Source organism: Pinus tabuliformis, chromosome 6 (genome assembly GCF_031772625.1).
Source record: "Pinus tabuliformis cultivar Carrire ecotype Pingquan chromosome 6, CPIR1, whole genome shotgun sequence".
Classification (NCBI taxonomy): domain Eukaryota; kingdom Viridiplantae; phylum Streptophyta; class Pinopsida; order Pinales; family Pinaceae; genus Pinus; species Pinus tabuliformis.
Genome location: NC_142292.1, coordinates 1,122,006,162 through 1,122,294,519, shown reverse-complemented (window position 1 = coordinate 1,122,294,519; position 288,358 = coordinate 1,122,006,162). Strand labels below are relative to the sequence as shown.

Below are 288,358 nucleotides of genomic sequence, written 5' to 3'. Positions count from 1 at the left end.
ATGAATAGCTAAGTATCTGTATATACTAGAAAATCCAATGATATCTACTCAACTACTTCCCCAGTATTGCTCTCAGTGATTTCTTTTGATGCAGCTCTCTTGGATACAATGTTAAATATAACTGCTAGAGAGATGCTTAACAACTAATGTACTTATGGGATAGGGAGGACACTCATGGAAAGCAAATGTCAGCTACAAGAAAAACAAATTAAACACAAGATCAAGTAGCAAATCGGGCTCACAATGGGAAGGATTGTGAGTTTTGGATGACATAGGTCACTGGCTTACTATGGGAACTGCGCATTGTGTAGTCCCAGTAGTTAGTCATGAAGCTTGATGACTGGAACTGCGCAGTTCAGTCAGGGCCAAGGTTGGGAGAGACTGCACATTGTGTAATCTCAATGCCCAAGCTGTGAGGTTGGCTCCTACAACTGCATAGTTCACAGTTGGAGCCAGCCTAAGCTAAGCTCTGCGCAATTCCAGAAGCTAAGGCAGAGGCCTTGAGCTCCAAGATTTTGCAATACAAGTAGTGAAGTGTGATATCTGGGTAAGGGGAACCATATCTGCCCATGGGGAGTGTGAAAAATAAGCAGATATGGAGGTTCATGTGAAGCTGAGTGTAGATATAACTAAGTGTTTCTCCATGCATGTGAAACAAGTGTAGGAATCAATTAAACTAAAGGAAAACAAAGCATGTGAAGAGAGTCATCGGAACGGTGACTATTGGCCAAAAACGGGAAAATGCATGCGAAACTTGGGAAAGGCAATCTAAAACTTGAAACAACACTTCTACAAGCTAAAACAATTTAAAACACCAGTAGTCGTTCAAAGAAACAGGTGAAATAACACTCACAAGCTAAACAACAAAAGATGAGAAAAGCAAAACTCACCCGGAAAAGCGACGACGATCACACCGAAGGCTCCTTGATCTCCTTGGGAATGCTAGAGATCCAAGATCGAGTGTGCAAATCAGATCAAGCAGCATCGATTAAATAGATTTGGTCAAGTTAGGGTTTATGATGTGCATGCCTAAAATCAAGGAAAAAGCGACACTTGGTGACAATTTCAAAAAATTACTCAAGTGCCTCCTTCAGGTTACTAAAAATAGATCCTTGTTTTTTAGGGATGATTTTTTCTTTTTACCTTTTACTTTTTTGAGAAAAATACCATGCATTGCCTAGAAAGATTGTGTAGTTCTCGGAAGGATTAGGAAACTCTCTAGCTCATGCACTGCGTAGTTTCTGAGCACAGTGAGATTTGCGCAGTTTCTGGGCTCAGTAGCTCTGGGTTGCCTTTCCTCTCTAAGAAATTCCCCAACTCAAGGCTAGCTTCCATTTAGTACTACGCATTTTCTGAGCCCAAGGCTCACTAGCAGTCAAGATTGCGACATTCCCAAGAGCAAGGCTAATTGCCCTCGAGAATTGCACAAATCTCTAAGGCAAGCCCGGAACTGTCAAGAAACCAAGTCATGAGATCATCTTGTGGGTTACAAAAGATCTATGTGAGAAAACACAAGCCAAGATGAAAATAATAAAGCTCATTCAAAGCACAAGTACCTGGATCAGTAGTTGCTCACTTGGCTTGTGGTTTAGAAGGAAGGCTCCAAAATCGAAGCACAGGAAAAAAATTTGGAGGGTTGTTGTAGCCGCTACAACAACTTCCTACTTTTTCCATGTAGCAACAAGAGGTTCAATGGAGGAGGCTATGTTTGACATTTTCTCTGCAAGCTAGTTGTACATTTCATTGCCTGATTATAATCCTCACTATGGTTTCCAATAGAAAATGTGTCTCCAATTTTTCCTCTCTTGACTTCAATAAATGGAAAGTAACTTTCTACTGGATTTTTTTACATATAATTATGTTTAGAATTTGTTTCCATATATTCATTCATTTTAGAAACAACTGGTTCTCTATTAGTTCCTCCAACCTATAAATTCTTGTCAACGCACAATTAGTTGGATATATAATCAAATCAACATGCATAATGCAATGTATAATAATCAGCAAAACAAACATATACTTAAAAACATGTGTTGTTTGGCCACAACGCACCCAAACCCAATAATTGTTGTGGTTTAGAAGGAATGCTCCAAAATTGAAGCATAGGAAAAAATTTGGAGGGTTGTTATAGCCGTTACAACAACTTCCTACTTTTTCCATGCAGCAACAAGAGGTTCAATGGACGAGGCTATGGTTGAAATTTTCTCTGCAACCTAGTTATACATTTCATTGCATGATTATAATCCTCATTATGGTTTCCAACGGAAAATGTGTCTCTAATTTTTCTTCTCTTGACTTCAATAAATGGCAAGTAACTATCTGGATTTTTTGACATATAATGATGTTTAGAATCTGTTGTCATATATTGATTCATTTCACTCAAAACTGGTTCTCTATTAGTTCCCCCTGCCTAGAAATTACTATCAATGCATAATTAGTTGCATATATAATCAAATCAACATGCATAATAAAATGTATAATAATCAACAAAACAAACATATACTTAAAAACATGTGTTGTTTGGCTCACAACGCACCCCAACCCAAAAAGTATCGATCCTTCACAAGATTTCTTTTTTTCTTCGTTCTTGTACTCTTTGCCAAATACTCTTCAACATGCATACTTTCCTTCAAATCTTTCCACCCTTTGGGACTCAAGCTATTATCCCTATCTTTTCCATCCAAGATTAATTTTATGCATTTATGCTTGAAGTTATTCATCAAAATTCTCACTCTACTTGTAATATTTAATAGAAATTATTCCACTAGTCTCAAAAGAATTTTCCATTTATTGGATCACTTGATCAAAATTTATTAGATATTGATCTATAAAGTTGGATTTGGTAACATCCAAATGAGAAGATATTCTTTTTCCCACCTTTGTGGCCTACCTTGAAGCATTTGGTCCAGTAGATTGGCCATATTTTACCTCAACCAAGTAAGCCTTCTTCCCTTTTAATTTTCTTTCTTTGGCTTCCCTTTATGTGGACCTATACAGACCTTGAATATTTTTTCGCATTTTGATGGAAATTTAATGCATGTTTAGAACTAAGATTGGATGATGAAAAATCACTCATACTTGTGGATACATAAAGTGCACTAACTCCTAACGCCTTGCTTGGCGGAGATGGTGTTTTTTCTATGGTAGAAGGTTGAACATTTTGCTATTTTCCACAGCACGTGTGGCACTAGGTGACATAGATATCTCCTTAGATTTGGATTCAAATATTTGCTTTAACTTTAAATAAAGCTCTTGCAAGCCTACTTCTCCAGAATAAACCATGCTTTCATGAACACCTTGCACATGATCATTTGATATATTAGGAATATTATCATTAGTATCATCAACTCCATCTCCATGTATTGGTCTACCAAGGCATTGGCTTCTACGAGTTTGCAGCAACATGTCTTTACTTGCCTTTTGTTTCTTCTCATTTTTTGTCGAATCCAACTTTTCCCTATAAAACAAAAAACTTATCAAATTATAATGAAAATCATATATGGCCTACATCATCAAATATATTAATACAACTTTCTTGAAATATGCATAGAAGTGAAGGGTCATAAGGAGTAAGTACTTAATTATATTCGACATTAGATGACAAATATTCGTCACTTTTTGTGATGTGTTCTTTACGAACACACTCGTATTCTGTCACATTTTCTTCATTGTTAGGGTCACTATTATGTTTCAAGCCCTTGTTCTTCATAACCTTTATGTCCTAAATTTCACATTAAAAAAATATATATATTCAATAAAAAAATATATACTTTGAAGCAACTATTTGCAGAGGCATGAGGTCACCTATAACAAGAAAGGTTGGATATAAAAGAACATGGTGGTAGTATTAAATGTAGAAATTTTCTCAATAGGGGCAACAAAAAACTTAGAATGTAACAACAACAATTGTGAATAGCAAATGTTACCTACAACCATCATCTTCAAGCACAAGCAATAAACATAGATTTCAAGCAGTCATGTAGGTGTTTCAATGACAAATTCTTTCAGCCCTTTCAATAGCAAGATCTCATCAACTCACAAGGCTTCCATGGTAGTTTTGTAGCAGCGATTAGGACCAGCAATATTGTAGGTCCTCCTATAGGTGGATCTAGGCATGATGTATAAAGACTAGACATAAAATACTTTTCTTAAAGGTCTGCAATCAAGAGACATGTCCCAATAAAGAAAAATTATGCTTAATCCTACAAAATGATAGCCATGCTGGTGGAAAATTGATCTTTGTTGATGGAAGAAGTAAATATCGATTCTATGATTAATATGACATCCATAGCAAGAAAAATAGGAAAAGTGTAACTCATTTTCAATCCTAATCCTAACACATGTTCATCGTACATACATGAAATTCAAATATTCATCCTAAAATCTGATAAAACACTCCCAAATTAAATTACATGTAATTAATTTATAAACTACAAGTGGATACATAATTGGTTATTTCAATGGATATTTTTCTCATGATTCCAAAGCTCAAGGGTTTTCAAAAGGTAAATGTCATAGAAAGAAAATAAAATATGTCAATTATGGTGCTCATGATACACCCCAACTGAAGCGTTGTACACCCCTTTTGCAACAAAAAGAAAAGGAAAGAAAAACATGAATGTACTTAAATAACTCACATATCTTCACATTATATAAATTTAGGATCTTAGGTTAATGTTCTATGCATTAATGGTATTTTCTCTTCTATTAATAAAAAATAAGCACCATAATGGAATCCATCTTTCTAAATCAAGTACATAATGTCTTTGAAAGCCCAAAATCATGTTGTATGGACTTCGTAGGGAATCTTACTAGACTTATGTATATGCTTAGGTTCCCACCCCATAAATTGCCTCACCTTCCTCTTACCAACTAATTTGATTGACCTATGTCCATTTTGTTAGAGGATTAAAGGACAATCGCCACTGAACTAGTGTGGCTCAACATTTTGTTCTAAACAACTATACATTCCCAAAATCTCTCAAGTTATACACCAAATGCTTTTATCTTACCACCACAACCATCATGTCCTCATATGGATGCACCAAAAGCTTCCTCATCAATGTCCAAACCATTCCCTCCATGCTATCAACTTCCCTTGAGATAGTGGTACTATTTTATGAGGCTCAAAACATTAGAATCAAGGCATGTTGCATTTTTTTATATTTTAAACAGACATTTGCAATCATGATATCAAATACATATAGGTATAATATTTCCTATCAATGTTCAATACAATGCTACTTTATCCCATGGCCAACACAATAAAATCAATTTCTATCATAAACATTTATTCCATAAATATAAGGTGACAAATCATCGTCGTGATCATTTGCATTGCCACGATCCTGATCACTTATGTATGCATCAGCGTGATTTTCTTCAACGTCCTTGTACAATGCATTGTCTTGGCCATGCATTATATTCTCTATCTTAGTCTATGTATTGCGAATCAAGGTTTCTTCTTCAAAAACTCTATTGTCGTCTTCAAATTCTTCTTCCAATGTTTCTTATAAACTATTAAAATTTCCATCGACCATTATATCAACATATTCCATGAATTTCCTTTTTGAACAAGGGTTTGTTTAAAGGAGATACAACCACCCTGGGCTTGTTACATCATCAATTAAAAATGACTAGATAATTTGAAGATGGTAAACATATGGCTCATTGGTCTTCGATCAAATTTGATGTGTATTTTCACGTAATAATCTATACTTGTCATGTTGTATTGTGGATGGCTTGATCCATTTACATTTTAGTAATATAGGACTAGTTTCACCTTACTCAACTTGAATAATTTCTTGTACGAATCCAACATAAAATTTCTTTTCAATGTTGTGATGAAAATCAACATTAACAATACAATCACAATTTTTCTTTCATGTGTCCCTTTCTTCCACTCTTAAATGATTACCATAGGCCCAGATCCCACAGAAAGAAGAAGCACATATATTTGGAGGTTGTGAAAGCTCAATTTCTTCAATTGTTATATCTTGACCTTGTTGTGCATCATTAATTGCATCAAATATCCAAACATCAAATTTTGGAAAAGAACCATCTCTAATATTCAAATCCTAAAGTGTATGCTTTAGAGACAAATGCATCCTTGTTCAAATCTCTTCTTTGTATTTTCCACATAGAATATGAACATATAAGATAGTAAGAATTATATAATTTAATTGTTAAATGAAACTAAATAAATAAATTATCATGTAAATAACATTTCACCTGTGCCAATTATTGAATGAGGGATGTGTTATGAAGAAAATGGACATGTATCGCAATTCTTTCCTCTTTTGATAGCTTGAAGCAATGACCATTTCCTTCTAATACTTCACCTGCACCTCTCTCATCTTCGTCATCATCCCATACACGTTGATTGACATCACTGAAATCCTTCATATATTCTGAGAAAAATCCTATTGCCTCTTGCATTAAATATCCCTCGCACATGCTACCTTATGCTTTTGCCTTATTACGAAAAAACATTTTTAGAACCTATACATCGTTCTATAAGATACATCCATCTTGTTCATATCAGGCCACAATGCTCTAGTTCATGTTCTAGATGTATAAGAAGATGCATAGAAATATTGAATATTGTTGGTGGAAATTATCGTTCCAATAAGCAAATGACTTCAACAACCTCTCCCCTCATATTATCAATGTTTGAAGGATCTAACACATGCAAACTGATTCTCTTTAATATTAAGCCCAACCTTATAATTTTTAATTTTGGCACGAGGGAAAATTTTAAGGATGGAAATTTATCTTAAAGTTTAGAAACGTCAATGAATCCTACTAGTCCCTAATATGCAAACTACAAAATATTTGGAGATATATTTGTAAAAATATTCAAATTTATATTGATTTTATATACAGTGTCTATAAAATTTAAGCGATCTTTTAGGTAAAATAATTTTATAATACAAAATTTGAGCGAACCATTTTTAGAAAAAATGGAAATTGACGAATCTTTTTTTTGGAAAAAGCATGGAAAATTAGTCAACTTGAGAATATTAGCCCCTAAAGTTTTCCATGCTTGGCACCTTTTACAAACTTGATATGAATATAATAGGTAAAATATCCTCGATCATTACATGATAGTCATGGTTCTTGAGGCCTCTTAAGCTATTTGGCTTCTAATATTACTACTTACATATCCAGTAGGAAACCAAGTCTGGGACATAAACTTTAAGAATTTTGCACATTGTTCCTTTGTCCACACATAAGGAGAAATAGATTCTCCATTTTCTCCATCACCATAGTTTTCAACCCAAACATTTCAAAGAATCTTTAGTTCTTGAAGGTCTAGTCATGCTGACATTGTATCATATGCACCAAAAATAGTTTCTATAATAGCAAAAGTTATGTTTTGCTTGGTATGAATAAAGTCAACATTATGCCTAATGATTATATGCTTAAAGTATGGCAACTTATAGAATATTCACACTCATATTACACCATTACCATTGAGTGGATCATTTTTACTACCACGAATGCCACCATTTTCAATAAATTGCATTTTTTTTTCTCCATTCTCAATAATGTAATCACCTGTTATTGCCAATGGTCCTTCACAATTCTCTTCCTAACCTTTGAAACGTGAATTTTGACAATGTTATGGATGCTCCATTTTAAGGTAAGCATGATTTCCACTATAAATACACTTATGCAAACTACTTGAGTGCCTCACAAAACCATTGAAGATGCAAGCTAGACATCCACGGTATCCATGAACATTGAGACTAGTCAAAGTGCCATATGTAGGAAGATCATGTATCATAAACAATAAAGAAGCTCTTAAAGTAAATTGGATTGAATTATCATCCCTTAAAATTTGAATTCCTTCAATTCCTTTCCATAATTCTAATAGTGAATCAAATAATTGCTCAAAATAAACATCAATTGTATTTGAAGTCACACTTTTTTCCCAGTTATAATCATTGACAACATCAATAAAAATGGTTTGGTTTCTAACCATGGAGGAAAGTCATAATTTATTAAAAACACTGGCCAAGTTGACCATTTACTACTTTGATCTGAGAAAGGGTTCACCCTATCTAGAGCTCAACCCAACCTTATATTACGAGGATCTAGGAAAAATCAAGTGATTTGTTGTCAAATTCCTTCCATATCTTAGAAACAACCACAAATCCTTTATTTCTGTAAATGCTCTTATTTTGGGCATGTCAATGCATGAGCTCAACAATGCCTCAACATCTATAAATTTGAAGCAACTGTGGGATTATTGGAAAGCGGCAATTATGGGATTCCATTGTGGGGTTTTTCCTTGGGTATCGACCCTAAATCTTGGTGTTTTCTTCCTTGTGGTTAGTTACTATATTGTTGAGCATTTTAGCACTTAAAATCTACTTTCAAGATCTGTAACTAATGTTCATTTTCATATGTTAATTATTACTAAGTTCCTAAGCTTCACTGCTATGAATTTATGGGCCATAAACCTTTGTATGTCAACGTGAGCCTCTTCATTTTGGTCGTTGATTTCTGACAGTCATTACAACCTTGTGTCAAGAATAAGACCTGTGGGTATAGGGACTTGTCACTTGAGTGTTGGCTTCCATAATTCCTACAGTCGATTATTTAATACTTCTAGATCTATAACTAGTTGAGGGGTCCATGTTCCTAGTGGTAAATATGCTTTGCTATGACAACAGAAAAAGTGTCTTAAATTCTGAAATTTATTCCTTTAATTATTAATAATAAATATTTGTGAGTATTTGTTACAAAAAATAGGCTGCAGGGACACCCACCTCTAGCACTAAACTTTATGGCATTAAAATCCACAACACTTGACTTAAAACCAATATAACTACCAAATCTAAGCCAAAATTATCATATGCCACTTGGCACAAGAAGAATTTCTAAATTGCCTAAAGACTAAAAATTTAAATATTCCATTATAGCAATGAGAGGAGCAGAATTGTAATGAAATCGATTATAGAACTTTATAGTTGTAGGAGTAGAATACATAATCATAGTTACAAAGGGAGAGATTGTGGTTTGAATGCTAGAAAAGTGAAAGTATGGAAGTATTGAGAACCAAAGTGAAGACACAAGTGCCAAGATGCATAGTGAAAATCCATGGCAAATTTTAGTAAGGAACAAATTGGATCCAAGTTGTGTTTGTAGACATGTGGATCATGGCACCATTGAATAGAAGATCAAAATATTGTTTGGCTTATTTGTACAAAAAAATTTCATGTTTTAAACCATAGCTCTCTCAAATTGATATTCTACATTTTAAAGCCATGGATTTATTTCATATCTATGAGAATTTCCTTTCTTCACAAAAATGTGTACTACTATATTTTTGGACTTGCCCAACTTTTGAATAGTTTTCCCTAGTTGAATCAAATATTTGGGTTCTTTTACCTTAGTGTATTTTTGTTTGGTCACAATGAGATCAACAAATTGAAGAGTGTCAATAGCAGCCTAGTTAGATGATAAAGTAGGGGTGTTTAATACCCCCACCAAGGTTCAAATCCTTACAAAAACACATTTTCCTTCTCAAGGAAACATATCAACTGGTTGGGGCTAGATGCAAGTCCCTAGGGTTACATTAATAGGATAGATATTCCTAAAAAACATTCCTAAAGCCTTTAAGAAGGAAAAATTACAAGCCATGTCCCTTTTCTATAAAGATGGATAAACAAAATTCTAAAATTTCTAAGTGGGCATCAGTTAGTTCTATTATCGGACTTGGCAATTTAGTAGCATGAGAATTCAAAATAGGAAAGATATCTTACAAATAGATGGAAAGATGCAAATTATTTTGAGGGAATACATGTTGATTTTAAGGTTAGAAACATAAAAGCTTGATTAGAGCTATTGATATATGTTTTTCATCAAGCTACTCATATTAAGACACTGATATGGGTTTTGCAAGAAAAGGACATTAGTACATTGTTGGGGTAGGCTAGAAATAGGAAATTGGTAATGTCTCTTCTTGCACCCCCTGGAAATTGGTCCCTCCACCTAGGACCTTCGTTCCAGCCAAACAATCAATCAAGGAGCCTCTATCCAGTTTTTTAACTGGTTCATAGAAGAGATTAGAAGAGTTATAGTTAAAGAGGGGAAAATGCAGAGTGTAACTTGATATTTCACTTCCAAACTTTCAGACGCCTTCAACTGTGAATTTTTCTACCTCTTCAATAGCCTCCAAGTTCTATATAATACTCTTGTATCCATGGAAAAGACTTCCAAATGACCCTATCAAAACCAAAATAATCCTCCCCCTTCTCGCGAAATGCAAAAATTGGCACCCAGGTTTTGAACACAATGGTTAGTCACTATAATGAACCTTGATTTTTCAATCATGAGGAGCTAGTCACTAAAATAAACCTTGATTTTTCAAATGAGCTCACTTCCAGACACAATTAGGTGGTTAGTCGCAATGAACATTGATTTTGTAGTCATGACGAGCAATGATTTGTTATTGTTTTATAAATTATTATTTATGTTGTGGGAAAGTATTGATTTAGGTTGAGGAATTTAGAAATTAATTGTTTTAGTAGTTATTGATTTAGGCATAATTTTTTTTAGTAATTATTGACTTAGGTGGTGGGAAATGCCTTGATTTTTTTTTCCAAAAGGAAAAAACACAATTTTTGTATTAATACTAATGCAAAGGTGTAATTTACATCATCTAACATATACTAAATCTGATTCACATGTAATACATTATATTCTAATATGTGCCACACGCAATGTTTGGGAAAAATCCCCATAGGATTCAGAACAATTTCATAAGATTCTAGTACTACTATGTTCACGATGTACATTCAAACTAAATAAACAACTTGACATCCAAGTTGAAAACTAGTATCCTACGTTCAATTATTGATACGACCCTAATAATACAAAATGTAGATATGCATGAAAAGTTAAGTCTTCAACTAAAGGAAATGTGTCCTCTACTAATTAACCAACACTTCTCCTTGTAGTTATTCTTTGTAATGTATTTGACCCAGTTATAAGCCCACTGCCACTTTGTATAATCTGCTAACCTTTCAATTTAATTCCATGTGAATATTATCAAAATATGTGACCCTAAAGATTCTAATAAGCTCCATAACTCTAATCATTCAATGATTTAATAAAGAAGAGTTTAAGTAAGTATAATATTTCAACCATCTATAACAGACTTTAAATCCCCTATCACTTGTAAGTTTAGATTGTTGAAGTGACACAATTAAAACGACTAACATAAATGACTAGTTTGTATTATTTCAGTACTTGTAGGTAATCGTATTTATGTTCCTAGACTAAATTAGTCATTCACGTTAGTCATTTTTAGTTGTATTACTTATTAGCTAGTCGTATATTTTAACCCGAGACTAAATTATTTGTTTTTGTTAGTTGTTTTTAGTTGAGTCACTTAAGATTGCTCATTTTTATAGTCTTTCACTTGGAAAAGTTGTGGTGAAACTCTTTTAGTCACTTAGTCACTAATTTCTCATTTTCTACTAATGGATGTTCTAAGAAGCATGATTAGCCATGAAAAGTTTACTTCCTCAAAATTTCTAATATCTATAAAACCTAAAAAAAAAAAAATCCTAAGGGGATATATATGACAAAAAATTATTTGGATTAGATCATTATATTGTTTTTCATACATCTCGATGCTTTTAGATTGGAAAGCATATAGGAACGACTCACAAGACCACTTTTACCGACAACCCTAGTTTGGAAACTTTTGGTTTAAAAACTTCATTAGCCACGTTGAGGCCTTAAATGAACACTTTTTATGGTCGTAACCTTATTATGGACCTATATTCCATAATGTACAAGTGTATACCTTTCAAATGGTGCAATAATCGCCTCAATTGGAGCTCATATGAGAAAGTTATGCCTCTGAGAAGTTGACCTATCAAAATTGGCCACCATCATTTGAGCGGATGCCATTTTAGCCCCCATCACTCATGGAAAAGGGGCTAGCCATGTGAAAATGATGAATAATACTCAAGAATATTCTATATTATAACTCTAGCTAAGAGTTGAAGAAGTCAAACCTAACCACAAGTAGTCTAATGGGATATGTTATAACTAGGACACTAGGAGGAAATGGGGTGCCATTCTTTCCTAGGGCATTTTGTTCCATAGACAAGCAGAGTAGCGAAGAGGAATAGGGAGAGAATGCATAGAGAGGATTTGGCAATGTAGTATACTATAAGCCACAAGCCATACTTCTTTGTACTCGTAGCCATTTTCTATTCAGAGAAAGAGAGCAAGGCAGGCTCTCCTTCCATCTGGGTTTTCTCTTGATAGGGAAACTAGGTTATATCTTGTGTCAATCATGGTTTGTGAGTTTTTAATTCATTTTTCTCTATTTTATGAATAATTATAATTTGCATGCATATAAAAATAAACAACAACTTACGTATCTAAAAATATAAAGAGAAATAAACCCTTGTAGTGTAGATTTTAGATTTTTAAGTATAATTTACGGGATCTATTGTGATAAACTATCTAGTGGATATCCACAAAAACTTACATATCATATTGGTAACAGAGTATGTTTCTTTAGGTATATTTTGGATATTTGCAGAGGATTTAGATCGATTAAGCCAAAATTCACTAAACCTTATTCATGGTTGACAAATGTATGAATAACCCTCGTGATCCTACACAGGAGAGGTTTTCATGGACAAAAGCACAAGTTGTAGATATAAACTATAACGTGAATATCCTCATGGTGTCACTAACCAATAAGCTATGGTTATTTGGAGAATATGGGGGTTCTAACACATAGGTCTTATCATAGGGGAGATCAGGATATGGAAAGAAACAAGGAATGATTCGGAGAAATGACCCAAACAATATCAACCCATTTCAAGTGCCATGAACCATTCATTGTCCTTATTAAAAATGGAAGTGAAGGTTGATATGAATCCATATTAATGTGAGTTTGATTCTTTGAAGTTAAATCACTGGTTGTAACAATTAGAATTTCATTTCAATGCTTGTCACATAGAGGAAGAATATAAGACTTTATTTGTGTGGTTGAAATTAGAGGGTCGTGCCCTCACTTGGTGGGAAAGCCACACAGAGACCTTGAGGTTGGAGGGAGATCCTCCAATGTCTAAGTGGGAGGACTTTAAAACCCTCATAAACTCACAATTACCTTATCGGATATGTAGAGGACTATTGGATATAGTGGCACTACTTCAAGAAAAAACAGGGGCAAAGTGTACAAGAATACACCATATAATATAGAAATATGACCATAATGTTGGGTATCTCCCCAAAGAATTTAGATGTACTCCTTGAGTATTTGGGGCATGTACACATCCATCTATGGAAGCAAGTGATGTTTTTCAATCCTATATCAGTGGACGAGGCTTATGTATAGGCACAATACCTTAAGAACATAGGCATGAAGAAGGGGAAATCAAGTGGATCGAAGTAGAAGGAGCACCAAGACGCTTCTATGGAGGGGAAGAAGAAGTGGAAAGGGGGGGAAGAAAGAAGACGATAACCATAGCACACCAGTGAAAAGACCCCAACAACCACTATAACATCGATGGTCATACAAAGGAAGAGATGTTGGAAGTTACATCAAAGCTTAACCCAAAGAAAAGAAAAAATAATGATAATAAGAAGAAGAATCACATGGCTACTAATTTGAGCAACCAAGTTGAAAAGGTAGCTCAGACATGGATGAGAATATCATTTGTACATAAGTGCAGAAGGAGGTGAATAGGAGTAACCTTTAGAATTAAGAACAGAACGAAAAGACCAAGCTCTTCCATATAATATAAAGGTTAAAAAGGCCAAGGTTGATGCTCTGTTTGACTTAGGATCACAAGTGAATTTCATTATAACAGAGCTGGTCAAAAAATTGGAATTGGATGTTTGTTATCATTTAAGTCCATATCTATTGGGTTAGGTAAATAAGCATGTAGAAATAAAGGTAACCAAACAGTGAGAAATTATATTTGCTATCAATGTTTATTTTATTGATGAAGTAAAAGTAGATGTAGTTCCCCATGATATATGTGGAGGGGTGTTCGGAATTCACTACATGTACATGTGGGATGGAATATCCATGCTGAAAGCCAATTAGTATCGTCTCGTTGAGTATGGAAAAATGTTCACCATCAACGCACAAAGGCAAGTCAAAAATATTGGTGGTAAGTACCAACTGAGCGAAGAAATTGATCAATTTTGGCAAGAAGTATATTTTATTATTTTTAAGAGAAAATCAATCTATAAAAGAGTTGGTGAGAGAAAATGCACCCCTGTAGGGGTGTACTAAGAAATAGAAACAACAACTTGAGGAGTTGGAACATACATACAAGGATGTGTTCCAAGAGCTTAAAGGGCTACCACCAAAGAGGGAAGTGGAGCACAAGAACTAGCTATTGCCAGACTCCCCATTTCCAAACATTGGGTTGTAGAGGTAGTATATCATAGAAGCAAGTGAGTTGAATAAACAATTGTAATAATTATTGGAATAGGGTTTCATTCAACCAAGTATGTTACCGTTTGGGTCACCCATCATTATTGTGCCAAAGAAGGATGGGACTTGTAAAATGTGTATAGATTATAGGGAATTGAACAAAATTACACTCAAGAATAGGTACCCCCTACCTATAATAGATGATTTTATTGAATTAGTTGCACCAAGCAAAATACTTCACCAAGTTGGACTTAAAGTTTACATATTACTAGGTTTGAGTCATAGAAGAAGATACCTAGAACACCACCTTTAAAACTAGGCAAGGTTTATATGATTCGTTAGTCATGTTTTTCGGCCTATTCAATGAACCAACGATGTTTATGAGGTTACCGAATGATATACTATGCCCTTTTATAGATTCATTTTCTATTATCTATTTGGATGGCATATCATTATATAGTGCTACTTGGGAGGAGCACATCTCACATTTGACACAAGTGTTGGAGACATTAAAGAAGCACCAATTGCTAGCAAATCTCAAGAAGTGTGAATTTGCACAATAGCCTTTGATGTATCTAGGGTATGTGATAGGCGAATAGGGTTGAAAATAAATCTTCTCAAGATAGATGCCATAATGAAATGGTTGGTGCCTACTAATGTTTTTTAGGTTAGGAGTTTTTTTAGGGTGGCATAATACCTTAGAAAATTTATAGCCTCGTTTTTAGTGGTAGCAACATCACTACATGCCATAAAAACAAGTGGCAAGAGTTTCAAGTAAGGAAATGATCGACATAGCACCTTTTAGGAGCTAAATAAGAAGATCAATCAAGCACTATTTTTGGTATTACAAACTTGCAACAACCCTAGAGTAAGCTACAACATACCGGGCATTACAAGTGGATGGAGTTTCTATAACCGTTTCAGTTAGTGATCAAGTATAAGTAGGGAAACACAAACAAGTTAGCCAACATTCTTTCAGAGATACTGTGGTGAAGTAAAATTCTAAGTGCGAACACAAACAATTCCTCTAGCCCGATAGTGGGTCTAGCCACAAACAATACATTCTATGGAAGATTTCCTTAGGTTATAACCAATTAAGAGGGCCTAACTCTTAGTACGCTTATCCCATTTGATGATGACCTTGCTTTCTCGCTCCAGCTATCTCCCATTTCCTCTTTCGAACACCTGAAACAAGTAAATAAAAGAAAAAAACAACCATGATAATAGACAAATTGTATTCAACCTACTTAACAGGTCAAGAAACATTAGGCCATAAACATGTGAGATGACATATTATGTATGAAATCAATCGATAGTTGCATATATATTAAATCAAGAAGAGATTATAATCGTTGTGTTGATGTTTTTGTTCTCCTCCGACAAATACAGGTTCCCACACACTTTTGTTAACATTCCATGATGGCCTCAATAATGGTAGTTTTAAGGCTCTTCCCTTTAGTCTTCACACTAAACCAAATTCACACTTCTCCCTCACACACAACTAGAGAGCTACAACTGTGAATAACTTGTTGATCACTCCAAACTTAATTAGCACTAGCACACCCAGACTAGCTTGTGCTTGGGAAAAAGGGAGGTTTATATAGCATGAATGGGTGGGAGATGGTTCCTCTTCTCATGGGAGAAGGTCTTATCTCTTGAGGTAGTTCCATCCTAATAGGAGAAATGATCCCAAACTGTCATCCTTGACTCCATGCAGCCCAACCATTTACCAGACTTTTGTTACGAAGCTTCTAGATTTGGAAGCTTCGGCTCCTTATTTAAAAAACTTTCCGAAAGAGGATCGAAACGACTGGAACAAGGCTCAAGCGCTCTAATTGGCACTAGGGACAGTTATAATCCCTACATATCTGCGTGAGGAGGACACGGGTCATTAGCGTCGGTCTTGTAAACTGGGAGAAACAGGAGATTTTTGGGAAATGATGCAAAAGGTAATTATTCTGCTCATGAAGAGGGACATAATGGGAGTTTCTTCGTGAAGAGGAAGCATGTAGGGTTCATTGTAGAAGTCCGCTAGGATCATGGAACAGGGGTTACAGGGACAGTGACAAAATGTTGTGTAACAGATGCCCCTTAAAGCATGAAGGTCGAACTTAAGCGACGGGTGAAATTCTTTATGAATCAGTGCGGGGAACGTGAGTCTGTCGTTGGAAAACCTGCAAACAAGTACAAATACATTTACATAACTGAAAACTCTGTCAAATGATACATGAATCATGGTATGGACACAACCATCTAGAGAAAGATCATGCAAATGGAACTAGGTATGGGCACAACCATCCGATAAAGAGGATCATATCAAAACCAAGGTATGGTCGCAACCATCCAATAATAAGAAGGATCACATATGACAACTCATGGTATGGTCGCAGCCACCCATCTAAAAGAGAAATGTATATCAACGTGATCATGTCACATCACCTTACAACCTGAACTTTTGTAATCTAAGCCCAGGGTCTTGCGCTCCAACACAACCCGATCAAAGTACAAATTCTAACATGTGAATAGATGTGTTGACATTGAACATGCTAGAAAATCGCTTGATTACCAGTCGATGATGTAAATTGTTAACAAGCGCGAGAAAAACCACCAATAATGATAATGGTCCTCAAGGTACTATCATCACAATTCACGGAATGTGAATAAAGGAACTGAAGTCGAACACCGGTGAAATCACCCGATCGAAAGCCAATGACGTGAACTTGTCATTGAGTGCAAAGAATTTTCCATTAGGGCATGCAAGCTCTAAGGTATTGGAAGGGAGTCTCTCGATCAACTTCCTGGATAATGAGCTGAAGTCAGCAGGAAGCGACCATATCGTAGGAGACCCATGATGTATCCCACATCATTGACACAAGACAAAGGGATGAAAAATTATTTTGGATGATACAGAGAATTAGGGGTAAGCGTAACTGCAGAAGGACAACTCTTGAACATATCGGTGACATGACTAGAAGTTTGGCAGCTTTTGGACCCATAGGATCGGTGATCATGATAATGAGGCAAAGATCAAATGGAAGGAAAAAATAAACATCCCAACCCAAGAAGGTCAATGATAAAAAGAGGATATCCCAACCTGACACGAAGCAGAAAGTGTCATGTTCAAGAGTGAGTTACCGACACAACTGATTGAATTTCCAAATTTTACCCCACCATTCCTGGCAAGTACCCAAATTGTTTTTTAATCGTAAACTTGAAGGGGATAGCATATGCTTGCACTATAAGTTCATCCTTTGGACGAATTTGACCTAGTAATTTTAACGAGCCCTAGGAATGAGAAGCTCATGTTCGTCATGGTGACGAATCTAATGTCGTTGTATGTTTTAACAAGTCCGACAAAGGTGCAACTCAGTATCTTTTTCATGTTTAGAGAGTTTGAAAACAGACACGGAAAATAAAACTCCACATGGTCCCTTTTCGTACATTTATGTCTTTCGAGCCCGAAAAGGTATAAAACAATGCTCGAGAGAACCACTTGACCAGTTCATTCAAGGAGTACCTTTTTCATAAATAGTGCATCCCAGCCCGAAAAAGGGGTAAACGCATATTGGGCGCACGATGTTTCGCATCCGTTAACGAGTTCGAAAGGACAAGAGCTTAGAAATATTTTCATGTTTAAAGGGTCGGAAAAGAGCTCGAAAGCGGACCCCCCATTTTATTCTCTTTTACAAGTCAAACAGGAAATACTCAGCAATATTTTCATTTGAGTTTTACAAGTCGAGAAAAGAGCTTAAACGTGACTCAGTACCATCATTGAACATCCATCACCTATCACTACACAAAAAAGGTAAAGTGCGTTATCCAATTCTTGAGGTAAAATAGCTCAAAAATACTTTAAAACCCTAATATTTCATGAAAAACTGAATAAAAGGAGGGAAAAGTAAATATTTTTTACCATTTACCTTGTTGTGAAAAACTTCTCACCCACTTTTGCCCTAATTTTTCTGGAGCAGATTACGGGAGATCTGGGAGGTCATTCGCCAAGCTGCTAGTTGCAGGTAAGAGCCAAGTCCCTAAGATCCATTTCCATACTGTTTATTCCTGTTTTTATCCATTTTTTGGATTTTTGAGGGATGTTTTAGCAAAAAAAAATCGCCCTCGACCGACACGATTTCTGGGTATGGAATCGCGCCGACCGAGGGTGCTAAAACGCCCAACCACGCTGACACTCTGAATAAAGAAAAAAACCATTTTTCTCTCAAATCCATCATTTGAATCCAAATTTTAGTTTCCAAAAATTATTATTGACTTAAATACATGGTTTTTGCATGAAATAATCATCGAAAATGGTAGACTGGAAAGAACATGAGCATGAAGATGTGGACACCCAGGTAATGAATGATCCAAACTAATTGGACGCCTTGAAGAACTGTGGGCTCCTCAAGTTCTTTCTCACACCAGGGTTGCGGGCTCAACCTAAGCTGCTTCGATACCTAATTAGTCTCTAGGACATAAATCGGGAAATATTTATATTTTGGTGACCAGGAGCTGGAGTTGGAAACTTCATACATCTATTTCATCATAGGATTGTCCCAGAGAGGGGAAGAATTCAACCTATATAGGTCACGATCGATTGGGGCAAGCATATCCATGCTACTTGCCGAACATTGCCCAAAATCCCTCAAATCCAAGAGCAGAAAGATTGAGATTGCCACTGTGCGAGATCTGACACTGAGAGTGCTACTGTTGACTATCAATAGAGTGGCTAGGTCCGAAGTAGAGCACGAGACTAACAAGTAAAAATTTCTATATGCTATCGACTGAACAGCACTGACGATCTTCAATTGAGCGGAAACCATGAAGATCAACATGAAACGCCAGCTGTCAAAAGCTAAGGCGGGGAATCTGAAGCAATTTTGCTTTGGATCTGTACTAGTGACCTTCTTCCTGGAGCGGGTTCCGTTGTTCTAGTACCAGCTAACTGAGGTAGATCCATCAATGCCATGAGACCAACAGATGGTTCGTTGGAGTCATTTAATGCCTAGGATCACTGGGGGCCAGTATATGTCCTACAAGCCCACCTTCTTCTCATGGCTATGACAACAGTTGATCGTAGTGGAGGATTGGCCATACAGCAGTACCGACATCAACGGAGATCTAAATATGTTGCTTCTAGATGAGGAGGATTTCGACAATGAAGGTAAAAGATCAATTTTTAAGGGAGCGCCCTACTGGGATGTCCCCGATAACTAGGCACGACGTTCACCAATTTGATGTTGCTCCTTATGAGGAAGGAAGCGACAATGAGGAGGGGATCACGAGGAACCTTGAGGGGTTGACTCGTGGTATCCCAGAGTATGCCCGGGTGGGAGACATCCCACGCCAGTACCAGAGGCATATGGTGGGGGTATCAGATTAGATCCATCGATTGCTAACTCGTGTAGCACGAGCAGTTTTATGTTACCATGATCACCATGTCAATTAGTTCCTAGGTCCAAGGTGCCACGGATATATGAGGCCTGCAAGCCGCAAATGTTATTTGAACACACATATTATTTTTTGGAGTTTTTATGTATTAAACATTATCTCCATATATATATGTTGTATATTCTTGCTTACTATGGTACAAAATGATTTGTTTTTGGTTTTTCACATGTTTCGTAAATGTCTATCTAACACATAATTAGCTAATGCATCTGTTAATGTATTCATGCGTCTAGGAATATGATGATATGTAATGTAATCAAAATTTATTTCCAGTAGATGAATACGTAGATACATTCTCAATATCTGAGAGTTTCTGACGAAAATATTTCCCATTGAGTTGAAGGACAACAAGCTATGAATCCAGGTTGACAACCAATTCCCGAATGTCAAGAGCAATAGCCTCTGACAAAAATTCGATAACTACATTGTATTCGACAATGTTATTAGTTGTGCGACCTAAACAAATACCTTGAAGATCAATCAAATCACCATGAGGGTCATAAATGTCCCATGCTACGGAGGATAGATTTCGGGTACTATGGCAAGCACCATCAGCGAAACTGATGTGAGGAGTCACAGACATCTGCAAAGCAGGGAAAAACATAGTAAACAAGGTAGTTGTTTTAAAACCAACACACCAAACCACACTGCAGAAAAATGAATGACACACTAATGTACACAAGTAACCATGCAAGATTACCTAAGCATAGTACTTTTTGAGGTAAAGCCCATTTTGGGGCTTGTCTAGAGGATTTCCTTCATAATCAATTAGCTCATAGGCCCCTTTTTACAACGCCTGTTTAACAATGTAGGGCCCAGGCCACGTGCGTTCAAACTTACCTGCCCCCAGCTTATCATTAGCTTGATCGTATAGTAAAACCAAATCACCCTCAAAGAACGCGTGAGGGGAGATTGACCGATCGAAACGGGACTTGACTCATTTCTTTTGTGCTTCGATGACCAAAGCAACAAGACAACGAGTCTCATCCAGCCATTCTAAATATAAGAGGCGCTCTTCTTGAGGTGAGGTTTTGGGGAGAAGTTCGACAGCTAACGTGAGTGAAGGAATTTCGCACTCAATCGGTAACGTTGCTTCCAAACTGTAGACTAGCTGGAATGGTGTGAAACCAGTTGCGTCCTTGGTTGAGGTTCAGTAAGCCCACAAAGCTTAAAAGAGCATGAGATGCCAATTGGACTTATGTATCCCAATAGTATGTTGAATCATTGTAACCAAAACTTTGTTCACAACTTCAACTTGACCATTGGCCTGAGGGTAATACGAGTTTGAGCCATCATGGCACAAACCCAACATAGAGGTCAACTCATTGAGGTAGTAGATAACATATTCATTGCCTTCATCATCATCTTGTACCAACACCATAGCAATGGTGTTAGAGGCTGCAACTAGATAAAGGAAGTAATCGCGATGATAATTCGAGGGATGCAGCAAAGGAGCATTTATGAGGATAGCCTTAAGGTCATCAAAAGACTTTTGGGCAATCTCATCCCAGACAAAGGGCGTTCCTTGCTTTAGCAACCGAGTAAATCCTGAAGCTAACCCAGCGTAATTGGGTACAAAACGACGAAGGAAATTTGCATTTCCCTACAGGCTCTGCAATTGGTGCAATGAAGAAGGAGGGGGTAAATTAAGAATGGCCTCGACTTTAAGCGGATCAAGGTGAACGCCTTCCTTAGAAATAATAAAGGCGAGGAATCATCCAGATTGGACGCAGAAAACACATTTATGCGAGTTTAACCGAATGTTGTAGTGTCTACAGCGAAGAAAAATAAGCTGAAGATGGTCAGGGTGATCTTGGCGCTTACGAGAATGAGCGGGAAGGTCATCCAAGTAAGGTTAAATGATGTTCAGAATGTCACGAAACGCGTAGGACATCGCCCTCTAAAATATAGCCCCAACATTTTTTAGGCCAAAAGGGAGCTTTTTGTACATGAAAGTACCCCGCAGATAGATAAAAGTCGTCTTTTCTTAATTGGCCAGTGCAATGTTAATCTAGTTGTAACCAGAAAAAATTGTCCATAAAGGAAAAAATTTTGCTCCCAACACATTCATCAATGATCTGATAAATGAAGGGAGTGGGATAGTTATCCTTAGGACAGGCATGATTGAGATCACGGTAATTGACGCAAACGCAGATCATGCCTTGTTTCTTTGCCACCAGTACAATATTAGACACCCAATCTGTAAGAGGGATCAGATAAATGAATCCAGCTTTGAGAAGTTTTTCAACTTCACCCTTGATAGTTGTTGCTTTCCTAGGGTGCACTGGGCAGAGTCGTTGGCGAATGGGCTTCGTGTGAGGATAAGTTGGTATTTCGTGCACGATGATGCTAGGATCAATGTCAGGCATTTCCCCATATGACCATGCAAAAACATCATAGAATTCTTGAAAAAGACGAGTATAAATATTGATCTCATCTGGAGAACAAGTTACCCCGATATGGACATTTTCGACACTAGGCTTGACAGACATATCAATTGGAATCATTTGGATAATGTTACCCAAATTTCCTTCTGACCATGCTTCATGAGGCATGATCGGCACCTGAAGTGGTAGGGAAAGAAACTAAGAAGAGAACTCTTTGAGACAAGTAGACGCGACTGTTGGGCTAGGCAGGAACGAGGAACGATGATGAGTATCATTCCAAGGTGGTTCCTCTAGAGACATTACTTCCATGATACTCTCATCAGCAAGAAAAGTCCTGGCTAAGGGATCAGGAGATTCTGAAGCACTAAGCCATGGGGATTGAGAATGCGTATCGAAAGAAGTCCTCAAAATAGGAAAATCAAAGGATACGAAACTTGAGGCCGAAATAATTTCCCAGGGATCAGCAAGATTTGATGAAGGTATGACCCAATTTGACTGAGATCATGTTGACAGAGGCAACATGAGGAAGTGGGAGCGGAAAAATTCCCATCAAGGTAGAATCTTTAAAAATTCTTGCCCCCACACTCTCGTAAGGATCACTGGTGTGCTTAACATACGAAACTTTGCCATCCGAGGAGGAAGATGCAAAGAAACACAGTTGGTCGACTGTGACGATCTTCCCTTGATGGGGAAAACGAATGACGTGGAAGATGGAGGAGGCTACAGCATGCATGGCATGGGTCCAGCTCCGTCTAAGTAGAAGATTATAATTGAGATTAGCATCAACAATATCCACCTCGACGTGTACTATATTGCCCTCCAAAGTAATGGCAAGGTTGGGTAAGACACCGAATGGTCACGAATCACGCCCGTCGACAGCTTCCAAAGTGTTAGGGGATTGGTTCAAAGTAAGAGAACCAATTGCCTTCCAGCGAGCGACTGACATGATGCAGGTAGAAGCACCTTCATCAATGACGGTCCTATGAATGGTTTTCTCATTGATAATTACCTAAATGAGAAAGGAGATCTGATGAGGCAGTCGTGAAACATGGTTCTCTAGATCAAAACACATCAAATTGCAATCGGTAGGATCAATACCCCCAATAGCCGACAACAATGATTTCTGCTAAGACAGACAACTTTGGAGTACCTCGAGAGCAAAAATGGTTGATGGCGCCTGATCCAAATCCTCAACAATATTATAGTGTTGAGTGGCTTGAGAGTTGGGATTGTACGAGGACTTTCTTAGTACACCTCGAGAAGGTGGCCGACTGGCAGAATCAGGGTTAGGGTGCTCGATATGAAGAGGGCCAGAACTCGGGGCCGAAGAAGAAGGGGTGGCCTCTTTCTCTTTCCCGGTTGTCGAAGCAAGAGTTTGATAATCTTTTGATCGAGTAGCCACATTAATAGGTGTACTCATCATGAACACTTGAGATCCTGAGGAAGGAGATGATTGAGGCTTATCTACCATTTGAGTCTACTAAGAGTGAAATAGCTCTTTCAGGACAGTTGAGGTCCCTTTGAGAAAACGACTAACTTCGGACCATCGAGGACAATCCTTAGAGTAGTGATCCTCCTCACAAATGAGGCATAACTACTTAGGCTTCCGTTATGAAGAATCACCAACAGATGACTTAGGAGGACCCTGTTTTGGGGCATCGGATTTACCCTTACCTTTGCCTTTCTTCTTACTTTTTGAGGGTTTTTCCATTGTGGTAGACTAGACAGTGTGGACCTTTGAGGTTTTACTAGGGTCAGGTGGATTCTGGGAGGAACTATTGGAAGCAGTGTTCAAGACCGATTTCTGTTTGGTAGAAGGTTTTGCAAGGGTCTAGGACACTGAACCAATTACTCCATCAACATGAGGTGTAGCCTGTGACTTCGATGTCGTTGGATTGGATGATGGCCGCGAAGCATCGGGCAATAACCCATAAAAAGTGCCAGACTGAGAATAAACAAGGTCTAAGTATTGGGCACGAGCAATGGCTTGTTCTTTGGTAACGCATCCACCCATAGCTATATCGTGAGAAATTGGAGCGACGAATGACTTGGTAAACCATTCTGTTAGCAACTGATCAACAATCTCAAATTTGATCAGGTGACATCTACATCTCCATTCATGGATGTGATCGAAGATGTGCATCATAGTATCTTGCTTGAGCAATGTAAGAAAATAGGTTCCAGTTTCATAGCGAACCAACAACTGGAAATGCGTGAGGAAAGCCATGGCTAAAGAGTTGAAGTCGTGGTAAGTACTTTGAGGGATCTCGATGTACCAGTTGGCTGCAACACCTATAAGAGTTTGTTGGAAAATACGGAGATGAGGTAATATGTCATCACATGGGCTTTAGGATCTTCTTTTGCTTTCCCATCGAACTTGGGATAATCGCTCCGGGGCTTGGACGAACCGGAGGCCAGTATGGTGAATGAAGAATTGGATCATTCATGAGTTGAGACACATCTGGCAACTCTACTGTAGCCAAGAACGAAAATTGAGTATTGAAAGGCATTGGAGGTTGATAGGCGGGTCCAACCAGAGGATCTCATCCCTGCTGATAAGGATTTTGTCCTCATAGTGGAGGGTTTTGGCCATATGGCATTTGATTTGGCCCCCACTGTAGGTTACCTTGGCCATAGGGAGGATTTTGACCTTGAACGCCTTGGAATTGTCTTGCCATAGGTTGTTGATAAGCAACATACAAGTTGAAGGGTTGTTGAGCCTATTCACCTTGGACATATGGATATTGCACCTGTTGTCCTTGAACATATGGGTTTTGAACCTGTTGCCCCTGAACAAGAGGATTTTGGACCTTCTATCCTTGGACATAAGGATTATGCACTTGTTGTCCTTGGACATAGGGATTTTGGACCTGCTGCTGCAGGATTTGACCCTGACCTTGTCCCTATAAGGGTTGACCCTGTTGATATGTATATAAGGGTTTTTGTTGCCCAGCTTGGCTCTGCTGTTGTAAGGATTGACCTTGTGGTTGTAAAGGATGTCCCTCCGGCTGCAAAGGTTGGCCTTGCGAAGACATAGGCTGGGAAGTTTGTGGAGCATACTACATGGTTTGTTGAAACTATTGCGAGGGCTTCCCTTGCGGTTGTTGCAGTTTCCCTTGCTGTGGCATCATCTGTCCCTGCTACTGCGCGAACGGCCCTTGCTGCAACAAAGGTTTCCCTTGTTGTTTTAGAGGTTGTCCTTACTGCAACAGAGGTACTTTAATAGTTTGTGGAAAATTTTCGAACTATATCTGGCCATAGCCACCCGAAAAAGTGGATGGACTAGGTTGAACATATTGTTTAGGCTAAAGGACGTAAGGCATATTGACCATTCCTTGAGAACCATATGGAAGATAAGGAGCTTGGTACTAAACCTGACCCTCATAAGGCTGTTGATACTGGAAATTACTTGACCCAGGCGAACCAACGGGATTTTGGACCTATTGGTACTAGACATTTCTCGATCCAGCAGGACCAGCAAGGTTTTGGATAACATCAGAAGAAGGTTGGTTCATCCCAACCATGTGAGTCTGTGAGCTACTCACGTTGGTTATGCCTAACATCATGGAAATACTCAAATTCTACCCCCCAGTTGGTGGCACCGCTGGGCCACTTACTGGAGGGGTCGAAGAACTGACAACAACATGCCTTGAGACCATCGGTTGAACTAGATGGGTGACTTGGACGGTCAAGACAAGAGGGTTCAGAACAGTGGGTTGCACCGGGACTGAGGTAACGGCAAAAAGCATCGCTTGTTGGGAGGTTGGGTTTTGAATGAACGGACCTGTAGTAGGCATGGTGCCAGATGCCCAAACAAGGTTGTGATAAAGTGATGAGGCACTAGGTGTACCTGAGACCAACTGTGCTAAAGTCACATAATTAGGTGCCAAATCCCGATACACACTGATGGGAATGCTTCCTGTGTAGGGGAAACCTTCAAGAGGAAATTGATGTTCTTCCTCTTCGACAGTGTGTGGAGTAGAAACTTCTAATTGATCCGGAGAGGTAACTGGAGCTTCGCCTTCGGGTTCCATAGCTGGGAACAAATGATGACAAACGATCGAAGATGTACGAGGGGATAATTCCAAAGGAACACCTGGCTGATCGTACAAATTGTATGGACATTGTGATGATATCACAATAGGGTCGAACAAAGGATTCAGAGGATATATAACCAGTCCAAGCTGACTGTCAGTAGTCGGTGAACTCTCAGGAGTCTGGATGGGATTGTCCAGAGATTCCAAGCCAATATCAATAGGTGACCTAGTATCTGAAGTAGGTGGAGGATGAGATGACAAAGGTTGAATGCTCAAAATGATTCTGAGTTCAACACCTTGGTCCTTAAGTGACTCTAGTAATTCAGGAAAAGGCTCCTCAGACAATCTTTCAGATGGAGGAGAGGAAGAGGAACTAGGTGAACCAAATGGTTCAGCCATGATGACCTTGTCTTAGTTAACAAGAAAAGAGAGATAAATTTCAAGGCTTTAAAATGTACTTTAAGGAAAACTCACGATTTGGTCTAGAAAAGACTAACAGGATGTTATAAGATCATGGGCAACAATTTTTTAAGACGCATAAATAAACTAGTGCTCTTTCATGTTTTAAGAGTCAAGAAAGAAGCAAAGATGACTCTATCACTTTCGATTGGAAACGAGCTCGAAAGGACAAGCACTCGAATGATATTTTAAGTTTAATGAGTCAAAAAGATCAAATGACTACTCCGGATGATCTAGGTAAAAAGGATTACCAGGAAATTGTGAACTACAGAATACCTCCCAGCGAACTGAGAAGTATGGGCAGGAAATCTCCCCGAATGTTGTGTTCGGTGTATCACATTTTCAAGGCGGAAGACTCGGCTTCCTATGGATAAAGGATTGCAGCCTAGAGGGGTCTCCCTTTATATACTTGACAGTACGGGGAGCACAAGTCCGTACTAGCGTTTTCTAGTGTCGAAGCTAATGACAGCTGCTAGGTTTAAAGACGTTGGAACACGTCTCTAGCCTAGACCTTATAGATATGATCATTAGGTTTCAAATGTGCCTTAGGTTAATTGAGTTCATTTTAAAGTTTATCTTGAATTATGTCTCAGTTTTCAGGCCTTAGCGATGTGACTTAGAAAGTCTTAAATGCAGCTAAATGAGACAAGACCCTTTCAATTTGATGAATTGTCTACAGTACAAAGCATAGAAAACACAATCAAATGCAAACAATCAAGAAACCGAAAGAAAAATTATTTTTCACTACTTCACTTTTTGAAAAAAATAAACTAATGAAAAAATCATTTCAATTCCTAGTTTCCTAGTAAGTACACTACAAACAGTCCTTTCAGAAGTAAAGAGAATTTTTTTTCTTTTCAAATGTAAATGAAATCCTAGTCTTCAATGATGCTAATTAGCGTAACATTTTGATGCAACAAACTAGAATTTTGTACTTTTCATGAAATGAATTTCTCATAAAACACTTCAATGAAAAAGTTTCGAGACAATCGATTCTCAAGCAAATGAAAAACAAAGAGAATTTCCTTCAAACTAATGATGCAATGATTTTACCAAAAACAAGACAAGCAATGTGATCTGTGCCAGAAAAGAGACGCTTAGACAGGCAAACGGAGCTTTTCAAACTTGTGTAATGGAGACCCAAAGCGATGAGAGAACTATAAATGAAATGCAAGGAATAGACGCACCAACAGCTTGACTCACTGAATTCACAATCAATTGAATGGATGACAACCTAGATGCCCTAGGGCCAAAAACCATCCAAGGACCCAAGAAATCAAGTGAAAATAAGGCAAGTCAACAAGCAAATAAACCAAGTGAAAAGAACCTTTCCAGTCAGGGAGAAGACAGTCTAAACAACTTACAAGGCAGAAATCAAGAGAGCAAGACACACCGGCCAAGATTTGGGATGAACCCTAATCTTCACTTACAAGCATCGGCATGACTGCCTAACTAACAACAAGCTCCAGAAGGGGTCGACGAGAATGTTTCTGAGCATATCACGCTAATCGGTGTGACTGTCAGCGAAATAAGCATGCTAAGCGAGGATGCAAAGAAAAAAAATCAAAAATCAAAAATCAAAAGTTGGGACCAGACTTGCTACTGTGAATTTCAAACCTAGAGCAATAAACAAAGAAAAGCAGACAGAACTAAAGGGAAATGGTGAAACTAGAAAAGTTCACACAAAACCATGAAATTCCAAACAAGCAAACAAAAGGATTGGTGTCCCCAGTGAAGTCGCCAATTTGTGGTGAAGTAAAATTCGAAGTTCGGACACAAACAATTCCTCTAGCCCAATAGCATGTCTAGCCACAAACAAGACATTATATGAAATATTTCCTTAGGTTATAACCAATTAAGAGGGCCTACCTCTTAGTACGCTTATATTGTTTGATGACGACCTTGCTTGCTCGCTCCAGCTATCTCTCGTTTCCTTCTTCAAACACCTAAAACAAGTAAACAACAACCATGATAATAGACAAATTGTATTCAACCTACTTAACAGGTCCAGAAAGATTAAGCCATAAACATGTGAGATGACATATTATGTAGGAAATCAATCGATAGTTGCATATATATTAAATCAAGAAGAGATTACAATCGTTGTCTTGACGTTGTTGTTCTCCTCCGACAAATCCGGGTTCCCGCACACTTCTGTTAGCATTCCATGATGGCCTCAATAATGGTCATTTTAGGGCTGTTCCCTTTAGTCTTCACACTAAACCAAATTCATACTTCTCCCTCACACACAACTAGAGAGCTACAACTATGAATAACTTACTGATTACTCCAAACTTAATTAGCACTAGCACACCAACACTAGCTTGTGCTTGGGAAAAAGGAAGGTTTATATAGCATGAATGGATGGGATATGTAGAGTCCCTACTTTACACCTCATCCTCTATCATTACCTACTGCTTTCATCACTTTCCTCTCTCTTTTACCTCATTTTCCACCCAGATCATTACATTAGTTGTCATTAAACATGATCAAGTGAGCTTTGCTAATGGATAATTGTTTTGTTTAGTTTTTGACATACTTGCAGGTATTTCGCAGCTTTCTGCTGATTCCGCAGCCATCTGCTGATTCCGCAGCCATCTACTGATCCCGCAGCCATCTGCTGATTCCGCAGCCATCTACTGATCCCGCAGCCATTTTTTTGTTCTCAAAGATCCACGTGCTATTTTGCAGAATGAGCCACGTGGGCATGTTGGAATATACATGCTCGAGGTTCCTGTGCCATCAGTTCAGCCGGCCACGTCACTTGTACCTTCGGTCAAAGGGGGTCAAGTTTCGGTCAAATAAAGATAGCTCAACGTGGATACGTAAGCTGTTTGATCACGTCGGTGGAAAAGGTGACCTGTCCATGTTTTGAAAGTCGTGGGGGACATGATCTAATGTTAGATTCATTGCCCATATCGACCAAGACCTCCAGCTTGACCACGAAGCCTATGACGTGTTAATTATATCTTTAATACGCATGACAGTTAGTTCATTTTCTGTTTTTATGTTTACGTATTAGGCCATCTTACAGGTGCCTATATATACCTGCGTCTGCGTACGCTAAGGTTACCTTTTTCAGATGCTGTAGTGTATGTATTTGTGAGAATTTTGGCACGTTTTCAAACTCTGTTTTTATAAAGAGCTGTTCCAGCACTTTTGGATTATGTATCTTTGCATATAAAGTAATGGAAACGTCATTTTGAAGTCTTAAGAGCATCTGAGTTTTCTGTGGATAATATGGATGGAGGGCCCCTGTTCGTATTAGCCTTGTAAAGTATTTTCATGTTCATATTTCTGCAATTTCTTTATTTTACAAACATAATTTCTTTTCTTGAGTTATGTACAACTTGATTTCTCTTTGTTGCTGCAGCCTTTATTTTCACTGATCAGGTTTACTTCTTTGCAGGTCCCGGGATTAAGTGTGTTGTGTTTGCTTTAAAATCTAATGGTAGTTGCAGTTGTCTTGTTCATGATGCTGCCCCTTTTGACTCTGCTTTTTTAGATTAGTTTTAGCTTAGTTTTACAAGTTGGATGCTAATTCATTTATGCTCTCTTTATCATGAATGGCTTATATTTCAAGAGAACAAAACACTAATTAATTGCAGCTTGTATTTGAGTAGTCTTGGCTTGTGATACTAATACTTTTTCCACTTGTTACACATAATCACATATGTAGGAAGCAGTATGTTGGAAAAAGCTTAGTAGTGTTACAATTTGTCATTTAGAGTAGATTAGAGTTTTTATCAGTTCTTGGATTTGTTTTCAGCTACCTCCTAATCGTGTTTTACGCAGTACTAAGTGGTAGAAGCAGGGAGTTAGGGGGAGATAATCATTAACATCAATCCTTGAAGTGATTTTCTTGTTTCTTTTATTTGCAGCAGTATGGATAGAGACTAATGCCATTAGAACGTGGTCATTTACTTTCAAGTCATTTTAATTTACTAATTTCTTTCAAGTTCTTTTCTTTACAAATTCAGCAAGTAATTAGAAATCACCTTCACTCACACACACTTTCACTCATCTAGAACTCACTTTTCACACACTTGCACTCATCTGTTTATAACCATCACTCCATCAAAGATAAGTTAACCATAAACAACACCCCCAAAAAAAAAACGACAAAAGCTCTAAGAAAGTTACTTAAGTACATATAGTACACCCTCACTTCATCAGCTTACGAGCCCCAGGTTGACAATTAATGACATCAATTTAGGAACACTAAATTGACTAAACATTTTGGCGTCGTTGCCGGGGAAGTGAAATTAAGTAGCCATACTTAGAGAAAAAAAAAACATAAAAAAAAATTTCAAGGAAAGAAGTTAATAATCTATCCAAGTATGCTCTCCTCTTGCACTTTAAAGTGATCTGGAGGATCAGAAAGGAGAAAGTTATTGATTTAGTAGTCTCTTGAGTATGCTCTCTTCTTGCACCTAGAGTGAACTGGAAGATCAGAAAAAGAACTATTAACTTGACTTGAAGAAAAAATAAAAAATGACATGCATAGAGCTAGAGATTCTAGAGGACGGTTTTTAGCTAGAGCTCGAAGTTCAATTTTTACAAGTCCATCTGCTTCAAGGGATAGACAAGAGACACCCCCCTTATCTCCAACCGAAACTCCTAGTCCTAGAATTCCTGAAATTCAAGAGCCAAGAGTTGACTCTCCTACACCTTCTATTGAGTTTGAACCAGGAGAAGACTCTTCTCTTTCTCCTACAGGAAGACCAATTGTAATTGAGGAATTGGAATCATCTGAAGAAGAAGGAGAAATCCCTTCTCATTCACCTTTTGTAGAGGAACCAGAAGATTTTGAAATCCCTAGGAGAATCATCATGGCAGAGGAAGAAGGAGGAGGTAGAGGTAGGGGTAGAGGAGGAGGAGGAAACAACAATAACCATAACGGAGGTAGAGGTCCCATAGGAGGAGGAAATAGAAATGGGGATAATTCATTTGGGTTTCCCATTGTTAATGAGGATTCCCGAGCTACTATGAAAAACATATCACCATCTGTCCTCCCTAACTTCCATGGATTAAGGACTGAGGACCCTGAAACATTCTTATTTGAGTTTGAAATGGTGTGTCGAACTTATGACTACCTGGATGACTCTCAGAAACTCAAGTTGTTCCCTTCAACACTGAAGGATCAAGCCTTGAAATGGTTTATGGGGTTACTCACTCAATCCATTAGGACTTGGGATGAGATGAAACAGACATTTTTGGATAGGTATTTAGACTATTGCATGCCTACTAATCACAAGGACGAGGTTTTTAAAATGATACAAAAAGAGGATGAAAGTCTAGAAGATTTACTTGAAAGGTTTCAATATAACTTGAAAAGAGCAAAAATGAACACCTTGGATGAAGAGACCTTAAAAGCCCTCTTATTAAAAGCCATCAGGGATGAATGGATAGACATCTTAAACATGATGGGGAAAGGGGATATTTCTCAACTTTCTCTCAATGACATAGCCGAACTTTGTATCCATCTCTCAAGGGGCAAATCAAAAACTCAAAAAGGGCCTAGAGATCCTTCTCTCCTTAGGGCAAAAATATCTGCAACAGGATCAGTGAGTAGGGCTGAAATCGGCAGTATGCTTGATGAGTTTAAAACTGACATCTTAGGGAGTCTTAGTGAACAACTTGATACCCTAAAGATTCACAATAAACAAAAAGCAGAAGCCGAAGCTTTGGCTATATTTTGCCCGAAATGTAGAAAGAAACATGCTTTAAGGGAATGTCCCTTAGATGCACACGTTGTAGAAACATGTGTAATTTGCTCAGAAACTCATGAGACCAAGGATTGTCCTTCCATCCCTGGCCTCAAAGCAGTCTTTCAAGAGGATCCAGATACACTCGAATCTCTCTGTTTTATTGCAAGGAGACCTTGGCAAGGACAACAGAATCAAGGGTTTAACAACTCTGTGAATTCTCAATCCCAACCAAGTTGGAATCCTTGGCAACAACCTTGGCCTCAACCTCAAAATGCTTTCCAAGCATGGATGCAAAGCATGCAAAATCCTTATGGGAGATTTGCACAATTCTATCAATATCCTCCATCATTTCAGAATCAGCAAGCTCCACAACTTCCAAACCAAGGTCAACAACTATCATTGCCATACCCTCAACAACAGCAAACTCCTCCACAAAATCAAAATTCTCAAGTAGCACTTCAATCCCAGCAGAAATCTAACCAACTTCCCTCTCAGCCATTACCGAATCCAAATAATAGGAACCCTCAAAATGCTTATATGATGGAAGGTCAACCATTCCCTACCTACATGGTTGTTCCTCTTAATGAAGTACAACTTAGATCAGGTAGAATCCTAGATCAACCTTCCACAAGTGTTCAACAACCAAGCATTTCTGAGGAAGAATCTCTCAAAGTCAATAAAGGTTCTGAAGTATCACTTCAAACCCAAAATATCCAAAAAGAAAAAGAAAAAGAATCAATCTCTACAACTCCCTTAGTTGAGCAACCTACACCTACAGCTACACCTCCCTTTCCTGAAAGATTGCAAATTGATAAAGAGGTAGAAAAGCAGATATGGGTTCCTGAGTATAACTTCCTAGATGAATTGAAAAATGTATGTATCAAGATTCCCTTGTTACAGGCCATTAAGGAAATTCCCATTCTAGCGAAGACAATAAAGGAGTTGAGTTTGAAGAAAACAGTAAAAAGAACCAAAGATACAAAAAGGATACATCTAGTTAGAAAAATTGCAGACATAATGATGGGTAAGAATACCATGCAAAAGTATGTAGATCCCGGTAGCCCTATTGTCAAAACTCATATTAATGGGGTTGAAATCCCAAATACTCTTATTGACTTAGGGGCCGCGATCAACATCATGAGTAGACAGACCATGGATCAGTTAAAGCTTCCTAACCTTCTCTTTACACCCACTCTACTGCAGCTTGCAGATAGGTCAATCATTAAACCTGACGGTGTATTGGAAGACATTCCAGTCTCTCTAGATTCTTGGGAATATCCTGTTGATTTTATGATTTTAACTCCCAAGAACAATCTAGGAGGACATCCTCTTATTTTAGGAAGACCCTGGCTGGCCACAGCTGATGCTTTCATAAGCTGTAGGTCTGGAGACATGTATATATCAGATGGTAATTCCACCAACAAATTCAACTTGTATCCCCCAGCAAAAGCCATAACAGAAATAGGAGAAGATGAATGGGTAGAGGATGAAGATACTATACAACCAGTTCTCACCATCTCTGAGATCAGTGAGGATAGTCAAATTCTCAATACATTAGAAAATTTTGAAGTATCTTCAGAATATGACTCTGAACATTTTCAGATAGATGCAGACATTGAATATCTCTCCTCTAGACAAATGTCTCTCTTCTCAATGGAAGAGTTTGGTAGTTCTACAGTTGAAATCCTCCCAGGAAAAACATTAAACATTAACAAAAACTTGGGAAGACCACAACGAGAAGAATTAACTAAACTGTTGCAAAAACATTCCACTGCCTTTGCATGGGAATACACTGACATGAAAGAAATCGATCCTAAGACTTGTATTCATCACATCTACATTGAAGAGAATAGCAGACCTATTAGGCAACCACAAAGAAGGATGAATCCAAATCTTAGGGAAATTGTGAAAGAAGAACTGCAGAAATTGCTCAAGGTAAACTTCATTTACCCCATCTCAGATAGCCAATGGGTTTCTCCCTTGGTTATAGTGCCAAAAAGAATGGTAAATGGAGAGTTTGCATTGATTATCGAGAATTGAACAAGGCAACCTTAAAGGATCATTTTCCTTTACCTTTTATTGATCAGGTACTAGACACTTTAGCAGGTAAAAAGTATTTCTCATTCTTGGATGGTTTTAGTGGGTACAATCAAATTCAGGTAGCACCTGAAGATCAAGACAAAACCACATTTACTTGTCCTTGGGGAACTTTTGCCTACCGAGTACTCCCTTTTGGATTGTGCAATGCACCTGCTACATTTCAAAGGGCTGTATTAGGAATCTTTTCAGATCCGATTCATGATTGTGTAAAGGTATACATGGACGATTTCACAGTTTATGGTAATACATTTGAAGAAGCTTTGGAAAATTTGGAAAAAGTACTGGTAAGATGTAAGGAAACAAATCTTTCTTTAAGTCATGAAAATTGTTTTATGATGTTTACTGAAGGGATTGTTTTAGGACATCATATTTCAGGAGATGGGATCAAGGTTGATAAATCCAAAGTTGAAGTCATCTCTAAGTTACCTGTTCCAAATTGCCAAAAGGATGTTAGAAGTTTTCTTGGGTTTACTGGGTATTACAGAAGATTTATTGAAAACTTCACTAGGATAGCATCCCCTCTTTTCAAATTGCTTACCAAGGACTGTGAGTTTAAGTGGGATCCTGAATGTCAATCTGCCTTTGAAGCTTTAAAGTCTAGAATATCTGAAGCACCCATCTTAAGGGGGCCAAATTGGAAACTCCCTTTCCACATCTCTACTGATGCTTCAGATACAGCTCTAGGAGCTGTTTTGGGACAAAAGGATTTGATCCCTTATGCCATTTATTACACAAGTAAGAATTTGACTCCTACTGAGTTAAATTATACTGTTACAGAAAAAGAGTTCTTAGTTGTGGTACATGCAATCAACAAGTTTAGACATTACATAACCGGCTATGAAACCTTTGTCCATACTGATCACTCTGCCATAAGATATTTAATGAACAAACCTGTCACTAATGGTAGAGTTACAAGATGGCTTTTACTCTTGCAAGAATTCAACATTACTGTGTTAGATAGACCTGGAAAGAAAAACACAGTAGCTGATTTCTTGTCTAGAATCCAAAACACTAATGAGGATTCTCCAGTAGAAGATAAGTTCCCAGATGAATACTTGTTTGCAGTGACTACCAAGACACCTTGGTATGCAGATATGGCTAATTATCTTGTTACAAGGAAACTTCCTCTACACTTATTTCCTAATGAGAAAAAGAAAATCATTCGGGAGAGTTCACATTATGCTTCGATTTCTAATGAATTGTTCAAAACAGGGCCAGATTGTATAATCAGAAGATGTGTGCGGGAAGATGAAATGCCTGACATCCTTAAGGCATGTCATGATGAACCATGCGGCGGGCACTTTGCGGACAAGAGGACAGCCTATAAAATCCTTTCTCTAGGATATTATTGGCCTTCTCTCTTTAAAGATGCAAAGCAGTATGTTAAAAGGTGTGACAGCTGCCAAAGAGTTGGGAAACCAACTCCTTCAAATGAAATGCCTCTACAGCCTCAGGTATGCATCGAACCCTTTGAGAAATGGGCTCTAGATTTCGTTGGACCAATTAATCCACCATCAAAGCAAAAGAAATATATACTGGTTTGTACTGATTATGTTACTAAGTGGGTAGAAGCAAAAGCATTGCCTTCTGCCACTGAAAATTCAGTTGTTCAATTTCTTTTTGAGGATATCTTCACTCGTTTTGGTGTCCCAAGGGAAATTGTGACAGATCAAGGCAGCCAGTTTACATCTAATTTGATGGAAAAGCTGATGGAGGAATATAAGATCAAGCACAGAACATCTACTCCCTACCATCCGCAATCTAATGGTCAAGTGGAATCCACCAATAAAGTTCTTGAAGGCATTGTCACCAAGACTGTTCATCTTCATAGTAGAGATTGGGCGGAAAGGCTCCCTGAAGCCTTATGGGCCTATAGGACCACATGGAAGAACACAACAGGACATTCCCCCTATGAACTTGTTTATGGAAAGGAAGTCCTGCTTCCTATTGAGTTCCAAATCAAGACCTTCAAGATGGCAGTCTAATTGGGAATAAGCCTCTCAGAAGCTCAAAGACACAGAATGGACCAGCTAAATGAACTAGATGAAATGAGACAAGATGCAATTCTAAGGACCGATCTAGTTCAGCACCAAAGATCTAAATGGCATGATCGTCATATCAAAGAAAGGAAGTTTCAGAAAGGAGATTGGGCTCTATTGTTTGATTCAAAATTCAAAGACTTCAAAGGAAAGTTTCAAACTCATTGGCTTGGGCCATATGAGATTGATGAAGTCTTTAACAATGGAGCAGTTCGAGTAAAAACTATCGATGAATTCCATACTCCTCTTATTGTGAATGGACACCGCTTGAAAATCTATCAAAAGCCATTCTCAAAAGAAGAGTTTGTCAAATTGTTCAAAGGAGATTCTGCAATCAGGCTGGTGGAGAAGGATTCCTCTCCTCCATCAGCCTAAAGCTTTGGTTTTTGAAAAAAAAAAAAGAAAAAAAAGAATAAATGTATGAGCCTGAAAACCAATCTCTGATTGGCAGTTTCATACAGAAAACTTGAGGTGAAAATCAGGGTCACCTGACACCTCATGTTTTCTAAAGAAAAAATTCCCTTTCTTCCCTTATTTCATTTCATTTCATCATCACCACCATTTCATCCATTTTCCACTCCACCTCATTTGTTTTCACTCATCCATCCACCCACTACACTCCATCTCATCAATAAAGTCATTTTTTTTTACAACTAAAGTGCTTTTGTGCAGTTGGAGGCCACTACTGCAGATTCCGCAGCCATCTGAGGATTTTGCAGCCATCTAATGATTCTGCAGCTCTCTGTACCTGCACAAATAAAAAACACAGTCTGTTTGAAATTTCTCTACAGCAGTAGTCATCAATAATAGTCATGCAAAAATCAGTGAAGGGTTAAGTGGCAAGTTATCAGAGGCAAAACTAAGCGGGGAATCTGAGGTACGTTTCAAATCCTAAGCTAACAGTTATTTCATTATGTAAAGTTCTCTAAATTATGTTTCTTGCCACTAAGTGTAATGATTGCCTAGCCATAAGACCATATATCCACGTATCATCCACGACTATCAGTCCTTAATTACCACGATTTTAAATCTCACTTTCGGCTGCCTCTTCCATTAAGATCTCGTACTTAGGTGACGTAACCTAATGTACTACGTCTCCACTCACGCAGCCAAGTGTAATTTCGAAGCCGAGATCTAAGGACATAGCCGTTGTTTGTTCATTAACCCTTCTACCCTCTTACGCTCATATCATTTCACTCCCATTTTCCACTTGCATGTCTCATTCCATATACGCTGTTACCACACTCTGTTATGTCGTGCTCACTACGCTGCCATTCACCATACTCTGTTTTTCCCTCTCTGTTAATTCGAAACACCAGTAGAGGTCTGTTACGGCTATATTCAAAGTTGAACCCATAATCCTCGAGGCCGTAAATTCACTGTGTAAGGCCATTTTAAAGCCAAGCTCCAAAACAGAGCCGTGAATTCACTTTGTGATACACTTGTTGAAGCTGTGTTCCAGAACAGAGTTGTGAATTTACTGTGTAAAACCCTTGTTGAAGTCGTGTTCTGAAACCAAAGCCGTGAATTGACTATGTGAAGCCGTGTTTCAAATAGAACAGAGCCGTAAAAGCAAATGGGAAAGCTCTTGAGGGCAGAACCGGAAGGTTCAAAGTTTTTGGAAGGTTATCCTCAGGTCAAAGAGGCTCTACAAAAGGCAAATTGGCTACAATGTGTACAGAAGTTCAAAGGCTACCATAAGGAGGTGACAAAGGCCTTTGCAAGGTCCTTCAAAGAAAAAGATGGTCACGTGGAGATAGGAGACTTACAATTCACAGTCAATGAAAGCAGCATAGCTCAAGCTACCTCACTCCCACAGACAGGAGAAAGGTGGTTCAAGAACCGGGCAGTCCAAGATCAGCAGTGGAAACGAATTTTGAAAAACCCAGGTATGGACACAAGTATCTTTACCAAAGGGATTCCGGTTTCATATGTTAAAGAAGAGTGGACCACTTTACTCTTGTTAGTGCAGAAATTTTTCACTTGTGAAGGTAGATTTGGGGTCTTATATGTCTATCATGCAAAGGTTATGATGCATTTTCTAGGTGATGACATTAATCTCCCTTACTTCATCTTTTCAAGTCTTAAGAAAATGTGTGCAATGGTCCAAAAGAACCCTAGAAATGCTGAAGCACATTTATGTCATCACGGTCTTGTGAAATTGTTGGTAGAGGAACAATTAAAATCAAAAAGAGACTCATGGGAGAGGTTTCTCATAAGGAACCATTTTCAAGAATTAGGAGAAACTTCTGGAGGATCCCCTCAAGTGCCAAAAAGAAGTAGAAGGAAAAGAGGAGAGGGGGTTAACCAAGAAACCACTGCCCAAACAGAAACCATTGTTCCTGATACTACTATGCCTGAAACAACTGCCCAAGAGGAAACAGTTCAAGACCAGTTTGATGAGGGAACTGATATATAGCATTCTGAACAGGATATTGATCCTGGATTTGCTGAAGATCATAACCAAGCAGCCCAAGGAATTATCTCTGAAACCCTCTCAGAACTTGCTCAAGAAATTGCTCAGAAAAGGAAAGAAGGGAAGAAGAAACGTAAGCAAGATAAGGGTAAATCTGTAGTCCAAGAAACTTCCCTCATCCCTGAAGATAATAGTGAGGAAGACACTCAACCCTTGGCTCAGAGAATGGCCAAACTTCACAAAACAGAAGCAAAAAGTACCAAGAGAAAAACAGCAGAAGGTACCAAAAGAAAAACAGAGTGCCACCTCTGTAAGAAGGAGCAGCAGATTGCAAAATAGAAAAGTAGGGGCCACAAAGGGTAAACAGTCATTCTTCATTGACTTAAGTTCACCTCAAAAAGGTACTGCAAGTCCTCCACACGCTGAGCACATTGAGACTTCTCCTCCACGTGAGGAAAGTCCGTTTGAACATGAACTTGAGCATGAACATGGATCTGAATTTGATTATGAACCAAGTCCCAAAAAGTCACCTGAAGTAGACCCGAAGCAGCAAAAAGTATATAATTATCTGGAAACATTGGAGCAAGCAGCCGCTGGCCCTAGTAATGTTCAGCCTTTAGAACAACAAGTCCACTCCTTGAAACAGGAACTTTTTGAGATTGAGGTTCTAAATCGACATATCACGCAAGAAAATGAGAAGTTGAAAGAGCAAGCTAAATTGGATAAGATGATTCATGATAACACCATGTTACATTTGGGCCTGTGGCAAAGAAATAACAAGAAGTTAAGGAAGAGATGCAACAAGCTCAACAGAGCCTTGATCAACCTACAGTTCAGATGCCTACTAAAGAAGCCAAGGGTGAATGTGTCTACACAGAGAAAGAAGAGGAGATTGGATGTCTTGGCAGAGGCATCACAGCAGGTTGATTGATCAGTATTTTTGCATGAGGACATGCAATGCCCTCGTAGTGGGGGTATGTAGAGTCCCTACTTTACACCTCATCCTCTATCATTACCTACTGCTTTCATCACTTTCCTCTCTCTTTTACCTCATTTTCCACCCAGATCATTACATTAGTTGTCATTAAACATGATCAAGTGAGCTTTGCTAATGGATAATTGTTTTGTTTAGTTTTTGACATACTTGCAGGTATTCCACAGCTTTCTGCTGATTCCGCAGCCATCTGCTGATTCCGCAGACATCTACTGATCCCGCAGCCATTTTGTTGTTCTCAAAGATCCACGTGCTATTTTGCAGAATGAGCCACGTGGGCATGTTGGAATATACATGCTCGAGGTTCCTGTGCCATCAGTTCAGTCGGCCACGTCACTTGTACCTCTGGTCAAAGGGGGTCAAGTTTCGGTCAAATAAAGACAGCTCAACGTGGATACGTAAGTTGTTTGATCACGTCGGTGGAAAAGGTGACCTGTCCATGTTTTGAAAGCCGTGGGGGACATGATCTAATGTTAGATTCATTGCCCATATCGACCAAGACCTCCAGCTTGACCACGAAGCCTATGACGTGTTAATTATATCTTTAATACGCATGACAGTTAGTTCATTTTCTGTTTTTATGTTTACGTATTAGGCCATCTTACAGGTGCCTATATATACCTGCGTCTGTGTACGCTAAGGTTACCTTTTTCAGATGCTGTAGTGTATGTATTTGTGAGAATTTTGGCACATTTTCAAACTCTGTTTTTATAAAGAGTTGTTCCAGCACTTTTGGATTATGTATCTTTGCATATAAAGTAATGGAAACGATGTTTTGAAGTCTTAGGAGCATCTGAGTTTTATGTGGATAATATGGATGGAGGGCCCCTGTTCGTATTAGCCTTGTAAAGTATTTTCATGTTCATATTTCTGCAATTTCTTTATTTTACAAACAGAATTTCTTTTCTTGAGTTATGTACAGCTTGATTTCTCTGTGTTGCTGTAGCCTTTATTTTCACTGATCAGGTTTACTTCTTTGCAGGTCTCGGGATTAAGTGTGTTGTGTTTGCTTTAAAATCTAATGGTAGTTGCAGTTGTCTTGTTCATGATGCTACCCCTTTTGACTCTGTTTTTTTAGATTAGTTTTAGCTTAGTTTTACAAGTTGGATGCTAATTCATTTATGATTTCTTTATCATGAATGGCTTATATTTCAAGAGAACAAAACACTAATTAATTGCAGCTTGTATTTGAGTAGTCTTGGCTTGTGATACTAATACTTTTTCCACTTGTTACACATAATCACATATGTAGGAAGCAGTATGTTGGAAAAAGCTTAGTAGTGTTACAATTTGTCATTTAGAGTAGATTAGAGTTTTTATCAGTTCTTGGATTTGTTTTCAGCTACCTCCTAATCGTGTTTTACGCAATACTAAGTGGTAGAAGCAGGGAGTTAGGGGGAGATAATCATTAACATCAATCCTTGAAGTGATTTTCTTGTTTCTTTTATTTGCAGCAGTATGGATAGAGACTAATGCCATTAGAACGTGGTCATTTACTTTCAAGTCATTTTAATTTACTCATTTCTTTCAAGTTCTTTTCTTTACAAATTCAGCAAGTAATTAGAAATCACCTTCACTCACACACACTTTCACTCATCTAGAACTCACTTTTCACACACTTGCACTCATCTGTTTATAACCATCACTCCATCAAAGATAAGTTAACCATAAACAACACCCCCAAAAAAAAAACGACAAAAGCTCTAAGAAAGTTACTTAAGTACATATAGTACACCCTCACTTCATCAGCTTACGAGCCCCGGGTTGACAATTAATGACATCAATTTAGGAACACTAAATTGACTAAACAGGATATGGTCCCTCTTCTCATGGGAGAAGGTCTTATCTCTTAAGGTAGTTCCATCCTAATAAGAGAAAGGAGCCCAAACTAACATCCTCGACTCCATCTGTCCCAACCATTTACCAGACTTCCGTTACAAAGATTCTAGAGCTGGAAGCGTCAACTCCTTATTTAAAAACTTTCCAAAAGAGGATCGGCGTGACTAGAACAAGGCTCAGTCGCTCCGGTTGGCGCTAGGTATAGTTATAATCCCTGCATATCGACACTAGGAGGACACGGGTCATTAGCACCGGTCTTGTAAACTGGGAAAAACAGAAGATTTTTGGGAAACGATGCAAAAGGGAATTTTTCTACTCATGAAGAGGGATATAATGGGAGTTTCTTCATGAAGGGGAAGCATGTAGGGTTCACTATAGAGGTCCTCTGGGATCACGGAATGGGGAGTACAGGGACAATGACAAAATGATGTGTAACAGATACCCACATTGAAGATCACATATTTTATAACTTTGATGCACATGGGGCTATTCACCCATGATGCATACAGAGAGGCATATTCAAAGGATGAGGACTTCAAGGAGGTGTTTTAGTAGTTGCAGAGCCAGAGTCATGTGCATGATGGTGAAAACAACATTTACTACCATCTCTACAACAAGTTACTTTATATGCTAGAGAAGTTATGTGTTCTTAAAGGCGAGTGATTGTAGCTTATTACAAAGGCTCGCACCTCCAAGGTTACAAGGCATTTGAGTGTAGGGAAGGTAATGGCAGACTTGAAGAGGTATGTGTATTGGCCCAAGATGCAAGGACATGTACCTAGGTTCATAAGAGGATCCATCCATTGTTGTGCCAACAAGCCTAGTAATAGGAAACGAAGTCTCTATCATCTCTTACTTGTACCCACTTGCCCTTGGGAAATCATTTCCATGGAATTTCCATGGAGGTTTACCACTAATCGGGAAGGGGCATGACTACTTATTCATGGTATTTGATAGGTTCAGCAATATGTGGGTTATGATGCTATGTAAAAATACAATTAGTGGGAAAGAAGCAACTAACTTATTCCTTGGAAAATTTTGGTTGCACTTTGGTATACTTATGAACATCATTTTAGACAGGGACACAAGATTTCTCAGTTCATTATGGACTACATTATGGGAGAAGATAGATATAGAGGTATACAATATTCCATCCACATGCATTTTGCCAAGCAGAAGTAGTGAACGGGACTTTGGTGCAACTTTTGTGGGGTTACAATTATAAGCATCCACATACTTGAGATGAAAATATGGTATATATACAACACCCTTATAACATAGCAGTCCACACTTCTATTGGTAAGTCCCCATTTGAAACTTGTTTTGGATATTTGTCACCTTAACCTTTGGATATTTCATATAGGAAACAAGGAGTGAGGGGGGATCTTTTAGGGGATTCCTTGAGGGTTGAAAAAATTGTTGAGAAGGTCATGAAAATCCATACATAGGTAGATGAGACACTACAAAAGTCGAATGAAAAATATAAGGTTGGGCATGATTAGCATATAATAAAGAAGTTGTTCAAGGTGGGAGCCAAAGTATTGTTACAATTCAACAAGGAGAGGCTACAAGTTCTTGGTAAGAAAATCAATTCTCAATGGTATGGTCTCTTTGAGATACTAGAAAAGTTCGAGATAAACCCTATAGACTCAGGCTACCCCCATACATGTGCATTTCCATAATGGTGAATATGGAGAATATAAAATTTTATGAGCCTTCCATGCTAGATAAAGAAGAGGAACAAGTCCTACCTTCTGTAGAGGATTTGGCAGCATATGTTAGGTGAAGTTGAAAAAGGATATGGTTTTACAAAAATGGTCCAAAACTATGAGATAAGCACAACATGACCTTTGATAGAGTGGGTTGAAAGGAAAACTTCTAGGCAAAGCTTATGGTACACCCGAGAGAAGGTGGAGGAAAAATTTCCTCACCTCATTTAGTATAATCTTTTGGGGGAAAAAGGGCTCCCAAAATGGGAAGGTGTGATATGTATTAGATCATTATATTATTTGTCATCCATATTTATGCTTTTAGAGTATAAAAAACAAAGGAATCAACTCATAAGGCCACTTTATTGATGGCCCTAGTTTGGAAAAATTCAATTCAAAAACTTTAGGAGCCATTTTGAGGAATTAAATGAACACTTTTTGTAGTCTCAACCTTAAGATAGACCTAGATTCCATAAGTTACATGTTGATACCTTTCCAATGACTCAATAATCACCTCAATCAGAGTTTATATGAGAAAGTTATGCCTCTCGGAAGTTGACCCGTCGAAATTGACCACCATAATTCGATAAGATGCCACGTTAACTCCCATTACTCATGGAAAATAAGATATACATGTGATCATGATTAAGAAAACTCTAGAAGATTCAATTTTGTAACTCTAGTTAAGAATTGAAGGATTCAAACCTAACCACTAGGAGGTTATTAGGTTGTGTTATAACTGGGCCACAAGGAGGAAAAGGGGTTCCATTGTTTCTAAGGGAATTTTGTTCCATAGATGAGAAGAGTGGTTGAGAGAGATGGGGAGAGAGCAAATAGAGAGGGTTTTTGCACCACATGCCATAGGCCTTACTTTTTTCTACTCGCAACTATTTTCTATTAAGACAAAGAGAGCAGAGTGAACTCACTGTCCAGTTGGATTTTCTCCCGAAAGGTTTTTCTAGGTTATATGTTCTGTCCATCATGGTTTTTGAGTTTTTATTTCATTCTTCTCTATTTTGTTCATAATTATAATTTGCATGCAGACACAACAAACATTAATTTACATATGCATAAATCTAAATAGAAATAAACCCCCAGATTGTATATTTTTTATTTTTAAGTATAATTTTATCAAATATGTTGTCACAAACTATTGAGTCGAATATCCACAATAGTTTACAAATTAGAAACATTAAAAATATTTGCAAAATTTTCCAAACATGATAATTCATAATGAGGGAGGTGGAGCATTTAAGTCAATATTCTCTAGTTCACCGGAGTTGTTGAATAAAATTTGTTCTTTCACTTGTCGACGAAGGCTTGGAACTTCATATTTAGTTCTCTGTATAGTTGTTCAAAGGTGAATTAACATGTCCACAAATATGGTCACATTGGATAGTATTTGATTTACCCAAATTTGCAAGTTCATGATATCCTTTTAAAGAAATGAGATGTGCTCCTTTAATTGTTTAACCTCATCTTTGAATATACATACTTCCTATCCCAATGCTTTCACAATCCCAATAGTTGTTTAGAAGAGAGCTAAGTGACAAACCCAGTCTTGTACCTACACACTTTTCCTTATATTGAATTTTCAACCAACTCAAATCACTTTTATGATGCTTGTCTTTCCCTGTTGAATATAATGCAGACATCACAAAAATAAAAACAAGCTTAAGATCAATAACCTTCATTGTCCCCACACAAATACTTTGTCTTACAGGATGAGATTTCACAATTTTCACTTAGACTAACAAAATCCATAGCACAACAACCCTGCTCTATTTGGTCCTAATTAAGAAATTTTGAAGCCCAACACAAATCTCTTTCAACCATATCAACCATATATAGGGAGGTGAAGTTATAAGGGAGGTTGCATACTAAATACACAATATATCCTATTCAAATTTCCATGAGAATACTTGTGTGATTGGATGAACTTGGAATTCCTTTTTCCCTAGCTCACAAAAGCCCCAATTTTGTAAATCCACAAACATAACATCACCCCAAAAACTAAATAACTTGACAAGTGTTTCATGTTCTTCAAATTATTGGTCTATCCAAACCCCCTTCATAGCCAAAATACACACTAAACCAATTTCGAGGGTTATCCAGTATAAAATAAATAAATCCTCATTTTCCTTGGGGCTCCCCCTCTCCCTCAGGATCGAAATTAGACTAAATATGGACAATAACACACTCAATATAATCTCCAACATAGATAACCCTTACATAGTCTTCAGGAAATAACCATAACCCCGTATCACCATATTGAAAGTTGAGATAATGCAGGAAATTACCTAGGATAAAACGCCAAGGCCATCCTTACTTTTCCATTCAAAAGAATTTTTAAATTTAAATTTGTACCTTTATCACCATCACCTTGTCCTCTAGAATTTAAATATAACGAGTTTGTATAATATGTCTTCAACCTAATTACTAAGACCTCCTTAATACTTGTCATACATCATGTCAATGACGCATCAACCTGGACTCCTTCACACGAACTTAATATGTTCATTCTGAGCCAAACCTCCTTATTTGTGTTGCCATTAATCTACACGATTACGTTTCCATTATGAATAAACCAACGCACCCCATGAACTTGCAGTTGTTGTGTATCCTCGTGAGAGCATTCATCAATTGAATTATGGAAAGATCTAGTGTCATCACTAAATAATAGTATTCATAATTGAATAGCAATGACACCCACGATTTGGACTTCTCACTTCCATTGAACCCACTACAGTTCATTAAGACCATTGCATGGTTTGTCACCTTTCTGAGCACCATCTGGAACTCCCACCTCTTTTTTAGTTTTTGCATCATAATCTAAGGTAAGGGCCTTAATATTTTGTTATCATTAAACTTTAGTATCCCTCGAGCTAATGAGTTATCACCTTTAGCCGAGGAATCTACTAAGAAGTTATTTTTCCTCAGTATATGGTGGAACTCATAAGCATTAATTTTTTTAAGGATCCTCTAAATCTTCTTAGAAATCACCATTATAGCTAGGTCTTTTGGGACAGTCTCCTTTATTAAAATATGGATGGTAATTTGTGAATCTCCAATGATCAAGATACTAGAAACATGTCTTTCTTAAACAATCATTAAACACTAAAGGAGGGCATGTACTTCTACGTGATTATTTGTTTGATGTCCCAAATTCCAAGAAAATGTTACTTCTATTTTTTCATCGAGGTAGATAATAGCCCCTCCCACTATTTCCACACCTAGATTCCCTTTCAAAACTTTGTCAAAACATATAATATCACAAGTTCTAACACTCAACCATTTCTTAAAGTTTGGTTCGAAAAGCCTTATTTTTCAAACTGCTTTGGAAGTCGATCTGCAATTAAGAGTAACCATTTCCTGATAATCTAAATAAAACACATTATCCATCCATTTTAATTCATCTACATATAGCCTTTGATGAAGAAGGGAATGATCATTTCTTGATTTCATATGTTATGTCATCATAAATAGATCCCTTAATGCTACCTTTAGAGGTTGAGCGGATTTGTTTTGCAAAAATAGAACCATTCTGAGTCAACCATATTTTCCAACATATGAACTTGGACAAAGCCAACCAAACTTGCTTAAAGATATTTTTCACTTGCAAGGATCCATCACAGTTCTTATTCTAGGCTTCGAAAAAAATTGAACAAAGATCGCCCAATTCAACATATAAGCTATCGAATGAAGCGTTATTTTCCACACCTCTTTTAAAAACTTAAAGTCTAGAAAAAGAGGAGTAATATTTTCCTTAGTAGAAAGGCACATGGGTGGCTAGAAGAGCCTTAAATTCCCCTCTTGGATAGATTCACAGCTATGATAATTTTCCAATGGGCGAGTGACCATCGAAAGAATCTAATTTTAGTAATTCCACTCGATTGCCATATGCTTCCTCGCAATCTTGATTTTGGAGGTTCTCCTTGAGGAAATAATAGGGCTAAATATCCTTCCTTGTCAAAGTATTTGAGATTTTACATCCTTGCTCATCTTCTTCCTAAAGATGAAAGGGACCACATCCTGCAAGCATATTCACAAGAACATTTGCAGCCTCAATAAGATGGATAAGGATCTCGAAAAAATTCCACTCCACCCACTTGTTGTTTCGATCCCATATGGAGATATCAGCTAAAGTGAGCTTATTATGTTGCACCAACCATTCACAAAGAGGACATAGAGAAGATAAGTCCTTGAGAGGAGGCCATCCCATAATCATATAGTTACAAAGACTAACTAACTACCTATTACCTAGAATCCAAGAGAGATGCTCCTTTGTCAAGGGAGAGAGCAGTTGAAATAGGCCTCAAAATTGTTGATCGCCCTCGATTGAAAGAGGAGAATCCAAACATGTAAATCCATCACCAAAAAAATATTTATATGTATTCTTTTTTTCCACCATTCGTCCTTTGGAGATATAAGTCGCCAAGCTAGTTTTGCACTAATCGCTATATTCATGAAGGAGAAATCTCTAATTCCCAAGCCTCCATGGAATTTTGGAGTTCGAACAACTGCCTAATTGATTAGATGAAACTTCTTTGAATTTGACTTGCCCCCGTACCATTTAAATTTCCTAATGATTTTAGATAGTTTCTTGAATGAACCCTGTAGGGGTTAATAGTGATGTAAATTGGAATAAAATGAGTGTTTAGTTAACAAAATTGATTAGAATAATCATTCATGTTACATTCAACCAAGTAACTCTCCATTACTTAAATTTCTTTCTTATTTTGGATAAAATTGGACCCCACGAAGGGTGAGGAGAAGGTTTAATGCATATGGGCATTCCTAGGTACTTAATTGATGTCCATTTATTAATCATTTTGAAACCAACACCCTTTTGATTTGACTTTGCCTCAGCCTATTGATTTTCTAAGTGTATATTTTGATTTTGATTTTTCCCAAATTTATCAAGCCTCCCAATGTTACAAAAAAATTGTCCAACACATTTTTAAATTGTTCAAGAATAATTACTAAGGCCCCTCCAAGCAGAAAAGTGTCATTTGCAAATTGTGAGTGATTTATATTTTTCATATCGTTTCCAAATCTTATACCCGAGAGGGATTCCACACACCTTTCAAAATCAAGGTGCTTGCTCAATGAGTTGGCCATAAGAATATACATAAGTTGAGAGAGTAGGAAACCTTTCTGAAGGCCTCTTGAAACTTTGAAAAAATGAGATGAACTATTGTTAACTAAGGGAGCAATCTATGGATTTGATATACAAGAAAATATCCATTTAAGCATTTTTTTATGGAACTCAATCTTATTGAGGACCTAAAAAATAAAGAAATGATTCACTCGGTCAAAGGCATTGGCCATATAAAACTTTATGACCATCCCTTTTTCTTCATGAGCTTTACTAGAGTGGATTGATTCTTGAATTAAGACGATATTATCCAAAAGATGTATGTCCATAACAAACACCCTTGACTATCATAAATGAGTTTACAAAGGAATGGCTTAATTTGAAAAGCTATGATTTTGGAGATTATCTTATAAGAGATATTATAGAGAGAGATGGGGCAGAATTAGGAAAATGAGGTAGGGTTAACTTTCTTGGGGATCAAAACTAAGAAAGAGGAATTGATGACCCATCCTGTATATCCATGTTTGAAGGTGTAATCAATCATTCTATAGAGATTAGCCTTAATAATTTCCTAGCACTTTTGATAAAAACGAGCAGAGAATCCATTCAGTTCTAGGGCTTTCTTTGATCTAAAGGTGTTCAAAAGTCTTGCAAAATTTTTCCTTGGACATTAGCTTAAGCAGAGCCTTGTTTTCCTCTAAATATATTTTCCATGCAATATTTATAATATACTTTGGATTGCCTCCAAATCTCTCTTCTCGTCTCTTGAGTAAAGGGAACTGAAATGTTTGGAAGTTACTTCCTTAATCTTTGCATAATCAAATAGGGTTTGTCCATCCACTGAGATTCAATTTATGTTATTCTTCAATTGTTATATCTTGGTCTGGTTATGGAAGAATTTGGTGTTTTTATCTCTCGCTTTAAGACACAACACCTTAACTTAGTTCTCCACATTTCCTCCTTTTTTTAGTGATATATGGTATAAGATCAAATTCCTTCTTTTCCTCCTACAAAATTTCCTGAGAAACATTGACATGCTCTATAATATTTGGAAAGGTTTCTAGGTTGCATTTGTGTCTACATACTTCCATGCCTCAATCATATTGGCTTGATTTTACCCATGTCTTAAGCGCTAGCTTCATATATTTAATTCTCTTTTCCCATCTATATATTGGAGAGCCCTCTACCCAATGATTACATGCCACAAGGATAACCTCCATTATTCCTTCCTTTTGAAACCAATGGGGATTAAAGTGAAATGGCAGGGAGCCATAGTCTACCTTAGGGATCAAGGAAATAAAAACCGGATATGGTCTAATCCTTCCCAAGCTATTATTAGAAAAAAATGATATTCTCTAGTTCAGAAATTGACTATCCACTAAAAACTTGCCTAGCCATGCTCCAATATGCCCTGGCTCAACTCTTTCATTGCTCCAAGTGGATTTCATATAATTAGGCTTGATATCCACTATCTCAATAGAAGATATTGGGTTCTCCATTGATTCCCTAAATGGATTCTTAACATTAGATCCTCCTTTTTTCTCCCATGGATGTAAAGTAGTATTAAAATCTCCACCACAAATCACTAACTTATTCAATTATGATTCTCTTAGGTTTAACAAGGAATTCCAACATGATTCTTTTTCATGATACAATATAGGCATATAAACATTTACTGTGGAGCATACTTGTTGAATTCGGATATAAGAAGGAAAATTGCAATCAAATGTAGCATTCATTCTATTGAAATAAGGTTGAAGACTAAGTTTCACTATAATGCACAAAGGCCTCCCAAAGCACCTCTGTATAAAAAACCCTTCCTTGTCTACTAAGATAAATATAAGTGTTTTGTTATTATTATTATTATTAATTATTTATATTTTTTCTTTTTTCTTTTTTCAATAGAATGGAAATTTTTGTCCCTAAAAATTACATCCTCTGCTTGAAAATATCAACTTGAATACGCTATTATGTTTGCATAATACTACTCACAAGAACCGCTACAGGGGCATGCTCAGTAATCTTCTTATACTAAGACAAATCAGGAAATAGAAATGGCATATGTTGTTGGCTTCTTATGATTTTAACTCTTTTAATTTGTCTACAACATGTTGATACCTAGATATGGTTAAGGAACAAATCAAAATATCATGCAAGGGGAAGATCTCCCCACAACCATGATTGAAATCGCATCAATACACACAAGCTTGAATCTTGGCATTTTAGTGTATGCATGGCAGAGTGTGCTCTACTAACAAGTCATGTTTAAGGTAGAAGGTGAAATGAAAGCAGCTGGAATGTGTTGATTTCCATATTGACTTGAATCCCACAAAAGTAACAATTCACAATTTTCAAGAGCATACTAATGAAAAAATCTCTAAAGAACCAGAAATAATGGCTTATTGCCATTAGAAATATAGTCCATCTCTTAATGATCTCCATTGTCTTTGAATGTCTTACAATTGCTAGATGCATGGTTGTTCCTCCTTTTCTAGATTCACGGTGAAGAATATTATGCTAAGGATGGGATGATTGACTTCTCGAAACTTACAACTCAATTCATCTAAAGCACTTTCTTTCCAAACGATTGAGCTTGCCTTGATACCAGAGAATTCGACTGCTCACTACTTACTTGTCAAATTATGCAAATGTCCTCTCTTTGTTTTTGATGCCATCAACTTGTTTACTGCTCAATTTGGATTATGAGAATTTACATATTGTTGGGTTGTGGAACTGGACTATAGTGTGAGCCCCATAATGCAGTCTCCTTGTCCTTTATCCTATATTTGTACCATGTTCCTATGTATTATTATCATGTCTATTTTTCAATGCTCTTGTTGACATTTCCCTTCAAAAATTTGGAAAGTCAAGGCTAAGGGAAAGAAAGAGTTGTCTACACTTGCAACACACACAGAAACTATTTCCAAGGGACTTATAATAGCAGAAAATGTCATCCTCGCCAACAAAGTCATCAATAGGTCCATGCCAACATAAAAGGAACTTTGGCAAAGGATCATAGAACCAATATGCTACGAGAGTGTGGCTAGAATGTTATGGAGAAACAGTGCATGAATTGTCTTAGGCTAGGGATCGACTATACAGGATTTTGAAAGCGATTGGAACAACTTCAACCCTTACAATAATTAAATTACTTTGTCCCGAATAAGAATAACTTAACATTGAAGGATAATATGACTTGAGAGTAAAGGAAATCAACAATAAAAGTTCTGGGGGAAAATAGGGCATATAGGTACATCATATTATCTCTGAGATATGTCAAATTCTTGCAAGTAATCTAGAGGCTCTATTTGGTACCTAGAGAATTTCAAAACTATGTGTAGATCTTGGAGGTAACAATTAGTTGATTCACATTGTAGTGAAGATCGTTGGAGCGCATCCATAGAACTCAAAGATATAAAGAATTCAAATACTATTGTAGCCAATGAAGTGTGCATGCAAAACAAGGTACACTACCCCAACACCTTTGAACAACAAAAATAGTTAAGTCCTTGAAGAAAAAGGGATGTTAATATTGGATCTGGAACTACTCAATTTTTCTCACTCCTACTTCTCTCCTTCTAAACTATGTTACAAGAGAATAACCATGCAGCAAATGAACTAATCCATGAATACTTGCCTTTTTCATTAACAAAAAATTCCTATAGAAACACTCAACATGCTACATACCATAGGTACAAACTGTCGCATGGTCTCTAATTGTCAATCCCTAGCTCAAGATACCATTGGATTTCTTGTTCTATAAGTCATTATATGTTGTTCTAATTATTCCTTCTAGTGTTGGATGTGGCTAAGATCTAGAAGCCTTTGATACATTGTTAAAATGGTAAGATGTCAATTCCACTTAAGAGAGCAGTGTTCGGGGTGATGTGTCAGTATGTATAGTGCCCTATTTCAACTAGATCTTAGTTTATAATCATCTTCCTAACCATGTTTATAGCCTTTATGGTGCTCCCCGTGACTATTGAATTTAAAATTGAAAGAGTGGGAGGTATTGGCAACATAAAAGTCCATAATATAAGTTTCTAAGTATTTGTTGGAGATGAATAAATTAATGCTTGATTTTCATCTCACAGAAACTCTTGTTTGAGATATAGAACTATCTATATTTTCATTTTACTATGAACTTGGATTTGCATTGTAATTCCTGAAATAGACCAACAACAGTTCTATCGACGACCAACGATTAATGTTTGATTGTAAGCTCATAGAAGCTGTTATCTGAGATGTCAAACTATCTCCATTTGCATTTTAATTTAAATATGGGTCTACATTATAAATCTCAAAGACCAACTTATAGTGTATCCAATAAAATTGAACCATGGTATTGTCTCTACACTTGGTTATAATTAAGATTCACAAAATTTCAAATCTATCTCTAAAGGCATACTAATGAATTAATTGACTTACACATCCTTGCTTGTAACAATAAATGTGAAATACATTAAAACTAATATGAGTATTACAAAAGATAAGCTACATGCATCAACTTCGATCAAGCTTTGGGAATATCCCTCGTAGGTTTAGCAAATAGGTCATTCAATGAGAATCTTTAACTAGTCCTATAAAAAGAAGTCACAGTGAATGCACTGTACACAATTATGATCAGAGAGTATGCCAACTTATCGATCATGGGGTGTTGATACTTGTGGAGTTCATATAATAATAAAAGCAGGAGATTCGATACTCCAAAAATTCCAAACCCTCATATAACCCAAATCTACTACATGCAACTATTGCAAGTGTCCATTCAATCAAACTGGACTCATCAAAAACATAGAAAACATTCATGAACCTCCTCAGTAAAGAATACAATGGAATCCAGTTAGAATGAGCAAAACCTTTAGATATAATGCAAAATGGGTTGGTTCCACTCCTCTCAATTGTTGTAATATCCCCAGGATATGTCCCAAAATAAATATTCATGATTGTGGTGTGCATATATTAAAACCTCAAAGAGAAGCATCACGTAAAAAACGAATTTTTATTAACAATCAATACCTTACAACCATTAAGGGATATTTTCAATTCATGACAAACACTATCATGATTAATCATTTATCATGCGGTTTTGGAACCTGCATTGGGAATAAGGAAACACAGTCTTCATGGCCCAAGACAGTCTAAACATTGTAATGTATAGACGTTAACCTTACTTGTGGGGAAGGGCTCACGTTCAGAGCTATCAGGGGATCTTGATATATAAAATGGGATGGTTTAGTGTTGAATGTAGCTACAAAATTCCATAGTACACCACTAATAAGTGATCTATTATCACATACCTTGAGGAGCATAAAGTATAGGAAAATACGAGTACACTTTGTCATTGAAATTCATTCATAGTACAAATAGCATAAGAGGTTTACTTGTCTCAAATGTAAATAACAATGGAGTCAGGGATGGAATCTCTCCTCCCAACATTAGGCAGATTACAAACAAACCTCTATCATGCAGTTTCCACCCCCGAGCAAGACTCTAGGGCGTAAAGGGATTGTTGCAAGGAACCAATGTTGCTATCAATAAGACCCAGAATCTCAAAGGCACTACATCTTGGAATCCCATAATCACTACATAACCAGTTGAGATCCTCCCTCCTAGTTGTACCCTTCTCCTTCTTTTTTCTTTTGCATTGCCCTTTTTTCCCTCCTACCTGCACGCTTCCCTCCTCCTTTCTCTTTGTGTTGTCTTAGAAGAAATATCAAGCCTCCCTATGGTTTTCCAACCTGACCAAAATCGTATGAGACTATCAATGTTGTAATTTTCCCTTCTGCACGAGCTTTTTTTGTATTAGTTAGCCTTGTTATTACTGAGTGACTTGTTTTTTGTGTTTTCTTATGCAATCTTTCCAACCAATCACATAGTGCCACTTAGCCTTATGCACCCTTGTTTACCAGTTGTCCCAAGTAACCTGTCCACCTTAGCCCTCTAATCCGTTGTACCAATTTGACTCAGCCCATGTGCATGTTTATATAAAAAAAAATGGTGGAGGCCTTTACAAACCCCTCCCCCTTGGGGGAACACTATCCTCAATGATAAATGACCACACATAATAATATTAAATGCTTAAAAGAATAAGCACAATGGGTATGGAGCTTTATATGTACAACTCATTTCAAATTTTACAATAGGATTTATATGCATAATGGCTCTCCCAACCACTCAATAATCATTAATTTATAAATTTATCCATTTTCCAATGGCCCTTTTTTGTTGTCTTTTGATTCAGCCTAATATTGGATTTGTTCCCTTTCCTTGGAGTGTTCCCTAACTCCAATATCCAATGTTATCCTTGCACTCCTTGTTCCTTCAATGAAATATTCCTAACTCATGTTTTTAAGGCACACACCCAATGTGCTTTTGATTCCAACCAGCTATGCTTAAAGACCAAAATCAACTCTGCTTTCCAGTCCCTCAAGAAATTCGGTCACCCCCCTTTCATGTTTCCTTGCATTGGAGGGGTCTCAAACCAAGGCATATCCCTGCCTTATGGAAATCAGTTAACACCATTGGTGCTAGTGTCCCACAGTGGCCCCATTAATGAAATTTTTGGCTTTTGCACATTGATATTGTTCCATCTCGTGGCCAAGTTTGTTTATCTAAAGTGAATTGTCTTAGGTATATTCCTGCATCGTAGACACAAAAATTCCATGAGGCTCATCACAAAGAGAAAATTTAATAAATGTAAATTATACCTTATTAGCAATCTATCCTTATAGTGAATTTGGAATTTTCCAGAATTCCTACATCAAATTGTGCTAGTGTATAAACCAAGTCATCATAAACTAGAACATATCATCAGGTTAGCTCAATAATCCAATCTATCATAAATCATGCTCATAGTTTAAAAATTCAAAAGATCTATATAGTATTGACACTTATCTTGATTTAATTACTTCTTCTTGTATGCCCATGGGGTCGATTTCCTAACTTGGCAAACACCCGAACAATTGCATGTCCTCCACGACCAAAGTGTCAATCCAAATTGATTGCTCCAATGCTCTAGGAGCCCTCCAGACTATTCATCCAAGTACCAATTCAACATCCATACTACTTAAGGGCTCTAGGTGACTTCCAGGCTGACTGCCCAAGTACCCACCCCACAGTCATGTTGGATCGGGTGCCAAAGTAACTAGGGAATCTGGAGGTTCATCACCACCCTAAATCATTAATGGAATCTATAGGTTTATAACTCCACCCAATGACGATTATATATATATATATAGATATATATATATATATATATATAAGCCCACTTGTGATTAAGGGCACTACCATACCAGGTTGTCTTATGTCGACAAAAATATTGGGAATCCAGAGACTATCCCATCTCCACCCAAAAACAATACCTTTTACATGGGCCTAGACAATTAAAAAACACATATACTTATACACATGGTGCCATACAACATACATGTAACATAGTGCCACATACACATAACACAATACCAATACATATGACACAATACGACATACACATATAGACATGTACAATACACATGCATATACACATGACTCAACACATTACACATCGTAACGTAAAATTGAAAGACCACATTGTCTCTATTTATGTGAACTAGGCCATATTGCCTCTTTTCTTTCTTTCTTTCTTTCTCCATGTTCACAATGCACGAGTCATATCCAAATTCTTCTTTTCATGCCATCCGGAAACAATCATCTTCCTTGCGAATAATCCCTGACAATCATGTCAGACATAATGGAATTTTAACTCATATATCTATACATATATCATCATGTATGAAATAAATAAGTAGATTTGTAATCAAACAAGGGATAATAGGACTCCCTTTTACCATTTTGTTGTCCTTCCTTTCCATGGACACAACCAGCTTGTTTGGTTGTCACCTTGTTATCATGTGGTAATTTTTCCAACTATGTGTGTTTTCCTTGTACTTGTTATCACGTTCATACTCAGTGTGTAATTCATGTATTTCCTCTTTCTTAAAAATCAGTGGCTTCCCTCCTCCTCAGCCAACTTGCTTCAAGACCCCCAAGTATGTAATTAACAGTCAGTTGTAAAAAAAAAATCATTAGGTGATGCAAGAGGCAACAATAAAAGAAAAATCACAAAAGGAAAATAGAATCTATAATCACAACCATAAAAGAAAATACAATCAAAATAGCATGACCATGCATACTCAACAATAAAATAATCGGTCCCAAATTCGAAATTTAAAGGCATAGCATAATGATATCAACAAGTAGTCAAAAATTTACTCCATATCCTGAGTCTAACACTCATGATACTGTCAACCAGCAACCATGCATATGTATACATAACAAAAATAGTTTCTCTTCCTTCTATGCCTATGGGGACAATCTCATTTTATGTGCTCTTCCCCACAAGACCAACACTCGATAAGTTTTCTTTCCTTCTTAGTCTCACGGGGTCTTTTTCTACCATCATCACTTCCCTTCCCTGAGGGTTGAACCTGGCATGTCAATTCCTACAAGTGTTCCTGCAGTTCCTCGTTCCAATTTACTAGTTCTTGGGTTGCTTGTTACGTTTCTTTATCTCTATCTTATAGATCCTAAGCTTAGTTTCCAGAGCAATTTATGGTTCCTCCACTTGCAACCATCACTTGACGCTTTGGTGCTGGTTATAGGAAGCAATTCAATTCCTTGGCTATCTTACAATGAATAAAATTATGGCTATTGCCCGAATTAATCAACACTATTACCTTTTTCTTCTTGATATGTCCTTCTATCTTGATAGTTTGAGGAGTGGTAATTCCAACCAATGCATTACAAGATATGGTCAGATTCATTTCTTCTTTCTCTAGGGTTTTTTCCTGGTGTATATCCTCTTCTTTTGACGTTTCTTGTTCCTTTTCTTCCTCCTCTTCACAATCTATGTAAAATAATTTCTTCTTAGCACACTTATGACTTTTAGTTTATTTGCTATCACAACTGTAACAAATACATTTTGCTATTTTTTCTTCCAATAGTTGTGGTGTCAACCTTGTAGGTTGTGGAAGGCTAGGGGCAACAACACTTCCATCTTTATAGTTATGAGTGGCAGGCTTCCTTGTTGCCATAATTTTGCTTTCCATTTTTCCTACCAACTTGAATACCTTCTCTAATGAATTAGGTTCCCAACGGCAAACCTCATGTTGGATGTTATCCTTTAAAGTCCCTATGAACACATCAATCCTATGCTCCTCTAAAATATATTTTACCCTTATATTCAATTTTTGGAAGTCCTCAATGTGCTCCATCATTGAACCCTTTTGTTTGAGATTTATCAATTGGCTAAAAAAAATGTTGCTTTTTGTATCCTCATAATGTGCTATCATTTCTTCCGTAAAAATTGCCCAAGTGACAATTTGTTTACGAGAGCAAAGCCATCGATACCATACAAACTGAATTGGTTCCAAATATAAAGTTGCAATGCATACCTTTGTGTGTTTTTCACATTATGGAGATTGAAATATTGTTCCATCTGTAGTATCCATGTTACGGGATCCCTGCCATCAAACTTCCTCATATCGATCTTTGGAACATGGTGGGTCTTCAATCCAACTTTAGAGTCTATGAAATCGTGATTAACATTTATTTTGTTCTCATCATGAGTTTCCTTTACAACCCTTTCACCATTAGTAAACATTTCTTGTAGCAACTTTGTCAAATATGTCTTCAAATCTTCCATTTTGCCTTCCATCTTAGCTCCCACGTCTTTCTTTAAACCATCCATCTTAGCTTCCATGCCTTTCTTTAAACCATCCATCTTAGCTTCCACACCTTTCTTTAAACCATCCATCTTAGCTTCTATTACTTTTTGTGAAAGTGTATTTTGTTGCATTTGGTCTCATAATTTTGATATATCATGTTGCATTTCTTCCTCTTCTTCATGAGTCATGCTAGAGCTTTCAAGTTGTTTGCTAGGTGTTTCCATTTGCTTTCTTCGAGGCATCAATTAATGATAATTATGCTTCACTATGCCCTTTTAATTCCTTCAAAATAATTTTTCAAACCAAACTTATGCAACAAAAAAATAAATAAATAAATAAAAACACTTTGTGGGAGCTCGATATTGAATCTGATGTATCTATGAAATTTAGAATCTCCAAGGTCTGAAATTGTGAACTATGGTAGCCCTCTGAGTACTCTTTCCAACGCCACCAGTCTGATCAAAATTGGATTCTCCAATAAAGAGTTATGCCCAATCTCCCAAGATGACCTGAATATACACTTTTTCAGTAGAACGAACTTGTACGAAGTGCCACGTGTCGTTGTTTCAACTTTCAAACCTGAAAATGATGAACATAAAACTATAGTTCATCCTCTTTCTATAAATTCTTACAAAATTTCAATCTCATACTCAAAGAGAAAGTTATGACGATTTTCCCAAGGTCACCTGTTTAGGATGTAATTCGGAAGCCTACAAAAACCCTAACTTCCTTAGATCATATCTCCAAAAAAATAGCAAGACAAGATCTGAAATTTGGACCCGAGGATCATCAAGATTTCGGCTCAAATGGTTTTTTTTTAGCTTTTGAAACGTCACAGAAAACAACGAAAATTCCACAATGACCTGTTTGGAGTAGCGAAACCCTAGAATCCAAAGCTCTGATATCAAATGTTATGAACCAACTCACAAAAAGATAGAAAAGATAGATCAACGACTTCAAAATCAACCTTCGAGGGGGAAACATCCTTTACATTACACAAATGAACAATTCTTGGATGATACAAATGACTAAACCTCCTTTCTATATATAGGAGTCTAAGGAGTCACAATATAATCAAAGGCAACATACCAATAATAATATGAGGGCACAACAATAACAATAGTGGGCTTCTATGGGGCACACTAATAATACTATGGGGACAATAGGGGCACAATAATAACAATAGGGGCTACAATGACAATAGTAATGAGGTAATCACTAGTATTATAGGGACCTAACACCTATTTAGACATTTCATTGTATAATTGGTCAACTTGATCTTTCACTTATTCTTGGCATATATTGGCTAGGAAATGTCTTTTATAATGGAGGGATTTGTGGGACCATAAGAATCAATAGTGGCATACTTGGGATGACCTTACTTGAGCTCAAAAGTTGAATTGTTTATGAAGTCATATGCAGTAAGGTTTCTACCAACATTTTATTTTTATTTTTATTATTATTTGTTGGTCTCTTTAGAACATGAATTTCCTTGTCATCTAGTTGTCACTATTTGTTCCAAGAGTAATATATGTTGAGTCTCTTAGAAGGGCCCATAAAAGCCCCAACAGTAGGGGCCTTTGCACAATACCTCCTCGCTATAACATAGTCGACAAGGCTTTTGGAATAAATGGCCCTCTACTCTAAGTAAGTCATAAATTGAAGTAGTCCCCTAGATTCTAGGGTTACATCTTTAACCTTTCATTCCTTTTGCAATAGATCCCATTAGGTTCGTATGTTGAATCTGAGAGCTCTGATACCACTTGTAATGAACCCTTCCTTATTTTCTCATATTACTAGAGGTGTTTTTATTAAAATTATTATTATTTATATTTTGTTTATTTTTTTTTTTCAATACAAAGACTGGAAATATTTTCCCCTGAAAATTACATCCTCTCCTTGAAAATATCAACTTGAAAATGCTATTATTTCTGCATAATACTACTCACAAAAACCGTTATAGAGGCATACCCAGTAATCTGCTTATACTATGAAAAAACAGGAAACATAAATAGGCAAATGTTGAAGGGTTCTTATGATTTTAACTCTTTTTTGACATTGCAATCAACACACTCCTAAATTTTGCCTACATGTGAATTTTGGAGCCTACCAAGGATCTAACTATCTATACGCTTCATGATTAATGAATGTTATGCTAAGTGTTTAAGTCTTCTTCTTAGTTTATGAGTGTTGAAATCACTTACATACACATGTTCAGTTTGTAACAAGTTCATGAGCGCATTCTTTTACGCAAGTTTGAACATGCATAACAAAATCCACCAAGATAGTGTGTGTATGATGTTCAACCTATGACGACAGCGAGTGCACACTTTCAATTGATGGTCTATCACGTTTGGTTGCAATTGTACTTCTATTTCAATGAGTTTTTCCAACTATCACTTTTGCACACCTTTGCTTTCACAAGTGTTGCTTTCATGCTTATGACTATCGCTTTTGCTTTTTTTCACTTCAATAAGTGTCACTTTCATGTTATTTTTGCTATGGCATGTGCCACTTTCAATGTAGTTTTCAATTTGCAAGTGTTGTTTTCACTTTTATCTTACCATCGTAAATGTCATATTTTGGCATGGGAAGCACTGCATATCGCATAAGCATAGTTATGGTTTGTTTCAAGGGGTAAATCAGGTGCCAATGAGTCCTATTTATCATGTAGACACGTATCACACTTATTTCCAAAGTTTTAAGCATTGTTGCACAAGTGTCATCATTGTTGTCGCAAAGTGTACCTTAAGTGTCGTACTTGGGGGAAGTTGTCACATTGTCGTTGCATTGAGGGGATTATGTTGTTCATGTGTTCTAAGTGATCAATGTTGTGTCGTCGATTGTTTTGAGTGTGTGAACATGTTTAGGTTCTTCCCTTTCCCACTTAGACCTCATTGATCCCGCACTTAGCCAAATTCTGAAAACTTCTTGCCCTAGCAACTTGGCTTCACTTAGACCTCCTGAACCATGCACTGTGTAGTCTCAACCGTCAAGCTTAGACCTTGCCTCTTGGAACTGCGTAATGCACAGTTCTTTCCTTCCATAAATGCGCAGTCTCAATGCTCAACCTTGACCCCTTGAGCTTTGGAACTGTGAAACCCTGCTTTCCAATAAGCTCCTAATGCCCATTAGGTAGTATCAAGCCTCAAGCTTCCATCTTGACTCCTTAAACTTTGCAACTGCACAAATCTAGGCCTCTCTCTTTCTGGAACTGCGCAATGGGCAACCTCAAGCCTCAATCCTCAAGAATACCTCCTTGAGCCCCTCAACTGCGCAATCACCATGCCCTGACCTTCCTGAACTGTGCAATCTCAAGCCTTAATCCTAGCCCTTGACATCTTGAGTTGCACAACTGTGCAATCCCTAAGCCAACCTCTCATTCCAACACAATCTGTGAATCAACCCCTTGGAGGATGAATATAAAGAACATGAAAACTCCATATCAATCAACCCCTTGGAGGATGAATATAAAGAACATGCAAGAACTATCATGAAGATACAAAGAAAGCAACAAAGGAGCAGCTTGGCAATGCGACATCATTTTGAAGTTCCATGTCATCATTATCAAAAGTCCTCTCAAGAGACACATGTGTCATAGTTTCTTGCCACATAATTTGTGGAATGTGATTATGTAATTTTCCAAATTAGCAAATGAAAATATGTGGAAGATCAAATGTTCCACGTGGATTATGAAGAGTCATTATTGAGTTCTAAAGTCTTATAGAAACTCAAAGGTCATGTAAGAATTCAAAAATTCATTGTAAAAGTTCAAGAGTCATGGGGGAGGTCAAGGGTCACCTCATTTGTTATAAATACACCCTCATAGGTCAAGCACACAAACATTTGGGACTTGAAATTTCACCTTGGCTTCTCTAACATTGGCATAGGAGAGAAGAACTCTCTTTGGAGGAGCAAGTGGTGACCTAATGTTCCACTATAGGGCTAGTGTGGCAACATTGTATTTGTATATATTGGCACTTCCACTTAATATATGAAGCTTGATGAGCCAACACATTTTCATGCATAAATTGTAACTATAGTAGGACTATGTTTATTTATTTATTTATTTTATTATTATTATTATTATTTATTTTTTTTTTATTTTTTTGCGGTATATGTTTTGCTCACATGTACTAAGGAAATTGAACTATTTCGATGCCTTTGGTACTTATCTTGTTGAAGGTGTATTGTATTTGGTTTTATGATCGTGATTGTCTCGTGAACTACTTTTCAGACTAACTTGTGATCCTATTATGCTCTTGTTTGTATCTTTTAGGATAATACTATTACTTTTCTTCTGGAGGCCCACTCTCTTTATCCTTGTCATGAAAGTACTTTGTATACATTGCAATTGTATGCCTCATAGTGTCAACTTACTTGTTTGTTCCAAATAATGTTGTATAACCTCTTATGTTAATAATTGCATCCAAGGCAAATCCCCAAGGACAATGACAACTGATCGTGTTTCTTGTTGGGGCTCCTACTCCAAACAGTGTGAGGTCTAGTTGGGACTTCACATCGAGGAGACCCCTTGGTTGAAAAAATTCCAACACTGTCAACACGCTTTTAATTTGTCTACAACATGTTGATATCTGTTGCAGGCTTCATTTTAACTCTTTTAATTTGTGTACAACATGTTGAAATTTGGATATGATTAGGGAACAAATCAAAATATCGTGCAGGGGGAATACCTTCCCAAAACCATGATTGAAATCACATCAATACACATAGGGTTGAATCTTGGCATTTTCATGCATGCATTGCAGAGTGTGATCTACTCATGGGTCATGTTCAAGGTAGAAGGTGCAATGGAAACAACTGGAATGTGTTGATTTCCATATTGACCTTAATCCCACAAAAGTAACAATTCACAATTTTCAAGAGCAGACTAATGAAAACCTCTTTGAAGAGTTAGAAATAATGGCTTATTAGCATCAGAAATATAGTTTAACTCCTGGTGATCTTCATTTTATTTGAATGTCTCACAATTGCTAGCTGGAGGATTGTTCCTCCTTTTCTAGATTCACGGTGAGGAATACTACACAAACGATGGGATGATTGACTTCTCAAAGCTTAGACCTTGATTCATTTAAAGCACTTGTTTTCCAAAGGAATGAACTTACCTTGATACCATAGAATTCGGCTACTCACTACTTACATGTCCAATTGTGAAAATTTCCTCTCTTTGTTTTTTATGTCATCAACTTGTATAATGTTCAATCTGGATTGTGAGAATCTACATATTGTTGGGTTGTGGAACTGGACTATAGAGTGTGCCCCAACCTACAATCCCCTTGTATTTTCTCCTATATTTGTACTTTGTTCCTATGTAATGTTATTGTGTATATTTCACAATGCTCTTGTAGACCTCTTCCTTCAAAAGTTTGGAAAGTCAAGGCTAATGGAAAGAAAGAGTTTCTTACATTTGCAACCCGCGGATCAGCTTTTGCAAGGGGACTTATAATAATAATAAAAAATTCATCCTCACCAACAAAGTGGCCAATAGGTCCATGCCAACATCAAGGGCACTTTGGCAAATGATCATAGAACCAATATTGCCTAGAGTGTGGCTGGAATGTTATGGAGCAACAATACATGAATTGTCTTTAGCTAGGGATCGACTCCACACGCTTTTGAAAGCTACTGGAACAACTTCAACCCTTACACTAATTCAACTCATTTTTCCCAAAGAAGAATAATTGAACATTGAAGGATAATATGATTTGAGAGTAAAGGAAATCGACAATATAAATTCTGGGGGCAAGCAGGGTGTATAGGGACATTATCTTATCTCTGAGATATGCCAAATTCATGCAAAGTAATCCAAAATATGTATCTGGTAACTGAAGAATTTTGAAACTATGTGTAGATCCTGGTGGTTAGAATTAGTGTATTTACATTGCAGTGAAGATCGACGGAGTGCATCCATAGTACTCAAATATATAAACAAATCAAAGTCTATTGTAGCCAATGAAGTGTGCATGCAAAACAAGGTACACTGCCCCAACACCTTTACTACAACAAAAAGAGCTAACTTATTGAAGAAAAAGGGATGTTATTAGTGGATCTACAACTACACAATTTTTCTCACTCCCATTTCTTTCCTTTTCCACTATGCTACAAGAGAAAACCCATGCAACAAGTGAACTAATCCATGAATACCTACCTCTTTGTTTTAACAGAAAATTCCTATTGAAACACACAACATGCTACATACGACAAGTACAAACTGCCAAGTGTGATCTTTAATTGTCAAGCCTTAGCTCAAGCTACCATTGGATTTCCTATCCTATAAATTACTATATGTTGCTCCAATTGTTCCTTCTAATGTTGGATTTGGCTAGGATCAAGAAGCCTTTGATACATTGTTACAACAGTAAGATGTGAATTCCACTTAGGAGGGTAGCATTTAGGGTGATGTGCCAGTATACATAGTGCCCTATTTCAACTGGATCTCAGTTTATAATCATCTTCCTAGCTGTCTTTATAATCTTTATGGTGCTCCCCGTGACTATTGAACTTAAATTTGAAAGAGTGGGAGGGATTGGCAACATAACAATCTACAATATAAGTTACTACGAATTTGTTGGAGGCTAATAAATTAATGTTTGATTGTCATCTCATGGAAACTCTTGCATGAGATCTATAACTATCTCCATTTGCATTTTAATGTGAACATGAATTTACAATGTAATTCCAAAAATAGACCAACAACAGTTCTATCAAAGACCAATGACTAATGTTTGATTGTAAGCTCATAGAAACTCCTATCCAAGATCTCAAACTATCTCCATTCACATTTTATTGTAAATATGGGTATACATTATAAATCTCATAGACCAACTTATAGTGTATCTAGTAAAACTGAACCATGGTATTTGTCTCTACTCTTGGTTATAATTTAAATTCCCAAAATTTCAAATATATCTCTAAAGTTCTACTATTGAATTCCTTGATTAACACAACCTTGCTTGTAACAATAAAGGTGAAAGATATTAAAACTAAGATGAGTATTTCAAAAGACAAGCTACATGCATCAACTCCAAGCAATCTTTAGGAAGAGTTGTTGTAGGTTTAGCAAATAATTCATTCAATGAGACTCTTTAACAAGTCACATCAAAAGAAGTCATAGTGAGTACACTGTACACAATTATGATAAGAGAGTATGCCAACTTACCGAGCATGGGGCATTGATACTTGTGGATTTCGTATTGTAAGGAGAGTCGATACTCCAAAATTTCCAAACCCTCCTATAAGCCAAATATACTACATACAACTATTGCAAGTGTCCTTTGAATCAAACTGGTCTGATCCAAAACATAGAAAACATTCAAAAACCTCCTTAGTAAAGATACTATGGTATCCAACTAGAATGAGTAAACCCTTTGGATATAACACAAATTGGGCTGGTTCCACTCCTCTCAATTGTTGTAACAACCCCATGGCATGGCGCAAAATAAATATGCACTATTGTGATTTGCATATATTAAAACCTCAAAGAGAACCATCACATATGAACATTTTATTATTATTAACAATCAATACCTTACAACGATTAATGGAGATTTTTTATTCATGAAAAACACTATCACGAGTCATCATTTATCACGTGGTTCTGTAACCTGCACAGGGATCAAGGAAACACAGTCCTCATGACCTAAGACAGACTAAACATTGTAATATGTAACTTTTAACCTTACTCATGCGAAAGTGCTTGTTAGTTTTTGTAGCATAGGATGTGTTCTAGCCACCAAATTTGGTGGAGAGGTTAGAATACATGAGATCTCCAAAACCCATAAATTATTTATGAAAATTCCACCTTGAACTATCTCAATTAGATTATTAACTGTTTTTTTAATATTTCCTAAGTCTAAACTTAGGGAATATGGTTAATTAATCAATATTAATTGAGATAAGGTGAGAATAATCTAGAAACTCACACAAATCGACCCAAGATGATCCTAGCCATTGAATAAGTTTTAATCTTGGTTGTTGGTGCTCCAACAATGGATTATAAGAGGAGATCGATGTGGTGATGGAGAATACACTAGTGTAGATACTCAGTTTCTCAGGTAGTTCGATTTTCTCAGTGATAGTAATTCAGTAAAGAAGATAGGGCCATAGGGTGAGTAACAGATGGAAGAGGAGGGTAGCATAATTCCGAGAGGAAGTTTTCCAATTCTAGGAAGAGGTAAAGGAACGAAGGTCAAAATTCCCACAGGGTCTGCATAAGCACTGTGCAAACGGTGACGCAGGAGGCTCAACGCAGAGGCTAGGGAGGTAATTTCAGAGGCATAAATTAGTTGAGGGGTGAGAGAAAATTATCACAATAATTTTTTAAGTATTTTCCTCATATTAGATTGCCAATGGTTTTTAAATATGCAAGGCAACTCTATGAGAAAGAATCTGAGGCAGAGTCCCCCCCTAGGATCAACACAAACTCAAAGCTCTTCACATTACATGAGGTGGAGAATGGAATTAAGAAGCTGAAAACATGAAAGGCAAAGGAATTCGTTGAACTTCAAGTAGAGTATCTAAAATGGGGAATGAACGCTCTTGCATCGCACATCATGGAAATATTCAACAACATCATTCAACAAGGATTCCCAAGAGACTAGACAACTAGCCTAGTAATACCCCTTTTTAAAAGTGGAGACGTTAATAGTCCATCCAACTATAGAACAATTATGATCAATCCTTTGTTTGCAAAGCTTTTTGGTAGCATGGTAGAAGACAAAATTAGTAAGTGGGCAGAAGTAAAAGAAAAGAGGGCAAGAGGACAAGCAGGTTTTAGGCCGAAACATTCTACAGTGGATCATGGCATCACATTGAGACACATTGTTGAAAAGGTTTGGGAGGACAAAGAATAAGTATTTTGCTACTTTATTGACTTCAAAAAAGCATTTGACTCAATCCCTAGGGATAAGTAGTGGCGTAGAATGGACGAACTTGAAATTCTTGTGCATTATAGAGCCGTTGTCCATAGACTTTATGAAGAAGTGAAAATCAAAATTAGAACCTCAGCAGGTATTTCAGAAAGCTTTAGAAGTGACATTGGAGTCAAGCAAGGTTGCCCTCTATCCCCTACTCTTTTTAGTCTATATATTGATAAATTGGAAGAGTGGCTAAATATGCAAGCTGGAGATGGTGTTCGGTTGGGGGAGTTTGTGATAAAGCTTATTTTATATGTTGATGATATTGTATTGATTTCTAAATCGGCCCATGGATTGCAAATGCACTTATATGCCCTTGAGCATTTTTGTAGAGCAGTGGGGATGCAAGTCAATATTAGTTAGCAAGACCAAAATAATGATTTTTTCTAATAAAAGGAAGCAGAGCCAATATACTGTCTTCTTTGAAGACAACATTCTTGAAGAAGTAAATGGGTACAAGTACCTTGGGATTGATTTCAACAACAAACTCAATTGGGAGGACTGTAGAAAGGAGAATTTTAGGAGGGTCGAAAGCATTATATGCTCTTCAAAATAGATGTAGAGAGGCAGAGTTATAAGATTGGAAAACGATTAAAGTGCTTTTTGTACTCCTAGTATGTCTAGTAATTCTATATGGGTGTGAATTGTGGGCTAGCAGTACTCCCGTCTCAAAATGGAAACAAATTGAGAAAATCCAAAAACGCTTAATCATGAGCAAGTTCAAAATAAAAATTTTAGTACCTTATGAGATAATGTTGAGTTAAATAGGAGCAATTCCCATTGAAGCAATTGCTATGGTGCGGCTCATAAGATATCTAAAAAGAATTGAGCAAATGAGAGTAGGTAGATGGCCTAATGTTATCTTCAGTGAAGGCGTGAGTGAAAGAAAGAAAAAATGGATGAAACAAAACTACACATGGATGAAAAAATGGAATATCTAACTCAATGCCTGCCCCACAAATAGCAAGGAGCTAAAGGATTTTGTTATGGAGAAGTTTCGTAAAAAGGTATGGGGAAAAGCATTGGGTAGAAAGAAGAAATATTACATTGAGGAATTCAACCCCACTTGTGATCAACAAAAAGAATTCATTGGAGCTAGCATTTCATGGAGAGCAAAGGTTCTTATTGCTCAATTAAGGACTAACTCACATCAACTTTGGCGTGAAATAGGATAGTGGAAAAGGCCTAAAGAAGTTTGGGAAGAACGGGTGTGTACATTTTGCACGTCTGGGGCTGTGGAATAAAAAAAAACATTTCATTTTGGAATGTGACGCATTCAAAGACATCAGAGAAAGTTATGAGAATATGTTAGCATCAATTTCTTGGCATTGTCTTTTTAGCGAGGGGATTTTTGGAAGGTTGGGCCAACTCATCATCAATTTGAATCGGAAAAGGATTGAATTACAAAAAGTGAAAAACAGGGAACTAATGGTCTCATAGACTATTTTTAGTCTCGTGGACCTTAAAATATCATTTCATTTCATTTCATAGTGGATCATCAAAATTATTGTACTTAGAACTGTTGCTGAAGAATAATAATAAAACCCTCATATGCTGCATCAATTTTCCCACATTGGGTTTTTCTAGGGACAATTGTCCAAAAATAATTGTGTCAAAATTCTTGAGTGTGCACTAGAATTTCTTAGTTTTTAGTATTTTATTTTCCATGATATTTTTATGGTGAAAATTGCAGTTGTGATTTTATTCGTTGTTTGTCGTAGTAAATAAACTGCATAGTTAAATTTACAGTTAGAAGAATAATTTCCAGTTACTGCAATAGATAAAAATTTCAAATGGTATCAGAGCACAATTGATTAGTTGGAGAGCTCATAAATGAAGGAAAGGAATTTGTTATTTAGCAAGGGCAGCAGGCCAAAATTCCCAAGGGCAACACAATCTTTTCGCCAAGAGGGCAAGTTGCTTGAGGAAGTTTATATATATATATATATATATATATATATATATATATATATATATATATATTGAGGAAAGGGCAGAAAAATTTGATTCTTCCAGTTCGAGTGATTCCAGAGGCAGAGGGAGCAACTTAGTTATTTTGTTGGGCAGATCTCTAAGCGAGATGTAGAAGGTTTTGTAGCAGATTGCTAGTGCAGAACCAATGTCAGGTGAAAGAGGAATAACACACTATAAATTCTTCAGCATAACCATGGACAAAAGTGACATTCAGGAGACTTCAGATTTGTCTTCCAGGTTGGAGGACGAATTTTCTTTCTTATCAGGATCAACTTCATAGGGTGTCTGGTATATAGATAGTGGAGCATCAACTCACATGACAGGGGTTAGAGAATATTTCTCTAGCTACAAGGAGGAGCAGATGGACTTCCAAATTACTATGGGAAACATGACGAAATGTACTCTAGTGGGGAGAGGAAGTAAGGAGCAAGCACCAACACTATAGATGTATTGCATGTGCCAGGATTGGGTATGAACTTGATTTCAGTATCCCAGTTACAGGATAAAGGGTATGATATTCACTTAAGAGGAAGTCAGGTGCAAGCACCAACACTACATATGTATTGCATGTGCCAGGATTGGGTATGAACCTGATTTCAGTATCCCAATTACAGGATAAGGGGTATGGTATTCACTTCGTAGGGAAGAAAGTGTATGTCAAACATTCAAGCTGGAAAAAGGTAAGACAAATTAGAGTTCGAAGTAACAAATTGTACCTATTATAGATTAACTCTCCAATGGCATTAATAGGCAGTGAAAGTAGTAGCGGGAAGGATCTGAATGAGTTATGGCATAGGAGAATGGGACATCTACACCATGGAGCACTCGTGTTGTTCAAAGAAATAGTAACATGGGTTCTAGCACTTAGCACAGAACATGATGATGTGTGCAGAAGATGCGTACTTGGGAAGTATGCTAAGGCAACATTTCCAAGAAGCGACAGTAAAGCTTATGACGTGTTAGGACTCATACATTCAGATATTTGCGGCTTGATGTCCACCAGAGATCTCAACAACATCGAATATTTCATCACCTTCATTGATGACCATTCCAGGAAAACCTGGATCTACTTCTTAAAGACCAAAGATGAGGTCTTTGATCATTTCAGAGAGTTTAAACCTCTTGTGGTGAATGCAACAGGGAAGAAGATCAAGGTGCTTCACTCAGATAATGGTGGAGAATATATTGATAAAGACTTCACAAATTTATGTGTGAAGGAAGGCATCAAGAAAGGATGGACAACTCCATATAATCCACAACATAATGGTGTAACGGAGCGGAAAAAAAAATCATTTTCGGAGCCGCAAAAGGTTATGTTATATGACCAAGATTTACCCAAAGTTCTATGGGCAGAGGCATGTAACATGAAAATATATATTTAGAACAAAACTCCTCGTAGAGCATTGGGGAAAAAATGCCAGAAGGAGTCTTCACAAAGAAGAAGCTAGAAGTTGGTCACTTCAAAAATTTTGGCAGTGCTGCTTATTACCATGTGCCAGATGAGAAACGTACCAAACTGGATCAGACTGTAGAGAAGGGGTTCTTCATTGGGTACAACTAAACCTCAAAGGCATACAAGATCTACATTCTTAGCAATAGGAAGATTGTAGTAAGGCGAGATGTGAAGTTCATTGAGGACCAAGCTTTTAGGAGATCTCGTGAGATGCATGCAGGTGATCAAAATCAGTTAGCAAAAGTTCCTTTGGTCTAGCAGAAAAGGAAGCCAGTGGGACAGGCAGGAGGACAATCACAAGGATTGAGAATTGTGACTAGTACTAATATTTCCTTAGGTGTAGGAAATCCGGGGAGTTCTCAGCAGATGGAGCAACAAAGGCAGGATGAGGAGGAGCTGGATGAACCTCCCACGACTAGTGGTTGAGTCAATAGAGAGGTTCGTTAGTTATTGTGAGATGTAAAGGAGTTTATTGGAGCTCCTAGGATGAAAAAAAGATAATGTAGACAACCTAACGGGTACCAAGCATTGGTGGCTCAGGTTACAAAACCTTCAGGCTTTCAAGAGTCTGCACAACATCAAGTATGGGTAGATGTCATGGTAGAAGAGTATAGCTCTATCATGACGAATGATGTTTGGGAGGTAGTGCCAAGGCCGAAAGAGAGATCAATTGTAGGTTCTAGGTGGATTTAGAAGATCAAATATGTTGCAGATGACAATGTGGAAAAACACAAGGCTAGGTTCGTGGCAAAGGGGTATGCATATAAAGAAGGGATATATTATGAGGAGACCTTCACCCTAGTTGCTAGATACACTTTTATCCGGTCAATTATATCCCGAGCAGCTCAAATGGGATGGCAGATTCACTAGATGGACATTAAGACAACCTTATTAAATGAGGTGATAAAGGAAGAAGTGTACATAGAACAACTAGAGTGCTTTGAGACTCGTGAGAGGTGCACTCATGTGTGCAGACTGAAGAAAGCTCTATACAAACTCAAGCAGTCTCCCAAGGCATGGTATGGTAGGATTGACTACAACTTGTAGTGGATGGGATTCGTCAAGAGTGACGCAGATCCCATCCTTTACAATTTGGTGGTAGAGGGTGAGCCACTCTTCCTAGTATTGTATGTGGATGATCTCTTTTTGACATGATCATTAAGGCTCATGGAGGATTGCAAGAGGAATTTGGCAGCAGAGTTCAATATGAAGGATTTGGGGTTGATGCACTATTTCCTAGGATTGGAAGTGTGGCAGAAGGATGGGGAGATCTTCCTTGGGCAAGGGAGATACACTACAAATATTTTGAAGAGGTTTAGAATGTAGGATTGCAAACCTATCTCTACGTTCGTGATCACCAACTGGAAGAAGATAGATGCATCGGATGACAAGGATGTCGACCCCACCTTGTATATACAACTTATTGGATCTCTCATGTATCTAGTCAATACCAGGTTAGATATTTGCTTCATAGTCAATACCCTTAGTCAGTTCATGGTAGAGATGAAAAGGGTACATTGGGCAACAGCGAGGCACATTCTGAGGTATGTGCATGGCACAATCAAGTATGGGTTGAGATATACCCGAGGAGATGATGTCAAATTATGTGGATTCATAGATGAAAATTGGGCAGGCAGTTCAGTGGACAAGAAAAGTACCTTTGGGTATTACTTCTGTGTTGGATTAGGGATGGTTTCTTGGTGTAGTAGGAAGCAGAAGTCAATCACACTGAGCTCTACAGAAGCAAAGTATATGGAAACAAGCACAACTATGTGCGAAGCTATATGGTTTTGGAAGTTGCTAGTGAGCTTGTTTAGGTAGGGGATGGAGGCGACCAATGTCTACTGCAATAATAATAGTTGCATAAAGCTCTCTGAGAATCCAATGTTTCATTGCAGTTCAAAACACATAGATATTCAATGTCATTTCATCAGAGATTGTGTACAACGTGGAGTAGTCCAACTACAGTATGTTCCCACAGAAGTGCAGGTAATAGATATACTCACGCAAGATTTAGGAAGAGCTAAGCTCGTTTATTTCAGAGAACAGATGCGTATGGTGGAGAACCCGTTTCAGTATCATAGGCAGATTACCTTGGATGATTGTCAGTTGTAGCAACAACAAATGAGAGAGAGTTGCAGTGCAGATGTAGTGTTGGCAATAATATGGCAACGTCAACAACAACACAAATGCAGCGTATGTCAGAGTTGCATAGTGGTTGGTGGGCATTATGGCCAGACATCAACAACGTGACAAGAGATGATGCAGAGACAGGGTGTTGTGGCAGGGAGTGCAACACTATAACACATTCTTAGCTAAGAGGGAGTGTTAGTTTTTGTAGCATCAGATGTGTTCTAGCCACAAAATTTGGTGGAGAGGCTAGAATACATGAGATCTCCAAAACCCCAAAATCGTTTATGAAAATTCCACTTAGACGTGTCTTAAATAAATTATTAACCATTTTTTTAAATATTTCCTAAGTCTAAACTTAGGGAATATGATTAATTACGTTGAGAATAATCTAGAAACTCACATAGATAGATCCAAAGATGATCCTAGCCACTGATTAAGTTTTAATCTTGGTTGTTAGTGCTCCAACAATGAATTATAAGAGGAGATCGATGTGGTGATGTAGAATACAACAATGCAGATACTGTCTGGGCAACTGAGTATTTGCACTGGTCTAAGGCTCACTAGGGTTTCACTGGTTTGCAAAGGGATGATAGAAACATACCTGTTAGGTGGTAACCATTTCAAAATGAACAATTTGTTTATTTAGATCATAACGAGTAAAAATGGAAATGTAGAAATGAAGAAGGGAGTTGCATTATGCATTAAGGCAAGGAAAAAGATAAGGTTAAGAGGCTTTCCCTTAATTCAAATATATATCAAGTTCTAGAGTTTATGAGGGTTCACTCTCTCTTTAAAATGTTCAAAATTTTCATCAAATTAAGAATCAATCATTATCAAAAAATGAATCAATTTCAAATAAAGCCAACCTAGATCCATCTTAAATCTGGATTTACCAAAGGGTCAAGAGAGATCATGTCATGAGTTCAGATGGATCTAAGTTGATATTCTTGCATTCCACATTAGATTTCCCCAAGCCTTTAAATATGCTTCATCATTACAAATACTATGTACAAATACCATGGGCTTGTAAGCCACCATCCATAAATCCATCAAATAATTAATTCAAACTTATATATATATATATATATATATATATATATATATATATATATATATATATATATATATATATATATATATATATATATATATATATATATATATATATATATATATATATATATATATATATATACGCCGTAAGACGTTTCCCTCTTAAATGAAATCCCCCAAATGCCTTTCTGTCTTAATCATAGCCGTTAGATCTTTTGTTAGACGATTGAACAAAAATCAGCCATCTAATTTAATAAAAAAATGTTTTAAAATACCATTAAAAAAACTCTGCTTGACATCTGTGCGCTTTTTACGCAGGAGTTCCAGTTAGAGTCCATTTGAATTGGGGATCAATACCCATCTCATAACAAAGAAGACCTTAAACCTTTTGAATCCCTTTAGAGTGAATCCCAATCTACATGAGAATGCTGACCTATCAGGCCCTTTTTTTTTCTTCATAGCATTTGGGCTTTGCCAGCTTCTAGCAGGAAAGCTTCACTTCGGCGTAATTTTGGGCTGGATGACAGTCGCTTCCCTGTTCCTCTATTTTTGTTCAATATGTTGGCAGGGAGAAATGGTAACTTGGATCTGTACAGATGTCTGAGCTTGGTGGGCTACTGTATGTTGCCAATGGTTATTTTCTCGGCATCTGCGCTTTTTATCCCACCTCAAGGACTTGTCATGTTTGTCATGGCGGAATTGACCGTGCTTTGGTGCACAAGAGCTTGCAGCAGTTTATTGATTGTCTTGGCATCTCACGGCGATGAACAACGAGCCTTGGTGGCGTATGCTTGCAGCTTGATTTACATGCTTTTCTCTCTCCTGGTGATTTTCTAAAAGGTATTTGTTTCGGTGGCACAAATCTTTTGTAGTAATTGTTTGGAGTGGGAACAGGCGGAGAAAAATTCAACTGCATTCGTGGGCTTTGGAAACAAATCCATTGTCAAGCTTTTGTAATGTTGTATGGAATATTTTCTTAAAAACGAGGCAAGAAATACCTTAATTTTTTAAAATCTTAACAGAATTTTTGTTGTCTTTATGGTAGTCTTTCTGATCCATCGGCTTAATTTAATTTGATTTGTAGGCATTCTTTATTTTGTTAACATAGATCTGTAATTCTAGACAGACCAGGGGAGAGTTTTCCTCAACAAACTGCTTGCTAGCATCAGATAGATTTGACGTTAGAACTATATTGCTTATATTTCCTTGTCTCTTGTAATATTTCTATGTATGATTATGCCGGATGGTATGTAAGTTTCTTGATGTAGCGTGGCAAAACTACTCTACATTGTAATATTTTGGACTTGTGTGAATGGCACATGGATCTATCGCATTATTTTGCTTTGTCGGGGTGTGTGCTGAAATGTTGAGTATATTGTTCATCTGCAATGTTACTAATGGCACTTAGTTTTCATATGTGTCTATTAAAGTTCCATATTGGTGCGTTTATCAGCTAGGCTTCTCCAAGAAAAAAGTACTAAGATGAATTGGATTACTTAAGCTCAGATTTTCCTAAATATTGCTAACTAACAGGTATCAGAAAATAAAAGTTTGTAACCAGATTCAATCCCGGAGGGAGGAGTCACTGGTGTGGTGCTGGCTTTCCCAGGTTCCAGCTTTCCATCTCCATTGAATCCACAACTTGGTGACTCATCCCCAGAGAACAGTTGATCCCCACCTTGGCCAAAATGTACTGTGTCATAATCCTTGTATCTTCTATGACGAGTTCAATGGACTGGGGCATGGTCTACATTCCCTCGTGGGCTGCTTGTTGTGAAACCCCTCCCCTGTAAGAGCAACTTCGTTAGTCATCTGCATCAACATCAACATTTCTGTTATCATGTCAATCAATAGTCTTCCCTACACCCACCTCCTCACCCAATCAGCTTTCCTTTGCGTTCTCATATCTAAGAAGGAGATGTGATGTTCTAATTAATGTGGCTTCACCTGTCTTGTTGTTATAGGTGGTGTGGCTGCCCCTTGTGGATTGTTGTTTGCACTGCCACCTGTCCTGCCTTTGCTGTCATTAATTGCTCCATCTGGTACATCTCTTTGAGGCCTGCCTGGGGCTGCCTCGTTCTCTGCATGATTGGCTGACCTCCCTCACAAACTCTATAATTGTGTGGTAGTGTTTACATTTCTGTATCTTACACCATGTAGTTTGCAAGTGTTATTCTCCCCAATTGGCCTTGGTGTTGAGGTTATCGAATAACTGTAGAATTTTTCTGATACTTCTAATTCTTATACTTGGGAGGTTGATGAATCTCTATTGTCCATGTTTTAAAGCAACCCTGTTAGGGGAAAGTGATTTTGGAAGTTTCTTGAACAAAGAACTGTTCTGTGAAAGTCAAACTCCTTGTGTTGGAACTTATAAATTGAGCAAATTGTTGGAGGAAGCCAAATTAAGGAACCTTAAGGGTTCAATATCTTTAGAGATTGCATCAACAGTGATTTCAATATATTTACTCCAGGGTCAGATACGTTGTGAGATTAAAATCGCCAAGTCCTAGGTTATGTGCTTGTTGAGGTTTAGTATACTGTTTTCTTTGCCCAACCTCCGAGATGTCTTCCTGGATATGTTTTCCCAACTCCACTTATTCATGCCTTATGCACAAGCTTTTATTTTTTTGCTGCACCAAGAGTAGCGAGGTGCATCTACAGTCCAGTATGATAGAGATGTTGTCACATTTGTCATGTGGGCAATGCTTACATGTTGGCTTCAAAAAAGATATAATATTTATAACAAATAATAGTAAAGACTTAGCCAAATGTATATACAAACATAAATAAAAATCTTTCTCTCCCTCTCTCTCTCTATATATATAAGTGATTTGTTATGTACATCTAATATTAAATGGCTATATAAAGAGATAAAAGAGAGACCCAGATTTACACATAAATAGAAATACTGTAGCTATGATATTTACATAGAAATATTGTGACCCCTTTCTTCATCTGTACTTAGATCCATCTTATGATCCAAAAATTTACATCTCAACAGATTTGATTCCTCTTGGTACTTAATAGATCCTAAGTTAAGATAGGTCTACACTAATATATGAATTTGTTGTGTTTGTTGCAACCTTATTTCATGATTTAACTTTAAAGACCAGCCAGACTATTTGCCATCATCATCCCTTGTATTTGCCTTGTGTCGGCCTTTGTTGGATAGTTTCCTCATGCAACCTTTCATCATAATCCTTTGGTCTACCTTCCATCTCTTTTGAGTTCTTCAAATCTTCTCTTGCTAATTGGTTTTCCATTTTTAGCACTCATTTCAATAAGTAAAAATTTCACTGTAGATTAAACCATCTCTTTGGTGATTTGTTTTCCATTTTAGTGCTCATTTCAGTAAGTCAAAAAATTCATTGTTTATTAAGCTTAAGTGCAAGCTTTTTTTGTTGTGGAGCCCTTCGAACTTGCAACCATCATGATTAAAAAAAGCATGATCTATTCCATATGGTATGAAGTATTCAATTATGCAGGGGAACTCTCCTCCAAGTTTTAGGCGTGCTTTGATGAATTAGGGCTAATTTTGTACTACCCATTATTGCTAGATAATGTCAATTATGTTTTTCTGTACAGATGAAGTAAAATAAATTATAGAAATGTGGTTAAAGTAGGCTGTGACCTACATCAAAGTTTGGGGAATGTCATTTCATTTTTAATTATGCCGTAAGTGTCACACGGAATCAGTCAAATAGTGCGGACACAACCGACCTTCCTAGAAGTCTAAGACATTCTAATGACAAACAAAACAAACTAGAGCTATCCTTCTCTAAACATGCATTATGATATGAGAAATCAAGTGTTTTGTTCTTACCTTTGTCCAAACGCTGTTGTAGAAGTCCAAGCTTTGTTGATCTGGATGAGCTCCTCCTTTTCTCCAAAACCTGCAATCACCAACAGTCAAACCATTAAATAGTACCTGATTATAACATAAAACAAAGCATATTCAACATATAGACCAAGGAGTGCATGAAATAACTCATAAACAACAAGTTATTGAGAAGAATGGACTAATTTGCATTAAAGGTAATCAAAAGGAACCATTACAACCTGAGCCTTGGTGTTGTGCAAGCTCCTTCCAGGGTCCACAAGAGTTCTCCTTTACTTTGACAAAGCTCACCCACTTCCAAATAGAACAAGCAAAGATGGCAATCTCTCCTCACAAGCTTCTAAATGGGAGTCCTAATTCCTGCAGCATTTACCCTTAGAAATGTATAGCTTTCAACCTCCCCTCCTTCTGGCCCAATGCCTGTACTTATAGTGTTCAAGAGGAAGTTAATCAGGTCCACCATCAATGGGATAATCCCCTCTTTGGATGGGATAGCTCCCCTATTGATGGGATAAGTTCCTCTTTGGTAGGAGTGCATGAACCATCTGGAGGCGCTCAATACACGTCGAACAACCTTCTAGAATGCTCTAGAAATGACCACAAGTGACTTTTTAAAGATGAAACTTGCGCATTTTAACCTTTTCAGGGGGACGCACCTGCCCCTTTACATACAGAGCGTCCAAAGACACAGTTTTTGTGAACATTGGGTGCGTCCCCGCAGGTAAGGTTGAGAGAACCTGCGTCCCCAGAGATAAATACATTTAGAAAGACTTTCTCTCTTTTTTGGAGTTTGACATGGAGAGCAGAGGCATAAGACTTGCCTAAGAGGGTAGCATGACTGTTGATAGAGCCATCCTAACTGTAAATAGTCACGGTGACATTTTTTAGTGTAACAGTAAGGCGTTTCCCTCTGAAATGAACTTCCCTTCTTGCTGACGTGTCATCCGTATGCACCCTAAGATTATATGTTAGACGATTGAGAAAAGCTAAACCGTTCGATGACTAGAAAATAGTTATGAATTCGTTGGAACCTAGTATTCGATTCACATAGGTAAAAACCCTGTGAACTCCAGTAGCGAGCTCTTCAATCCAGTTGTCGAAAAGGGGATACTGAAGGAAGAGGAAGCAAGAAAGTCTTTTCAGCAGCTGATTTGCGTGGTCGATTTCTTCCACAGCCGGAGCAGGGGTGTGTGTCACCAAGATTTGAAGCCAGAGAACCTGTTATGAGACGAAAATGGCGATATCAAAGTCACCAACGTAGCCAAGGCCGACATCTGGTCATGCGGAGGCATACTGATCGTTCTCCTGGTGGGCTACCTGTCGTTCCAGGATTTGAATTTGACAATGATGTATAAGAAGATCTACAAGGGATTTCAAATGCATGCCCTGGTTTTCCTCAGAAGTTTGACGTCTGGTTATCCGGCTGCTAGACCCTCACCCTCTCTGAGGAGGATCACCGTTCCGCAGCTCATGGAGGTTTCTTGGTTCCGCTGGGGCTTCAAGCGTACGTAGGCTGACAATGATCTCTGGATTCCCCATGAAGCAAGAAACATTTGCTCGCATCTTAGGGTATTGTGAATAAAATGATATCCACTCTCCAAATGTCACAGTCTTTGAATCACTCGTGTATTCTGCATGGCTCCGTCTTCCTTGCAAGGTTGACGAGAAAACTAGAATGGTTGTTCTAAATTTCTCCCCCTTGCATGCAGTTCTTCAGACTGAAGATCTTTCTTATTAATGAGACTCTGCAAGCATCTTTTACTCACATATTTTTTATGTTACAATAAGTGGATATGTTTGTGACTGAATTCATGGAGCTTGTAGAGCTCACTCCTCTGAGAGATGCCCTTGTAGGGCTTCCTGGAGTGACAGGTCTTTTTACAGAGCAAAGGAAGAGACTTTCCATAGCAGTTGAACTAGTTTCCAACCCTTCTATAATCTTCATGGATGAGCCAACTTCAGGACTAGATGCCCGTGTTGCAGCAATTGTTATGCGTATTGTTCGCAACACAGTCAATACAGGTCAAACTGTTGTTTGTACCATCCATCAGCCCAACATTGATATCTTTGAAGCTTTTGATGAGGTGAATTCAAACACTTTCATGATCAATCTATGCAATGTGAAACAAAAGGTCTGCTCTGTTTCTTTGCTTGGCTTAACAACAAATGAAGGGTTGCAAAGGGCTCGAACAAGTCAGGGAATAATTGCTAAATTTTCAGTTTTATTGGTTTGCTAAACTACAACTCTTTTTATAATCATAAAACTTATTTCCTTCAATTTTGTCTGATTCTTGGTTGTTTGGCCAGGCCGTTCCAGAAATACCACAGATTAGCGAAGGATACAATCCAGCGACATGGGCGCCGGAAGTGAGTTCCATAGCTGTTGAGGAAAAACTTGGTGTTGAGTTTGCTGAGATCTACAGAAAATTAGCACTCTATGAGTATGTCTAACATAATTGTAGGAATTGGTTTCAGAACTTTGAGCTTTTTTTATTGTGCATCTCTAATTTTGTTACCCTATCTTTAGTTACATAATTTCTCCCAAGAAACTGTAATTTTTTTAAAGCCCTATTTGACAGTTATGTTGTTTTCTTTTCAGATGGAATCAAGCCCTTATTCAAGAGCTAAGCACCCCTGCTCTTGGCTCGTAGAATCTAAGTTTTCCAACACAATATGCACGGTCCTTCAAGGTTCAGTGCATGGCATGCCTTTGGAACCAATAATTTCTCCCAAGAAACTGTATTTTTTTAAAAGCCCTATTTGACAATTATGTTGTTCTGTTTTCATATGGAATCAAGCCCTTATTCAAGAGCTAAGCACCCCTGCTTCTGGCTCGCAGGATCTGATTTTTCCAACACAGTATGCACGGTCCTTCAAGGTTCAGTGCGTGGCATGCCTTTGGAAGCAACATTGGTCATATTGGAGGAATCCACACTATAATGTTGAGCGATTTTTCTTCACTACCGTCGTTGCCCTACTGTTTGGGACCATCTTTTGGGACCTTGGAAAAAAGAGGCTGGACACTCTCTTGACAGGCATAGCAGGGCAATTTTGGTTTCAAAGAAAGTAAATTTCCTGTACCGAACAAGTTGTTTAGGAGTGTTCATCAATATGTAAGGGTAAGGTATGAATGGGGAGGTTACAATACAATATGTCACATTGAGGAATTTGTCAAAGTGAAATGCAATTAGGTCGTTCCTTTAATAGACAACGAAGTGAGAAACTTGAATGAACTACACAACTTCTCTGTAACACATTCTCTCAGACAACTGAGTGAGAGACATTAGAAAACCTTTGTGCTCATCTTGAATTAGGCTCAAAAGTACTGTTTTTGGTTTTTCTTGAAAGAAAAGATGAAAAGATTGAACTATAAAGATTGCAATCTATAAAAGTATATAACCTATTCACATCCAAATATTTGAAAGTATATGATAAAACAGGCCCTATTCTTTCATAGATTTAATAATTTTTTCAGTCATGTTTACTTGTTAGAGTGGAGAGATAATCTAACCTCTGAAGACAATTCTACACCTGGTAGAGAATTCAGTGTCACTCATGTCTCGACACAATAGAAGAAAGGAATGATCCTTCCTTTCAGGTCATTGTCGATGGCTTTTGATAACATAAACTATTATGTTAACATGCCACCAATATGTGTATCTATAAATCGTTCAATTGAATTGGTAATCTGTGAGTAGTTTGACATACCTAGGTTCTCTTCAATGGAACATTTGGAAATAATGTTTAGTTTCGTAATAGGAGATGAAAAGTGAAGGGTTGGGTCAAAACAGGCTACAACTCCTTTCCAATGTAAGTGGATCCTTCAGACCAGGGGCACTTAGAGCCTTGATGGGAGTTAGTGGTGCTGGAAAAACTACTCTAATGGATGTCTTAACACTTTCACAGATTCAAATTCTTCCAATGATAGCCTTTTCATTTGAAGACCTTGTTTGAATCTCTTTCTCTCGAAGAGGGAGCAAGTTAGCAGGGAAATGTTGGTTTCAAAGAAAGGCAATTTCCTGTATTGAACAGGTTGGTTAGGATCATTCATCAATATTGCTTCCCCATTGTGGAAGGTCACGTTAGGGTAAGGTAAGGGTAAGGTATATCCCATAATGAAAATATATGTTCTTATATCCTTCCATGTCTTGGTGTCAACCCATACCTTGCCTTACCTTTAATGAGGATATTTTGGAACTTGAATCTGAAAGGAAATCAAGGACACCAGTTGAAATCAAAAAGCTAAATTCAAGAACTTTGTTTAACTACATCAAGATGCCTGCAAATGTTGAAATCATCTGCAGTGATCAATTTGCAAGGGAAAGGAATGCGACCCCAAATTACAATGCACAAACATGGAGAGTAGAAACAAAGATTCCTGAGCAAACAAATGAAGCTATAAACATGAAAGGTGATGCAATCAAGAGAGAAAGGGCACGCCGTAAGAGGGCTATTTCGAAGTTTGAATCACAAATACAACCAAGGAAGATTCCTGAACAATGAAATGAAGCTATAAACATGAACGGTGATGCAATCAAGAGAAAAAGGGCACGTCATAGGAGGGCTACTTCTAAGCTTGAATCTCAAATACAAGCAAGCAAGTCTGCTGAAGCATAAAACAAAAGTTTGGAGATGACATCGAATAAATTAATGGCCATTCTAGACATTATTTACAAGCAGGAATTAATGACAATACAATCTATGTTGCCAAATGCTTCTTTTGAAGCCTCTCTAGAAAATTTTGAACCTGAATTTGGAAGTCATGCGATGGTGGTAGGTAAAATGCCAAAGGCAGATTCAAGGACAATATGTAGAAGCAGTCCAGACATTCTTTATGTGGGGGAGTTAACGGTCACATTGCCAAACATTTCCACTGTAGCCTCTGCAAAAAGCTTTAAGGTGGATATTTTGGAACCTAAACCTGGATGTCAAGAAAGGATGGTAGGTGAAATGGAAAAGGTGGATTTAGGGACTTCATTTAAATGCTTGAAGATGATTGCATATGAAAAAATCAATAGAAGTGGGGAATCTCTAGGGGAAATGAATGACAAAAGGCCTACTCTATGTTTCTTTGCTTGGATTAACAACGAACGAAGGGTTGCAAAGGGCTCGAATAAGTCAGGGAATAATTGCTAACTTTTCAGTTTTATTGGTTTGCTAAACTACAAGTCTTTTTATAATCAAAAAAACTTATTTCGTTCAATTTTGTCTGATTCTTGGTTGTTTGGCCAGGTCATTCCAAAAATACCACAGACTAGCGAAGGATACAATCTAGCGACATGGGCGCCGGAAGTGAGTTCCATAGCTGTTGAGGAAAAACTTGGTGTAGATTTTGCTGAGATCTACAGAAAATTAGCACTCTATGAGTATGTCTAACATAATTGTAGGAATTTGTTTCAGAACTTTGAGCTTCTTTTATTGTGAATCTCTAATTTTGTTACCCTATCTTTAGTTACATATTTTCTCCCAAGAAACTGTACTTTTTTTAAAGCCCTATTTGACAGTTATGTTGTTTTTTTTTCTTCAGATGGAATCAAGCCCTTATTCAAGAGCTAAGGACCCCTTCTCTTGGCTCGTAGAATCTGAGTTTTCCAACACAATATGCACGGTCCTTCAAGGTTCAGTGCGTGGCATGCCTTTGGAACCAATAATTTCTCCCAAGAAACTGTAATTTTTTTAAAGCCCTATTTGACAATTATGTTGTTCTGTTTTCAGATGGAATCAAGCCCTTATTCAAGAGCTAAGCACCCTTGCTCCTGGCTCGCAGGATCTGAGTTTTCCAACATAGCATGCACGGTCCTTCAAGGTTCAGTGCGTGGCATGCCTTTGGAAGCAACATCGTTCATATTGGAGGAATCCACACTATAATGTTGTGTGTTTTTTCTTCACTACAGTCATTGCCCTACTGTTTGGGACCATCTTTTGGGACCTTGGAACAAAGAGGCTGGACACTCTCTTGACAGGCATAGCAGACTTATTTGCAAAACTGGTCCCGCCTCACTTTGACATTTTATTTTTTCTATCATTGATTAGTTTATTGTCAATTACATATTTGAGTCAACAGAGTGACTTAGCATATTGAGAAATCAAAGCATTATATGGGTAATATATCAAAGCATTATATGGGAGAGATAATCTAACCTCTGAAGGCAATTCTACACCTGGTAGAGAATTCAATGTCACTCATGTCTCGACACAATAGAAGAAAGGAATGATCCTTCTTTTTAGGTCATTGTCGATGGCTTTTGAGAACATAAACTATTATGTTAACATGCCACCGATATGTGTATCTATAAATTGTTCAATTGAATTGGTAATCTGTGAGTAGTTTGACATACCTATGTTCTCTTCAATGGAATATCTGGAAATAATGTTTAGTTTCGTAGTAGGAGATGAAAAGTGAAGGGTTGGGTCAAAACAGGCTACAACTCCTTTCCAATGTAATTGGATCCTTTAGACCAGCGGTACTTAGAGCCTTGATGGGAGTTAGTGGTGCTGGAAAAACTACCCTAATGGATGTCTTAGCACTTTCGCAGATTCAAATTCTTCCAAATGATAGCCTTTTCATTTGAAGACCTTGTTTGACTCTCTTTCTCTCGAAGAGGGAGCAAGTTAGCAGGGAAATGTTGGTTTCAAAGAAAGGCAATTTCCTGTACTGAACAGGTTGGTTAGGATCGTTCATCAATATTGCTTCCCCGTTGTGGAAGGTCACGTCAGGGTAAGGTAAGGGTAAGGTATAGCCCATAATGAAAATATATGTTCTTATATCCTTCCATGTCTTGGTGTCAACCCATACCTTGCCTTACCTTTAATGGGGATATTTTGGAACTTGAATCTGAAAGGAAATCAAGGACACCAGTTGAAATCACAAATCTAAACTCAAGAACTTCGTTTAACTACATCAAGATGCCTGCAAGTGATGAAATCATCTGGAGTGATCAATTTGCAAGGGAAAGGAATGTGACCCCAAATTACAACGCACAAACATGGAGAGTAGAAACAAAGAATCCTGAGCAATCAGATGAAGCTATAAACATGAGAGGTGATGCAATCAAGAGAGAAAGGGCACACCGTAATAGGGCTCTTTCGAAGTTTGAATCACAAATACAACCAATGAAGATTCCTTAACAATGAAATGAAGCTATAAACATGAGCAGTGATGCAATCAAGAGAAAAAGGGCACGTCATAAGAGGGCTACTTCTAAGCTTGAATCTCAAATACAAGCAAGCAATTCTGCTGAAGCAGAAAGCACAAGTTTGGAGATGACATCGAATAAATTAATGGCCATTCTAGACATTATTTACAAGCAGAAATTAATGACAATACAATCTGTGTTGCCAAATGCTTCTTCTGAAGCCTCTCTAGAAAATTTTGAACTTGAATTTGGAAGTCATGCGATGGTGGAAGGTAAAATTCCAAAGGCGGATTCAAGGACAATATGTAGAAGCAGTCCAGACATTCTTTATGTGGGGGAGTTAACGGTCACATTGCCAAACATTTCCACTATAGCCTCTCCAGAAAACTTTAAGGTGGATATTTTGGAACCTAAACCTGGATGTCAAGAAAGGATGGTAGGTGAAATGGAAAAGGTGGATTTAGGGACTTCATTTAAATGCTTGAAGATGATTGCATATGAAAAAATCAATAGAAGTGGGGAATCTCCAGGGGAAATGAATGACAAAAGGCCTTCTCTATGTTTCTTTGCTTGGCCTAACAACAAATGAAGGGTTGCAAAGGGCTCGAACAAGTCAGGGAATAATTGCTAAATTTTCAGTTTTATTGGTTTGCTAAACTACAACTCTTTTTATAATCATAAAACTTATTTCATTCAATTTTGTTCGATTCTTGGTTGTTTGGCCAGGCCGTTCCAGAAATACCACAAATTAGCGAAGGATACAATCCAGCGACATGGGCACCGGAAGTGAGTTGCATAGCTGTTGAGGAAAAACATGGTGTAAGAAGCTGCTGAGATCTACAGCAAATTAGCATTCTATGAGTATGTCTAACATAATTGTAGGAATTTGTTTCAGAACTTTGAGCTTTTTTATTGTGCATCTCTAATTTTGTTACCCTATCTTTAGTTACATATTTTCTCCCAAGAAACTGTAATTTTTTAAAGCCCTATTTGACAGTTATGTTGTTCTGTTTTCAGATGGAATCAAGCCCTTATTCAAGAGCTAAGAACCCTTACTCTTGGCCCGTAGAATCTGAGTTTTCCAACACAATATGCACGGTCCTTCACGGTTCAGTGCGTGGCATGCCTTTGGAAGCAATAATTTCTCCCAAGAAACTGTAATTTATTTAAAGCCCTATTTGACAATTATGTTGTTCTGTTTTCAGATGGAATCAAGCCCTTATTCAAGAGCTAAGTACCCCTGCTCCTGGCTCATAGGATCTGAGTTTTCCAACACAATATGCACGGTCCTTCAAGGTTCAGTGTGTGGCATGCCTTTGGAAGCAACATTGGTCATATTGGAGGAATCCACACTATAATGTTGTGCGATTTTTCTTCACTACAGTCATTGCCCTACTGTTTGGGACCTTGGAACAAAGAGGCTAGACACTCTCTTGACAGGCATAGCAGACTTATTTGCAAGACTGGTCCCGCCTCACTTTGACATTTTATTTTCTCTATCATTGTTTAGTTTATTGTCTATTACATATTTGAGTCAACAGAGTGACTTAGCACATTGAGAAATCAAAGCATTATATGGGTAATATATCAAAGCATTATATGGTATGATCGCGTGAGCTTAGATCTGTAATACAAAGAAAAACAATTTACCCATTGTCAATTTGGTCAACTGATTCAAACATTTCGATTTCTGGCACTTCTGCAAATTCACATTCTTCCAAATGATAGCCTTTTCATTTAAAGACCTTGTTTGACTCTCTTTCTCTGGAAGAGCGAGCAGGTTAGCAGGGCAATTTTGGTTTCAAAGAAGGCAATTTCCTGTACCGAACAGGTTGTTTAGGAGTGTTCATCAATATGTAAGGGTAAGGTATGAATGGGGAGGTTACAATACAATATTCCACATTGAGGAATTTTTCAAAGTGAAATGCAATTAGGTCGTTCCTTCAATAGACAATGAAGTGAGAAACTTGAATGAACTACATAACTTCTCTATAACACATTCTCTCTGACAACTGAGTGAGATACATTAGAAAACCTTTGTGCTGATCTTGAATTAGGCTCAAAAGCACTGTTTTTGGTTTTTCTTGAAAGAAAAGATGAACAGATTGAACTATAAATATTGAAATCTATAAAAGTATATAACCTATTCACATCCAAATCTTTGAAAGTATATGATAAAAACAAGCACTATTCTTTCATAGATTTAATAATTTTTTCAGTCATGTTTACTTTTTAGAGAGGAGAGATAATCTAACCTCTGAAGACAATTCTACACCTGGTAGAGAATTCAGTGTCACTCATGTCTCAACACAATAGAAGAAAGGAATGATCCTTCATAAATTAATATGGCTAATAGTTATTAGGTTTATCTTGTTCTTCTTCTTTGACTATCTTATATGGTAGGCATTTTCCAGTGATAAAGCAACATGCAATGTTTTAGGATCATGGTTTACAGTTGGAAAGTGAGAGGGCCGGGGAGGCTATTGATCTTTGAAATTCTCCTCTGGCCGAAATGTTATTGTATTCTTGATCTGTAACATTCTGTACAAATAGATTGAAATGAGGGAAAATGGATGATGTTTTAAGCATTTATTTTTATTCTATATTTTTAGAGTTTGGAGATTGACTTAGAAGGCTGTCGAGGTTATTATTTGGTGCTTGGTGTATCGTAAAATACACTAGTAATATACCACATGAATACCTCATGAAAATGATTTGCAACGTGAAAATGACCAGTGTATGGTCCTTTATGTTGTGGGTCTATGAAATAGCAAAACTTCTTAGCATGAAATGTAACTCTATCCTCTGCATCTCCTAGCTGTGTCTGTGCTTTAGATTATGTCTAATAAATGGCGACTCCATCCTATCTCAAAGCTGCAATTTAAATTTATATTAAATCTAGCATTTCTCTGGAGCTTCAGTAATCCGAGGGTGATGGGCAATTGTTTTGATCTTCTTTCCATATTTGTGTTATATTCATGTCATCTTTATGTGGGTTGTATTCTTCTGTTTATCACTAATAGGATACAAGAGGATTATGGATGGGTTTTACAAATTGTTCCCTGTTACAACGAGTTTCAGTAACAGTCTTATGTACTTCTACTTTATTTTGCAGCATATCAGTTTCCCTAGGGATTCTCAAATTTCAAAGAAACAAGTTTTCAATGAAGACTTGAGTTTGATTTTCTGGTTATTTTGTGTCCTTTATTACATCCAAAATTTCAATGAAGTTTTGAGTTTTATTTTCTGGTTATTTTGCTGTTTATTACGCCAGCATACTTGAGATGGCTTTTTGATCTTTAATGTTTTTTTTTTTCCCAAATAATTCGAGTCTTGATTTGGTCTTCTGCAGCCTTTTCAAATACTAGACCTCTTTAGTCACCAAGACTACATCGTTTGAGGATAGATATTTTTATTTCAAATGTCTATTATATACAGTTTGCCTACATTGTGAGAAAAAAAAAACATACTGATGTAACATGTGTTGGGAGGTTGTCCCTTTTTAGCTCAAAGTTACAGTAAATGGGGATCTGATTCTAGGATTTAAATTGGTTTTATTTACATGAAAATTTGTTTCTTAAATTTAAATTGGTTTCACTTTTATAGTATTAAGTTAAATTGGTTTTATTTTCATATTATTGTGGTATTGTTGAGACTCCGATATGCACATCCATCTTATTTACCACTGTTATCAATAGTGGCCATGTTACCACTGTAATTTTTTTAAAGCCCTATTTGACAATTATGTTGTTCTGTTTTCAGATGGAATCAAGCCCTTATTCAAGAGCTAAGCACCCCTGCTCCTGGCTCACAGGATCTGAGTTTTCCAACACAATATTCACGGTCCTTCAAGGTTCAGTGCGTGGCATGCCTTTGGAAGCAACATTGGTCATATTGGAGGAATCCACACTATAATGTTGTGCGATTTTTCTTCACTACAGTCATTGCCCTATTGTTTGGGACCATCTTTTGGGACCTTGGAACAAAGAGGCTAGACACTCTCTTGACAGGCATAGCAGACTTATTTGCAAGACTGGTCCCGCCTCACTTTGACATTTTATTTTCTCTATCATTGATTAGTTTATTGTCTATTATATATTTGATTCAACAGAGTGACTTAGCATATTGAGAAATCAAAACATTATATGGGTAATATATCAAAGCATTACATGGTATTTGCATTCACATTTTTTATTTGATCGCGTGAGCTTAGATCTGTAATACAAAAAAAAACAATTTACCCATGGTCAATTTGGTCAACTGATTCAAACATTTCGATTTCTGGCACTTCTGCAGATTCACATTCCTCCAAATGATAGCCTTTTCATTTGAAGACCTTGTTTGACTCTCTTTCTCTGGAAGAGCGAGCAGGTTAGCAAGGCAATTTTGGTTTCAAAGAAAGGCAATTTCCTGTACCGAACATGTTGTTTAGGAGTGTTCATCAATATGTAAGGGTAAGGTATGAATGGGGAGGTTACAATACGATATGCCACATTGAGGAATTTGTCAAAGTGAAATGCAATTAGGTTGTTCCTTCAATAGACAACGAAGTGAGAAACTTGAATGAACTACATAAGTTCTCTGTAACACATTCTCTCAGACAACTGAGTGAGACATTAGAGAACCTTTGTGCTGATCTTGAAATAGGCTCAAAAGCACTGTTTTTGGTTTTCTTGAAAGAAAAGATGAAAAGATTGAACTATAAAGATTGCAATCTATAAAAGTATATAACCTATTCACATCCAAATCTTTGAAAGTATATGATAAAAACAGGCCTTATTCTTTCATAGATTTAATAATTTTTTCAGTCATGTTTACTTGTTAGAGAGGAGAGATAATCTAACCTCTGAAGACAATTCTACACCTGGTAGAGAATTTAGTGTCACTCATGTCTCGACACAATAGAAGAAAGGAATGATCCTTCATAAGTTAATATGGCTAATAGTTATTAGGTTTATCTTGTTCTTCTTCTTTGACTATTTTATATGGTGGGTATTTTCCAGTGATAAAGCAACATGCAATGTTTTAGGATCATGGTTTACAGTTGGAAAGTGAGAGGGTCGGGGAGGCTATTGATCTTTGAAATTCTCCTATGGCCGAAATGTTATTGTATTCTTGGTCTGTAACATTCTGTACAAATAGATTGAAATGAGGAAAAATGGATAATGTTTTAAGCATTTATTTTTATTCTATATTTTTAGAGTTTGGAGATTGACTTAGAAGGCTGTCGAGGTTATTATTTGGTGCTTGGTGTATCGTAAACTACACTAGTAATCTACCACATGAAGCCCTCATGAAAATGATTTGCAACGTGAAAATGACCAGTGTATGGTCCTATATGTTGTGGGTCTATGAAACAGCAGAACTTCTGAGCATGAAATGTAACTCTATCCTCTGCATCTCCTAGTTGTCTCTGTGTTTTAGATTATGTCTAATAAATGTCGACTCCATCCTATCTCAAAGCTGCAATTTAAATTTATATTAAATCTAGCATTTCTCTGGAGCTTCAGTAATTCGAGGGTGATGGGAAATTGTTTTGATCTTCTTTCCATATTTGTGTTATATTCATGTCATCTTTATGTGGGTTGTATTCTTTTGTTTGTCACTGATAGGATACAAGAGGATTATGGATGGGTTTTACAAATTGTTCCCTGTTGCAATGAGTTTCAGTAACAGTCTTATGTACTTCTACTTTAATTTGCAGCATATCAGTTTCCCTAGGGATTCTCAAATTTCAAAGAAACAAGTTTTCAATGAAGACTTGAGTTTGATTTTCTGGTTATTTTGTGTCCTTTATTACATTCAAAATTTCAATGAAGTTTTGAGTTTGATTTTCTGGTTATTTTGCTGTTTATTACGTTGGCATACTTGAGATGGCTTTTTGATCTTTAATGTTTTTTTTTTTTCAAATCATTCGAGTCTTGATTTGGTCTTCTGCAACCTGTTCAAATACTAGCCCTCTTTAGTCACCAAGACTGCAACGTTTGAGGATAAATATTTTTATTTCAAATGTCTATTACATATAGTTTGCCTACATTGTGAGAAAAAAAAACATACTGATGTAACACGTGTTGGGAGGTTGTCCCTTTTTAGCTCAAAGTTACAGTAAATGGGGATCTGCTTCTAGGATTTAAATTGGTTTTATTTACAGGAAAATTTGTTTCTTAAATTTAAATTGGTTTCACTTTACAGTATTAAGTTAAATTGGTTTTATTTTCATATTATTGTGGTATTGTTGAGACTCCGATATGCACATCCATCTTATTTACCACTGTTGTCAATAGTGGCCATGTTAACAGAGCAAAATTTGACTATGAATTCCATGATTACAGTATTGGAAACATTTGTATGATTTGAGATCAATTTAATAGTTTGTTGGGAGCCTTGTTTATTAGCCATATATGCCTTTTATTTTTGGTTTAAGCTGAAATACATTTACAGTGAAAATGGGATGAACATAGTTTACTTACCTCCAGATAGGTAGTTTAGAATATAGTTTACTTACCTCCAGATAGGTAGTTTACCCCTCTTCATTTTTGGGTATGATGCTTGTTTATTTACCTGAGTCATTTCGCTTCTTTGAATTTCATAGTTTACTTACCTCCAGATAGGTAGTTTACCCCTCTTCATTTTCAGGTATGATGCTTGTTTATTTACCTGAGTCATTTCACTTCTTTGACTTTCATAGTTTACTTACCTCCAGATAGGTAGTTTACCCCTCTTTATTTTTGGGTATGATGCTTGTTTATTTACCTGAGTCATTTCACTAATTTGAATTTCAAAAGGACCGCAATCGTAGTTGCAATGCTGATCTGTTCAAGAAATGATTTGTCTTTGTATAGCTCCGTCTTCTCCAATGTCTGTATGGCATCCTTTTTAGGTAGGAGTGGAGACTGGACTACTGGATCATTTTATCCATGGAGTAACGGGTAGTAGTGGTTGGTAGATCTTAATTTTTTGTGGTCCTATCAAATAAGACCAACCTGGCATAACATGCCATCGATATGTGTATCTACAAATCGTTCAATTAAATTGGTAATCTGTGAGTAGTTTGACATACCTAGGTTCTCTTCAATGGAATATCTGGAAATAATGTTTAGTTTTGTAACAGGAGATGAAAAGTGAAGGGTTGAGTCAAGATAGGCTACAACTCCTTTCCAATGTAAGTGGATCCTTTAGACCAAGGGTACTTAGAGCCTTGATGTGAGTTAGTGGTGCTGGAAAAACTACCCTAATGCATGTCTTAGCACTTTCGCAGATTCAAATTCTTCCAAATGATAGCCTTTTCATTTGAAGAACTTGTTTGACTCTCTTTCTCTCGAAGAGAGAGCAAGTTAGGAGGGAAATGTTGGTTTCAAAGAAAGGCAATTTCCTGTACTGAACTGGTTGGTTAGGATCGTTCATCAATATTGCTTCCCCGTTGTGGAAGGTCAGGTCAGGGTAAGGTAAGGGTAAGGTATATCCCATAATGAAAATATATGTTCTTATATCCTTCCATGTCTTGGTGTCAACCCATACCTTGCCTTACATTTAAGGAGGATATTTTGGAACTTGAATATGAAAGGAAATCAAGGACACCAGTTGAAATCACAAAGCTAAATTCAAGAACTTCGTTTAACTACATCAAGATGCCTGCAAATGATGAAATCATCTGCAGTGACCAATTTGCAAGGGAAAGGAATGTGACCCCAAATTACAACGCACAAACATGGAGAGTAGAAACAAAGATTCCTGAGCAATCAAATGAAGCTATAAACATGAAAGGTGATGCAATCAAGAGAGAAAGGGCACGTCATAAGTGGGTTATTTCGAAGTTTGAATCACAAATACAACCAAGGAAAATTCCTGAACAATGAAATGAAGCTATAAGCATGAATGGTGATGCAATCAAGAGAAAAAGGGCACATCATAAGAGGGATACTTCTAAGCTTGAATCTCAAATACAAGTAAGAAAGTTTGCTGAAGCAGAAAACACAAGTTTGGATATGACATCGAATAAATTAATGGCCATTCTAGGCATTATTTACGAGTAGGAATTAATGACAATACAATCTGTGTTGCCAAATGCTTCTTCTGAAGCCTCTCTAGAAAATTTTGAACCTGAATTTGGAAGTCATGCGATGGTGGTAGGTAAAATGCCAAAGGCATATTCAAGGACAATATTTAGAAGCAGTCCAGACATTCTTTATGTGGGGGAGTTAACAGTCACATTGCCAAACATTTCCACTGTGGCCTCTGCAGAAAACTTTAAGGTGGATATTTTGGAACCTAAACCTGGATGTCAAGAAAGGATGGTAGGTGAAATGGAAAAGGTGGATTTAGGGACTTCATTTAAATGCTCGAAGATGATTGCATATGAAAAAATCAATAGAAGTGGGGAATCTCCAAGGGAAATGAATTACATGTTCCATCCCAACAGACAAACATGGAGAGTAGAAACAAAATTTGCTGAACAATTATATGAAGCATTAAACTTAGGGGAACTTGCAATTATGGTATTTGCATTCAGATTTTTTATTCCATCATGTGAGCTTAGATGTGCACTACAAAAAGAACAATTTACCCATTGTCAATTTGGTCAACTGATGCAAACATTCCGATTTTTGGCACTTCTACATATTCAAGTTCTTCCAAATGATAGCCTTTTCATTTGAAGACCTTGCTTGACTCTCTTTCTCTGGAAGAGGGCGGTTAGCAAGAAAATTTTGGTTTCAAAGAAAGGCAATTTCCTATACTGAACTCGTTGGTTAAGAGTGTTCATCAATATGATGTAAGGGTAAGGTTTACCAAGGCGCAGGGAACCTCGTGCCCTCATTCCAGGGTGGATTCTTTTCAAACGACCTCGTCCTTCAATGGATCTCTCAGAATCCAGATATCCCCTCGGGCATTCTCCGGATCAGGTTTGAAACCCTACTAGCCTCCTTTGTGAGGCTCAGGATGCCCACCATCATTGCATTCTTTGGGCACGCTACGGCCGAGGGTTTCATGCTAGCCTTGGCGCAAGACTACAGGTTCATGAAAAAAAACCGATTTGTGATCTTCACGTGCGAGCTTGATATCAGTTTGAAGTTTACCAAGGGTTTCATGACTGTCATTCGGAGCAAGCCCATGTCCGGTTCCCTAAGGGATGTGATGTCGGGCACCCACAAGTTTAATGCGCTGATGGCTCTAGAAGGCGGCATCGTGGATTCTGTTTGCGCGAACTCGCCTCAGACGTTGGAGAACGCCATAAAAAAATCTCAGAAATTGGAAGGAAGGGGTTGGATGAAGGAGATTTACAGTGAGCTTAGGGAGAGGGCTTCTGTTGCAATTGGAGACAAGGAAGGCCATCTGTGCCTGGGGGATGTTGATGGTGAGGTGGAAGGAAATGGACTTCTCATGTATCCGCCTCATCCCTCCCCTGTATCAGAAATTGCAACAACACCCTTTTCTGTGGAGAAGATATGCAAAGAAAAGCAAATCTCTGATCTCTCTGCCTCGTTCCAGATCCAGATCGTGCTCCTTTCTAGCAAAACTCTGCTACAATGGGTATGCTCTTCGGATCTAGTACAGGAACTCAAGCAAATCTTGGAATTAAGGTTGGGGATCCCCTGTGCATCTCAACGACTTCTCCACGAAGGTAAACAACTTGAGGATCTTTACCCCCTTTCTTTTTACAGCATTAATAGAAATGCCTCCATCATTTTTACCCTTCGTTTGAGAGGGGGAGCTGTTGGACAGTCATCTTCTGCTGAAGCTTTTTCATACAAAGATGTTATCCATGCTCAGAAGCCTAAGAAAGCAACTCCTCCAACTCAGACTCCCAAACCTTTTTTGGTGGATAAACTGGAGGAAACCCCCTCCATTGAAATATTGCATCCTTCGCTGGATGAGCAATTCCAATTGTATGCAGAGCATGCCATTATTTGCAGGTTCAATGGGCTATGGCTGTGCACAACCAATCTCTACCAATGGATTCAGTCTAACTGGACCAACAACTGCAAGGTTCTTTTCTGCTCAAAGGGCTTCTTCATTGTAGTATTTGTTCTCGATGAAGACTACCAAAAGGCATTAACTGAAGACCCATGGTTTTGGGGCTGAGCAGGTTTATTCCTCACCCCTTGGTTCCCAGATTTTGACCCCTCTTCTGCCATAATTACCAAGCTCCCCATCTGGGTCAGACTTCCTAATCTCCCTGCGCATCTATGGCACTTTGCTGTATTCCAAGGAATAGGCGATTCTCTAGGCCGCTTTCTAGCCACAGACACCTCTAGAGGGGAAAAAGGCATATTCACCTTCGCCAGAATCTGTGCAGAAATAGACATGAGTAAAGGTCTTCCTGATCAGATTAATCTCAAAATTGGAGACTTCCATTGGACTCAGTCCTTGGACTACGAGAACACAGCCTTCCGTTGCCGAAATTGCCATAACACATGGCACCTTCAGAGCTCTTGTCCCACAATGCCAGCCCAAACGAAGAAAGCCAATCCTAAGCCGAAATCAAAAAGCTGGAAACCTCATGATCCTCCTCCCATGGATGATTTTGATTCCAGCTCAGATGAAGAAGAAGGGGATGCGGAAGATATGGAAGCAAAGATGGCACAGGAATCGCCCAAGACTGGTCCTGAGGATTCTGCTGTTCCATCAAACTCATAGAAAAGAACTCATGAATCCTCTCCCTCAGATTCAGACAAGGAAACCCCTCCGTCAGCCCAGCTCAGCCTGCAGATCATGCCAGCACAGCAGAGTCATCTTGATTGGGTCAAAGTTGGTAAAAAGAAAGGGAAAAAATGCCGAATAGTTGATTCTACCCACGCTGGGTAGAATCCTTTGTTCTGTTCCTGTTTCTATGTTCTTCTTGCTTCTTCTTGTTTAGTATTGCTCTCTTCTTGTTCTCTCTTTGGGGCCGAGGTGGATAGTCTATCCTTTCCGGCAGCCTGTTTTCTTGCCTTTATTGCCTGTAACTTCTTACTGTACCATACTTCTTCTTAATAGAATTAGTTTTACCGAGAAAAAAAAAAATGTACTCAATGCTTTGGCCCAAAAAATATTGAAGCAAATCGAGTGCTCAAGGTTCACTTTATCATTCTTACATCCTTCTTCCACATACATTCTTCCACTTTTACACTCACTCCCTAAATCTCCATTCACCATATTCATAAATTACCATCTACGTTTTATCCATACCAACACTTCTACCTATCATCCATTTCCTTCCAAGCCATATTCTTAACTGCTACAGGATCCTACAGAAGTATGCATCTACAGCTCTTCCAAATGAGAATTCCGGTTAGATCTATAGAAGTGTCCACTTCCAACATCGTACAGGAAACTTAGGGGGTTTATCTAACAAATTTTGTTCTAATTATAAATGTCTACTAGAATTTTATGAAGAGACTATATTTGATGGATTAGTTAATGTTTCTCGCAAATTTCAAGTGTGTAACCCTCGGTGATTATTTTTTGTCAAAGTGGCTTTGTTTTTATGAGATTATTTTTTTAGGAACTCTGATTCCTAGTTAAGAGGACATGTATTGGGTGAAGAATTTTGATTACAATGTTTCTTTAGTATTGATAGATTTGGTTAAGAATTTTGATAAATTTGAATAACGTTTTGATAAGATTAAATAAAGTTTTTTTTTAACAATTCTAGGATATAATATACTTAATTGGAGAAAATTTTAGGGTGATCTTATTTACTTTAATGATAGATTTTATTGAATCTACATTATAAGATTTAAGATTTCAATAAAGTTTATAAGAATGATTAGTGTTTTGTTCAACGATGTTTCTACTCATTTGGAAGTTAATGACAAGTTGTTGATAATGTTTACCTTCAAAGTTCAATCAAACAATGTTGTCTTATTATTTTAGTGTTTTGTTTCATATGTTGAAGCTCCACATTATGTCACAAGAGATATATTTTTAGGGCCCAAAGTTTATTCTTACCTAATGAACTATTTTATTTAAAATTGTGTTGTTTTGTTCCAATTTTTTGGGTCTCAACCTTTCTCGAGAAAGGATCCTGGATACTTGTTAGATTGGACATATCACTAGATGAGGTGAACAAATATCTATTTCTTGGGTCAAATGTCGAAGACCTAAGTCATGGTCACTTTGCAGATGATCCCCCTTCCTCACAAGAAAAAGAAGACTTCCTCACAAGAAAAAGGACACTGAGTGTTTAAAAAATGTGATGAAATTCCTAGATATCTTTCATATATCCCTAGGGTCTGAAGATTCCATGGACCAAAACTATGTCATATAAACAATGCTAACGAGATTCTAAATTAATTAATGTAAGTTGGTTGTAGATTCAATTTAGGTATATCTTTAGATTTCTAGGTATCCCTTTCTTTTTAGGCCCCAACGAAAGAGTTGTGGCAAGTTCTATTTCAATGAAAGGAACAAAATGTGACAAAATAGATTATGAAGCATATGTTCCCGGTAGTTAGACATCAAATTTATATGAATGTCCTGGCTATTCCCTATGCTAGTGTTCCAAGGCCTTGATTTATAGTATATTGGAAAAGATTATGAGATATTTTAAAATCTTAAGCCCAATGCATGCCTTGTTATATAACAATCACATTGCACAAGATAATCAACCTCAGATAAATTTTGTATCTTTTGGGTGAATTATGTTAGGGCATGTAGAACTTGTCATTCATAGCTTCTCTTGAAATCTTCTACACACAACCTTAAATAACTAAGCTCGAAATATCGTCTATGTCAGTGTAATATGATCACATGACGTGTCACCATTGGCATACCACCTAACAACACTGCATTATGCAAATTGTTAGCAACACTATACTCAATGCAACCCCTATTACAAATCTTATAAATTTGTTCTGAAGCCAGCTCATAAATTACTGTGAATTGCATAGCCATTATGTTGCTTCATGTCATCTTATAAAATTTTAATATTCTATCAAAGAGGATATATTGGAATTCTAGGAAGATGCTATATTTGGTGGCGTTTTGGTTTTAATAAATATATTCCCAAGCCATATGATGGATTAGTTAATGTTTACAAATTTCAAGTGTGTAACCCTCGGTAATTATTTTTTGTCAAAGTGGCTTTGTTTTTATGAGATTATTCTTTTAGGAACTTTGATTCCTAGTTAAGAGGAAATGTATTAGGTGAAGAATTTTGATTACAATGTTGCTATAGTATTAATAGATTTCGTCAAGAATTTTGATAGATTTTGAATAACGTTTTGATAAGATTAAATAAAGTTGTTTTTTAGCAATGCTAGGATACAATATACTTAATTGGAGAAAGTTTTAGGTTGATCATATTTACTTGGATAGACTTTATTGAATCTAAAATATAAGATTTGAAGAAATTTTATAAGAATGATTAGTGTTTTGTTCAAAGATGTTTCTACTCATTTGGAAAGTTAATGACAAGTTCTTGATAATGTGTATCTTCAGAGTTCAATCAAACAATGATGTCTTCTTATTTTAGTGTTTTGTTTGACGAACCAATTGTGCCACTTGTCATTCACTTCTTAAATGATATTTTCACGAACAAGGATCATGTTGCCAATATCATCATGGTCAAATAAAAATTAGAATGGGGATTTCACAATTGTGAGGAACTAATTGTGCCACTTATCATTGACTTCCTAAATGATATTCTCACGAAAAGGATTATGATGCAAATATCATTATGGTCAAACAACAATTAACATGGAGAATTTCAAAAGTGGGGAGAAATTTTCAAGATTTATATGCCATCATCACATGGTAAAAGCAATACAATTTTTACCCCAACCAATGTACACTACTTTCTACAAAGTGAAATATATTGGTTTTCCACTAACATTTATTAAATCAAATTTATGAAATGCGTTTGAGTCACTATGGAAAGAGAATGATGGGCACCTAGTTGAGGCTTTGGAAATGATTGAGTTAGATAAAATAAGATGGTCCAAAGAGCCAACAAATAATACCATTCTTTTATAGTTTGGACATTTTACACGAGTAAAGTAGGGATAACAAGCAACAACTAACTAAATTAACAACTAACTAAGTTTTCCTCATAAAATTAGACCAATTTCTAATGAACAAAAACTATTATCAATTGCATTGTGAATTAAGGTGACATGAGATTACTTTGTTATAAAATATTTGATTTAAATCATTTACTTATAAAGGTTCCAAAATCTTAATGAAGAGCATTTTCATAAATCCTTCACTTTGACCCTCAAACATAACATATGATTAAAAAGAAACACCAATAAAGAAACAAAATTGCATAAAATTTTGACTTCTTTCTTCTATGCTGTTGTTTCTGATGCCATTGCCTTACGGTGTTTCCTTTGCAACATGTGGTGCAAATGCTAATTTAAATATTTTACAATATCATTGCTATTTTAATTATAATCGAACATTATTAAATTATAAATAATAATTAACTTATTTAACATGCAAGTTCGTTAACCCAAAATAACAATGAGTAGATTTCATCCCAAACCTAACTTCCATGAATTACTTATATAAATTGCCCATTCTTACAATGGAAACTTAAAAAAACCATCTTTATAATCTCCGTTAACAACATTAATATAATTATTTTGAGGGAAACATATTTTAATTTAAAGTTAGATATAAGGTGTCAAGGTTGACACTAATTTCATCAACTCACTGGCGTCGGCGCTAGGAAAACCGTCCAGCCGTGGTAACGGAAGAGTTTACGTTACACATTAACCCTCAAAATGCTTGACTTTTCCATGGCTGGACATGAAAACAAACAACTCATATTTATAAACATCCTTAATCTTTTTCTTCATTTCAATTGCGGGATGCGCTCTCTCTATATATATTATCGATATCTGGGGCTTCTACTCGTGCTCGAGAGTCGGAAGGCGCCGAGAACAGAGTGAACAGCGTAAGCATTCCATTTTTACAGAGGTACGTGTCCATTATCGATCTTGCAATTTCTCAAAGCCAAGTCAAAATTTCAGTGCAAATATCATCATTTTGACTTCCGATTGCTTCGGAGAATCTCAATCCCAGAGCTGGGATGTGGGATTTATTTCTCTAGGTCAGTATTCGGAGAACCCGGTGACAAAGTGGCCGGGTAAACAATTTATAACAGCAAGATAAAAGTATTTTCATTGGAACAAAGTTGTGAAATATACAGACCGGGCTTGCAGGTTATCCTGTGGAGAAACCAATAAGCAAGTTACCGACAAGAACATCATGTATTCGGATCGAGTCACAGCCACGGGCAGGAAGAGGTCTGTCAAGGAGCGGTTGGGTATCAGTGCGGATGATTCTCCCGCGTATGCCGCTCATAGCACTGCCAAACGGTATCAACTTCATCCATAAATGCTATTCATTTTCCCATCTTCCGTTTTATTTTTTTTTGGTTTTAAATTAAATTTCGAGGGTTTACTTTGGCTGGTATGTGTACTTCTATCGTTTTCGGTTGCAGTCCTTTGTCTTTTCAACTCGGATACATTTTCATGTTTTCTGCTTCTAATGGGTCATGTTCAGTTCGGCATTTGGCATCGTTTCGAAATTTAGGGTTTGCTCGTTATGCGTGTCTTCCCTCTTCTTGTCCGAACAACTATTAACAGCTCTTTTGTTCCATTGCTCATCGTAGAATCCAACCTAAAACTAAAATCCGTCGATAAACAACAACTGCACACTATTATGCTTTTAGATAATCTACTCATTTAAAAACACAAAAATGGAGACACAACAACTAAATTAACAGTCTCAACACAGCCGTGTGCGATTTGAAATTTATGCTGAGAAACCAAACCACTGACACAGGCAGCAATGCAATTTATTTATTTCATCTTAACAAGCATGCGCAGACAAACTCCAGACTCCCACAGATGGCTGTGAAATTGCAACAAATCCGATTTAGATATAAAACTCATTTGCTTGCAGGGACTGTGGACATGTCCAACAGAACTCCACAATTTGTAAACATAAAATTTTTGGCTGATCATAATGTGACATGTTGAAATCTTTAATATGAGTGAGCCAGAGTTTAATCCAAAGTGTTATATAAGTTTTATTTGAGAGGGCCACCCAGAAGAAGAGTTTTGTTTTATGTGGTCCCTTTAATTTCCTTATCCTGGACCGCCACCAAACAGTATCCCTTTGTACGTCTGCTAGAAATAGAGAAGAATAGCCTAGCTCAACATTGACGTTATAAGACCGATTCACAAGATTTTTAGATCAGATCACTGAGTCCACTTGGCTTAGTTTGATGGCTTCATCTGTCAATAATGGAGTATAAGACTCGTTACTTTGCCAACTGCCTTATAGAATATATTATATCTGCTCTTATTTTGGTTTTAAAGGATTGGCTTGTGCGCTCCCAACAATAAAAGTTAAAACTATCTTATCTTTAAAATGTTCTTTGCAGAGGGGAAGTTACATCACACAGAAAATGCCCTGTGCCTCCTCAGACCCTCTACTAGTGTGGCTATTGGATTTGCATTTGATGTTGTCTACAAGCAAAGAATATGTTTTTCTAGAGGTTATCATCCTGAAATAATACTTGGGATTTGAGTTCAATTAAAGGATGCAGTGTGAGACATGAAAACTCCCTACTATCAACCTAGATCCATCTCAAACTTGAATCTATCAAGAGTTAACAGTGATGAACTTTCTCAAGGTACAAAATTTTCTCGAGATTTTGTACTCAATAGAAGGTTTGCACTTCAAGGGATTTGATTCTCTTAGGTGCTTGATAGATTCAGGGTTAAGGTTTATATATACGATCTTTTTATTTTTTATTTGATTTTATATATTCTATTAATAATAATATGTTATGCTTCTATATTTTACTATTATTATCTTAATTTATTTTATGTAATATTTTTTGCTGACAGCATATGTCAGCAATATAGATAGACTTGATTGATCTTCCGCATATTTTGTTGTGAAATGTGCATCTTGATCCAACAAAATAGATGCAATTTAATAGAGATATGGGATTGGGGAATAATCAATGCCCTATTTTGGACACCTGTAACGTCGGCTTTGTTGTGTGGATGTGAGATATGGGGTCCAAGTGTCTTGAAAAGCAGGTGGAAGTAGGTAGAGAGAGTGTGCAAGTTCATTGTCTTTTTTCCTTAGATTAACAACAACTCTACAAAATTGTCTTAGCTAAAAATCAATGTTGTACTCATTTGAGTTGAAAGTGACAAGGGGGCAGATTTCATAATGGAAAAGACTCGCTGAAAGAGATAACAAGTGAATACTTGAGAAAATAAAGAAATAAGTTTTGCAGAGAAGGAAAAATACTCAATAATTTAATGCAAGAAATGGTCAGAGAGTTAGGACATAAAAAAGAATATCCAACAGAAAAAGGAAATGGAAAACTACTTACAAATTTGTTACAAAAGAGGTAAATTTAATAGAAACATGCAGGAAAACAACAATATTACATAGACAAGTTTGAGTCCACAAACAAAATCAAGATACAAAATTATTTGAAACTAATATTCCTTGAAAGAGAAGCATTGATTAGCCCAACCAAGGATAAGCTCGCACAGGGTTTGGTGTGGGATAGGCAAATGGCAGAAACCCAAAGAAGAGTGGGGTTGGAAGACTTATCAAGTGTATAGAACAGATGAGGTGAAAACAAACCAACACTTTTTGCTTCATTAGGATGGACAGCTAGATTGCATTGTAAGAAGGGCTTCAGGATTGTGCCATTTAAGGGACAAGTTGACACAGTCAAGTTAGATCAAAGTAGTTGGCCCACCCTAATGGGGTCCTCTAGATAGGCAGTTTGGTGGTGGGCATGCCTTTTGGGGTTATCCTTTATTTCATGTGCCTTTCCTCTCTATTCTTGCATTTTTGTGTAGGCTTCTTTAATTTTGCTAAGGATCAACCTCATAATGCTATACTCTTCTATTCCATGGACCAATTATAATAGTGTATCTTAGCTATACCTATATGTAATAAAGGACAATAAATTCATACAATACAAAAAATAGAAAATTGTGATATTTATCATGACTTGTTATCGGATTTATTCTCTTGATTTGATTTTCAGGATTGAGAGTTTGATGCTGATCTTAATATGAGGAATTCCTTGCTTTGCTAGAATGGCTGAGTTGGATTCCTGATAGAATCATCCTCTCCAATTGTAGAATTTTGTAGTTGTGCACCTTCTTTGTGATTTGTTGTTTTGGATCAATTGACTTTGCATTTTCCATTTTTGATTGCCTCACTAACCACTCACATTCCCACTCACACTTTTTTGTTCCTTTGATTGACTATTGAAACACATCCAAGATTGTCATCAGTTGTTCAACAAAGAGGTACAAAGGTACAAATATCAACAGGTTGCCCAGGGCCTATTTATATTTTGTTCACAACTTCGTTTGTGAACAAGATTCATCAATAATGTTGTTACATATACTGTCATCAATAACCTGACATACTTGACATTATACAAATATCACCACTGTTTCTGGACCGAGCTGAATTGTGAAGCTAATGATGCCATAAATATAATCTGAACTGATATACCAATCAAACCATACCCTAAACTGTTATATCATAGCGGTGCCATACATTTGTAATGCCATCTATAACTGTGATGCCATATATATATATATATATATATATATATATATAACAGTGGTGCCATACATCTATGATGATGCTAGAGATGTCATACATGTGTGCTCGGATCATACATAAACTACAGTGCTGAGATATACTATGTCATAGGACTGATTTCATATCTGAATCAATATAGCTCTGCCATACTAATGTCAATTTATAACAATGCCATATATAATAGTATCTACTATATAGAGATCATGTAGAATGGGCATACATTTGAGACCATATATATACAATTGTTGTGTCGAGAATTTAGCATATGCTACTGTGTCAAGGAACGAGATTATGTGCCAAGGACTTACCATACACTACTGTGCAGAGGTGTCAATGTGACGCTATTCATGTTGACAGAGATGAGATATAGCTTGTGCAAAGGATCCATACAAATAATGCTGAACTAACGCCAACCATATCACAGAGGTGTCCCATATGATGCCAGTCTTATTGCATAAGAGAACAATATGACAACCATTGAATCACAAGATTTATCGAGCCATACAGAGATATGAGATCATTGTTATTCATTACAGTGAGAGATATAGGTGATGTGATATCGTTTCAATATACAAAGAGTGCAATGGCAATTACACACAGAGTGTGGTGCTTGTATAATGATGCCTAGAACTTAAGCGATGAAGATTATATTACTGCAACATTAACGCACACAAGAAATACCATTGAAATCTTGCCGCTTGAGAAATCACGATACCCTATCAATGAGATAAAAGAAAACTTTGTGTGAGACAATGATCCTTTTGCAATTTGAGACCATATTCACTGAAGAGTGATGCCATAACAATCATTATAGCGATGTGGGATTCATGACAATGATCTGAGACTTGAGAGCGATTACAGTGATGTGAGAGACAGAAGCAGACTTCAAATTCTTAACCTTGGTGACTATCATATGTGAGCCCCATAGACCAATGCAATTTTTCCTCCAATCCTGACTGTGTTGAAAAATGTGTAACTAGGTTTGATCTTCATAAATATGAAATGTACTTTTGATTCTTGTATATTGTAAAATAAAAGAAAAATTATTATTGTTATTTTTGAAGCATGGGTTTCATGCTCAAGGTCTTTTATTTTAGAGGTCAAGCACCCATTGAGTTCTTCTAAGGTTTGTCCTAGGGTCAAGAAGTCAAAAGAGTCATTGTCATATGAAGAAGACCCCATCAGGCACATTGTAACTTGTAAAAATAATTATTTTTGTATTTAAAAAGTTTCAAAATACCCTCCAAGACCAAGTTGGTTTGCCAGTTAAGAAGTTGGCCTCTTTAGGGCTTTTCATCCTCCATGGAAGCCTATATATAGGAGGGAACTCGACCTCCTATGGACACACTTCACTCACTCATCAAGTGAAGAAGGAAGAATGAGAAGATAAGTGAAGGAAGAAGAAAGAGAAGTTGAGTTTTTGGGTTGTTTTTCTCTCTATTCCACTCACACGTGCGAAGTCAAGGCTATGGTTTTTGTAGCTTCAAGATTGAACTTCACAAGTTACAAGAGGAAGGACGAAATTGTTGAAAGAAGGGTCTAATAGGTCATCTACTAGCCTTAGAAGAAGAAGCAAGTCAAGCGAAGTTGTTGGGAGGCCTTCGAATACGAAATTTTGCTTACACGTGTGGAAGCAACAACAATTGCAGTGGCCAAAAATTTCAGACTTGCAGTAGAGGCCGAAATTCTATAGTTGGGGTCGAAGTTGTGTAGGTGGAAGAGATTTGACTGGGTTTGACTTGGCCAAAGGAAGCACATCATCAAGAAGGTTGGACTTGGTCTTGGAAGGGTATTCGTCTTGCTCTAGAGGTCCTGGTCTAGAAGAGGAGATTTGTGGGGTTTCCTCTCAAGTGGAGAGGTGTTGGCCCTGACTTGCAACTTATATCCTGTGTACTATTGATCCTCTTGTTTTGGTAGCTATTTGATGATAAGAATAACATAATAAAAAGAGAAGAAGCTAATAAGAAGATCGATTTCGCATTGAGATTAAAGGGGTTCCTTTTATATAGTTAATGAGGAGTCATTTGACATAATCATTTACTCAAGCTGACTTTGAAATGGAGGGAATATTTAAAATTCAATTTATCTTGAAAGATAATATTTTATCTTTCTTTAACAATTGCTTGCCAAATTCCAATATTAAATAATATTTCCTTTTTACCACATTGAGATCTTTCGGGCAATTTGAAATTCTTCTAGACGCTGCCCTAATTTCAACAAGTGGAAACCTCTTTTTGGATAACCTTTCTCGAGAAGTTTTGCCTTTAGATAGGGTCCATTTGAAGTCTTCACTATCTAAAGATAATTTTGTCTAACAAACTTCTTTTCAAGATCAACTCAATTGAAGTTATTGCATAGGACAAAAATGCCTTTATCCGTCTAACTATGATCCAATTTAATGAATTTTCGAAGAGATTTATCCCTAATTACATGGGAATATCTCTTGTCATTGTTGAAACTCATTCTTGTTGTTTTGCAATTTTTGGGAGCTTGGTAATGGGTAGTGAATGTTCCCAATTACTTGGGAATGGTTTCAAGAATTGTGAGCTTGGGAATGTTTTACATGGCATTTTTTGAATGGGGAGGTTATAGAAGCTCCTTGTATGATAGGGAGTTAGAGCTTGTGGGCCCCAAATTGATGCATCTATGCCATTATTTCTCATTGTTTTGGTGCTAGTCTCATGATGCCCACCATCTTCCCCCCCCCCAATAAAAAAATGATTTTCAAAACTCTAATTTCTACCTATGAAATAGCCACGTTGTCATGAAGAATACACATTGTTTGGCATTTGGCATCATGTTGCATTATGAGTTATGTGAGTGAGCAGTGTTGCAATCTTGTGTGAGGAGGATCAAGGTGTACAAGTAGACATGTTTGAGTGAGTGTTGAGGCACATTTAGGAACATTGTGAGCAGTGCATTGTGAGAAATAGTGTGAGGTGTCTTGCTAGCATTTGGTCATCTCAACATTGTGAGCAACAATGTGAGAATTCATGAGTAGTTGCTAACGTTGTTATTTTCTCACACCAATATTTTTTGGGTATACTTGTCCACTAAATTCAACTTTGTGATTTCATGTAGTGTTGTAAGATCTATTGCATGGTTTCCTAAACTCTATTGTGTGGTTTTACTATTTTAATTGCCCATGAAGTTTGCAAAATCCTAATATTAATAGCTTATGACATGACATGTTTGAAGTTTTTTTTCTAGGCTATGGTTATAGAGAATAGTTTTGGTTGAGTTTTATTACTTGTTTTAAAAAAATTAAGGGTAAGGAAGTGTTTCCTAGTGCATTAGCCTTTTTGCCTAGGAAGACACTTTAATTACCTTTTTGGCATGTGACTTTATGGTACAAAAATAGTCATTTAAATTTTTTTAGCATCTAAAGTATTCGCAACATCAGATAAATGCATTGCCACATAAATACGAAAAGAAAGCTTATATATAAGATGTATTAGAAGTCTAGTGCTACATCACATATCAACAGTGAATCAAGCCTTGAATCCTGAGCTCTGACTTAGTCTCAAGATTCAAAATATCAACAAAAAATATAATAAATGTATATCATCATCACGAGTCATCTACATGTCATAAACTAATTATTCACCGAGTTCCTCTACCCCTTTTACGTGAATAGGGAATGGCTTTTCCTTTTCCTCTAGAGGAAGAAGGCCTTGCCCCTGAGGCTACAAATGGACTCTGCCATCCTCCAAAAGCAAAAATAGGAGGTCACTTCTGTCCTTTGCTGCTGCCCATCCTAGATGTTGTGACCTCCTCCTCCTCTTCCTCTACCTCTCTCTCCCCTGTAGCTGCTACCTCCTCTGGCTCCAGTGCCTCCGTATTCACCTCACAAAATTGGTAAATCTCCTCCGCTTGGGCAGTGACAAACACCTCCTCTCTCCACAGGCACTAATCGCAAAGGTTAGAGTGCAAAATGAGTGGAAAAATTGACCTTTTCCTAACTTATACACGTGGTCTGGTACCTCACTCATGAGTTTTTGGATTGAATTTACGATTAAATCCCAAGCTTTAAGATTAAATCCCGAGCTTTTCATTTTTGAAAACATCGTGAAAAACTCGGCCGATAACATCGACGCGTTGAAAAAATTGAAAGTTCTTGATGTTATTGCGATTTTATAGGGAGTCTTTCCACTATGCTTTATATTAATATCACTTAGTCTTAAAGTGATTTTATGAGTAAAAGTACTGAAGTAATTTCTAATATTAAAGTCACTTTATATTTTTAAGGTGACTTTATGTGGAGAAATAGTAATTTCTATCTAATGAAAGACAAAAAGGGAGAAAAGGCAAAAGGCTCTTGTTCGTTCTTCATATGAGCTTTTTGAAGAAGAGAGGGAGCAAGGACAAGAGGAGGAATACAGCTTAAGGACAAGATTTACAGCAGAGAAAACAAGAGAAGCTACAGTGGGTTCGATCTTCCTAGGAGGCCTAGCTTAAGCCCAAGGAGGGAGCAGCCAGAGCCTGTTAGCACACAGTTTGAGTTAAAAACTGAAGTCTGGTTGAGCGATTTTTCTGGCAGAGAAAGGGTACAGGCAGAATGCATTACTAGAGGCTGTCTGCAGTGTCTGCACACAACTTGCTGTCACTCGTGTTGCAGTCAGCGTATTTTTGAGACAGTGTCAGAGGGACAGTCTGCTTGCATTTCAAGGAAAAGACAGCAGGATTTACCCGAGTTTTCAGGCAGTCTAAGTCTATCTTAAGGCCCGGATTTCCAGTGAGAAAGAAGCTGCCAGAGGTCTGTGTTTTTAGGCTTAGAGGGCTGAATGAGCAGCATTGTCAGTTGTTCAGAAATTAAGCGGAAAGTGGACTTCGGTGGCACTCTTCTCAAGGTAGAGATAAATATAAATTTCTTGTTGTATTAATGGCTGTAATAAATTTCCAGAGAAGCAAATAAATCGTCCTTTAAGACTGGTTTTCCCCATTGTGGGGTTTTTCTGGGGTCATATTAGACCAAAAATCACTGTGTAAATTCTGTGTGTGATTGTCATTGTTATTTCTCCTTTATCAGCTGAAAACTAATGGAGTAGAGTAGTCCTGAAGTTTCTCTTAAAATTTGTAAAAGCTTTATATATCAGACTTACTTGTTTGGGGCTGTGGGCACTAAACCTATGCAAAATAAACTGAAACTGGGAGGGCTACAGAGCTAAGGAATTTTCTACCCTTGTAACTTGTTGAACAACCAAATATACTAAAGTCTAATGTACTTTGGTATCTACTATATAGAAATTCCAGCAGAAAGTAGAGGCTGAGTTGCCTCTGATTGGCCTCCAATTTGATTGAAATGGTTTTTTTTATGCTAAATTGAGGCATTGCTAGGATGAAAAACAATTTAGGAATGGTATACATCTTGATTGAAATAAATATTGAAGTCTAGGCATTGTTAGGAGATAGAATATTCCAGTGTTGGCATTATATTACAGTTATTAGTGCTGAATTTAGCTAAATATGTGCGTATTCAATTACAATAAACTGGTGTTGTATATATATCTAACAATTCCCATTATTCCTGTTAGGAACCGTTCACATAATTACATTTATGAATAATGTCATTTATTGCATACAACTAATTTCCACTTTATGATATTAGGTTATTATGCTAATGCATTTATTACTAATGAAATAAACATTAGAATATCTAATAGTTTCTGTATACCCATGAAGAGTTCAAGGGAGCAGAGGCTCAACAAGAATAACCATTGGAGTCTTGTGATGATAAATCCTTTGAAGGGTGAATGCATCAAGAGTAGTGCTTGCCAATAAGTATGTTGTAGACATCTTCGCTTAGCCCTATAAGAATATTGCTTGGGCATTTACTCAAATGACAGGTCAACAAACCAATTCCATACTTTCTGTTACTGTGTCTTTGTAATTCATGGCATTTATAGCAGAGGAACTATTTTCAATTGGGCAAAGGTTATTTTTTCTAGCTTTATCCCGGCAAATTTTAGACTTTAAAACTTCCAAGGCCATGTATGTTGGCTTCTACATTATCTTTTTCCTAGCAAATTGTATTGAGTTTATTGGCTTTCCGCGAAAATGATATAATACTTGCCTACAAGTATTGTTTTGGAGAATTTCACTCACGTTCTTTGGGTTGAACTATCTTCATCCTTGAGATCTAATTTGTAATGCTTTTCAGCCATTGGACACAGCAAGTTTATTTAACTTAGCCAGAATTATGGTTGCACTGCTATCTATGAAGACACTTGTTGCAAGACTAACTAGAAACAACTTAAGCAATTTGAAATGGATCATTTCATAGTCATACAACACAAAAATGAAAACTCATAAGGTATTATAATAATCTTGTAACAACCTAATTAAGGCATGTTACTTATAAATGGAGAAAATGCAACATTATAATGACCGTACCACTTGCAACATGTCTTTGATTGCAAAATTTATACCTATACCTCAAATCGTGCAATGGCTTAAGAATTGGCAAACAATTTGTTAAAATTGGCAACTAGGGCCAACTCCATGTGGGTCATCTTATTAATGGCAGATGATATTTTTCTTGGATCCCTCTCATCGAGAGGTGTAGGATTGATCTAAAGATCATCCGATTCCAATAAGTATTCATGGAGATATGAATTTATTTGTGTTATGGGCAATTCGTCATGGTCGGCCAGCAACCAAATATACCCCACTTGTGCTCAACGTTTTAGTATAAATAAAGGAGGACTTCAAGTTATTTGATATCATCTCTTGTGATCTCACTCTCCACCTGTTTGGGTTTTTAGTGGAAGAGGAGGTCTAGAGGAGATGCCTTCTATGCAGCCCTAAAGAAGGGTCATCGAGGAGAGCCCTAGCTGCAGACTTGTAGGAGATCTGGTCGTAGATCTAAGAGGCCCTAATCCGTAGCTAGAAGAGCCCTAATCTGTAGCCCTAGGGAAAGCAAGGAACCCCAGGTATGAAGAATCAAATGTTGTTTCTGATAAGATAAAGAAGCGCTATCTTGTTTTGGCCCTCTCCTTTAGATTCTTTGGAAATCCGGCTTATCGATTATAGTGCTTCAAGGCACTTCATATAAAAGGGTGCTCTCTCTAATTTGGTAGAGATGGAAACAATCGTGGGATTATACTTGGAGCCGATGCCACCTATCCCGGAAAGGGTGTAGGGAATGTTACCCCGTAATTGAATGAGGGTAACTCATGTAGCAGGTCCACAGGTTTGGAACAACCCGAGGGGTTTGAGATTCATGATAGGGAATCTCATGTATACAAGTGGAAGAAAGCCCTCTATGGCTTGAAGTAAAACACCTCGGGCCTAATATGAGAGGATTGATAGCTGTCTGATGAAGCTGAGATTCACTAAAAGTGACGCTGATACAAACCATTATTTGAAGGTTGTGGATGATAGAACTCTTATACCAGCACCTTCTGAGAAACGACCTATTTCTGACAGGTGCAGACCCTCTCACTTGCAGAAGTAAGAGGGAGTTGGATTCAAGATATGGAATGGTAAACTGCAAGCTCGTGACTACCTCGAGGATCTTAACTTTCACAAGTTATATGGTGGTGATGCCGGGCCAGATTTGGGAAATGTCTCTGAGTTTCATAAACTCATCTGCATTGATGTTCTTGGTGAACTTCCGTCTTTATATATGCTTTGCAGTTAGCATAGTGAGCTCATATTTGGTTGAGCCTCACTACATTGGTGCCAAGAATCTTCTGAGATATCTTTAGGGCACAATCTCTCATGGATTGAGATACACTGCCGGAAATATGAAGCTGCATGATTATTCGAATGCTGACTGGGCAGGTAGTGTGGAGGATCGCTAGAGCACTTCTCAGTGTTGTTTCTCTCTGGATTCTGCTTCGATATCATGGATGAGCAGGAAGCAGAAGTCGGTTGCTATAAGCATCGCCGAGATCGAATACATAGCTACGAGTATGATCTCGATTCTCGTGTGAAGCTGCTTGGTTGTGGAAGCTCTTCACTGCATTGTTTATACACATGATGAATACCACTGTGATTCTTTGTGACAACCAGGGGGGATTCGATTATTGAGGAATCTGTGTTCGATGATTGCTCCAATAGATAGACATCAAATACTACCTTATCTAGGATATGGTAAGTCAATGAGCAAGGAGGCTCCATCGCATTGAGATTGATGTACAAGTCGTAGACACTTTGTCAAAGCCCTGGGGAAAGGTCAAATTTGTGATTTTCCTGAACGACTTGGGGTCGTTGAGAGACCTTCGTATAAGGGTCTTGCATGTTGCATGCATTGAGCTCTGGGAGCTCTTGGGGGCTTGGGTACTTACTGGAGCTACATACGACCACAGGGTGACTCACCCTCCCCTGGTGGTGTGCTATGTACAGGGTGACAGGTTCAACCTTTCCTTGTGATACCTCGTGGCGACTATGGAACATGATGATTAGTTCTCCTGTGGGTCGGGATGATTAGTTCTCTCGTGGCAACTATGGAACATGATGATTAGTTCTCCTGTGGGCCAGGATGATTAGTTCTCTCGTGGCGATTGTGGGACAGGATGATTCATTCTCCTGTGGGCAGGATGATTAGTTCTCCTGTCGAGGCATCATAGTCTGGGACTCATGGGAAGTACCTCTCATCTGATCAATGAGTAGGGAAATGGGGTTAGGGACCATAGTAGTACTATCGATGGACGCATCGTTGTATCTACCATACTCCCTATGCTATGATGACCTCCATTGATCTGGAATCAATGAAACTGATCTGGGATCAGTATGAGTGGTTTGAGACACTCTCCTGTGATATTAATCTGGGATCAATGAAACTGACTTCGGGTCAGTAGAGAATAGTATGAGACATTCTCGATCAATTCTTCTTCTTCATGGTTTAGCAGAGCAGAACTGAGTAGAGCTCAACATAGCAGATTAGAGCAAAGCAAAGTAGTGCAGGGCACTGATAGCAGAGATAATACAGTCGGACATATGGATCAGCGGATGGAGTTCTCCCTAGTTGAGAGGGAGTGTTAAAATTGGCAACTAGGGCCAAGCCGCTAAACTCCATGTGGGTCATCTTATTAATGGCAGCTGATATTTTTCTTGGATCCCTCTCATCGAGAGGTGTAGGATTGATCTAAAGATCATCCGATTTTGATTAGTATTCATGGAGATATGAATTTATTTGTGTTATGGGCAATTCGTCAAGGTCGGCCAACGACCAAATATACCCCACTTGTGCTCAACATTTTAGTATAAATAAAGGAGGACCTCAAGTCATTTGATATCATCTCTTGTGATTTCACTCTCCATTTGTTTGGGTTTTTAGTGGAAGAGGAGGTCTAGAGGAGATACCTTCTACGCAACCCTAAAGAAGGGTCATCTAGGAGAGCCTTAGCTGCAGACTTGTAGGAGATCTGGCCGCAGATCTAAGAGGCCCTAATCCGCAGCTAGAAGAGCCCTAATCTGCAGCCAAAGAGAGCCCTAATCCGCAGCTAAAGGGAGTCCTAATACACAGCAAAGGGAAGGCCCTAGCCAACAACTATAGGAGGCCCTACGCTGCCCTACCTAAGGGTGATATGGGTATACCCTAGCTGCATCAACCTAGAGCCTAGACAGTGTGGGAAAACAGGGATCCGAAGTCTGCTACAGGAGGCCCAGTGGCTGAGGTAAGTGCAGATAGTCTTAGGGCTGGAACTGTGATATAATCAGGGTCCGACTTTACTGTGAAGAGGGCCGAGAAGGCTGACTGTTAAGCCGAGTTCCTAAGGGTCAAACACGTTGCTGTTTGGAAGTTATTTTGGCATATTTTCGGAGGTCTGTTGCTACAACAATCTGTTGTGCTAGGCTGCAGGCCATAGGACACAAGTAGAGGCTGTGTGAGGGCTGTCAAGGGTGGACAGCACCCTAAGCAAGCAGCGTGGGTGAGGAGGAGACCTATGAGGGTATGCCGCAACCCTTAAAGGGTTAGTTTGTTGACTGTGGGATGAAACTAGGTCTGCTGCAAGTACCCTAACCAGGTGTGCAGCAAACAGCTGTGCAAACAAACGACAGCATGGCCTAATTGGACACTTGGCGTGTTGGTGTAGCTGGACATATTATGGGACAGCAGCTAGTACAACATAGTGCTATCAGCATTCAGTGATGGGTAGCAATGCAGCATAATGTAAAAACGGTGCAGCATGACGTGATGCATAGTACAACACTATGTATGATGCAGCTACATGATTGGATGCAGTGATGATGAGTGCAACATAGAGTGCAGATCCGTGATGAGAGCAGCCCAGTGATTGGAGAAGCACAGTGACAGGAGCAGCAGCATGAAGTGCATAGCATGGTCATTAGGTCCAGCACTGTGATGATGAGTGCAGCATGGTGCAGCACATGGACGAGATGCGGCACAATGATAGGTGAAGGAGTCACCTTGGAGAATCAATTGAAGCAGCATGTCTTCAACTGATCTCATGTAGAGATGATCTATTCTCTTATCTAGAAAGTCAAAGTGTTGACTTTTGTTGTAAATGTACTATCTCTCTCTCTCTCTCTGTGCTGAACTATTGAAGAACATAGAAGAAGAATTGATCAAGGGTTTCCCCACATTGGGGTTTGTCCCTGGCTAGCGCCACATCTTGTGTCCTCTTGTCTTGGCTTGTCTTCTGCGATTTATGTTTATGTTCTATCTGCAGTTTACTTTAATGCTGATGTGATTGCTAATCTGGAAAAGATATTGAATAACTGTGAAAATTGAAATAAATTGCTCTAAGCATAGAACATACCTAAACTTAACACAATTGCTCATAACATGTAAGCCTAGATTTTTTTTTCTTTGGTAGATCTACCTGTTGATTCATGATTGTCAATTCTAACATGTGATACGCAAGTCTGCACTCAGATAAGATAAAGATGAGATAATTTTATTAATGTCCAACAAGATGACAACAAATAGTACAATAGTGTGAATACAAAGTGAGTGTGAATCAAGATTGCGAAGTACTGCTCCTATAAAATAAAATAAAAGAATTAAGTAAAAAGCAGATATAAACTAAACTATACTAGAAAAGATTTTTGTATTATTATTATTATTATTTTTTTTTTCAGAGAGAAATCATCATATGGTCGAAGCCTGCAGATTTTTACAATTTATATGGCCGAAGCCAGCAGAATTTTTACGGCATAGCTGTTACAAATATCGTTCAAACATCTCCATAGAGTGGGGGTCATCAAATATGCGCCTCCGCAGGAATCGAACATGGCTGGGGGGTGCGAAAGCCATCCGCCCCAGCCATTACATCATGCACGTCATGTGCAAAAGATTTTTGTATTATAGTACAATGAAATGGAAGAGTTGAGCAGTGATGCAGAAATATGCAAATACTGTTGAAAACAAGAGAATAACCTCAGAGAATTAAAAAATCCTAACAGCAGGACTGAAGTATCTGCCTATCAAAATTTCAGATTTGTACTAACAGAAATTGAAGGATGTAAATTCAAGAGTGCAAACACAGCATGCACAGTCGAATAAAACAGCAAGTATATTAGGCCCACTCTACACAAATCTGCAATCTGAGAATTCAGGATAAAAAGAGCAGGCTCCAGAAACAATTGCATAGGAGCCTTTATTACTCAAAAAGAAGAATGTCACAGCAAGTTGTCATCTCACAAAAGCTCCTAGTACAACCTACAAGCTAACACTCACTATTATTGTCTATATCTACAAATGTCTAACTAGTGTGCCAATCCTTTTCATTTCTAAGTTAAGAGAAGGGGCTGTTAGAAAACAGGCTAATGATAGCCTTGGTGGTGCATCTCCCTTGAGCATGAGTAACTCTGCAATCCAACTCTGCAATCCTGGTGCTGCTCAACTTCCCAAGGCTGAGGTGAGACCAACTCACAGCAACTAGGTAATCTAACACTCCGTCTTTATGATAATTTTTTTCCCAATAACCCAAGATTCTCCCTGAACTCCCCAAACTTCCCCTTTGCTAGGAGCTTTGTCAATGTAACTTTGATTCTCAATGTAACTAGGAAATTGTATTGAATATCAATGTGTTTGAAGTGGTCATGACACAATGGATTGTCATAGAGCTTGATGTAACTTTGATTCTCACAATAGACAATATTGGGCTTCAACAACTGATTAGTTGACTCTACAATCAAGTTGCAAATCTAGATAGCTTCATAATAAGTATATGGAATGCAATTGTTGCTTGCTTCTTGTTGATTTAATAATAAATGATCTATAAACTGATTTATGATGGTTAAAATGAGCCTTATGACAGTCTACTTATATGCATTGATTGGTCATGAGGTGTAGGGGTATGTTTATAACATCATTTCCCTTGAAAGCTTTGTCTTGAAAGCACAGTAATTAGAATTCTCTTTAGTTAAGCACGTTTTTGTGGTGGAATCAAGTTTATCTATCTATACTTTGTAGAGGTTTGACTTTGTTTGTGCTTTGAGTGTTGTTGAGGTTCCTTTGTATTTTTTGCATCATAGTCTAAATTCTTTTGACCTGATTGTTTAACATGAAAGCTTTATGCTACTTGGCAATATATTTCCCTTGCTTTCGCTGTTGTATGTTTGATTTTGTTTCTTGCCCCTTTTTTGTTAACTATAATTGGTTTTCTTGAGAGTGGAATCTTCAACACCATATAATTTATAGTGTTGACCCTTCCAATTAAATTCCATGTATTGTTCTTCAAGGTTTGTGGTATAATTTCCCAACTGCATCAGCCATTCTACACCTAGCACCATATCCATTTCTTAAGTGGTAGAGTGTAGAGCCCTATTTGTAGTTCCATTTCTTGTGTTTGAATTGAGACTTTAACATCTTCCTACTTTTTTGACCATTTGTCCATTAATTATCTATTAAAACAAATTCTAGCACCTTAGTGCAAAGCCTCACTAGGTGACCTAGTCACCTAGAAAATGTGCAACAATGGGAGTGTCACTATTGTCACCTCAACTACCACTCCCCTCATGATAGTATTGTACACAATCCAACGCAGTGCCGACTAAGGGTTCTACAATGATTTATCACCAGTGACCAAAGAATAAGGTTATGGTGGATTTAATTCTTTTTCTAGATTTGAGTTCAAATGTGTTGAAATTTGGTACCGGAGGACAGGTGGTTCCCTTAGGCTTTGATCTTTGGCCTAGGGAAAAGTGTCCAAAAGAATTTAATTTTTCTCCTAAAGTGACTTTATAATTTTATAAAGTTAAATCTAATTTAAAAGTGACTTTAAGTGATAAAGTTATTAAGTCTAATTTTAAAGTGACTTTTATAAAGTCAATGAAAAATTAGAAAGGAAAAGTGACTTTGGAAATAAATGACTAAGTGGGTCTTTATTAAAGTAGGGTGAATTAAAAAATAAAAAGTGAGATTTAAATGAGCATTTAATCTCAGCCATTGATCTAAATCTATTTCAGCCATTGGATTTAGAGATCACCCAAAAGTCACTTGGAGTTATATTAAAGGAGGAAAAGGTCATTCATTCTTTCATGAGCAGATTGGGAGAAGGAGAGCAAGAGAGCAAGAGAGATTTCTGAGCAGGGAGGAGAAGGAGACAGCAGCTTGGCGCACATTCCAAGGCAGCAGTTGAGCAGATTTGTACAACTGATTCAACACATAGTGAAAGGCAGATTTGTGCACAAAAATCGAGGAGCAGTTTGCTGATTTTTTTGCACACAAAACGGAGGCCGTACAACATTTATTGCTGTCCTGTTTGCTGTAATTTCCAGATTGTTGTGAGGCACGGGAAAGGAGATAAGTTGTAAATTTGCTTGCTGATTTTTTGCTGAATAATTCTCACTGTAAAAAGGCAATTTTCAGAAATAAAGAAGAGCTCTCACACTGGTTTTCCCCAAGAGTTGTAGGGGGTTTTTCCAGGGTCAAGTTGACAAAAAATATCAGTGTTTTAATGTGTTTTAATGGCTGTTTTTGATTGCTGATTTTTAATTCTGCAATTTCCAACATTCTGAAAAATTTCCAGAATTTGTGTTTTCAGCAATATTTATTTTTTTCAGTCTGTTAAATGTATGGTTATGGGAATGAGCATTTAACTACATGGGAGAAATAAGGAGAAACTGAAAACCGGGGTGGGAAAACAAAAATTTCTACATGGTATCAGAGGTTGAGTGCTGAAGGGCAGTTTGGGACAGCAAAAGGAAAAATTACAGTTGCTGATTTTTCACTCAGAAAATTCCAGCGAGCTGATTTTTTCATAAACAACAGTTTTATCTTTACTATAGCAGTGCTATTTTTCAGTTTTAGGACAACAAGATGTCATTGGGATTGAGGGTGGAGGATAGGTTGGATGGGCATACAAATTACAGTGTTTGGAAGGAGAGAATGCAGAGTATCTTTGAGGAGGCAGAAGTCTGGGATATCATGGTGCATACCGCACAGAACCCTGTTGTTGTGCCCACTGATGTTACTCAGTTGGCTGAGTATAAAAAGAAGAACAATAAGGGTAAGAGGCTGATTCTAGATGGAATCAAAGACCATTGCATTCCTCATGTGAGAGGAAAGAGCAATGCCCATGAGATGTGGACAACATTGTCCAATCTCTACCAGAGTACCAATGAGAACCGGAAGATGGTCCTGAAGGAGAAGCTGAAGAACATTAAGATGGGGAATGATAGTGCAACTGGATATCTCACAAAGATTACCAATGTGAGAGATGAGTTGGCAGCGATTGGAGAGGCCATTCCATCCACTAAGTTGGTGCGTATTGCAGTGAATGGCCTCCCCCGTTCATGGTTGAACTTTGCTGATGGGGTTTGTGCACGTGAGACCCTTCCCACATGGGAGAGGTTTTGGGATGATTGTATTCAGACAAAGATCAGGAAAGGACAGCTTGGGGCAGCCAAGCCAATTGAGCAGGATGAGGACGTAGCGCTGGTGGCAGGAGGTAAGAAAGGCAAAGGGAAGAAGCAGGCTTCCACAAGCAGTGGTGGGGGCAAAGGCAAAGGTAAAGGTAAACAGGGGAACACACAGAAGGACTATGCCAAGGTGAAGTGCTGGAATTGTCAAAAGATGGGACACTATGCAGTTGTGTGTCCGGAGAAGAAGAAGAAGAAGAAGAAGGGGAAGAACCAGGACGTGGCAGCTTCAACAGAGATTGAGGACTTTGCTGGTCGTTTTGACCGAGAGTTTGCGTTCACTACGTGTGAGTCCTCTAGTGCAGGATCACCTGCCACACAGGTTCAGAGGGAGCATGCTTTTCCCTCGATTAGTGGAGCATCTACAGGTATCTGGTATGTGGACAGTGGGGCTTCACGTCATATGACAGGAGTCCGTGAGTACTTCTCAGAGCTTTCAGAGAGGCACTGATATTGAGGTAGTACTCGGTGATGACAGAGTTGTTAGAGCAGTCGGGGTGGGGACAGTGACATTTCAGAGGGAGTCCAAACCTCCCTTGAAGGTGTCAGAGGTTCTTTATGTGCCAGGGATGAGGAAGAACCTCATATCCGTCTCAGCTTTGGAGGACAGAGGATATGAGGTACTGTTTAGGGGAGGACAGGTGTTGATGTATCCCAAGGGCACTCCAGCTGATTCAGCTAGAGTGATAGGTGTACGCCATGCAAAGGTGTACAAGTTTGCATTTCAGCCCCTTTTGGCATTGAGCAGTAGTACCGACAGCAGAGCTAGCAGTTCTGAGCTGTGTGAGATTTGGCACCGCAGGATGAGACATATGTATCATGGAGCCTTGAGGATATTGCGGGAGATCACTACAGGTGTGCCAGATTTCAGTGCTGATCACTTTGATACTTGTAGAGGTTGTGCGATGGGCAAGTTTGCCAAATCCCCTTTTCCCAGCAGTGACAACAGAGCGATGGGGATACTTGATTTGATTCATTCCGATGTGAGCGGTCGGATGTCTCATGTTTCCTTGAGTGGATATGAGTACTATGTGTTATTCATTGATGATCACTCCAGGAGGACCTGGATTTAATTTTTGAAGACCAAGAGTGAGGTCTTCAAGCGGTTTCAGGAGTTTAGAGCTCTTGTGGAGACACAGACAGGTCGGAAGATCAAGTCCCTGAGGTCGGACAATGGATGAGAGTACACCCTTGGAGAGTTTGTTGACTATTGTGCGGAGGCAGGCATTAGGAGGGAGTTCACTCTTCCTTAGAACCCCCAGCAGAACGAGGTTGCGGAGAGGAAGAACAGATCCATCATAGGGGCTGCCAAAGCCATGTTACATGATCAGGGGTTACCATTGTTCTTGTGGGCAGAGGCCTGCAACACAGCTGTTTACTTGCAGAACAGGAGTCCGCATCGTGCCTTGGGGCACATGCCTCCGGAGGAGGCTTTCTCTGGGAAGAAGCCTGATCTTGGTCATCTTCATATCTTTGGATGCATTACATACTCCTATATACCCAAGGAGAAGAGGACCAAACTAGAGCCCACCGCAGAGAAGGGTATCTTTGTGGGCTACAGTGAGACCTCAAAGGCCTTTCGGATTTACATTCCTGCACAGAGGGGAGTTGTTGTCAGACGGGATGTGAAGTTCGAGGAGGACAGGGCCTTTAGGAGGTCACGGGAGTTAGAGTATCTGGATCAGCCAGACCCTCAGCAGCAGTTGAGTCAGTCGCAGGGATCTAGTGGGCAGGGATCAGAAGGATTAGGAGGTACATTTATGAGGATGTCAGGTCCGTCAGTGAGCAGTGGCTCATCGAGCCAGAGGGGTGGTGCTCCGGGCAGCATGCAGAGCAGTTCACAGAGCAGTTCACCAGGGAGTCCACTGATGGACAGTTCACACGGTACCTCAGCTTCTACAGGTTCAGGTGCAGGCAGGAGGACAACAGACAAACAGTCAGGAGTTCAGGCTACTGATGATGATGAGGAGGAGGAGTTTCATTCTCCGGTGGGAGAAGGGCGCTCAGGGAAGAGGAAGCCCAAGTGGCTTCAGGACACCTTGAGAGATGCCACATCTGTTGTTGAGCCGAAGAGGCCGGTCAGAGAGAGTAGACCACCTGAGAGGTTTTGTAGCTATATGGCGATGGTTACCAGCATCCTTGACTCTGAGCCTTCTAGCTATGAGGAGGCAGCTAGCCAGCAGGTCTGGAGAGAGGCCATGCAGGAGGAGTATTCTTCTATCATGAAGAAATGTTTGGGAGGTGGTGCCGAGGCCTGAGGGCAAATCCGTGGTTACTTCCAGATGGCTTTACAAGGTAAAGCATGCTGCAGATGGCAGCATTGAGAAATTCAAAGCGAGGTTTGTGGCTAGAGGGTTCTCCCAGGTAGAGGGAGTTGATTATGAGGAGACCTTCGCTCCCGTGGCTCGATATACTTCGATCCGCTCCATTATATCGATAGCAGCAGAGATGGGTTGGAAGATCCACCAGATGGATGTGAAGACCGCATTTCTCAATGGCTTCATACAGGAGGAGGTGTACATTGAGCAGCCACAGAGCTTTGAGGTGCATGGGAAGGAGTCCCATTTGTGTAGATTGAAGAAGGCCCTTTATGGCCTGAAGCAAGCTCCCAGAGCTTGGTACTCCAGGATAGATGCATACTTGCAGGGGATGGGTTTCACAAAGAGTGAGGCAGATCCGAACCTTTACTTTATTGTGATTGGTGAGGAGCCTCTCATTCTGGTGCTGTATGTCGATGACTTGATCATTACATATGCAGAGAGACTCATAGAGCACTGCAAGAGAGATCTTGCGGCGGAGTTTGAGATGAAGGACATCGGCTTGATGCATTACTTTTTGGGTTTGGAGGTGTGGCAGGAGGAGGGGCATTTCTTCCTGGGGCAGGGGAAGTATATTGTGGACATCCTTAGCAGATTCCACATGGAGGATTGTAGACCCATGTCGACACCGATGATCACCAACTGGAAGAAGCTTCATGCTTCGGATTCCGAGTTGGTGGATCCCACATTGTACAGGCAGCTGATTGGTTCCTTGATGTATTTGGTCAACACTAGACCAGATATCTGTTTTGCAGTCAACACGATGAGTCAGTTTATGTGTGAGCCTAGGAAGGTTCACTGGGTGGCTGCAAAACACATTTTGCGGTACTTGCAGGGGACAGTGGATTATGGTCTGGACTACAGGCAGGGAGATGGAGTGAGATTGGCAGGGTACAGCAGTAGTGTCATGGTTCAGCCGGAAGCAGCAGTCAGTAGCACTGAGTTCAGCGGAAGCAGAGTATATGGCAGCCAGTCTAGCTAGTTGTGAGGCTATCTGGCTTCGCAAGATGTTGTTTGGCTTATTTGGTCAGCAGTTGAGACCTTCAGTGATTCACTGTGATAATCAGAGTTGCATTAAACTCACAGAGAATCCAGTATTTCATGACAAGTCAAAGCATATCGGGATCAGATATCATTTCATCAGAGACTATGTTCAGAAGGGAGCTGTGAAGCTTGAGTATATTTCTACTGATGAGCAGGTTGCAGATATCCTTACCAAAGCCTTACCACGGGGCAAGCATGTCTACTTCAGAGACAAGATGGGTGTGGTGAGAAACACCTTCCTCGGTAAGAGGGAGTGTGAAATTTGGTACCGGAGGACAGGTGGTTCCTTTAGGCTTTGATCTTTGGCCTAGGGAAAAGTGTCTAAAATAATTTAATTTTTCTCCTAAAGTGACTATAATTTTATAAAGTTAAATCTAATTTAAAAGTGACTTTAAGTGATAAAGTTATTAAGTCTAATTTTAAAGTGACTTTTATAAAGTCAATGAAAAATTAGAAAGGAAAAGTGACATTGGAAATAAATGACTAAGTGGGTCTTTATTAAAGTAGGGTGAATTAAAAAATAGAAAGTGAGATTTAAATGAGCATTTAATCTCAGCCATTGATCTAAATCTATTTTAGCCATTGGATTTAGAGATCACCCAAAAGTCACTTGGATCACCCAAAAGTCACTTGGAGTTATATTAAAGGAGGAAAAGGTCGTTCATTCTTTCATGAACAGATTGGGAGAAGGAGAGCAAGAGAGCAAGAGAGATTTCTGAGCAGGGAGGAGAAGGAGACAGCAGCTTGGCACACATTCCAAGGCAGCAGTTGAGCAGATTTGTACAGCTGATTCAGCACATAGTGAAAGGCAGATTTTTGCACAAAAATTGAGGAGCAGTTTGCTGATTTTTCTGCACACAAAACGGAGGCCGTACAACATTTATTGCTGTCCTGTTTGCTGTAATTTCCAGATTGCTGTGAGGCACGGGAAAGGAGATAAGTTGTAAATTTGCTTGCTGATTTTTTGCTGAATAATTCTCACTGTAAAAAGGCAATTTTCAGAAATAAAGAAGAGCTCTCAAACTGGTTTTCCCCAAGAGTTGTAGGGGGTTTTTCCAGGGTCAAGTTGACCAAAAATATCAGTGTTTTAATGTGTTTTAATGACTGTTTTTGATTGCTGATTTTTAATTCTGCAATTTCCAGCATTCTGAAAAATTTTCAGAATTTGTGTTTTCAGCAATATTTATTTTTTTCAGTCTGTTAAATGTATGGTTATGGGAATGGACATTTAACTACATGGGAGAAATAAGGAGAAACTGAAAACCGGGGTGGGAAAACAGAAATTTCTACAAAATGTTCGTGTGGCTCTTCTAGAGGCTTACATCAACCAATAGAGGCTCAAGTTTGGTTCCCAAACACACCCAATCAAGAAATTACACTTGGTTATCATAAATTAGCTTGAGAAATTAGGAATTGTGGCAATATAATAGTTTATGACAACAACATATTTAGCTCTGGAAGTTATGATAACAAAGTGCAAAATGAGGGCTAAAAGTATGAGGAAACAAGAGACTAAATTACAAAAATTTTCTATGGTTATAAAGGGATATAACAACACTTAAGCCTTAGATGTTAGCGTTAATTTAGTGTTGAAAAATGCACATAGAAGAATACTTTTGTTTTTCCAATGTAATTTAAATAAACCTTGATCCTAGGACGATAACATCCAAGATAATAAATTATGAAAATTCTGTAAGTAAACCCTAGTTTATCCTAGGACAAGTATTAAAATGATTTTAGTGTTTTAAGGATTGACACAAGAGTTATGACTAGTTCTTTTCTCAATCTAGGGACAATGGAATCTAAGTGTAACAAATCCTTGGAAGAAAAGAGATGGATGTGGGTTCAAAAATATCAAGGGTGACTAGCTTTTGTCCCATAATCCTCTAATCTAATTTTATGTTATTTAAAGTTTTGGGATTTATTCCTTTTTCTAAATTGACTTTATAACTAATGTTTGGATTTTAATATTCCCCAAGCTGAATTTCCTATGAAAATTCCAAGCTAAAAATTAAAAAAAGAAATTTAGAGAGTTGTGATCATATGGATATGTATGTCAGCATAACGGATGAATGAAATACGGATATGTACGTCAGCATATGAAATGAATGAAAAGCTGTCCATTTGTATGGATTTGATGGTGTGAATTGCACAAAATTTGTATGGATCTGATAGTGAACTGCACAGAATTTGCACGGATCTGACAGTGAATTGCACAAAATTTGTATGGTTCTGGTGTACAGATGGTGGTACGATGATATAGTGGGTCATATGTGTTCAAAATTTCTAAACTCAAGATGACTGTTGTCCTATGTTTCTTTATCAAATAACCCAGATCTTGAATTACTTCAATAACATAATTAAAATTCTGAACTTGTAGCAGTCACATACATAGCTGAAAATATAAACAACAGAAACTAACTTTTCAAGTACACATGAAATTCTGTTATTCAAATCAGCTTATTTTAAATGATCAAAAACTTATAAGGTCACCTCGAAACTGAGATTTTCAGTCTTCTAAATACTCAGATTTGCTAGATCTGCTTGCTGTTCACTTAGCACTCAGATTTGCTAGATCTGCTAGATCTAACTGTTGGATATGAACGTGAGTACTTTAAATTCTTGAGATATGAATATCAACATGCATAAGTAATTGAAATGAACTGTTAAAATACTCAAACACATCAATACATGAGATTTACCCCGGGGAAACCCAATAAGGGAGAAAACCCCAACAAAGACCTTACTTTATTGCTCTTGAACAAATTTGCAGGAACAAAACCCTTGTTGAGGGCGCTACAGTACAGTTCACTGGGAGAGAGGACGACTCGAAACAAATGAAGCCTTAACTGGCTTGAAACTTCTTGCATGCAGGTTCAAATGACTCAGATCAACTCGCCTTGAGCCAAAGATGTCAGATCTGAAGCAACCTGGACTAGATCTGAGCTTGTATGAAGTAGATCTGAAGATTACTTGGGCGCACTGCAGAAAAATAGACCAGATCTGGGCAAAATGACTGCTGAACTTTGAATGCTTATATCTAACAACTGAGAACTTGAAACCTTGGGCGCTCAAGAGGGATAGGTGCGCCTTGGAGAGTAGATGAAAAACTGCAGAAAAAGAACTTGTGTAGTGAATTGCTTTCTCTTGGTCCTTTTATCATTTCTCTTGGCTAGAATGGAGCACCCAGATCTAATCTTGAATTGACATTGGATAAACTTCATGATCCTTCTAGAAGACTCCATGGGAGAGGGGTTATCAATTTAAGTGTGCCCCCCTCTCTTCTAATTTTACATTGACATCTTTAATATAATAATGCCTTTATAAACTTAGGCAAACTTAGGCTTTTAGCCTTTTACATCATAACATTGCATTACAACATCTCAACTAGTCACTAGGACTAGGAGTTTACATGACAAACACTTTTACATGTATCAAGGCTTCTACATAGAAATTTTATATAGACATTTATCACTCTCTTGCAATTACATTTAAGAAGATAATAATAAGGTCTTTTCCATGTGATCATTTATTACTACAACTTGGACACTTGTTGGAGTAAGCCTAGGAGGGGCCAAGTTCTAGGTAGTCACATCACAACAAGCCAAGGAGTCCATCACACGTGCCAGTACTAGCTCACAGGACTTTTTCATTCATCCCGACTCTCTTGCTAGACTTAGTCTTGACTATTGCTCAAAGAGCTCACAAGACATTGCCTTGGATTCTGCACATGGCTCACTAGGCATCCATTAGCAGCTCCTTCAACCTGACTCTTTGCAAAGCTCACAAGGCTTCTACCTTCGCCCTGACTTTTACAGTAGCTCACAGGTTTTATTGATTTTCCAAATCTTCCCTAGCTAGCCTCAGGGTGGCCATTTAAGGCTTCTTATTGGAGAATGACTTCTGATGCTACTATTTTCAACAATATGATGGACTGACAATTGAAATATCTAATGAAATGGTGTATGGAGAAAAAGCGGTTGATAGGTTGAATGACAAATACAGATGGTGGATTTTGGTAAAGTATAGTTGGTACATAGTTTGGGATGGTACGATTTGTAGATTTGGTATAGTAGCGAGTGGTACAATGGATTGTACTGATTGTGTATGGAAACAACAACATGGATCTGGTACAACAAATAGCAATGAAGGCGACAATGTGCATGGACAACAGTGACGACCCACAAATTGGTAGGTCGTGTGAAGTATTTTAACCTGCAAATTGGCCAAGGGTTTGGCTCTGATGCCAAATGAAATATACAAACTTGTTTATCTCGAATTTGCAAAAGGAGATTTCTGCAAATATATATATATATATATATATATATATATATATATATATATATATATATATATTGAATAATAAATCATTTATAAAATGATAAGAATGATGGTTACAATGAGCCTTGTGATGGTCTGTAGAAATTCCCACTATAAATCAACAGATTATGTAATATACTAAAGCAAACTACAAGTTCTACTTCTACAACAAACTTGCGGAAGCAGTGAGCTTAATCGAATTTGAGCAAAATCAAATAGAACACATATAACAGATGAAGAGAAATCAATCACACATGAACATAGAAGAATACTCTAGGGAAAGCCTTAGCTAAAAACCCCGATCTCTGTATTATCGTACAAGTGGAAATATGTTTAGATTACACAAAGCATCAGCTCACAAGCTATCCTGCTCTCAGTGCAATCCAACAATACAACTCATAGATTGAATAGACACAAGATATGCCTTCCCTCAACCCTCCAAGCCTCCTATTTCCTTGTGTAGTTTTCCTTAGGGTCCAATGCTGCCACCTGTGTGAATTGGCCTCATCACACACTCATCAAACCCAAAAGTAACTGCGCAATCTCCAAGGAATGAATTCCTTTTGCATGCAAGAGATATCTTCCATGGAATATTCCTGCAATTGATAGTACACTGTCCCATCATCTGATGTCAATTGGGTCTTTGACTGAACTGACATGCATGAGTTATTTATGAGAGAATATTCAGTGATCTAAAGTGCAACAGTTATATGCATGCATGCATTAACTAACTGAACTCACAATTAGTTCAACAAACTATTTGAACTAATCTAACTGGACTTAACTCAGTTAACTGAGCTTACTAATTACAACTCAGAGTACAACTCATCCTGATCTCCTTTAATCAAAGGATAACTTCCTCAATCAATAGAGAAATTGTTGCATGTCTTCACATAGACTTCATGTTTGATTTTCTACAACTAATTAACTCAAGATGAATTAATTAATTATTTTATAAATAGTTGCTAAGATCAAATGCGAATTTTAATTCTCAATTTTAGTTTAGGGACTAACTAAAATTGGAATGTATCACGAAATGCTCTTTATAGCAGTGCTAATTTTAGCACTTCTATTTTTAGCATTTCTTGTTGCTATTTTCAACACTCCCTCTCAACAAGAAAGGGATTATGAGTAACCACACAGTCTCGAAGATGGTGATACTGGATATCAATGTGCTTGGACTTGTCATGAAAAATTGGATTCTTAGAGAGTTTGATACAACTTTGATTATCGCAGTAGATCACAGTTGGATCCATCCTCTGACCAAACAATCCCATTAGAATCTTTTGCATCCAAATGGCCTTGCATGCTGCCTGACTGGCAGCCATGTATTCAGCCTTTGCTGAGCTAAGTGCAACTGACCTCTGTTTCTTGTTGTACCAGGAAATTGCCGTTGAACCAAGGTTGAAGATTCCTCGAGAAGTGCTCTTCCGGTCTGATGGACTCCCTGTCCAATCTGCATCTGTGAAGCCCTGAAGCTTCACTCCCTCTGTCTGCCTGTACCACAATCCATACTGAGATGTGCTGCTGAGGTATCTCAGCACATGCTTCGTTGCCTTCCAAAACAACTTGGTAGGCTGAACCATAGCTTGCCTCAGCTGGTTCACCGCAAAGCATAAGTCTGGTCGTGTGTTCACTAGATACATAAGTGAACCCACAAGTTGCTGATAAACAATAGCAGCTAATACTTCACTTGAAGTAGCATCCTCCTTCCTTTAGTTCCCAGCTAGAGGAGTCTGCATGGGCTTGCACTTCTCCATGTGAAAGCGCCTGAGTATCTCATTGGCATACTTGCCTTGAAACACAAATACTTCCCCATCTTTCTGCTACACTTCCATGCCTAGAAAGTAGTGCATAAGACCCATGTCTTTCGTCTCGAACTCTCTTGCAAGGTCCTCCTTGCAAGACTTGATCAACTGATCATCACCTGTCAAAATCAAAGCATCCACATAAAGAACAATGATTAATGGCTTACCTTCTACCATGATGTGGTAAAGGTTCGCATCTGCTTCACTCTTGGTGAAGCCCAACCCGGTGAAATAGTTGTCGATCCTGGTGTACCAAGCACGAGGTGCTTGCTTCAGCTCGTACAAAGCCCTCTTGAGTCAACACACATGCGACTCACGATCGAAGGTCTCAAAACCTTCCAGCTGCTCAATGTACACCTTTTCTTCAATCTTCCCATTGAGGAACGCTGTCTTCACATCTATCTGATGGAGATTCCAACCCATTTGAGCTGATAGTGCCAACATCGATTTGATAGATGAGTACCTTGCTACAGGAGCAAAGGTCTCATCATAGTCAATCCCCTCGACCTGTGAGAAACCTCGGGCAACAAACCTTGCCTTATGTTTCTCAACACTGCCATCAGCTGCTTGCTTTACCTTGTAAAGCCATTTGGAACTAACCACTGACTTGTCCTGATGTCTTGGGACAACATCCCACACACTGCTCCGAATGATAGAGTTGTACTCCTTTACCATGGCATCAACCTAGACTGGTTGCTGCACTGCCTCCTCGAATGAAGAAGGTTCAGACTCTACACACTCTCAAACCAGGGCCATGTAACCAGTGTACTGCTCGGGTGACCTCCTCTGTCTGCGTTGAGAAGATGGCTGTCCCAAATTCTCTCGCACATCCATTATCAACCTGTCAGCCTTCCCTTGAGCATTTTCACCCATCTCTCGAAGACTCAGCATGAGTGGATGTCTCCACTCCCAGATCCTCTGCATGCAGCTGCTTTGCATCAATCCGAGGCTCCTCCTCAGGAATTGAAAGTTCCTCCTCTGCATGCAACTTGAGCTTCCTCTCAAGTGATACTCGCATGGCTTTCTGATCATCGAACTTAAGATCTCTGCGTACCACTATCGTTTGACTGGTAGGCAGGTACACCCAATAGTTGTGGGGTGTATTAGTGTACCCCACAAGTATCCCCAACTCAACTGTTGGATCTAACTTCTTCTAGGCATCTTTGGTCACATGGCAATAAACCGATGATCCAAAGATCTTGAAGTGACTCACATCTGGTCGCTTCCTGGAAAAGGCCTCCATAGGTGTCTTCATTCCCAATATATGGTGTGGGCTTCTATTTTGCAAGAATACTGTTGTATTGCATGCCTCAACCCACAAATGAAGTGGTAGGCTTTGGTCATGCAACATCACTCGAGTTGCTCCCACAATATATCTGTTCTTCCTTTCGGCCACTCCATTCTGCGGTGGGTTATGGGGTGCCGTCAACTCCCGTTTAATTCCTTCTGCAGCGCAGAAGTCCTTAAACTATTGGGAGACATACCTCACAAAACCTCAAGAAGGTTTGATCCTTCTTTTTCATAAAGTAGATCCAACATCTACGAGAAAAATCATCAATAAAAATAACATAGTACCTTTGTTTAGCGGTGGAGGCTGTAGAGAATGGTCCACAAACATCTGTGTGAACTCGCTCCAGGATTGCTCCAGCTCTACTGTCTCGATCTTGAAAGGAAGATTTCGCATACTTACCCAAGGTACAACCTTTGCATGTATCCGTCTGCTCCAATTTTCCCTTGGGAAGTCTGGTAGAAATCTGCAACATGATTTTCAAGGCCCCATGGTGCAAGTGGCCCAATCTTATATGCCATAGCTCGCCAACATCTTGGCTTTGCACCAACTCAGCTTTGGAACTCAATGCAGCATAGTCGTCTAACTCCAGCTTGTAGAGATTCTTTACTTGAATCCCAATCCTTTTGGTCTGTCCAGTACCGATATGCCTTAGGAATATCTTTCCTTTACTAAAGATTACATCATGACCATTGTCTTCTAGCATAATGACAAACACAAGATTCTTCTTCAGACCTGGTACATACTTTACATCAGTCAAGGTGAGAGGAGCTCCATGCTCTCTCTGAAACACAATCGTACCTTCACCTGAAACACAATACTTTCCATCATCACCCATCTCGATCTGCATTTGGAGATCCTTTCCCTCAAGGTATTGAAAAGATTCTTGTTGCCGGACATCTGGAAAGAGGCTCCACTATTGAGGTACCAAACACATCCCACCATGGATGAAACCATGCATGCGATGAGAGAGAAATCCAACTCGAACTGTGAGGCCAGTGCCTCACTGTCTGATCTCTTAAAGGATCCCTTCTTGGATTTCTTCTGTGGAAAATTCGTAGCATAATGGCCCACCTCATGACAATGAAAGCATCGCACTTTCGATTTGTCAAACTTCTTCCCACCATGGCAAGAACTGGATTTGGGATGGGATGCCTTCCCTGTCCCTTTCCTCGCCTTACTCGCTAAGGCTCGATTTTCTTCATCATCTTGTTTTGATGAAGATCCATCTCTGGTGCTTCTTCTTATCTCCTCCTGCATCAGATCCGACCAAAGTCGTTCCCAATCTGGCAGTTTCTCTCTTCCATTAACAGAGTCTTGGTAGCTATGCCAGCTCTTGGGAAGACCGAGGAGAGCAAGACTCATCATGTCATCATCGGCTGTCGTGATCCCTACACTTCCAAGCTCATCCTTGCAGGTGGTGAGCTTGTTCAGATATGTAGAGATTGTGTTGCCCTTTTCACACTTGATTTTCCGAAGCTTGTCTTTTAACGCCAACTTCCTCTGATTGTTGCTGTTGTGATATAGATCTTTCAATGTTTTCCACATCGAAAACGGCGTGGAAAACATTGAAAGATCTATATCAAAACAACAACGATCAGATGAAGACGTGAGACTATGTGGTCTTGAACTACCTCTAGAAGGATTCTCCTTGCTCTAGCCACACATTTCTTCCATTCTACCGATTCTGTAGCATTAGCTGTTGCCGGCTTGGGGACTTCTTGATCAATGAAGTTCTTTAGACCGTTATCCTCTAATACTGCTTCCATGCGATCCTTCCAGACTATATAATTCGAGCTGTCATCAAGAGCATACTCGAGTCTTAAACCGATGAACGCCATTGGGGAAATTTGAGATGTGATAAGAATTCGTATTCTATAATCAGGGACTTGAAACTTCGAACTTCTCCTTTCTTTGTATACTGTTTTTTGCTTTGATCACCTTTGCTCTGATACCATGTAGAAATTCCCACTGTAGATCAACAGATTATGCAATATACTAAAACAAAATACAAGATCTACTTCTACAACAAACTTGCAGAAGCTTAATCGAATTTGAGCAAGATCAAATAGAACACATATAACAGATGAAGAGAAATCAATCACACATGAACACAAAAGAATACTCTGGGGAAAGCCTCAGCTAAAAACCCCGATCTCTGTATTATCATACAAGTGGAAATATGTTCAGATTACACAAAGCATCAACTCACAAGCTATCTTGCTCTCAGTACAATCCAACAATACAACTCATAGACTGAATAGACACAAGATATGCCTTCCCTCAGCCCTCCAAGCCTCCTATTTCCTTGCGTAGTTTTCCTTGGGGTCCAATGCTGCCACCTGTGTGAATTGGCCTCATCACACACTCATCAAACCCAAAAGTAACTGCGCAATCCCCAAGGAATGAATTCCTTTTGCATGCAAGAGATATCTTCCATGGAATATTCCTGCAACCGATAATACACTGTCCCATCATCTGATGTCAATTGGGTCTTTGACTGAACTGACATGCATGAGTTATTTATGAGAGAATATTCAGTTATCTAAAGTGCAACAGTTATATGCATGCATGCATTAACTAACTGAACTCACAATTAGTTCAACAAACTATTTGAACTAATGTAACTGGAGAAATTGTTGCATGTCTTCACATAGACTTCATGTTTGATTTTCTACAAATAATTAACTCAAAATGAATTAATTAATTATTTTACAGATAGCTGCTAAGATCAACTTCGAATTTTAATTCTTAATTTTAGTTTAGGGACTAACTAAAATTGGAATGTATCACGAAATGCTATTTATAGCAGTGCTAATTTTAGCGCTTCTATTTTTAGCATTTCTTGTTGCTATTTTCAACATGGTCATGCATTGATTGGTCATAAGGTGAAGGGGTATTTGCCCTTTGACTTTTCATTAAACTAATTACATTATTATTATGTTTATAAAATAGTGCAATATGAATCTACAAGCCCATGTAGTAGTGACTTTCCATCTCCATAACACTTCAGACCATAATGGATTGTGCCCCTCAAAAATCCAAGTACATCATTACTAGTTCTCCAATGACATTGGTGGGGCTTAATAATAAACTTGTTTTGTGTATTCCTTGTATAGCAAATGTTTGGCCTAATGTTCAACACGTGCTTCAAGGACCCACAGTAAAAACCATTTTGCTGTCAACGTTTCAAATCCCAACAGGGATCCATCATCAGGACTATTATTGAGGTGGATAGAAAAAGAGCTTGATAGCAAGATATATCTGCAGCTCTTCTTGCTATCTTAACCCTAAATTTTTCGAGTAAAATGATTTCACTCCATGTATCCCCTCTGCATAGGGAAATGATTCTGGATTTAAGACTTCTGTGGTTAATATCTTCTTTAGTAACCGAAGAACCCACAGTAAAAACCATTTTGCTGTCAACGTTTCAAATCCCAAAAGGGATCCATCATCAGGACTATTATTGAGGTTGATAGAAGAAGAGCTTGATAGCGAGATATATCTGCAACTCTTCTTGCTATCTTCACCCTAAATTTTTCGAGTAAAATGATTTCACTCCATGTATCCCCTCCGCAAAGGGAAATGATTTTGGATTTAAGACTTCTGTGGTTAATATCTTCTTTAGTAACCAGAGAACCCACAATAAAAACCATTTTGCTGTCAACGTTTCAAATCCCAATAGGGATCCATCATTAGGACTATTATTGAGGTTGATAAAAGAAGAGCTTGATAGCGAGATATATCTGCAACTCTTCTTGCTATCTTCACCCTAAATTTTTTGAGTAAAATGAATTCACTCCATGTATCCCCTCCGCATAGGGAAATGATTTTGGATTTAAGACTTCTGTGGTTAATATCTTCTTTAGTAACCGGAGAACCCTCTCATTGGAAGAAGGATGTAATTGACATCAAATATAGATCATGATACCTCTAGACCCATAAAACAATCCAGAATATCAAAGTCCATTATATCAAATTTGCTGCCTAATTTTTTCTTGCACCATAGAATGAGCACTATAGAACTCCTATAAACAAATCAATTACATATAATACCAACCAAGTAGATTAGTCCCATCTTAGAAATAATAAATATCTAGTTCTGCACAAGCCCTCGAGAAGTTAAAATTCAATAGGTCCTCATCCATCCTAGACTATTACATACTCCCAAATCCACAATATATCCCCTCACCAAGGGACTTGTTACAACAAAATCTAGCACCTAATGCATAGCCTCACTAGGTGATCTAGACAATGTGAAACACACAGGAGTGTCAACATCGTGACCTCAACAACTATTCCCCTCATTTTAGTGATAGACACCGTCCAACACAAGGGAGACTTTCCTGGTAGGGCTTAAGGATCAAGTAATTGGAGGAGTTTAAGCTAAGTACTCCCTAAGGATCTTATAATGTAAATCCACAAGATGACGGTATGACAAATTAGGTTTTAGGTGGATGGAGTAAATTCCAAATTTGGGTTAAAGGGATTTATGGCTCAATGTAAATGCTAAGTTGGCCTAAAGAGTCTCAGCTAGGTTTCTTGAACACACCAAATCAAGAAATGCTTAACGCTGCTATAAACTAGGATTTTAAATTGGAAAATTGCAACAAAACAATAGGTTATAACGATAACAACTTTAGCCGTGAAATTAGTGATTAAACTATGAGAAATAAAAGCTAAATTAGGGGGTAAATTAAGGATAGTTGTAACAAATTTTGAAAGTTAATACGACATAACAATAAATAAAACTTTGACGCTATCCCTAGAGAATGGTTGAAAAATGTATGAAAACTTCAATGTCTAATCCTAGCGCATACAATGGTTTCTCTAATGCACTTTTAAACAATGTCTAATCTTAGGGCATACAATGCTGAAAATATATGATTATAAGATTTTGTTGTGATTTAACCCCAATTTACCAGTGTTGTGAAAAGCGCGATTAAATCGCGATTTAATGAAAAAATTGCGATTTTTTCAGCTTGCCGATTTAATCACGATTTTTATATGAAAAAATCGCCTACTTTTTTTTTTGCTGATTTTTATTGAAAAAATCATGCTTTTTTTAAAAAATTGCGATTTTTTTCGAAAAAATCGTGATTTTTAACGAAAAAATCGCAGGGGCTCGGGACAACACGATTTTATAATTTATTTTTTCGGTTTTTCATTTGGTCATTTGGACAGTCGCGCGCGTGGAGGGAGGAGGAGCTCTTGGAGACCATTGAAGAGGGTTTTCAGCCAAATCTAAGTGCTTAGAGGAGAAAATCAAGAGGAGACCATCGATTTCTCCATAGAAACAATATGAGGATTAATTTTTTTTTGTTTTCATTGTTTAAAAACATTGTTTTTGTATGTTTTTTATTGTTTTTGGTTGGGAAACTTGGTATGGGCACCATTTTTCTTTTGTTTTTAAAAAAAATTGTATTTCTTCATTGATTTGGGATGGGTAACTTGGTATGACTATGGGAACCATTTTTTTTTGTTTTCATTTTTTTTAAACATTGTTTATGTTTTTTTCATTGTTTTTGGCATTTGCCATTTGGTTGGGTAACTTGGGTTTGGATTCTGGAATGGTTGGGTAATTTGTGTTTGAAACTTTGAACTTTGGAATGGTTGTTTTAGGTTGGGTTATGGGTAACTTGGATTTTCATTGTACAATCATCAATGTAAAAATTAAAAATTAAAATACTAAATTGTAATTTGTAAATTTGTAACTTGTAATTTTGTAAATGCTAAATTGTAATCCTAATCCTTATTTTCCCATAGGTTCACAACTGCACCAAAACACCATTCAAGACTTCAAGTTTGCAAATTCAAAGTTCAAAAACAAACATGCCAAGGAAATTGGATCCTTTCTGGGAATATGGTGAACCTAAAGCTCTGAATGATAGACAAAACTTGAGTTGCAAGTTGTGTGGAAAGGAGATATACGGGGGGGTGTACAGGTTGAAGTTTCACCTTGCACAAATCCCTGGACATGATGTGGGGCCCTGTATAAATACAAATCCTGAAATTATCCAAAGAGCCATGAGAGCATTGGAAGAATTAGAGCACACTAGAGAGGCCACAGAAGAACTCAAAAGGCAACTAAAAAGGTCAGCTGAAGGAAGTGGGCCAAGTGGCACTGGTTCTACTGCAGCATCAGTCAATCCGATAGCTGCATCATCATTTTTTGTTCCTCGAACCACACCTGGTTCACAACCATCTATCGGTTCAATGCTTAAAGAACTAATAAAGAACAAGCTGACAGGTGGATGGCAAAATTTCTCTTCTGGAGTGATATTCCTTTCAACATTGTAAGGAATAATCCAATTTTCCAACCTACTTTTGATGCTATTGCCAGTGTTGGCCCGGGGTACAAAATCCCTTCTTATCATGATTTCAGAGGTCGGATTCTTCAAAATGAAAAGCGTGACTGCACCCAAAGATTGGAGGATTTTAGGGCATCATGGGCACAAACAGGATGCACTGTTATGTCAGATGGTTGGACTGACCAAAAGGGGAGAACCCTTATAAAATTCTTGGTTAGTTGTCCCAAGGAGACTATGTTTATCAAATCTGTTGATGCATCTCATCAAATCAAAGATGCAAGTACTTTATGTGATTTGCTGGATGTGTTTATTTTGGAGGTGGGTGAACAACATGTTGTCCAAGTCATAACGGACAATGCTGCAAATTATGTTGCTGCTGGTAGAATGCTTATGGACAGGCATCCTACTTTATTTTGGACACTTTGTGCTGCCCATTGTATTGATTTGATGTTAGAGGACACAGGGAAAATTTCCTTTGTCAAAGATATTGTTGACTCATCAAAAAGCATCACAAAATTTATATATAATCATACATCTGTGCTTAGCTTGATAAGAAGATTCACTAACAACAAAGAGTTGGTGCGCCCTGCCATTACACGGTTTGCCACGAGTTTCATATCTCTTCAATCCCTCTTGAATTCTATGTGGGATGTGAAGAGAATGTTTCTTTCAGAGGAGCAGTGTGCTTTGTCAATGAGCCGCAAACCAGAGGGAGAGGCCGTATGCAAACTAGTTTCATACCAGGAAGACTTCTGGGCGGGAGTGCAGGAGGTGTGCGCCGTTACTGAACCTTTGGTAAAGGTTCTTCGGTTGGTTGATGGTGAGAAGCCCGCAATGGGCTATTTGTATGAAGCCATGGACAGGGCCAAAGAAGCCATTCGGGCCTACTATGATGATAAGGGAGATGATGGGTTTCAGAAACAACTCCTTCTATGGGGAGTGATTGATGAGCGATGGAACAACACACTCCATCGTTCCATTCATGCTGCTGGGCTTTTCCTGAACCTTGCATTTTCTTATGCATGTGGGTTTGATTTTGATGCTGAGATCATGGATGGATTCTTATCCTGTGTCCAGAAGATCTCCAGAACAACGTATAGAGATCTCTAAACAAATTGAGACATATAAGATGGCAGGTGGCACATTTGGCTTTGAGATGGCTATCACTGATAGGACGATTAAAATGCTAGGTATTTTTTAGTTTGTAACTTTGTTTCAAATTTCATTGTCTCTTCAAATTCCATTTTTTTCTTATGTTTATTTAAAATTTTATTTGTAGTTTTGTTGTAGATGCATGGTGGAAAATGTATGGTGGCAGGGTACCCCTTTTGCAAAAGCTTGCCATTCGCATCCTCAGCCAAACATGCAGTTCCTCAGGATGTGAGCGCAACTGGAGTGTATTTGAAAAAATACACAACAAGAAGCGCAATAGGTTAACACTTAAACATTTAAAATATTGCAAATTTCCAAATAAATTTTTGAATTCATTAAACAATATTTTTTTTATAATATTAATTATTAATTATTATTTCATGATCTTTGTACAGGTTGGAGTCCCAACGACTTAATGACATGGTCTACGTCTACTAAAATCTTTGATTGTGGGTGAGGCAACTTGAGAGGACACCTGATGTGGATGCCATCTCATTGGATGGGATTGACACCACTGCTGCATGGAGGGTTGAGGCCGAGAGGCCTCTCATGGATTCTACTGATGATTGGTTAGTGCAGGATGTAGTGGAGGGGGAGGAGGAGGAGGAGCAGGTGGAGGAGGAGGAGGAGGAAGAGCAGGAGGAGGAACAGGAGGAGGAGGTGACACCGCCTACCTGGGCTACCACTGCCACCAGTAGAGGACGTGGTCTACCTCCTATAGCTCCTACTTCTAGTTCTTCAGCTTCTAGAGCACATCAGACTCCACTGCCATTTCCACCAGCATGGGCACCAGCATCTACATCTAGAGGGAAAGGGAAAGCTGTGGCATTTTCTCGCAAGAGGGGCAGAGGAAATCAATAGGATTAGACTTTCATTTTATTGTATATGACATTATGACATGATGAGATACATTATCATATTTTTTGTTGATATTTTGAGGCTGAGTTGGGACTCAGGAGTCAGGACTTACTATTCAGGACATGATTCAATGTTATGTGTGATTTTAGTGCTAGAAATGATATTAAACATCTTATATATTAGTTTTTTTATCATATTTATGTGTCAATGTATTTATTTTATGTTGTAGATGGTTTAGATATTAAAAAAATTGAAAAAAAATGAATATTTTTGTACCAAACGATTTTTTCCCGATTTTTCCGATTTTTTCCAATTCGTTCCCTGCGTCGATTTAATCGCGATCGCGCTTTTCACAACATTGCAATTTACCATTCAATAAAAAAACAATTTTAATATTTTAAAGGAATGACACAAAAGAGATTGATTAATCGGTTCTTAATCTAGGGCATATGGAATCTAGGATACAAACAATTCTATGGTTTCATTAGAGTGATTCTAAATGCAAACAAACTAGAGAAAATAAACTAACTTACCCTAGGGTTTGAGATTTAGGTTCTCAATTTTTCAGATGAGTAAGGAAAATAAAAACCTATCTCTAATCTTCAAATACGTGGATGAAGTGTTTAGGTCAACAAGGCACACTAAAGCAAATACGAAATAAACTAACTTAGCACAAGAACATCAATTTAAAGGAACATAATATCAAGATAAAACAAATACACTAACTTATGTCACCATGCAACATCTAAGATCCACCATAAGCATCCATGAAAAGAGATCACATCACATCACAAATCCACCCAAGAGAAAGTTGCTCAGCAAGGTCTCTATAGTGCACAAGAGAGAAGAATCCCTAATTAAGAAAAGTTACGATCCTAGTGCGACGGTGAACCAAGAGACAAATCGACTTCGCTATGTATATGAGGACAACTTGTTGAGAAATTCCGGGCAACATAGTTAGGGCTTCTTATTAAATTGATTTCTCTTTTACTTGATAGTTTCTTGTGATTAGTTCTTATTTCTTCTTCTTTTTTATTACATGTTTATCATCAAGACAATTGCCAAAAATTCTCATGATGTAGGCACTAAGCCAGGGCAAAACCCCTAACAAGGGGAAAACCCAATCAAACTCTTCCACTAGTAGATTCAAATCAATTTGAGACAACCTTGACTACTTGACCCAAATAGTGACCTTTTTCAATCCTCCAAGTCAGCCCAAGATTCAAGAGCTTGGCTTCGCATACTTCAGTCGTCAACAAAACTTCATATACCTCAACAGAACTTCGTATGGGGACATTTGTACTTTGTAGGAGCATAACATCGCATAACAATGAATCTTGATCTTGAACCTTTTTCGATTGCAACTTTATATTTTTTGGTCCTGCAATCTACCATAGGCATCTTCGCATATGTGGCGGAGTAACAACAAATTTTTCGCTGATCTTGACCTTATACCTTCGATCCTTTCTTTAGACTTCCTTTATGCACCCTCTATAAATTGTAGAGATTATCGATGATGATCTTCTTCTAATGGTTCGAATACATGGTTGTATATAGGCTTCTATTGGATGGTCGAGTCCCTTCTTGAGGCCGACTTTATGTCTTCTTGACGCCGACTTGAAGGGTGAAGTAGACATGGCACTTTTGACCTTAATAAAATTTCTTTCTTGATTTTACAATGCCCAAGAAGGGTCTAGAACAAAATAATGATGACAATGACTCAAGACATAATCCTAGAAGCCTACAATGGAGGCTTGACCTATTAACCATTGACCCAAAGCCCATGCTTTAATAAGTCAATTTATTTTAATAATAAAAATTTATTTTTCTTTCTTTTAACCAATACAATTATGAAGATTGACACTTGTTACATTCTTCAACACTCCCTCTTAACTAGGGAGGTATTCATAATTACATAAGTACATGGAAGATCTCAAAATGATATTTTTTACAAAGAGTTACAACACACGCAGTGCTATAGATTAGATACTTGACCAAGGTATCTAATCGGGTGGGACTAAGGTGTACTCAAGCTTTAGCCACTCTAGGTACCGTCAAACTTTTAAGCTCTAACACCAACCCAGGGATCTAGGTGCGTATCCAAGGTCTGAGCTCCAAGACGAACGCCACCCTCCCTACTTCGGAATGTAGACCTCATCAGAGGCGACCAAATGCCCTCCCAAGCATTTTGATGCCCCAAGATGCTTCATCTCTCCTTATCGACTAAACCAGATATATCCACCGATCTAAGCATGCTTCAAGCACTCGACATTTTAATGGAGAGATCTTGCGCAATCACAACCCCAATCAATAATAGAATTTCAATATATGCATACATATATGTTTAACACAAACCTTCGGGGTCCTTAATCATTTTGATGCTGCTTAGATCATTATCATATCCAACACATCTAGTCGAAAGCTTTACTTCTTCAACTTTTCCAACAACACCAAACTCAGCCTCAACACTTCTTCCAAGAACATCCAAGTCTTGTTCGCAACTTTATCAATCACGAATAGCTATCAATATTGCTTCAACTATTCTCCGATTTCAAACATCCTCATTCATTTCTCTTCAATCTTCCTCTCAACTAGGGAGATATACACTTTCCTTTATCCAAGTAAGTAGGAGACAAGTCTATCAACCATATTATTCTTCCAGTCACACATGCTCTTCCTTTTTGCATCAATAATTCATCGGAGAATTTAGACCTTCGGAAAATTCATTATTCCTTCACATGGCAACAAAGTCATCTATCGAACTTTAATGTCATCGAGGTTCTTACAACTCCCTCTTTCCCTCATGCTCAACATCGTCATCAGATTATCACCAAATATGAGGTAGGTATCTTCATTATCATGAAAACTTTGTACCTGTAAACCTTCAACAAGTACAACCAAAAAAATATATATGTACAAGAGCACGAAGTTAACTTTATCAATATAGAGTTAGCATGTTAGTATAATAGGAGCATAATAAATCAAATTTTAGACATTCAAGACCTAAACCTAGTTAAGTTTATAATTAATCAAGAGTTTCATCCATTAGACTTCTTACAACAATATTTACTAGGGTTTCGCCACAAACCCTTGACTTCATCACTAAATCATATCAATAATCAAAAACATTATACTTCTAGGGCTTCATTATCATGCCCTAGAATATCAATCTCTACTAGGGATTTGTTGTAAACCCTAGATTTCAAAAACTAAATCATGAATATCAACAATCTAGTTAGCATACCAACATTTCATCTCTAGGGTTCTGTGATTATTTCCTAGAAACTTATATTGTTCTCATACTAGGGTTTTGTCTTAAACCCTAGATACAAACATCAAACTCAAATTTTAACCAGGTTAGGGTTTCAATTATACAGAAGCACATACACCTAGAGATCCATTTCTAGGATTTTATATTGACTATTATAAGGGTTTTGTCATAAACCCTATTTTATCAAACCCTAAGAAAACTAGGGTTTTTAGAAATCAACAACAAACCCTAAAAGTCTAGGGTTATGACAATACCAAAACACTAAGCATTGGGATTTTGTCATGTGATCTAAAGTTTTATCAACAAACCCTAAGAGGACTAGGGTTTCATTATTAACATAAGCTAAGCATTGAAAAGTTGGGGTTTTACAGTGAACCCTAAATATTAGGGTTTTACCAAAAATGAACAAGATGGCAAGAGATAGTATGATAAGGGTAGATTCAATCTAGTGATTAATCACCCCAACAAGAATCATTAAGACTCAAAACCCTAGACATGAGAGAGTTAGTAATATAGAGTAATTTCAAAAATAATCATACCTTTTATGTAAGGAAGATTATCGTGTGATCTTTGAACATACCTTGAGTTGCTCCTTTTACAAACCTTGAAGGACTCCCTTTGAATTACGATAACGTCTTCGTGAATCATTTCCTTATGAGTCAACTTTTGCCCAAGAATCCAACTTGCTTTATCAAGTCATCATACAGACAATATTTATTGGCAAGTACAACCAAAATATATAGGTATACTAGTGCAAAGATTATATAGGGTTTTTCATTACCTTCAAGGTTAGCTCTATTATGTCAAAACCTAGACTTCAATTAATTTTGTTCTAGTCAAATTAGCCGTATATCTTAGACTTCTTATAAATCCTAGATATTATAAGATATGGTTTCTAAGTAAATTGAGTGTTTGCAAATTCTAGGATTACATGAGCGACTAAGCAAATAAGCATGCTATACATACCTAAAAATTTATATACCTTAGAATTTGATATTTCATTGGGCTTCTTACCTTTTTATGCAAATTGCATACATATTGTTAGATGATAAAAACATGAAAAGTAATAGCAATGCTTAATTGTTTTAGATGATGGTTCTCAAGTGTTGGATGCCATTTTCTTTGACATAAGAGGATGCTTCCTAAGACTGTTATAGGTCCTCAGTAAGACTTTCTTTTTACTACTGTAGTCAGAGATGCATAAGCTTCTTTTATCATTAATTGTAGTAGATGCTTCTATTACAAGCCCTTCTTTTATTACATTTAATAGGACACCTTTAGCTTAGAGTCAACCCTTTAGACTAGGCTTTCTTAATCACATAACAAATTCTTCAAAAAATGTGATTTTGATCCTCTTTATTTATGCCACTATTCAAGAGAGGATTTAATTGATCTTATCAAACAATGATGAATTTTATTAGGTTGACCCTTTAATTAGGGCTTCACCAAATCACTAAAATAGATCTCCAATCAAGGTCAACTTTTTATGTCACTCTAGAGCTTGGCTTACCTATATAACAGTGCCCAGGTCTGAGTCCTCTTTTATAGGAATATCGACTTTTTTTATGGTAACTATAGTTTTATATTAGACCTTTCAAGTAGATCTACAAAGGCTCCATATAGTTCGTACTTCTGAGATGATTGCAGATCCTTAATTACATGCATAGAACATTGTTTTCCTTCTCAAGAATGTCGGCCTTGTCTTGACCATTTATCTAGCTCCTTGATCCTCAAAAATGATACTTCTAGACCTCTTTTCTTTCCTTGTTATAGGTTTGCGGCTTACTTGTGGAGATATGCCGGAAATATACCTTTACTAAACTCAGACCATCCTTCTAGGAGCTCGATTCTAAGGAATGACCTTTCATTTACTTATTTTTAAGCCCTCTTGTACAATTGTGATCTTTTTGCCCTTATGTCAATGTCCTGAGCTCTGATACCATGTTGAGAAATCTAGGGCAACATAGTTAGGTCTTCTTATTAAATTGATTTCTCTTTTACTTGACAATTTCTTATGATTAGTTCTTATTTCTTCTTCTTTATTATTACATGTTTATCATCAAGACAATTGCCAAAACTTCAAAGACAACAAGAGAACACATGATGTAGGCACTCGGCCATGGCAAAACCCCTAACAAGGGGAAAACCCAGTCAAACTCTTCCACTAGTAGATTCAAACTATTTTGAGACAACCTTGACCACTTTACCCAAAAAGTGACCTCCTTCAATCCTCCAAGTCAACACAAGATTCAAGAGTTTGACTTCGCATACTTCAGTGGTCAACAAAACTTTGAGTAGTCGACAAAACTTCGTATAGGGACGTTTGTACTTCATAGGATCAGAACTTTGCATAACAATGAATCTTGATCTTGAACCTTTTTCGACCACAACTTTATATTTTTCAGTCCTGCAATCTAACATAGACATCTTCGCATATATAACAAATTTTCGGCTGATCTTGACCTTATACCTTCAATCCTTTCTTTAGAATTCCTTTATGCACCCTTTAAATTGCAGAGATTTATTATCGATGCTGATATTCTTCCAATGGCTCGAATACATGGCTATATATAGGCTTCTATTGGATGGTCAAGTCCCTTCATGAGGCCGACTTGATGGCTTCTTGAGGCCGACTTGGAGGATGAAGTATACATGACACTTTTGACCTTAATAAAATTTTGAGGCCGACTTGGAGGATGAAGTATACATGACACTTTTGACCTTAATAAAATTTCTTTTTTGATTTTACAAAGCCCAAGAAGGGTCTAGAACAAAATAATGATGACAATGACTCAAGACATAATCCTAGAAGCCTACAATGGAGGCTTGACGTATTGACCATTGACCCAAGCATGAAACGCATGCTTTAAAAAAGTCAATTTCTTTTAATAATAATATTTTCTTTTCCTTTCTTTTGACCAATACAATTATGAAGACCGACACTAGTTACATTCTTCAACACAACCAAGTTGATTTCGTTGTAATTTTCTCTAAGAGTCCCTGAAAAGAGGTTATCCATGATACAAGGTGGATAGGTCATGAAGTCGATCCCTAAAGATTTTTAGGGTTTCATTGGAGTGATTCAAAATGCAAACAAACTAGGGCAAATACATGGTTGCGGGGGAGCGCCCCCCCGAATCTGCTCCTGAAGCGCGCTCCCTATTTTTTTTTTCACTCCCTAGTTTTTTTCGAAATTTTTGTTTGCAAACACATTCCAAACACAATTTTTTTTCAAAGAAACAAGAATTTTTGGGTGGGGCAGCCTAATGATCAAGCCTATGGTCCTAGTATTGATATGCAATTCATGGTAATGTTAAATTCTCCTTTATCTTTCATTTTCATCATTTTACTTAAATTTTAAACATTACCTTGAAATGACTCAGGATGTTTGAGAGTGGTTCTGACTTCATTGGATTTCATATGGAGAAAGTATAATTTTAGATCTCACTCAAAATCCAGCATACTTATTAGTTTTTCAGGATTTCAAGATTGGGGGGATTGCAATGTTTCCATCGGATTTTGTCCTGTACAAGGGTATGGAACTCGTATTTAATCAAGAGCATCGATACCTCTATGTATTGTAATGTTAGTGACATTGGTTGTTGAAGTCCTCTATCATGACCCTACTAAAAATGTACCCATCACTCAAACAAAATCTTGACAAGGGTATGGAACTCGTATTTAATCAAGAGCACCGATACCTCTACGTATCGTAATGTTACTGACACTGGTTGTCGAACTCCTGTATCATGACCCTACTAAAAATGTACCCATCACTCAAACAAAATCTTGACATGCTACATTCTTATGTTAATGCTTATAGAGTGATATTAATGACAAAGATCCCAAGATAGGCAATGATTTTGATGATATGTAGTTATTTGTTGTAGCATGATTTTTTTGGATGCTAGAGGCCATCTAGAGCCTGTTTGTTGATGTATTTTCGGTTCAGAGATGGATTGCACTCGATGTTATTTTGGTTATGTGCACCCTTACATGTTATATAAATCAAAACTTGTAACTTGTGGACTTGTGGTTGATGAAGATTGTAACTACTAGATGATTGATGTTATATGGTTTAATCCATGTTTTTATGCTTTTTATAACTAATTAATCATTCTAGATGATTTCTCAAAAATTAGACATTTCTCGTGGCGGCAAGAGGCCTAGGTCCCAAGCATTAGCAGTTTCTAGTAGTTTTTATAATAGATTTACTTGTTTTTTCTAGTTTCTAGTAGTTTTTATAATTGTTGATTCTTTCATATTTATTATGAATTCTTTTGTAAACAATATATGACAATTTAAGTTTGAATTTTGAAGTTGGCAATTATAACTCATTGGTAATGAATTATGAATATGAAGCTTCATGAAAATTGAAAGTTGAAACATTTCATTTCATGTTAGATATTCTTTGTTATTGTTTGGTTACTTGGTAATGGTAATGGCTACAAGTACAAGTTACAACTTTAGTGAACAATGATGATAAACTGAATTTCGAAAGCTTTAAACTTTAAGATTGATGAATCATGAGACTCGATATGATGTGTGTTACTAACTTGTGGACGTTGTGGATGAAGATTATAACTTATAGGAAAGCTTCACAAGACGACACACTTTTTGATCAAGATCCACACCAAGAGGGTTGTTATGGAGAGAAACTTGATTGTATGATGTTTTGTTGATTGGATATCTGGGTCTCTTAGATCGTTGGTCTTGTGGACGTCATTAAAAATCCTTCATTCATTCATCCATGTTTTTATGCTTTTTATATCTAATTTATTGTTATACATGCTTTTGTTGACATATATGCATCAAAATATATAAAATATATATTATATAAAAATTCGCTCCCAAACCAGAAGCTTTTGAAAATGTCACTCTCCTCTCTTGCTCCCCGCTTCCTCTCCCTCTCCCAAGCAACCTTGGGCAAATAAACTAACTTACCTTAGGATTTGAGGTTTAGGTTCTCCATTTTTTGGATGATTAAGGGAAAGAAAAACCTATCTCTATTTCCCAAATACTTGGATGAAGGGTTGAGGCCAACAAGGGACATTGAAGCAAACACTAAATAAACTAACTTAGCACAAGAACATTAATCCAATGGAACATAATATCAAGATAAAACAAATAAACTAACTTATGTCACCATGCAACATCCAAGATCCACCATAAGCATCCATGAAAAGAGATCACATTACATCACAAATCCACCCAAGAGAAGTTGCTCAAATAGGCCTCCATAGTGCACAAGAGAGAAGAATCCCTAATTGAGAGAAGTTATGATCCAAGTGTGACAATGAATGAAGAGACAAATAATCTTTGTTATATATGAGGGAAATCAAGTCGATTTAGCTCTTATTTTGCTCTAAGAGCCCTTATAACATGCTATCCATGATACAAGATGGATGGGTCATCAAACCTCCCGAATATAGCCAAAATAATGTAGTAACATATAAATTAGCTTCAATCAGCCTACATGTGTGAGTAGAAAAGTCTCCAAGGGTGTGGCATCTCCCAAAATGCATGTTTGTCCATGAAAAGGAGGGGATGACCAAAGGGGTTTGTCTCAACTGGTAAGCATTGTCTCAACCAAATGGTGACTCATCACCAAAGAAGATCCTCTGAAGCCCAATATCATCCTCAAGAAAGTCCATGTCATCACAAAATGCCTCATAAGGGTGATATCATCATGCTAGGGCATGACATCACCGTGGTAGTGTAAAATCCTCCCAAAAGGGTTCTAAGTCATCATCATCATTATCAATTATCAAGAGAAGGGCATTGTCAATCAAGAAGGTACAATGCTAGCTTTTGGGCATCTTGTCATCTCTTCTTAACACTTGATCTCTAGGCAACTCCCACACCCAAATCATGAACATCTAAGGTTTCAAAGATGATGGAGGGTCTCTTCAATTGTGCTAAGTCAACCTCAAGGTCAATGACCCTCAAAAGGTGCCCAATGTTCTTTGTCAAAGTGCATTGCTTCATCATCAAAGTGGTTGGACATCGTTTATGAAAAGTTGGATAAGCATCATATCATCCCTTAAGGGATCCTGATTGCACGTAGAAGAATTTTCTAACACATACTCAAAGAGTCAAGTGAGTTTCTTAAAGAGTTTAATATGACTTTGATTATCATAGTGAAAGACAATAAGATCTAGCTTCTAATAAAAAATCCCAACAAGGAGTTTCTGAAGCCAAATAACCTCGCATGTTGCCACACCGACAACCATGTACTCGGCCTTTGCAGAGCTCAATGCAACTAGCTTCTGCTTCTTGCTGTACCAAGAGAGTGCTCTTGATCCCAAACTAAAGCTACACCTTGAAGTGCTCTTCCTATCAGTTGTATTGCTTTCCTAATCCCCATCAGTGTACCCCTACAACTTCACTCCATCCTATTAAGTGTACCTTAGCCCATAGTCAACTATGCCTTGGAGATATCTTAAAACATGCTTTGTAGCTACCCAGTGAACTCTCTTAGGCTCTACCATAAATTGATTGAGTTTGTTCATTGCAAAGAAAATCTCTGGCCTGGTGTTGACCATATACATGAGAGAGCCAATTAACTGTCTAATAAGGTTGGGTCCATTGCCTCTGATCTGGAAGTATTGATCTTCTTCCAGTCGGTCACAAGTGGCGTAGCCCTAGGTTTGCAGTCGTCCATCTTGAAATGTTTCAAGATCTCAATTGTCTATTTCCCTTGTCCAAGGAAAATCTGTTAGACTCTCTCATAAAACAATAATAAATCCAAAACTAAATTAATTAATTAAATATTCCAAGTTAGGAATTTGTGCCTAACTCTTGGGTTGTTCCTCTAAGATAGGAGTTAGTTTAGGTAACTCCTATATTGGTGTGTCTGGTGAGAAATTATCTCAACCAAAGGAGAAATTATCTCAACCAAAGATGTCCAAGATAGCACGCACTATCTTGAGACCAATATCTCTCATCTATTTATTTGTAACACTATTTCAATTATTTTGATGAAAGAATGACAGAGAAGCATGAGGCTTCAGCCTTTTTCCGCCATATTGTGTCTCTGATTTTTATGTGTATTTTTCTGTAATTTGTGTGAGTTAATGTCTTTTTCATCATGTGGTATCAGAGCTGAAAGATACCTGTTCTGCATTTTGTTTGAATCTGCAAGTATATTGCTCTGGAAATTGCAGGAAGATGCCGCCTTCAAGATTCCCAAGAAAGTTTTTTTTTGTGACAGACTCGCTCCCTAAAACAGCCAGCGGTAAAATCCAGTGACGCGCTATGGTTGAACAATTCGGGCATCTGTGTTCAAAAGAAAGGAGGCGTATTGTATCCATGCAATCGCGTAATTCCTGAAGGGACTCGGATGGTTCTTCTACTGTTACATCATAAGAATCCCTCGCAACTGCAGTTTTATTTACAGCCTCTAAAAGAAGTAAGCCGTGCCCTTTACCTTGATAAGGAGGAAAGTCGTGATTTGTGCAGCGTAAGGTGATGTAGTGATGAATGAACTGATGAGAGGAATACGATACATTGAGGCTGTGAAGCCTTTTCCACCATATCTCTGATATTTTATTTTATATTTATTTAATTTTCTTCATTGTGCACCCGGTTGAAGTTGAATCTGTGTTGTGGTTGAACTGAAAGTGGCGAACTGTGTGGAGCTGAGGGCCTGGTTCCGATGAATGAAGTTATATTCTGCTAATCTGATTTCCTAGGACGGTGGCATTCTATAGGAGGTTGAAAAAAGGAGCATTTTTTAATTGACCGGGAGCGTTTTTTGTTTTCCTTTGGAGCTGGAACATTAAACAAGCGACCGGAGGCCGAGTCAAATCTGAAGAACCTTGGAGTGAAGCATTTTTTGTTGTTGTTTCACCATCGCATCCTTTAGCAGGGGTTGAGCTGCGTTGACAGAGGATGCCATGCTTTCGAATTCAGCTGAAACGAAAGAAAACGTTAATAGAAGGAGAAGAACAAAACACCCTCCAATCAAACGCCTTTTTTACACTTCTGAATTTCCTTCCAACGATTGTCAACTCTCTGTGTAAAGCCGAGCCAACAACTTGAAGACCATCTTGAGACCACTGTGCAATACCTGCAGCATAGAAGTGACCTGCATTTTTTTTTGTAGCAAAGCTCTGCCTCTTCGTTTTTTCCTTGGGCGTAGAAGGATTAATGCTACGACCTTACTTCTTTAGCTAAGGAGACAGTTGGGTTCATCTCTTTGCTGGCGCCATTGTTTATCTCTCAGGTTTATATTTTGTTTAATTCTTTTCGATCCAAATATTATCTATCAGCGCAATGAAAAATAAATTTAATGTGTTGCTGTCGAATATGACGAAGAAAAAAATTGCATGGAAGGCCGAGTTCATTGCTATTAAGCTGTGCGTAAAATGTTGTGAGCTCGTCTTGTGTGAAAAAAGGGGAAACCATCCCTCATGAACCGAGTCGAAGAGAAGATTGCCCAGAGGTTGCACTTCATAGTTGCTGGAGTTGTTGCTTCCCTGCTGTAGAAGATTGAATGCCGAATATGAAGATCCAGCTCATGAACCTGAGGATAGCGGCATCATCACAGGGAGAATAGTGCATAAGTTTGAGTTGCACGTTGTGCGGCAGCGTTTGAAGAAGATCCGCTTCTAAGAGTCTGTTCACCCAAGAAATAAAAGAGTCTGCAAGCACAGAGAGAACCGATGACCACGAGGTTGACACTTGAAAGGGATTAGGAATTCTGGAGCATTGGCGCAACGATTTGTGAGATTCTTTGATTGTGAGAAGCGTGGAAGGAGGTTTCCTGCCTGTGAGAAAAAGCCGTGAGGAGATTTTCTACGTGGACAGAGCCGTGAAGGGAGTGCTTGCTAATGTGTGTCTAACTTATATATGATTTTTCAAGCAAGGTCTTTGTCTACTTTCTGATAAATATATAGATGTCTTTGAACATTTTGAAGTGTTTACAAAAGCCTATGTGGAAAAGCTGCCAAGAAGACCGTTGAAACTTGATAAGAGTGGTATGTAATATTAAGGGCATATCTTTTTTTTTTGGAGTGATAAGTAAATTCTTTTTTGAGAAAAGGCAATCATATACTCCAAAGTAATATTTTACTTTGAGAGGGATTTTGAGAGTGAGTTAGTCCAAGTAGTTTTTTGAAGACAATTTTTTTTTCTTCAAAAGTTTTAGAACTTTGATTGCAAGAAGATGTTGTGAAGATTGAGCGATTATGTACTCCAAAGTTTAATAAAGACATATTTTTTTGTGTTTGTGTCCTAGATCCGCCCGAAATTGAATAAGGGGATCTTAGGTACACGAAGAGTGTATTGATGATGGTGTATACTTCACGTTGTTGCTTTTTTATTTTGTGTCTAGTTTTGACACATAAATGATCTCATTTCATGCACACATAAAATACAATGCCAGCAAGCACAACACCTATATCGAAATAGTTGCAAGGAAGGATAATTAAGCTCCACACATACAACAAATCATCAAAGTTTTCAACATCGACATTCTACTTCAACAAGCACATTCAATCAAGTTAATGGATTTGTAAACTTCACTGTTTCAAAGCAAAGTCTACATCAACATTCTTGCAAACAAATTTAAGAACTTGTGAATCAAATTCCAAATGAATTGTACGGGTGCATTCTCGGTTGAAACCGACACCCACGTCTTGATTTGTTCATAAGTCAAGCACGTTCATTCTCTTCAACTTAGTCAAATTAAGACAAGTGAATTTCTTGTTTCATTAAAACCATTGTAAACTTTTTTGGGTGCATTTTCGACAGTGTTCGACACCCTTCTTTTAAGCAGACTCTATTGAATGCACGAATTTTCATTCTAAAGCAAATAAGAAACAAGTTCACATCTCCTGCAAGCGAGCGTGAATTCCAGAAATTTCTAGCAAGTGTTCTCAGCCGGTACAATAAGCAACAAATCAAGCGAGCGTGCCATTCAAGCAAGCGAGCCTGTCATCCAAGTAACAAAATCAAGTGCAACAGTTCAAAGCACGACATCTTCGACAAGAGAGCCTGACTTCAAGTGAGCAAGTTCAGATGGCGCAGCATATTCAGTTATTAAACATTCTTCACAGTTTGATAAGCTCCAGTGATGAAGACATGGTGCACGTCAGCAAAGAAACTCTTGCTGATATTTCACGGCATCTACAGCAAACGCATGAAACCATTGAGTTTCTTCAGCTTGAGTCGCAACTACAAAGAGATGAGCTGCAACAAAAGAGTGCATCTTCCCAGTCATTCAACCATACAGATGAAGATAACAATGTTGATTCCAAGTCATTCATCCCAACAACTTCAAGTGTCGAAGTTGTTCATGAGCAAATTTCTTCCAAACCCATCATCAAGCCCTGGGAAGAAATTCAAAATAAAAAGAATAGACGTGGCTTAGGATATGTCCCTGATGACACCAACTTACAAATCCCAGATTATTCCAAGCCAGTTAAGTTTGTGAGTGCAGGATTTCTTGAACCACTCACCTCAGCAGGATCTAAGAAAGTTGCCAACAAACAGAATTGCACGCAACCTAAAGTTGAAGTCCAATCAAAGTGCTCTCATTGTCAACGAGCCGGTCATATGGAAGATCAATGTTTTGATCTCCATCCGTGTTGCCATTGTGGCAAGCCCAATCATTCCTCAGCAAAATGTCGCAACCACCAAAAATCAGGCAGATTGAAGATACATTATGAATGGATTGATCCTTGGGAATGGTCATCCACAGTCAAACGGTTGTCTCAGTTCTACAACCGACTACATTCACACATAGTGCAGCCAGCAGTGAATCGATGATGTTACTCTCCTACAGTTGAACGAGGGAGTACAACAGTGAAACTCTCCTACACCTGGAGGGGGGGAGTTCAAATATATTTTGGAGCAGATTGTCTCTCCTTTCAGCCGACAAAGGGGGGAAAATGTCAATGAAATTGACAAGTGGTTGTCAAACTGAAAGTCTCGACAACATTAGCGAAGCAGCCAGTGGGCATCTTCATCAGCTAGTGGGCATTTGTCATCAGCAGTGAGCATCAGCAAATTCGCCAGTGGGCGATCGATAGCCAAAGAAGCAGTGAGCAGCTTTCATCATAGCAAAAGCAACATTGAGTTGTTTTTCGACATCTTCAGCCAGTGGGCAATCATCATCAAATTGTGTCAGTGGACACCGGATGCTGTTTTTCAAGCAAAGGACAGTTGGATCCTTTTGCGGCTTGGCACATGATGGAGTTGTCAAGCGTCCTTCAGAGATGCATCAAGCATGCAGCTGATTCATGTTCTCTTCAGATTTGAGTTTTTTCCAGCATCCAGTTTTGGCGGTTTTTTCAGGCAATGTTTTTGAGGATCAACATGAGAACTTGGAAGATGGTTCTCGTTTTTGGATTTATCATTGAGGGGGGGAATGTTAGACTCTCTCATAAAACAATAATAAATCCAAAACTAAATTAATTAATTAAATATTCCAAGTTAGGAATTTGTGCCTAACTCTTGGGTTGTTCCTCTAAGATAGGAGTTAGTTTAGGTAACTCCTATATTGGTGTGTCTGGTGAGAAATTATCTCAACCAAAGGAGAAATTATCTCAACCAAAGATGTCCAAGATAGCACGCACTATCTTGAGACCAATATCTCTCATCTATTTATTTGTAACACTATTTCAATTATTTTGATGAAAGAATGACAGAGAAGCATGAGGCTTCAGCCTTTTTCCGCCATATTGTGTCTCTGATTTTTATGTGTATTTTTCTGTAATTTGTGTGAGTTAATGTCTTTTTCATCAAAATCTCTCCCTCTCTCTGCCACACCTCCAATTCCATAAAGTAGTGCATCAACTCCAAATCCTTCATTTTGAACTCCGTTGCAAGGTCCCTCTTGCAGTGTGCAATGAGCTCCTTAGACCCCGCGAGAAACAAGTCATTAACATACAACACCAATATGACAGGCTTAGCCTTCTCTTGAATGTAGTACAAGTTTGGGTTTGCCTCACTTGGTGAAATCCATGCTCTGCAAATTACCGTCAATTTGCACATACCGTGCCTTGGGAGCTTGCTTAAGCCCATACAATGATCTCTTCAATCTGCACACAAGGGAATCCCTCCTATGTGTTCAATTTTTGTAGCTATGGTTGGTCTTCATAATTTATATTTTAGCGCTTGAAATATATAATGTAATTATAACACATGTTCTTCATGTCAGATTTAAAAGATTATTTTGAAATTTGAATTTTGAATTTTAGGCTCCAAACTTGTGAAGTCGATCCTCTGTCAAGTCAATTCAGCCCTAGTGAAGAGACACACCCATTTGGACAGACAAAACACTATATATAGAGTATTGGACCTCCTCCACAAGGCACCATTCGGCCTCACACGAGACAAGTAATATTTTGGGCATCTTAGCGAAGAAAAAGGAGGACAAAGAAGGATGAATTCATCTCTTTGTCTCTTGACTTCGTATGTGCGACTTTTTACCATATTTTAAGGATTGAATTAGTTATTTTCATCAAAATTGGGTCGTGTCAACTGATGTCCCTTGAGGATCGAGGTAGAGGCAAAGGGTGATGCTAATGATGATGATGATACCAACATAGGATGATGGACCATGGAACATTGCTTGTCATTTAAATGTTCTTTCTGATTTATTCATAATACTTTCTTTTGAAGTTTAATTATAATGCACTATTTACACACACACACACACACACCGTGTTTTCCCATTTCCATATTTTTTGGTGGCCACGTTCCTAGCGTGTTTCTTGTTTAGAAACATGTACTCATTTCCTTGTATCGTGCAACTTAGGCATAACAAGGATTTCCATGATTGTTATCTTGCACCATGTGTGTTAAAAATGGTGCCAAAAGCACTATCTCTCAAGAATGGCTAAGGATTCGTAACCCTTGTTGACTTGAGGTTGATGAAAATGTCTTCGATTGAAGCAAGGCTTTGAGAATTGCACCCTCAAGTATAGGTGTTGGTGATCTCATTCTCCTCCCCTTTGAAAAGGAATTGGTGAGATAGCAGTGACTTCTTTGACCCATTGGAGATCATAACCTTAGTTTTACGTAGGTTGACCTTCAACTATCAGAGATCCCTTAAAAGTGCTAAAGCATCTAGTTATCTCTGTAAGCCTTCCAGGGATGAGGCCAAGATGACCACATCGTTAGCAAAGAGTAGGATAGGTATCAAGACTTGGTGGAGGAGGCACCCATCGCTGTCGTGGATATGATCATGCACTAAGGACTCAATGAACATCTATATAGATACCAAATAAGGTAGGGGATAGGGGGCATGCCTGTTTGACCCCAATGGTACTCTTGATAAAATTTGACACCTTGTGGGCAGTGTAGAGGCAACTAGGGACTGATGGATTGAATTCTACAGGTGCATATTTGTGGTTAGTGATATCTTGGAAATGGCGATGTCTTTGACCTTTGGAATAGGACCTCTGGGGGAATAGAGCTAAAAGCTTTTTGAAAGTCTAAAAAGCAACAATAGACTTTTGAAGAGTGATGCCATGCCTCCTCAATAATGGATTGAAGCGTAAGAATGTGATTAGTGGTTTGATGTGCAAGTTGGAATCCAACTTCGCCCTTACCTTTAAGGTGTCTCTCCTTAAGGTCTCTAAAAAAATCATATGGAGAATTGTAGCTTGGAGCTTTGATATTGTGTGGCCCACCATGATCATTATGTAGTTGATTGGATTTGTGTCAAGTCCCGATTTATGAATAAGGTGAATAGTGCTATGCAACCAATGTTTGTGGAAAACTTAAATAAACAACATGGTTAAAAAAGTCGGCCAGTAATCATCCAAATTGTGAAGACCATGCTTGAAATCCTTCCTCATGAGCAACTTTGTTGATATTCATTACCCATACCACTTCTTGGATGTCTTGGTATGAGATGGGGGAGAGGTGACTTGAATTAGGGGCTTCCCTCATGAGCAAATTTGTTGGTATTCATTACCCATACCACTTCTTGGATGTCTTGGTATGAGATTAAGTAGCAAGAGTTGGGGGAGAGGTGACTTGAATTAGGGGCTTCCCATGGACATCATATGTTGAAATTTGGGTAGCTCGGAATGTATGTCTGAGAGGAGAAAGCCCACAAAAAGGGAGTTTGTTGGGCAAAGTACCCAAGTTTGGGGGTTTTGATGCAAAGCAGTGGGCTTGGAACCCAAGAAAATAAATTTAATTTATTTATGAGTCATATAGGCTTAGGTTGGCTAACAAGGCAAAGAGACATGACCCTTGGGGTTTCACACCCCTTGGACAAGTATAAAGATACGCTAAAGGATAGGCCAAAACACAAGTTAGATGGACTTCATTTGTGGAGCAAGAGAGCTCTAGGAGACGTAGGTAGCAAGCTAGAAGAGGCGAAGTTAAGAACCAACAAGGAGATTTGTTCTCGAATAGTTGAGTCAATGGTCTGTCCAAGTGCGCTGAGGTTTGGCTAGGTCTGGGGCTGTAGGCCTCGCTGACGGTTTGTTTAGGTTGAACAGTACTGATTGCAAAGCTGTTTGGATAGACTGAGGGCAATGGCCTTGAATAGGGAACTATGTATTGTTGTGTATGACAGGAGGCCTAAACAATGCTCATAATAGTTGATTGTGGGCCAAACAAGTAGGCTAAGAGGAAGCTGTGGTCTAGACAGAGAGGACGAAAGCCTTGGAGCTGAAGGATCGCTGGCTGAGGTTTGATCAGAAGAGGTCGAGGGTTGCTGAGGGTAGGCTGAGGCCTACAAGAGGACAACCAAAGCCTAGAATGATTGAACAAAGGGTTGAACAAGTGTTGGTATTATGCAATGGGCTAAGGGAGGAGTCTACTAGAATGATTGGACAAAGGGCTGAACTAAGTGCTGGTATAGTGCAGTGGGCTAAAGGAGGAGTCTACTAGTGAGCGGTAGTTGGACAAAGGTCTAAATGAGTTGATCTTTGTGGACAAAAGTTTGTAGCAGGGAAGGTTTGAGTGATACAACAAGGACATCAAGAGTACTAGTGTACCGTGGGCTAAATTGAGCAATTGAGGCGAGTTTTGTATTCTGTTGATTGTTTTTGTATTTGGGCAGATGAGGACCTGATGGACTAGGCCTTAGCCTTGGTTGTATTGGTTGAAGGACAAACTTGTATGGTTGCATATATTAGCTTTGTATTAGGGTTTGTAAAAGGCCATGATCCTTGTTACAGGAGCCCTAAAGTTTTCTTGTTAATGGACAAATAAGAAACTTGATTTGGGTCATAAATCTTGTGTATTGTTATTGATCTCATTGTTATATTATGCTATTCAAAGTTGGTTATTGTTGAGCACTGCCAGTGTGGTGTTTAAATCATCAGGGTTGAGGTATGGGACAACATGGAAGATGGATCTAGATCATGTGGGAGAGGGGAACAGTAAGGGAAGATAGTGCATCAGATTTTGGGGAAATGGATAAGGGAAGCATGTGAATCACATGTCCCTTGTGAATGAAGATGCATTTCTTGTGGCAGAGGCGGTGAAGGTAAGAATTTTTTAGGTTGGGTTAAGAATTGCAATCATGAGAGAAGGCATGTCGAAGCTGTCTAAGGAGAGCTTTGCAGTGTGCATTGTACCACTGTAGCATGGGGCATGAGCTATTCGTTAAGGAATGGGAAGAGAATTGGGTGATTTTGGGATAGGATATGTGGGATGCTTCCCAAATGGTGGATGGTAGACATTCTTATTTGCTGGATGTAAAATTGAGGGATGAAAACTAGGATTTAGAAGGAAGCATCTAGCATAGGTGGGATGAAAATATATTTGGGTTACCCTCGTCAAAAAGGATAGTGGTTTGGGGTGGGCTTGGGGGTGGTAGGGTCATGATAGGAAGAGGGTTGGCTTGGAGGGAGAAAGAATGGAGGGCATGATTTGCCAAGGGGATGGGGTTTATCGAGAATTGGCATACACAAGGGAGTAGCTTTTGTCTAGTCATGACATAATCCACTACACTAGCTTCCTCACCATGTGGGAAGCATGTGGAATCTCACCATGAATAGCAAACAATGATGAGGCGGGGGGGTGAATCGCAAACTATGATGTAGATGTCTCTTCGGAGAGGAGCGAAGCCTCTGACTTGAATCCACATGAACTTGACTTGCATGGCTCATCTCACAAATCTCAGTGATGAAGAGGATCTTTGATGACCCAAGGGCATCATGATTCATAAATCATGCCCGACAATGACCATAAAGATCCATTGTTGTTCAAACACCCTATTGAGATACCCGTGCCCTGTCACCTCTTGCACTGGGCTTGTCATTTGGAAAACCTTGGATGGAGCTCCAAACCAGTGGTAAAGGAATGCCAACTGATATGTCAAATGTTCCCAGTGACTGCTCATTTCCCTACCTATTGTGCTGCTGTAACCAGCCACTTGGAACGGTTGAGCTTCCCAACATGTGATCTGGTGAGATCTTCATCTAGGAATATCTTCCTGGGAAGAGAAAACAACCTCCGCTTAGCTTTAAGTGCCCAAATTCAATCAGCCACAGACCTGAATTGGAGAAAAAGAGTGGAGATGAATCCTAGCCAAGCCTTCTCAAAGGTGACATCATGGAGGTCAAGGGTATCTCGAAAAACATGGCCCTGACCTCCATAGGTTTGGGGATGAATGACATAGAAGGAATCTCTTCATCTTAACATTCAACTCCCTTGCCTGCCTAGCACACTTCTAAATGAGCGTAGCTTGCACCACTTCCTCAATTGCCACAAGACGGTGAGCTTTGTCCCTTCCTTGAACCACCTGTGCCCATGAGTTGATGTGTATTTCAATCTCCTGTTTAAAGTTGGCCTGTTGGGTGATCTCCTCTTGTTTGTTTTTAAGGTCGAGAATTTCTGCGTGCGAAGCGTCATTTGAAGGGTGAGGATCTTCCTGCACCTAGTTTTAATTCAGTGGTTTCCTGAGGGTTGAATCTCCAATTCCACCTTGGAGACTCTGAGGGATCAAACATTTCTTGCTTTACCTATTCCATGAATATAGCAAAAGTACAGATTTGGGCAGCTAATAAAAGTGGATCTGTTGAGAGAATTAACATGCTGTTGGAAGGATTGCCACCTGTAGATTGCTTTTCTTCTGTGTGTCCATTCTGTAGTTTTATGTTCTGTTATTTTTCTGCTGCTGGACCAGCCTCCTTGATTGGTTGATTCTGTGTGGCTGCCCCCATCGTGGTCCCAGCAGAAGGGGAGGGTGAATCTGCAGTCTGTGAGTGAGTTTCTGCTGTTGACTGAGTGTGAACATCAGCCGCAGAAACTCTGTGAATGAGAGTTGGGGGGTGGGTCGAGGTAGAAGAGGCCATGGGGGATAATAAGGGGGGAGATGAGGAAGAGAGTGGGTGAGGCAAAGGAGAAGAGCGAACAATTTGGTTATTTTTCAAGTGAAGAAACTTCACAGTATAGAAGTTTGCGAAACTATTGCTTTTGAGCTGATGAATATGTTTGTTTTCCTTTGGGAAAAATTGGAATAATTTGGTGATTTAGTTTTGAAATTAATCTCTCTGGTTTTGATTGGTGGCTTGGGTGTTGTGACCAAAGTCTATATTTTTATCATTGTAATTCTTTGATACCTATGTCTATGTTAGGGCTAGAAATTATGATTTGTGTATCTTTTTAATATTTTATTTGTTGGTAGTTTAGTTCTTCATTCAAGTTTTCGTTTCTGCTTATCTATATTCAGTCTAGTATGAGCTACTCCTATTTTTCCCCTCTGGATATGGGCACTATCTCTACAAGAGTTCTGAATTGTAATTTAGCTTCCATCACATTACATATAGCTGAAGAATTGTGATGCTGCTTATATTGTGCAATTAAGACTGAATCCATTGGAAAAGTTGCTGTGTAGTTCCCTTTTTTGTGCATTCTTGTAGATGCTTTCGTATTGTTTTAAAAGATCAGGTGTAATCCAGCAGGCTGTGATTTTGACATTTTTTAAATTCTCTCTCCCCTGTTCTCCATTGTGAAATATCACCACTTAAGAGTTCACTACATGGTTGCTAAATTTGAATCATCTACTTGCATGCCCAGTATATAGTACATGCATGACTGAACAAGGAATCTTGAGGCCATGTCTATTAGTTGATATAGAAAGTTAAACAGAGATGTAAGATTAAAGAGGACTATGTGGCAGTAGGATTCTCTTGCTTCTCCTCATCAATCGAATCAATGAAGTGACTTATATACTGCCTCGTGGTCTCCTGAGAAGATGCCAAAACCATGGATCTCTTTTATTCTTGTGTAGCAGTCTGGTAAAATTTCTCAAGGAAGCAAAGGCTACTGCATAACTGCTTCCATTAACATCCAAGTCTGATTTCTAAGCCAAAATAGAAAAGTAAGCACAAGAAGGTACAATTTAATAAAATTATGTAGCAATAGAGTTCTACTTATTCTCATCAGTAGATTTGACAGAGCTATTTGTCTACTACGTTGTCTCGACTCTTCGAAGATTTGTAAATGGATGTCATCTATGAAAGAACATAAAGCCATAGGGATGCCCTGTGTGATCTTGGGTATCAATATAGTAAAGGTCTCAGAATCTCAGGTAATAGTAAATACTAAATATCACAATTGCTAATGTTAACATTCAAGTTTGATTCACTCCTTTTCACTACTTATTGCAACATTGCAGGAGTTGTCTGAAGAATATTGATTTTTGTAGCGTTGGAAGGTCTTCTGCAAAGGCTGGTGTCTTGGATGCAGGAGAAGATGTCCTTTTAGGTGGTTGTTTGAGAGGAACAACTAATATGGTTTCCTTCCGAGGTCTTAACTTATGAAAAGTACATTAATTAATTATTTGATTAATGTAGACTTTGTGTTAATATTTTTCTTAATATAAATAATTAATTATTTAAGTGACTTAGATCTAATCTCCACCATTGATCAAAGAAAGCTAGGATTTAATCCTAGCCCTCAATCACTTTGGAGATTAGGGATTTGGCCTATGGAGAATTATAAAAACAGCCTAAGGGAGAGGATGAAGACACAACACAAGTGATAGAGAAATTCAGGAAGAGATTTTCTAAATAATTTGGAAGAGAAATATTGCAGAGTTTTGTAAGAGATTCACAGGGGCCGAAGAAGAAAGAAAAAGATAGCAGAAGAATTTTCTGTAGTTGAAGAAATTAGCAGAAGCCTGCACGTGTGGATTTGCAGGGGCTTGAGGAGGCTGAGTGGGTTGCTGATTTTGCTGGAAGAATTTATCTCAGGTTTTGAAGTAATTTGCTTGTAAATTCTGAGGGCCATTTTCCCTCGTTGGGGAACCCATGGTTTCTTTGATAAATTAAATGATGAGAAGTTGGAGGGTTAATCTCTGTTGCTGTCTTGTCTGCTTTTGTATGAGTAATTTTCTGTTTTAAATTCTGCTGCAAATCGCCGAGTTAAAGGTGCCAAAGTATTTTTTGTTTGTTGTTTTCAGAAATGATTTTACAGCAGATATTAATTTATTGCATAGAGAAAATTTCTGAGAGTAGAATAACTCCATGAGACAGTAAACCTGCAGTTGGCACTTAAAAATTAACGTAGACATTGAGCTAAAACATGAGTTGCAGTTCTTAATAGTTTGTGTTCATCTTCTACACTGGGTTCTGTTTACAGTGCTGTGTTTACTTTGTAGCAATCATAAAGAGTTCAGGTTTTTTATCTTCATAGAACTTGAAATTTCTCTGTCTAGTGGCCATACTTCCTTTTGATAAATTGGTAATATGTTTCTATCTATTATATGTTCACTGAACACGAACATTCAACTATCCAGTAACTAAGCTGCAGTGTAAAGTGGAGGCAATTTTTCATATTATAGTGTGTGTGTCGGTCTGGTGGCCATACTAATTCCATGTATTATACGTTCTCCAAACATGAACATTCAGCTGTCCAGTAATTAAGCTGCAGTGTAAAAGTGGAGGCAATTTTTTATATTATAGTGTCAGTGTCGGCCTAGTGGCCATACTGCCTTTTGATAAATTGGTAATATGTTTCCATGTATTATATGTTCTCTGAACATGAACATTCAGCTGTCCAGTAATTAAGTTACAGTGTAAAGTGCAGGCAATTTTCCATATTATAGTGCCTTTCTTAAGTTAGATATTCTTGTCATATGTGAGGAGTGCTCAATCAAGTGTATTTTATGTGGCTTACATCTCATCTTTATATGCTTTATAGCTTAGATCTGTGATAGTTGAATATAAAGTCTAATTACATACCATTGCATCCATCTGCAGTCAGCGTCCAAGTGATGAAAAATGGAAACATGATCTTTATGATGATGAGGAGGAGGGAGAATTGCCTCGAGTTTCAAGTATATTCTCTTCATCCCTCTTCTGATTTGAAACAATGAAAGCAAACCATTTTTTATTATTTAATTATTTTTATTTTTTGAATGTGACATATTTTGAGGTGTTTGTTGTTTCTGCCTCAAATATATTTGAAGATGGGCAGACTGGTTCTCAAGATCTGCGTATGAAACTTCAACAAAAGAACTCTCTTAGGAGTTCTCCAAGTGGCAATGATAGTCAGGGTGGAGTTAGAGATCTACGTGAAAAGTTGTCAGGGCCAATACGATCTCGATCTGCAAACACTGAAGCTGCCAGGCGGACTGTATCTGTTATGAAGGGCAGCACTGCTTCCAAGCCTGTCCCAGCTAGCAAGTCAATGGTACAGCCTGTGCCTGCTCCAAACAAGACTGTTCAGAAACAAGCACCTCCGGTAATACTGTTCTTATTATTGTTCTGGGATTTCTATGCATTTAGCAACCTTGGTGCTTGTCTGTGGTTCATATAATAGATTCTTAAATATTGTGATGCAGTTTGTCGCTGGTTGGTTTATTGGTATATATTACAGAATGCAGCATAAATGGTTTGTAACATTGACTGTGAATGTTAATAGATGCTGATATTTTGTGTTGTTTGTCACTGGTTCATTTGGTGGTTGGGTAGTTGTCAAACTTTATAGTTTCTTCTCTGCTGGTTCATCTAGATAATTTCTTACTGATTGCCTATAGAGTTCTTTCTCTGTTGGATAATTTGGAAGATTTCTCACAGCTGGAATACATCTTATGAAATGTTGAAGTATTTTCCTTTCTAATTTTTTTAAAGCAAAGTTTCTTTTAAATTCTTATGAAAACTTTTTCATTTTGTTTACCTATTTTTAACCAAAATGGGTATTAAATGTATTAAAGCAGAGCTATGGCCGCACCTTACAACAAATTAATACAGTCCAGATATAGAGTCTATACTTAAAAGGACATAAAATATGTGAGGTGGCTGTCTAAAACTCTCCTTGCTTTTACAGCTTTTTTCAGATTACTATCATTCCTGGGACTGTAAACTCAAACAATCTGTCCCTGGAATTTATTTTGATGTGCATTGTGCAAAACATAAAACCTCGAGAGGTTATTTGAAAATATTTCCATTATTTAAATTTTACATGTTCTCTGCCTTGAGCTTTACATCCATTTCTTCAATTTCCATGTGTTCCTATCCTAGGTGGACAGTACCCTCCTCCATTGCTTCATACCTAAGAGAACCAACTGAAGTTTTGGGGCCTCTGGCAGAATCTGCGTTTAACTGACATCAATCTTTCTGTTTGAGTGCTCTGAAATTCTGAATCGCCACTCTCAACTCCAGATCTGCATTCTTGACCTTTAAATTTTGTAATTGAGCATGCAAACTATCATTTGAATTGAGACTGCAGCCTATAGGTCATCTGACTGATGGGCTATTCTCCTAATAATTCCGCAAAATTCTGCTATCACAAGGGTCACAATCACAATGTCATTCATTCTGAAAGCTGTGCTGATCAAAGGTAAATGGTAAGAGACAAGACTCCTGCTCTGAACCCCAAGGCTTCTACACAATTCAAGATTTGCTGCTATCGCAACTTGGAAACGGGCTGGAACCCAGAACTTCCAGAACCAAATGGAGGATTGATTCAAAGTATGTGGCCCAATAAAGAAAGCCCCCACTGACCTACAAACACCACAAAATGAGCTAGTTAGTATCCACTCAAATCTCCATTGGTGGGGCATATCCAAGCACAGGGCCAGGCCCTTTCATGCAACCACAATTCCTCACAACAATGATGAAGCAGTCTCCCCTGAAATCCATAATTCCCACCACCACAGTGTAAACACATCCCAACCTCCATTAAACACTGCCTTCTCCCAAGCATGAGAAACAGTGGAAGGCTATGGTAGGGTTGGGTGGTATAAAACTCCAATATGCTTGAAATAAATTGATTTGCCTCTTGTCAAAGTTAACAAGATTTCATGTGATCCTAAAATTCTTGGGGACACTAATCGGGGACGATGATCAATATTTTAAACACAACCCACCCCCTCCCAAATGTTTACACAACATAGCTTGTTCCATTTGCACACCCATATTTTCCAAGGATTCTGCTTGAGAGTTATGAGCATGGAGAGTATAAAAATATTCTAATGATTAAAAATATTTGGCTATCCTTTGGACCAGGATTGTCTTGATGTGATGTTGAAGAAAATAATATATTGTTTTTGCTAAAACTGCCACTTGTGAAAATCATCTTTCAACATTGTGAGATCCAAGATGGGTCTGATATGTGTCTTTTTATTGTGCATTTGGACTGAAGGGATCTTGCTGCTTTGCTAAGTCATCGGACATGTCCCACCCCCTACATGTCGCAAATCCTGAGTGTTTGACACGATTCGAGCCTGACATCTGTCTAATGTAGCAAACAAATTTCGTATACGCTTTGATACCAATGTAATGAACATGGTTCGTATACCCAGCGGAATATTCAGAATATCTGAAATATGCAAATATCCATTATAGGATGAGTAATATATTTATATATGAAATATTGAATGTACAAAGTTATGAGATATGAGATGATATTGATTACAAATAAGGGTCTGCTTATATATCTAGGCAAGTGCGACCTTTCTCTCCTTATAAAGTCGACTTGGCCTTCCATCTTCCATGAACGGCTGAGATTAAAACTGTTGCAGAGAACATCGGTATTGCATGTTACTTGTAAGTGTTATAAATTTTTGTAAGAAGTGATTTTTTTTATTGAATAAAACTGAATTGGTGATTACATGCCTTCGTGGCGGTTGCCTATATAGGCATTGATTGGCCATGAAGGTGAACGGTCATGTTATTTGACCTTTGCCCCTTTCATAACTAATAGTTGTTTATTAATTATTATTATTTAATATTATTTATTTAGTTAATATTTCATGAATTATTTTATTCATAACATTACCACCCTCTTAGAGATGTTTTGTGCTCAAAGCATAAGCAAAATTTTCTCTAGTTGTTATGGAATGACGTCTATTTGCTTTTATGAATTTGACTCTATTTTCACCTTGTGTGCTGAAGTTCTTGTATGTATTTGTACCCAATGTTCCACCAAGTCTCTGGGACGGGGAGACGCGGGTGCGGGGAGACACACAAAGGGGATGTGTGGGAGAACCCTGAAATTTTAGGGAAATTTAGGGGAGACGGGGAGACGTCGAGGTATATATAATATAATATTTAATTATATATATTATAAATTTATATACATGTATATAATTTTGAAATTTTCATGTTCATATTCATTGTTCAATAATGCTAATTCATCAAGATTCAATACCATAAGATTCAATAATAAAATTCAATATGAAATTCAAATATTCAAATACAATGTACATTGATCCATATCAATTATCATTCTATAATTTACATCATTCAATAATTTACATTGAAAACCAAAATAATAACTGAAACTAACATATATTCCAAACAGTTGTTTCTATATGATTAAATCAAAAAGTTATAAATAAATTAACTTCTAATATATCTGACCAACCTCCGCTATTTCGCTTTGGTTTTCACTAAAAGAATGACGATAGATGAACCACATACCTGTAATCTTACAATGCTCTTAATTTGTTCACGGTCTAGAGGTTGGAAAACAATATACTCATCAATGCGATTCATGAACTCAGGGCAGAATGTCGTTTGAGCCACTTCCATACCCTGTTCGTCATTCTCTCATACAGTTCCTCTTTTGAGCCAGGTTCATCATCAAGCCTACTTAGAATGTACTGAGAACCAATGTTTGAAGTCATAATAATGATAGTGTTGGTGAAGCTTACAGTTCGACCATGAGAATCAGTGACCCTTCCGTCATCTAAAATCTGAAGTACAATATTGAAGGCATCTGTAAGTGCTTTCTCAATTTCATCAAACAGAATAACTGCATAAGGCCTTCTATGTATAGACTCAGTCAACTGTCTCCCTTCTTCATAACCCACATACCATGGTGGTGCTCCAATCAGCCTTGAAACTGCATGCTTCTCCATGTATTCACTCATGTCAATCCTCACTAGAGCTTCATCAGTATTAAATAAATAGGATGCAAGAGCCTTAGCTAATTCTGTTTTGCCAACACATGTTGGGCAACGATTGCTAAGTGCTAACAGCAAGCCGCTGCGTGGAGAAGAGTGAGGATGCACTGAAGCTCTCGTGGGCGCAATGAGAGCAGAGGGAAGGAAAAAATGCGTTGAGGTAAGAGCATAATGAAAACTTGAAAAGTGGAGTTAACCCTAACTTGTTCATGTAATTTTTTATTTGTAATTGTTAATTTAGTTTATTTTTATTTTTTATGTTTTTTTAATAAATTAATTTTCATTTTTTTTTTTTTTTTTTTGGTTTATAAAGGGTAATTAGACAAAAATGAAGGGGGGGCGCCCAGAAGAACCCCATTTTTGGGGGACGCCCAGAAGTACCCCATTTTTGGGGGGGACGCCCAGAAGTACCCCTTTCGGGGAGTCGAGTCTCCCACATTGGGGAAACGCACCCCCTTGCGTCTCCCTGAGTCTCCCCAAAAGGGGGACGTGGGGAAACGCACCCCCGAGAGTCTCCCCGTCCCGGGTGCGTGGGGTGCGAGGGGTGTGCGCACCCCACCCTGGGGGATGCGTCCCCGTGGAACACTGTTTGTACCTTATTTGAAGTTGGGAGCGTGAACACCATATAATTTATAGTGTTCACCTTGCCAATTAAACTCTATGAATTGCTCTTCAAGGTTTGTAGTATAGTTCCATAACTGCGTTAACCATTCTGCACCTAGAACTATACCCATTTCTTTGAGCAGTAGGGCAAAGAATTCTATTTGTAGTTCTAGTTCTTGTAGCAACAATCATGGTCAGGTCTTTGATTGGGCACACACAAAGATTAAGTTGTTTAGAAAGATCAATGTTTATACAATTGAGTGCTGCCAAAATCTACAAGTATATTGACATTTATACCTCTTATGATCCCCTTAAGCTTCAGAATTTTGGGGCGTAATCTCCTCATCATGTTTGTTGGTAGTGTTGTAAGTTGCTTTTTGGACACTTGATTCTCAACTTTCGAAGGTGTGGTGGAACGTATTTTGTGGTCGCTTGTTGTTTTTGATCTTTTGAAAAATTGCTTTTTTCATCTTGATTTTGTCAGACATGAGATTGCAGCTAATGATGCTTCTTGTGATGTTTCCTCAAGGTCTAAATCTGCATTGTGCATTATAGTGATTTCTTTATCAAGTTCTTGTACTTCAACTTGCCTTCCCTCTACTATTTTATAGTAGTGGAAGGACATGTCTTCACATTTATGTCCTGGTGTCCAATCTTCTCCACACTTGCGATAATTGTTTTTATTCCATATCCTTTTCTTTGACTCATTACTTGAAGTGTTTGACTTTTTCTCAACTTCATAAGTATATAATTTCTTGTTAAGGCATCTGTGTTGTGATGTCCATTTGTCTCCACAATATCTGCATTTGTTTATCTTCTTATCTAAGTATTGTTGTTGGTGTTCATCTTCCTTGAATGACAGCATGTTGAATGTATTTTTTTGTTCAATAAGCCTTGCCGCATGCCTATCCTCTACAATAACATTGGGCTTGCATAGTTTTAATTTTGCATGAATATAATCTTTAAGTCCATGTTGTTGAGAAATCTAAAGGGCTGCAACTAAGATGATTTCTCTTCAACTTGATAACTTCTTGTGATATATTTAATTATCTTGATTATTAACTTCTTCTCTTATTATTATGTTGTTCTTATCATCAATCAACTACCAAAAAAAGAAGATCAACAATACAAGAGAACACAGGATGTAGGTTGCAAGCCAGGGCCAAAACCTTTTCCCTTGAGAGGAATACCCACAAATCTCTTCTCTTTTTATAGATTCTTCAAATGACGAATTACAAGACCTCTAGCCAAAGACCAATACCCTTTCAAGACCAAGTCCGACCTCCTAGATGATGTGCTTCCTCTGTCCAAGTCAGACCTAGTTAAATCTTTTCCAGCGACACAACTTTGACCCCCAGATACATAATTTCAGTTTCCACTTTTGGTCTGAAATTTTTAGCCCCAACAACAATTACTGCTTCCACACATGTGAGCAATTTCAGGGCTTCCAAGGCTTCCTTTGACCTTCGCTTGGGTTCCTCTTCCTTCTAGGGCTTGTAGGTGACCTAATAGACCTTCCTTCGACCTTCTTTTTGCAATTTCCTCAACTTCGACCTTGCAACATCAAAACCCTAGCCTTCCTTCTTCGCATGAGAGAGAGAGAGAGAGAGAGAGTGTGAGAGAGAAATAACCCAAACCTTTGTCCTTCGTCCTTCTTCGCTAGCCTTCTTCTGCTTCTATTTAGCTTATATGACGAGAAAATGAGAGTGTCCATAGGAGGTTGAGTTCCCTCCTTTATATAAGCTTCCAAGGAGGTTGACATGCCCTAATGAGGTCGACTTGTTAGCTGCCAGGCCGACTTGATCTTGGAGGGTATTTTGACACTTTTGAATACAAAACAAATTCTTTTTACATGTTACAATGTGCCGTATGGGGTCTTCTTCATATGACAATGACTCTTTTGACTTCTTGGCTCTAGGACAAACCCTAGAAGCACTCAATGGGTGCTTGACCTCTAGATAAAAGACCTTGAGCATGAAACCCATGCTACAAAAATAACAATAATATTTTTTTTCTTCCTTTTACAATATATAAGAATCAAAAGTAAATTTCATATTTGTGAAGACCTAACCTAGTTCCACATTTCAACGCTCCCTCTTAACTAGGGAGGTATTCATAATAGTACATGGAGATTCTCAAACTAATGAGATCTCATAAGAAGAGTTATATTGGTAAGCCATCTCATAAGTTATCATTTCAACTTGTCTCTTTGCATCATACCAACCAACATTGTCACATAACAAGGCCTTGACTAACAACTCTATCTCTCCACAAGATCAAAGCACAATGCTGGCGAGACCAATGACTGATAGACACCATCATCATTGTCTCTCAAGGGACATACCCCACTCGAGTGTTCACAAGGTATGTCCTTTTACAACAATTCCTATCTTGGAATAACACATCCTCAATGAATTTCCTCTTCGATTACTCTTACATCTTGGATGCCCTACCTCATCCTCAAAGAGTATCGGAAACCAGATGCTTACCCAATCCTCTAATCTTTTTTCACGAAGTGAAGACAAGAATGATGTGTCTATCTCTCCCTCTCAACTGGGGAGGGATAGATCAACCAATCCATGCTTGTCTCTCAAATACACAAGCTTCTTATTAGGAAGTGATTTTGTCAAGATGTCAGCTACTTGTTCGTTAGTGGAGATATACTGTAGTTGCAACACTCTATCTTGCTCCATCTTTCGTATGTAGTGATACTTGTTATTTATGTGCTTTGTCTTTCCATGGAACACTGGGTCTTCAAACAACCTTATATAGATGGTGTTGCATAATTTATCACCGTAGGGTCCATCGGTCCTTCAAACAAGTTTGAAAACAACTTCCTCAACCAGACAACTTGGTTGCTTACTTCACACTATGCAATGTATTCAGCCTCAACACTACTCAAAGCAACCGATTCTTGCTTCCTACTCCACGATATCATGGAGGATCTTATTGTCGCACAGATTGTACAGGCACTGCGACAACGACTCAGGCCAGGGGCTATCACTCTGATCTCTGACCTCTTCGTTCTAGATGTCTCCCAAGAACAGGCTATGGGGGCAGTCCCTATGGATATGTGAAGACGCGGGACAAGTTGGCAACCAATGAGTTCGGGAGACACGATTGAGTGGCCTAGTTGCTTGGTTAAATTTAGCAAGACTTAAGGATTAAATTAAATTCAAATGTGAGACTAGTGCTTTAAGGAGTTAAATTCTTGTTTATTATTAATTTAAGAGCAAGTAACTGGATGGACAATAGTTGCTTATATGCTTCACTAACTTTTATGCTATGCAAATCCTAAGACCTAGGTGTGATGCAAGAATCTTGGTTACTTTTAGTTATATGCCTATTCTAAGTAAGACCTTCCTCTTAACTGTTTTGGAACCAGTCTTTAGAGTAGGTTGTGGGATGGAAGTCAACGGGAAGCAAGCAAAGGTTTGATTAACGATACCTCCCCCTATGTTCCAACCACCCGATGTCTTTGACACTACAGAGACTTTGGCTCTGATGACTGCAAGGTCACCATGTTAACCACTAGAAAGGTGCTAAATCCCTCAAGCTAAATTGAGGAAGGGTGGCCCTAAATGTCTATTAGCCAAGCTTATGCTTAGAGGTAAATTATTAATGCAACTAGACTTAAGATGCTTATGCAAGGTGGATGAGTGATTTCTTAGGTTGATTGTTTTATGTTTAAGTACTTAAGTTATGATTAATCTTATGACAAGAGTACTTAATGATGAACTATGAAACAATCTTATAACCAAGAACGTGTCAAATTATTAAGTGCTAATGCTAAATGATAGATCAATCCACAAGATTCTTAACCAATGATAGCAATTAAAGGGATTTAAAGCAATTATTCCAATGATCCAATATGAGACGCCAATCACAATTACTTGAAACAACTAGAAATCTTCCAACCAATTATCTGAGAGAAGTTAGATTTAGATGTGAAAACAACCAGATAGGTTCTCAATTGCTTTAGATCATGGATTTATCAATAATGCACAATTAGAGCAAGATATTCAAGAGCCAACTTATTGCTTACCAAATTAAGAAACAATTGTGACTTAGATCACAAGATATCAATATGATCAAAGAGACTTAAGGTACTCAACATGAAGTGATTTGAGATTAGCGTGCTTTAGTGAGTGTTATTATTAGATGTGAACTTATGAATCTCCAATCAACTCACAACAACAAATGTATTAGTGCACCATGAAACAATTAGAAACCAACTTGACATAAAATCATGAAACACGACTACTTATGATCTGCAGAGCATGAGCAAGGAAAAATATTATGCTATAACATTCAAATGAGCAATTATTAGACTTTTATAACAGAAACAAGTAAATTACTCTAGATCCAAGAGATAACAAGCATGTAAGAACCCAATATAATCAGTGAAACATCAAGTGACTTGCCAAGTGAAAACACAAGTTAGCCAACCTTCTTATGATGAATTATTTAGAGTTATATCAGATCTGAAAACATTTATGACAGCAGTAATAAAATCATGAAAACAATGAGCTATTAGTCCAGTAACCTATACCAAAATGTGCCCAAAATTTACCAAATGCCAAAACAAGCTCAATAAGTTGAAACTTTGGATTCCTTAGCCTTATGTAATATGATTTTCAGATCTGATCAACTGATTATGCAGAGATATTTCAGTCAACAATCAAGTAGATCTATGCTCAATAATCAATGGCCAACTTATCAAAACACTAGTAAATTTTTACCATGAATTTTTTAGTGTATTTAGACTACTTAGATGTGATTTTCGGGGCACTTAAGTATGAATTTTGTCACTGTTATGAATGATTCAGAGAGTTGCAGCAAACAATGAAGAAAATGGAGGGTTTAGAGATCAAACCCTAGGTCGAATGCCTGGAAGATCACTTGCCCAAGTTGCCAATTTTTTTCAATGAACTTGGCACATGAAAACACCAAACTTGAGCCAATTTCTTCATGCAAAACCCACCAATATTCAGTCCAAAAATTTCAGAGATGCATAGAGGGCAAACTAAGGCCAAGAAAGGCTAATGCTAGGCCTAATAGCTCTAGCGTTGGGATGAAGGAGGCCTAGAAGGCTTAGTGGCCCAGGTGAAGGGCTAAAAAAGGGCTGAAATGGGTCAAAGAAAGGCCAATAAGGAGAGAGGAGAGCCGCAAAAGAGGAAGGAAGGGGACAAGGCCGACGAAAAGCCCTAAGGGTTGCCGTCTAGGCTTAAGAGGGAAGGTCGAAGCCTCTAAGGCTTACAGCTAGACCAAAAATGGCCTTAGGAGCCCACGATAAGGGCTATGGAGGAGGCCGAGGCCCTTAAGGGCTTGCAGACAGCCTCTAGGAGGCTAAAAATGCTAACGCAGAGCTTACGAAGGCTGACGTTGAGGGCAAGGAGGGCTGGCGTTGGGCCTGGAGAAGGATGCTGGGCCTCAAGGCCATACAAAATTTGCAAACCCTTGCTTGAATTTTTTTTATTTTGCTTTAGATCTTCAATTTCTACAAAATCTTCAGTAGCGAGCCCTGTAAAAGAAAGTTTAGAGGCTAGATCTTACCCTCAAGGGCCTAGATCTAGCTCTAATCCAACTATTTGCCTTTGATCTCACCTGCACAAATGAATTTACAAATACCCAAATCCCCAATATAAACAAAAAACTCAAAAAATCTCAAAACCCCAAAAACCCTAGTTGCAAAGCAAGAATTAGAAAATAATTTACAAAATTGTACTATACAAATTCTATTTAGAAAATGTACAAATATACAATGCTCAGAGGGATTTTGAGAGATAATTTTTTTGAAGATTTTTGATAATGGCTATATGTACTTTGAAAATAGATGCAAGCTACAACCTTAGCGAATTAAAAAAAACCATAAAAATATTTGAAGACCAAACAAGGTCAGCTTGTGCCCACAGTTTGTGAACTTGGAGCCCAAGGGCTGGGGAACTTGTAAACACTATATAATTCCTCAAGCATAAAATGTTAGAACAACAATGAATCAGATCACTTAAAGATAAGCCCAAAACTTATCAGTAGAATGTTCGTATCATCTACAATGAAATAACGATTTAATTTAAAAATTTAAACACAATATAGGAATGCCTGTACCCAATACATAACACAAATCAGTAGAACATAGACACCATGAACTGCACCCTAAATTCTTTATTATTATTAATCAAAAAATGTTCTCAGCAGGATAGTAGCTTTACATCGGATTTTCTATAGAATTACATTAACCAAACATTAGATGGTTTGAGACAGCTGAATTAGTGAGACGAAAAAACTCCTAGGATGAAATTCATCGCCAAAATAATAGGTTTACCCGGGTTGTTACATACATACACAGTCTTACTAGCATCATTTACATTACAAATTTTGCAGAATGGGTTTACAATGACATAATTGTTGATGGCTGATGATCTCGATCTTTTGAAGAAAAATATTGTACCACTGCTTCCTTGGAACTTTGACAAAATGCGTACAACAAATCCCAAACTAAAACATCCTCCAGTAGTGCTTCTCCCATCCATCTCACTGCCTCCCTAGTCAGAATCTGTATATCCAATCAAGTGGACATCATTCCTTTTATCATACTTCAGGAAGTAGTGGATTGTTCCTTGCAGATATCTCAATATATGCTTGGCTGCTATCCAATGATCATGCTTGGGCTCTACCTGGAACTGACTGAGAATATTCATTGCAAAACAAATGTCTGGTTGAGTATTTACCAAATACATCAGTGAGCCAACCAATTGCCTATATCTTGTCGGATCCACAGGGTTTGAATCGAAACTTTTTAGCTTATTCAAATTTGTGATCATAGGGGTTGTCATAGGTTTGTAATCCATCATGTCAAACCTTTTCAACATCTCGATCACATATTTTCCTTGACCTAGATATATCTCATCAGGTCCTTGCCAAACTTCCAACCCCAAATAATAGTGCATCAACCCTAGATCCTTCATATCAAATTCTACTGCCAATTGCTTTTTACACTCTTGAATACGACCTTCCCACATATAGAAGAATGATTTCGGTTCATCCTTCACAACCTTGATATAGAGATTCAAATTAGCAAAACTCTTGGAGAAGCCCAATCTTTGTAGGTATGTGTTCATCCTTGCATACCAAGCCCTTGGTGCTTACTTAAGACCATAAAGTGCCTTCTTCAGCTTGTAGACATGAGTCCCTCTATCTTTTACTTCAAATCCCTAGGGTTGTTCTATATAGACTTCTTCATCAATAGTACCATTCAACAATGTTGCCTTGACATCCATTTGATGGATGTTCCATCCCATCGATGCTGCCAAAGAGACCAATGAACGTATAGTTGTATACCTTGCTGTAGGTGCAAATGTCTCTTCATAATCGATGCCTACTTGTTGGGAGAAACCCCTAGCCACAAATATTGTTTTATATTTATCAATACTTCCATCTGTTGCATGTTTAAAATTGTAGAGCCAATTGGAAGTTACCACAAATTTGTCTTCAAGCCTAGGAACGATCTCCCAAAGTCCATTCTTCATTATTGATTTGTATTCTTCATTGATGGCATCTTTCCATTCTTGATGTTTGACAACCTCCTCAAAGGTGGATGGTTCTGCTTCTATTAAATTTGTCATATATGTTGCATACCCTTAATATCTTTTGGGATTCTTGCTTTCCCTGAACGTACCTTTGGGTGCTCCATGTCCTTCTGCATCTAAAAGAGTAGACTTCATTGGGACCTTCTTCTTCGTGATTTGAATCCTCTTCCTCCCTAGTGCATTCTTCTTCGAATATTGGAAGTTCTTCATCATCAAAGTCAATTGGGAGGTCCTTTGATTTCTTGAATGCAATACCTTCATCAAAGATCACATCTTGACTTACTTCTATTCAGTTCCCTTTTTTATGTAGATCCTATATGCCTTTGAAGTGTTACTATAGCCAACAAATATTCCCTTCATGCTTGTAGGATCCAACTTCTTTCTCTAGTATTTTGGAATGTGAATATAGACAGGACAACCAAATATTCAGAGATGGTCTACACTTGGTTTCTTCCTAGTGAATGCTTCCTCAAGAGTCATGTTGTCTAGTGATTTGTGAGGACTTCGATTTTGAACATACACTAGATTTTGTTGCTTCACCCCACAAAAATTTAGGCAAGTCTTGATCATGTAACATGGCTCTAACACTTTCCTCAATAGATTGATTCTATTGTTTAACAACTCCATTTTGATCAGGATTGTGGGACTATCAACTCCTGTAGAAATTCTCAATGTAGATTAAACTAATAATGCAATATACTAAAGCAAAATACTTGATCTACTTCTACAAACAAACTTGCGGAAGCTTAATCGATTTTGAGCAAGATCGAATAGAACACATATAACAGAGAATGAGAAATCAATCACACATGAACACAGAAGAATACTTTGGGGAAAGCCTCAGCTAAAAACCCCAATCTTTGTATTATCATACAAGTGGAAATATCTCCGGATTACACAAAGTTTTAGCTCACAAGCTATCCAGCTCTCAGTACAATCCCTCAATGCTGTTCATAGACAGAATAGACAACACATATGCCTTCCTTCAGTCCTCCAAGCCTCCTATTTCCTTGCACAGTTTCTCCTGGGTTCTGAAGCTGCCACCTGTGTGTAATTACCTCACACACTGCTCACCAAACTCAGAAATAACTGCGCAATCCTCAAGGAATGAATTCCTTCTGCATGCAAGGGATATCCTCATAGGAATATTCCTGCAACTGATAGTACACTGTCCCTTCCTCTGATCTCAACTAGGTCTCTCACTGAACTGACATGCATGAGTTATTTATGAGAGAATATTTAGTTATCTGAAGCACACTAGTTGCATGCATGCATGCATTGACTAACTGAACTCACAATCAGTTCCACAAGCTGTTGGAACTAATCTAACTAGACTTAACTCAATTACAACTCAAAGTACAACTCATCATGATCTCCTTAATTAAGGGATAACTTCCTCAATCAAAGGGATAACTGTTGCATGTCTTCACATAGACTTCATGTTTGATTTTCTCTAACTAATTAACTCAAGATGAATTAATTATTTTACAAACAACTGTTGAGCTCAAATTCGAATTTTAATTCACAATTTTAATTTAGGGACTAATTAAAATTGGAATGTATCTTGAAATGCTATTTTTAGCACTTCTATATTTAGCATTTCTTCTTGCTATTTTCAACAACTCCCTCTTAATCCCATCCTCCTTACAAAAAGATATGAGTTCCTTTGATGTGTATTCTCCTCCATTGTCAGATCTTAGTAACTTTATCCTCCTTTCTGTAAGGTTTTCTACTTCAACTTTGAATTATTGAAATTTGTCGAATACTTCATCCTTGGACTTCAGCAAATAGATCCAAGTTTTCCTTGAGTGGTCATCAATAAATGTTACATAATATAGATGACCTCCAAGAGAATTTGTAGACATAGGACCACAAACATCAGAATGAATGAGATCCAAGATTTCTTTTGACCTTGAAGCACTGCTTCCAAATGGTCTCTTAACATTTTTACCTAATGCACATCCCTTGCAAACTCCTTCATGATCCTCCTTGAGTTTAGGGATGCCATTCACCATCGAATTTAGAGTTGGTAAGATTTTGTAGTGAAGGTGTCCAAACCTTCTATGCCAAAGTTCACATGGAATTACTTCAATGTGAACCAAAGCTTGAGAGAGAGGGGTCAACAATCTGTACAGTCTTCCTTCATGAATCCTAATGATTTTTGCATTGTTTGTGATATTCCCACTTAGCAATATTGCTAAGGGAAATATCAATCTTGGCCAATTTTGTCTTATTTCATGTTTGCACTTAAGAGATGTGGGTTTAGAGGTCCCATATGAATTTTGGGATTATGTGGGGGCCCAAACATTAGGAAGGAAGGGAAATATTGCGGCTCTAGTAGAGCGTGAGGGCCGCCCCATGGAGAATTACACCCACATGTGGAAGACACTTATTGGAGCAAAGTTGGTGGGGAAAGTCGTGATGGGCCCACATGGGCGCACCTTGGAGGCTCTTTGATAAATAGAGCAAGAGGCACTCATTTTGGGCATTCATTCACCTATTCAGAAATTGTATCTTTGACATAACACACTTGAGTTGAAGTCAAGTCTTCAGTGGTGTTTAGCAAACGAGTGTTTGATACAACTCTGATTATCGCAATAGATCACAGTTGGATCCATCCTCTGATCAAACAATCCAACTAGAATTTTCCGCATCCAAATGGCCTCACATGATGCCTGACTGGCAGCGATGTATTCAACCTCTGTTGAGCTAAGTGCAACTGACCTTTGTTTCCTGCTGTACCAAGAAATTGCCGCTGAACCAAGGTTGAAAATTCCTCCTGAAGTGCTCTTCCAATCTGATGGAATCCCTTTGTCCGTCTGTACCATAATCCATATTGAGATGTGCCTTTGAGGTATCTCAGCACATGCGTCGTTGCCTTCCAAAACAGTTTGGTAGGTTGAACCATAGCTTGACTCAACTGGTTCACTGCAAAGCACAAATCTGGTCGTTTGTTCACTAAATACATCAATGAACCCACAAGCTGCCGATACACAGTAGCAGCTATTACCTCACCTGAAGTAGCATCCTCCTTCCTCCAGTTACTTGCTAGAGGAGTCTGCATGGGCTTGCACTTCTCCATGTGGAATCTCTTGAGTATCTCATTGGCATACTTGCCTTGAGACACAAATACTTCCCCATCCTTCTGCCACACTTCCATGCCTAGAAAGTAGTGCATGAGACCCATGTCTTTCATCTCGAACTCTCTTGCAAGGTCCTCCTTGCAAGACTTGATCAACTGATCATCACCTGTCAATATCAGATCATCAACATAAAGAACAATGATCAATGGCTTACCTTCTACCATGATGTGGTATAGGTTCGCATCTGCTTCACTCTTTGTGAAGCCCAACCCGGTGAAATAGCTGTCGATCTTGGTGTACCAAGCACGAGGTGCTTGCTTCAGCTCGTACAAAGCTTTCTCGAGTTGGCACACATGCGACTCACGATCGAAGGTCTCAAATCCTTCCGACTGCTCTATGTACACCTCTTCCTCAATTTTGCCATTAAGGAACGGAGTCTTCACATCCATCTGATGGCTCTTCCAACCCATCTGTGCTGATAGTGCCAACATCGATCTGATAGATGAGTACCTTGCTACAGAAGCAAAAGTCTCATCATAGTTGATCCGCTCGACCCGTGAGAAACCACAGGCAATAACCTTGCCTTATGTTTCTCAACACTACCATCAGCTGCTTGCTTTACCTTGTAAAGCCATCGGGAACTCACCACTGACTTGTCCTCCGGTCTTGGAACAACATCCCAAACACTGTTCCGAACTATGGAGTCATACTCCTCCACCATAGCATCAACCCAGACTGGTTGCTGCACTGCTTCCTCAAAGGAAGATGGTTCGGTCTCTATACATTCCCCAACCAGGGCCATGTAACCAGTGTACCGCTTAGGTGACCTCCTCTGTCTGTGCTGAGAAGATGGCTGTCCCACATTCTCTCTCGCATCCATCAACAATCTGTTAGCTTCCCTTGAGCATTTCCGCCCATCTCTGGAAGACTCTGCATGAGTGGATGTCTCCACTCCTGGATCCTCTGCATGCGACTGCTCAGCATCAGTCTAAGGCCCCTCCTCCTTATGAACCAAAAGTTCCTCCTCTGCATGCAACTTGAGCTCCCTCTCAAGGGATAGTCGCATGGCCTTTTGCTTGTTGAACTTCAGATCTCTGCGTACCACTGTCCTCTGACTGGTAGGCAAGAACACCTGATAGTTGTGGGGTGTATCAGTGTACCCCACAAGTATCCCTAACTCTGCTGTTGGCTCTAGTTTCTTCCGGGCATCTTTGGTCACATGGTAAAATACCGGTTAGCCAAAGATCCTGAAGTGACTCACATTTGGTCTCTTCCCGGAGAAAGTCTCCTCTGGTGTCTTCATCCCTAGTATATGATGCGGGCTTCTATTCTGCAAGTATACCACTGTATTGCATGCCTCAACCCACAAATGAAGTGGTAGGCCTTGGTCAAGCAACATTGCCGAGCTACTCCCACAATCGTTCTGTTCTTCCTTTCGGCCACTCCATTCTGCTGTGGGTTATGGGGTGCCGTCAACTCCCGTTTAATTCCTTATGCTGCACAAAAGTCCTTAAATTGTTCAGAGACATACTCTCCACCATTGTCGCTTCGCAAGGCCCTTACCTTCTTTCCTGACTCTTTCTCAACCAAGGTTTTGAACTCACAAAACCTTGAGAAGGTTTGATCCTTCTTCTGCATGATATAGATCCAACATCTACGAGAAAAATCATCAATGAAAATAACATAGTACCTTTGTTTAGCTGTGGAGGTTGTCGAGAATGGTCCACCCGCATCTGTATGAACTCGCTCCAGGAGTTCACTCCAGGATTGCTCCAGGAGTTTCCTTTGATTGCCCCAATAGATAGATTGGAGGAGGCAGCTGAGCACACATCCATTGATGAGGTATCCATTAATGAGGCATCTCGGTCTATGATAGAGCTTTAGAACGACAACCACCTACAATTCACTGATGAACATTTCTCGCATGTTGGGTCATCTATGGAGGAGCAGTTGGAGGCTCATTTCAAGCCCATGATGGAGGGGATGTGCATCCATCCCTAGGGCTAGCCATTGTTAGAGACCACATGTTGGGATTCCAACACAGTTTGCTTCGAAGGCGCACTGACAGGTTCTACAATGTTATCAACCCACCCCTATGCATTGGATTGAGAGAGGCAGTGTTGTCTAGACATACTATTGGGTCACCTTTGCCCATTGGAGAGAGGGAGACAAAGCTACTTAGTCAGATCTCATGTGTTGATCTGGATAGCCGGATGAGACGATCAGAGTTGCACAAGGTGCAACATCCGCATGTTGGGGTTGTATGGCGAGGGATTCTAAGTTGGTACCCGGAGGACTGGACTGGACTCATGGAGATGGTTATAGTCTGGAGTAAAGCTTAGTGGGAGCTCTTAGACACCGAGGGCTTTAGAGGTCCAGGTTGGCATTGGGATCCAGGTGGAGCTCCCTATCCGATATCAGACATGCGGTTTGGCTATTATGGCATTGATGAGGTAGTCGGCCCAGTGACTGAGCACATACATTCCCTAGGGGAATTCTAGTCGGCGTTAGTGGACAAGCCGTTTGTGAGTAGGCTCCATGGATTGTATTGGCATGTTGGTTGTGCATGGGGTCGCAAGCTGATTAGCATTCTCTGGCTAGAGATGGTGGGAGGAGGTGGCATGGGTGGGCCACCAAACCGGGCATGGTATGGAGACGATATTCTCCCATTAGGGTATTGGGAGAGAGTCACCGAGGATCAACAGAACAAAGATATCCTCTCTAGCAGGTGTGTAGTGGAGTTAGGCCGCTCAGGTCTACCAAGGAAGATGAGGAGGTGTAGATCACTTCGTGGCAGGTGTACTAGCAATGTGATGGTTGCATGGGCACATATGGGATTCCCTATGGTACATGGGGGCATGGCATTGAGCGTTGGTATCCAGGGGTGCATGGAGTTGTGCCACAGAGTTCAGTGCTATGCAGAGGAGTGTAGGGGTACGTACTTGTGTGCAGCCAAGCAAGATGATGCACAATAGGTTGTTAGAGTGTTGCCACCAGAGAGATATCTTGACGAGGGCATCAAGCACACCATTGGGTTTGGCACACTCAATTTGGAGAGTGAGTTGATCATAGGGCCGACCGTGAGCTTCCATTTATCACTCTCCAACATTGCACACTAACACAGGGGACTTGGATATCATTTCTTGATGCTCTCATCTCGAGCTACAGGACCCATGAGGTTCATCTGAGATAGTTGGACGAGACACAGTACATTGGGAGAGAGGCTTTCCAGTTATGGCATATGGTTAGGACGCGAGTTGGTGGATGCAGGCTTAGGGGTAGTTCGATCTCCTGCAGAGGTGGCATTTGCACCACCCTTGAGCCCACACTCGGGGTGATACAAGATCCCTTTTGGCAAGACATTTAAGGTGTCTCTGGAGTATCTACAACGGTTGGTGGACCTTGCTTACAAGCGGATGTTTAGACTCCGGGCAGTATTGGGGAGCACTTTTAGGAGGCAAGATGATAGATCCCATTGTGTGGTATGGCAGACACAGGGTTGTGTCACACGCACCAGATTGGTTCATGATGTATTGAGTTCATATATTGATTGTACGCAGGGACCAAGACGTGGTACAGGTTGGTTCCATCAGCTGCCAAGACTATGTCGTAGTTGTTTTGGCTGTGGAATTCAGGGGTTTGGTTTGTCAATTGGACGCTCTGCTTTGTGGTGTGTGGGATCAGGATGAGGGATGACCCAACTCACCCTTGGTTTGACATGTGGGGGAGCATTGAGGCCTTGATCGTATGGCAAGGTTGGTTTTCCTTGTTATCGCTATGGATTAGGGCGAGTGTTGGATGGGTAGGAGATGACATCATGGAGGTGCTTGATCTAGATGCGTTGGGACTCCATAGATGTTTTTCCATTAGGTCCCAAGAGAGGTGGATACAACTTGAGCACGAGGGGCAAACTGTCATGATCAGAGTTGCAGAACGACAACATAGTGGCACCCTTTTTAGACTAGCATGGGATCTAGCCATCATAGGACTTGGCAGTACAACTACCCTTGGGGATGAGCTGATTTCTACAGGGGAAGATCATTTAGATCTTCCATTGGGCTTTGGTGGCTCGTTGATGGGATGGGGGACTTCATTAGCATGGCAGGTGGGCTAGCAAGATGATATCAGGAGAAGTTCACGTGCGCGAGAGACTACCTATGCAAGGATTGGGTGTTATCTTCGAGAGTATACTCCTTTAGTGCATGGGATGCCCTACGTGTTAGGAAAATTTCACAAGGAGTGGGGCATAGTGCCACATTATCATGATCCCCTACTCATTGATGGTATATTGGGGACTTTTGAGACTTATACCGGGCATGATAGTGAGTGGAGCGACAAGAGCTTCAGGTGGGACATGATGGCTTGGGATCCTGGTATTGAGGGATTCTTTCATGTCAGGACAACGTAGAGGTCAGGGTTGAATCAATGGTGCATTTGGGACCTTGGCACATTTTTGTAGTGACAATGGGGAGCATCAACTAGAGAGAGCATTGTTCGGCAATTGATTGAGGACAAGCAACGTTTGGCAGGGAGGATTGTGATATTTCCACTTAGCAATATTGCTAAGGGAAATATCAATCTTGCCCAATTTTGTCTTATTTCATGTTTACACTTGGGAGATGTGGGTTCAGAGGTCCCACATGAATTTTGGGATTAAGTGGGGGTCCAAACATTAGGAAGGAAGGGAAATATTGCGGCTTTGGTGGAGTGTGGGGGCCACACCATGGAGAATTACAACCCACCTATGGAAGACACTCTCATTGGAGTGAAGTTGGTGGGGAAAGTCAAGCTGGGCCCACATGGGCATCTTGGAGGCTCTTTGATAAATAGAGCAAGAGGCACTCATTTTGGGCATTCATTTATATATTTAGAAATTGTATCTTTGACATAGCACACTTGAGCTGACGCCAAGTCTACAGTGGTGTTTAGCACACAAGTGTCTCCGAGCAAAGATCTCAACCCTTACTTTGGTGGACTTCGAGTGCCAGCCCAAGGAGGGATTCCTACCTATACAAGTTCGTACTAGCAGCAGGGAGTGTAAGTTTGTGGAGAGAATTGGCAGCAACAGTATAGGGACTGCACAACTCTTGGAGGAGGCACGCTTGGAGGTTGTGGAGTGAAGGGAGTTAGGGGCTGAAACTTGAGGTGGAGTCCGAGGAAGTGTTGTGGGGGCTTTTCTAGCATTTTGGCGGATCAACAAATGCAACATTTGCTATAGGTCACATCTTTTGCTTGTGGAGGAGGGCTAAGCATTTGGGGGTCAATTTTGGAGCGTCAAAACTGGGACAAACCCTTTTTGAGTTTATTGAGGAGAGGCCAAGATTAATTTGGCAGAATTATTTGGGCAAATTTAAGGGGTCAAACAGGGGCCCCAACTCAGTTAGCAGCTAGAGGAGCTAGCGGAAAATTGGGTCAAAATTCCAAGGTAAACAATGGGCTAATTCCTTCGTGGGTTTTTGTGGGTTATTGGTGGAGAGCCCAGGGTTAATTTCCCAGAATTTTCTGAGCATCCGAGGAGGCCCTAGCAACAGTTCTTTGCAGCCAACAACATATTTTTTGGGTAGTTTCAGCGCAGAGCCAGGAGAGAGCAGCAATAGATTTGAGAGGGATTTCTTATTGTTCATTTGGGCTTAGTTAGCTTGCCTTGAGAAAGCCCAGGTGCACTCTTTCGAGCACCACATTGTACCGTCTTATTTATTAATAAAATGACTCAGATCAGCGTAGTTCATGGCGGTTTCTGGTTGTCAAATGTGCTATAAATTTTTGCATGTGTTTCTTCTATGTTTTCTTTGTTTAACATTGTATATTTCCATTAGGAATATTACATTGCCGATGCTAGAGTTTTTGTGCCATACCACAACCTTTCAGTCTATAAAAGCGACTCTATCTCCCTTATCTTCTAGACATGAAATAGAAAGTAAGTTCTTTTGCAAACCTGGCACAAACGTAATGTTATTGAGATGATTGTTTCCTCCATTTTCTAGCTCTATCGAAGTTGATCCAGTTCCTCTTACATGATAGCTCTTCTTATCACCAATCTCAACAGAGTAGGAGAATTTTCCTCTTGATAAGGTCTTTAGTTGTATGTGGTCATTTGTCATATGTCTTGATGCTCCATTGTCGATTACCCAAATATTTTCATCCTCAAACGTACCTGTAAGGGCTGAGAATAACCCTTTATCCTTTGTAGAAGTCTTGGTCATGCTATTCTTGACGGATAATAGGAGATTCCATAATGCCTTCACACCTTGCTTGAGATGAACTGCCACCATAGAACATTGCTTCAATGATTTCTTCAAGGATGTAGTGATCTTCATCATGCCCTTAGCCAAACATAGCTCTGACACGATGTTGAGAAATCTAAAGGATTGCAACTAAGATGATTTCTCTTGAACTTGATAACTATTTGTGATATATTTTAATTTTCTTGATTATGAACTTCTCTTATTATTTTGTTGTTCTTATTATCAAACAACTACCAAAAACAAGAAGATAAACAATACACAAGAACACAAGATGCAAGCTAGCTAGGGCCAAAACCTCTCCACTTGAGAGGAAAACCCACAAATCTCCTCTTCTTATAGATTCTTCAAATGACGAATTCCAAGACCTCTAGACCAAGACCAATACCGTTCCAAGACCAAGTCTGACCTCCTTGATGATGTGCTTCCTCTTTCCAAGTCAAACCTAGTCAAATCTCTTGCAGCTGCACAACTTCGATCCTTAGCTATAGAATTTCGGCCTCCATTGCAGGTCTGAACTTTTCGGCCTTGCAACACTCACTACTTTCACACGTGTGAGCAATTTGAAGGCTTCCTTTAACCTTTGCTTTGGTTCCTCCTAGGAATTGTAGCTGACCTAATAGACCTTCCTCTCATCTTTCTGCATTTTCCTCAACTTCGACCTTGCAACATCAAATCCATAGCCTTCATTCTTCCTTCTTTGCTAGCCTTCTTCTGCTTCTCTTTTGCTTAGATGATGAGAAGATAAGTGAGTGTCCACTGGAGGTCTAGTTCTATCCTATATATAGGCTTCCAAAGAGGACAACATGCCCCTAATGAGGCTGACTTCTTAGCTGCCCGGCCGACTTGGTCTTGGAGGGTATTTGACACTTTTAATACAAAAATAATTCTTTTCACATCTTACAATTTTCCCTATGGGGTCTTCTTCATATGACAATGACTCTTTTGACTTCTTGACCCCAGGGCAAACCCTAGAAGCACTCAATGGGTGCTTGATCTCTAGATAAAAAAGACCTTGAGCATGAAACCCATGCTACGAAAAGTAACAATAAGAATTTTTTCTTTCCTTTTACAATATACAAGAATCAAAGTACATTTCATATTTATGAAGACCGGACCTAGTTACATATTTCAACACACATATATACATCTTGAGTAGTTGTTCATCAGTAAATCCTCTTTGTCGTGTAGCTAATACTTCCTATTTGTGGGTATAGTTGCTTACAATTCCCTTCTGCTTGAGATGAACAAATTTGTTGTAGACATAATCTTCTTCTTCGCCAAAGAATTTTTTTAGGAAGGGATCCACGAAATTTTTCCTGTGAAAAGAACGAGCATCACATTTGCTAGACCACCATGGGAACCAATCGTACGCTTCTCCTTCCAAATTGTTAGACTCTGTCATGGTTTTCTCACGTTTACCTAATGGTGGGTTTGATTTAAAATGCTTTCCATTTTAATAACTGAAACAACAATGCCTCTATGTCCTTTAGCATCGTACTTGGGTAGTTCCTTTTTAATTCGCTGATGGTCCTTTTATAGGATTTTTGTATAAAACTGGCTACTCGAGAAGTGTATTTGCTAAACCTTATGATTTGGGGGATCTTTGCTATCTTGAGATTTGGGACTTTGTGTTGGTTCTTGAGTATTTAAGGGATTTACAAAAAATGAATTTACCCTTCATACTAGTTGGTCCATTCTTTCCTCTCATTCTTTAAGCTTTAGAGTTGCTTCATGTTTGTCTTCCTCTCTTAATTTTAAGAAGGCTTGCCAACGATAATCAAAATATCTTTTTTCTTGGTTCTACATTCCTTGCAACATTTTTTCAATATTGTCTATTTTGTTGATATTTGTTGCTAATCGCTCCTGAGTTTCAATTATCTTCTTTTGTCCTTCTCCTAATTCTGTTTGCTTCTTTTCAACATTGTCGAGGTGATGACATACTCTATTGAGTTCTTCCTGGTATTTATTTATGTCTGCTTCATCATTATTCCCCATCTTGGATCTGTTTTTTTCTTGGAAGAACCCGCTTTCTTTCCCCTTTTTTATTTATTTAATTTTATATATAATGTAATAATATATGTGTATATATATATGTTATATTATATAATAAATCTAATAAAATTAACTATATATATGTATATAATTAAACTATATAATAAGGTTAAATAGTTACCAGACGACAATACGATTGGTGGGGGACAAGACGGTCGGGAAGCCACGTCTTTATGAGGGAATAAAACATCGTTGATTGTAGAAATGTGAGCGAGTCGGGAAAGTAACGTTGACGGTGGCATGTCGAAAGGACAATAGTGGGGACGAGAGGACTATGCGGGTTGTATGATGAAATTGTGGACAGGTGCGATGACAGACGTATCTTACTGTGGCGGAAGCTTTGCGTGTTTTGGAGACAGAGAATGGCAACAACTCGAGGGCCACAAAACAACGAGGAGCACAAACGGAAATGGCTATAGGGATTTGTTGAAGGGACGAGATGCGGTCCACGAATCGTGACAGGGAGACATGGTTATGGCGGGAGCTGATGGAACGAAGGGAAGTGAACAAGACAATGAGGAGTATGTGCAGTGGAGTGGTAGAGTGCAGGTGGACAAGAGGAGTCTGTGCTGTGGATGCGGGGTTGGAACACGTGGCTTTGATACCACTATTGCAGAGAACACCAACATTGCAATTTAATTGTATGTAAGTGTTATAAATTTTTGTAAGATGTAATTTTTTTATTGAATAAAATTGAATTGGTGATTACATGCCTTTGTGGCAGTTGCCTATATAGGCATTGATTGGCCATGAAAGTGAACAATCACATTACTTGGCCTTTACCCCTTCATAAGTAATAGTTTTTTATTAATTATTATTATTATTATTTTTAATATTATTTATTTAATTAATATTTCATGAATTATCTTATTCATAACAAAAACTCAATGGACGGCTGAGATCGATTCTATTTTTGACTATAGGAAAATAGAATTTTCTTATGACAAAATTAAGAAAAAGTACACTATGCCTTAGCTTCACTTGTGGGCCCCTCTGCCAAATTTAGTGCACTTCTAAATTTAGTAGCTCCAACTAACACACTCCCTCTTAGAGAGGAAGGTGTTTTGTACTACACCTAATTTATCTCTGAAGTAGACAAATTTGCCTCCTGCCAATGCCTTGGTCAAGATATCTGTTGTTTGCTCCTTTGTAGGCACGTATTGGAGTTTGGCTTTACCTCTTTGAACACAATCTCTGATATGGTGGTACCTAATCTCCATGTGGAGCGGTCATGAAATATTGGACTTTCAGAGAGCATCATGCAACTTTGATTATCACAATTTATGACCGTGGGCTCCAACCTCTGATTAAACAACCCAACAAGTAGCTTCCTCAACCAAATAGCCTTGCAGGCTGCCACGCTGGAAACCATGTACTCGACCTTAGTTGAGCTGAGTGCCAGTGCCTCAATTTGCTGGACCAAGAAACAATCGCTGATCCAACACTAAAAGCACAATTTGAAGTGCTCTTCCTATCTATTGAACCCGTGGCCTAATCTGCATTTGTGAATCCTTGAAGTCTCACTCCATCAACCTTCTTGTACAACAATCCATAATCTGATCTGCCCCTGAGATACCCCAACACGTGCTTAGCAACAACCAAATGGACTCTGGTGGGCTCAACCATAAACTGACTCAACTGATTGATTGCGAAGGAAATGTTTTGTCGTGTGTTCACCAAATACATCAACGACCCTATGAGTTGCCTATAGAGAGTAGCATCTACTCGCTCACCTTTGGTAGCGTCCACTTTCCTCTAGTTTGTGACTAGATGTGTGGTCATGGGCCTGCAATCTTGCATGTGGGACCTCTTGAGAATCTCTTGCATGTACATGCCCCATTCCAAGAATATCTCCCTATCACCCTGCCAAACCTCTAACCCAGGGAAATAACGCAACAACCCTATATCCTTCATCTCAAACTCCTTTGCAAGATCTCTTTTGCAGTCACAAATGAGCTCCACATACCCTGCCAATATCAAACTGTCAACTACACTCTTGGTGAAGCCCAATCCAAGAAGGTAGCTGTCTATCTGGGCATACCATGCCCATGGTGCCTGCTTGAGCCCATAAAGAGCTCTCTTCAGCTTGCAAACATGAGTGTCTTTACTCAACATGAGTCTCTTCCTCAACAACTCTGTTAAGGAAGTCAGTCTCCACGTCCATTTGGTGGATCTTCTACCTTGTCTGCGTTGCAATTGCCAGGACAGTCTTAATGGACGAATACCGGGCCATTGGTACGGACGTCTCATCATAGTCTCTCTCTTCAACCTAAGAGAAACCTTTGGCCACAAATCTCGCCTTACACTTCTCCACACTCCCATTAGCTACATGCTTAATCTTGTACACCTAATGTGAACCAACCACTAACTTGCCAATTGGTCTTGGCACAATATTCTCCTAGTCGTCATTTTGCATGATAGAGGAATTCCTCCACCATGGCATCTCTCCATACCTGTTGAGAAGTTGCCTCCTTATGCTCAAAGTCTATCACTTTGGTCATAAGTGCTATGTACCCCGTATATCTCTGTGGCTGTTTACTCTGTCTGAATGTGGAGCTGGGGGCTCCAACTCTCTCCTGAGCCTCCCTAATCAATTGACCTGTCCACCTGGCTCTTCCTCTCCCTACACTAGGAGTCACTAGCTGAGTGGGTAACTCTAGCTTTACTCTCTCCTCTTGTTCATGCACTTTCTCCTTAATTGCCTGCTGCTCGACTTGCCTAATAACCGATTGCAATGAAGTTTGAGGAGTTAGCTGAGCCTCCTGCTTGGGACCCTGATCCTCCTCCTCTTGTGCTGCACTCTGCTCACACTCTAAGGACTTCTTGAGAGCGCTCTCTTCCTCAAACTTCACATCACATTTTATCACTGTCTTTATGAGTGCTAGAATATATACCATGTACGCCTTATATGTCTCACTGTAGCCCATGAAAATGCCATTTTTCTGTTGTGGGCTCTAGCTTCTTTTAGTTATCAGAAGACACATGGCAGTAAACAAGGTTGCGAAAGATCCGGAAGTGAGACACGTCAGGTTTTTTGCCTGTGAAAGCCTCTTCTAGTGTGACTTTGCCAAGTATCCTGTGTGGACTCTTGTTCTACAAAAAGACGAGTGCTACAAGCCTTTGCCCAGAGAAACATAGGCCTTAGTCATGCAACATAGCCTTGGTCGCTCAAACAATGCTTCGGTTCTTGCACTCAACCACCCCATCCTGCTGAGGGTTACAAGGTGCGGTGAGATCCCTTCTGATGCCCTCCTTGGCACACAAGTCTCTGAAAGCATTAGAGATGTACTCCCCACCATTGTCTGACCTCAATGCCTTGATTCTCCTACCAGTATGGTTCTCCACCAAGGCTTTGAACTCTACGGATGTCGAGAAGACTTGATCGATCTTCTTCATGAAGAAGATCTAAGTCTTTCTTGAGTGGTCATCAATGAAGGTGGCATAATATCTGTATCCCATTAGGGATTTAGAGAAAAGTGGTATGCATACATTCGAATGTACGAACTCCAAGATGCTCTTGGTCCTGCTGTGTTTGCTGGAAAAGGATGTCTTGACATACTTGCTAGATATGCATCCTTGCACACGTCACTTTGATCTACACTCTATTGTGGTAGCCATGTGGCAATCTCCTCAAAATATTCAGTGCTCCATGGTGTAAGTGACCCATACACCTATGCCAAAGCTCACCAAGGTCGCATTTGTGCGCACTGATCTCTTTGCTGCTCAAGGTCGTGGCTGTCTCAAACTATAACCTGTGGATGTTTTCTACCTTAACTCCATTTTGCTTCATGGCTCTAGAAATTAAGGGTTTGAGGAAAGCCTTTCCTCTGCTGAAGATAACATCATAACCTTTGTTTTCTAAGGTTGAGACTCAAACAAGTTTTTCTTCAACCGTGAGATGTAGATGACATCTGTAAGGTAGAGAGTATTCCCGGACTACTCCTCAAACTTGACAATATCCACGCCCTATGCTAGGTACCTATCATCATCTCCCATCTCTATGTGAAACTCCATATCCTTCTCTGTCAACTAGCTAAAATATCACTTGTTCCTGGTCATATGACAGGATGCTCCACTGCCAATGTACCACACGTTGTTGGCCATTGAGCTTGCCATGCAAGCTGTGAGCAAAAACTCCTTCTCAAACCGAGAAGTGAATTATTCCATCTTTGTTGATGTTGCCATGTGATCCTTCTTTTATCCGTTCTTCATGTTTGGACACTTGGTCGACTAGTGCCAAAAATGATGATAAGAGAAGCACTTTACTTTGTTGAGATCTTTCTTCTTCTTTCCTCCTGAACTAGATTCGACCCCTCTTGGATTTTTTTTTTTTCCCTTGGCCTTACCCTTGTTGCTAGCTAGGGCAAAGTTTTCCTATTCCTTAGTCTCGCATGAGACCTAGTTTTAGCTTGCTTCCGGATCTCCTCTTACACGCAATCACTCCATAGCTGCTCACAATCTGGAAGCTTTTGTTCGTCACTCTTTGCGCCAATGAAGTTTTCCCATGACTTGGGAAAGCCCAATAATGCAAAATTGACAAGGTCTTTGTCCAAGATTGTCTCCCTAACCCCGACTGACTTGTCCTTCACTTGGGTGAATTTGGTAAGGTATGAGATCATGGACTCAGACGTGGTCATCTTGATATTTCTGAGTTTATCTTCGAGTACCAGCTTCTTAGCCTCACTCGTACCTTGGTACGACCTTAAGATAACTGTCCACTTAGCCTAAACTGTCTTCTCCCCAGTAATGTGAGGTATGCTGTGATCCTTGACTCCTTCAAGGATTATTCTTATGGCCTTTGCGTCCTTGTTATGCTAGGCCAGTTGCGGAGGATTTGTTGGAGCAGTTGGACTCTCCACAAACTCTCAAAATCCTTGCTCCTCCAAAACTACAACGTCCTCTCCTTCCAAGAACAAAAATTCGAGGCCCCATCAAGGGGATCCTCAAATCTCAGCCCCAAATACGCCATCCTACTTGTTCGAACTGCTCAGAAATCCTTGCATAGAGCCTGCTAGGAGAAAACCCTAGCGCAGATTATCCCTAGTTCACACAGCCAGAAACCCTTGTGCAATCTTGAAGTGAATTGTGTCCCTTTTCTTGCGTCTTTCACCCACTCCCGAGGAAACCAACACATTTTTTGGTCTTCAATCAGAGACTCACTCGTATACCATGTTAGATTTCCAATACCTAGCTACTGATTTAATAAAAATTCTGCAGTAAAGAAATTGAAAACTAGACTCCAAACACTTTTACTAAATATTTTGAATATTTTAACAAATAATAGCAGCCGAAAATAAATTCACAAAGACACAAGCACACAATAAACAATATAGCAGAAATTACCCAGGAAGCCCCAACTAGGCAAAACCTGCCAACTTTTGTGTTTTTATTATTCTGCTCAGCAAAGATCTCAAATAATTAATACAATTCAGTGGGAAGATTTTCCCTTTAATTCGCTATCCATCAACTCACTAATCTACACACTCTTATCTAGCTCAGCCTCCCTCTCTGCGCAATTGTTATGCCGCTGTTATAGGCCAACTTGACCCTCTCTGCACAACTTTTACAAAGCTGTTATAGGCTAACTTGACCCTTCTGCGCAAGGCTAAGAAGGCCCTGGAAATGAAGTACGCTAACTGAAGAATTCGTAGAGGCTATTCGACCTCTCTTTTTGCCTTAGCACACTGATTTGGAAACTCTTCTTCGCTGAGATGCACACACAATTCTCTAGTGCATAATCATATGCCAAGTTTGTGCCCTTTCTTTCCTTATAAAGTTGATGTGGCCTTTCATCTTCCATGAACATTTGAGATTAAAACTCAATGGACCACTGAGATTGATTCTATTTTTGACTATAGGAAAATTAAAAATTTCCCAAGTCAAAATTAAGAAAAAGTAAACTGCGGCTTAGCTTCGCTTGTGGGTCCTTCTACCAAATTTAATGCACTTCTAAATTTAGTAGAACCCTTCCATCTTTAACTCCAATTAACACTAGGTTGCAGACATTTCCTTCTTGGAAAAGCTGGGCTAATATCTCCTCCGTTGACATACATAATGAACAACGAGATGGTCCTTGGATACCTCATTTTGAAGATTCTTGGATGTTAGAGTTTCCCATGAGCTAATGTCCAACAGAGAATATTTACTTTAGAAAACCTGTCTCCTTTCTAGATATAATACGAAAAAATTAACCTTTGGGGATGTGTGACATCGTTCAATTAGACATAAGTGTTAGCCTCTCTCATAAAACAATAATAACTCCAAAAATAAATAAATAAATCAAATATTCCAAGTTAGGAATTTGTGCCTAACTCTTGGGTTGTTCCTCTAAGATAGGAGTTAGTTTAGGTAACTCCTATATTGGTGTGTGTCTGGTGAGAAATTATCTCAACCAAAGGAGAAATTATCTCAACCAAAAGTTTCTAATATAGCATGCACTATCTTGAGAACACTGTCTCTCATCTATTTATTTGTAACACTATATTCAATTATTTTAATGAAAATGAGAGAGAATACCTGAGGAAGCATGAGGCTTCAGTCTTTTCTACCAATATTTTGTGTCTGGTTTATTATGTGTTGTTTATATATTTGTCTGAGTTAATTTCTTTTTCAATATGTGGTATCGAAGCTTATGAACATAGCCCCCTGCGAAGTTTGTGAAGATTGCGCTAGAGTTGTAAGTGTGTGGAGAATCATGAAATATAGTATGACGTGGAGAGTATAAGCCTTGCCCAATGTGGAGTTTGTGGTCTATCGAAGAGCAATGTAACCTGCATTTGTATTGTGGGCAATCGAAATTTGCAAGGAGCGCAGAGCTCTATGGAGGACTTGTGCATAGAACAATATTCAGCTTATGCATAAGACCTGTAGCATGACTTATGGAGGTAATTGACAGCTACCAGAGCGTTGAAGAAGAGTTGCCATGGAAATTGCAGTCTTGAGATCCAGAGGGTCGTCATTGCCAAAGCTTTCGAAGAGGATGACATGATTTATGCTTGAAGACAAATAAATTCCACACGGCCTGTGTCTACACCATCAAATTTTGGTACCAGGAACAATATTACTTCCAGAGAAGACAAGATCGACCCTATCTATATATGATCCTGCTCCAGCAACAAGACTGGTTTTTTTTCTTTGTTCATTATTGATAAAGTCGTGAAAGTGATTGAAGCTTGGCCTCAAACGGAAGTGCTTCAGAATGATAGCCTGGAGCTCTGCAAGACTTGGATTCGTACATAAAGAAGGACGAACCAAAAGGTACAGTCACTGAAAATATTGAGGTTCCAACCCAAGGGGATGTTTCGAAGCATGAGGAAACTATTACTCTTTCTGAAATTGTAACTGAAACGGTGACTGTCTTAGCCCCTTCTACTGAGGCTCTTGTTGTTGATACTGAAACCGTAAAAGGAAGAAGGAACATCATATGTCTCTGCACCAGTTGGTGATGAAGCTCCAGTTGAGGTCATTGATACCAAATTTATTGGGCCCGACCTGAATGAATGCATTCTAACCGATTAGATTCTAAACTTGAAAGTGTGTTTTCTCGTTTACCTTTTTTTAAAACCTGTATAGGAATTTCTCACTTATGAATGCACAGACAAATTCATTGGTGTCTCAGTGGCCTGGCAATGTGACTGGTGGATTTTGACTGCGACAGTTCAAGCTCCGAGGATCTATTGTTTAAGATTGTCAATCGATCGAAGAAGGGATTTTGCCCCAAGGCCCGTAGAGATTGGTCGATCGATGGAATAAATAAGTGGTGCTTTGGCTCATTGCAATTTTGTGTTTAATTTTCAATTGCTTCCATGTTTTTTCTGTGCAATTTCATCACTGTGGCCCTCGGCTGCATCACTTAGTATCAGACTAGCTTGCTCCATGTGAGAGCAGATAACTTCAATTGTTCCGCAGAGTTGTTGAATGAGAAGAGTTGACTGATTAGTGGAGAGTCACGTGTGAAAAGAATGCGCTAGTTTGAATGGTTGTGTGAAGGAATTAATTGAGCGTTGCAATACCTCCTACTTTCATATGTTTAACGAATTTGTGCATCAATGAGCTAAGGAGGTTGAGTTAGTTTTTTGAAGACATTTTTTTTTCAAAAAGTTCTAGAATTCTGATTCCATGAAGATGTTGTGATGTTGAGCGATTATGTACTCCAAAGTTTAATAAAGATATCATTTTTGTGGTGATTGTGTCCTAGATCCGCCCGAAATTGAATAAGGGGATCTTAGGTACACAAAGAGTGTGTTGATGATGGTGCATGCTTCATGTTGTTGCTTTTTGATTTGTGTCTAGTTTTGACACATAAATGATCTCATTTAACACACATAAAGTTCAATGCAAGCAAGCACAACACTTGTAACAAAATAGCTTCAAGGAAGGATAATTAAACTCAACACATGCATCTGCGCAACTACAACTCATAATCAACGATTGTCAACATCAACATTCTACCTCAACAAGCAAATTCACTCAATCAAGTTCATGAATATGCAAACTCCAACATTTCAAAGCAAAGTCTACATCACTACAATCAAGTTAATGAATCTGTGAACTTCAACGTTTCAGAGCACAATCTACATTAACATTATTGAACTTGTAATCAAACTCAAATTACATTGCATTGTAAGGGTGCATTCTCGGTTGAATCCGACACCCAAGTCTTGAATTGAGTCAAATTGAATTCATTGTAGTCACCCATTAAATCATTAAGAGTTTTTTTTGGGTGCATTTTCGACAGTGTTTGAGACCCTTCTTTTAAGCAGAATCAAGTGAATGCATGAATTTTAACTCTAAAGCAAACAAGCAACAAGTTCACATCCCCTGCAAGCAAGCGTGAGTATGCATTCAAGCAATTTGCATCAAAACAGTACACAGTTCAAACCTTCAAGCGAGCCAGAGTGAAGTTCATTGCAACAACCATCAAAGCAACCAAACAAGTTCAACTCTAACACCAATCAAGTTGCGACCGACATCAAGCGAGCGTGGCTATTCCTTCAAGTGAGCGTAAAATCATCAAGTAAGGCAAGTGAGCATTCATGCAAACATGATCGTCATCAAGTGAGCGTGAATTCCAAAGTTTAAGCAAGAAAGTTCTACAACTCAAGCAAGTGCAATAAGTAACAAATCAAGCGAGCGTGCCATTCAAGTCCCATAGCAAGCGAGCCTGTCATTCAAGTAACAAAATCAAGTGAAATAGTTCAAAGAACGACATCTACGACAAGAGAGCCTGATTTCAAGTGAGCAAGTTCAGATGGCGCAACATATTCAGTTGTTAAACATTTTTCATAGTTTGATCATCTCCAATGATGAAGACATGGTGCAGATCAGCAAAGAAACTCTTTCTAATCTTTCACGGCATCTACGAAAAACACATGAAACCATTGAGTTTCTTCAACTCGAATCACAACTTCAAAGGAATGAATTACAAGAAAAGAGTGATACTTTCCAGTCTTTGAACCATCCAGATGATAAGTCATTCATCCCAACAACTCCAAGTGTTGAAGTTGTTCTAGTTAAAATTTCTTCCAAATGCATCATCAAGCCCTGGGAAGAAATTCAAAATAACAAGAATTGACGAGGCTTAGGATATGTGACTGATGACACCAACTTACATATCGCAGATTATTCCAAGATAATTAAGTTCGTGAGTGCAGGATTTCTTGCACAACTCACCTCAGCAGGTTCTAAGAAAGTTGCAGACAAACAAGATTGCACGCAACCTGAAGTTGAAGTCCAGCCGAAGTGTTCTCATTGTCAAAGAACCAGTCATATGGAAGATCAGTGTTTTGATCTCCATCCTTGTTGCCATTGTGGCAAGCCCAATCATTCCTTGGAAAAATGTCGCAACCAACAAAAATCAGCCAGATTGAAGATACATTATGAATGGATCTATCCTTGGGAATGGTCACCCACAATCAAAGGATTGTCTCAGTTCTACAACCGACTACAATCACACATAGTGCAGCAAGTAGTGAACTGATGATGGTACTCTCATGCAGTTGAACGAGGGAGTACGACAGTGAAACTCTCCTACACTTGAAGGGGGGGGGGAGTTCAGATATATTTTGGAGAAGATTGTTTCTCCTTTGAGCTGACAAAGGGGGGAAATGTCAATGAAATTGACAAGTGGTTGTTCGACTGAAAGTCTCGACAACATCAGTGAAGCAACCAATGGGCATCTTCATCAGCCAGTGGGCATTTTTCATCAACAATGAGCATCAACAAATTCGCCAGTGGGCAATCAACAACAAAGCAACAGTGAGCAACTTTCATCATAACAAACACAACATTGAGTTATTTTTCGACATCATCAGCCAGTGGGCGATCATCATCAGCAAATACACTAGTGGGCGTTCATCAAATTGTGTCAGTGGACACCGGATGCTGTTTTCAAGCAAAGGATAGTTGGATCCTTTTGCAGCTTGGCACGTGATGGAGTTGTCAAGCGACATTCAGAGATGAATCAGGCATGCAACTGATTCATGTTCTCTTCAGATTTGAGTTTTTTCCAGCATCCAGTTTTGGCAGTTTTTTCAGGCAATATTTTTGAGGATCAACATGAGAACTTGGAAGATGGTTCCTCGTTCTTATTTTGGATTTATCATTGAAGGGGGAAATGTTAGCTTCTCTCATAAAACAATAATAAATCCAAAAATAAATAAATAAATTAAATATTCCAAGTTAGGAATTTGTGCCTAACTCTTGGGTTGTTTCTCTAAGATAGGAGTTAGTTTAGGTAACTCCTATATTGGTGTGTATCTCGTGAGAAATTATCTCAACCAAAGGAGAAATTATCTCAACCAAGTGTCTAAGATAGCACAAACTATCTTGAGAACACTGTCTCTCATCTATTTATTTGTAACACTATATTCAATTATTTTAATGAAAATGAGAGAGAATACTTGAGGAAGCATGAGGCTTCAGTCTTTTCCGCCAATATTTTGTGTCTGGTTTATTATGTGTTGTTTATATATTTGTCTGAGTTAATTTCATTTTTCAATAATAAGAACCATCTTTAACATAATAAACTGCTTCATTATGACACCAACCTCTGTTGTCTAAAGCGGAAATACATAAAGGGGCCACTCCTCTCAGGGCAATGAACATGAAGTTATGTTGATCAACTAGATGCGCTGGGGGAGAAAGATTTTTCCAACCTTTATAACTTCTTGAGTTACTATCCCATCTAGAGAGGTCAAATAAACTGATGATGCCTTTTCTTACTCAGGGATTCCTTGACTCTTGCTAGCTCCACATTATCCTTCCAAATTTTTGTGGATTTCCCATTTCTTAGAATCCAAGGTAGATTTTCAATAATAACATAAGTAACTGGTTTGTAAAGTTTCCAAATAGAAGTCTCATTACCTTCCCAAGAATATCTCTCTAGTCTAGTCACTGTTCTTGAATGTAGGTATTTTTTATTATAACTAATTTCTACCATTCAGTGTAACACCCCCTCCCAAGTCTACCCAAAGGTACCATGCCAACCGGGGTAAACATGAGGAGAGATGCAACTACAATCAAATTCGACCTCCTATGTCACCTTAAGGAAGTGGAATCGACGGAACATCACATACAATCATCCAACATCATCAACAAACCCCTCAGGGGACAAGTCAACCACTCAGACAACCTGTTCGTATATTCTGTAGCTCTTAGCCCTCAGTCGCTCTCATGCTATGGGCAAGGGAGCGACCAACAACTCAAAGTCACTCTCACAGGCCCGCCTGCTAGCGATTGTGTTCCAAAATTGCCAGTTCTGTGCCAGCGACTCTGCAATTTGAGCCACTTTTCTAGCCCAGAATTCTAGCCTTTGCCCAAAACTTGCTGTAACTTTCCAAAATCATTAAAAGCACAATAATAGTGTTGATCAATCAAAATCTCCCTTAGGACTAGGCTTGAGCATCCCTAACCGGGACTGACATTCTGCCAAACACTTGGCATCAATGCAACCTATAGGTCTAGGATACAAGATAGAGCATAAATGACTGAAACAACTTATGAAACATAACCAGAAGGATCACCTCCTTCTCCATTGAACTGCTACATCATCAATTAGGTCTTGCATCCATCCATTTAACAGTTACAAAAAATATGTGAAATAACCATGACATGAACCGGTCATTCAACTCATTCAACCATGCTTATAACTAACATAAAACCATATAAATATCAAATATGTGACAACCATTAAATCCACATATAAATTAGTGCAAAAGTAAGAGAACTTAGCTTTTATCAATCATAGGAAAATCCGACCAGGTTCGGGACTTCCACATACCACTCGACCATAGACATGGCTAAACCAAATATCTCTTTTAGCCAGTCACCCCTGTGCCATATTCCAAGCATGAATGTGGTATTTCATAGAACAACCAATCTAAGAACAATCAAGGGAATCTAGAGGTTAAACCACCTCCACCCTCATCCAACTGTGATCACACCAAAACCGGTGCTCCGATCACAACCGGACAGAACTTAGAATGCCATCCGGCATCCATCACTATCCTTGAGGAATTTTCTATCTCCTTGTCTCCCAGGGTTTACTGCAATTCAAACTCGGATCACTAGGGCCTAAACCGAGACTGCTCCCCTAGGATTTACCATGTATCTTGCCAAAACCGGTCAAGGGATTCCTAGGCCTCTGGTAATGAACCTTGAGACCACCTCCGCCCCAGATTCCGAAATCCATCTGGCAATTCCAAAGTTCCAAAACTGAAATAAACATCCCAACATACCATGGCATCTGGAAAAAGGTTGTGCTAGGCTGAAAAGGATTGTCATAACTCAACAAAACCATGCCACTGACAACAAGAGAAGCATACACCAACATGCAAAGCCATGCATGTTCAAACCAGTTAAGAAATCACACATGCAAAAAGTTACCTGCAAGTATTCCTGCTGAAGCTGCTTGATCCTGCTTTCCTTTCCTTGTTCCTTGCTTGCTTTTCCTTTCCTTTTCTTGCCTTCCCTTTCTTTGCTCCAAACTAGAGTGCTCCAAGGAAACTCTAAGTGACCAAAAGAGTGAGAGAGATAGAGAAATATGAGAGAACTTTAAACTTGAACTTGACAAATCCATGAATTGATCCGCAGAAGCCTTTTTATGCATGAGGCCTCTAATTTCTTCATTTTCCATTACTTTCCTTCAATTTCCTCTTCACATGCAACCTGTGACCTTTTGCCTTCCTTTTCTCCTATTTTCCTTTATTTTCATAAATAAATGTGCCAAAATGCCTTTTTGCTTTTTAATGCCTTTGCCTTAGCCTTTGCCAATTTCCTTAGCCAATACACACATCCAGTGATGCCCACTAGGATATATTTGCCCAACATTCAGCTTGGAATAAGTGTCTCTTAACCATGGTCTTATTTTGCCTTTATTAACTTTTATTACATGAACCTTTCACTAGGGCTATTACATTCAAGTTCTATTGAGATCAATCTTCAAATAATTTTAGCGTCAAATGCTAGATTCATTAGCGGAGGATCCTTTATACCAAGCTCCCTATTTTCTTCGTTAGCCTAAACTATATTCTAATTCCCCATATGTAACTTTGTGTTAATTTTTCCTCTTTGCCATAGAAACTTTCAACTCTCCCTTGATACTTGCTGCATCATTCCTGTAGGAGCTAGCATAGTTGAATCTTGATATATTAGCAATGAACAAAGAATGGCTTTTATTAAAACAACCTACCTATTAGATTTAGGCCGTGTGATCCCCATTGCTGTTTTATTGCTTCGATTTTCTGAACGAATATGAATCCAGTCCAAAGATTTGGGAGCACCCTAAAAAATAAGCATACCCAAATATTTAAAAGAATTCCAGTATGAGATACTCGAAAAATTTAAAACTGTAGAAATTGAGCGGATTAAAAGAGGAGAACTATTCCAGTCATAAACAAATCTAATCTTACCATGTTGATCTTACCTCCATAAGCATGTAGGAACTAGTTCAATTTTTTTTTAAACCTCTCCACAATTATGGTTGAGGCACCTCCCAAGTGAAGAGTGTCATTTGCAAACTGAGAATGTTTAATAGCTTTAACTACTCTAACAATAATAATCCCTTGGACTCTTTGTCAAGAAAAAGTGGTGATAATAGACATCCTTGCCAAGAGATCAGACATCTCTTATGCCTTCTTCGACTTGGACTCTTTGTCAAGAAAAAGTGGTGATAATTGACATCCTTGCCAAAGTACTATCCTTCTCTGCAAAAGGGTTGTTGGTCTACCATTAACATTGGGAGCGATATAAGGGCATCCATTGCATGCCTTAGTCCAATAGATGACGTGTTCCAAAACACCAAATATGCGAAGGATTTCAAACAAGAAAACATGTCGAACTCTGTCAAATACATTGGCCATATCAATTTTAATAATCTTTCCTTTTTCCCCACTTCGTTTACTTGACTGTATTGCTTCCTGAGCCAGTGTAATATAATCTAGAAGTCTGCCTTTTTCTACATGAATCCTCCCTGATTTTCAGATATCAACATTGCCTGAATCTTTTAAGGTGATTATCCAAGATTTTGTTAGAATTTTATATATCAAGATGGGCCTAAATTGAGCAAAGGATAGTGGATGATTTTCCTTCAAAATTAAAGCAAGGCATGAAGAATTTGTGCTGCCCGCAGTTTTGTCTTTATTACTTGTCCAGTTAAACATTTTCCACAGATACATTGGCCATATCAATTTTAATAATCATTCCTTTTCCCCCACTTCTTTTACTTGACTGTATTACTTCCCGAGCCAGTGCAATATAATCTTGAAGTCTGCCGTTTTCTACATGAATCCTCCCTGATTTTCAGATATCAATATTGCCTGAATCTTTTAAGGTGATTATCCAATATTTTGTTAGAATTTTATGTATCAATATGAGCCTAAATTGAGCAGAGGATAGTGGATGTTGTTCCTTCAAAATTAAAGCAAGACATGACGAATTTGTGCTGCTCACGGTTTTGTCTTTATTCCTTGTCCAGTTTAACATTTTCCACAGATTTGATTTCATGATTCACTCTCAAACTCTGAAAAATTGAATAGAGAATCTATCAGGGTCTATCAGGCTCCAAGTCCCAACTCGCCTTTGTTACCTTGGATCCCCTAATTTCTTTCTCGAGATCCAAATTTTGTTCCTCAAAAACTAATTTAGGCCCCCCCATAGCATCTCCTCTGTTGATTCCGAAATCATCTCTTCTTCTTGTGTATAGAGCAATTTGAAAATCATGAATGCCTCTCTTTTGATGGCTTTAAATTCTTTTAACTTTTTACCATTTATTTTGGCATTTTTTTTGACATTGTTCTAAGGATATTTGGTTTAGCTTGTTTATGCAAGAATGATGCATTCTTCTCTCTAACTTGCAACCCAATATTTCTCAACTTCAATTGCCATTGCTCCTCCTCCCCGTGATTGATTTGATGGAGCTTAGGTTAAACTTCAATCCTCAAAAATGCTCTGTCGTGTTATTTCTGCTTCATCCATAACTGTTTGAAGTCTTCTTAGCTGCTCTTGGAATTCTGTTCTTTTAATCTCTAGAGGTTTAAATGAAGGGTTTGCCCAAGCGTTAAGAATGACTTTGACTCTATGAAGCTTGGTTTTGTTGAAGCTTGTAGTAGATTCGAAAGGTCTTTTGCATAGGCTTGGTGTCTTAGCATGTGAAAGGTGATTTATTGCCTCTTTAGGTGCTTGCTTGGTGGAGTAAGTGATTTATGTTTTCTTTCCTAACTCTAACTTAGGAAAAATACAATAATTAAAATCAATTAATTATTGTGGATTGTTACACACCACCTGTGGGTAGTGTATATAGGAGAATTTTTTCTCCTAGATGGTCCTCAGCTAGTAGCCAGTAGCCCCTTTCCCGCCAAGGCGAAATCAAGGGGCTATTTTCTATCTCTGCGCTACCTTTGTTTCTATATATCCTCCCACTTAGCGTAGCCCCAAACATCAATTTATTTGCATAACCCGCTTTTCACACAATAGCATTTTAATCCAAGTGTTCAAAGATTTAATGTACTTACCTCGCGGTCCTTTGAGGAAGCGTCGTTCCGCCTCGCTGTAGTTGACTGTTGTATCTATCGTGAACTCAGTGATAAATCTCCCTATAATTCGATCGAGCCAATGGTCCACAACGCGCGATCTTATCTTCCGATGCTTCTAGTCTGCGCACTAATTCTGGAGTCCACACAATTGGTTTGTCGAGCCTACACCTTCCCTGACCGTCTTCTAGTTTCGTGATCCACTCATACAACTCAGAGGTGAAGGATGCAAAGAAAATTTCGTGGATTTCTGTATATAAGTAGCGCTCCAACCACTGTGCTTTTGATATTCGCGGATTCTTATTTTCCTGCGCTGCGAACTGGTGAATCTTTCTGTCCAACCACCCTTCAATTTCTTTCTTCGTTGGATTCCAGTGACACGACATTAGACATCTCTTATGCAGATTCCGGTCTCACTCGAAGTATGTATGGCTATTATCATCTCTTTTTCTTGACAAAGAGTCCAATTCTCACTCGAAGTAGTATGGGAGGGTGCTAGAACCAGGTTTCCGCACCCTAGAGATGTCTGATGGTTTCAAGTGGTCCGCAGTTCGACCCTGTGCGCTCGTCGTTACGCGCACTAACCCGTACGTCGTAGTCTGAGATGCTGCATTTGCGCAGCCCTACTCGGGGGACGAACAATATTATTACCCGAGTCCTTACTAGTAGCTCGATATTAGTTGATTAACTTAGCTTATTTGTACGCTTTCAATTATACTTAACAATATTCACAATTCATACAAGTGTAAATAAACAATATAATTGCAAATGAGATCAACTATGTAATAACTTATTGCAGATGCACATAATTGGTAACAAAACCTTTCTTTATTAATCCTTTCTCCGGTTACAGACTCGACTCCGCCCTGCGCACTCAGCTGTAGGGGTCCGCGCACTCAGCTGCAGTCTCTACTAGGTCTTTGCGCACTCAATTGCAGAGTCTCTTCCTACTTCTACGACCCAAGGCACACTTAGACTCTTCTTTATGCTTCCCTTATTCCATCCATTCGATTCTATCCTGATATATATCATCTCTTTACAACCTAGAGCCTCGCTCTATTTATACAATCCCATGGTCTACGGACCATGGGTAAGCTGGCGTTACATTCATACTTAGGGCGGACAACCATATGACTCTAACATACATTCCACCCTCGCAATTCACGGAGCTTTACAATAATATCACTCAAAATTTCGGCTTTGAGCCCCAAAACATGCTGCGGGGGGGATTCCATGCCCAACAGGTCCCCAACACAAACATCGTGACTCGCCCTTGAGTCACTCTGTCGATGTGGAGTCCCTCCAATTGGTTCCGAACGGTCCTGAGGTCCGCAACGCACTGAGCTGCTGCTTGTTGAACTTGTTGCATCTTTTGTTCTGAGACCCCCATGGCCACATTGTTTCCTTACATTTGTACGAGCATCTGCTGCGTATGTTTATAGTCCCGCACCCTTGTCCGGCTCCTTGGCTCGTGCAGACTGTGCTTCGGCCGGTTAGTCAGATAGCTGACCCACCCGTGTAGGGCTTCAAGCGGCTGCCATTTACTTTACCTGGGAAGGGTTCCGCATTCAGTTTGACTAGCTGGACCGCGTCGCCGTCTGTGACCTCCTTAACCACGTATGGTCCCAACCAATGCATTTTGAATTTTCCCGGAAATTTTTCAAACTTACTGTCATACAACAACACTAAGTCATTTACCTTGAAGGTGCGCAACTTGATATGGCGGTCATGCTAGGCTTTTTCACGTTGCTTTCGTACTTGCTAATGAAATCCAGCCAAAAACCGTTCTTCCTCAAGTTCTTCCAATTGTGCGAGCCGTTCCTCCAGAGCTTCGCGGTCCGTCATTCCTGTGAGCGCTACTATTCGCAGACTAGGTACGATATATTCCACTGGCATGACAGTTTCCACGCCATAAACTAACCGGAATGGTGTCTGTCTCGTCAGCGTTTTGCATGTTATCCTGTAAGCCCATAGTACGACAGGGATGCATAGGTCCCAATCGTTTCGCTACGCGTTGCATACTTTGGTCAGCGCAGTCTCCAGTATTTTGTTGAAAGCTTCTACAGTCCCATTGGCTTGTGGGTGGTACAGTGTACTTTTCTGATGATACACCTGGAATTATTCTGTGAGTGCGCTGATAGTTTCATTTAGGAAGTGTGTTCCGCGATCACTCATTAAGATTTTCGGACAACCAAAGCCGGTTAACACGTTTTCGAACAAAAACTTCGCAGTCGTAGCGGCCGTGCAGTCTTTGACCGGTTGCGCTTCCGCCCATTGTGTCAGATATACTCTGTTGCGGTGATGATGTAACGCGCGCCCGTCTTTCCCTAAGGTTTGATCGGTCCCAAAGTCGATTGTCCATTTTTCGAACGGTTGTAGTGTCATTTGTGGATTTAATGGCATTTCGTCCCTCTGCGAGGGTTTTCTCATCCTTTGACATATATTGCGGGCCTTACAATGCACTTTCGAATCCTGGTGTAGGGTTGGCCACCATAACCCTGTGCGAAGAATCTTCTATGCGATCGCGTGTCTTGCATAGTGTCCTTTTGCAATGCCCCTATGTGCTTCCATGAGGATTTGACTTCGTTCAAATTCTGGTACATATCTTCGCAATATCTTATCATTTCCCATTTTGTATAGGTGCCCCGCAATGACAGAAAAATCTGTCGCGTGCACCACCAAAAAATCGTACTGCTGCTGGAGTTCGCGTGCCTCTGTCTCCAGCCGCTGGATGTTGGGATCCTCCTGCAAAGCCATGAGGACTTCCAGTCCCTGTTCTAACATATTCGTATAGTCATGCACTGCACCTCCAATATCTTCCAACCTTGCTGCAATAGTGCTGGCGCGCTGTTCTTTGATTTCTGGGGTAGTGGAAGGTTGCGCCTTAAACTGCAGCTCGACAATTTGGAGATTCAGCTCCAGCTGCACCCTTTTTGTCTCTTCTCTTGCATCACGGACTCCACTTGCCAAACTGTGGATCTGCACTTCTACCGGTAGATTTGCTGCGATGGCTAACTCCGGTACGCGTCGGAAAGCGTCATCTACCGTGTGCAACAAATGTTGATTTTGCGACACCAACTTGTCGCGCTGCAAGCTGAGTTGCTCTATGTTAATTTTCTGCTCGGCGAGAACTTGGATTGCGCGGCTCTCCCTGGCCTGCAGCTCTGCCGTTATACCATCCTGTAAGTGATATAACATTTCCTGGGGAAGGGCAGCCAGGTTAAGGCCAATGTCTTTCATCATGTTAAGCGACATCCGATCCATCGCATTCGATGACAATAGAGCTTCCTCTGGCAACAATATTGTGTTTGCCATCCTTGCGCGCAACATCTGTGCTGCTGCTGAAGTTCTTGCTGCGACATACGTTGACAAGGTGTCTTCTTGAGGGGGCCGCACTTGTAACTCCTCTAGCTGCGCCTTGAGGGCCCCCAACACAGTCTGATGCTCCTGCATGAACTCCTGAAGCGCTTCACTTGTGACATCGCGAATCGTCTCGCCGATGTCATGGAGATCACCTTTGGTTAAGGTGATCGGGTCAATGGCCAACTTCGAGGCCTTGACCTTCTTTCTCGGGCCCGATCTCTCTGCGATGCGCGACCGCTTTAATTGTGTGGACGTGGTCCCTGGGTCTGTGCTCCCTTCTATTGTTTTTGTTTCTTCTACCTCCTGCCTTGAGGACATTGCTTGGCCCTCGTTTGCCTGTGTCGTAGCTGCCTCCGTTGCCTGCGCTGCTGCTACTACTTTTGCGGCCTTCTTCTGCTTTGCGACTTTCTGTGCCTCTTCGCGCGCTGCCCTTACCTCAGCTCCGGCTTTTTCGTTTCGCCTTTTCTTTGCCAACTGAGTGACGCGTTTCTTAGCATGGTCCTTTTTCTTCTGGGCCGGCGCCTTCTCCAGTTCTGCCGAGTCTGGGGTGCGCCATTCAAGAGGCCGTGTTTCCAATACAGTAAAAATCGTGTCGTCAGTGGCTACAAACTGCAGCTTCGGCCACTGTTTCGCCGGATCCTTTCGCGCCTTGATGTAGATGTTGTGCATATCAGCTTTGAAGTTTGCAAAACTCTGCAGACTATTGTGCACCGTAGGTGACAGGCACGGCCTCCTATTGATCCACATTCGGATGCTTGCCTCCATGAGTACCCAATTTTTTTTGTGTCACGAATTTCTTTCGCGTCTTTGGTGGCCCAGAGCGAAGCGTACTTCGCGGCCTCTGATGTCATGTCACTGGAATCCAAAATACAAGGAAAAGGTCTTCATAGAATTAGACAAAATGCTCGTAGCTGGAATTATTGAGCCAGTGGAAGAATCCGACTGGGTGAGTCCTATGGTAGTGCAGGAGAAGAAGCAGAAGGGCGAAATAAGAATATGCGTGGACCTCAGGAAGCTGAACGACACCTGTGTACACGACCCATTCTTGACAACGTTCACAGATGAAGTATTGGAAAATGTTGGCAGCCAGGAAGCATACTCGTTCACGGATGGATTCTCAGGGTACCATCAGATCAAGATCACGTCAACAGACAGGAGCAAAATGACATTCACAATGGAATGGGGCTGCTTCCAATACACCGTTTCGATTGAAGAACACGCCAGCTATCTTTTCGCGCATCGTTGTTGCTGCATTCAAAGAATACATCCACAAGTTCTTGGAGGTCTATCTGGATGATTGGACTGTCTTCGGATTAGTTAAGCACCATGTAGCAAGTCTACGCTTGATGCTGGATACTTGCTGACGACACCAAATTGCGCTGAACCTTAAGAAGTGCACATTCCTCATTCCCTTTGGAAACCTGTTGGGACATGTGGTTTGCAAACAGGAGCTGATGGTGGACCTTGCGAAGATTGCAGTAATTCTAAATTTGGAAGCAACGCTAAGTGTTAAATAATTGCACGCTACTTTGGGACACACCAGATACTACAAAAAGTTTATCAAAAGCTATGCCCAAATCACCGCGCCGATGGAAAAATTATTGAAAAAGGATGTTACATTTTGCTGGAATGACGATTGTATGAAAATTTTGGATGTCCTGAAGGGGAAATTGGCCTCTGCTCCAATCCTGGTCTTCCCAAAATGGGATGTGGAGTTTCATGTCCATGTTGATGCGTCGTGTATCGCGCTGGGAGCAGTGCTCACACAGGAGGGTGGGGAAGGCTTGGATCACCCTATCGCGTTTGCAAGTTGGAGGTTGTCCAAAGCAAAGAAGAACTATTCCACCACCGAGCGCGAGGGGTTGGCGATGGTGTACGCGCTCCAAAAATACCGACACTATTTACTCGGAGGACATTTCAAGATGTATACCGACCATTCCGCGTTGAAATACTTGGTCAATAAGCCTGTGTTGGGGGGGCGCATATGTAGGTGGCTCTTATTGTTCCAGGAATATGATTTTGAGGTCGTAGTAAAGCTGGGACGCCTGAATGTAGGACCAGATCACTTGTCGCGAATTGAGACGAGCGAGGAACCCACTAATTTGGAGGAGGGACTACTTGATGCACAACTCTTTGCGGTGCGCGTCACAGACGGGCACTTCGAAGATATAATCCATTTTCTAACAACAGGGACTGTGCCGAAGGAATACTCTGTCCAACAGAAGAAGGAATTGGTGGTGCGCGCGGTGGATTTTTCTGTCATTGCGGGGCACCTATATAAAATGGGAAATGATGAGATATTGTGAAGATACGTACTTGAATTTGAACGAAGTTAGATCCTCGCGGAAGCACATGGGGGCGCTGTAGGAGGACACTATGCAGGATGCGTGACCACACAGAAGATTCTTCGCGCAGGGTTATGGTGGCCAACCCTACACCAGGATTTGAAAGCGCACTGTAAGGCCTGCGATATATGTCAAAGGACTGGAAAACCCTCACGGAGGGACGAAATGCCATTAAATCCACAAGTGACACTGCAACTGTTCGAAAATTGGGCAATCGACTTTGTGGGACCGATCAAACCTCAGGGAAAGACGGGCGCATGCTACATCATCACCACAACAGAGTATCTGACACGATGGGAGAAAGCGCGGTCAAAGACTGCACGACCGCTATGGCTGTGAAGTTTTTGTTCAAAAATGTGTTAACCCTCTTTGGTTGTTCGAAAATCTTAATGAGTGATCGCGGAACACACTTCCTGAACGAAACTATCAGCGTCCTCACAGAGGAATTCCAGGTGTATCATCAAAAAAGTACATCGTACCACCCTCAAGCCAATGGGACTATAGAAGCTTTCAACAAAATACTAGAGACTGCGCTAACCAAAGTATGCAACGCGCAGCGAAACGATTGTCAGGTTTAAGGAAATCATGATGCTTCCTGGCGAAACCCCATGGGATTTGGATCAGAGGCTGAAGAGTATGATTCGCGAAGCCATCATGACCTTGATGGATGGGCAGCACTGTGCATGGTTTGTAGCGTCAGTAACACCGCATCTAGGGACGACGTTGTCAAAGTAGAAACTGTCCACCCAGGCCGAAACTTTGGAGATTGCAATGAGACTGCACGAGACTCCAATACAAGATCCTGGCATGGGAGTCCAACAAATTCACGCGCCACTACAAATTGTCTCTGGAAATGTAGAGTTTGAAACAGGACTGGACAACTCGCTCAGAAGCGCGCGAGGAGGTATGGTGCATAAAATGCAAAGGCCAGGGGCATGGCAAGGACCATTGTCTAGTCTTCGCGAACTACCTTGCGGGAGGAGGGCCGATGCCATTAACACAAGAGGCACAAGCAGGACCGAGCGCGACGCCTGCATTATGGTGCGCGATTTGTCAGATTGGAGGAAAACACACCACGAATAACTGTCACCTATTGCAGAAGTATACACAGATGTCCCAACAATTGTTCTGTAATTTCTGCAGATCGGTAGGCCATGATGAGCGCACCTGTAGAAGTTATGAGCTGATGATGGATCAGACTCCTACCTATAAGGTGCAGACCGAAACACAAGCGCTCGATCCAAATGCAGGGATGGCGCGCGCTGGATTTCAGGGCGCAGACGAGGTCGAGGTGGAATGGGACCAGGAAGGGGTCGCAGACGAGGTCGAGGTGGAATGGGGACCAGGAAGGGGTCACGGACAACTAATTTGTTACAATTGCAGAGGGCCAAGGCATTATGCCCGCGATTGTACAAACCTGACGAGGACATCATGTTTATATTGTACTCAGTTTGATCATGAGACAGAGGACTACCCTACACTGATAGGGAGGCTATGCGATAAAGGGATGCTCCAGCCTCCCCCGACTTAGAATTTGCAAATGATGAGGTCTGAGCCGTGCGAAGAGGACCCGAATGTAAACATAGTGCTCCGAAGCAGTATCATGACAGGAGATGACAAAGGTAAGCAACTTGAAGAAAGTGCATGGGTTCGCAAGGCTCCTACAAAGGAACCTGAATTTGATCTGGAGCGCGCAAAGTAGACATTCATGGAAGCTAAGAAGAGCTTGACAGAGGCCTCCACTTCAGGTAGTAAGGATCAACTAGAACCAGGGATGCATCTTTCATTGCGCACTACCTTTATGGAGACATGCATGAAACTGCTGCGAAACAGCAAGGCTGTAAAAGGACTGCAGGAACTTATCACTAAGTGTGGTGGGTTTGGAGAACTGTGCGTAGTCTGGAAACTTGGGAAGCATGCATTACGAACAGGAAGGGAAATGTGATTGACTGCGCAAATTGGGGAGTACGAAATGGATCAAGGAATTCTGGATCTTGGATCGGACGCGAATGTACTACCAAAGCAAACATGGGAACGCATGGGCAGGGTGACATTGCAGTGGTCTCCCATTCAATTGCGAATGGCGAACCAGCAGAAGATGCTACCGATGGGAAGATTGCAGGGGATAATGATAGACATCGAAGGTACGAGCGCACTTGCAGATTTCGAAGTGATAGAGATTTTCGATGACAACAATCCCTATCTCGCGCTACCTGGAATAGATTGGGCCACTGATATGAGCGGAGTGATAAATCTAAAGAAACGTAAAATGATTTTTGAGAAAAAGTCACTATGCGTAGTGGTACCTTTAGACCTTGCGGAAGGATTGTGCTACACAGAGCTAGTGCACGATCCTGAACGGTCCTGATGTTCGCAACGCATTGAGCCACTGCTTGTTGAACCTGCTGCATTCGTTCTTCTGGGGCCTTTATTTCCGGCATGCTGCCCTCCATATACGCATGCATCCCCTGAATGTGCGCGAGCTTCCCTTTAATATTTTCCGTGATTGTGAAGGCCTCGTCAATCCATGGTTGGGCGCGCTCTTTGAGAACTGCTTCTTTATGGCGTGCCGTGTCCACCTACTTCGTTAATGCCTTGGCTTGCTACATCCTCGCAAGCCGCTGAGTGAGGACTACTATCTGCGGAGTCCCTATGATGCTGTCATATTGCTGTTGGAGTTCGCATGCCTCTCTGTCTGCAGCTGCTGGATGTTGGGATCCTCCTGCAAAGTCGTGAGGACCTCCAGTGCCTGTTCCAACATATTCGTACAGTCGCGCACTGCACCTCCAATATCTTCCAACCCTGCTGCAATAGCGCTGGTGCGTTGTTCTCTGATTTCCGGGGGAGTGGAAGGCTGCGCCTTCAACCGCAACTTGGCGATCTGGAGATTCAGCTCCAGTTGCACCCTTGTCGTCTCTTCTCTCGCGTCGCAAACTCCACTTGCCAAACTGTGGATCCGCACTTCTACCGGTAGATCTGCTACGATGGCTAGCTCCGGGACGTGTTGGCAAGTGTCATCTACCGTGTGCACCAAATGTTGATTTTGCGACACCAACTCGTTGCGCTGCAAGCTGAGTTGTTCTATGTTAATTTTCTGCTCGCTGAGAACCTGGATCGCGTGGCTCTCCCTGGCTCGCAGCTCTGCCGTTATCCCATCCTGTAACTGATATAGCATTTCCCGGGGAAGGGCAACCAGGTTAAGGCCAATGTCTTTCATCATGTTAAGCGACATCCGATCCATCACATTGGACGACACTAGAGCTCCCTCTGGAAACACTATTGTGTTTGCCATCCTTGCACGCAACATCTGCTCTGCTGCTGAAGTTCCTGCTGTGACGTGCGTTGACAAGGTGCCTTCCTAAGGGGGCTGCACCTGTATCTCCCGTAGTTGAGCCCTGAGGGCCCCCAACACAGTCTGATGCTCCTGCGTGAGCTCCTGAAGCACTTCACTTGTGACATCGTGAACCGTCTCGCCGATGTCATGGAGATCACCTTCGGTTAAGGTCATCGGGTCAATGGCCAACTTCGAGGCCTTGACCTTTCTCGGGCTCGATCTCTCTGCGATGCGTGAATGCTTTAATTGTGTGGACGTGGTTATTGGGTTTGCGCTCCCTTCTGTTGGTTCTGTTTCTTCTACTTCTTGCTCTGATGACGTTGCTTGGCCCTCGTCTGCCTTTGTCGTTGCTGCCTCTGTTGCTGCTGCTGCTTTTGTAGCCTTCTTCTGCGCCACGACTTTCTGTGCCTCTTCGCGTGCTGCCCCTACCTCAGCTGCGGCTTTTTCGTTTCGCCTTTTCTTTGCCAATTGAGTGATGCGCTGCTTAGCATCGTCCTTTTTCTTCTGGGCTACCGCCTTCTCCAGTTCTGCCAGGTCTAGAGTGTGCCATTCGGGAGGCCATGTTTCCAATACAGTAAAAATCACGTTGTCAGTGGCTACAAACGACAACTTTGTCCACTGTTTCGCCGGATCCTTTTGCGCCCTGATGTAGATGTTGTGCATATCAGCTTTGAAGTCTGTAAAACTCTGTAGATTATTGTGCACCGTAGGTGACAGGGGTGGCCTCCTATTGATCCACATCTGGATGCTCACCTCCATGAGTACCCAGAATTTTTTTGTGTCACGAAGTTGTTTCGCGTCTTTGGTGGCCCAGAGCGAAGCGTACTTCGCGGCCTTTGGTAACTCTCTGTCAATGTTGGGGAACTGACTATCCTTCGACAGTTCTCTCGCTTCGGGCAGTATGGATAATAGCAACCACGCATAGTGGAAGATCTTACCCTGCTCATGGGCTCCGCGACAATTTATCAAAAACTCCTCGCAGAGGAATTCGGCCCAGTTGAAGTGGACCCCCTTTGCGCACTACTCGGCCAGCGCGACCACCGGCACTGGTACCTCATCGACGCGATATGTTCTCATAATTTTGCCGGTCAGGAGTTGGTTCGCTACGCGCACCCCTTTGTCCTTGATGCTTGAGATAACGTAGCCCCTCTTCTTCTTCTCGAGCTTATATTTTGCCTTCATGGCTTCTGCAAGGGCCAAATCGCTACCTTTTCTGGCTATAGTCACGGGGTCCTTTCCTTTACAGGGGAGCCGATAAATCATGTGCTGAGAAATCTTGTGAATGAGGTCTGCCGTTTTGGGAATAGGCTCCTCCAACCATAGATACCCATATTCGACTTGGACTCTTTGTCAAGAAAAAGTGGTGATAATAGACATCCTTGCCAAAGTACTATCCCTCTCTACAAAAGGGTTGTTGGTCTACCATTAACATTGGGAGCGATATAAGGGCATCCATTGCATGCCTTAGTCCAATAGATGACGTGTTCCAAAACGCCAAAAATGCGAAGGATTTCAAACAAGAAAACATGTCGAACTCTGTCAAATACATTGGCCATATCAATTTTAATAATCATTCCTTTTTCCCCACTTCTTTTACTTGACTGTATTGCTTCTTGAGCCAGTGTAATATAATCTAGAAGTTTGCCTTTTTCTACATGAATCTTCCCTGATTTTAAGATATCAACATTCCCTGAATCTTTTAAGGTGATTATCCAAGATTTTGTTAGAATTTTATATATCAATATGGGCCTAAATTGAGCAAAGGATAGTGGATGATTTTCCTTCAAAATTAAAGCAAGACATGAAGAATTTGTGCTACCTGGGGTTGTCTTTATTCCTTGTCCAATTTAACATTTTCCACAGATACATTGGCCATATCAATTTTAATAATCATTCCTTTTTGCCCACTTCTTTTACTTTACGGTATTGCTTCCCGAGCCAGTGCAATATAATCTTGAAGTCTGCCGTTTTCTACATGAATCCTCCCTGATTTTCAGATATCAATATTGCCTGAATCTTTTAAGGTGATTATCCAATATTTTGTTCGAATTTTATGTATCAATATGGGCCTAAATTGAGCAAAGGATAGTGGATGATTTTCCTTCAAAATTAAAGCAAGACATGAAGAATTTGTGCTGCTTGCGGTTTTGTCTTTATTCCTTGTCCAGTTTAACATTTTCCACAGATCCGATTTCATGATTGACTCTCAAACTCTGAAAAAGTGAATAGAGAATCTATCAGGGTCTATCAGGCTCCAAGTCCCAACTCGCCTCTGTTACCTTGGATCCCCTAATTTCTTTCTCGAGATCCAAATTTTGTTCCTCAAAAACTAATTTAGGCCCCCCCATAGCATCTCCTTTGTTGATTCCAAAATCATCTCTTCTTCTTATGTATAGAGCAATTTGAAAATCATGAATGCCTCTCTTGTGATGGCTTTAAATTCTTTTAACTTTTTACCATTTATTTTGGAAATTTTTTGACATTGTTTTAAGGATATTTGGTTTAGCTTGTTTATGCAAGAATGATGCATTATTGTCTCGGACTTGCAATGCAAGATTTCTCAACTTCAATTGCCATTGCTCCTCCTCCCCCTGATTGATTTGATGGAGCTTAGGTTAAACTTCAATCCTTAAAAATGCTCTTCTGTGTTATTTCTGCGTCATCCATAACCGTTTGAAGTCTTCTTAGCTGCTCTTGGTATTCTGTTCTTTTAACCTCTGGAGGTTTAAATGAAGGGTTTTCCCAAGCGTTAAGAATGACGTTGACTCTATGAAGCTTGGTTTTGTTGAAGCTTGTAGTAGATTCGAAAGGTCTTTTGCATAGGCTTGGTGTCTTAGCATGTGAAAGGTGATTTATTGCCTCTTTAGGTGCTTGCTTGGTGGAGTAAGTGATTTATGTCTTCGTTCCTAACTCTAAGTTAGGAAATGTACAATAATTAAAATCAATTAATTATTGTGGATTGTTACCCACCAACACTGGGTAGTGTATATAGGAGATTTTTTTCTCCTAGATGGTCCTCAGCTAGTAGCCAGCAGCCATTATCTCCACCACTTGAGTCAGCCATGTGGTCCATCGCTCACTTGTTATGATTGTTTGTTTGAAGGTGGGCCTCTCGACCACGAAGGTATGGCTTTTGATTGGTATAGTTGAGTATTTTTCCTTACTTGTCATGGGCACTTTTGGGCATGGATTGGTGGGGGGATTCGATGGAAATAGTGGGCTAGGTTTGTACTCTTGTCTTTGTTGAGAAATATAGGGTGTAGAGATTAAGTGATTTGAGAGGAAAACCCGAACAGATTCTTCTTCTTATAGAGATTCCAATTGACGAATACTAAGACCAAGACCAAGACCCTTGACCTGTTTTCCCTTCTAAAACCGAGACACAAATCCTCCTTGATGAGGTTCTTCCTACAATGATCAAACCTCTGCTTCTTCGTTCTTCTTGGCTACTCTTCAAAATTTCAGTCCCTTGGTTCAACACTGCACTTCAGAAAACCCTTAGCCCAAAACAGTCCCAAAACTAATGCTGGAATATTTCGTATCTTTTCCTCTCTCTTCGCTGGCTCCTTCTTTGTCACCTTCATACTACTTAACTTCAAACTACTGTACCTCACACTTGCTATACTGCTGCCATTACTGCTGCACCTTTGCACTGCTGTCCTTATACCTTCACACTGCTATCCTAGTACCTTCACATTGTTATCCTTTCCCACTGCTGCACTTTCACACTCCTGTAATTACTGTAGTACCTTCGCACTTCAGACTGAGATTACCAAAATTCTGTGGCAAATATGAAATCCGAGCAGCCTATTTATAGTAGTTTGCCCCTATATATGAGCCAACATGAGTACATGAGAGCCGACATGTCCATTAAGTAAGTTATATTCTCCATTTCGTAGCCGACTTCAAGGAGAGGTTTCGTGCTTGGTTTTGGAGGGCTTACACACTTATTAAATTACTCATACAAGATGTAACATGCCGAAGAAGGGTCCTTCATACATGACAATGACTCTGTTTGACTTTATGATCAATCCTAAGGACTGTCAATGGGATTCATACTAAAAATAAAATTTCTTGCTCATGAAACACATGAGACAAGCATTACAATAATATTTTTATTTTTTCTTCTTTTCATCAATTACATAAAATCATAATTACACGTCATTATGAAGACCGAACCTAGTTACACTTTTCAACAGTCTCCACTGCCTGATTTTGTGGTTAGCCTTGTATCCTAGTCTAGTGGGATCTCCTTTACTGGCATTACATGGGAAATCCCTATTTTGGTTGTGTGGTCCCACTTCCCGACACCATATACATCACATCCTTCCACTCATTTTAGCCCTATTCATCTATTTTCCTATCTGGGGCCACAGGTGTCCACTGGGTCCATATAGGGTTAGCCTTCCCCTCCCCTCGTCTACACCTTGGGTTGGGTTGGAACGATGCCATGAGGTTGATGCAGCTAAAAAGAAAAGAAAATGCATAGTTTGGCCACTCTCAACAGGAAATGTACCACAAATGCAAAGGATGGTCGGGACACACAAATTTAGCCCGTGGGCAAAAGCCAAACATGAGCTCTACCCCTTATCCATGGCCATCACCCTGGTTCTTGTGGGCCCTAGATGAACCCCCTCCATCATTAAGACCCATGATTGTCCCAATCCCTGGTGGGCAATGAAATACCCCACCTTAAGGTGGTATCCACTTCTATATATTACACATCATGCTTTCATCCCCTGGAGCCCTGAGCAGTTATGAAGAAAAATCAATTAAAGACAAAAGGCATATGAAGAACGATGGAAAAACAAAAGTCGGGGTAACTAATGTACCACGATTTGCTCTCTCCTACACTCATATACCCAGGTGTGGGCTTCCCTTATTATAGCTACTCTTGTACCATGACATGTGGTCTGGATGATTCACTACACTCATATACCCAGGTGTGGGCTTCCCTTATTATAGCTACCCTTGTATCATTTGCCACCTACCACTTGAGTTATCACCCCCTTTAAAAGTTGAAACCACCTAATAGGGTCCTTGGTTAACCCCCTATTGAGCTTGGAGACAGTTGTACATGCTAAAGCTCACTATGGAAAGGCATGCCACCATGAAGTGCCCCATTGGTTCCATGGATTGTAAGCCCTTTTACTTGATTATTCTGATGATTTGTTGTATTGGAGGGCAAGGGAATGCATTGGATCTTATGCAAAATTGCAGGTGGGTTTCCATTTGGGTCTTGGTCTCCCTATACGGGGTCTTGACCCTCTAGAGGGCCACATTGGCACTTGTAGTGTGAGCATTGAGAGCCATGGGCCCCCATCATAGTAGAGAATACTTCATGGATCCCCAACACCACTCATTGATTGCTTGTGTTCTACCCTTTGGATGAGGATGATGCACCTGGTTCACCATGCCCAACCGACTCCACACTTTCATCATAGACTTGGTAGATGGTCTGGGGTCTAGGTGAGCACAACATAGGGCTTATGACATCATCCTAGCCCTTATAGTGTTTTATAGATATTTTCGATCCACTTGGAGACCCATGAGGATGTCCTTGTGCCCCTCACAACCACTTGGGGGCACCATAGGGATTTGCTTAGAAATAAGGGGCCAACCCCTTGTCCACTATGTTTGAAGTCCATTCTCACATCATGGCACATTTTGGACTTCATTAGGCCTCCCCAAAGGCCCAACGACTCGCTTTATTGGTCATTTGACCCTCTTGAGAAGCTTATGATTATGTTATGGAGCTATTTGGTGCTGTTGTCACCAAAAATATTGTTATTATGTATAGTATTTTATTTTAGGGGCATTATTAGTCTAAATTAGGCCATTCAAATCCCTTAGAGGATTGTATAAACAAAAGAGAGGCATTCTCTCTCATTCATCAACTTGGATTGGGTTCTTATATCTTGTGAGATTTTCGCTATCCCTTTTGGAGGCGGATTTTAGATGTAATGGATGGATTTTGATGTTTGGATATCTCTCTCTTATTTGGAGCTTCATTATTGGCATGATCTTGGTGATTGGAAATACTTTTTTCACATGTAAGTAATCTTTTCATGTCTATTCTTGCTATTTTCTTTACTACATTGATGTTGCTGGGATTTTCGATGTACTAGATCTTAAATTTACAACTTTTCTTATGCTAAGTTGTTGAAATTTAATCTTTTGTAGTGTTGCATAATCTCATGTATCATTCGTGAAACAATGAATGTTCCTAGAGATTGTCTTTATTAAACATATCTTGATAAGTCATCAATTATTGCAAATTGAAGTATAAATTCTTCTTGCAATTGCTCTCACCCAAATTGCCATGCGAAGTTGTCTAAGAGGCTCCTTGATTGGGTGTAGTTTGTCTAAATCACAAGTTTCATCTTGACTCCATCTTCACCAAACGATTAGGCACTGATCCTTCCGTAGTTGATCATTTTCAAAGAGAATTCCTCTCACCTTCCACCCTTTTTCTAGGTCTAGTCTCCATAGGTCTCCTACGACATCACTTTTCTTACGATTTAGCAAGAATTTGATCTTTTACCCACAACTGGAAGTCAACTTTTCTGGATGGTGAAGTGGCTTTTGGGCTGAAAGGAGCTGATCCTAGCATGAAGTGTGTAATTGCAAGAAGGGAGAGGGATCTCTATCTATTGTGATGACACCAGTGAAGGCTCTCATATATCAGAGTGACAGCCAGAGCGAGATATGGCATATGAGGATGGGACACCTACACCACAAAGCTCTCGATATGTTACAAAGAATGGTTATATGTTTTCCAGAGATCATGGTGGAGCAAGATGCAATGTTTAAAGGGTGTGCACTTGGAAAGTAGGCCAAGACTGCGTATCCTCCCAATGAGACCAGGTCTAAGGGAGTGCTAGACTTGGTGCACTTAGACATTTGTGGTCCTATGTCTATGACATCGATCACAAGGTCCTTATACTTTGCGACATTCATAGATGATTCTTCCAGGAAAACTTGGATCTAATTCCTAAAGACTAAGGATGAGGTCTTCGATCAGTTTCAAGAGTTCAAATCTCTTGTGGAGAATTAGACTGGGAAGAAGATTAAGGTGCAAATATCAAATAATGGGGGCAAGCATACCTCCAATATGTTATATGACTTTTGCACGAGTTTAAGAAAGAGCTCATGGTACCTTACAACCCTCAACATAATGGGGTTGCCAAGAGGAAGAACAAGACTGTAATGGAGGCAACGAGGGAAATGATCTATGATCAGGAATTTCCTATGCTTTTGTGGGCTGAGGCTTGCAATACAACTGTTTATGTGGAGAATAGGAGTCCCGATAGGATATTGGAGGACATGACTCCTGAGGAGTTGTTTACAGGAATGAAATCGGATGTGAGCCATTTGCACATCTAGTCCAAAGTATGTCCACGTTCCCAAGGAGAAGAGGACTAAGCTGGATTCCTTGTCGGAAAGGAGCGTATTTGTGGGCTACAGTGAGGTCTCAAAGGCTTACCAAGTCTATAGTCCAAGACATAGGAAAGTGATCTTGAGTCGGATGTCAGATTTGATGACAAAGAGCTCGCAACGGTAGAGGATTAGGAGCGAGAAGGTCCTAAGGTTAAACAAGGACTAGCAACATTGGCAACAGGGATGTAGTTTGTGGATCTAGAGGATGAGTTAGATATTCCTTCGAGCTCTACTAGAAGAGGCCAAGATGGGCTGAGCAGACTTCGAGGGTCACTGCGGAGCATGTGGAGGCTCCTAGTAGCACCTTTAGACCTGTGTTGCAGGAAATGTGGGCCAGGGGGTCGCATCCTCCTGGAAATTGGGATGAAACATGTATGGTACAGGCCCATACCACTGCGTTTCCGACAAAAAATGTTTTTCTTTTTCTTTTTTCCTTTTAACTTTTTTATTTGACGATTAAATTAATTTGTGGATGTTTCTACATGTCACTCGCAAGTTATAAAAGCTCTCACCTCATTCCCTCATTCCCACACCCCTTCGTCAAGGATTGGGATCCAAACATGGCTGAAGCAAGACCTCTGAATTAGGAATATAATAAGGTTCCACACCCAACAATATATATATATGTGTGTGTGTGTGTTTGTGTGTGTGTATATATATATATATATATATATCGTGTTCCCCGTTTCCAAAGTTTGGGTGGGGGGGCACGTTTCGTACCCGTACCCATTTCAGAAACTCGTACTCATTTCCTTGTATCATGCAACTTAGCTTAAGATAGAACAAACCACTAACAAGGTTTTCTAGTTATTTGGCATTATCGAGCAACGCCAGTGAGTTTGAGCCTTCCACTTTTGAGGAGGCTATAGACAGGTTTGGAGGGATGCCATGGTGGAGGAGTATAGCTCCATCATGAGCAATGATGTATGGGACATAGTGCCAAGACTGGAGGGAAAGTCTGTGGTCACTTCTCAATGGATCTATAAGATCAAACATGCAGTTGATGGCAGTGTTGAGAAGTACAAAGCAAGGTTCGTGGCGAGAGGGTTCTCCCAGAAGGAGGGAGTGGATTATGAGGAGACATTTGTATCTGTAACCAGATATGTCCATCGCTTTAGAGATGGGGTGGAGGATACATCAAATGGATGCGAAGACTGCTTTCCTCAATGGGGTGATTGAGGAGGTGGTGTTTAATTGAGTAGCCTCAGGGCTTTGAGGTGCATGGGATAGAGTCTCATGTATTCAAGTTGAAGAAGGCCCCTTATGGGTTGAATAAGGCTCCACATGCATGGTACGACAAGATCGATGGATATCTTCTTGGTTTGGGCTTCACCAAGAGTGAGGCAAACTCCAATTTGTACTTTGTACTTGTTGAGGGTGAGCCACTCATCTTAGTCTTTGTGTGGATGATCTCTTCTTAACAGGATCGAAGAAGCTCATAGGGATGTGCAAGGAGGATCTTGCTTTGGAATTCAAGATGAAGGTCATCATCTCAATGCATTATTTTTTGGGGCTGGAGGTGTGGTAGTGGTCAAGAGAGATTTTTCTTAAACAAGGCAATTATGCAGGAGAGACCTTAAGGAGGTTCAGGATGGAGGATTGTAGGCTTATGTCTACACCAATGATCACTAACTTGAAGAAGCTATGTGCTTCTAAAGGCAAGTTGGTGGATCCTACACTCTACAGGTGTTGATAGATTCCTTGATGTATTTAGTCAACAGTAGGCCAAATATAGGTTTTGTTGTGAACATACTCATCCAGTTCATGGTGGAGCCGAGACAAGTTCATTAGGTGGCAACGAAGCATGTGTTGAGGTACCTGCGATGTATGATAGACTTTGGACTGAGATATGTTGGTGTTGGAGGAGTGGAGTTGCAAGGGTATACAAATTCTGATTGGGCAGGGAGGGCTGTGGACATAAAATCCATGTTTGAATGTTGCTTTAGCTTGCGATCAACTATGATCTTGTGGTACAACAAGAAGCAACAACTAGTGGCACTTAGTTTAGCAGAGGCTAAGTACATGGCAATGAGTATGGCAAGCTGCGAGGCAGTATGGCTTCGCAAGATGCTTGCATGATTATTTGATTTGTAGATGGGCCTTGTTACCCACCAAAAGTGGGTGACCCCTAGGAGGAACTTTTCTCCTATTCATCGCTTCCAATTGGTAGTCAACAACCCTTGAGAGCTACTTTGTAGCCTATGCAATGCGCCATTCATATCTCTACCATCTGCATCAGTCATGTGTTTCCTCGCCCATTTGTCAACAACACATGCTGGAAGGCGGGCTTTTGATCAAAAGGTACTTTATTCATTATGCAATTAGGTTCTTATGCTTGTTTCTATTTGGGCATTTTGGGATGGATTATGGGGTAACTTGGAAGAAAGAAGGGTCTTGGCCATGTTCTTGTTCCCTCACCTTAAATAGGGGGTTAATTTTCAATCCTAGTATAGTGGGACCTATCTTAATGGCCCATGGCTTTAGGAAGGGGCTCTACTTAGGAAGCCATGATTGAGATAGCGTAGCCCCATCTATCCCTATTCGACACTTACTGTTTTCCATCTTACATTACGAGCCTTTATTTCACCTCCTTTCTATGGGTCAATTGACCACTAGTTCATTGGGATTTGGCATCCACACATCCTCATACATAGGGTAGGGCCTGGAAATACATCTTGGGAGGTTGATGTGGCTAAAAGAAGAAGAAAGAGCATATGATGGCCACAAGAAAAACCAAAAGAAAGATAAAAATGCAAAAGATGGTTGGGACTTATAAATTAGCACATGGGCAAAAGGCAAGCATGAGCTCTACCTTTATCATATGGCCATCACACAAATCCTGGGCCAATGTTTCCCTATCTCATAGAAGATAAGGAACCCTTGCATGTCCCAATTCTTGATGGGTAATGAACTTCCCGATTCCAAAGGGGGTAATCACTGCTATACATCATACAAAACAAAACTCTCATTCCTCAAACTACAAGCAATAATACAAGGAAAAAAATCAAGAAAAGGTAAAAGATAAAAGGAAATATAGAGGGGTGGAAAAACAAAAGCTGAGGTTACTCATGCATCCAGATTGCTCCCTCCTCACATCTATACACCCAAGATGGGGTGTTCCTCGTAGTTGGTCCCTTTGACCTTGGCACTTGGCCATGGAGTTCTTTCCTCGTCCGTTCCATCATTATTCACATGACACCTATCGATTGAGGGGTGTACTTAGGACATGTCACTTCCTTTTAGGGGTTGGGAACACCTAATATAATTGTCTATTAACCATTTCGACCTAGGGAAGTAACACCATTACGTGACTAATGTTGAAATTGTAACTAGGTTCAGTCCTCATAATGTATATTTTGTAAAGCGTTCGAGTCAAAAAAATATTTTTGTCATGTCCCATTTGGACATTTAAAGGAAAAAGGAAAAAATAAAATTTTATGTGTCTTTTGGTCAAATCCCAACTACCAAGTCGACCCCTTAGATGACAAGTCAACTCAGCCTTTAGAGGCACCTTTTCGGATATGGAAACCACTATATATTGGCATCATTACTCCACCATTTGGCACTTATTCGTAGCTATTGTGTGAAGAAGAAATTTAGAGTTGTTTGAGGCAATATTCTTCTATGAAATGCGAGTAATCTGAGGCACTTTTCCTCTGTGGAATGCAAATTCCTGAGGCTACATTCTTCTGTGGTTATACAAGCTCCTAAGGCTATATTCTTCTGTGGCTATTTGAGTTCCTAAGGCTATATTCTTCTACAATTATGCAAGTTTTTGAGACACTTTATTTCAGTAGCACGTGGCATCTTAAGGACAGTCTTGTGGATAGACATGGAGAGGGCTGAATTTGCGCTTGGTTAATTTGTCTATTGGTCAGGTTGGTCATGACTTGGGTATCTCTCTTGTTGACAATGATTCTATAAGGAAAGGATCGCTGGGTTTTCCCATGGTAAACTTGTGTTGTCTCTTTGTGCATTGTGATATCTACTTTCTTTGTAATTGCATAATTGAATGTATATTTGTTTGATGACATAACTGAATGAAGTGAATGCTAAAATAAAACATATATTTTAGTCACAAATAGTTATCATGATCATAAATTCTAGCTTGCAAACGAATTTCAAGAACTAAGGCCCCAATTTGAGAAGCCTTGTATGAAGTGTTATTTTGCCCATTTCTCTCAAGCTTGGTTCATTTAGATGCAATGATGAAAGTTGCAACACTGGATATTGTGTGTAATTGGTAGGTGGTTCCATCTATAGGTTTGGGCAACTTAACTAGAGTCCAAGCCCTCCAAAGGAACATATTGACACCCACAGGTGATGCGTTGAGAGCCATGGGACTCCAGACAATTGTAGAGCATCATTCATAGCTTTGGGCACCTTCAACACCTGCAGTGTCCTTGCATTTGCCTTATTATTCATAGGATGATGCACTTGGACCAGTTTGCCCCCAGTCGACTTAATAATATATACATGGTGTGGCAATTGATCCAGGGCCCATATGAGGTTTGTCTCATACCTTGAGACATGGGAGGGTTAGCACCATTTGTAGTGCTTTCAACTTTGGAGTAGAGACAAAGATTTTACCACTTGGAAACCTATGAGACCCAGTTTTGTGCCCCAAACCCACATTTGGGGGCCACAAGATTATTTGCATTGAGATACAAGGGCCAACCCCTAGATCTTGATTTTAGAGGCCTTCTACAGTTGTCAGGGAACCAAAAGGCCTCAACATTAGCCCTCTCGAAGCCCGTGCAAGCATGATGTTAGCATTTCAACTAGCATTTGTGGAGATAAAATTAATTTTGCAAAAGATACTAGGTCAACTTGTGAGCTAGGCCATTACTTGTACATTATTTTATGATTAGAGGGGCTTGTAGGCTAAAATAGGTTATGTTGGAGCACATATATATATTAGAGAGGTCTCGTTTGATCTCTCATCATCATTGCACTTGGAATTTCAACCTCATAGAGGAACTCACACTTGCTATTTTGTGGACTATATTGGATCTTGGATGCATTTTGACATTTGGAGCTTATTCTTGGATATTTCTTGGAGCTATTCTTTGAATAATGGAAGGAATTCTTGCATGTTGTCTTGTAAGTGCTCTTTATTGTTGAATATCTATTATCTATGTCTAATGTAGGGAATTATTGATTCTAGGTCAAGGTAAAATTATGCCACAATTTGTTGAAAATTAATTGAATTGCTATCTAGGTGAATATTGCATACATTACTCATGCATAACATGTATTGAATAGTCCTAGTTGTGAACTCATTGTAGCTCTCCCACAAAAATTCATTTTTCATTTAGTGGGTAAATGCTTGAAATTTGCTTGTTAGGGCATCAAATCTCGGCCTCCTTGAAAACAAGTTTAGCTAACCTAAATCATCCTTGAATCCATATGCCCAAAGGACAAGGCACTAGTCCAATTTGTTGGAGATTAATCTCAGATTTCTCCATATTTTCCCTCTCCTAAATTCGGTCCTTTCAAGGCTACGGTAGAGAACTAGGGTGAAATTCTAGGAAGGAGGTATTTTGGTGGTTGGTGAGCCTAAACATCGAGAGGATATGGTTTGCGACAAAGCCTATCAATTTGGTGGGCATCCACTTCAATTTCATCCATAAATTCTCTTGCCCTAGGTGTTTGCCTTAATAAGAGGGAAACCCTATTTTTTTCTTCCCTCAACTTAAGGACTTTCTTAGGTTTCATGAGCCTTGGCCTGGTTAATATACATTATAAGAAACCTTTTCTCCTTGCCTTGACCTTGAGTCACTCCAACACTTATTAAATCAATCAAACCCTATGTCTTGTGCCTCCATTTCTAGGTATCTTCATAGAAGGCGAATTGCTTCATTGTGGATCCTTGGACCAAAATTATGTCTTTCTTGAAGATCTCCTAGTGAGATCATTTCATACCTTGAACGTAGAATACCTATCATAGATGATTTTTTTCCTACCTGGACTCATCCCATTGGTGAAAGTCCGTGAAGAGTAGGGGGTTTTCGCTGTGTTGATAGTTGGCCACTACCCCATTGTTGCTTATAGGTCTAGTTTACACCTTGTAAGGTTTACTTTCAAGGCCTGCTAGATTTTGCAGTAACAGGGCCAACGATTATTCAGTGTGATAATCAAAGTTGCATCAATCTCTCTGTGAATCCTGTGTTTCATGATCAGTTCAAGCACATTGAGGTCATATATCACTTAATTAGAGACAGGGTCTAGAGAGGTGCTGTGAGACTATAGTACATTTCTATAGGGGAGCAGGTGGCAGATATTCTCACTATGCCTCTAACGAAAGGGATGTTTGAGAAGTATCAAGATAAGCTGGGGTGGTGGAGAATCCTTCCTTGCTAGGAGGGAGTGTTGAAGCTTGTGGTAGCTTTGGAAGGCCTTCTGCATAGGCTTGGTGTCTTAGCATGTGGAAGATGATTTATTGCCTCTTTAGGTGCATGCTTGGTGGAGTGAGTGATTTATGTCTTCTTTCCTAAGTCTAACTTAGGAAAAGTATAGTAAATAAAGTCATTTAATTATTGTGGACCATTAAGTTATTTTTTAAGGATAAATAATTTAATTATTTAAGTGACTTGGAAACAATCTAATCCATTGATCTCCAAGATCTTCTAGAAGGGAGATAAGGGTTTGGGATTCAAGCTTAATGAAGATTATAAAAGAAGCCTAGTGAAGAGATGAAGACACACAAGAACTCAAGAGAGCGAGTCACAACAAGGAAGAGCAATTTTCTCTAGTGTGAGTGGCTCAGTAGATTGAACTGTAGAGGAGAACTACAAGAGAATTAGAGGGTGAATCTAGGAGGCTGAGTTGTGGAGATTGCAGGGCTGAGTTGCTGAAGAGAGGGAGCTCGATTTTATTGGAGTTGGAGATTTGCAAGAGGTCGAGTTTCCTAAGGAATAGTTGCAGCTTGTGGGAAGGTTCAGGGTCGATTTGCTAGCGAATTGATGGGGCCGAATTTCTCTAGGATGATTTCCTTCAAAAGCCGATTTCCAAGTGGCCGAATTCCTTGTGCTAAATTCATCTTGTGGGGGTTGAGTTATTGGTTTCAATTATTGTATTTTTCCTTGTATCTATGTCGGCCGAAAACCTAAATTTTCCAAATTAATAGATTATGGAAAATTGTTTTGGGTGAATTATTTTTGCAATGTGTGATTGATCTCTCTGATTTAAATTTCACCACATATCTATTTCTAGATGTTAAAAATACCAGTGATTTTATTTTTTGGTAATTCAGAATTTATTTTGTTAAATAAATAAATTGTTGGGAATAAAATAAATTGACGTGAGAAAATAAATTTGGGTTGTACTTGGAAATTTAATAGGTTTCCTAGACAAAGGCTAGGGAACCTATCATCAAAGTGCTCCAAGCCTCCTTTATAATGTCAAAGTGTTTGCGATCTTTCAACTCGAGAGGATTAAGCGAAATGAAGTGAGGTTGAGGTTGAGGTTTTCTTGATCTTGGAAAATGAAAGAAATGGGTTTGTGATGTGAGACTCCATCTGAAATAATGTATGTGTTGAAATTTTAAGGCTAGTGTAGTGGAAACAATACACTAATTTTGTAGTGGAAACAATACAATTTTGCCATGTAATTACTTCCTAATGATTTTCAACCAATATTTATGCCACTACTGTCATTGAATAATTACACTAAAGAAAATCTCAATAATAAATGCAGCGGAAACAATAAAGTGCACATAAAGATAACCATGCACAAAAGGGACAATAGTTTGGCCTTTGGAAACCAAACCTTGGGAGAAAACCCAACAACTTTTCTTAGGAGAAATTATTCTTCAGCAAGGTTTACAAATCAGCAATTTGTCAAGAAATGTGTGCAAATAATCCAAGTCAAATACTAGTCAAACATGGTCAAAAAGTTCAGCAAGTCAACATTCGTCAAACCATCCAAAATACACATAAGTCAACATTGGTCAAACAATCAACCTCCGGTCAAACTTTGGCCCTGTGGTAAACCCTGTGGTCTGTGGTCAAATTCCTGTGGTCAACAGTCTACATGTGCGTCCCCCTGCGGTCAAACTTGCAGTGAGTCAATGTCCTGCGGTCAAATCTAGTCAAATATATGCTCAAATCGGTCTCCTCACATGTGTGGCTATCCAAGAGGGATAAAATGATTATGAGGAGTGAGAGAAAACTTGCTCTTGCTTGGTCATCAAATGAGATGTTACATCATCTATTTATACAAGTCAAATGCGGTGTGACAACCCAAGGGACACATCCCTTCACTGGCTAGGCGACTTGACATTCCTGGGCCGACTTGATTTAAGAAAATAACTTTACATAATTCTTCTAGGCCGACTTGAAGATCTTGGAATACCTCCCGATGCTACACAAAATCAATAGTATGAGGAGATTTGATGAACTAGAGATATCAATATTCAGTGGTGACTATTTTGATGATAAACTAAATTGAACATGATTGAACAATGAATCCCAAAGAACACTGAGGCTCCCTGAAGCCCTTCTTGCATTGGTTGCTACTCCAAGGCTAATTTTTGTCTGCGTATTGCTATTTTTTACAAATGTTTTTTCTTCTAATTTTGTCTACTCGATGACTAGGACTGTAGGATTTTTCGATCTTGTGAGATCCATCAATGCTTTTGTTTTCTTTCTACTGCCTAGCCCCCGATAGTTTCAAGATACAATCTTCATTATTACACAAATGAGAGGATGTTACTGTCACCTCAAGGGTGCAACAATTTTTGCATTCTCGGGCTGTTGGAGAATATTTTAGTCCTGAACCTTAAGATCTCTTGATAGTTGTTTGAAGTCCCATTTTTTTTCTTTTGCTACCATTCCCTCTCTTTTTTCTTTGGCATATTTTTTTTTTGTCTTCTTTGGAAGGTGCTCTTCTTTTGAGTCATTGTCAAGATCTCCTATTTGTTGTTGATTTTTTTTCCTCCCAATATTCTTTCTTATGTTGCTAGTTTCTCTCTGTTTTCTTTGATTGATTTTCTTCTTGGCTTCTTTAGAAGGTGTTCTTCCTCTGAGTTATCTTTATCTTCCCCCAATTATTTCCATAGTTTAAAAACCGGAATCGGTGACCAGACCGGTCCACCTATCAAACCGGGTTTCAAACGGAACTGGTCAAACTAGGACCAGTTAGATCTTCAATGGATCGGTCTTTAAAAAAATACATGAAATACTTAGTTTTTTTTAATGAAAAAACTATTTTTAAGATTTAAAACCACGATTCCAAACCAATAGAGATAAAATATGCAAAGTTTTCTCATCTATATACTAGGTAAAGGTGAATATATCACATTGGCACTGAGTGCAATACATATCAACAACATAATACATAATCAATGAGGCTCTAAATGGCCTCTAGAGTCTAAAAATGATGTTATAATCTATGGGGTCATTGGCCTACTACAAGTCTACATATCAGTGATCAACATGATCACTCCTCATCATGATCAAACTCATCACCACTACTAGACAAGGGATCATCAACATGAGCTACATAAATAATCTGGCTGAGTGTTTGAGGACTCCTAAAACTCCTTTGCAACCTTAGCAGTAGTGGTAGTAGTAGCAACAAAAATAGACATCAAAACTACAAATCACTGATCAACATGATCACTCATGAAACTCATCATTGATTCAACGCTACTAAAAATGGGATCATCAACAAGAGATACATAAACATCATCTCGCTCAAAGTCTTCAGACTTGGATTGCTCAACCTTATAATATGATAGAAATTGAAGTTTAACATGCCGAACTAGTGATTTTGGTTTGAGTGAACCTCAGCCTTATAATGTGGTAGAAAAAGCTTAACATCCCTAACCAATTATTTTCCTTTGAGTCAAGGGTACATTATTGTTAAGGCCATGGTAGAGGAATTCAACAATCAATACCACCAACATCAACAAAGTTCAAAAATCAATGTCACCAACATCAAGGTCCTTAAAGGGCTTCATGCTCTTGATCAAATGCCAATCTCATACCCTCATGCATAATAGAATCAAATGGAAACATTGCAAACCCCCAAACCATGAAATCCTGAAAACCATTAAGTCCACTGAATTTTGAGTGAACTCTAAAATTCTAGTTTCTCCATATGAAATCCAATGAGGTCGAAACCACTCTCAAACATCCTGAGTCATTTCATGGTAATGTTAAAAATTTAAACCGGCTGGTTTATTGCCAGGCTAGCTACAGATCCCACAGAATGCATTTTTATGAGTTTTGATGCTGTTTTGAGGGAAATTTGGAGTTGTTTCCCTCCAAAAACAACCCATCTAAGAAAAGCATGCCTCCCTCTCATTTTCCTCACACATATCAACCCTAGCAACATTAGCAATCAATGGCAAATGGTACTGGTAAATTTTTAAAGTAAAAGGATGAAATTACCATTTGGCATTGATTGTTAATGTTGCTAGGGTTGATATGTGTGAGGAAAATGAGAGGGCAGGCATGCTTTTCTTAGATGGGTTGTTTTTGGAGGGAAACAACTCCAAATTTCCCTCAAAACAATATCAAAACTCATAAAATTGCATTCTATGGGGTCTGTAGCTAGCTTGGCAATAAATCGGGTTTTTTGTCCGTTTGACCCGGTCGCCTAATGAACCGGCCGGTTTTATTGGTTTCCAGTTCAAGCCGACCGGTTTTTAAAACTATGTTTGTTTTTGAGCTTATTTTCCTTGTTGCACCGAGAGGCGCATTCTACAACCCACTATGATAGCGATGTGTAATTTCGTCTGTGTTCAACGTGGAGTTTACTTGTGTTTGGTATTCTCTAGATAGAAAAAACCAATATCTGCTATAGAAAAACAAAAATGAATATACATGTTTCGTATGAAAGAGATGTGGTAAAAATATTTCATTCTCATTCCCTTCCATAAATAAAGTATTTATGTCCATGTGAGGTAATTTTATTTCAACTTTAGAGAGATCACATAATAAAAACTATCACTTTTAAGTGTGAGCAAGGTGTATAATTCTTATATTTTAAAAAAATATGTCAACATTTAGATAAACGATTTGAATATTTATGCTAAAAATGTTAAAAAAGGAAGAAAATCTTGACCAGAATAAATGTATAAAAAATAGAAATAATTGAAAGTAAAAAGGTTCAGTGATTTTATAATAAGAGTGATAAGAGGGAGATGTCTCATTCTTAATATAAAATTAACATGTGAGATTCAAAAAATATGATTTGTCATAAAATTTAATCTAGATCATAAATAAAATATCTTAATATACATGATTAAACAAAAAGGCAGTGTATATATTTTATAAAGCAATTGAACGAAATAAAATCTTATGGTTAAAACATTTCAAGTAGTCTCACTATTCTACATTTTGGCCCCAATTTAAGTATATTTTGTATAAAGCAATTGAACAAAATAAAATCTTATGGTTTAAACATTTCAATTAGTCTCACTATTCTACATTTTGGCCCCAATTTAGGTATATTTTTTTGTCAATTTTGTACGAAATACATCAAAGATTTGTTGGAGTTGAATGCAAGTTGTGTAGTCTACACAATCCAAGTGCAAGGTGATTTTGAACATGTTGAATTCATTTAGGCATTCAAAGATGCAATTTAAACAATGAAAAATAGTATATCAAGGGGGCAAGGTGACTGAATCGTTCGAGTTGCAAATCATTTTTCAAGTTTTGCACTCTAAAAAAGTTTGCACCTCAAAATTTGATCCCTCTCTGGTGCTTGCTAGATCCGTGGTTAAGATGGATCTTCATAACTCCACTAGGAGGTTGACGAACTTTCTTTGCATGCTGTAATTCCTTGGTGAATCCTTGAAGGTTGAGATGTCAAATTGAGATCAACATTTTGTATTTCAAGAAAAAGAGAAAGGGAGATGTTTTTCTGTGCATCCCATAGTTATCAGAACCGGACTAATCATTGAATCGGGAGACCCCCCAGATCGGGAATTGGTAAAAAAACTGGACCAAAAAATCGATCACCCAAAAACACAAAATATTCAAATTTTAAAGAAATACATATATATTCATGTGCGTCCATATGAATCCAAACCATTTATACACAAATAAGCAAAATTTCTCATTTATATAGCATGTAAGGGTGCACATAACCAAAATAGCACCGAGTGCAATTCATCTCTAGACCAAAAATATATCAGCAAACAAGCTCTACATGGCCTCTAGCATCCAAAAAAATTATGTTACAACAAATACCTACTTATCATCAAAATCATTGCCTATATCGGGATCTTCATCATCAATATCACCCTTTAAGCATTAAAATAATATAGAAAAAGCATAACACTAAAATAAGATAGAAAAACCATAGCATTAAAATAAGATAGAAAAAGCATAGCATGTCAAGTCAAGATTTTGTTTGAGTGATGGGTACTTTTTTTCAGTGTTGATAATATCGGTATCGGGAAAATATCGGCGAGGGTCCGGAAAATATCTTATCGGAAATATCGGCGAAAATATCGGCAAAATATCGGCAAATATCGGCAAGCATAAAAAATGCATAATATATTCATTTTTTTTCAGATTTCTAAACATATAAAGCAATAACAACATGAACTAAACACATTGGCACATAAATATGAAGAAAACACTGATATATATGATGTCAAATAGAAATGATACATCAAACTTCAAAGGCGATACCAAATCCTGCTGATCCCTGATAGTGATAAATTGATAATTGTCCAATCAAGGACTCAAACAAAAAAGCAATAACAACATGAAATAAAGTTTAAACACATTGGCACATAAATATGAAGAAAACACTGATATATATGATGTCAAATAGAAATGATATATCAAAGGCGATACCAAATCGTGCTAATCCCTGATAATTGTCCATTCAAGGACTCAAATGTGGAGAACCAATACAAAATAACATCACATATAATAATAAAAGTATCTCATCATCATGAGTTACATGTAGCATAACAAATAAAACTAGCAGCTATCTATCTACTGCCCTCTCCCCCTTTTACGGGAAAACATGATGGGCTGTTTGTCAGGTCTGCCCCTAGTAGTAGAAGGCCCTGACACTGCCTCTGCACCTAATGTCAAATAATGAGTGATAGGCATGGAGCTATGCTCTCCTATATCTATAGCAGATGGTGTTGATGCTGATGCTCCCGCAGTGTCCTCCTCCAGCTCCTCCTGCTCCTCCTCTAAGTGCTGCTGCTCCTCTGACTCCGAGTCCTCCTCTTGCTGCCCCTGCTCTAATGGATCATCTGCCACTGGCTCCTCCAACCATGAAGGTGACTCCTCCAATATGGGCTCCTGAGACTCCACCCTCCACGGAGACAATACATCAATATTGTCTAAGGAAATGGCATCTGGATCCACTGGTGATTCTATTTGCCTCACTCGAAGTCGGATGTTGTAATGCACATACACCAAATCGTTGAGGCGTGCGAACTCCAACCTGTAAGAGTGTCAAAAAAAGTAACGAGTCTTGACTCTTGACTCTTGAGTCTTGACACTTGAAGGTCATAAATTAAAAATTAAAAATTACAATAAGTGTAATTGCTCAACTGAAGGCTTGAGTTCAAAGTTATACCTGTTGCGCTTTTTGGCGTGTATTTTCTCAAATACACTCCAATTGCGCTCACACCCTGAAGAGCTACATGTTTGACTCAAGATTCGTATAGCCAAATTTTGCAAATTTGGTACCCTTGCACCATAGCTTCGCCACCAAAGATCTACAACAAAATAATGAAATAAAAAATTCAAAAACTTAAAAGTTAAAACATAATTAAATTCAAATTTATAATTTCTAATGAGTGATGACTTGTCACTTACGTGGCATGAAGAGGGCCCTTTCCTTAATGGCATCATCAAAGCCAAATAGGCCAACACAATCCTGATAATTATGTATCTCGCGGCTGATTTTGCGACGAAGCTCAGAATCAGGTACCATCCTCTCAATACAGGAATGGAGCCCTTCAATCACCTCGCCATCAAAACGAAAATTGCATTTGTATGCAAATGCAGGGTTGAGGAAGAGTGCTGCTGCATGAATGGGTCGATGAAGCATCCCTGTCCACCGACTATCGATCACATCCCATAACATCATCTGCCTATTAAGGCCAGCAGAACCCTTGTCTGCATAATAGGAACGAATGGCCTCCTTGGCCCTATCCATGCCCTCATACAAATAAGGCATTGCAGGCTTCTCTCCATCCACCAATCTAAGAACCTTTACTATAGGTTCGCTAACTGCACATGCTTCTTCTACTCCACGCCAAAATGTCTCAGAGTACACCATTTTTTCAATGGCTTTCCCATCAGGTCTCCTGCTGTATCTACAACCACGCCAATCATTAGACACAAACATTTGCTTCAACTCGTACTGACATCGAAGCAAAGACTGAAGAGTAATAAAGGTTGTGGCAAAACGTGTGATGGCAGGACGCCGCAACTCCTTGTTTCCTGTGAACCTCCTCATAAGGCTAAGAACAATAGCATGGTTATAAATAAACTTGGGGATGCTCCTAGCCATATCAACTGCCTCCTTGATGAAGGAGAGTTTCCCCATATCCTCAAGCAACAAATCAAGACAATGCGCTGCACATGGAGTCCAGAACAATGTGGGATGCCTCTCCATAAGCATTCTGCCGGCAGACACATAATTAGCTGCATTGTCTGTTACGACTTGCACCACATTCTGCACACCAATCTCCTGAATGAACCCATCTAACAACTCACATATCGTTGCTGCATCTTTGATATGTTCTGATGCATCCAACGATTTAATAAACATGGTACCTTTAGGACAATGTACCAAGAAATTTAGAAGGGTCCTACCCTTCCTATCTGTCCAACCATCAGACATCACTGTGCATCCAGTGACTTCCCATGTCTGTTTCAACTCCGCCAATCTAGAGTTGATGTCCTCTTTTTCTGCTTGAAGAATTGGCCCCCGCAACTCCTCATATGTGGCACTTTTGTACCCTGGGCCCACAACAACAATAGCATCACACATTGGTTGCCAAAATGGATTGGTTTTTGTGATGCTGAGAGGTAAGTCGCTCCAATAAATACACCTCCCCATGACTCTATCTGCTTCTTCCTTCTCCTTTTTTTTGACAAGCGATTTTATGCCAGGTTGTGCTCCAGCTCCTGTTCGTGGAACAAAAAATGATGACCTCGCATTCACACTAGCATGTGATGGTGTGCCAGTTGTGGAGCCCCTCCCACTAGCGCCAGTAGGGCCACTACCCTGAACATCAAAATCAGGAGAAGATATCCCAAAGGATCTACCTGCACGTTCAGCTTTGTTTCTTTCCGCCTCTTCCTTCTTTCTGTCCTTTTCTTCAATTGCCTCAAGAGCTTTTCGTATAAGCTCCGGACTAGAAACTCTACAAATGCCAACATCATGTCCAGGGAGTCTAGCAAGATGGTATTTCAGTCGTGTAACCCCACCTGTCATCTTGTCCCCACACAATTTGCATGAAAGATATGCACGATTTGTCCCACCATCAGGGATCCCATACTCCCAAAATGGGTCCAAGTTTTTTGGCATATTTGTATTTTGTAGTGGGCTCCGGCTAACTCAAAAGGAAACCTACAACACCAAAAAAAATTTAGAATTAGTAACTTAATAAGTTATTAAGCAATATATAACCATTGTTTTTTAATATATAAAATTTAAATTTATAAAATTCTGAAGAAAAGCTCAGATCGAACTACCCAGAAGAAATGTCAAGCATAAAATCAAAATTCTGGGCAATTCTGTGAATAAAACACTGCAGACCTGGGCCCATAGACTGAAGTTCTCAAGGGAATCGAACGGGCTATTGACACTTATCGAAAGATGGACTGCTGTTTTTTGAATTTTCTGACCAAAATAAAATAACATCTTTAAAAAATTAGCCAATGATGTGGCTAAGTTAATGTTTACAATGTACATTGTCTCACAGGTCTGAGCTCTAAAAGGTCTTCACTGAATTTGGTAATTAACAATTTAACACAGGTCCAAATTTTTCTACAAATGCTACAGGTCTATAATTCCAAATTTTTCTACAAATGCTACAGGTCTATAATTCCAAATTGCTACTAATTAATGGCAGCATGACAGCAGTAATCTTGATTCTTGACATAGTGACCTGATGACTGTAATGATAGTTGTTGTGACATGACAGTGACATAGAATTAGGCTTGCACTCCATTACAGTGGTGACACAATGATTCTCATTAACACAGTGACAATCTCTGTGGTAACTTGACACACATCTCAAAAGCTCTCTATTTCAGTATAAACAATGTGAAGGATCGCTTGACTGCAGCTCATGACTTGTTCTTACAATGGCTCTGGTTTGCATCTTTAATGGTGTCACTATACTCTGCATTATACTGTGGCATTGGGTTCGATAACATGTGGTGGCATAGTCTCATATGGCAGTGACAAAGACCCTTTTATATGATGACCTTAACTCTACAGTGAATATACATTGGGCTGTGGTTTGTAGCAGTGATGAAAACATTACTGCTAAGACATTACAAAGTGACGAAAACATTACAAAGTGATGATGATACCGAGCCACTGAGTAGCAGTGAATATACATTGGGCTGTGGTCGGTATCCAACGTGGCTTAATGATAAAATTTGTGGCACACTATAATATATATATTCGATGATAACATATATGAATACAACACCTTTGCACAGTTGCAGGCTGCAGCGTTGCGTTGACGGTGAAGAGTCAAGACTCAAGCGTCGGGACTGTGACCTTTGGCACCGGGTAAACCCTCCTTCGCAGCACCGGTTCCGTCTCTCTCCAGCTCGCACGAAAACATTACAAAGTGACGGGAAAAGCAAAACAATATTACCATTTTATAACCCGAATCATTAAAGTTTTAAACTAACCCGCGATATTTACAGTCGTGGCGCGATATTTATGAAAATATCGCCGATTTTTCGGAAATCTCGCGAGAATTTCAAAACACGAAAAAATCGCGCTATTTTCCAGCCGAAATCTCGTTTTCGCCAAAATCGCGCGATATTTACGAATATCGCCGAAATATCGGCGATATTATCATCACTGCTTTTTTTAGTAGGCTCATGATAGAGGAATTTGAACACCAATGCCACTGACATGAAGGTACATAGAAGACTTGGTGCTCTTGATTAAATACTAGTTCCATACCCTCGTAGATGACAAAATCCAATGTAGCATTGCAATCCCCCCAATCCTGAAATCTTGGAACACTGTTAAGTTTGCTGGATTGAGTGAGATCTAAAATTCTACTTTCTCCATATGAAATCCAATGAGGTCAGAACTAATCTCAAACATCCTGAGTCATTTTATGGTAATGCTAAAAATTTAAGTAAAAGGATCACACTTTTACTTTAAGAATTTAACATTATCATGAATTGCATAGCGTAAGTAGGGCATTATGGTTGAATATTAGGCTTGCCTAATCATAAATCATTGTTTTTTTGAAAATAAATTGTGTTCAAAGGGTCCTTGGAAAAAATGTACAAAACCGGCCGGTTCAATCCTGAACTGGCTGGTTTAATGAAAAAATGCCGGTTTAGTACCAAATCGGCGTACAAGAACCAGCCGGTTTGGTACCAAACCGGCCAAAAACGGTTCAGCTCACCTGTCTGAACCAGTTTTGGCCCTCAAACCAGTCAGACCAGCCGGTTCACACCGGTTCGGTCCAAACCTGATAACATTGGTGCATCTTTGTTTACAATGTTCTATTATTCTTCCTTGCTTCATTATTTTGGGAATTTTTCTTTGAAGGTCAACTTGAAACAACAACACAAGAAGTTTATTTGTTGTAGAGACTAAATTACCCGAACGTCGACATTTTACTCCCAGTTGCATTAGAGGAGGAAGGTCCAGAGTTCTTGTTGCTAGCCAATTTTTTTGCATGTTGCCATTGATCTTTTGTAGGGGGTGTCTGAACAGGTGATGCATACTTACAATCCTTTGCAAAGTGGCTGTATTCATGGAAAATCTTACACTTAATGGGAGAGGTTGCTCATAATCTAGCTTTGTGATGTGTCTAGTTGTCTAGGGTTAGGTTAATGGCCTTAGAAAGGCCCTTTTCCAGATCTGCTTCAACATAGATACTGGCACATGTATATTCCTCGTTTCGGCTTTGATTTGTCAATATATTTTTCCAATGCATTTCCAATGGAAGCCAAAGAATTGACCCCCTAGCAATGCAGTGAGTTTATCACACCCAAACAAGCACTGTAGATGGCACATCGATCTCAAGATTGAAATCAAGCATCCACCTATTGAGATAAATAGCTATTGGTCCAAAAAAATGTTCGAGTTTCGAAGATTAGATCTATGCCCTCCCTATTCTCAAATAAAAATCAGAAAAGTCTCAGCCACAAAAGTAACGAGACAAGCTTCCTTTGACCAAAACTGTCTAATTGCAAGACAAACGTCCCTGCATTTGGGGGATGGGTTACAAATTGGTGAATTGGCCAATCAATCCATGCATAACTAAGGCCAAATCTTTAAGACGAGTGGCTGCAGGCTGGAGATTAATTACTAGAATTTCTTCATGTTTCTTGATGAAACGGGATAGAGTAGCTTTGGGATTGGACGATTTCTGAATAGGCTGCGACCTCTAGGGAGGGTGGCAAGCCTCTGGAGCCATGAAGGAAAAACTCAGTTCTAGGACATAAACATGATAGAACATAAACATAAACAATAGAAGACAAGCCAACACAAGAGGCCACAAGATGTGGCACCAGCTAGGGACAAACCCCAATGCGCGGAAACCCTTGATCAAATCTTCTTTTAGTCTTCACTAGTTTAACACAGAGAGATAGTACAATTTACAAATCTAATAATTTATTACAGCAGCGGAAGAGCCCTAACCAGAAAAGTCAACGCTGGTCAACAGAGTAGATTTGACCCTCAGCAAATCTGTCAACTTCAGTCGACTTCGGCCTCCAAACAGCGAGATAAAACAGCCCTCAAAACAGTCAAATTCAGCCCAGTCAAAGTCTGGTCAAACAGCCCACCTGCAGTCAGCCCTAGCTGCAGTCAACACTGGTCAACAGTCAACATTTAGTCTTGATTTCTTTGCCTGGAAATGCGGCCTGCCCAAACAGAGATAGCCCTCACAAAAACGCAGTCAAAGGAGGTCAACGCATGCTGGTCAACGCTTGGTCAAACTGTCCAGAAATTCGGTCTCCTGAAATTTCGGCCTCCTGAAATTTCGGCCTCCTGAAATTTCGCTCTTCTGAAATTTCGGACGTGTGGAGGGAGAGGCCCAAAAATCCGTACCCAATCAAATGAGGACAGAGAGAGAAGTGTGAAGATGAGTGTGTCCAAATGAGGCTAAGGCATCATGTATTTATAGCAAATGTTAAGGATGAATAGACGTGACTGTTGGGCTTCTGAGCCTACATAAGTTCGCTGGCCGACCTTACCAATTTGTCCATAATCAAAATAAATTCATAACTTCATTTGTACATGTTAGAATCGGATGATCTTTAGATCAATCCTACACCTCTCTGAGAGAGGAATCCAAGAAACAAATCAGCTGTCATAAATAAGATGACGCATGTGGAGTTTGGCCATAGTTGCCAATTTTAACAATTTTCTTCTATAGAGAAGGAAATCCTCCCGTTTCTGTTTATAGACACTAACCCCATTTTAATCCTTTATCAATCTAATGTAGTTCATGATCATCGTTGTAACATTCTTTGCAAAAATTAAACGATAAATATTCGGTGATTCTTGCGCCATCTATTTTGCATCTAAAATTAAAAACAGTCTAAAAATGAAGGCATGGCTTGTGTTGATTCTGCTTCTAATGCTTATATTTTTTTATTGCAAGGTTTTGTCTGCTCTTGACATTTCAATGATGTTGAAGATCATCTCTGTTTATGGTTTGAATCCTACTGCTGTTCCATTTCGTTTAATATTAAATGGTGGGATCAGAGTCATTTAACTTTGGTAGATCTTACCGTTCATTTTTCTCCAATTACCTGATCAAACTTTAAAAATTTGTATCAGTGTAGTGGTGTAATTTTGTTGTTATGGCATGCCCCTTGTTATTCTCGTTCATCTTTACCACTGATGTTTTTTAAATCATCATTAGTTAATGCTTTCCATTAGTTAAAGATACCTCCCATTTCATCTTGTTTCTTTTATTTGGGTGTATACCTGAACATCTGAATGTGTTACTCTTTTTATAGCTGCTAAGATTATTAGCATACAAATTTATATATTTTTTCATTTTCAGGCGGAAGAAAGGTCAGTAGCCAGTTTGTTGCAGTCGTTAGGGTTGGGAAAATACCTGATCACCTTTCAGGCAGAAGAAGTATGTCAAGCTTTTCCGATACATTTGGATTCGATTTTTGTTGATTATTTGAAATTTTGATATTTAGAAGGTTTCTTCAGGCACTTTGAAATAGCTATCCATTTTTTTGGATACGGTTTTCAACATATGGATGATCTCCTCAAAACTGAAAAATGATTGACATCTCTAATTTCTCTTTTCTATGCACTTCCAATTTACAGGTAGACATGACTGCTTTGAGGCACATGGGTGACGATGATCTCAAGGCATTGGGTATACCTATGGTATTGTTAACCATTCCCTTCATAAATGAATGGAACAAAATGTTATGTTGAAATTTTTTAGCGGGAAGGCAAAACTTATCAGCCAGACATGCTATTCTTGTAATTGCATTGTAAATCTGGATTGACTTGCCTCTTTTACCAGAGGCAGATTTATAGTGATGTTCAAACTGTTAGTAAGAATGTTTCTTGTTGTAAAATGTATTGTAAGGGTTTTCTTTTGAGGATTTGCTCTTTTATCTTAGGCAAATTTGTAGTGGTGTTCAAAGTAACTTCAAACTGAAAAATCATCTTGTTCTGTTTTAACGTATCAAGCTGTAAGTAAGCTCTGAAGCTCTTGTTGGCATTGAAAGCAATGGCCAATTCTGTCCGATCATGTTAGCAAATCTCTATTCTATATGGCTACATGAATCATCCAAGGGACATTAAGGGTGCAACTCACACAGTCAAACTAAACCTAGGGTATCACATTCTTAACAAAACAGATATTCCAATTTCTTCTTATCCATATTATACTTCAATGCTCTAATTCCATTACCACTTTTAGAATGTTTCTGAACTTGGAGCATCTTTCTGTTTCCATTTTACACCCTTGTCAGGTTGGTCTTATTGAATGGATAAACTGCTTCATTTATGTTCCATAACCAAATTAATTTGAAAATTCTCTCAATTTTGTGTGCATTTAGTTGAAAATATGATTCTGATGTTTCCAAGCTATTAATTTTGTCGTCGGCTTGTATTTAACTTTCATATCTAATGGATGACAATTACTATGACATATTCCTGAAGTTCCTGGCATAATTTGACTGCTGTAGATTGATCACAGCGTTATTGGAATTTCCTTTAGGCTTCAATTTTTTTATTCATTTTTATTTATTTATTTTTTAATTTTAAATTTCCAATTATTTCTGTAATTTGTCTATGTAATGTTTGTATTGTTTTATTCTCAATATTGCGTGTAATGCTCTGCGCACTCCTTTTGTTGCAATACCTTTTCCCTGGCCCGAGTATGCTGAAATCTGCAAGGATAGAAAAACCAACATAATCTGCCGTACCTGTGACTTAATGCTAAGCTAGAGGGGTGATCTTCCTGTGTACTTAAAGCCTAGAGTACCACTAGAATAACAGAAAGGATGAATGGTGGCAGGAAACCAAGCTGTAATACAACAGTGCCAAAAGCTAACAGGAAAACACAACTTTTAATTGCTATTTGCTTATGTTTCTTCACTATCAAGCACAGCCTTCCTTTATTATTGTCGTTTGACTATGTTGAAGTTTCTGCCATTGAGTATCTAGGTGAGTGTTACTTAAGGCCATTTTCAATCTTCATAAAATCATGATATTTTCTTAATGTTCTGTTCTATGTGTAGGGTCCGAGGAAGAAGATCTTGCTTGCACTGGATTCACAATCGAAACGGTGACTAAGCTACAACATGAAGTTGTGAGATATATCCCTTCTACCCAATCCTGCTTGTAAAAATGGTTTGGTTTTGGGTCGCGTGGAGATTTATTTGTAACAGTTAAAGTTCTCCATAATGCAGTGTCACTTACACTGTATCTGCAGACTCACGCAACTCTGTCGATTACAATTGATGCAAGGTTGTAAGTTTGTTATTGTTTGGGAGCACATTTTCTGCTGGAGTAAATTCACACACGGGTTCAAAAAACTTTTTTGGGGGTCAGAGTTGACTTGTAGAGCAAGCTAGCATCTGGAGTTCCTCATAGGGCATTTCATATGATGTAAAATAATTTCTGACAACAAAAGCACATTCCCTGTGGCCTACAAACTAGAGGCACTGTAGTCTGGCTGCTGCTTTACCTGATTTGTTGTGGTCCTTTTTGCATTTTAACGAAGTCTCCTGGAAAATTCTCTGCTATCATTAAACATTTATGATATCTTGTGTTTACTGATATACTTGTACAAAGAGTATTAATCCTGTTTTTCAGTTTTCTTATCCATAGCAAATTATGGCTGACAAAGTTGATGCAACTTTGAAATTCCTTAGGTGGCCATTCCATCATATTCTGCATGTAACTGACCTGAAAATTTGTTGCTGGTTCACTTAAAGAATATAAAACATCCACTACAGATTATCTATGCAAGTTACTGACGCAGTTGACTCAGGGTAGAGGAGAGATGATGTGCAAATAATAGATCCGAGAAGTTTCCAATGTCAGTGAAGATACTAGCATGTTCAAGCCGAAGCTCTAAGATTTTGATATGACAATGAATTTGATAAGTTTAAAACCTTACGAGTCTCGTCATACATACATTAGTAGTGTGCAAGATGGGAATGCAGAATGTAATATCCAGAATTCAGAACCTAGACAATATCACATATATAAATATTTTTGATTTCCATCTGAATTTATCATATAAAAAATTGGATCAATATTGCTAATGATTCTTATTAATTTCAGTAACCTTTCAATATCTGCTCGAGTTTAATTACCCTTACCAATTTTACCATCATCTTCATTACATGTAGTCACTCTACTATTATTATTTATTATTATTTTTAAGATTTTTAAATTTCACCAACAAAGTGATAATATCATTGGTTATTCTTGTAAATTTCTTGGTGTATTCTATTTGTTCGGGCGTATCTCTAAATGTATCCTATTTCATTCAGTACATAATTATATAACAAAACGACGAGAACAGTGTCCATAAGAGAATTCGTGAGCAATATGCGAGATTGCAATATAGTGAAATATAATAGGAAAAATAATAAAGCTTATTTTAAAGTATATATTAAAAATGGATAAAGTAAATAAAAAAGAAGTGATTGAACTCAGCTATTGAAAGCGTGATGTTCAACTATTTATCAATAGCTGGGTTCATGTGTATTTATTTGGGGTACAATTAATAGGATAATATGATCTTTTCAATATAAACTTTGTGGGAGAGGATGAAATGTTAAGTACGTATTTTGTTTATTCAACTATTTATCAATAGCTGGGTTCATGTGTATTTATTTGGGGTACAATTAATAGGATAATATGATCTTTTTAATATAACTTTGTGGGAGAGGAGGAGGAAATGTTAAGTAGGTATTTTGGTTAATATATGTTTCTATGTTATTTGATTGATTTGACAAATTAAGATAAATATTAAAAAAATAAACAAATAAAAAATGATAAAATTAAGGCAAAAATATTTCAAAAAAGTAGACAAATAAAAAAAAAATATTGGATTAAGGATTTTTAATAAATTTAATTTATCAAAATGTTTAACGAATAAATGCAATATTTTCTACTTATTTTTCTTTTTTATACTATCAAATGTTATTTTTTAAGTACTACTTCCAACATGCCCCAAACAATTCACTATGAATTAATGGTTGTTCTAACACACTTCTTATTGTAAATGTGATTTGAATTGAGGGGAAAAGGTGGAGACTCCTTTATGTTCCATGTTGTCTCATTTTCCCAAATATCCTGGAGTTCATTAATTTTTACGAACATGTAAGGGGTACTGAGCTATGAACACTGCATTTGACTACGTTGAAGTAACAAGAATTTTTTGTTCTACCTCTTAGTTCTTTCCACTAGGTCTTGGTGGCTTCAATGTGCTTTCCCTTGGCTCTGCTATGGTTTTGCCTCATCTACGAGGCATGTAAAGAGCTATTGCTCCATGATCTCATGCCCGATTGAGATCACCAAACAACAAAATGAAATACCAATAGATATATAAGTGTCCCAACCCAAACGTGCAAAGACGCATCAAGTAGTTGGTTTTATATATTGCAAGGAAATATGTGTGCACCTGGCTCCTTGCGAGTTGGGGAAGGATTTTGGGTATGATGTAGATTCTCGCATTCCACTTGAGCGATTTAACTCGTCCAAACCTAATCTTGATCCCTACACACAACCACAAACGAACGGAGACAAGAAGTGACCTTCCTCGGAAGATCGTTAGATCAAAATATCATAGAAACAACTATAAAGCATGTTGAATACAAATAGATACAAGAGAGGAACATATGTTTCTATTAATCATATAAGTGAAAATACATCAATATGCATTCAACAAATAAGATTCTCTCCTCCAGCTTGGAGGATGGTCTCCTATTCCAATACATCAACTCTTGCACTATAGTGTGGATACCTATATAGAAATGAGGTTTTGACATTTGTATCATTTAAGAATTGTTCATTTGTGTAATGTAAAGGAGGTTGTCTCCTCGAAGAGGTTGATTTTGAAGTCGTTGATCTATCTTTTCTTCTATTTTGTGAGCTAGTTGCATAACATTTGGTATCAGAGCTTTGGATTTTAGGGTTTTGCTGCTCCAAACAGATCAGCGTGACATTTTCGCTATATTGTTTCTTCTATGAAGTTTCAGAAGCTGAAATTAAAACCCATTTGAGATGAAATCTCAATGAATTTCGGGTCCGAATTTTAGATCTTGTTTCGTTATATTTTAAGAGTTATGATCCAATGAAGTCAGGGTTTTTGTAGGCTCTCGATTTATATCTCAAACATGTGACTTAGGGAAAATCGTCATAAATTTCACACTGAATATCAAATTGAAATTTTGTAAAAAGATATAGAAAGATGATGAGCTATAGTTTTTTGTGTATTGTTTTAACGTCGAAACAGTAATACGTGGCACTTCGTACAAGTTCGCTCCACTGAACCAGCTTATAATCAGGTTATCGTGGGAGATTTGACATAACTCTTTCTTGGAGAATCCAATCTTGATCAGACTTGTAGGGTTGGAACGAGGACATAGAGGGCTACCACAGGACGAAATTTCAGACCTGGGAGAGCCGCAATTACAAGATACAACAGATTCAATATTGAGCTCCTATAAAGCCAAAAAAGGTGTGTAGTCTTTTTAATTTTTTTCGTAAGTTTGGTTCGGAAAATTAGTTGAAAGAATTCAAAGGACATAGTGAAGCATAATTATCATTAATTGATGCCTTGAAGAAAGAAAATGGAAACACCTAGTACGCAATTTGAAAGCTCTAGCATGACTCATGAATAAGAGGAAGAAATGCAACATGATATATCAAAATTATGAGATTAAGTGCAACAAATTTCACTCTCACAAAAGGTGACATGAGCTAAGATGGATGGTTTAAAAAAAGAAGTGGAAGCTAAGATGGATGACATGGAAGCTAAGATAGAAGCAAAACTTAAAGGCAACATGGAAGATTTTAAGATAGATTTGACAAAGTTGCTACATGAAATGCTTACTAATGACAAAAGGGTAGTAAAGGGAGCTCTTGATGTGAACAACAGAAATGTTAAATCATGATTTCATAGAGTCTAACGTTGGATTGAAGACCCACTATGTTCCAAAGATCGATATGAGGAAGTTTGATGGCATGGATCCTATAACATGGATACTATAGATGGAGCAATATTTCGATCTCCATAATGTGCAAAACACACAAAATGTACACATTGCAACTTTATATTTGGAACCCAATCAGTTTGTATGGTATCGACGACTTTGCTCTTGTAAACAAATTGTCACTTGGGCAATTTTTATGGAAGAAATGTTAACACATTATGAGGATACAAAAAGGAACACCTTTTTGAGCCAATTGATAAATTTCAAACAAAAGGGTTCAATGATGGAGCACATTGAGGACTTCCAAAAATTGAATATAAGGGTAAATGATATTTCCAGAAGAGCATAAGATTGATGTGTTTATAGGGACTTTAAATGATAACATCCAACATGAAGTTTGCCTTTGCGAACCTAATTCATTAGAGACGACATTCAAGTTGGCAAGAAAAATGGAAAACAAAATTATGGCAACAAGGAACCCTGCCATTCATAACTATAAAGATGGAAGTGTTGTTGCCCCTAGCCTTCCACAACCTACAAGGTTGACACCACAAAAATTGAAAGAAAAAAGAGCAAAAGGGATTTGTTACAGTTGTGATAACAAATACATCAAGTGTGTTGAGATTAAATTATTTTACATAGATTGTGAAGAGGAGGAAGCAAATGAATAAGAAACATCAAAAGAAGAGGATATACACCAGGAACAAACCCTAGAAAAAGAAGGAATGAATCCGACCATATCTTGTAATGCATTGGCCAGAATTGCCACTCCTCAAACTATCAAGATATAATGGCATATCAAGAAAAAAAAGGTAATAGTGTTGATTGATTCGGGAAATACCCATAATTTTATTTGTTGTAAGATAGCCAAAGAATTGAATTGCTTCTTATATCCAACACCAAAGTGTCAAGTGATGGTTGCAAGTGGAGGAACCATAAATTGCTTTTGAAAGTGTCATAATATCAAGCTATCCATGGGAGAATATGTATTGAATAGCCAAATACTTTCCATTCCAATGGGTGGTAATGATGTTGTACTAGGAGTCCAATGGCTACACTCTTTGGGTACGATAACTTTTAATTTTCAAGAACTCCATTACTGTGGGTTCTCCGATCAAAAATTCAAATAACATAAACCACAGATCTCTGAAATCCAATATATTTTTTTTTTTTTGCTGAAGGAAAGGAAGTTGAATCAAGGGGTATTGCACGGAAACTAGGAAATATAATCAACTCTAACGGAATGAAAAAGCTTTAAAAGAAAGAACGAGGCGTAATTGCACAATTATGTTCGCTAGAGGTTCTCACATCAAAATCATCTATTTTTCCAGATCCTCAAAAAGTATTGGGCAATCATTCCAAGGTATTTGAGACTCCCAAAGGCCTCCCACCTATTCGTGATCATGATCATGCTATTCATTTGATTCCAAGAAGTGTTTCTCCAAACATCAAGCCTTACAGATATCCCTATGCCTAAAAGAGTGAGATTGAACGTATGGTTGCATTAATGCTAGAGGCTGGTATAATTCAACATAGTCAAATTTCTTTTTCTGCTCCAGTACTATTGGTGCACAAGAAGGATGAATCATGACGCATGTGTCTGGATTATAAGGAGCTCAACAAGCTCACTATTAAAAATAAATTTCCCATTCCTGTCATTGATGAATTATTGGATGAATTGCATGGATCAATTTACTTCACCAAATTGGATCTTCGTCCTAGATATCATCAAACGAGAATGAAGACAAAATACATTCTGGAAACAACATTTAGAACTCATGAGAGTCATTATGAATTTTTGGTCATGCCTTTTGGCCTTACCAATGCACCTTCTACCTTTCAAGGTTTGATGAATTCCATTTTCAAACTCTTCCTTAGAAAATTCGTGTTAGTATTTTTTGATGATATACTAATCTACAACAAGTCTTGGAAGGATCATGTTCAACATATTGATAGGGTACTCAAACTATTGGAAGAGAAACAAATATATATAAAAATCTCCAAATGTTTCTTTGGAGTACAAGAGGTGGAATATCTGGGCCATATTGTATCTCATGAAGGTGTTAAGGTAGACCCTAGTAAAATTAAAGCCATTAAGAAATGAGAAATCCCCACATCCATAAAGCATCTACGAGGATTTCTGAGGTTGATAGGATATTATCGCAAGTTTGTTAAGAAGTATGGGAGAATAACAACACCTCTAACAATATTATTGAAAAAAGATCCATTTTCATGGACTCTAGAAGCAACGAAGGCCTTCGAACATCTTAAAAAGACAATGTGCCAAACACCGGTCATAGCTACGCTAGACGTCACAAAAACCTTTATTGTGGAACGTGATGCCTCAGGAAATGGAATTGGTGTTGTTTTAATGCAAGAAGAAAGACCCATTGTTTTCGAAAGTCATTCAATCAAAGGAAAGTATTTACACAAAGCTATTTATGAGAAGGAAATGTTGGCAATACTACATCTATTTAAGAAATGACGACCCTACCTAATGGGAAGACACTTCAAGATAAAATGAATAATGATAGCCTTAAATACTTTTTAGAACAAAGATTATCTTCAGAAGAGCAGCAAAAAAGGGTCACAAAGTTGTTGGGTTATGACTTTGAAATCATCTATAAAAGGGGAAGCAAAATGTTGTGGCAGATGCACTCTCAAGAAAGGATGAGGATGTGGAAGCATTGCTTTGCGGCATTTCTATTTTCCAACCAGATTGGATAAATGAAGCAAGGGATGAATGGAAGAATGACAAAGAAGTTTGGGCACTCATTCAAAAGTTACAACAAGATCCCAGTACATCTGATACATTTAGTTGGAAAAATGATTCGTTATGGTACAAAGATCACTTATACTTATGTAAGAATTCCCAACTCAAACAAAAGATTCTTATGGAATTGCACATCTCTCCATTAGGAGGGCACTTAGGATTTTTAAAAACTTACCATAGGGTTAATAAGGATTTTTTTGAGATGGCCCTAAATCAGATATTCAAAAGTTCGTGGTAGAATGTTTTGTTTTCCAACAAAATGAAGTTGAAACAATTAAGACCCTAGGTCTATTACAACCTTTATTCATTCCAAGCCAACGTTGGGAGGAAGTTTCAATGGATTTTATCACAGGTTTACCCAAGTCCGAATTAAGGAGTGTCATCATGGTGCTTGTTCACATACTTACCAAGTATGCACATTTTTTGTGCATTATCTCATCCATTTAAAGCCAGTGCAGTTTCTATTGCATTTATGGAAACAATTCAAAAGCTACATGGAAGCCCAAAGATTATCGTCAACGACAAAGATCCCATTTTCACTAGAAATTTTTGGACAAAATTATTTTCTTGTCTTGCTACTCAATTAGCTCATAGATCATCTTAAGACAAACACATTGGGTCAAATGGTTGCCTCTGGCTGAATGGTGGTATAACACTTCCTTCCATACTACAGCAAAAATGATCCCATTTATGGCACTTTATGGATATCATCCATTGTCCATCACATCATATTTAAGAGAAAATTCTAAGGTTCAAGCAGTGGGAGATCAAATCGAGCATCAACAACAAGTTCTCAAACTCTTAAAAGATAACCTCACTTTGGCGCAGAATAGAATGAAACAACAGACAAATCAACATCGTAGTGAAAGATGTTTTGATGCTGGTGACTGAGTATTTCTACGGCTACAACCATATAAACAAATGTCCCTCAAGCAAGCTAAGAAGGATAATAAATCATCACCAAAGTATTATGGTCCATACAAGGTGTTGCAAAAGATTGATACTATGACATATAGATTGGAGCTTCTTGCAGCTTCTAGAGTGCACCCAACTTTCTATGTTTTATGCTTAAAGAACGTTATAGGTGACAGGCTCCGAGTTCAAACAATATTTTCCAAAACTTGATGAGGAAGGAAAATCATATTGGGACCTGAAGTAGTCAAAGAAACAAGAACTTGACATCGTCAAAATCGATCAATTTCAGAGTATCTCATTAAGTGGAAGAACTTACCCGCTGAAGATTCCACATGGGAGGATGAAAATTTGATACAGAAGCATACATAACTGCTCAAGCATTGAGGACAACACTTTTTTGAAGGAGGTGCATGTTAGGTCCCTATAATACTAGTGATTCCCACATTACTATTGTCATTTTAGTCCTTATTGTTATTGTTGTGCCCCTATTGTCCCCGTAATGTTATTATTGTGCCCCATAGAAGCTCACTATTGTTATTTTTGTGCGCTTATATTATTATTGTTATCTCAGCTTGATTATGTTGTGACCCCTTAGACTCCTATATATAGAAACGAGGTTTCGTTATTTGTATTATCCAAGAAATTTTCATTTTTGTAATGTAAAGGAGGTTGACTCCTTGAAGAGGCTGATTTTTTAAATCATTGATCTATCTTTTCTTCTATTTTGCGAGCTGGTTGCTTAACGTAATGTTTGATTCCAATTCTCAACTAGAGTTACAACTTTGACTCTTTTAGAGTCTTCTTCATAGTTGACGCATGGATGACCCTTTTCAATGAGTAATGGGAGGTGATGTGGCATCCTTTCGAATCATGGTGGTCAAATTACAAGGTGAACTTTTGGGGGACATGACTTTTTCATATAAACTTTGATTGATGTAATTTTTGACAATTGGAAGGGTCTCTAAGTATATAATGACATCCTGGGGCCCAATGATTAAGTGGAAGTGTTTTAACCCCAAAAACACTGTTTAATATCTCAAAATAGTTTTGGAAGGTTCCAGACCCTAATTCTCCAAATTGGGACCTGCTAGTTGATTTTGCAAGCTAATTCCTCTATTTTTCCACTCTAAAAGCGTTGAGAAAGATGAAAAACAATATAATGATCAAATCTAGAACATACCTCCCCATTTTCTAAGACTTTTTGGTCCCCATAAGCTTTTACTAAATGAGGTGAGGAAGTTTTTTGTCTACCTTTTTCTTAGAGTAACATTTTGTTTTTCTTAGAAGTTGTCCTTTTAACCCAATCTGCCAAAGGTCATGCTATCCTTGTCTTGTAGTTCTCGACCTCTTCAAAAAAATTGTCTTCTACAACCTCTTCCCAGGTATTTGGTCCTAAGTCCTTTATGGAATGTAACACCTTCCCCTCCTCTTTATCCAACATCGAAGGTTCATAGACTTTTGAGATTCTCTACATTCATAGTTGAGTAAAAGCACATGTATGGGGATAATTTGAGTTTGTAGGTATTATCTCCCACCTTTTTCATTATCTCAAATGGACCATACCCTATAACTACTCTTTGTTCAACTATAATCATACTTTGTCTTCCACTCTAAATGACCTCTGTTATGTATTGATCTTGCTTAGCCTTGTATTTCTCTTATGACTTTTTGACGTCTCCCACGCTTGCAAATGGATCTGCCTATTTATCTTAACAAATTTTCCGCTCTTAATCCATCCCCAGTGAGATCCTCTCTCTCCTTGCTATCTATATACAACATCTAAAGGTCAAGGTGGTAAATATCCAAAACAAGTGTCAAATGGGGACTTATTAGTAGAAGTGTGCACTGTTCTATTATAAGAGTGCTATATGTAAACCAAACTTTTATCCTCGGTCTTTGGATTCTTCTAATTATAACCCCTCAAAAGCTACCAAAGTCTTGGCGACTATTTTTGTTTTTCTGTGGATACAATGTTGTAGATCTCTTTAACTTTGCGTCTATCTTCTTCCACGACATAGTTCAAAATGAATTAAGAAATTTGGTCTCTGTCTAAAATGATGCTCCTTGTTATCCAAAAATACACTCACACATGTTTAAAGAACAACTTTGCTGCTTCTTGCTCTTTAATGGCCTTTTTACATGTCATGAAAATGCACATCTTGTTGAACTTGTCAACTAGCCATTAATAGGTAGTCATGCCCCTTTTTGATTGTTGGTAAACCTCCCACAAAATCTATGGTAATGCTTTCACAAGGATGAAAGGGTATAGGTAAAGGATGGTATAAACCCCATTTCCTATTAGTAGGCTTGTAGGTACAATAAAATATACATCCTCTAATAAACTTGGCTACATCTTCTTGCATTTGGGCTAGTACACTTTACCTATTTAAGTTGACAATTGTCTTCCCAACACAAAAATTCCTTGCAAACTTGGACGTGTGAGCCTCTCTAATTAGTTGCAGTTGCTTACCATTAGAAACACAAATCTTTTCCAACTTGTAGAGCAACCCATTTTGGAGATGATAGTCAATTGCGTTGTTGGCGTCATTTGCATGACTCTGGCCCTGTAGTTGTTGAAACACTTCCTTGAAGTCCTCATCTTTTGTATATGCCTTTGTATGTATCATGGGTGAAAGGCTCCCATCTGCATTATAGTTCCAAAAGCTGTAGTTTTTAATGTGGTTGTCCTTGAAAGCACGTTGACCAACTTGTTTGTGCTGCCCTTCTTATATTTGATGACTAAATGATATCGCTGTAAAAACCCCATCTAGATGTGATGTCTGATTTATTGTAGCTTACTTTGGGCTTGCAAGTACTGCAACAACTGGTGATTTGTGTGGATGATGGTTTCTTTTCCCATCATAGAATGTTTCCATTTTTTGACAACTTGTATCAAACCATATTACTCCCTGTAATAGGTAGGGTAGCCGAGGAATACCCCATGGAATACTTCAAAATAGTAGCATACAAGCCTTCTTCCCTGCATCAAGATTGCTCCCATGGCATACCCATTCACATTGGTCTCTACTTCGAAGAGTATGTACAAGTTTGGTAACACAAGAACTGGAGCTCGACTAATTTTTCTCTTCAAATCAACAAAGTCCTTTTGCGGACCCCTACCCTACTAGAAACTATTACCACTCGCTGTTATAGCGTGCACTAATGCAATTACTATCGAAAATGAACCTATGAATTTTCTCAGGTAATGAGTTGCTCCAATGAAACTCCTTACTACAAATACATTTGTAGGCATTAATCAATTCATGATGGCCTTTATCTTTGCAGGATCTATGTTAAGCTCCCCTCCACCAATCATATAGTCTAAATGATGTCTCTACACACTCACCATTTTTGAGATTTGCCAAGCTAGTACCTTTACCAAGTCTCTAGCACCTCCATCAAGTGTGAGATGTACTCCTCTTAGGATATATTGTAAATTGATATACCATTCAAATAAATAATAACAAATGAATTTATATAAAGGCACAATAGATCATTCATGAATTTGATGAATGTAGCTGGTGCATTACATAGACCAAATGGCATGATTAAACACTCATACAAACCTTATCTAGTTTTGAAGGCAGTGTTCCAAGTGTATTTTTCTTTGACTCAAACCTGATGATACCCTAGTTTTAAATCAAGCTTGGTGAAGCATTTCGCTTGTTGCTATTGAAAAATCTAGGGCAGAGAGATGAGGTGATTTCTCTAGCAATGATAACTATTTGTGAAGATTTTTTACTTTTTTAATTAGGTTCTTCTTTGACTTGTTTATTATTATTTGATCTTCTTCATCAAACAACTATCAAACCATAAAGAACAATGAGACAAAGGACATAAGATATAGGCTATCAACCAGGGCTAAAACTTCTCCAAGCTTGAGAGGAAAACCCACCGAATTCTTCTTCTTATAGAATCTTTAATTGATGAATTCCAAGACCAAGACCCTTGACCTAATAACCTCTCCAAGACCAAGTCATAAGACCTTTTGAACAACTCTTATTCTTATCCAAGTCAATGCTAGTCAAACAAACTTGCAATTTTTAGCTTGCTTGAAACCACTGCAATTTCGCATGTGTGAGCTGATTGGAGAAGATTGGTGAGGTTCCTTCCCTTCACTTACCTCAACAATTCTTCTTGAGATCTCGGCTAGCAAGAATTATTGTTTTGTGACCTTTTTCTTGGCTTCTTCAAGGAATGATGTGACCATACTGTAGAAAGCCTAACTGTGGTCGCACGTGTGGGAGAAGAGACCCAAAAACAACACAAAATCCTTCGATCTTCTTCTCCTTTTCTTTGCTGCTTGAAGAAGCTATCTTCCTTCCTTTTTCACACTTATTTATTCTTTGTGGATGCCTTTTTGGTGATCTCCCAAGTGAGGCCGAGTCCTCCTTTATATAGTTATTTTCCCATGTAAATAAGTTGACTTGTCCTCATGCCTAGGTCGAGATCTCCTTCTATAACAATCTATATCTTCTTTGGAAGGCCAACTTGCTTGAGTACTTGTGACAAGGTCTTTGGAGGGTCTTTTGACTCTTATAATGACTCAAATAAGTATGTAACATGCCCTAAAAGGGTCTCTCATACATGACAAATACTCAATTGAGCTTATGACTTAATGACCAATCCTAAGAGCTCACAAGGAGCTTGATCTATATAAAAATAAAATTCCTTGAGCATGAAGCCCATGACTCAAGCATAAGATAAATAATTTTATTTTTCTTCTTTACATCAATTACACAAAATGATGATTACACATGTCATTATGAAGACTGAACCTAGTTACATATTTCAACACTCCCTCTTAACTAGGGAGGTATTCATAATCCATACAAGATACTTGGACATTCTCAATCTGAAGAATTCTCATAAAAAGAGTCGGATTGATAACCCATCTGTTTAGCATCATGTCATCCAACATTTTCACATAGCAAAGCCTTGACTAGCAACTCTATCTCTCCACAAGATTAGAGCACAATGTTGGCGAGACCATTGATTTATAAACACCCTCATCATTATCTCTCTTGGAACATACCCCACCCGAGCTCTCTCAAAGTATGTTTCACCATGATTATTCTTATCTTGGATTCTCAGTCCTCAAATAATATCGGTCCTCTACGACTACTATCTTGGATTCCCTACCACATCCTCAAAGAGTATCAGATGCCTGATTCTTACCCAATCCTTGATTCTTTCTTCCCAAGTGAAGACAAGAATGATGTGTCTACCTCCCTTTGAACTAGGGAGGATATACCCATTCCATTGAAGGAATGCATCCATTCTTATGAAAGGAATGTACCCAAACTCCCTCTTAACCAAGAACTTGACCAAGCGTCCCCTTAACCAGGTACTTGCTTCCAACAAATTTCTAGGTGGAGATCATGGGACAGCCAACTACTTGTAGGAATCCCTCTTTTGATGTCATGAATTTCTTTTTTGTTGTGGAGCCTACATGTTTTGGGACTTATTCGTAGGGCATCAACCAACCATCACTTTTATTCATGAATCATGTCAATCTTGTCATCCTTTCTCTCATTGGAATGTGATTCACTAATCTATATTTGGCTTTCCTTCATACAACTACTTTATCCACATCCTGTTTTTCTTTAGGATCTTATCATCCCACCACATGAATATCAGTTTTAGATGACATCTACAAATCTTCCTTTGGTAGCCATGTATTAGCCAATACATATATTGTTAAAAAATTAACATCAAATTAACATTACTTTTGTGATGGTCTTTTTATCATGACATCTATTTTATTACGTCATCAACATCTTGCATACATATGGACACATCTCCAAAATCTATTAAAAATCAAGGATATTTTCCAGAATTCATTAGAGTCTTCATACCTTTTCCATGGAGATGTCACGGTCAATTCTTCTAGTCATCAGATGTTGATTTTCTTTTTCATGCGGCCATAGTTGCATTTTTCACAATCTCTTCTTCCTTTCTTCACATATTGACCCCAAGAAATTTCATCCTTAGTTCCATCTTCATAATCAACCACCTCATACTCCATATGAGGACATATTATGTTGATTTCATCTTTGTCAATATGTGAATCATGCCTTCATGCATCTTTTCAATGAAAGAGATCCCTTTCCTTTGATCATACTCATGAGGTAGAGTATCCATCCATGCTTCCTGCAACTATATGATGACATGACTCAATACATTAAACACATGCATACATACCTCATTTCTTCCTTTTTAATCATCTAGACTTCCTTCGACAACTTCCTAGATTGAAAGTTCTTCAATCATCTTAACCTGCTTCACTCTCTTGTCATCATACCATCATCCCATGAATCCCTCACAAGGTGGAATTCCTGGTGAGACATTTTCCTTTTTCAATAGGTGAATCTTCCAATGAAGATTCCAACAAAGGATCTTGATTATCCTCATCCTGCAAATGCTTCTTATGATGTATGACAAGCTCTATACTAGATGACTCTCTTCTATCCATAAGTACTACTTATGCTTCTAATGAGGTTACCAAGAGCTCCTTTTCACTATAGGTGACTACCATAGACTTTTACTTCAACTCTTTTGCAAGCTTTTTATGATGTCCCAAGCTCTTGCTTCATATTGTATGCTTCTTATGATGCCATCTCCTAACATGATGCATCCTATGGTGCCTCTAATGATTCCTACCATGATAGTTATTACAAGAATTGAAGAACAAAGACTTGAAAATAACTTGGTGAAGAAGATCATCTCAATCATAGTAGAGATCTCTTACTTCTTCCTTTTTGGACTTCTTCTTTTCATTTTCTTCTACTTCTTCAATGATATGGGCTTCTTCCCTTCCTCTTTTGTTGTTGTCCTTCTTGAAATTTGGTAAATCACTTTTATAGTTCCCATACCCATGACAACCATAACATTGAACCTTGGCCATATTCACTTTGATCCTACATTGATTTTTTCCTTCAACCTAATTTCTTCGATTTTGCATAAGGATCATAGTTCATTGAACAAAGTAGTTTTGTTCTTTCCATAGATGCTTGATTTGAAGTTTCCCCATTCCTCTGGTAGTGCATTGAGAAATATGGTAGTCATTTCCCTATCAGACATCATTTCTCCCAATTCTTCGAGTTGGTATCTTATTTTTGACACCCTCACAAAATGTGAGGCTGTTCTTTCTTCCTTGGATATCTTCATTTGGTAGAGTTCTTGTCTTAGTGATATTACTTCTCCAACAGTGATGATGGAGAATAGTTCCACCACCTTGTCATATATCTCTTTAGCCGTTTCCAACTTTGATACATAGGGTATGAGGGGATCCTTGATGGGATGAATGAGAATCCTTTGAGCCCTTACTTCCTGTTATAGACATTTTTGTGCCTTACAGCTCTAAGCATGAAATATACATAAACCAAGGGATCCTAAGTCCCTAAAAGTGTTGTTCCGACCCCTAAAGGAACAAGGTCAACAAATTACAGCTTCTCCCAGAAGTTCTCCACCAGAAACTGCTCAGAATCAGTCAAATCAGGATCATTTTAGTTGCTCCACTAGATAGCTGCGTTGCATAGCACCCAAGTACACTAGCTAGGTGCGTTGCAACGCACCTAAATGCACTACCAGGGTGCGTTGAGCGGGAAATGACAAATGGCAGTGTCATTCTGTGAGGTGGATAGACAATGGAAGCTTCCAGAATCTTCCCCAATGACACTTGCCTCACTGAGTTCGACCAAGGATGAGTAAGAGGCTCTCAGTCTCCAAGTGGAAACAAGAACTGACAGAGAGAAGCCACTAGTCAGATCATAAGCTGACTCATCCTCTTTGCATACATCTATATATGGATCCCTCATCCTAGAGATCCAGAGGCTGGAATTTTGTACATTGCAGAGAATTGCTGTTGGTTTTGAGATAGATATCAGAGTATTGGGTGATTTATGCTTTGTTGGAGGTGAAGAGGGGACTTCTATGCTGGGAGGTTGATGCTGGATCAGGAATCATCGGTTGTAACTCCTCCTGGACCTTCTTGTTATATCAATAAAACTATTTGAATTTCTCCTACATGCTTGTGTATCATTGATGTTTGTTACATTTGTATGTTTAGCTTAAATTTGATCCTAAGCTATTTATGAATATAAATCCATGTCTTTGTGTAGTTTTCTTCTTCTATGATCTTACATGAACTTGGTGAAGCTGGGCAAGTAAGGGAGCAGGTAGCTGGAAGTTGCCAAAGAGAATAGAGATTGGATCAAAGGACTAGCGCAAGACACAGGTTAGTTCATCCTTTTCCTCTTCGTTTATAGTTCATAAAGAAGAATACGAAAGTAGTTTTCCCTGTTTGTTTCTAAGGTCGCTGTCACACCTTAGTGGGATAGGGTCGTTCTGAATAGACACTTTTCCCGTTAACAAAATGGCGACTCCGCTGGGGAGCGTGTCTAGTTAGTTTGTTTGTGTTTCTCTTGTTGTTTGTTTCATAAACATAGAAGTAGCAATCGAACTGCATTTGCCATTTACAAATGCAAAGTAGACATCTACTACTTCAATCCATTCACTGGATCTGTTTATGATCTGAACAGCTGATTCACAAATGATCTGATTGCCCTTTGTGATAGCTCTTAGACCTCCTTTAAATCTACCCTCTGATTGTGCATTACTGATTGCTTTTACTCGGCCAAAAACCATAGATTAAACTGCAAACCGTGACCCAGAACCTGGATAGAATTCTCGTTTCTGCCCCAGCGCAGGCTCTGTGAAGAGATTCTGCATTTCAACGCAGTTCCCGAGAGGGATACCTGCGCTGCAATCCAGTTTCTCTATGTAACAGGTGCGCTGATCAGCCTAGCCTTGTGCAGCTGAGGTTCTTTGCTTCATTTTTCAGTTTTGTCTCTGATTTTTGCAGCCTGTGATCAGTGTATGTGTCTGTTTAAAAACCCCTTTTCTTTGCCTTAATTCCGCCTCCTTTGTACAAAAAGACTGTAGATGTTTTTGTGTGTTTGTTACATCATTTACAGTTTTCCATTGAAAAAGTAGAATAGTCATACTGTCGTCCTTTGATTTAGATCTGTCGTAAGTGTCGATTTTGATCTTAGGAGAAAGTTTATTTGCTGTTGACAGTCGATTATGCTTTTACTTTTGCCTTTTTTTTGAATTTGCGACTTTCTAGTGTCGAAACGAGTATTCATTTCAAAATCATAAAGTGTCGTAATCATCTCTACCTTTTGATTTCGAAAAGAAGCTTGTTTGTGTTTGTCACTTGAAAGCAAATTCAGATTTGTACATCAACTTTCTTTTTAGGCATCAATATTAAGAAAGTGAAAAACAAATACATGCACATGTGCATTTGCATATTGACAGTCTGTTTGGCTTGATTTAGGAAAAGTGCATTTACAGTGTGCTCTTTGCTCCTTGAGAAAAGATTGTGTCTTTCTTTTCCCCTTGTAGCTGGGATTTTCATTGCTGAAAAGAGATAAAAGTTTGCTTATCATCTTTAGATTGCATTTTAGGAATTACATCTACATCTCGTGGTGAACCCAAAAGGCAAAATTCATAAGAAAGATCAACTTAAAATAAATTGAATGAATCTAACAACGCTTTGGAACTTAACGCACAACATTTAGAGGTCTAGGCTAGAGACGTATTCCGGCGTCGTAAAGCCTGGTAACTGTTGTCCTCACTGATGGTTGGGTGATTCCTTCACTTTGAGACGATAAGTGCCAGTACGGACTTGTGCTCCCACGTACCGTCGAGTATATATTGGGAGACCCCTATAGGCTTAAAACCTTTTATCCATAGGAAGCCGTGTCGGCCGCCCTACTGATCGCAATGCACCGAACACATCATTCGGGAAGATTGACTGCCGTACCGTAAAAAGTGTTCTGCAGTTTTGCGATTGGTTTGGTACTCCCTCTACCTAGATCTCTAGAGCAGTCCCTTTCGTTCATTTTCAGACTCCTTAACGGAAAAGGTCCATCTGAGCACTTGTCACTTCAGGCTCATTAAAAATCGAAGGAGACTAGAGTGATCTTTTGTTTTTTCTCGACTCTTAAAAATTGAAAAAATAAGTTGTGTCAAAAGCGTCTAAAATTCATTTAATTCGGAAGCATACTTCCCCTTTTTATTTTAGTTGATCGAGTAATCCACAATCGTGGAAGAAATTCAATTGAAACCCCGTCGTTCGCGGAGGCTTACGAGTCAACCGTCTTTGTCTCCGGAATCGAAACCGATACGGACAAAGCGAACTCGTTTAACCGGTTCAAAATCTCCTATTAAAGTTAGAACAAGTGTTCCAACGACATCAGAGACTCCGGTTACTCCAAACATTTCTGGAATCCCTGCCTCTACAGAAGAAGTTCAACAGCCACAAAGGGACAGTGATACTGATCCTAGTCTGAGAGTAAACACTTGTGTTACCGAACGAGTTCCATCTACAACCGGTTCGGAGAGTCTTACTCTTCAAACATCTGTCGCTGTCGATTCCACACCTTATTCGGCACCAGAAATATTTTCCGGACTTGACGGTCTTCCCCTTCCACTTGGTCTGATTGCAATTGAAGAAATTGTAGAAGATCCTCAAACAAGTACTCCAACGCACTTTGGAGTTGGGATCACTCTATATCCTTCTTCATCAGAAGTTAGTCTACCACCAGCGGAAGTTCCTGTAGAATCGCTAGGTAATCTTTTGGATAGACTACAAATGTCTGAACAACCGTCAACATCTAGGACTGTGTCGTCTGACACAGCGATAGCATAACTCCCTGTTGTCACTCCGACAATGTTCGTCGGCATACCATCTGTCCCGACTAGCTCTCAACCGCTAGAAGGAGCCCACTCAGGGGCTATTTCGACAGTCTGGTCCGTTCTTGTTTGTTCATCCGGAATAATATCCGGAAACTCTTATGTTGAGTCTCAACAAATTGATCCGTTTGGAGGTCAATTTGGGCAGTCCGGTCCCCAAGGGAAAACAATCCCCTTGAGTTCTGGAATACCATCGTATCGGGGGCAATATGCCCTTTCATTACCCCCTCCGGGAGGATATCCATACGGGAGTTCACAACAATATTCAGGTTATACTGGAATTACCTCAAGTGGTTGGGTACCTATACTACCTCAACAACCAAGAGTTGTGTATTCGATGCAACAATGTGTACCTATGTCGAATATCCCGACTACACCGGCTATTGTGACAGTGTCACAAGTTCAAATGCTGCCTGTTGTATGCCAACCTCAGATTTCTCAGGTTGTAATGCAACAGCCCATTGGCCCTGCGACTCAACCACAATCGCCAACTAGTGGGGCGACACAGGTCCAGACGGGTACAATTACCCCACACCTTGGTCCAACGGTTAGTATAGCGCAACAACACATGGATTCACAACCATGGCTGGTGCAATACCAACAACCACAATTCCAACAAGTATACCAAGGTTCTGAGCAGCAAATCTTTGCGAACAGTGGAAAATCGTACATTCAAAATGGTCAAAATCAACCATTTTACAATGGTCATGTCCACCAACCTTATCAGTCATACCAGCATCAAATGCATTATGCTGGCATGCAAAGACCAACTGCTCAGGCAATCCCATCTTACCCTGGGTATGCTTCACCTAATCTGAATCAGCAGTTACCATTCGTGGCAACTTTAGAGTTACCTGATCTAAACCGGTTAACAAATGATCCAATTGCTTACGCCCCTTGGTGGCCAGCGATTCCACATAAACTTCCATCAGATATTCCTAAATTTAATGGAAATCCGGGTGAAGATCCATCGAATCACGTGATGACATTTCATCTATGGTGTTCATCAAACACCCTAAATGATGATTCGATAAGACTTCGCCTCTTTCAGAGGACGTTAACAGGTCCAGTGGAAAAATGGTACATTGAATTGCCTAGAGCTTCGTTCGACAACTTCAGTACCTTAGCCACAACCTTTTTAACCCATTTTCAATTACCAATAAGGTATGAAACGGGAACAGAACTTCTTACCAACTTCAAACAGACAACAACCACTCACATATCTGATCATATACATGAGTGGTGACGTCGTTGTAGGATGGTAAAAATGTACGTTCCCGATCAGCTATTAGCTGAATGGTTTATCAAGTCATTACTGCCTTCCATCACGGAAGATGTGGCAAATGGGGGAGTCGTAACGGAAGAGCAAGTTATCGCTCGTGCACAATATCTGGACTTAATTTTATACTCAGTCCGGCACGCTCTACGACAAAATACCTGACGCCCCTAGACCGGAATTCTCAATTCCTCCTCCTCCTAAATCAAACAATGACTCTCACGCCAGCGATGACGTGATTGGCACAACAGACATGAAATCGACAAAGGCTATGCCCAAGAAGGCCCGTAAGATTTCAGGTCAAAATGCAAAAGACGAACTTCTTGCTTCGGAAGTAAATGCCATATCAACAGATAAGGGCAAAGAAACCAAACAACCAGGAAGCAAGAAGAAAGGCAAAGGGAAGAAGAAGAAAGAATCTTCTTCAAACCCTCCTGGAAATAGGAAACCCCTTGCAGGGTGTCATATATGTGATGAGGATCATTGGACGAAAGAGTGTCCATACAAAGTTGAGCTTAAGAAATTCTTTAAAAGTTCGAAAACCTCAGCAGTGTTGACTGATCCGTTTCCAAACCCAGGAACGAATCTGGTTGAAAGTGGAAATGCTTCCCCGTCTCAAGTGCTAATGTTGTCGGTTTCAAAACAACAGAATGATGCTTTGATTTCGACAAGGAACAAAGATTACGAGAATCTGCAGCTGTTGAACAACAAGGATAAAGATCAACCAAGTAGTTCGACAACAACTTCAACAGAAGTTGTACCACCCACCATTCCTGAATTGACGATAAAACCGCCGAAGGGAGTAGTACACAAGTCGACATTTAATCCTTGTGCAAAAGTAGCACAAAATTATAATATAGTAGAGGACCTGGCCCAATCACCGTCCGCTATGTCGACACTTGAGGTACCGCAAAATTACCCCTCCCAAAAGCAAGCTTTATTATCAACAATAGGTGGGATTGATCCAATGGATTCCAATCTTGTGGCCTTTGATCATAAAGGATATGACCCTCAATTACTGGCTCAACTAGCTTTCCTTATTCAAGTGAAAGCCCTAAACAAAACTGTTCATCGAACAATTATTGATGAGGGGGCATCTACATGTATTATGTCGATGAGTTGCTGGAAAATTTTAGGGTCACCACTGGTGGGCTCCAGTATTGTAGCAAAAATGCTACAACTCTTGGAGCTTCCTTCTCTAATTTTATCAACCTGGTAGTTCGTAACAAACTTGGAAGCGACGGTGCTGTATGCACAAGTACTAGCTCTTGTCGCAGCTATCACTGGGTCAGCTGGCACAAGTCCGCTAGGGCTCAAGCCAACTTCTATATGATCTCAGAAGAAGATTTTTAAGTGATGAACGAAAGCTATCTTAAAGGAAATTAACCTACTTTGCAAGAAATGAACTGAAAACCAACAAAACATGGAAACCCTAGTAAACCCTAATTCTACCAGCTTAATCCTTATCATGCAATGGTGGGAATGCAACTTCTAAAAGTGATGCCATTACTTCTATTGAGATGAGATGCATGTGTCTAAACTACTTTCATCTGAAGAGAACATGTTTTTGTATTTTTGCTCAAGTTGTTGGAGTTATTATACCTGTGCTTCTTACTGGGTCTTGACTGTGCAGGGGTAGATCAAGGGAAGGAAGGCTTGGGAAAGGTCAGGAGGACTTTGAGAGGGTATAAGGGATCCCTAACATCATTCCACAGGAGTTCACAAAGTTCAGATGTCTGGCAACCGTGTTTGCAAGCTTCTACAGGATGTCTGCAGGGGATTCTACAGGAAGTTCAGGATTTCTACAAGAAGTCTGCTAATTTCTACAGGATGTTCTGCAATCGGAGTTTTGGGTGATGGATGAGTGAATGAGCTGTATGGGTGGATAGGGAGGTAGGAGGGGAGCTTGTGATGGCTTATGGACAGTGAGATGAGATGGAGAGGGGGTGTGTAAAGCTGATTGGTCTAGAGGAGGATAGAGGCAATGAAAGGCCGAAAAGATAAAACAACGTGGATGATAGAAGAGTTGGGAGGTAAATGATCTAACTGGGAGATGAGTAGATGGCCTAAGCACGACTGAGAAGGATAAGGAAATGATAGAGTGGTGCTGCACAGTGTAAATGAAACAAATCACCACTGTCTTGCGTATAACCGAAATGTCATCAACCTACTCTAACTGTTTTATTAAAAACCAAAGAACAACAATGTAGTTCAAAGGGAAATCGTGCATGGTGCTGAAACAACGAGTTATTCCACAAGATCCAAATGCATGGACACTTCTACAACCGAAAACATTACCTCAAGACTTGCATGAATATGTAAAACAATGTTTTTGGTAGTTGGCACGGTCTGCACTTCCGGTCCCCAAACAGAGGTGAAAGTGAGTGTGCATTCAACCTTTTTTGGAACTCTGATTAACTCCAATCCTCTTACTCTAATCTAAACTACTGAAGAAATTTTGTTCATAACACTAACCTATGTAACCACACCAAGAAATCCGAATCAGCAAACTGTGTTTCCAAGTGCATGTAAAGGAAAAGAAATATAATGCTGAAAGAAAGAAAGGTAACAATACAAAGAAAGGAGGCCTATTGCTCTCAGGTTGGGCCCAACCCTGAGAGCTATAGCTCCTCTAAGAACTCAGAACTGAACTCGAATCTGCCTGCCTTTTATTAAAAGATCATAGTCATAAGTCTAACAACATGCCAAAAATGGCTTACAAAAAGCAAAACAGAGCTATAGCTCGTAATTCAGAATCCGCAACAAAGGTTCAAAAGTTTCCATCGAAGGCTACAGCCTCAATATTTATACATTATGAGGGCCAAGCTGGCCTCCTAAATTAGTGGGGCTTGGCTGACCAACCAAAAGTAAACTGTTGTTCCCTTAGAATCTGTTGGCTGCCTTCTAGCTCGGTGGTGATAGCTGTTGGAGCTCGGAGTTGGGGTGGAGATCACGAGGAAGGTCATTCAAGGCTGTGGACAACCTTCCTACAAAACTGCAATGCCACCTTGGCTGTCTCCTTGCCTTCATCTGCGTGGTTTTGCTCCATTTAATGTCAAAAAAACCCGAAATAAACATGTATTAGCCACCTAGGAATAGTGACTGCCCTCCTTCCTACAAATAACATGAATATACTAAAAAATGATGCATAAGTGATGAAAAATGAAGGGTTGAGCGAGGGTAAGTAGGCCAAATGAGCCCAAAACGTTACCAAATTTGGGGCTCATCATCACCCCCCAGCTAAAATATTTGCTCATCCTTGAGCAACTAGTCCAACTCCTCATCCTTCATCGCCTTTACTGCCACCCTTACATCCCAAGCCTCGGTAGTAGTGTCCTCCTTGCTGATATGGAACCCAGCCTTTCTGTTTACCTTTTCCCACTGTTCATTATCATCTTTCTCTGTGCTGCCTTCCATTAGTCCTAGCAGCAGTGGTGGGCTTAGCTTGAGGCCAATCCAGCTGGCCTGGAGGTTTTGCATGGATTTCTTATAGAGGGCCACCCGTACTAGAGCTTCCCTCATCCGAGTTGGGGTATGATACTCTCTGATTTTCAGACTGTGGGCCAATGTATTCCATCGGCGGGTGCAAGCTTGGACAGCGCTGTCTCCTGACAGTCTCTCCATGTCCTCAAAATGCGCTATGGCTTGGGCCTGATGATCCATATATCTCAATGAAGCTTGAGGGTCAGTGGACAAGTGTTGGTGTGCCGAGATTAGTGCAACTGGATCCCCTGGTTCTGCTCTAATTAGCAATGGCTCATTCAGCTCTCGGTTCATGACCGCTTTGGCTTCTGCTGCTCTTTTGTCCTCATGGTTCAACCATGAGGCAAATGCCATTAATTGCATATTTCCTAAGGCTGTATTGGGATCCCATGAAATTACATTAGGCAGAGCCAAATTATGGAGGTAGAACTCCGCTAATTTGGCCTTATCCTCTGATGAACTGGTACTGCATACTTCAGTGAATTGCTGTGGGTCTTGGAGCTGAGGGATACCTCTTTTCACCAAGGTATTGATTTGAAATTGCAGCCATTGGTCTTTCAAGTACAGGCCATAGGATTTGGCCGGCTGTCTGCATTGTATAGCATCCATGGCCTAACTGGCCATGCAGGCCAAATGTGCCTCTTTCTGCTGCAGCTGTTGTCTGAGAGCTTGCACCTCAATTTGTGCTTGCTGTTCTGCTTCCTGTAGATGCAAGGTTGGCTCCCCAAGACTGGTTTGCAGTTCCTTTTTGCCTTGCTGTTCTGCTGTGGTATCCCCGGAGGATGTACCTGTTCCTGTCGTCAGCTCCTGTAGCTGCAATCTAAGCTTTTCGTTTTCTTCCTGTAGGAACACTCGTTGGAAATTTGCCACGTGTTTAGCCATGGCTAATTCACTTCTGGCCTCCTTGAGCTGCTCTTCCAATGGGCCTATGTCCACCACACCCTTTGACTTGGCTATTTTCATCCACGTGTGCGTACGTACTCTCTCTTCCTCCAATGCAAAGAACAGTGGCACAGTGAATTTCTGAGGTATAATTTTGCCAGCCTCTAAGAAGTTGTAATATGAACTCAGGTTTGGCTGAGGGCTAGGCTCTGGAATATGCTCTTTCTCCACTTCTTTTGGTGGCTCTACTTCGCCCTCCCTCGGTGGTGATGAGGGTGTTTCTCCTTCCATTCTCTCCGTTTCCTTAAGTCGGGATAAGGTTTCCTGTAGAGCATCCTCAGCATCCTGTAGCCGAGCTTTTGAAGCCAATTGGTCTAACATTTCTTTCCAAATAGTTTTCTTCAGGCTCCCCCTCTCATAGGTGACTGATATCCTTGAGGGGGACCTCTCCTTGGGTGAAGTAGGGGCATCATCTATAGTGATTGGGCTGCTGGACGGAGGCTGTGGCTTGCCCGTCTTTATTCTCACACTTCTCCTAGCTTTAAAATATAGAGGGGTCTCCCTATTTCTCTTCTCCTTGGGCTTAGGAGGTGTACTGAGGGCGGCCAGCACAGCTGCTGCCTCCCTTGCAAGAATGTCAACTTTCTTCTCCTTGGGTTTCGCTTTCTCAGGGCTTCCTGTAGAAGACCCTTTTTCAGTTGATTTCTGGCTTCCTGTAGAAGGTCCTTTTTCAGCTGATTTCGGGCTTCCTGTAGAAGCTGGTTTCGGTTTTCCTGTAGAGATAGGTGGCACCACTTTAGGTTGCTTTGCTGAGGGTGTTTTACTTTTTGACTTGGTTGCGGCTGCTGTCGAGGTGCCTTTGCTGACGTGGACCTGCTCAGCCTTGTCCACTCTGCTTTGTAATCTTTTCTCTCTGGCCGTCAACATGGGTGTGTCATCCTTCTCTTTGGCACCTTTTTTCTCTTGTTTCTTCTCTTGCTTTTTCTTCTACTCCGTGGTCGTGGTCTTCTGGCCTTTTTCTTTCTTTCCTGCGGGCACTGACTCTTTCTCCTCACTGCTGGATGAACCGAGCTCTTCCGTCAACATCTTTATATCACCTTCCTTGGTCAAATTTCTGAAGGCTTCCCATGAGAGAGGAACCTTGTATGTGTGGAGCACATCCTCCATGAGGAGTTTAATTAGTCCATGGTGGGCTACCTGGTCTGGTGTGCCTTCTTTCAACTTGGTGGCACATTCAATCATAGACTGTAGTAGAAAGTAGGGGATACTTAGTTTGTTTTCTATAGGTAGGTCCATCTGATGCCTTAATTCCGTGAGTAACCGAAAATGGTACCCATATACAATGCTAAACCAACCTTCGCAGGTGATGTAATTCATAATCTGAAGGCTAACTTCACTCCACAGTGGCAGTAAGCTGGTTCTACGAACCCCGTTTTTATCTTCTGAGAATTCCTCCTCTGGTGGAAAGAATTATTTCTTAGCCTTCTGGCCCAATTTCCTTTCTTCTTTATCCCATGGTAATCCCATTGGGAGCTTAGTAACTCGGCTGATGAATTGTGGGGTGAGTCTGAGGCTCAAACCCCTGAAGCTGACGGTGGCCAATGTTTTGGATTTCGGCTTCAGAGCTTGCAAAAAATCCTCTGCCACCTCATCGTCATAGCCCTGCAATTTGTCGCAGAACGACATCCATTGCGCTTGCGTGAATAGATCCACCACCTCAGGATTCTCTCTTAGCTTTGTTGAGTCGGTTGGTTCCTTTCTGATGAACCCACCCGGCATGGTGAAAAACTGCTGCGTTAGCTGGAGGTGGCGAGTGTGGAAGAAAATTGGCCTACTAGGATAGAGCGTAGAATTACGCCTCTGTCACGCATACAATTCACGAAAACTTATCTCCCGATGACCTTAACACGACTTAATTATACTCACATCCTGTAGGACGACAATTCATGCAGACGGTAGACAATACTTGCAAATTTTTTTACGACCAGACTGTAGAACATAGACTCTACCACCCTCAAAACCAATTGCATGGAAGGTTCAGGCTTACCTTTTTAATCCGCCACCTTTTTGACGCGAGGAACCCAATTTCCTGTAGAAGCAACTTTCCTGTAGAAGCGGTGCACGAATTTTGGAGGATACTGCAGTGGGTCTGCGCTCTCTGTGCTGCTTAACAGGCGTTCGAACGGCCAAAGACTTGGAGTGTCGAGCTTCAGAGGAATCCGGATGCTCACTCGACTTTCAAACGGCGAATGATAAATGCGTGGGGTGGCAATCTAGCCGATTAGATTTGAATCCGGCGGAATCCGTGGCGCGGGGGTGAGCTGTCCCTGCCGGACAGTTGGACGACGTCACTCCATCATTCTTCTGCAAGTTCCCTTACTGCCGCATCATTCCCCGCATATCCGCCGCTGTCATTTCTGTTACAATTCGTTTCTCCCCTACTGGATGGCTCTCACGTGTGCACTGCCCGTTCCTTTTGCCACGACCACCGTTTACTATCCGACTAGACCATCTGACTGGTTGACGTGGCCAGTCGAATGGCCATACGACCGCTCAACCCATTCACTTCACACTCGCAAACATTTCAAAGTAAAATTCATGCAATTCGACGGAAGAAAGGGCGAGGCACTTACCTGTGCGGCCGCGACATGATTCTTCGGGCTTTTGGACGATGATGAGTAGATTTGTTTGCTGCTGGTGGATTGCACAGGCCCGGAGGTTCCTCTTCACAGGCCGGTGACGATGAATCTTATGATTCGGCTGCATGTGCCTGTGTTATCCTTGCATGTTGCGGGCGATGGAATGGTGTACACTCTAGTTGGCTTAACTGCTACGGGACTCCTACAGGATGTCCTGCAGTTTTTCCTCCTCGGGTGCATGCTGCACGATGAAGACAGTGGCCTCACGATCGCGCTCACAGGGCTCTTGGATAGCTGGGATGGGTATGGCATGGCGTCTCAATGTCTTTTTTCATTTAAAAATTGCTTTCTCTTGATAACTCAATGATCTGCTTTGATGGTGCAGGTATCTTCATTGCATGTCGACAGGGGTGGTAGAAGGAGGTGACAACAGTGCGTGAGGGAGAAAATGGTAGCTTGCATGCGTCCATACCAGACCTTGGTCGTTAGATCTCCTCATACAATTAGTTCTGGGCCGTCCAAAACTTCTACAGGAAGTTTCCTGTAGAAATACAGAACTTCCTGTAGAAAGTCTGTAACTTCCTGTAGAAAGTCTGTAACTTCATGTAGAAGACTAAGTTGTGATGAAATCGTGCCCATACCTTGGAGAAGACGAGTATTCTTGGAGGAGGTGCTGGTGAGGTCTCCTGGCAGCATGATAAGGATCCTTGACTTTGAGTTGAGAGACCTCCTCTCCTTCATAGAACACCTGCAACCTGCATGCATTTCCATATTATAAACTTGTTGTCCCTGTCTATTTTTCTTATTGTTTTTTTCTTTCTTTTCTCTTTTTTTTTTTTTTGAAAGATAGCAGGGGCGCCTCAATGAGGTTTTCACCCTTGCCATCTGCCTTAAGCGCCTCAGAGAGGTTTTCACTCAAGGATCTTTTTCAAATCTTTTTTGAAAGACAATAGGGCCGCCTCAATGAGGTTTTCACCCCTACCACCTGCCTTGGGAGCCTCAGAGAGGTTTTCACCCAAGGATCTTTTTTTTTTAGATCTTTCAGGGTCTATCCAAAGCAGAGGCAGAACCCTTCTGTATGACCACCACTGATTTCTCCACAGTTTTGATGAACTCTTTTCTTGAGAGAGGTTTCCTATAGATCTTCAGTCGATGCCCATTGACAAGCATGGGGATGGCCTCCTCATCAATTGTCCGAATAAGAACAAATCCATTGTCATGACATTTTTCCACTGCATATGGTCCCAACCATCTGGTTCTCAGCTTCCCCTTGAAATCTTTGTGCCTGGAGTCATACAACAGTGCCCAATCTCCTGGCTGGAATTGTCATTGAGGTGTTGGTCATGCCACACCTTTCTCTGAAGTTGAACCACTTCTGAGTGAAGGAGGGCCTGCATTCGGTGCTCGTCGAGTCCATTCAGCTGCAATAACCTTTCTTGTTGTGCATGGCTGAGATCCAGGTCCAGCTGAGCTGCCATCCTCAAAGTGTTGTATTCAAATTCAATGGACAACAAAGCTTTCTTCCCATAGACCAGCTCATAAGGTGTGAATCCGGTTGTGGTCTTCCAGGTGGTTTTGTAAGCCCATGTGCCCTCAACCAGGCGATTTGCCCAATCTTTCCTACTGCTGCTCACCACCTTAGTCAAAATCCCTTCCAATGCTATGTTGGTGACTTCCACTTGCCCATTTGCCTGATGATGATAAGGGGTGGAAGTCCTATGCTTGATTTTGTGATGAGCTAGTAGGTCTTCAATTAGGTTGGATGTGAACTGGCTTCCTTGATCGATGACTAGCTCTCTTGGGTAGCCAAATTTGTAGAAGATGTTTTCTCTTAAGAACTCAACCACCTTTTCTTCTGTTGCTGCTTTGATTGCCTTAGTTTCTGCCCACTTTGTCAGGTAGTCAGGGCACACAATGATGTAAGACCTTTGCCTTGAAGGAGGGTTGATTGGACCCACAAAGTCCATACCCCACTTCTCAAATGGCTCAAGAGTCACTTGAGGTTGGAGAGGCATCTCATCCCTTTGAGTCGGTTTCCCCATTCTTTGGCATCGGTCACATTGGCTGATATACCTTCTGACATCTTGATGAAGTGTGGGCCAATAGTAGCCTGCCTGTAGGATTTTGAAGGCAGTCCTCTTTGCTGCAAAATTTCCTCCACAAGGCCCATCATGACAGGTGAGGAGGATGTCAAAGACTTCCTCCTACCTTACACAACGCCTTAAGATCTGATCAGGGCCAAGCTTGAACAGGTTGCCCCCGATCCAAGTAAATGAGGCACTTTTTCTGATGATTCTGGTCTTCTCTCTTGAGGATAGGTGCAGAGGGAACTGTGCTGAAACAAGGTAGTTTGCTATATCAGCAAACCATGGAGAGAGTACTGAAATAGCAAACAGATGTTCATCGGGCATCTGGTCATCCACTGTACCATCCTCATCTGCAGATAAATCCAATCTAGATAGAAAGTTAGCAACAACATTTTCTTTACCTGGTTTGTCAACAATGGTCAAATCAAACTGCTGCAACAAGAGTAACCATCTATTAATACGAGCATTCACATCTGGTTTATTCATTAAATATCTAATTGCAGCATGATCAGTATGTACAAATGTTTGATAGCCAGTGATATAATGTCGGAACTTGTTCAGTGCATGGACCACAACCAAAATTTCTTTCTCGGTGACAATGTAATTCAGTTATGCTTTGGATAAGTTTTTGCTAACGAAGTAAATGGCATACGAAAGTTTTTGTTCAACTTGTCCCAAGGCTGCCCCTATGGCTTTGTTCGAGGCATCAGTGTGGATGTGGAAAGGTAGGGCCCAGTTTGGACCTCTCAAGATTGGGGCAGACACCAACTTGTCCTTTAATTCATTCAAAGCCCTCTGACAATCGTCAGTCCATTTAAACTCCACATCTTTTGCCAACAGGCCAAACAATGGCGAGGCTAGCTTGCTGAAGTCTTTAATGAATCTCCTATAATACCCTGCTAATCCTAAGAAACTCCGAACATCCCTTACCTTTTGGGGAGGTGGAACCTTCTTGATGAGAGAAATTTTGTTAGGATCCACTTGTAACCCTTGGTAAGAAATGGTATGGCCTAGCACGGTCCCTTCAGTCATCAAGAATTCACATTTTTCAGGACTAAGGGATAGGTTCATCTCAATGCATTTTATTAGGACTTTTCCCAGATTGGACAATGCTTCCTTGAAGTTGGACCCATAAGGAGTGAAGTCATCCATATAGATTTCCACTGCATCATGGACCAGCTCCGAGAAGATGCTCAAGACGGCTCTCTGGAAGGTAGCAGGAGCATTGCATAGACCAAAGGGAAGAACTCGGTAGGAAAAGGTACCCCGAGGACAAGTGAAGGTGGTCTTATCTTGGTCTTCCGGGCTGATTTGGATTTGGTTGTACCCGCTAAACCCATCCAGGAAAGAGAAAAACTTCTTTCCTGCCAACCCATCCAACACTTGATCTATGAAAGGTAGAGGGAAATGGTCTTTCTTGGTAGCTTTGTTCAGTTCTCGGTAGTCCACACAGATTCTCCACTTCCCATTTTTCTTGGGAACCAACACCAGAGGGGACACCCATTCGCTATCCGAGATGGGGTAGATGAATCCGGCATCCAACAGTTTTTGCAATTCTTCCTTGACAATGTCCTTAAGGGCTGGATTCATCCTCCTCTGGGGTTTCCTAACTGGTTTACAATCCTCTTTGATGTAAATGTGATGGGTACAGACCGAAGGATGGACTCCTTTCATCTCCTTATAGCTCCAAGCAAAAACATCTAGATGACTGGCCAACAAACTACACAACTCCTTTGCCTGAGAAGGAGATAGGGAGGAGCTGATCTTTAACGTCCTCTCAGGGCCGAACTCCACATTCTTGACTTTGGGAGTGACAGGGTTGGTTGCACAAAGGTCCACTAAGGTGCTGGCTTGGGCATACTCCACCAATTTCTCTAAGGATAGTGCACTGGGAGGTGGATTCTGGATCAAGGTCTCAATCAAGTCATCCTCGGTTGGGGGGTCTCTTCTAGTGGTGTCTAGGGTGCACAAAGGTGCTGAGTACACCTCGTCCTCTTCTCCTTCCTCCAACCAAAGTGGTAAGTCATGCTCTAATGAGGGTTGGGAAGGAGGGTATAGGACTAGCTGCTTGGACATAGGACCATTTTTGATGGTCATGTTTCCTGCACGACAACTTATGTAAGCATCTGCAGTGGCTAACCAAGGCCTTCCCAAAATGAGAGGGTATCCAGTAAGCTTTGCCTTTGGTTGCAGAACTAAGAAATCTGCAGGATATTCCCAAGAGTCAACAGAGACCAAGACATCCTCCACAATCCCTTCGGGAGTCACGGTGGAGCGATCTGCTAGTTGTAGGACTGTTGAGGTCTTCCTCAAGGAACCCTGAAGGTTGAGTTTGAGCATGGTATCCCTGGTCATTACATTAATGGCAGCCCCCAGATCAATCAAGATGTGAGGTATGATGGTGCCATTGATGTGGACATCTACTACAGGACTCCCAGGATCTAAGTACTTTGGGCAGATGACTTGTCCCAACATAAGGTCAGACAATTGTCCTAAGACATTGATGGTTGAAGCATCTCTCTTTCGCTTGCCTGGGTGTCTGAAACACTTTTCCTTAACCAGTTTGTTGTATATCGGTACATCTTTGATAGCTTGGAGAAGTGGTATTTTCACACACAACTGCTTGAGCTCTCCCAGAAGCTCATCCTCCTCTGGGTTGGATTGTGTGGTGGCTGTTAGTCTCTCAGGAAAGGGTGGAATAGCCTTTGGTTCACTTTCCTGCTTATCTTCCTCATCCTCCAGGGGAGGAGGTTGGCGATCCGGAAGAGTCTTTCCAGATCGCAGATTGATCTCCTGGATCTCCACAGCATAGGTAGGGCATGATGTTTCCCCAGTGTATACCTGTTGGGCCTATCTGTTGTTGGGGTTCGGGTTCGGTTGAGCAGGCATTTGAGGTTGCCTTGGAAGAGCAGGAGGTAATGGTTGAGGTTGAACTGGTGGTGGAGGCAAAATGGCGGGAGGAGTGTTGTACTGGGGCCTCCACCCCGATTGAGGTGCATTCCACTGAGGCTGTGGCTGGGCCTGTGAGTGATACGAATGAGTAGTGGGTTGAGTATGGTACTAAGGTGGGTAAGACCATGAAGGAGGCACAGACCAGGAAGGATGAGCAGGGGGACCCCAGGAAGGCATAGAAGTAGATTGGTTGGGGTTGTAATAAGCTTGGGGTGCCCCTTGCATCCCCTGCTGGTAAGGTCTAGGTCCTTGTGGCCTCCTTTGGTTGAGGAAATAGAGAGGTTCAGTGGGGGCTTCTGTACCTTGGTACATGGCTTTAAGCCCCGGTAAGGTTGGACATTGATTTGTGGGATGGTCCTCCTCACAAACGAAACATACCTTAATCGAATGCAATGGGCATTCGTTCTTAGGGTGTCTCCTTGTACACCTAGGGCAGAAGATAACCAAGGCCCTCTCAGCTTCTTCCTTCTTCTGCTGGATCCTGAATGTATCAAGTTGCATGGCAATGGTCTGTCTCACCTCTCTTTTGAGATCCTCTAATTGATTTGCAAACTCATGTTTGGAGAAAGGAATACCAGCTAAGAGGAGGTTTCCTCTACCTCGTTTCCGGGCTGCCCTAGAGTGGTTTCTAAACACAGTCTTTATGTCCTCATAAGGCAGTTGGTAAATATCTCCTCCAGCCAACATATGAAGGGTATCTAAGAGGTCTTCAGGGACTCCTCGGAGCAGGACCAACTTGAGGGATTCAGGGTCAAGTGTGCACCTGACCCGTTTATAGCTAAGTTGGAACCTTTCCTCATAATCCTCTAAGGACTCATCATTTCCCATGGTCATCCGAAAGATTTCTCCCTTGGTTTCCTTGGACCTACAGTAGTCCCGATACTTGGTATTGAAAGCTTGCTGCATCTGAGCCCAAGTGGTGATACTGTTCCCAGGTAAGCCCATGAACCAGCGTAATGCTGCATCCTTAAGAATTGAAGGGAAGAGTTTCAGTTTCTTCTCATCTTCAGTATAATCATAGGTTCGACAAAGGACAACAAACTCAAACAGGAAGGTATCAGGATCTTCAGTAGTCAGTCCATGGAAGTGAGGTAAAGCGGAGGGGCTAATGTTCTTCATTTTCATGTCTCCATTGGTTTCTCGGATGGGGAAGGCACCTTCTATTCTCTCATCTTCTCCTCTATTGTCAGCCATAGCTTCAGATGGAATGGTATCTAATTCTTCTTCTGCTATAGGATCTTCGTATATCTCAGGAGGTTCACCTATAGGTTCTTCTGGATCACTGTCACCGAAGAAGAGAGAAGGGTGACTCAGTGGTGTGGTGGGGGTGTTGGGTAAGAATTTTCCTGTTTTATCTCGATTCCTACGAGGCATGAAATGGAAAGACTTTTTTTGATTGCTTTTGTTTTTTGTTTTTGTTTTTGTTTTTTTTTTTTTTTTTTTTTCTGGTACCTGCAAAAACTTGAAACAGATTGATCTACAACTAACTATCTTGCTGAAATGAAAATGCAGAATTGAAATGAAAGCAAGAAAGAACTAATCTACTTTGCTCAAATGGAATTGCAGGAATGGAAATGCTAGTCTACGCTTGAAAAATTGAAATGCTAATCTACGCTTGCAAAATTGAAATGATAATCTATGCTTGCAAAAATGAAATTGCAGAATTGAAATGTTAATCTATGAAAGCAGGAAATGTCTATGCTACTTTTGCAGAATGGAAATGAAATAAACTACTTGGTAGAAGGCGAGAGTAGGAAAATAGAAGAAAAGAAAAAATTACTAATACTCTGACGCTTCCCCGGCAACGGCGCCAAAAATATGGTGGGCTCCAATATTGTAGCAATAATGCTACAACTCCTGGAGCTTTCTTCTCTAATTTTATCAACCCGGTAGTTCGTAACAAACTTGGAAGCAACGGTGTTGTATGCACAAGTACTAGCTCTTGTCGCAGCTGTCACTGGGTCAGCTGGCACAAGTCCGCTAGGGCTCAAGCCAACTTCTATATGATCTCAGAAGAAGCTTTTTAAGTGATGAACGGAAGCTATCTTAAAGGAAATTAACCTAATTTGCAAGAAATGAACTGAAAACCAACAAAACATGGAAACCCTAGTAAACCCTAATTCTACCAGCTTAATCCTTATGATGCAATGGTGGGAATGCAACTTCTAAAAGTGATGCCATTACTTATATTGAGATGATATGCATGTGTCTAAACTACTTTCATCTGAAGAGAACATGTTTTTGTATTTTTGCTCAAGTTGTTGGAGTTATTATGCCTGTGCTTCTTACTGGGTCTTGACTGTGCAGGGGTAGATCAAGGGAAGGAAGGCTTGGGAAAGGTCAGGAGGACTCTGAGAGGGTATAAGGGATCCCTAACATCATTCCACATGAGTTCACAAAGTTCAGATGCCTGGCAACCGTGTTTGCAAGCTTCTACAGGATGTCTGTAGGGGATTCTACAGGAAGTTCAAGATTTCTACAGGAAGTCTGCTAATTTCTACAGGATGTTCTGCAATCGGAGTTTTGGGTGATGGATGAGTGAATGAGTTGTATGGGTGGATAGGGAGGTAGGAGGGGAGCTTGTGATGGCTTATGGACAGTGAGATGAGATGGAGAGGGGGTGTGTAAAGTTGATTGGTCTAGAGGAGGATAGAGGCAATGAAAGGCCGAAAAGATAAAACAACGTGGATGATAGAAGAGTTGGGAGGTAAATGATCTAACTGGGAGATGAGTAGATGGCCTAAGCACGACTGAGAAGGATAAGGAAATGATAGAGTGGTGCTGCACAGTGTAAATGAAACAAATCACCCCTGTCTTGCGTATAACCGAAATGTCATCAACCTACTCTAACTGTTTTATTAAAAACCAAAGAACAACAATGTAGTTCAAAGGGAAATCGTGCACGGTGCTGAAACAACGAGTTATTCCACAAGATCCAAATGCATGGACACTTCTACAACCGAAAACATTACCTCAAGACTTGCATGAATATGTAAAACAATGTTTTTGGTAGTTGGCACGGTCTGCACTTCCGGTCCCCAAACAGAGGTGAAAGTGAGTGTGCATTCAACCTTTTTTGGAACGCTGATTAACTCCAATCCTCTTACTCTAATCTAAACTACTGAAGCAATTTTGTTCATAACACTAACCTATGTAACCACACCAAGAAATCCGAATCAACAAACTGTGTTTTCAAGTGCATGTAAAGGAAAAGAAATATAATGCTGAAAGAAAGAAAGGTAACAATACAAAGAAAGGAGGCCTATTGCTCTCAGGTTGGGCCCAACCCTGAGAGCTATAGCTCCTCTTAGAACTCAGAACTGAACTCAAATTTTCCTGCCTTTTATTAAAAGATCATAGTCATAAGTCTAACAACATGCCAAAAATGGCTTACAAAAAGCAAAACAGAGCTATAGCTCGTAATTCAGAATCTGCAACAAAGGTTCAAAAGTTTCCATCGAAGGCTACAACCTCAATATTTATACATTATGAGGGCCAAGCTGGCCTCCTAAATTAGTGGGGCTTGGCTGACCAACGAAAAGTAAACTGCTGTTCCCTTAGAATTTGTTGGCTGCCTTCTAGCTCGGTGGTGATAGCTGTTGGAGCTCGGAGTTGGGGTGGAGATCACGAAGAAGGTCATTCAAGGCTGTGGACAACCTTCCTACAAAACCGCAATGCCACCTTGGCTGTCTCCTTGCCTTCATCTGCGTGGTTTTGCTCCATTTAATGTCAAGAAAACCTGAAATAAACATGTATTAGCCACCTAGGAATAGTGACTGCCCTCCTTCCTACAAACAACATGAATATACTAAAAAATGATGCATAAGTGATGAAAAATGAAGGGTTGAGCGAGGGTAAGTAGGCCAAATGAGCCCAAAATGTTACCAAATTTGGGGCTCATCAACCACCCTTGTCGAGATCGTCAACAACATTAAAAGCATTTGATGGACGATCATACACTCCATACGAGATTTTAAGTAACTTGCAAGTTGAACTAGGGGGCAAAACAGTAGGAATTGATGTTGAAGTAATTGATGGAAACCTCGATTACAACATCCTACTGGGAAGGCCCTGGATATATGCCATGGCCGCAGTTGTGTCGACCTACTTCAGGAAGATTGCATTTCCCTTTCAAGGAGGAATTACAGTCGTCGACCAACAAACATTTCCCCCCGACAGTTCACAAGTTACGGGAAGCATTCCAATGATCCATGGAAGCAATCACTCGCTTCAAAATATTGGAGTAGGTCTCCTAAAAGACCCTGCCTTAATGGGTACTTTTTCCCTACCGCCTCTGAGTAATTTGGCGGAACTGGCCACAGTGGAAACCTACAATATGAAATCTTCTATATCTAATGGATTCAGAAGATTCCTAAACATTTTGTCAGCATGGATCATTGCCATTTTAGAAATATTGTAGCAATCAATTTTCTTGGCTTGGGGGGCAAACCCAAATCAACGCTCATCGAGTGTTTGGATAGATAGGTCTAAGGAAAATGGTACCTCTTCAGATCCTTGGTCGCATGTACATTCTACAGACGAAGGAATCATTCAAACAATGATGATACGAGAGGCACCATCGGAAGATTACCACCATCGCTCCCATCTTCCGGATTACAACAAAGATCATTCCAATAACCTTAATCATCCTTTAGTTTTTGATTTTCTATCAAATACTGTAAACACGGTGGATTATGAGGATAGTTCTTTTATTGTGTCAACCTCATTAAAAAATGAAACAAATCCCCTTTCCAAGTCTCAAAGGTAAACCTTAATTCCAACCACCGAGTTGAATGCAATGAAGCTTGGGGGGCATGCACCTTGATTTGAGTTATTATGCTGGGGGCATGCAAACTTATCGAGCAGTTTTAGCACATAGTTCAAGCTCGTTAAAAAATAAACATAAGACATGAGCAAATGTTTCCACCCGCGTTTAAGCTCGTTAAAAAATGAACTATTCCCCGGTAAATAACCACTGTGAATGAAGCATTTCAGCCACTAAAGCCTTGGTCGTGTTTGCACCGCCACCTCCACTTTTCCATTGGCCGATCATTCACCTCCATTTGATTGTTTACCCATTTTGAGGAACAGCTGCGAAGAGTGATTTCACTAGCCATCCTTGTGACACTGCCGTGATTGGAAAATTCCAAACCTTACCTGGAATCAGCTGCTACCCATTTTATCACTCATTCCTCAAAAGACGAGTCTTCTTTAAGCTCTTTTCAACTGACTCGTAAAATATGAAAAGATTGCCGAGTTTTGGCCTTCCAGCTCGTTAAAGCGATCGGAAGCGCTATCCCTCCTCTAGATTTTAATCTTTTTGGACCTGAGGGATTATTGCACAAAAAGATCAAGCGCTTGTTTTGTTCGGCTCGTTAAAACTATCGAAAATTCATCCCTTCTGTATTGTTTTATACTTTTTCGGACTTAAGGGATTAGATGACGAAAAATGAATTTTGGAGTTACCTTTACGTACCTTTTTAGACTCTCTAAAAATGAAAAGGACCGAGTTATCTTTGTCGTTAAACTCGTTAAAAAGATTAATAGCGACAAACTTGTATTTAGACGAGAACGAGTTTCACTATCGCTAGGCTCGTTAAAACATAGCGATGGGTTTGCTCGAAGGGAAAATTATAGAACAAGCATATGTTATCCTCCTCAAGCTTGAAAAAAATATAAAGAGGTACTGGTCAGCAATGACTGGGGAAAATTGGGAAGAAAACTCAAAGAATCTTTATTGGTAGCAAGTCGCTCTTGAACATGACACTTCCACTCCGTGCCTGAGTCAGGTTGGGTTGTTTCATTCATCGGTCACCTCACCATGGTCACGCCATACCATCCACATTTGGGGTAAATGCTACCAATCCATCACATAAGTGTCGCCGACATGTTCAAGAGAAGTCATCCAGAGAAGTCACCCTTGTCCCATCCACTACCATACATTATACTTCATTTTTTTGTGACCGTCATCCTGAACCGTATATCATCAGATTGTTTTCACCTCCATCAAAGTCATTTGCTCCGTTCCGTGTCATTGATGTGGGATTCATTAAGGCCCTCCTTTGACGGATCGATTCTTGTCGAGACCAGCTCATTATCCAAGAAGTTGATCTAGGAACAACCCCTTCAGTACTTTGAAGCTTGCATGCCTCAATGGCAAGTTTCTCACTTCCGGCGACAGGTATACATCAATGACCTTCGACCGAAAGATTTTGCGTGGTGTTCGACGCCAAATCCTTTATTCACACCACGTGAATTGTAATGCAATACCTTGAGGGTCATCATCATTATCGGTGATTCCTCTCGCGCTTGTTAACAGTTTACATCATTGACTGGTAATCAAGCGATGTCTTTCCATGTTCGACCTCAAAACATTTCTCACATGGATCGACTTGTACTTCGAGTGAAGATCGGATGAGATTGAAGACCCCGGATCTAGTTTCATCCATCCGGGCTACGATATATGTTCAGGAAAATAAATACATTGAAATGTACAACATTGCAACACAGATAATCATCCTACCAAAAGGATGATGGCTCTATCAGAATCATCAGTCTACCATCAAACGATTGTCTGTCCTATGTACATGAAAATAAATTTATAAAGCTGAGCATGGGAATGCCCGCCTCAGCTAGATCATGAAAACAGTATGAAGATAACGTATTGTATTGTATCTTATTACAGGTCTCCTCCCAGCAGTGAAAGAACTTCGGATCCTCCTAATAAAGCATTTGACCTGATAAACAGCCTCATACTTTAGGGGGCAACTGTTATAGACATTTTTGTGCCTTACAGCTCTAAGCATGAAATGTCCATAAACCAAGGGATCCTAAGTCCCTAAAAGTGTTGTTCCGACCCCTAAAGGAACAAGGTCAACAAATTACAGCTTCTCCTAGAAGTTCTCCACCAGAAATTGCTCAGAATCAGTCAAATCAGGATCATTTCAGCTGCTCCACTAGCTAGCTGCGTTGCATAGCACCCAAGTACACTATCTAGGTGCGTTGCAACACACCTAAATGCACTACCAGGGTGCGTTGAGTAGGAAATGACAAATGGCTGTGTCATTCCGCAAGGTGGACAGATAATGGAAGCTTCCAGAATCTTCCCCAATGACACTTGCCTCACTGAGTTCGACCAAGGATGAGTAAGAGGCTCTCAGTCTCCAAGTGGAAACAAGAACTGATAGAGAGAAGCCACTAGTCAGATCATAAGCTGACTCATCCTCTTTGCATACATCTATATATGGATCCCTCATCCCAGAGATCCATAGGCTGGAATTTTGCACATTGCAGAGAATTGTTGTTGGTTTTGAGATAGATATCAGAGTATTGGGTGATTTATGCTTTGTTGGAGGTGAAGAGGGGACTTCTATGCTGGGAGGTTGACGCTGGATCAGGAATCATCGGTTGTAACTCCTCCTGGACCTTCTTGTTATATCAATAAAACTATTTGAGTTTCTCCTACATGCTTGTGTATCATTGATGTTTGTTGCATTTGTATGTTTATCTTAAATCTGATCCTAAGCTATTTATGAATATAAATCCATGTCTTTGTGTAGTTTTCTTCTTCTGTGATCTTACAGGAACTTGGTGAAGCTGGGCAAGTAAGGGAGCAGGTAGCTGGAAGCTGCCAAAGAGAAGAGAGATTGGATCAAAGGACTAGCGCAAGGCACATGTTAGTTCATCCTATTCCTCTTCGTTTATAGTTCATAAAGAAGAATATGAAAGTAGTTTTCCCTGTTTGTTTCTAAGGTCACTGTCACACCTTAGTGGGATAGGGTCGTTCTGAATAGACAATTTTCCCGTTAACACTTCCCCTTTCATGTACTTTGCAAGTTCTTTAGCTTCTTCCTTTGGAGGTTTAGTTATTGAAACCTTAACATGTTCCATTACTTCATTCTCTATGAGGATCAAATTAGTCATCTTCTTCCATGCTAGAAAGTTAACCAACCCAACCAACTTGTTACTCTCCTTGAAAAAAGACATTTTGACTGATTCAGATGTAGACACAAAATTACTTACTGTAGAAGATACTCCTTTGATGATGTTTGTATAAAAGATATCTCATTGAAGAATATGTCTTCCTTCAAAATGATCCTTAACCGAAGGAGAGGGAAATCACCTTGAATATTTGATGATGATGACAAATCCTTTCTTCTAGCTTTCCTTGGATGAGTAGAATTGAATATGCTTTGCTTGTAGGCCTTCTTAAATTTTGGTAGAGGTAGGATCTATTGAGGTCTTCTTTCTTGAGATGAATATTTAAGCGAGGTTCCAAAAATGCTTCAAGTGTAGACTCTTTCCTTGAGGAAGCTAGGGTATTGATACTTCCTTCGAAATGCCTTGGAGATGAAAGGATATTCTTGATGATTTGATGCCCTTGATGCACTTCTAGAAATTTGATTCTTGAATGCTTGAGTGTCCTTTGTTGAGCTGCCCTTTCTTGACTTGTCACTTTAGCTGTGAAACCATGTTGAGAAATCTAGGCCAGAGAGATGAGGTGATTTCTCTAGCAATGATAATTGCTTATGAAGACTTTTTACTTTCTTAATTAGGTTCATCTTTAACTTGTTTATTATTATGTGATCTTCTTCATCAAAGATATATAAAACCATAAAGAACAATGAGACAAAGGAAACAAGATATAGGCTATCATCCATAGCCAAAACCTCTCCAAGCTTGAGAGCAAAACCCACCAAATTCTTCTTCTTATAGAATCTTCAAGTGATGAATTCCAAGACCAAGACCCTTGACCTAATAACCTCTCCAAGACCAAGTCACAAAATATTTTGAAAAACTCTTCTTCTTATCCAAGTCAATGATAGTCAAACTAACTTCTTGCACCTTTGTTCTTGGCTTCTCAAAAATTCGACCTCTTTACACAAACCTGCAATTTTTGGCCTACCTGGAACCACTACAATTTCTCACGTGTGAGTTGATTGGAGAAGTTTGGTGAGGTTCCTTCCCTTCGCTTGAACTAAACAATTATTATTGAGATCTCGGCTAGCAAGAATGCTTGTTTTGTGACCTTTTTCTTGGCTTCTTCAAGGATTGATGTGACCCTATTGCAGAAACCCTAACTGCAGTCACACATGTGGGAGGAGAGACCCAAAAACAACACAAAATCCTTGATCTTCTTCTCCTTATCTTTGCTTCTTGAAGAGGCTATCTTCCTTCCTTTTTCACACTTCTTTCTTCTTTGTGGATGCCTTTTTGATGATATCCCATGTGAGGCCGAGTCCTCCTTTATATAGTGATCTTCCCATGTAAATAAGCCGACTTATCCTCATGCCTAGGCCGATATCTCCTTCTAGAACGATATATATCTTCTTTGGAAGGCCAACTTGTTTGAGTACTTGTGACAAGGTATTTGGAGAGTCTTTTGATTCTTATAATGACTCAAATAATTATGTAACATGCCCTAGAAGGGTCTCTCATACATGACAAAGACTCAATTGACTTTATTAATTAATGACCAATCCTAAGAGCCCACAATGGGAGCTTGATCTATATAAGAATAAAATTCCTTGAGCATCAAACCCATGACTCAATCATAACAGAAATAATTTATCTTTCTTATTTACATCAATTACATAAAATCATGATTACACGTCATTATGAAGACCAAACTTAGTTACATATTCAATAGTTGCAACTGATCTATTTGATCATCAACCTTGGGCATGGGGTACTTGCAATTGAACGTAATCTTGTTTAATGCTTTGTAGTTGATGCACATTTTCCAAGTCCTATTTTTGGCACAATTATGATCGGTGACCCACAAGGGGAGGTAATTGGTCAAATCACACCTTGCTCTAGTTGCTGTTGTTACTGCTTCTTTACTTCTCTTGCTTCTAGAACACACTAATATGGCCCAATATTTGACAATGGAAACTTTAACAATAATTGGATTTTGTGATTAACTTCCCTCTTGGGTGGTAGCTTTTTAGGCTTTTGAAACACTCCCCTGTATGCCTGTAGCAACCATTGTAGTTGTTTCTGTTCTTAATTACACCCCTCTAGGGATGCCTTGGCCCTTATTGAATTTTCACTAGATTGATTTTCTCTTGAGAACAATAAAACATTGTTCTTGCTAGAACTAATCAATTTCTTGGCATGGTTGACACTAACAAGTGAAATATTTGATTTTCCGTTATGCACATTGATGTTGAATGATTTACCATATGTGATGAGGAATTATTGGTTGGATCTTTGCATGAAGATTGCATCTCCCATATACATGTAGAGACTCCCAAACACAACTCCGCATATATCAATATTACTACTTGCAATTCTACTTCATCAATATAATCAACATTGATAACACATTTTATTCTACATTGCTTTCTTACTTTGATTTCTGCATCCTTATTTACCCATCCCAATGGATATGGGTTGAGATGATTGTAAGCCTCCAATCCAAGTTTGTTGACTAGATCCACTGTTATGAGACTAGCCTATGAACCTGTGTCAAACAAGGCAATGATCTTTGTATTCTTGACCTAGATTTTAATATGGAAGAGTTTGGTCATCTTATCCTCTTCATGGTGATAAAGGATACTCAAAATTACCTCCTACTCAGTGTGACCATCAATTATTTAGTGGTTGGAATGGTAGCTAGGATCCTTGCACTAATATACATTGGTCGTTGTTCTCTTGTCCTTTCCCCCTTTCCAAAAATTATTTTGTTCCTTGGAAGCTTCTTGGTGCTCTTTTCATTTCAAACCATTTGACTACCCTTTATTTTGGCCTATGCTTTCTAAGTATTGTGCATATACACAAGCCTCATCCGCTATTATTGGCTTGAACAACATCACTTTCATTTGTTGATGGATGTCTAGACCCCCCAGATACTTGAGGAGTACATCTAAGCCCTTGAGAAATATATCTAGCATGATGGCCATCGTGAATTTAACTAGCTATTCATCTTATGATATGCCATTCTTATTGTAAATTAATTGTGTAAAGGGAATTTGAAACTTCTCGAAAAGGATAGACTTCAAAGTATTTTCCAAAAAATACTTTCTTTCAATAGGATAAATTAACAATAAAACTTAATCATAGTAATATAAGTTTCAAACTTGTCTTCAATCTTGTAAATGACGATTCTCTATAATAAAAGGTATATAAATACGATATAATAAATGAAACATGTTGAGAATTTTTATCAACAAATCAACCAGAAAACTGGATTTACAATGATTATTTGCATATTTACAGAAACACTGAATTTTTAGGAAAAATATTTTTTTTTAAATTTTGCCTATTCGCTGGAAGGTTTTCTTCAACACATTCAAGGGTTTGCAAAACAAATGTGGATGGGCCAATATTCTTAGAGATTTGAAAGGGACCAAGCTAGAGTTTCTAAAATTTAGAATGTTTACCTTTATCTTCATGTGCCTTATTCCATTTCTAAACTAACACCAACATTGAAATTATTATCACCTGCTAAAACATTATCAAACCATTGTTTGTTGATCTTTTGGTGTTTGTTGTAGGTATGTTTGGATTTTTATCTCATTTCCTCCAACTTAAAAGTTTGAGCTAAGCGTTGCTGTAAGCTAGATAAAAATTGCCTTTGAATGGATTTTACTAAGGTTAATGAAGAAAAATCAATGCTTAGAGGTAAAATGGCTTCTTTCCCATATACTAGAAAGTAAGGGGAAGTGCCTATTGATGCTTTGTAAGTGATTTTGTTAGCCCATAGGGCACATATGAGAGATTTATGCCACTTTTTCTGATTGTCACCAATGGTTCTTTTAATGATTCTCAAAAGGTTTTTATTAGTTGACTAATCTAAGCCATTACCTTGGAGATAACAGTTAGATGAATATTTTAATTTGAAACCTTTTGGACAACAAAATCAGTGAGTGAATTGGAAAAATACTAAGTGGAATTTTCACAAATCAAAGTGCTAAGGAGACCAAACCTAGTGATTATATATTGATCTATAAAATAAATCACTTGTTCAACATTAGCATTTTTAAGAGGAATGGATTCCACCCATTTTGTAAAGTATTATGCCGCGGTGAGAATAAATCTATGTTATTTAGAAGAGTTAGGAAAAGTCCCAACAATTACGTCAAGACCCCATTGCTCGAAGGGTTGGTCGATGATTATAGGCTATAAAGGCAACACTTCTTTCTTTTCTCTCCCAGCAGAAGTCTGAAAATTTTTGTATCTTCGAACATATGCATGTGCATCTTTGAAAATAGTAGGCTAGTAATATATTGCATGAAGGATTTCATTAGTAGTATCGCCTCCAAAGTCACCACCAACTGGTCCATCATGTAAATCCTGAAACACTTTGTCAGCCTCATGTTTTTCCAAACGCCTAAGTAGCATGGAATCATATGTTTTTCTAAAAAGTATTCCGTTGATAAGTTGGCACTAGTTTGCTTTTAATATTAAAGCACACTTTTTGTTAGATTCTAAATGTAAAGGTGTCATGCCATGAGTTAGAAAATAGACCAGATCAACATATTTTTGAATTCAAAGTATTAGGGATGACACATAACTTTTGAATATCCTCTGGCTCTTGATCATCTAAACTTTTTTGTTGAGACAATACTACAGAGGTTTAATATGCAAGATAGTAAACTGGTGAAGGTTCCTATTCCTGTAGGTGTGAGGTTATCTGCTGAACAGTGTCCCAAGACACAATAAGAGGAAGAGGACATGTCTCGTGTTCCATATGCAAGTACAATCAATAGCCTAATGTATGCAATGGTCTGTACTAGACTAGACATTGCATATGCAGTGGGCGTATTGAGCAGGTTTATGTCAAAACCAGGGAAGGAGCACTGGACATCAGTGAAGCGGGTTTTCAGGTATTTGCATGGCACTAGTGATTATGGTTTGTGCTACCAAGGAAGACCAGGATTGGACAAAGTGTTGGATATTGGTGGTTTTGTTGATGCAGACTGGGTTGGAGATCTGGATCAGATAAGATCTACAAGTGGGTATGTGTTTAACCTATTTGGAGGTGCAGTCAGTTGGATGGGTAAGAAACAATCTATAGTGGCATTATCAACTACAGAGGCAGAATACATGGAAGCCACTCATGCAAGTAAGAAAGAAATTTGGTTGCAGAGATTGTGTTCAAGTATGGGGTTAGTACAGGGAGCTATAAGGATAGACCGCGATAATCAAAGTGCAATTTTCTTGGAAAATAACCCTGCATATCATTCAAAGACAAAGCACATTAATGTTCAGTATCACTTTGTGAGGGATATGATAGAAGACAAAAAGGTGTTGCTGGTAAAGGTGGATAATTTAAAGAATATTGCAGATGCATTGAAAAAATCTATGAGGTCTGAGAAGTTCTCTTGGTGTAGAGAAACAATGGGCATTGCAAGGCTGGATAAATGACTAAGCTCTCTTGTGGCCCCCTGTGGAAAGAAAACAACAAGTGGGAGAATGTTGGGTTGTGTTGTATTTTTTCCACGACTAGCTCACCTAGTTAACCGGGGGGTTAGGGGGGGGCTCCGCCCCCCCCTTCGTTTTTCCGATTGTGTAGCGGGGGGGTCACAGGGGGTTTGAGGGGTGCAGGTAAGCCCCCTCTATGGGGTTCAGGGCAACTCCCTGAAAAATTTTGTTTTCTGGACCCTATGTTAGGTTGGGCAGACCTACCTATGGTTTTGTGCTTGATTTTCACACATGGTTTTGGATGCGATGGTTTTCGGTCCATGGTTTTGGACGTGATGGTGTTTGGTCCATGGTATTGGATGCTTCGGCATGTATAAATATGTATTGTAAAATTGAAAGGAACTTAATGAAAAATGAAGCTAGTAGTCCTAGTTTTTGGATCCAGGGGAAAATCTCTGTGTATATGTGTTTCATGTGTTATGCTCTTGCATTGTTTATTTTTTGTGTTTTAGAATTCGTATGCAGGGAATTTATGTACGGGGTTAAAACCTACATTTTTTTGATTATGAATCAATAATTTGCATGACCAATTTACATAGTCCTTAACATTTGAAAATATTTGCAAGATTAATTTCTAAATCATATTCTTGTAATGCAACAACCTAATGAGCTCTTTTTTTAGCAAGGTATTTCTAAACTAATAGATTCATTACAAGGGGACAACCACCTTGGTGTGTGATGTAATTAAAAAGGGTATGGAATGTGTTAGGTCCCTATACTACTAGTGTAACCCCTTATTGTTATTAGTACAACCCCCTTATTTTATTGTTGTGCCCATGTAGTCCCCATATTTTTATTATTGTGCCCCATAGAAGCCCACTATTGTTATTATTGTGCCCTTACATTATTATTGTTATGTTAGCTCTGATTATATTATGACCCCTTAGACTCCTATATATAGAAAGGAGGTCTTTTCATTTGTATCATCCAAGAATTGTTCATCGTGTAACGTAAAGGAGGTTTTTCCCTCGAAGAGGCTGGTTTCTAAGGCTTTGATCTATCTTTTCTATCTTTTCATGAGCTGGTTTCATAACATTTAGTATCAGAGCTTTGAATTCCACGGTTTCTTTGCTCCAAACAGGACATCGTGGAATATTCGCTATAACTTTTTCGCTACAAAGTTTTAGAAGCTAAAACTAAAACCCATTTGAGCCGAAATAGTTTTGAACCTCGGGTCCAAATTTAAAATCTTGTCTAACTATATTTTCGGAGATATGATCTGAGGAAGTTAAGGTTTTTGCAAGCTCCAAAATTCAATCTCAAATAGGTCATCGTGGAATTTTCGCTATAATTTGTTTTATACGAAGGTTCAAACTCTGAAATTAAAACCCATTTGAGCCGAAATCATGGTGCAGCTTGGCCCCAAATTTTAGATATTGTTTTCCTATTTTTTTGGATATACAATTCAATACATTTAGGGTTTCTGCAGGCTCCCGAATTACATCCCAAATAGGTGACCTGGGGAAAATCGTCATAACTCTCGCTCAGAGCATCTGATTCAAAGTTCGTAAAATGTGACAGAAAGAAGACATACTGTATTGTGTTGGGTATCAGTTGCAGATGCTAAGGGCGAAACCGTGACGCATGTCACATCATACAAATTCGCTCTACTAAACTAGTCTATAATTAGGTCATCGCAGGAGATTGGACATAACTCTTTCTTCAGGAATCTATTTACAATCAGACTTGCAGGGTTAGAAAGAGGACTCAGAGGGTTACTACAAGACGCAATTTCAAAACTTGGAGATCTGAAATTACAAAGTTACAGTTGTTTCAAGATCAAGCTCCTAAAACCAAGAAAAGACGATATGAGGAAGTTTTATGGCAAGGATCCGGTAAATTGGATATTACAGATGGAGCAATATTTTGATCTACATGAGGTGCAAATGTTACAAAAGGTACATATTGCATCTTCATATTTAGAACCAGATCAATTTTTATGGTATAAAGGGCTTTGTTCTTGTAAACCACTTGTTACGTGGTCAATTTTCACGGAGGAAATAATAGCACATTATGATGATACAAATGGAAACACCTTATTTAGCCAATTGATAAATCTCAAACAAAAGTATTCAATGGCAGATCACATCGAGGACTTTCAAAAATTGAATATAAGGGAAAATGATATTCCAGAGAAGTAGAGGATTGATGTCTCCATAGGGACATTAAAGGATAACATTCAACATGAGGTTCATCTTTGGGAACTTGATTCATTAGAGAGGGCATTTAGGTTGGCAAGAAAAGTGGAAGGAAAAATTATGGCAACAAGGAAGTCTACCCCTCACAACTATAAAGATGGAAGTGTTGTTTCTCCTAGCCTTCTACAACCTACAAAGTTGACACCACAACAATTGCAAGAAAAAAGAGCAAAAGGGCTTTGTTACAATTGTGATAACAAATACACTAAAGGTCATAAGTGTGTTGAGAAGAAATTATTTTACATAGATTATGAAGAGGAGGAAGAAAAGAATCAAGAAACATCAAAAGAAGAGGATGTACACCAGGAACCAACCCCAGAGAAAGAAGAAATGAATCCAACCATATCCTGTAAAGCATTGGCAAGAATTACCACTTCTCAAACTCTCAAGATAGAAGGACATATCAAGAAGAAAAAGGTTCAAGAAGTGAAAGATCACATCCAGAAAGAAGAAATGAATCTGACCATATCTTGTAATGCATTGGCCAGAATTATCAATCCTCAAACTATCAAGATAGAAGGACATATCAAGAAGAAAAATGTTCAAGAAGTGAAAGATCACATTGAGCATCAAGAAATGAATCTGACCATATCTTGTAATGCATTGGAAGAAATTACCACTCCTCAAACTCTCAAGATAGAAGGACATATTAAGAAGAAAAAGGATCAAGCAGTGAAAGATCAAATCAAGCATCAACAACAAGTTCTCCAACTTTTAAAAGATAACGCCACTTTGGTGCAAAATCAAATGAAACAAGAGGCAAATCAACATCGCAATGAAAGAAGTTTTGATGTAGGTGATTGGGTATTTTTACAGCTACATCTCAAGCAAGCTATTTATTAGAAGGAAATTTTGGCAATACTACATGCACTTAAGAAATGATGACCTTATCTAATGGGAAGACACTTCAAGGTAAAAATGGATCATGATAGTTTGGAATACTTTTTAGAACAAAGATTATCTTTAGAAGAACAAAAAAAATGGGTCACAAATATGCTGGGTTATGACTTTGAAATCATCTACAAAAAGGGGAAGCAAAATGTTGTTGCAGATGCACTCTTAAGAAAGGATGAGGATGTGGAAACACTGTTTTGTGCTATTTCTATCATCTAACCAGATTGGATAAACAAAGCAAGGGATGAATTGAAGAAGGACGAAGAAGTGTGGCCACTCATTCAAAAGTTGCAAAAGGTCCCAGTTCAAACAATATTGCCAGAACTTAACAAGGAAGGAAAAATCATGTTGGAACCTGGAGCAGTCACAAAAACAAGAACCCAATAGCTATGAAATCGATCAATTTCAGAGTATCTCATCCAATGGAAGAACTTACCCACTAAAGATTCCACATGGGAGGAGAATAATTTTATACAGAAGCATCAAGAACTACTCAAGCATTGAGGACAACACTTTTTGAAGGAGAGGGGCATGTTAGGTACCTATACTACTAGTGTAACCCCTTATTGTTATTAGTACAACCCCCTTATTATATCATTGTGCCCATGTAGTCCCCATATTGTTATTATTGTGCCCCATAGAAGTCCACTATTGTTATCATTGTGCCCTTACATTATTATTATGTCGGCTCTGATTATATTATGACCCCTTAGACTCCTATATATAGAAAGGAGGTCTTGTCATTTGTATCATCTAAGAATTGTTCATTTGTGTAATGTAAAGAACGTTTCCCCCTCGAAGAGGCTGGTTTCTAAGGCGTTGATCTATCTTTTCTATCTTTTTGTGAGCTGGTTTCATAACAAAATGTTTGATTGATTTGAATATTGCTTATGCTTACTTTTCAACATCTGAATATTTTAATTTTTCTTTTTGTAGTTCAAAATTGTTGAAAACTATAGGTACTTCTGCATCTTGATCATTTTTCTTAGTTAAAACAATTGCATAAGATTGATCAGAGGTGAATGTGTATAAAATAAATTATATAGTGTAATATGGAGAAAACAAGGAGGTTTGTATAATGGTTTGTTTAATAGAGTCAAA

At 39.0% G+C, this 288,358-nt stretch overlaps 3 protein-coding genes and 1 pseudogene across 6 annotated transcripts; 3 read left to right on the top strand and 1 right to left on the bottom strand.

Moving 5' to 3' along the window:
* Positions 1-24,485: 24,485 nt before the first annotated feature.
* On the top strand, positions 24,486-74,755 carry LOC149262820 (uncharacterized; annotated as a pseudogene).
* Positions 74,756-79,549: 4,794 nt separating this feature from the next.
* On the top strand, positions 79,550-80,407 carry LOC149262819 (ABC transporter G family member 35-like). Its single transcript, XM_089382250.1, has 3 exons — positions 79,550-79,840; positions 80,064-80,197; positions 80,356-80,407. Exons 1-3 carry the CDS (start codon positions 79,550-79,552, stop codon positions 80,405-80,407), a joined length of 477 nt encoding a protein of 158 aa, XP_089238376.1.
* A 19,233-nt stretch (positions 80,408-99,640) lies between these two features.
* LOC149262817 (uncharacterized) lies at positions 99,641-239,577 on the top strand. Of its 4 annotated transcripts, none has more exons than XR_016259206.1 (8): positions 99,641-99,793; positions 100,039-100,194; positions 160,872-160,948; positions 161,081-161,355; positions 161,456-161,505; positions 237,329-237,406; positions 237,607-237,669; positions 239,037-239,577. XR_016259206.1 is itself a non-coding variant. In XM_089425294.1 (8 exons), the coding sequence occupies exons 2-7, from the start codon at positions 100,085-100,087 to the stop codon at positions 239,085-239,087; spliced, it is 654 nt and encodes a 217-aa protein (XP_089281420.1). In that variant the 5' UTR covers positions 99,642-99,793; positions 100,039-100,084; the 3' UTR covers positions 239,088-239,107; positions 239,208-239,577. The 4 variants fall into 4 exon arrangements, 3 of the variants coding, with proteins under 3 accessions (XP_089281420.1, XP_089281416.1, XP_089281419.1); XM_089425294.1 differs by lacking the exon at positions 161,456-161,505 and having other exon boundaries at positions 99,642-99,793; positions 239,037-239,107; positions 239,208-239,577; XM_089425293.1 differs by lacking the exon at positions 161,456-161,505 and adding an exon at positions 99,899-99,926 and having other exon boundaries at positions 99,671-99,793.
* On the bottom strand, positions 228,376-235,254 carry LOC149262818 (uncharacterized). Its single transcript, XM_089425288.1, has 3 exons — positions 230,907-235,254; positions 230,665-230,806; positions 228,376-230,529 (listed from the first exon to the last, which is right to left on the bottom strand). The coding sequence occupies exons 1-3, from the start codon at positions 232,627-232,629 to the stop codon at positions 230,067-230,069; spliced, it is 2,328 nt and encodes a 775-aa protein (XP_089281414.1). The 5' UTR covers positions 232,630-235,254; the 3' UTR covers positions 228,376-230,066.
* Positions 239,578-288,358: the final 48,781 nt, after the last annotated feature.

What these genes read in the sequence shown, in the direction of transcription:
- LOC149262819 (XM_089382250.1), top strand. Translation starts at nt 79,550, where the DNA reads ATGTTTGTGACTGAATTCATGGAGCTTGTAGAGCTCACTCCTCTGAGA. An exon ending in TCTTTGAAGCTTTTGATGAG is followed by an intron (nt 79,841 to 80,063) that starts GTGAATTCAAAC and finishes TTGTTTGGCCAG; the next exon opens with GCCGTTCCAGAAATACCACA. An exon ending in AGAAAATTAGCACTCTATGA is followed by an intron (nt 80,198 to 80,355) that starts GTATGTCTAACA and finishes TTTTCTTTTCAG; the next exon opens with ATGGAATCAAGCCCTTATTC.
- LOC149262817 (XM_089425294.1), top strand. Translation starts at nt 100,085, where the DNA reads ATGTATTCGGATCGAGTCACAGCCACGGGCAGGAAGAGGTCTGTCAAG. An exon ending in GCTCATAGCACTGCCAAACG is followed by an intron (nt 100,195 to 160,871) that starts GTATCAACTTCA and finishes ATCCATCTGCAG; the next exon opens with TCAGCGTCCAAGTGATGAAA. An exon ending in AGAATTGCCTCGAGTTTCAA is followed by an intron (nt 160,949 to 161,080) that starts GTATATTCTCTT and finishes ATATATTTGAAG; the next exon opens with ATGGGCAGACTGGTTCTCAA.
- LOC149262818 (XM_089425288.1), bottom strand. Translation starts at nt 232,629, where the DNA reads ATGCCAAAAAACTTGGACCCATTTTGGGAGTATGGGATCCCTGATGGT. An exon ending in AAGGGCCCTCTTCATGCCAC is followed by an intron (nt 230,807 to 230,906) that starts GTAAGTGACAAG and finishes ATTTTGTTGTAG; the next exon opens with ATCTTTGGTGGCGAAGCTAT. An exon ending in CACGCCAAAAAGCGCAACAG is followed by an intron (nt 230,530 to 230,664) that starts GTATAACTTTGA and finishes ACACTCTTACAG; the next exon opens with GTTGGAGTTCGCACGCCTCA.